Below are 243,793 nucleotides of genomic sequence, written 5' to 3'. Positions count from 1 at the left end.
GCAGAACCCGCTCCCCTCAGGACTCCAAGCGGCGGAACCCGCTCCGTGCAGGGGTTTGAGCGGCAGAACCCGCTCCCCTCAGGGCTGCGAGCGGCGGAACCCGCTCCCCTCAGGACTCCGAGCGGCGGAACCCGCTCCCCTCAGGGCTCCGAGCGGGCCCTCAGGGTTCCAAGCGGCAGAACCCGCTCCCCTCAGGGCTCCAAGCGGCAGAACCCGCTCCCCTCAGGGCTCCGAGCAGCCGAACCCCCTCTCCGTCGGGCTCCGAGCAGCCGAACCCCCTCTCCGTCGGGCTCCGAGCAGCACACGCCGCTCCCCGCCGGCTCCGGGATCGCCTCCCGGTCGGTCCCGGCTCTGCGCGGCCCCGCGACAGCGCCCCCTGGCGGCCGCTCCCGGCCCCTCCGGAGGGTCCCCCGGGAAGGTCCCCCGGGAAGGTCCCCCGGGAAGGTCCCCCGGGAAGGTCCCTCGGGAAGGTCCCCCGGGAAGGTCTCCCGGAAAGGTCCCTCGGGAAGGTCCCCCGGGAAGGTCCCTCGGGAAGGTCCCCCAGTGTCCCAGGAATCCTCACAGCCACCCAGGAACTGCTTCTTAAATTAACACCGAAATACCCACCCAGCCCCGCGCGCAATTCCCCAAACACCCCCCAAATATTTGCTTCCCTCTCTCCAACTCCTTTGTCGTTGCAAATACAAAGTTCATGTTTAACCGTTTGTATTTCACATCTAAAGTAGCACAGAAGTCGCTTTGGTCTCATAAAAATCAGAAATAAACCTCTAATGGAGGCAGCACAGTCAGGAGAGGGACCAGAGAAGCCACCGAGAGCATCCCCTCACACAGTGGACAGAGTTTTGTTAAACTGCACTTTTCAGGGCAAAAGAAGGAAAAGAAGAAAAACACAAGCACAGTACACAGTTATTTTATTGAAATACTTGAAAAGGCCAGCAATGGAAAAATAGGTTTGTCATGAGGAATTAACGTTTGTTTTACTGGATTGTTAAAAAAGCTGTGTCTATGTGTCATTCCAGCCCGGCACAGAATGCACTGAGTGTGATCCATGCAACTAATACCTACAGCAGAACAGGCACTGTGTACTCGTGTGCTCCCGAGACACAGCTCCCAACAGGGGTGACTGACACGGGGGGAATGAAACTGCAGCACTTTCCCAATTGGAAACATTTATAATGTACAAATTTGCTCCTCTGATTCGTAGTGGGTATAAAACACAGAGTGGAAAATGAGGGACGGGTTACACACAGCATTTGTTGGTCTGGCAGGTTTGGAACTTTATGTTTTTCTTTTAAAAGAAAAGCCAGACTACACATGTCACTGGTCATGTGAAATACAAAATCATAGGCCAGGACAGCAAAGGTGACTTTGTCTTGAAAACATAATTAGAGGGGAAAATTTGTTCATCAGTTAAAAATATGAATGAAAAATCACAAATTCTGCCTGGCATAGCTTATACTCCAAAAAGAAGAAGTCACTTCAGATGAATGAAATAAATAAGCAATCCTTGAGGAAGTCTGATCCTTGAGTTGAATCTACTCTACTGAAAATTAGTTTCACCTAGACACTAGAATGTCACCATGGTGGACATCTAAGAACAGTATTTTGAGTAGGTTTTTGGGAACCAATGTCTTACTTACTTTAATATATACAGGTTATTTACAACAAATTCCCTTTTGGCCTCACAACTTAAGCCATTTTACCTGGCTGTTAAGATGCAATTCCTTTTTTTTGTTTCCACACATTATGCAATACTGTAATTAGAGCTATAATTTAAAATAATCTTATGCATGAATTACAAATATTAATAAAGTAACTCTGCATATATAAATATTTCTAGCAGAATTTAAAGCATTCAGAATGTACATAAAGTGGTTTCTTTCTTTCTTTATTTGGTAGGGCCAGATGTGCCTCTTCTCAGATCATCGCTGCTTTAGTAGTGCTTTGTACATGGCAAACCCCAGAACTGCAAAGACAGTAGCACCAAAACTTGCTCGGAGCCAGAACGTGGAGCTCTTGAGATCTGCTTGTGTCACGTGCCTAAAATTCAACACACACACAGACCCAGGTTAATGCCACGACAGGAACACCAGACAACTCCTGCCAAACTACTCTGCTTTTGGAAATTCATCACTACACTTGTCACAGGCAAACAGCTCACAGGTCAGCCTCACTTTGGGCACTTTGCAGGCATCTGACTACTCTGAAAGCTCAGGGTTTGATCTGCACCCCTTTCCTGAAAGCTCAGGGTTTCTCTGCACCCCCTTTCCTGAAAGCTCAGGGTTTGATCTGCACCCCTTTTCTGAAAGCTCATGATTTGATTGCACCCCTTTTCTGAAAGCTCAGGGTTTGATTGTACCCCTTTTCTGAAAGCTCATGATTTGATTGCACCCCTTTTCTGAAAGCTCAGGGTTTGATTGCACCCTTTTTCTGAAAGCTCATGATTTCTCTGCACCCCTTTCCTGAAAGCTCAGGGTTTGATTGTACCCCTTTTCTGAAAGCTCATGATTTGATTGCACCCCTTTTCTGAAAGCTCAGGGTTTGATCTGCACCCTTTCCTGAAAGCTCAGGGTTTGATTGCACCCCTTTCTGAAAGCTCAGGGTTTGATTGTACCCCTTTTCTGAAAGCTCAGGGTTTGATCTGCACCCCTTTTCTGAAAGCTCAGGGTTTGATTGCACCCCTTTCCTGAAAGCTCAGGGTTTGATCTGCACCCCTTTTCTGAAAGCTCATGATTTGATTGCACCCCTTTTCTGAAAGCTCAGGGTTTGATTGCACCCTTTCCTGAAAGCTCAGGGTTTGATTGCACCCCTTTTCTGAAAGCTCAGGGTTTGATTGCACCCCTTTTCTGAAAGCTCAGGGTTTCTCTGCACCCCTTTTCTGAAAGCTCAGGGTTTGATTGCACCCCTTTTCTGAAAGCTCATGATTTGATCTGCACCCCTTTTCTGAAAGCTCAGGATTTGATTGCACCCCTTTCCTGAAAGCTCAGGGTTTGATCTGCACCCCTTTTCTGAAAGCTCAGGGTTTGATTGCACCCCTTTTCTGAAAGCTCAGGGTTTGATCTGCACCCCTTTTCTGAAAGCTCAGGGTTTGATTGCACCCCTTTTCTGAAAGCTCAGGGTTTGATCTGCACCCCTTTTCTGAAAGCTCAGGGTTTCTCTGCACCCCTTTCCTGAAAGCTCAGGGTTTCTCTGCACCCCTTTCCTGAAAGCTCAGGGTTTGCTCTGCTCACACTGAGGAGAAATGCAGGAGCAGGTCATTACTCATGGATGTGGGGAGGGCAGGGTGTCTCCTTTGAGAGGACCAACAAGCATTCAGGAAAGGAAAGTCAAAATAGCTACAAATAATTAATAACCCACAGTGAGAATTATTCTGTCCAGCAAAACTTTTTTTTCTTTTTCTAAATGTTGAGTTTAAATGTTTCTGCTTTTCCATGAAAAACTTCCCAGTCCTGTTGAATATCTACTTATTCTTCTTCCCACAAAGTTTACTGACAAGTAGCAAGTAATATTTTTCCAAAAGCTAGAATCAAAAGGAGCATTTGTAAATCCCTTTCTCCCCAGTAGTCACAAGAACAGCAGCAGCAACAGTCATCCAACACCAGGCTGAAAGCTGAGAGTGTGAGTGAAACAAGCAGTGACCATGGCACCAACAGAAAAGGACAGTATGAAGTGACTGTATGACAGAAAAAGCCACATCTTGCATGACAGTAGAGACAGGCAATGACCCAGCTCTCCCAGATGTTGAAGAATTCTGTGAACATGCTCAGTTAAACACAGCTGGCCACCCTCAGAGCAGTCTCAAGTATGACAGCTTACCAGAGAGCAGGGCTACTGTTTAAAACAAGTGACCATAAATGCCATTGTTCAAAGCACAGGGAGTCCCTAAACAACAGTCAAGTTGATTTTTTTTGTTTGCTTTTAAGATAGAACAGAGCTTCACTAGCCTAAGAGTTGTAGCCTGTGTTAAGCACCAGGGTTACCCAGTGGAGCTGCAGGAGGGTTGGGACAGGAGCACAGAGACCCTGAGCACACACCGTGCAGAGGTTCACGGGCTGAGAACTGCAGAGCTGGGGCTCACAAGCTGTTTAATAGAGCAGGAATTGTTACTTGCTACCAAAATACACAAAACCAGTCTTGGATGTTATTCAGGAGGCACTTGCAGGGGCAGAATCAGCCACAGTTATCAGTGTTGTCATACACATGCCGAAGAACAGGCTCTTTGGTGCACACAGAGGAACAGCTGCTCTCTAAAAGGTCCTAGTCTTACTGAAGTATGTCTTGCTGGGTTATGAACAGACCAAATGCAGAATTCCTGCAAGCATTAGCTCTTCTACAGCTAGCTGGGACAAACCAGGCATCAAGTGGTTTGCTGAGGGAAGAGAGGGAGAGGCAATGGCAGGGGCAGCTCGGTTTGGCTGTTGTTACCTGTCTTCAAGCACGCGTGGCCCAAGGGAGGACTCCATGAAGATGGAATCTTCTAGAGAGCTGACGGCGTGCACCTGCTGCAGGACACTGCTCTGCTGCTCTGCCCACAGCACGGCCCCCAGCTCGGCCAGGCAGGCTCCTGACCTTGGCACACACAGGCACAGGGCACTTCACTGCAGGGCTCGGCAAAGCCCCGGGCTCAGACATGCCCGAACCACAGAGCCCACCGAGTTCAGGACTGGAGCCATCTGGCCCCTGATCCTTGTGCAGGTGTTAGTGCTGGGGGAAGCCCAGAAACAAGTGGAGCTCAATAAAATGCACGATTTCCTGTAGCTAAGTGCCATTGCTTTAGGGACAATGAAAATGGCTTAACAACCTGAATCTCTCCCCACTCCATCTCCACAGCCTCAGCCTCCTGGTGTCCACTGCACCATTCCTGAACCACATGCAGGAACACCTGGAATGACTCCAACACGCCAGCCCTAAATCTGACGAGATCCCATTACTGGCATAAAATACTGTACCCGTATTTTATCACTACATGTGGTGCTCTGGGTTTCTTTTTTAGTAAAAGGCTGTAAAATCCTTGTCTTCAGGTCTGTAAATTACAAGGCTTGATCTGTGTATGTGAAATAAATCACTTGTATGTAACGTGATTTCAATGGATTCTGTGACAAGCTCTGTTGGATGAGTATTTGTATAACTAACAAATCTCCAGTTTATTTGGTTAATTCAAATGCCCAACTATTTGTATAATTTGAAAAAACATCCCTTTAAATGTGCAAATCAATGTTAAAATTGCAAATGAATGCTTTTGCATTGCCTCATAAAGCACCACCTCTCACATGTAGATTCTCTGATTCCAATCCATAATTTGCCTTGTCCTGAACTTTGCACATGTCTGTATTTAATGGCATGTAAGAAACTTGCTGAGCCTGCTCCATCCTTCTCAAAGCAATTAATACATTCTCAGTCATGACAAAATCCTCTTGTAATGTCTAAAGGGAGAGTAAATTGGCTTTGATCCCTCTCCTAAGCCTGACAGTAACAGACTCTCTCATTTCAATAAGGAACTAACTGGAGACAGGGACTTGTTTTGCAGCCTCAGGGAAACCTCCTGACTTCAGGAAGGAATGACTGGGGGCACCTCGAATGTGTCAGCCCAAAAATCCAAATTTCAAAACTGCCTACTGAAATTCAGAACACTATGGATGTCTAACTGCTTTAAAGCTCTAAAAAATTCCAGTTTCTCTTCTTTCAGTGTTCCTTACACTGTCATAAAATCCATTTTTACAACTTTGATCCCTAATACTGTTTAGCTGCCATTAAAGGAACAAAACAAATCTGAGATAATAAAAAAGGATCAGTATTTGTTTCCAGCACAGGTTCTTTGACCTGTGGTTACAATGCAGAAAGACTTTTTTCAGTACTGCTGAAAAGTTCTACCTGTTCAAAAAATAATGTTCAAACTTTATTTCAGTCTAGTTGTGGTCATGAAGTTATTTCTCACCAGTGGCAGAAATTGTTACTGCTTTGCTAGTAAGAGAGTAACCCTGAATTAGAAAAAATACTGTCTCTAAGGTTAAAACACAAACATAAATGTGCATGTACAGACACACAGAGCAGTAGTCAGGACTCCTTAAGTGAAGTTGTATTTAAAACTATTGCTTATTAGTAATAATAATGAACTTCCCACAAAGACTGCTGTGTGTAATTAATTACACAGTAAGTTCTACAAATATAAGAAAGTCTAAAATCTTTTGCCTGTGGCATAAAATTCAGATTGTAAATGCACATTTTGGGGGAAAAAAGACATTTTTATTCAAGTTCCCCTTAATAACGAGTCAAGTACCTTGTCACTTGTTGAACAAGATCTTTGAAATCTGCAGTCTTTTTTTCAAGAGACTTTAACAACTCACAATTAGTTTGCCACGTGCACTAATTAAGAGGTTAACTAACTGAGGATGGCTGCCATGGGGACACACAGAAATGGCTGAGTTGGGGCCAACACTGACACCTCCCCCTGTGCCAGCAGCGGGAGAGTCCCAGGCTTGGGAAGGTTTAACTCAACCACAGAAGTTCCAGACCATTCCTGTAGTAACTTCCCCAGCACTTCAGAAGCACAGAGTGAGGCCAACAGGCTGCTCACACACACCAGGACTAAAAGCCAGTTCATGCAGCAGCAGCAGCAGCTCTGACAGACAAAGGGTCACAATAAAACATAAGCAACTGAATTCCAAAAGCACCACGGAACATCACAGGCAGCTGCAGCTTCCCTCCAGGTATTCCTGGGATGCAAAACAGCTCCAGCAGTCAGAATTTCCCCCCAGCATTAATCACCCAAATTATGAAAAGCTCCAAGTGCATCTTATTATCTACAAATCCTCAGAAAGGATGTAAAATCCAATTCAATAAAGTCTGTTTAGAAAGCAAGCAGGGGAGGCAGCTCTGCAAATTCCTACACAGGCTGGGGGATCACACAGTTTGGAGCAGGAGGAAAACAGGTAAGAAAATATTGTTATACTGCCCTAATTTGGGGGCCCTCAGTGTAGGGATAGATTTCTGCTATTAGATTTAATGGCAATACCCTACAGATCTGGAAAATAATCTGCATACACTGCACACAGTGAAAAATAAACCCTGGGTTATGCTCTCAGAACTTCTCCATTACTACAGGAAAATGAAACTATTAACTTTCATTTCACAGAAGGTTTTCATAGAAAGCAAAACCTTACTAGTTCCTGAAACAACCAGGTTTTATATGCAAGTAGAATTTCACTTTAATTCCACAAAGTTTCAAAAGCTTCAAAAGAAACACATGCTCTGAGAAGTCTCCTCATTGAACAAAGCAATTCTCAGGCATTGCAATTATTTTATTTTGGAATTAACTGAGCTGACAGAAAAATGCCACTACTGTGCAAGCAAAAGGCAACATGAATGACTGGAAACCAAGGGGGGAAAAAGCCAAAAATCCAAGCTAGTCACTAAAGAAAGGGTTAGAATGACAAAAGCAGCAACCTTGCTTTGAAAAAGAGCTAAAACAATACAGTAAAAAGAAATTAAGTGCCAGCCAGACAAAAACAAAGAACAAATTAATAATATAAAAGTACTACAGGATAGTGACAAGTCTCAGCCATGCACATGGAGTGCTCTGAATGCAGTGCCTTCCTCCTCAGGGAACCAGAGTGCGGCCCTGGGCAGCTCAAACCAACAATCCTGCACAACAAACATGGCCAAGCTGAACCTGCCTCCCTGACAGCCCATGAACAGCCCAGCACCCCTGGGACAGCCCAGCACCTCTGGGACTGCCCAGCACCCCCGGGACAGCCCAGCACCCCTGGGACAGCCCAGCACCCCCGGGTCTGTCCAACACCCCCGGGACAGCCCAGCACCCCTGGGACAGCCCAGCACCCCCGGGACTGCCCAGCACCCCCGGGACAGCCCAGCACCTCTGGGACAGCCCAGCACCCCCAGGACAGCCCAGCACCCCCAGGACAGCCCAGCACCCCCGGGACAGCCCAGCACCCCCGGGACAGCCCAGCACCCCCAGGACAGCCCAGCACCCCCGGGACAGCCCAGCACCCCCGGGACAGCCCAGCACCCCCGGGACAGCCCAGCACCCCTGGGACAGCCCAGCACCTCTGGGACTGCCCAGCACCCCCGGGACTGCCCAGCACCCCTGGGACAGCCCAGCACCTCTGGGACTGCCCAGCACCCCCGGGACAGCCCAGCACCCCCGGGACAGCCCAGCACCCCCAGGACAGCCCAGCACCCCCAGGTCTGTCCAACACCCCTGGGACAGCCCAGCACCCCTGGGACAGCCCAGCACCCCCGGGACAGCCCAGCACCCCTGGGACAGCCCAGCACCCCCGGGACAGCCCAGCACCCTCAGGTCTGTCCAACACCCCCGGGACAGCCCAGCACCCCCGGGACAGCCCAACACCCCCAGGACAGCCCAGCACCCCCGGGACAGCCCAGCACCCCCGGGACAGCCCAGCACCCCCAGGTCTGTCCAACACCCCCGGGACAGCCCAGCACCCCCGGGACAGCCCAGCACCCCCGGGACAGCCCAGCACCCCCAGGACAGCCCAGCGCCCCCGGGACAGCCCAGCACCCCCAGGTCTGTCCAACACCCCCGGGACAGCCCAGCACCCCCAGGACAGCCCAGCACCCCTGGGACAGCCCAGCACCCCCGGGACAGCCCAGCACCCCCGGGACTGCCCCTGTGTGTCCACAGAATGACACTGAGGGTCCAACACCCCCGGGACAGCCCCTGGGTGTCCACAGAATGACACTGAGGGTGGGCATGAACAGGTGTCTCAGATGCACAGACAAAATGTTCTTGCTTTAACTACTAAGGTGGGGAGATCCAAATGTGCCATTATACTTTGCCTTGGTAACAGTGTTCAGGGTTACTTAGCAACAAATAATACAGGAAGGGGCCAGTGAGAAAGATTTAGGTTTACCTGAGAAGCTTCCACTGCCTAAAGCTTCAGAAGAGGAAGGGATCAGGAGAATAAAGTTTTCTTGAGAAAGCCCCTTTCCCCACCAGTTGTCTAACTTTGGCCCAGCTATCTGACCTGATGTAAGCACTAGCGAAGGCAAAGTAAGAAGTCAGAGAAACTAACTACATCAGAAGTCCTTCTTGATCCAAATGCTTTCTCTAATCAAATCCCACATCATTAGATTAAAACCCTATCATTTTTAAACAAGAAATCCATCTCTACCCTCCTAAGTCTACAGTTGGGAGCCATTCCCTCTTGCTTACAGGGATCTCAGCAGTTATGCAGCAGTTCCTGTGCTGAGTGGTGAATAACCTGCAGCCAAGTGTTTGGTAAGAACTGGGGAGATGAAGTGAGTGTGCTGGAAACCTGCACCAACCCCCCAGGGACTGAATGACTGGAGACAAGGGACTCCAGCAAATAATTCTTTCCTAGGGAAGTCCCTGTCAGGAATTCTCTCTGCCTTGACTTTTTAGGCAGCAGTAGATTCCCATGATTATTTCACACTCCCTAGTGATAAGGTGTGGAATGACAGCATCCCAAACCTTCCCACTGGAAGGTTTTAGTACCTTGAATCCCTGACTGTATTCCAGAAGAACAAAGTTCAGTGTCAGCTGCAGGACTCCAAAACCCCACGGGCCCACAAAGAGAAGAACAAGCCACAACAGCCAATGGAGCAGCCCATAACCATTCCAAAAAATGCAGATGTGTTACAGAGGTGATTTCAGCCTCAGCAATGAAGAGCTGGCATTTCCTGGTAGTGACTGCCCAGTGAAGCTTCAGAGTGACAATCTGCCAGGAGATTGCTGTTCCAAGGGATTTCTGCCTGTGGGATGACTGCTGGGGAAGAGATGCAGCACCAACAGCCTCACTCATTCAGTCCTCTCCTAAGGTAGTAAGTGTTTCACCCTCCTCTGAATTCTCACTCTGTGGTTAACACTTTTATCTTGGATTAAAGTGCTGTTTCATGAGGATGCCCAGTTCTGTGGGTGGGTGTATCAGCTGGGCCTCCTACGTGTGTGGAACTTGCATTTTAAGGACACAGACACTCTTACTGGAGCAGCTACATCTGAAACCATAATAAGCAGTAACACACACAGACCAGCAGCGTGTTGGGATATTCTCACCACAGCCTTCAACATACACATTTACTATCCAAGCCTCCAAGAAGGTCATGGGTGATGGAACCACTCCCTGCAGCAATTGTTGGGTTTGAACTCCCATTGCTGGGGTGTGATGGCAAGTGCTGAGGTGTCAGTAAATCAAGTGTCCAGAGCTGCCTGCAGTACACACAGGGCAAGCCACAGCACTGTTTTCAATGCTGAAAATCACTTATCTCTCTTTACCAATTGTTCTTCCCAAGTCTCTGGAAATGCACAGGTTTAAGCATTTACCACTTCTTACATGTTGCATTCCATTCAGAGAGGAATTGATGTTAAAAGGTCTGGATTGTTTTTTTTTTTAAACACAAAATACTGGTTCCTTGTGTAAACTAAGCATAACACACACACACAGAAATTCTATGAATTCCCAAATACCAAACTAGAAATTCTAAACATAGTAAGTTACATGATGCTGCTGTTAAGTCAGGCTGTGCCTTTCTGAAAGTATCTGTGGAACTGGTACATAAAAGGTACCAATCAATACCAAACCTCTAATCAATACTAAACAAACCTGTAATGTCTCAAGTGAGACACATTACACAGATTTGTAGACACTACTTAATGGGCATTAGCAGTTCCCTAAAGGCACAGTCCTAACTCCTCCACAGTATTTTTGCAATCACTAAGAACCTGAGTCAATTACCAAATTGGTAATGCTTTTTTTTCTTAAATAACTGGACTAAGGTCAAAAGTACTTTCAGGTTAAACAAAGTTTGACAATTCTGTGACCATTATTAAAGCACCTGCCTATTTGGTGGATATGGAGTGAAAAACCAACCAAAAAACCCCTTTATTTTTTAAAAAGCACACCTGGTACCTAGTAAATAAAGTTAAGGACCTGTTAAGAACTGCAGTGAAGAGTTTGTTCTTTACAGATTGCAGCAAGTCTGAGTTGAGGAAGTTCTGACAGATGCAAAATGTACACCTGTTGCAGGCGCACAAACAGCGTAACCGGGCATGGCTGCGGAGACACACAGAAGGACAGCAGGTGAAATCTTGCTCATCACATCAGCTGCACAGCAGGACTGTGCCACAACCAGGAGAGTCAGCAATAAAAGGGACATTGGAATGAGGAAGGAGAGGAGGGAAAAATAAAATGCACCGGGGGAAGAAAGGGTACAACTACAGCTGTGCAGAGCTCAGGGTTGGAGGTTCCACGGCTGGGATTTGGCACCAGCAGCGGGCACAGATCTCGTGGCAAGGCAGAGCCACGAGGGGGAACGTTTGCTCAGTTTGTGCCAGTTTGCAAGGAAAGCACTTTAAGGCTTCTCAGTATGTCTGCACAGCAATAGGTAACACCCCTTTTTCAAAGGAAAGGAAGCCACATTTTCTACCACTTTGCACACTTTACAAGGTGACAGTTGCCTCTAATTTTCCCACCCTAACAAACACAACATGCTTGGAAACTAAGGGAGAAGCAGCAATATTGAAATGACAGACATTTGGGCAGTGCTACACTTCAGTGGTTTCCCAGTATTCCAGTGCTACAAAATAAATACAAGAGAAAAAAACCCCAAACTAAAGCTTTACAAGTCTAACTCAATAAATTCAGTTTCAAATAAATAAAACCACCACATTATTTTAGGTAAAAGTGACATTAGTTCTATTTAATTCAAAGCAAATGTCAGCTGTCATACTAGACTCCATCTGCTGTAATATTTATGTAGTTCATCACCATAATAAAAGCTCCACCCACCAAAAAAAGAGATGCAAAGTGAGCTTAGCAACGGTGAGATGTGAGGAGAGTCTGCATTTAAGTGTCTTGTTTCTGAAGTCCAAAGGTGTTTATACAGAAATTCTATTAAAATGTAATATTTATTAGATTAATGAACTGAAGCACATAGCAGTAAACACCCTGACAATAAAAAATACTTCCTGCAGGGCACTGGGGGAACTGCTGTGCACTCAGGTGTTGCAACTTGTAATCAACTGTCATGTTGATCTGTTAACAAGGATTACAGTACAACTCATCCATGAACAGCTCAAAAATAACAAGATGTCACAGACTCACAGACTATTCTGAGCTGGAAGGACCCACAAGGATCATCGAGTCCAACTCTCAAGTCAGGGCCCACACAGGGGATTGAACCCATGACCTTGGCATTATTACAACCAAGAATATACTGAGTTTTGTGTGCACAGTAAGGACCAAACAGAACTCTACATATTCATTGGAAGCTGCCACATGAGCTGGATGTGTATTCCTTAAAAACCACCTTGCCAGCAATAGCTGGGAGTGGTCTGTGTGCCTGAGTTTGCACCACCTGGAGCTCTGCTCAGGTCCCCCCGTTGCTAAGCCCGGGTGAGGCAGTTCCCTGCTGTGCTCACAATGGCATGCAGTGGCTCTGGGCGTGGCCATGCACAGGGACGGCGGAGCAGCTCCAGGACTTACGGATACATTGCCATGGTCGTCAGCTTGACAAAGATGTCCTTGCTCGGCACATCAGCTGTGTTACACGTAAAGGCTTGAGGTGGAGGCATTTTGTGTTTCTTGCAGAACTCAGCAGGAGAAATACTGTATTCCTGTCTAACTTCGTGCAAGTCGGACTTGGCAGCTACCACCAAGCACGGTATTCTGCTGTCCATGAAGTGCTGCTGCAAAGGCAGAGAGAAAGCAGTGACAGACACAGTGTGTGCCACCTGCAGCCTGGGGCAGGCTGTGTGGAACTGGCTGCAGCAGCACCAGGATACAGTCCCTGCACTGAAGTCAGGCATTTCGAGAAGCACAGTAGTTTACACAGACAGGTAGATCTGGCTTTGTTTGAACAACTGAACTGCAGTGTTAATGCACTCACAAACCAAAAGTCTTTGGAGCACTAGAACCAGTGTATAGGACCAGTAATTGACAGTGAATATTTAGTCACTGAGAACATAGATAAATGTAAAGGCCAACTCTACAAACCTTAAAAATCCTGGCACAGTACTCGAAGGATTTGGGGTTACTGACATCATACACCAGGCAGACAGCATCACAAATGGTCTCAGCATCAGTTAAAAAGTCTGAGTCACTGACATCGTGTAGCTGGAAAAAAAGATGGTTCCAGAGGGAGAAAAGCTTGTTGGTTTGCAGTTAAAGGAATTTTATAAATTTTCTTCTAATTTTCATGGCTCATTTTTATGTATCCTCAGAACTAATGGACTGACAACAGGAAGAACTAATGCAAAAGAACAGAGGAATTTCCCACCAGCCAGCATATGTGAGCTGTTACACCACATCTGCAGGCAATCCCAGCCTCAGCACAGAAGTGGTATTTACTTCAACACAGAGTCTTAGACACCCAGAGAAAAGGGCTTTCATCCTATAGAGGAAAACCACAGACCACAGGACTAGATCTCGGAAACAAAGAAAGACATCACATTATCATAAAGGAAAACTAGAGAAGAACAAACTTTAGAGAACTTATTTCTCCCACTGGACATTAACATTAGCCATCCTAATCACACTCTGTGACAGTCTTCTTTCCTGAACAAGCAGGCTGATTTCTGATCCTTTATCACACCTTGTAATTTGGTGCCCTGCAGCACAAACATAACAGACCAGGTTCTGTACAACTGAGGTCAAGGCTTCAAAAATAACAGGCCCTGAACAGGTTCAGTTAAAGGATCAGCAACATAAAACCCCCACGAGTTACTGGAGCCAGAAAAGATTAGGGTGATATCCACACTAATGAAGAAAAGACAATTAAAATTGGTTTGTTTGCAGAAAGCTCTGAATAATTCACTGAATTTTAGTATTAACCAGAACAAGGCAACCTTACCAGCAAGTATTTTTCCTGTCCATACACATAGACTGTATTAATGGCATAGTAAGATTTGTGTTCTGCACGGATGTGCCTCTGTCTCTGAAAAGGCAGAAGTTTGTGTTAGACCACAGCAGCTTTTTCTTTTAAGTTAGATTTGAACAACTGTTTTACTGCATTTATTAATGAAGGAAAATTGCAGGATCTTTGGTTTATTTTGCATAGCTATATCCACGATGTACAAGCAAGGAACAAAACCAAAAAACCCCAAACAGCCCCCTCCCTATAACTCTGTATCCCCTCAAAGAACTCTCCAAACTCAGTAACAACCAATAAAGCTTTAACATCAATCACTTTTGCTGTGCAGTCTTAACTCCAGAGCATATATAGGTGAATATAAGCAATATAAGGTTTTTCTACCATTAGATTTCTTCCCAGAAGAGCCTGAAGAACTCCACCTTTCCCACAGCCCTTCATTCCAACAACGTTGCAGCGGAAGACGTTTCGCTGGGTCTGTTTTTTCTGCAGGTCTATCTTTTTATCTCTTGTCACTTAGGAAAAAACACAAATGTTTTTCACAAGGTGAACGTGCAAGTGTGTGTATGTGAAAACAGAACATTAAAATGCACACAAAACAAATCTCTCAGAAATATCAAATCAAGGGTTTCACTTGAGCAGGAAGGGAAGGAGAGTAAGAGAAAACCATATGGACCATTAAACAATTTAGTCTTTAGCATGTTTCTAAAACTAAGTATCTAAGCTGTATCAAATTTTTGTTACCTGTAATTGCTGATGCTTGAGATTCTTGTTCTGCAAGTATGGAGTACCCCAAATAACCCAGGTACTCCAGGCAACGCTGCACGTCCAGGTACGTGGTCAGGCTGGCAGGGGGACAGAAACAACCTTCAGCTGCCATTACTGAAACAAAGCTTTGCTCCCAGCTCCAGAGTGACATGGTCAAACAGCCCTGCTGCTATGCAGAACTGAAGGCAAATGGTGCCAACTCTACTGGTCACCCAAACACTGCAAGGACAGTATTGGCTGAGGCCCAGCAACCTACACTGTATTTTTAACCCCCAAATTATGTTTTCCTCATTTTCCGTATTTTGGAGAAAAACGTCACTACTGAACAGCATTATTCAAATCATCCCTAAGGAGTAAACAACAGAAGTAACATTTCAACAAATGTCAGGGAGATTCCCACATTTTGAAGAGACCCTTCCTCTTTGTTAACACAATACTGGCCAAATCCTGAACAAGCTGTAACAATTGTTTGAAGATCAGGCCACTGAATGGCTACAAAAACTTGACTGCCTGGGTCAGTTTTCAACTATTAAAATGTCACTCTTTCTAGTAACTTTTTAAGAGGAATCTACAAACCAAAACAATCATATCTAAAGCTCTCAAGAACAAAATGCCACGTGTCACACTCACGTCCACTGAGAGAGAAACCCTTGGTATGTGATCCATCCCCTCTCATTTGTACAAACTGTGTTGTTCACGTCAGGCCCCCAGGGCATGTAAGGGAAGACTTTGAACAAATCTTTCAGTTCATCAGGAGACAAAGCACAATCTCTGTCCTGAAACAAACATAATTCACTTAATTCATGTCTATTCCAAACTGGTATTTTCCTGCCTACACTTGCAAGAGTCAAGAAACTGAGCTGCTTCCTTTTTAACCATTGTTCTTTCCTTGTTAAATAAAACTGTACCAGCCAGTTAGAAACAATTTGGCAGCACAGCTACAACTGCCAGTTGCCACTCCCTGTAGAAAGGCACAAGCAGCAGGGCGGGCTCTGCAGAGCTCCAGCTCGAGCCAGTTTCTGAATAAAATGACACAGTGACAAACCCACGTTGTTGATAGCAGAGCTGCTGGCAAACTAAAGCTCTTAAGGGCACACACAGACATTCAAATTAAAAGCTTACCAAGTCATGTTTATCAAAAATACTTTGAAGAAACAAGTATGCATGATGATTCAGTTCTGTTGTGCAGTCGGGGGGAATTTTTAGGCTGTAACCAAAAACAAAAACACATACAAGAAGTGTTAATTGTGTTTATGAAATACAGAATATTAAACCTCAAAATTTGTACTTTTTGAATTACAACATTTGGTATCTGACCTTTGCATTTGACTTTAATAATTAGTCTTGAAGGAGACCAAAGCACATACTTTTTATTAGGAATTTTAAAATGAGTGAGTTTATATTATGTGATATACAGGTATGTAGTAATCACATTTTTGCTTGGTTTCCTTTTTTTGTTGTATTTTGGGTTTTTTTAACAGAGAATGATGTAGTTACATTTTGGAACAGAAGCCACAGAATTGGTTGATCTCAACTTCTTAATTTGGGGATTTTCAAGGAATCTCAAGTGCTACAACAATATTGACAAGTCTCTTGGGATCTGTTGCCACATACAGTAAGTAACTGCTCAGAATTATGTTCCAGTTTTGTATTAAAACTCTCCTCTGCCACTTTTCTTACAAAGAGACAGAGAGCAGCACATGATGTGGCTCAGGAGAAGGAAGTTCTTCCTTTGTCATGTCCAGTCACGTGGAGATTGTGGCTGGTGGGCCATAAAGCAAGGGAGATACTCAACACAGTATGTCAAATAAACACAGCACAAACAGCCTGTCCTCCTGCCAAGGCAGGAGCAGCAGAGATAAGTGCAAGGAAGTCAAAGAGAGCTGAGGTAGGTGATACCCACGGAGGAAACAGGTACTCTGGGGTCAGCTCCAAGTCATCGTCGTACCCAAAGCGGCGCAGCACAGTCCAGGTTGTTTCGTGCCTCCCTCGCTGGATGAAAAGGGTGTGCAGAAAAAGAAAACCTACAAATCAAATGATGAAATCTTAAGGCCCTGAAGTGCTTTACTTGCCACAAGGAATTTCAATAGAAACAGTATCAGAGTAGAAAACAAAAAAAGCTTGAAATGCACATGGAGATTTTAAATCTCCTGAGTAACGTTACAGAGTTACCGACACAAACAGGGCTCAGAACTCAGGGTGTTGGTACAAGTGTTCTCCAAGGAACTGTTTCCTTACAACAACCCACTTGGTTTTCTGTTCTTGTTTGCTTTTTCCAGTGCCAGCATTTTAGAAGGACTCAGCTGTATGAAAAAGAGCCCAGTATTTTCAACAGTTTGGAACAGAAAGCTTCAGCAAGAAGCCTGGACAGGGTGTCACCAACACTGCCCTTGGCTTTGCTGTGCCAAAGTGGGTTGGATTTTTGTTCAGCACATCCCAGGGCTTAAACAACACTGAGATTTCACTGTTTGGGAAGCTCAGCTCCTGCAGTCTGAAAGAGTCCAGACAGAGGTCATACACCAAAGACCAGCTTTGTTATGTAAGAATGATTATCAAGGGCATAAAAACACATCTTTTAAGAGTTAACTAAGACTTACCTTTTAATGTCAACCCATTATCTGCAACTCCATCACTCAGGTTTTTCCTGACTACATTCTTTACATCTTCCAAAGCTTGAGGTGCCAGTGGTGTATTAAAACAAATTCTCTAAGAAAAAACCAAAAGGAGCATGTTAGAACCACGGGCTGCTGAGCTGGGCCAACAGCATGTCCTGTCTGAAATACACCCTTAAACTCTCTGATGAGCCACTGAAGAACAATCCCATTTCTCAGTGGAAATAAATGTGTACAAATAGTATTTTATTTTTAAATACAAGCACTGGGGCTTGTTTATTTAATAATATTTAAATTTTGCTCTTGAACTAAAATTTAAGTAATGATTAGAAATAAAAATAAAACCATTTCTGCTTTTCCAAATCCACTCTCCTATGCTGGACTTGAGACTTAATATTTAGGCCTGATTCACTTACAGTTCACCTCCCTGCTATTTCCTCAAACACAATCACTTGTTTTTCTGCAGTTATATAGTTCAAATATAAAGGATGGTGAAAAAATAAGCCAAAGAGGTACCTGGAAGAAGTTGAGCTCTGCATCATTGAGGGTGCCATCGTTATCCTGATCAGAAATTCTAAAAATGCGAGTGAGGGCTTTAATACAGGCAGGTTTCATCTGAGGAATAAAACAAAGTTCAGGATCTTTCTAGGCCTGAGTACAGAAAGTAACACTGAATGACATAGGCAGCTCAATCACATGAAAACACACCCCAGCCTTTATTTACAGCTTCAGAATGGAGACATTCATACAGCATCTTCACAAAAATAAAAACCTGACCCAGCAAATTCATATCCATAAATTTAAAGCAATTACTCCACATTAAATGTCTTTCTATTTATTTATAGTCTCAAACTCTTCAAAAGGTGAAGGTGACACTACTCATTTATTTAAAAAAATTAAAAATGAGTTCTCTAAATTCAGTCTTATTGCTACAGAAAGCTTCAAGAAACAACTAAATGATTTTTTCCCCCAAAACCACTTTTTGATGGGAAAAAAAAAGGCCTTGAAATCCCAGTGCTCTGCAAAACTAAAGTCTAGAACTACAGAGAAGTGTTTCTAAACAAGCATCTCTATTCACCACCTCAGCTATGGCTCAGAAGGCTTCAAACATCAAACACAAAGTGGTCACAGGGCTCATTCATCTACCAGGCAAAGCACTGAGCATATGGACTATCTCTAGGACAAAAGAACTCTGGGATACCTTCCAAGTGAAGGAAAACAGACACTGGCAATTCTCTCCCAACAACTACTGTGATGATGGACTCTTCTCTTCACAGAGGTCACACAGATTGCACAGAGATTGGGTTTGGGAAACCAAAAAGATTTCAGCACAACAATTTTATCACAACATTACTAACGCATTAAGGTGATTCTGATGGAAGAAATCAAAAGAGGGTTATTCTCTGGTTCTCTACTTCACAAAGTAGTTATGGTTGAAGTAACTTTCCTGCTGCCCACCACAATGTGGGGGACACAAACAGAATCTCTAAAGGTATTTGCCCAGGAAATTGTTTTTTCAGAAAAACACACTCCATTGTACTCTCAGTTAACCACCTCTGGTACTTCAAAACCAGCCACATCCCTTGTTTCTTATCCCTTTCACCAAAGTTTCACAAGATGCTCATAATTTTTTTCCCCTTAAGTCAGGCCAAGTCTGGAGTATTTTCCCCAAAATAAATGGAGTTACTGTGAAATGCACATCCAAAGCAGGGCTGAACTGAAGGCATGACTTGGGTCACATTACACTTGGCTTGAAGCCATGAGCAAAGCTGCTCCTTTTACTCTGCAGGTCACAACCAAAAACTGTCCTCACTGCTCTGAACCAAGGGGAAAGTCAGGTCAGACCAACAGCAAACAATCACCAGGGTTTGGGATGTAGTGCCTGACATCTGGGGTGGGTGGTGGTCACAGAACACACCAAGCCATGCACAATGTGAGTAACTCCCCCCATTATCTGCCCTGAGAATCTGTATAAATACCTCTTTCTCCTCTGGGCAGTACAGAGGACCTGTGGGATGCAGAACAGCTTTCTGTGCATAATAAAATAGCTCAGATATATTCTTCAAGTTTTTGGCTGAACACTGAAAGAGAAATCCTCATACTGATTAGTTAAGTTTCTTGACTATGTGGTGATTTCTTCTGAAATTTAAGCATCCATTTTTTAAAGACTGAGCCCCCTCTTGTGGGTACAGGGCTGGTTTGGAAAAGAGACATCCAGCCCCTGTACCTGCTCAGGAATTAATCAGTGAGGTTCACTACAGTTTGCTGTCATACCAAGAACAGAAATCAAAAAGCTGTGTCTACTTTGGAAAAGAAAAAGAGAAGCATATCCAAACATATTAAATTAATTTTAACCCTATCCAGACATCTGTCTGGCTTGGCATTAAAGGCAAAGATGTGAGGAGGCTCTAAATATTAGAAGAATTTGACAATAACATTTGATTATACAATTGTGTAAACTTCCCTAAAGAAAAATATCATATAAACTATTATAATTACTTCTATCTAAAATAATTTATTTTGCAAAAAAAAGTCCCTTTTACTATTACATGCTTGGCAAGAATGTATTTTTTGTGACCTGTTCCAACTTGAGAAAGTCTTGCATACCTCTACACACGTTTCTATCTCTGTATATTGGTTCATAATGGGAAGGATGGTTTCCATACTGCTGTACTCCACTAGATCAGACTTGTTTCCAACTAATATAAGAGGCAACCTGAAACAAAAAGTATCAAGAGCTTTACAAACAGATGGATAAAAATATCTATCTTCATTAGCACTCTATCTCCCACCAGAAGCCATTGCATTATTTTCATCATGTAATTAAACACCACTAGAGGCAACAGGGAAAACTGAATTACAGCAGTTTTAAGGAAAGTGGTTTGGATACACTGAGAATTGTACTTGTTGTTGATACAAACCCCACACAGTTAAATACAATAGTAACTAATCACGTTGTTATTATAAAACCAGCATCAGAAAACTGTGTAGCCAAAACTAATTACTGTAACAAATTTAAACACACCTGGTAAAAGCTGCCCAAGAAATTCAAAATAAATAACATTGCTGCCATAGGTAACAGACCTACATACTTTCAATCTCCTGCTGCTTGGACTTCTTATATAAACTTTACGTTTAGAATTTGATTTTCTTAACCAATTAACATCCTCAACACTGTTCACTGCCACCCACCACGTGCAGCCCAATTCACACTCCCAGCTTTACTTAAGCACCTGCTGTCCTTGTCTGTCCTTTCATTGATGAGAGGAATCCAACGGCTTGTTACCTAAAGTGGGATTAAAAACAAACATGAAAAACACATTTTCAAACAATGTGACTGAACTGTGCACAAGCTCCACTCCAGCTGCTGCTGCTTCTTTCCCAAGAAGGCACAGGTTTACCCACAAGGGAGGAAACAAATAAACGTTGGAGTTGATTAATGAGCAACTTTCTCAGATGAGTGAAATGACTGAAAACTCAGACGTTGAAATGGACCAGAAGGGATAAAACGTCTGTGCATTCTCGTCACAACTTGATCTCAAACTCCATCTCAGGCATTTCAAATGTCAGATTTCAGCCTGCCATCAATTGCCAGTGCCCAAGTTCCATCTCAAGCAATAATGTGATGGAATGTGTTACTGTACCTTATCAATAGATTTCTTGTTGTTAACAGCATACACTATACAAATCACATTGGCCTGAAATGAGAAGAAAGGAAAGGGATGGAATTCCACTGCACAGGCTCTGAGACACACACAGAGTAAGGACAGTGCCACCATTAGCCAAACACACTGTCCCTGATTGTTTAAGCTATTTGTAGCCTCAACAACAGCTTAAAACAAATAATTCACAGACTTCCAGAAAGGATCCTGTCCTAATCACGACTCACAGACTGTTCTGAGCTGGAAGGACCCACAAGGATCAGCGAGTCCAACTCTCAAGTCAAAGGCCCACACAGGGGATTGAACCCCTTGGCATTGTTACAACCAAGTCCAACCAACTGAGCTGATCTCAGGGTCTATTCATATGCTGAGAAGTGTCAAAAAGCCTGACCTGCAGTGTGACATTCTCAGCCTGTGTCTGCAGAGACCCATCCCACCAGGAAACCTAAACTGAAGTCACAATGTGCCAGAAATGGGACACAGCACCAAGACAGACTGTGCAGAACATCTGCAAAGGTGCTCAGAACTGAAAACAGGAAACAGAAGGAGTGATAAAATTACCAAGAAATCCTCTGCTATTCATAAATGCAATAGTACAGCATGAGAGGAAGAAGCAAAATGGATCTTTGCAGGGTAGGATTATTTCTTTACAACACTGGCCTGCTGATTAAAGGATATTTAGGTTCAGTTCCTTTCCTTGGAAGGACAAAGCTTAAGCTCAATTCACCAACACAGTGCCAGTACCTACTTAACTAGAGGAAGCTTTACCATGGCAGAAGGCACAAACCAAAACAAAAAATGGCAAGAGAGGTTTCCCCTTCAATTCAAACCAAAGCCCACCTAATGCAGAGAAGGGCAAAGGAGAGATTTCTGCAAAGCTCTTCTCTAGTGAACAGCAAACCACACTCACCTGTGATATTTCATGGTAGAGCTGCTCATCACTCTGCTCTGCTTCTGCATTCAACAGAATAAGTCACTCATTAATACTCAGTTATTAACACTCACTTTTGCAAACAAAATAAAAACAACTTCTGCAGCTGAACTGGGCATTTCATAACCTCATAAGGCAGCCTTGGCAAAGCCTTGTTATTAAACTTCTTATAGAATACTCCAAAAGTGTTTCTGCTGAAACAATAATGAAACTGGTCCAGGAACATGCAAAACAAAAACACTCTGCTGCACACAACTTGCTTTGCTGCTGTTTCCACAAAGGTGTCTCTGGAACAAGTCTGAGCTTACATCCCTCTCCATTTACCAACAGCCCCTTCCTTCTACAATGTCAACTTCTACATCAGATTACAGCATATGTTGATTTTATAACAGTGGTGATGGTTTCTTTAGTGATACCAAGTTTCTATTAACCTATGAAAAATTTCATCCAATACAAAGAAAAACTCCACATAAATTTAAGCTCAAGTCCAACCAAAAACAATGTGCATTATTTCCTTTTCCAAGTGGATAAGCACACCAAGGACATTTCCTTTCCTCAGCATGGTGGGAGGGAGAAGTCAGGAAGGTCCCTGTTAACATGGTCTGACTTCCACTGGAAATGGCAGACAGGTTTTTCCAGCTGTGCAGCAGCTGCCTGGATTTGTGGTACCATAAATAGTGAGCCTATTATCCATTCACTAAGGAGATTAAAATACAGGAAAAATACACAATGGGAGACTGACACAAAAACAAGGAGCTGTCCAAACTTGGTTTCTCCTTTACTCTGGGCTCCTCCTCCCTGTAGCTCTGGGCCCACCCCTGTCTGTTCCTGGGAGTCAGACCAACAATCCCCCCAGGCCAAGCTGGTGTTGGGTGTCCCCACCTGAATAATCCACTATGTGGGTTGGGACTCGTTCCGGGGTCACATCAGCTGGAATGGTGATTTCCTCAGCTCGGGGGGGGACCTGGGGTTGGAAAGAAGCAGCAAGAAAGAGCCTATAAAGATAATCCAGATGGTGAAAAAAGTCACATACTACAATACACCTGCCAATTAGTCAGCTCTAAACAAACCAGCCTCAGTTACTCAAGCTGTTTAGTTATTCAAGTACTTTTGGGGTTTATCTGGTTTCTTTTAATGTACTAAAGCCAACTCCCTTAGCAGGCTTTGCAAGAAAGCAGTGCTGGTAATACAGTGACTGCTTCTACAAAACCCAAATCCACCCTATCCAACACCTAAACAAACATGACAGACAAATCACAACTCTCCATTTCTACACAATCATAACCTGACAACTTCCTTGCTTCTCACAGTGCTGAACATTTGGTTCAGAAAACCTGCAAAGCAAAACATGGTACTAATAAAGATCATGTTCCAAAAATGCTGTAAATCAGCTCTGATTGCCATTTTTTTCCAGAGAACACTAATCCATATTCAGGAATAATCAACTTAAACCTAATTTTAACAAAATTCTCCTGCACAGCTCTTTATTGCCTTTCACCTGTTGACACTGAACTTTCAGGATACCTTTTTTTAGGAAATAAAGGGGAAGAGCCAACCACCAGAGGAATGGCTCTTTGTAAAGCTTCAGGCTCTGCCCACACCTCCCTCAAGAATGATGACTGATAACAGCCTGTATATATATATCTAAACTGTCCTGTGTACTGAGCCCTGTTGCCCAGTGAGGTGCCTGTCCCACCCCTCAGAGGGCTCAGACCTGCATGACTGGCCTGCAGGAACTGGGCAGGTCTTCCAGCAGTTTTTCCAGGATAAAGTTATTTCTAGAAAAGTGACTTCTGTAATTGCAGGCAGAGTTTGTGTTCTGTGTCAGTGATGCTTTATCTCTCCATGTGAATTTAGATAAATATTCCAGGTGATGCTGCAGGAAGGAGCTGAGGGGTGGACAGAGGACAATAATTCACTGAAAACACCAAGAAATGACCTGCCAAAGGAACACCCCCAGGCAGCTCAAGAGCCTCCTTTCCACCTGCAGGGCTGGGAACTAAACTCAGCAATGTTCAGCAGATCCAGTCCTGTCAGCAGTGTGATCCTCTGCACTGATGGGATCACACACAGCACTGAGCAGAAGCAAGAGCAGCACATCAGGTCTATTTTAAGACCTGTGATCAGAAGAAATAAACATTCATGTTTATATGTAAAAGGCTTAACTATTTGCAGCAGCTGCTGTTCTTTTTGTGGTATGAAGAAAACCATGTGCTGCTTTTTTAAAGGAATAGTATGTTGAATTAGCTCTACTTTTGTTTTGGAAGGAAGCTGGAGGAGTTTTGGGCATTTTTCCTTCAGGAGAATCCTTCTCCAGAGGCAGAAGTAAAGGCAGTGTCTTGCTGAGGGTAAGTTACACAGTGGGACTTCCTAATTCCTCCTTCTCCATCACTTTGCAGTCAATTAGCTCTTTAAATGCAACACCCCCACAACCTGAGGGTCTGGGCTCTCTCAGGCCCTTCCCAGTTTTATGAGTCTCTCATGTTTAAATGCACTGCCAGTTATGACCAGTTTCCACTGGTTAAAAACCCTGACATTGATTACATACAAAACAATTAGTTTATTAACCATGTGAAAAACAAGAAAGGAACTTAATAAAATTTAAATTTCTAATCTTCTATATTTAAACTACATCTTCTACATTAAAACCTCTATCACTCTTCCTGAAATCTTGATTCCAGTTTTAAACTCTGTTTTTTCTAAGCCTTATTTAAAGCACAGCCTATTAACTTACTCTTCAGAAAAAATCATACAACAGGACAGAAATAAAAGTTAGAAAACAAGTAAGAATGCTCTACCTCTTCTGGAAACTCTTCACTGACAAGAGACATAATTAGTGATGTCTTCCCCACTCTGGCTGCAAAAGCATCAAAAACAGAGATTAGATCATTTGCTTTGTTACACTCAATTGTTGTATCTCACCTCAAAATGGGAAGATTTTAAAAACATTTTCCAACTGATCACATTAAAAGCTTTTCATCTGTGGGTGACAGCAAAGCTCTCATCATTCTGTTACTGTAAAACCTCAGGACCCAACTGACATTCCTGCATTTCACCCAAAAGGAATCGAATTCTGCTCTTACCCAAAAGAATGAGCAGGTTTGAACCTTATCACAGAAGATGGAACCAAACAAATAACCAGAACAAACTAGAAATGCTTCAGTGCAACTTCAGAAATAGCAACAAAGAAGGCACATAGAAAATAGTTTAGAAATCAACTATTTAGAGTTACCTATTCTTGATATGAGGATTGTGCTTCAAGCCAAGGATGAGAGCAGGACAAGAAGACACAGCTGCACCATCAGGGGACAAAGTCTCCAATGTCTGGACTACTTTGGAAGTGCAAGAGCACAATAATCTCCTTGATCCAATGAGCTGTCCCCCCAAAAATGTGAAAAACCCCAACCCACCAACCCTTCTGAAGTCACAGCTTTTTTCATCCAAGGTGATCATCTCTGTTTCAATACCCAGCTCCATCCAACCCAATCAATGATGTTCCTCACCTACAGAATTCACACTTGGGATGCCACAGTTGAGCTGCTTGGGTTGGAGAAGCTTTAATGGGACATGTAACAGGAAGAACTGGTAACTTCTCTCAGGGTTCCCCTCTCTGTAAAACCCTCCAGCTGTGACCTCCTTATTCCTCTGGAAGCCTCCAAAGACTGTTACTGCTCTATTTCATTTTGAGACATTTCTCAAAAAACACTGTGTTTAGCTGCAAATGCTGTGTGGGGTTGGTATTTCTGACAGCTCTCAGTTCAAGGACACACCTGTTCAACCCTGGATGCAGCAGCATCTCTGTGTTCCCAGCCCAGGCACTGCCCAGCATCACTCACAGCCTTTGCCACTCTTCCTACCAAGAGGAACAGAAATGCCACCCAGGCCCCCAAGGACAGAGTTGTTTGGCTGCTCCCACTGCAGTTACTCTTCTCTGAGTATCAAAGACAGACCAAATTGTACAACTGGTTGGTTTTGTGCAAGAAATGGCACTGCTGAACTGATGATCTCACCAGAGCCCACTCCACTTATCAAAGCCTATTTTTGGTACAGTAACAAAGGGCCTTCTGACCTCCAGAAATAAAACCTTCTCTTCATCCTGGTAAGTTAAAGAGCAGCTGTTACAAAATTATGAAATTCTGGAGAGGAAGATTTTGGTATGACCTCAGAGCAGCAAGGTGCAGGTCTCCTCCCAGCAATGTGGTTGTGTTTGAACCCAAGAAACCCCACGAGCTACAATCCCAATTACACTGCCCGTGTCCTGCTGCACCAACTGCACCTTAAAATTCATCCTGAAGGAATCAGAAGAGCTTTGGGAGCTCTCCCACTTCCACAGGAAAGAGAGTGAGGACTTTCCTGATGAGCAAGTAAAGTTATTAGACAGTTGGTGAAAAAGTGATGCACATTTTGCACCTGGTCAAGGCAGTTCTAACTTAAACCAGTGGCAAAACACCCTGGCCTTGCAGACACAGGATCTGGATACACAGACACAGAAACTCACCCCATATGACTGAAATGGAAGGTGATGTGTTGCTGCTCAGCACATGCTCAGTATTTCTAAGCTCCTGATACACTTCCTGGTGTCCCAGAGTTTTATGGAAATCCACAGGTTCAAGTGCAGAGATTTGGTTTGTTTTGTTTGAATCTGGGTCAACCCTCTGCTGTTTGCAGTCTCAGAAACAACAGCCCCAACAGCACCAGCTGACTGGGATGAAGGAAACAGCACTTTGTCATATTAGTCTTTTTCTTCTAGATTACTCTGCATAAAATAACACACAGAACATACTCTGAAAATCTATTAAAAATAGATGTTTGCAGCCTGGACATGAAGACTAAAACAACCTTAAACCTGAACTGCAGAGCACAGGGGGTGAAACAGGCTGAGCTTTGGACAGCTCTCCACACGTTTCAGATCCTGAGCCTGAGGGTTTGCTGTTCCCATCTAACAAGTTTGAGACAGTCTGGACTAACCTGTGGTTTCAGACTAACAAATACACACGAGACAAGCACACCAAGCAGCACTGACACTAGAACTGTTTTACTGATCTGTGAAACAAACTCCTCCCTTCTGTTTGCTACAAGTCCAACAACAATCCAACACTGACATGCTCACAGTCTTTGATGTGTGCCATGTACCACACACCACCATTTAAATTCATATCTGACATTCCCATTTGGACAGGCTGTTGCCAAAAGAAAGCCCCTGTTACAGCTCTGCTGAAGCCCCTGCACTGAGCTGGTTTGGCAGGCAGGGAAATGAGGTGAATTAGGCACAAATCCTAAAGAGAATTAAACTGTGTATCCAAATGCACAAATGCCTTCCTAAACAGGAGGGGCTTGGTCTCTTCTCCCAGGCACTCAGCAACAGGACAAGGGGGCACGATGGGCTCAAGCTCTGCCAGGGGAAATTGAAGTTGGAGAGCAGAAAAAAATTCTTTGCAGAGAGAGTGCTCAGGGATTGGAATGGGCTGCCCAGAGAGGGGGTGGATTCCCCATCCCTGGAGGTTTTTCAGCTGAGCTTGGCCGTGGCACTGAGTGCCATGATCTGGTAAAGGGACTGGAGTTGGACCAAGAGTTGGACTGGATGATCTCAGGGATCTTTTCCAATCCAATCCATTCTATGGATGTGGCACTGAGTGAGAATCCACCACATCTTGATCCAACCCTTCTGTGATGAGTGAGAATCCACCACATCTTGATCCAACCCTTCTGTGATGAGTGAGAATCCACCACATCTTGATCCAACCCCACTGTGATCACCAGCCCAGGGCACTCCGTGCCCTGGGCTGGTGATCACAGTAGGGTTGGATCAAGGGTTGGACTTGCTGATCTCAGAGGCCTTTTCCAACCCAATCCATTCAAGGATTCTACAAAAACTAACCAAGCACAATTTTAATGAGTGAGCACCTCCTGCACAGTGGCAGCTCCCTGAAGATTCCACCCTGGAGAAGTCCCAGAGAACCTTCCCAGGCAGCACTGACAGAGCCAACCTGCACTATGAAACAGCTGCATAAACTATAAATATAAATGGGGCACTCAGACCTCGGGAAACCTTTGTGAGCAGCACCACAGTCTTAGTACAATTAGCCAGTTTTGCTAATGACACTTGGTAATTACTCTGTATTCTTCCCCCCGGGGGAACTCGCGCTCACTTTGCAAAGCCCCGGCCCCTCTGGCACCGCACACAAGAGTGGCCGCTCAGCCAAGGTCACACCGCCGGGGAAAGGCAGCCAAAGGGAGGGGGCCGCGGGCACGAACACACAGCGCCCACCCCGTGCCCACCCCCGGGGCACTGCGGGACAGGAGTGCCCGGCGCTGCCAAGGGGAGAGGAGAGGCCGGGGGCAGTGAGGGGGGAAGGAGAGGGGGAATGGGGAGGGAAGGAAGGAAGGGAAAAAGGGGGGGAGAATGGGGAAAAGGGTGGGGGAAAGAAAGCAGAGAAAGGGGGGAAGAAAGGGAAAAAGAGGAGGAAAGAAAGGGAAAAAGGGGAGGAAAGAAAGGGAAAAAGGGGAGGAAAGAAAGGCAAAAAGGGGAGGAAGGAAAGGAAAAAAGGGGAGGAAGGAAAGGGAAAAAGGGGAGGAAGGAAAGGGAAAAAGGGGAGGAAGGAAAGGGAAAAAGGGGAGGAAGGAAAGGGAAAAAGGGGAGGAAGGAAAGGGAAAAAGGGGAGGAAGGAAAGGGAAAAAGGGGAGGAAGGAAAGGGAAAAAGAGGAGGAAGGAAAGGGAAAAAGGGGAGGAAAGAAAGGGAAAAAGGGGAGGAAAGAAAGGGAAAAAGGGGAGGAAGGAAAGGAAAAAAGGGGAGGAAGGAAAGGGAAAAAGGGGAGGAAGGAAAGGGAAAAAGGGGAGGAAGGAAAGGGAAAAAGGGGAGGAAGGAAAGGGAAAAAGGGGAGGAAGGAAAGGGAAAAAGGGGAGGAAGGAAAGGGAAAAAGAGGAGGAAGGAAAGGGAAAAAGGGGAGGAAAGAAAGGGAAAAAGGGGAGGAAAGAAAGGGAAAAAGGGGAGGAAGGAAAGGAAAAAAGGGGAGGAAGGAAAGGGAAAAAGGGGAGGAAGGAAAGGGAAAAAGGGGAGGAAGGAAAGGGAAAAAGGGGAGGAAGGAAAGGGAAAAAGGGGAGGAAGGAAAGGGAAAAAGGGGAGGAAGGAAAGGGAAAAAGGGGAGGAAGGAAAGGGAAAAAGGGGAGGAAGGAAAGGGAAAAAGGGGAGGAAGGAAAGGGAAAAAGGGGAGGAAGGAAAGGGAAAAAGGGGAGGAAGGAAAGGAAAAAAGGGGAGGAAGGAAAGGGAAAAAGGGGAGGAAGGAAAGGGAAAAAGGGGAGGAAGGAAAGGGAAAAAGGGGAGGAAGGAAAGGGAAAAAGGGGAGGAAGGAAAGGGAAAAAGGGGAGGAAGGAAAGGGAAAAAGGGGAGGAAGGAAAGGGAAAAAGGGGAGGAAGGAAAGGGAAAAAGGGGAGGAAGGAAAGGGAAAAAGGGGAGGAAGGAAAGGGAAAAAGGGGAGGAAGGAAAGGGAAAAAGGGGAGGAAGGAAAGGGAAAAAGGGGAGGAAGGAAAGGAAAAAAGGGGAGGAAGGAAAGGGAAAAAGGGGAGGAAGGAAAGGAAAAAAGGGGAGGAAGGAAAGGGAAAAAGGGGAGGAAGGAAAGGGAAAAAGGGGAGGAAGGAAAGGGAAAAAGGGGAGGAAAGAAAGGGAAAAAGGGGAGGAAGGAAAGGAAAAAAGGGGAGGAAGGAAAGGGAAAAAGGGGAGGAAGGAAAGGAAAAAAGGGGAGGAAGGAAAGGGAAAAAGGGGAGGAAAGAAAGAGGAAAAGAGGGAGAAGAAAAGGGGGGAAAGGAGGGGAAGAAAGGGAAAAACGGGGGGAAATAAAGGGGAAAAAAGGGGGGAAAGAAAAGGGAAAAAAGGGAGAGGGGAGAAAGGGAGGAAAGAGGGGAGAAGAGAGGGAAAAAAGGGAGGGGAAGAAAGGAAAAAAGGGGGGTGGGAGGAAAAAAGGGGGGAAAGAAAAAAGAAGGGGGAAGAAGGGAGGGAGGGAGAGGGTGGAAAAAACTTTGAACAAGCCAAATTCTTGCCAAACGCCGGTCAGGAATCTGCCCCCAGTGTCATGTCCAGGGCTGTCCAGGCAGCACAGCTCGGGAGCCGCGGGCACACCCCGAGCGGTCGGACCCGGAGCGCCCACCACGGCCGGGCCGCAGGGCCGGCGCTGCCCCGAGGGCCGGGCCGGGCCGGGCCGGACCGGGCCGAGCCCCCTCTGACAGCCACCCCACCCGAACCTCCCTCCCCGCCCGGCACTCACGTTCTCCCACCAGCAGAATCCGCACGTCCTTCTTCATGTCCGCGCTCGGCGCCGCGGCCGGAGCCGCTCGCTGGGCCTGGCCCTGCCCCGGCTCCCTCACAGCGCCCGCCGCGCTACGGCGGCTCGAGAGGGACCCGCGCCGGGCCGGCTGCGGCGGCGGCTGCGCGGGACGGGCGGGGCGGGGCGGGGAGCGCGTTCGAGGGGCTGGGACCGCCCGGCACCGTCTGTGGCCGTTCGGGGGCTGGTTATCCTTCATGGAATCACAGAATCATAGCATGGATTGGGTTGGAAAAGACCTCCGAGATGAGCAAGGCCAACCCTTGATCCAACCCTTGATCCAACCCTACTGTGATCACCAGCCCAGGGCACGGAGTGCCCTGGGCTGGTGATCACAGTGGGGTTGGATCAAGACGTGGTGGATTCTCACTCATCACAGTGGGGTTGGGTCCAGACGTGGTGTTGATCTGCCCAAAGTGCTCTCGGAGTGCTCAGTGACAGCACAGAGTGACCCCAGAGATGACCAGCAGTTCTGTCAGTGGCTTTAAAAGCCATGGAGCTTCTGTTCCACTAAATGAGATACTTGAAGCCCATGTGCTTTGTTCACATTAAACTACTCATTTTGTTCATTCTGGAAAGCCACCATCTCCTTAAAAATGCTTTTGCTGGTTTTAGTTTGCCTGCATGAAGCAGTGGTCCCAGAAATCCAGCCCTCAGTTGGATTTCCAGGACTACACAGAGGAAACTGAGAACCTCTTATTTTGTCCCAGGCTCCCTGGCAAGAAAAGATGTTCCTTTCCATGACACAATCCTGTTTGCTGGTCCTTTAGAAGGGCAATAAAGTGACCACATGATTTATTAGCTGAAGACATCTGAACATCTGCTTCGACAGCTATTCCCATGGCCACACTGATGCCACCAGCAGGATTGAAAAAACCCTCTGGCCTGGGCAAGACCAAAATATGGTGCCAGTGAGATGATTTTCTGGGACACCTCCCTGAAGTGTCAGTCCTCAAATACAAACCCTATTTACAAAGCCATAGTTCAGTGCCTACTCTAAGGAGAAAGATTTTCATGCCTGAGATCAATAACATTCCTTACTTAATCAGGTCTTTCTAAAGGAAGCTCACTTGAGAGAAAGTAATGGCAGTATTTATTCTGTATTATTTTAGACCAATGTCAGAAAAATTAGGCCCATGAGCAAGGCTTCTCCCCAACCTTAGAGCTTCCCTGGTGAATTCCTTCCTAGGAATATCTTGGGACTACTTTGAGCTGCTTAAGAAATCCACCCGTGCCACAGGGGTGGTTCCTGCCCTCTGCAGCCACTGGAATTGCTTTCATGAGTTGTGGCTAGACCAGAGCACAGCATGAAGAGAACCAGAGCACCCATAAGCCACTTGCTGATTCCCAGGAATCCCGGGGTAGATAAGCATTCCTTGGTAAATTCCTGTGCTAAACACTGAAGCTTTCACAGAAACTCTGCAGTCATTGGCAAAACTGTCCCTGTTCTGGGCTTTATCTCCTGTTTGGGTGACTTAAAGTTAAAGCTCCATTTCTTTCCAGACTGTACAGCCAGAAAGCTGGATGGAGAGGATGGGAGGTGCTGAGCTCAAAGGTGTGCAGGAGCATTTCCCTGTCAGTGATGGAGTAGAAGGACACGGTCTGCTTTTGTAGCTCCAGGAGCACTCCAACCCTCAGTGGTTTCTCCCTGTGTAACACTGTTTCTTGATCCTTGTGCCACGCTGACAGCTGCCTTCTGGAACCCAGCCATTCCACACACCAGGAATGTTCTGTTCTTCCTAATTTGTCCCTTTTCCCAATCATTTCATGAGCCACTCCAACAGCCCAGCCATCACTGTCCTTGGTAATCACTTCCCAGTAGTGGCACCCCGTAGAGAAGCTCTGGGAACACATCACTTGGCTGATGCAGAACCTTCTGGGAGATGGTTCATACCAGGTGGGGTGGCTGGAAACCGCCACTCTCTTGTTCTGGGCCGTGAGTGCCAAACGCTCGTGTACTCTCCTGGGGTCAAAACTCACATCATCTGCCCCTGGAAGGGACAAAGGAAAACATTCTCACCTGCAGGCAACAAGAACAGGTCCCATCATGTGCATCCCTGCTCCAGATCAGAACTGAAACCCTGGGATCACACAGTAAACCTGGAAGTTCCATCCTGAGATGAGCAAGAACCCCCAGCCAAGCACTAACAGCTGCACCCTGGGCACACTGAAACATCAACAGGCACAGCTGCATGAATAGCCATGACAGACTCATGCACCCCAGGGGGAAGGTGAAGGTACCTTGCACCCTTCAGGATGGATCCTCTTCCTAACCACAGCCTTTCCAAAAAAATTTACCTTTTGGCAGTAATAGATGGGATACTCACCTTAATAAAACTCAGTCATCTGTTCACTGGGACACATTCTTGCATATTTTCTCAGCAAAACCATTTGATTTCTGGTTGAAGCTACAGCTGTACTGCTGTGTGATAACTGTAAAAATATTTCTGCCAAAATGGTGCAGAACTCAGGTAATAACTGGAGTCCCTGCAGCTTCAGAGTCAAGATCAGTGAGGTGCAGAAGTGCCTGTACAGCACTCAGACTGCAGCCAGCAGCAGCTCACACACCTCCAGCAAACAGCTTTCTTATCTTTCTTTATCCTGCATGAGCAGCCAGGCACAGCATTGCATTGTGATTCATTCATGGCAACTCTGTTGGGTTTCTGTGCCTCAGGTGAACAGCCAGATCTGCTGCCAGGGACAGTTTTCTTCAGCAGATCCACAGTCTCACATGTGGTTAATGAGTCCTGCTGTCTTGGATACTTACACTGAGAAAACTGGCTTGGAGTCACTGGCTCTGGAATTTCAGCTGCAGACTCTGGAGATGATGAGCAGACACTGGGCTCCTGACACGAGTCTGGAGGTTGCACTAAATAAAAAAAAGTGTTAAGGCATTTCTTCAAAAGGAAATATTTATGCTTCTAAAGGAAAACACCCCTTAAAAACCCAGCTACTGGTTAAAGTACAAAACAAAGAGCTGCTTTTTTAGCTTGTGCATTATCAGAGGATGTGTAGGCAAAGATTTTTACTCAAAATTAACAAAACACTGTATGCTGCTGCCCTAAGTGTGGCCAGAATGGAAGATGGTAAAGCAGTTGGATCTTTCTATGCAGATACACCATTTTCTGTCATACAAGTCTTTATGGTGTTCTTAATGTTTTCTCTGAGTATCACATGTTTCTTGTGTTACTTGCACATGCATTTCATAAGCACAAAGTGATTTTTTACTCTGTTTGCCACATCCAGTCCCTCTAAGAAAGACATTCCAAAATAAGGGAAACTCACCTGGTGGGAATTGCCGAGGGTATTTCTCCAAAAGTAACATTTCCAACTTTCTCTTAAGATCTTCTACAGCATTTTTGACAACATTAAGCTTCTCATCAAGTGTAATTTTATTCATTACTGAAAGTGAGCCTTTGTAAGGTAAGTTACTCTAATAATGACAAAAGGATCAAGAGAAATATGTAAGTAACAGCAGTTATTTCATCTAGCAGCCCAGATTATATTATAAAGCCTGAGTGGAAAACCAGCAGTGATCTGTCCCTCCAAAAATCTTTGTATCAAGAGTTTCCTTTACAGGATAGTTACGTGAGAGAACCACCTGAAATCTCACAGAGAAAAGGAAAGAGCCCTGTTGGGGGCTGCACTGATGTCCTTTGCAGGTGGGTCTCTCAGGAAGGCCACGTGACTCAGAGCACCCGTTTCTCCTCCCTGCCTGCAAGGGGCCTCTGGATCCCACACAAACACAGAGCTCCTGCAGGTGAATCCCAGGGTGGGCACCTGTGCCTGGGAGTCCAGCTGTGTGTCCTGGAACCACCACCCCCAGGGAGCCCCCCTCCAAATCCCTTCTGGGTAACTTGCATCACTGGCACTGTTGTTTTCAACATCAAAGTGGGGTCTGCAGAACCTGAAGGGCTTTAACTGCCTCTTTTGAGGGCCCTTGATGTGTTTTCCCCAAGAAAACTGTTACAAAACACTTAATAACTCTGTGAGTTCTTTAACTTGCACACTTAGGTGTGTATATGTGAGTTCTGGGAAATAGAAAGGTCACAGAGGATCTTTAGATGTGACTGAGGACTGGATTTAACCAATTAGTTCCCACTTCACTCCAGCTCACCGATGTCCTTGGAACAAACCCTGTTCAGAATTGCATCCCCAGCCTGTGCCTGTTTCAGTAGGTTTTTTCCTGTGGATTTCTCATTCCCAACTTCCCCTGTATCAGCAATCAATATCCATGGATTGGCATCATTGTCCCCAGTGAGAGTAGTGCAGTGGGAACCTCAAAGTGCTCTGCACATACTCAGATCAAGCTGCAGAATTTCTGCTCATATTCTGCCACTTCATTTCATCACTTACAGTTTGGACTTTGATGTCTGTGAGCTGGTGAATAGTCTCTTCAATCTTCTGTTGAGCAGCTTTTTGCTCTTGTTCAATGAACATCAGTGTGTTTCTTTCTTGTCTTTCAACATATTCCTTCATGCAACAGAAATTTTGAGTAATTTGGCTTTTGATCTGAGATGTATATTCCTGAAAGGCAGAAAACATGGAGGTCATTGTGTGGTTAGGAAAGATGTGTGGAATATGAGAATCTACTGCACCACTTAATGTGCTTTTGACTGGCTCCTGCAGAGCAGAAAACTTTGTTTCACAGAGTAAAATATATTTGACACTATTCCTGCATTGCCTGCAATGAGATTTTGGGCATGTTAATAGTCCTGACTATTTTATGGCCAGCAGACTCTCCCTGACAACTCAGAAAGATCAAAATTCCTTCTTAATGATTTGTAATTTGTATCTAAGAGTACCAGAAACATTTAGAATACTCCTGGGATAATCAGAAAAAGGCAACTATGCACAGCTCCAGAGGCTTTTGTGCCAGCCAAGACAGGAGTTAGTGCAGCTGAAGCCACAGTTCATTCTCATCAATAGAAACAGAATTGTGACAGAAAAGAAGGAAACAAAAAGGCAGATTTCTGCTCTGGGCTGGAAGGCTGCCCTGGAGTCAGTCACATCTCCAGCCCAGAGCAGTGGAAACAGAAGGTAACTGCAGGCAGTGGATGCACAGCATGTACCTTGGTTTTATTGAGATCTTTCCTCAGCAGGTGGATGGTCTCTGGTGTTATTTCCAGTTGCTTGGAGCTTTCCCATATCTCTTCCTCCTTTAAAGTGACACATTGGAACATTTATCTCCACAACCCTCAAAGAAAGCATGACTAGGTCAAGCAGCAGGATAATAAACATCCCTACATCACTGACATTAGTCAAGCACTGGACTGGTTAAGGAGGGGACTGGAAGACACATTTCTGAGTAGGAATACTCACAATGAAGTCAACATGCAACATTTACCAATTGCATGTTCATTTCAATTGTGAGCTTCAGCTCCCTGCTTGACTGAAGAAGACTTTTTTTAGATACATATGTGCCAAAATATTCTTCCTCACGGCCCCTAAGTTTGGGAGTTAAACTTTAATCAGAGATCCAGATAAGGAGCCAGGCCCATTCCGTGCCACGGAGCTGGGTGGAGCTGTGGCACCGTGTACCAGTGCTGTGTGTCCTTCCAGGAGGCTCCAGTGCGATGCTGACGCAATAACCAACATCCAGCACAGCAACTACTGTCGTACATAGTTGGATATATACAGATATTAGTTCTCCTAACTCAGCCGTGCAGCGTTCAGTGTGTCAGACACACCGATAAACCCCAAACACTGTTTCAGCTGAACCCATCAGCTCCACGAACGCGATCGTTGTGCTGCTGTGCCCGGGATGGAGTCGGATGGGACCCCGGGCGATTGCTGGATGGAGCCCCGGGCTGTACGGGGGATTCCATGGGATGGAGCCCCGGGCTGTACAAGAGATTCCATGGGATGGAGCCCCGGGCTGTACGGGGGATTCCATGGGATGGAGCCCCGGGCTGTACGGGTGATTCCATGGGATGGAGCCCCGGGCTGTACGGGAGATTCCATGGGATGGAGCCCCGGGCTGTACGGGGGATTCCATGGGATGGAGCTCCGGGCTGTACGGGGGATTCCATGGGATGGAGCCCCGGGCTGTACAAGAGATTCCATGGGATGGAGCCCCGGGCTGTACAAGAGATTCCATGGGATGGAGCTCCGGGCTGTACGGGGGATTCCATGGGATGGAGCCCCGGGCTGTACGGGCGATTCCATGGGATGGAGCCCCGCGCTCTCTCCGGCCGTACCTTCTCCGCAGGTCGCCGCCCCGCCGCGCCGCGGTCTCCGCAGGGTGCGGGTTCGTGCGGCGGTCCCGGGCGCTCGTCGCGCAGCTCGGGGGGCAGCAGGCTCAGCAGCGCGGACAGCTCGCGGTGCGGCCGCAGGTCGCGGAGCTCGAAGCGCTCCCTGCAGAGCGGGCAGGTGGGGCCGGGCCGGGCCGAGCCGTACCGGGAGATGCAGCCCCGGCAGAAGCTGTGGCCGCAGCCCCCGATCCGCACCGGCTCGGAGAAGAACTGCAGGCACATGGAGCACCGCAGCTCCACGGCGGCCAGCAGCCGCTCCAGCTCGATGGCCGCGGACATGGCCCCGGTTTCGGTTTCCTCCCCGGGGAGTCTCCTCTGGGGGCCGGGCTGGGCTGGGCTCTCCCCTGGGCTCTGCCCTGCCCTCTCCTCCTCTCCTGCCGTGTCTGCTCCTTCACAGCTCCCGATACTCAGCCCGGTGCCGGTCAGCGCGTCCTCTGCTGCGACTTGTTCCTGGGATTTGGGTTTTCTGTGGAAATGGACTATGACACAGAGCGCTCCTGAGCCTGGCCTTGACTTTTACTCGCCCTGTTATCTGCACGGTTTCAATTTCACCGTGAATCTCCCGATTTTGTAACAGTGTGAGTTGCTGACATGGGCAGTCTGCTGACCCAGACGGGACAGCAAGTGGCAGGGCACAGACTGGGGCACGGCCCGGCAAAGCCCAGCCTGGCACAGCCCAGCCCGGGGCACAGCCCAGCCCGGGGCACAGCCCAGCCCGGGGCACAGCCCTGCCCGTGTGAAGCAGAGGCCACGGGATGCACTGAACCCTTCTGAGGTCATCCCGAGGTATTCAGACCATCTCAAAATAACAGCATAGGTCAAACCAAACAAAGACTGCCACTGTTCCTCCTACAGGTCAGGAGGTGCTTTCTATCCATTTCTATTGACTGGGCTGTTTAACAGATCTGAACCAGCAGGTGAACTAGACTCAATCAGGCTGTGTGTGGAGATAGAGTGGGAACAGAGGGAAGTTCGTGGGAGCACATCAGCAGGCAAAGCTGCTGCAGGTTGCTCAGAGCTGGCTGAGACAGGTAGAACGATGATCCCACTCAATTCTTTTGCACTGTTGTGGGGGGAAAAAAAGAGAAGAATAAATCTCACAAATTCCTGCAAATATTGGCACTTCCTCCTTTCTGCAGAAGAGGAGAACTATTCCGAGTATCTCAGACTGACTGGCAATAGTCAGCAAAAGGTGGAAGCTTCACCAGAAACTTGGTCTGCAAGACTTCCTCTTGCTTTGCAACCTAAGGCTGTCTGGAAAGAATTAAATATCTGAATGACTTGCTGTTTGATAGAACCAGATCTCAGGCTTGGTCTTGTGGCATGGAAATACTCAGAGCACTGTACCTGCCAGTGCAAGTCTCCATCAGTTCCTGCACAGTGGACACATGTGGTACCTGATGAGGAGGCACTCCCACTCCACACTGAGCACTGCTCCTTATTCAACACTTTTAAAACTCATTTCTGCCTTTCAATGCTCAGGCTAATCAGGCTCATTAAGCTTCCTCTGTTTCTAGGTGACACAGATCAGCACCTGTTCGTTCTGTGCTCATGATGTGTTTGCTGGGGCCATGTGGGGTTGTGCTTTGGAAAAAGTTCATCTTCAGGAGTTGGATTTGCCACTCATAAAAAGGTCAAACAGTAGAAAATGCTGAAAGCAAGGAGCTGGGGGTATCTGTGTGATTCCATCAGAGTGGTTCCATTACAGTATCCTCCACAGCTCAAAGGTGACTTGTATTTTATTGTGCCAGGGATGTAAAGACATTCATCCCACTCTGTTGAGACCACCCTGTGTGGACAGGAGCTGCAGCCAGGTGAGATGTAGCTGCCTGACTCTGCTCCTCCCTGGGGACATCAGCACTGGGAGATGATTCCATCCAAGGCATCAATCCACTCCTTCTGCTTCTTGTCATTATCACAAATAAACACAAACTCTCTCCCTGGTGTGACCAGAGTGATCACTGGTTTCCTCTTCTTCACACGGACTCCCATGGGAAAGCCAGGTCGTACTTCATATCCCTCATCCCTCCTGCCAATAAAAATCTGGCCCCGTGCAAATTCATCCTGGAAAGAAGGAAGCAGGAGACAGCCATGAACCAGTGGACAGCACAGCTCCAGCAGACACTGCTCTATCCTTTGACATGGAGCAGGATCAGGGGATGTGTGGAGGGGACACTGATTTGGTGCCACCAGCAGGAAACACAACAAAGGTTGTTTTGCACTCAGGGGCACTCTCAAAAGGAGGCAGAGACCACCCTTACAGAGCTGGTTGGTGGGTGTTCAGAAGGAGCAAGGGAGGATATTCCCATGGCCAGAGCAGTGCTGGAAAGCAGGATATTGAGGCTGTTAGTGGAATATTGCTTGTCTTGCCCAAAGTTACAGGTACAGTGGCACTGGGCCTGGGAAAGGCTGAGCATCAATGCCACAGGCAGTAGCAGCTACTTGTAAAAGACTTGTCTCTTCTTCCTCACAGCCACTGTGCAGGCCAGAGACATCCACTGACAAGGGATGGGCCTGCTCCAGCCTGCACAGCCACTGGAAGAGCTGGATGAGAACAGACCCACCTCATGGAGGGGCTGTGGAACAGCAAAGAACACTCCTCTTACCAGTGGGTCTTTAAAGTACATCAGGTTCCTTTCTTGAGAATCCAGGCTGAACCAGCGTTCCTTAAAGGCCTCCTTGTGCTGCAGGGAGATGGTACAAGTTCTTTGAAGACAAATCCCAAGGAGGAGTTTGGCCTATTCAGATCCCTGGACTGCTTAAAGGACTTGGGGTTCAGTTTCCTTTCCCCCCACAACTGGTTCAGGTGAGTCACTGCTGTGTGCAGCCCTCAGCTCTCTTCTCCCTGGGCTCAAACTACAGATTTGCATTCAATGACAATCTCTTGGGCAGGGAAGTTTGGTTCTACCACTGATCAAATTAATAGGATTAAGAAAGTTGCAGGAAATGCATTGAAAGCACTGCAGAGAACAACCCCTGGAGTTTGTGTGAGGACAGTGAGCAATCAGCTTCAACACTTTGGTCAGGGGCTGTCCCTGGAATTTCAGGGTGCACAATACTGGGGTTTTCCTAAAAGGGCCTATTCCATTCACTACCCTTATCTGACCATTCCTGAGCTATTCATTGCTCTGTGCTGAACTGAAGAGGCCTCTCCTGGGGCTCACTTTAGTCTGAGCACAATTTAGGCCTCAGCAGAAAAACACTCTGTCTTTCATGCTCTGTGCAAGTACCTGCAGAAAAGGTGCTGGGCCATGAGCTGGGCCAAAGCCCAGCATGTTCAGTCTCAGCTTTGCACCACTGACCTTCATCAAGGGACTTTGGTTCATGGTTCACTCAGAGGAGAGCAAGGCCAGGAGTGGCTGTGCTCAAACAAGTCCTCAGACTTTTATCTCCTCCTTCAGCAGTGCCCCAAACCTCACTCTCCTCTTCCAAGGAGTACTGGGCCAAACACTTTTCCCACAATAAACCAAACCAAACCATTGGCTTCAGTGTGAAATTTTCTCAAGGGCACTTGGCTGCTCCAAGCAGAGGTGACTTATGTGCTACTGACTGTAAATGAAAGAGAGAAGTAGAGGGGTCAGCATGTGATGTTCTGTTCTAGCAGGAGCTGCCCTTGGCAGATACAGCAATCCAGGGAGTGTTGTGTAACAGCACTTTGCATGTCCACTGCCAGCTAATCAATCTTGTTTTCTCTTCAAGGATTCTTCTTCCCCATCTTACTTTCCACACAAAACATGATCCCAAAGAACATGACAGGCTTCAATATACTGTCTTTGATGGACCCAGGAAGCAGACCCTGAGCAAGCCCTTTACTAGTCAACATCATAGAATTACCAGACATTCTCCTCTGTACTGCCAAGTATGCACTTACTTTTGGTCCTGTTTTCTCCATATATCCTTCTTTGACAAAATTTCTTGTGATCCTGGGTATGAGCTAGAACACAAAAATAAAAAGATGTGTGTCTGCCCCAGCCAAAGCCAGGACAGTATGGCTCATTCAAGACTGTTTTTCTGCTCTATTTCTCTCAAAGTAAATCACTAACAATTGTGGCTTTTGGAGTCTGGGTTTTTTTTGCCTGCTCAACAAAGGGAAGTATGAAGTAAGAAGGAACAACATTTTAAAAAGATTGCACTTTATAAGGATCCCACAGAGACTTCTAGGCCTTAAATGTGGAGTTAGTTTTTGCATGTTATCCATGGTGGCCTTTTCTTCTACCTCTTCTGTCCATTCCCAAGACCCAAGTGCTACTCTTTGAGAACCTGACTGTGGCAGAAGTGAGAAAATGCTTCCCCACCCTGTGTTTGCCCAGAGGGCTTCAGGCCCTGCTCAGTTCTCACCTCGTGCTCAGGGACATTTGGGAAGGCTGTTCTCAGGTAATGGTAACGTGCTGCCCGAATGGCATTGAACCAGTCAACAATCTCCTGGGGAAAACAGCAAAAACAAAGACAAGAAAAACAAGCAGAGTAAGAGCACTTTCTCTCCAAAATGCCCTTCTCCTTCCTTTGACCTCTTTGCAAAGAGGTACTTTTCCCCTCGAGGGCAGAGAGGGTCAGTGACTCGTCCCAGACACCTGAAAACCCCTGACCCTTCAAAATAATTTAAATATGCCCCCGGAGGAGGGCCTAGACTTTCTCAGCAGGGACAGTCACCCAGGTCTGTGCAAACAGGCTTTTCCACTTGACTCAGTTAGGGGCTGTTTAAGAACAGACACCAGAGGAAAGACACCAGAACTCTTGACAAAGGAAGAAACAGAAATTAACAAAACCTGTAGACATACTTCCTAAAATTACCATTGTTAGCTTGGAAATAATGTAGAACAATATTTTCTATGATGACAAGAAGGCTCCCAAGAATACAACCACAAAATTGTATAAAACCATGAGGCAGTTACCTCACAGAGATTTACATTTGTGCCCCACTGAAGCCTTAAGTCTGTTCAGGGGGTGAAGGGGAATATATGCCCCAAGAGAAGAGGAGTGAAATACTACAGCTATTATTGTCAAATTCTGCCATTTTCTGTCTTCTACAAGTCTTAGTGACTTCAAATAAAACCAGATCCTGAAGAAATAGGGCATCTCTTCCAAAACACAGATCAAACATCTAAGCATCTTGCTTATTCCAAAACCTTCGTGATATTCACCTTTCCACTTTCGTGATAGACAAAAAGGTTCCTTGTCTGCCCATCTGTGTTGTAGGTGATCTGCAGCCCATGTGCATGTCCTGTTTTCACTTCCTGGAACATTGCATTCAGACTCTGCACGCTGATCACAGCTTTGGGCCCTCTGGACTGTGAATGAAAAGCATCACTGTATTAAAGTGCTCACAGGGAGGGCAGGGCAGGACAGGACAGCTGTGGGAGAACTGGATCTTCCCTACTGAGAGAAAGCAGACATCCTAAAACACCTGAACATTGGATATACCTGAAACATAAAGCCTTAATTGCACGCAACAAAAAACCGCTTACGAAGAGCGATTCCCCTTCCTTGGCAAATGCTGGCTCACTGTTTGAGGGATGTGTCTGCATTGCAAGGGATGGGTCTGTCTCCAGCCTTGTAGTTGGAGAACAATTGGCTCCAGCCTCCTGCAGAAGGGACACATGTTGAGGATGATGCTGCAGGAGCTGCTGAGAGAATATTTTGGTATTAGGAGGGGCAACAGCTCTAACAGATCTCGTCTTCGTCTTGCTATTCAACTGCCAGTATCCATTTCCTGTGCTCACTAAGCCAGAGGAGGCTGCAGGGTTGAGATAAGGGATAAGGAAAGGGCCTTAATCCAAAAGATAACACATATATTAATGGGGAAACATTTGGACTCCAAGAAGCGCTGGCTGTCTTGGCTGCAGAACTAGACAAAGTTATTTATGCTGGTTTTTGCCTGAGGGTGGATGTTGACCTGCTACCTATGGCCAGCTCTGGCTGAGGAACTCACTTCTTTCTCGTAGTACTTCATCACCCCTTCCCTTGCTGACAGGAGGAAGTGCCTCTTGTGGAACTGTCTGCGTCCCGGCCCAAGCTTCCAGAGGAATCCTTCACGGCTCCCTGCAGGGAGAGCAGTGTCAGAGGAGGGAGGCACAAGAGCAGAACTCTTTAGCTGAAGGTGATCATAGAATCATTGAATGGATTGGGTTGGAAAAGACCTCCGAGATCAGCAAGTTCAACCCTTGATCCAACCCCACTGTGATCACCAGCCCAGGGCACAGAGTGCCCTGGGCTGGTGATCACAGTAGGGTTGGATCAAGACGTGGTGGATTCTCACTCATCACAGTAGGGTTGGATCAAGACATGGTGAATTCTCACTCATCACAGAAGGGTTGGATCAAGACGTGGTGGATTCTCACTCATCACAGTGGGGTTGGATCAAGACGTGGTGGATTCTCACTCATCACAGTGGGGTTGGATCAAGACGTGGTGGATTCTCACTCATCACAGAAGGGTTGGATCAAGACGTGGTGGATTCTCACTCATCACAGTAGGGTTGGATCAAGACATGGTGGATTCTCACTCATCACAGTGGGGTTGGATCAAGACATGGTGGATTCTCACTCAGTGCCACATCCACAGAATCACAGAATGGATTGGGTTGGAAAAGACCTCCCAGATCATCAAGTCCAATCCTTGGTCCAACTCCAGCCCCTTTACCAGATCATGGCACTCAGTGCCACGGCCAAGTTCAGGTTAAAAACCTCCAGGGATGGGGAATCCACCCCCTCTCTGGGCAGCCCATTTCAATGCTGAGCACTCTCTGCAAAGAATTTTTTTCTGATCTCCAACTTAAATGTGATGTGGCACAGTTTCAAGCCTCTTCTCCATCTGAGAATTTTCACTTCATATGAAAATATGAGCAGAGAAGTTGAGAACTGTAAGACCTGAATACACCTTGCACTTGTCTAACTGCCTCTTCTTAGGAGCCTCTTCTTGACTGCACATCCAGCAGTTCAAATGTGACAAGCCAACCTTGAAGATGCTCAAAGTTGTGACCAGAACACTCTGCTGTTGGCCTGAAGGCTGACACCTTCTCCCTGGCAATCCTCTTACCTGCAGTACAAGGATCTTGGCAGACTCGGGCGGCGACAAATTCCTCACGCTCATATTTAGCTCTAATCCACTGCTCTCTTAAAACCCTGCAAGAGGAAAACATGGATAGAGCTGACCTGCCTCTATTTTCACCAGGCAGGCAGAGACCTGCAGAGGGAAGCAGCAGCTAACAGCTGGGAAGGTCTGCAGTGGTGAATCCACCACCAACTTACAAGCAGTCATTGGAGTGGGGGATGTAATAGTAGGGAGGGACTTTGGCCTCATATTTAGCTTTGGCACGGAGGTTCCCGTGACTCTTCATGAACTGAAATACAAAAGAAGTTACAGTTAGGTGTGCAACTACAAATCAATACCATGTGAGGAACTTGCATCAGAGGGCACTGTGCCTTCTGCTGAGTAACTCAGTGTGTCTCCAGATACATGGACAAAATTCACTTGAGCACTAGAGTCTGCAAATTTTAAGTGGGTGAGTCTTTCTCAGTATTTACAGTTCTGAACCAAATGGGAAGGAATGCAAGTGACTGTGGTTGCTGAAAATTAGGAGAAAATTATTTCTAATCTTCCTGCTCCACCTCCTCCCAGACATTAGTTGTGATTATCTTACTAACAAAATGCAACTGAACCATGAGAGGCTGAACCAGGATCTAAGAAGGGTATGCTGCTTTCTAAATAGAACACACTACCTGGAAATATCTCTGGCTTTCTAAACCATGGTGAGAAGTTACTGGGTATATAAAAATGTACACCACAGACTGTTAGAAAGACTGTCACCTGTCAGTGCAATTTGATTGAGCAGGTCATAAAAACTCCCAAAAGTTATCCATGGAGTTACCTTGGCTCTGTGTGGCATTGTTCCTTTGTCCACAGTGGATGGCATTGAGGAATTACAAGGTACAGGAGGTTATGATGAAATGGGGAGAAGGGAATTACTGCTTTACCTCTATAAGATCATTCTCCCAGAAGTCAAGCCGAAGGGATTTGACTCTGGTGACTCCAGGGAGATTGCGATGGATTCCAGAGCAATACAGACAAACGAATATTCCAAGTTTGTAGGAAGCCCACACTGGATCTAGACACAAACACAATGAATGAACTCACATATGGGAAAAGGCCCTGGCAAGGTTGAAAAAGCACATCTGAAGCACAGCCTGGGCTTCACATATAACAAATACATCAATTCCCACTCCACTGTTGATGGGCATCACTTCACTGTGTTCAGGGGGACAACACCTGCTTTCCACAGTGAACAATGTGCATTTGTAGATTCTTTTACTGACTTGTTTGCTTAAGAATTGATGTGACTGTGCAGGCAGGTGAGCTCAGCTCATTATTAGTTCTGCAGGAAAAGCTGCTGTTGCTGAAGGATGTTGTGGGCAGTGAGTGCTACTGAGAGCACAACCCAGTATAGACAGCTACAGCGAGGACTGGTGTCCACTGCCCATGGAGGCTCCTGCTTTTGCTGCAGCTGCATCCCCCACCTGCCTGCAGCTGCATCCCCCACCTGCCTGCAGCTGCATCCCCCACCTCTTACCTGCAGCTGCATCCCCCACCTGCCTGCAGCTGCATCCCCCACCTGCCTGCAGCTGCATCCCCCTCCTCTTACTGCTGCTGCATCCCCCTCCTCTTACTGCAGCTGCATCCCCTCCCTGCCTGCAGCTGCATCCCCCTCCTGCCTCCCCCGGCGTGGTCCCAGCAGGTGCATCCCAACAGGTCCCGAGTGCTCTGGCAAGCCCATTTCCTTGGGCTGCACACCCTCCACTTCTCCCTTATCACACTAAGCAGAAGTTCCTTGCCTGCTCCCACTGACCCACCCGGGTGTGGGGGCGGCGGGGGCCCTCCAGCAGCCCCTCAGTGCCTTTCCCTGCCCCAACCCCAGTGCAGTGACACCCCCGAGCTGCAAACCCAGCCCGGGCACCGCAGACGAGGCGGGGAAGGGGCCGGTGCCGACGCCGCTCCCCGGGGCCGTGTGCCGGGGCCACGGCACGCCCAGCCCGTACCTGGCTCCCCGCAGTCGGCACAACGGTCGTTCCCGGTGCCCGCCGCCCTCTGCAGCTCCAGCAGCCGCGTCTTGTTGCGGTCGTGCTCCATCGCTGCCCGGCGCGGGCGGAGCCCTGAGGGGAAAGAGGAACCGGAGCGGCCCCGCACGGCACGGCCCGGCCCGAGGAACCGGCACAGGCACCGGCACCGGGGGCGCTCCCTGCCGGCCGGACCGGCCCGGGACCAACGGCACCCGTGCTGACCCTGTACCCATCCCCATCCCTGTCCTGTCCCCATTCCCGTCCCTGTCCCCATCCCCATCCCCATTCCCGTCCCCATCCCCATCCTGTCCCCATCCCCATCCCCATCCCTGTCCTGTCCCCATTCCCGTCCCTGTCCTGTCCCCATTCCCATTCCCGTCCCCATTCCCATCCCATCCCTGTCCTGTCCCCATTCCCGTCCCCATCCCCATCCCTGTCCCCATCCCCATCCCCATCCCTGTCCTGTCCCCATTCCCGTCCCTGTCCCCATCCCCATCCCCATTCCCGTCCCCATCCCCATCCTGTCCCCATCCCCATCCCTGTCCTGTCCCCATTCCCGTCCCTGTCCTGTCCCCATTCCCGTCCCTGTCCTGTCCCCATTCCCGTCCCTGTCCTGTCCCCATTCCCGTCCCTGTCCTGTCCCCATTCCCATTCCCATCCCCATTCCCATCCCATCCCTGTCCTGTCCCCATTCCCGTCCCCATCCCCATCCCTGTCCCCATCCCCATCCCATCCCTGTCCTGTCTCCCACGACCCAGAAGTCCCTTTGCTGATCATTCACTCCTAAGGGTCCCGTGTCCAGGAGGGCTCGTCCTCACACCCCCCGTTTGTCTCAGCCCAGCCCAGGTTGGCCTCTACACACACCAGTCAGTCCATGTTGGCAGCTGGCAGTGCCACTGTCCTCACAGGAGCTGTGACAGCAAAGCAGTGCCAGGAAAACCCAGCCCGGGGACACTGGAGCACTCCAGGATCTGCCAGTCCTACTGAGAGTGTTCCTCTTCCACATTAAAGCCAATGCTAAAAAGGCTGTGATTTGGATAAACTGAATATTGAGACAAGAAAAAAAGAGAAAGGAACAAAATTTGAAGTAAAGATTTTCAACAACTCAGACAGATTAAGAGAAATTCAAGTATTTTTCATTCCACTCCTTTAATTTGCATTGCTAATCTGCATTGCTAGAGTGCACTACAATAATGCTTTTTAGTGAATTTATGTACATCTTGCAAGGACACTGTAATTCTGCAGGTAACTAAATGCTACACTAGATACACATTATCAGTTCAAAATTCTGACAGATTATACCCTAAATACTACATGTGTTGTCAGGTGGAAGTACTGACACATTTTTTCCACATTTAGGTACTAAGTGGCGTTGTAGCTTTTATTTCTTTGTAACTATCCTGAACCTGTGAAACAAACAGCAACAATCTGAAAAGCTGAGTTAGTTGTTCAACCACCTACACAGAATCTCTTTCCAGCACTTACCCTTTGGGAACTGTTGAACACTGGAATGTAAACAGGGATTTCATTTTCCCCAGATAACTTTGTTGCAAGCCATGCACAAAAGATCTGAGGTTGGCTTGAGTTTTGTGGTGTCCTTACAACTCCTGTAGAATAAAAGAAAGAATCAGCATGATTTGCAAAGTGGTTCTTTATATTATCTTTTACAAAGACTGAGATACTCTGCTTTTTTCTCTATTACTCATGGGGTTGTAGAATAATAATAATAATGTAGATTATATAGAACAGAATAATGAGAAGATCACCCTCATTCACATTCTGGAAAGCAATATTGGAATGACAGTAAAGGGAAAGGGAAGGTTCAAACTTGACTGAGATTTCAACAAGAACAGCCCCAGTGGGGTTGTTGGATTTCTGTTTTTCAGTTGCTGACACCTCCTGATAACCTGCTTGGAGGGGGAGTCATTGTGAAACTCCAGGGCTGTTTTACTTCTGGTTTCACTGAATTTCTGCCCAAGACACACAAGGCAGCTCGAGGGGCAGCAGATAAAGGACAAAGCAGGGCCCAAACTACTGCAGGAAAATATTGTGAATTAAAGGCAGTGAATTCCACAGCTCTGGGATGGAGCTTGGGAAGCACTTCCTTCCAAGCAGAGTTAATCAAAACCAGCCCCAGGCCCCTTTTCCTCAAGCCCATCCCTGCTGGAACTGCTCTGGCATACAAAAGGTGCACAAAACCCCAAAGCTGATCATTTATCTGAACTCAAACAAATCAACACACAGAGATTATCTTCATTATCTTGAGCTGATTTATGTGGTATCTGATCAAGAAGTGAAATACCTGAATTCCACCTTACCTTCTGGACACCACAGGAGGTTCTGCAAACAACTTCTTGAGGGAGTTGGACAAACTGAGCTGACCTCAGCAGGGGGTAGATTGTCTCCCACTGCTTTCTAATTTGGATCTTTCAAATTACCCATGAATTTTCTAAAATAATTCTCCTTTACAGGGCCTGTTTCCAGTCTCTGTATGTGCCCAGTGTAATCTCTAGTAGACTGCAAGTGCCTTTATAAAGCAGTGAAAAGATATACTTTTATTATTAAAAAAATGAAAAATGTGTATTTATTTATTTATACAAAAATGTACAGGAGTGCAGACCATCAATACAACAAATCAACCCATTAAGATTGTAACAGCAACTTAAAATTTTGGATAATTCTGGACCATGGAAAGAGTAAATTCTGAAGATTATCTAAAAAGTGGAAGATTAAAATAATTTACCATTTTTATAAATATTTCTTATTCCTGAACATCTTAAAGGCATGAAAAATATAAGATGAGAACAGAATGTACTAGGAAAAGACCTTCCTTATTATTAAGGAATAATAATAATTCCTTAATAATTATTATTAAGCCACTGAGGTGAGTGGAGTAGCACTGCAGGGTGGGATCTGACTCGGTGTGAGGAACAGGAACAGCCCAGCTGCAACATAAAGCCAGAAAAGCACATGGTTGCCAGTTTAAAAACCCTTAAAAATCATCTCTATGGACTGAAAACATTTTCACAATCTTACTTTTCATACAAGAGAAACACCCAAAATTGTAGCAAAGTCTCACAAATTTATTGTCGTATAAAACCAGATTCAATCCAAATATTCAGGCTGAAGTCTTGCCAAATACAAAAAGAAGCATAAAAATAGAACACAATATACAAGACTACAAGTAGTTAAATATTCCTGAACCCAAAGTAGCACTGGGATAATTGTTATTTACAAAATCTTGCCTAAATCTCTGAGACCATCTTGAGCTACAGTAATAATTTCTCTGCCTTTTCAGGAGATTAATTTGCAGACCTGACAGCTGTAAATCATGACAGAAATGTATAGAAATGTTTGTACATTGAGGCACAGTGCTTTGTAGAGACTGGTTGTTGTGAAGAGCTGGTTTCAGTAATTTTTTAGTCCTTCAGAAGACTTGTTTCACCTGCCCCCTCCCATCTTAAACTATTTATCATTTAACTGCACATTCAGAAACAAACTTACTTGAACAAAATGGTCTCCAGAAAAGAAGCAACTTTGCTGTGGAAGTTGTGACAGTTTGTTGTTACAAAAGGACTCCTTGCTGTGTGAGACCCAAAGTCCAGAGAAAGAACAAGAAGGAGCCCCCATGGAACAGTCTGTGCATTTAATATTATAAATGCACTTATTGGACCAGCACCAAACAAACCCACATTTCAGCTGTGGAGAGCAATATCATGACAATAGATATGTACATTATTTTAAATACTTATACAAATTTAATATACAAATGGCTCTGAATATACAAAATGTGGTTAAAAGAATAAAAATAAAACTATGGTGAGAATACCACCATTAGGCACAAAGGATTTCTGGTGTTAGCAACTCTAAGGGAAGTCCAAAGACAGACCATTTATCATTTGTCTGGGTATTTCCAGATGAATCCCTTCAAGATAATGCAAGAACCTATGAAAAAAAAAGTGATTGTAAGAGAATAAAGTTATTTCCAAGTGAGGCAACACTTTTATTATTTTGAGAGACAATGCCCACCTTTCTTGTCTAGATTTATCTGACAAAATATGTTACTAAAATCCTTTGCTCCCCTGTGTATTGAAGTGCAGCAAGATTCAGGAGAACCCAAACTCACCTTCTCTTGGTCTTCCTCTGCTCTTTGAGCCTCTCAGCCCTGCAGATGCTGCGGAGGGTGGGCAGGTACTCCAGGGTGCTGGCCTGCTTGTTGCCCAGGTGTGGGGGGCTGCTGGCAAACACAGTCCTGAGCACTGCCAGCCTCTTCCGAGCCTTTTTGGGAGTGCTGGAACACAGAACGAAGCTCTACTGCTCCTTCTGCAAGATTTGGTTTCTTTAGGAGCAAAGCCACTGGTTTAAAACTGTTAAACACAGTGATGTCCCAAACTGCATCCCAAAGGAGGGGATGCTGCAGCTGCTGACACAGCACAACAAACTGCTCTCTGCTCTTGGCCTGGAGGCTGCTCTGGGTGTGAGGTTTGGGACAGTCAGACAGTGCAACCAAAAGCACCTGTGGCCTTAAAAAATATAAAGCATCACACAACTGGTGTTTTCCAGAATGTCCAGTGGACCATCTGGTCCAGTGTGTAACTTGTGATTTGTTGGCCACACCTGGTCACACTCCCACATTGCTCCTCCTCCTTACACAAAGAAGGGTCTAACTCATTTTCCTCTTCAGACCTCAACAGATTTTAGGTGCCCTTTATGCCAATTTGCCCCATGACTTGTTCATGTTAAAACCAATTTTTGCTGGCAGCAACATATTCACAGACTCACAGACTGTTCTGAGCTGGAAGGGACCCACAAGGACCATCAAGTCCAACTCTCAAGTCAATGGCCCACACAGGGGATTGAACCCATGACCTTGGCATTGTTACAACCAAGTTTTAACCAACTGAGCTGATCACACAATCTATTAAAGGTTATTCTTTGTTAGCATAAGTTACTACGAAGAATTTGCTCTGAGTTTTGTCAGGTCTTCATCAAAAGAAACACCTCCCAACACTTCCCACACAGGTTCAACATGAGCAGGCACTGGATGGCAGACTTGCATGTCTGATCCTTGGAGAATCCAGTTTAGTCTGTCTGTCTGTCTTGAAAAAGCCATTCCTTCAGGGGGCTGTTGTTCTTCTGGGGGCAGGGGTGGTGCTTGTCCATGTTTAAAGTAAACAGACTAAGGCCACTATTCCTGAACAGCATTACAGTCAGGTACTCAAACATGGAAAGTCACTTTTGCAGATTGCCAAGCAGTTAATTTAAGGTTATAGACCCACAGTGATCAACACATTCCAGTGTTTTGGGACATACTGACAAGAGTCAGTGGTATAAATGTGTACACATTGCATCTGAAACAGCCCTACCCCCTGTGAAATGCGTTTTTGGACAAATAACTGCATTATATTCCAGAAATATTTAGCCAAGTCTTACCCTGAATCAGTTGAGTGACTGAAGGACACACCATTCCTTGTGGCTGAGACATGCAAAGTCAGTCCCTCCAGCTGGTCACTCTCAGGTGTTTCACTGGTACCCAGGAAAGCTTCAAAGCTTTGTGAAACACTGACAGAACACTTGTGGAAACTGAGGGCTTCAATAGCTGCCTTTACCTCACTGCAGCTCTGGGAACTCCACCAATCAGTATTTTCTATACTGAATTCATCACAAAGACCATTTCTGATTCTGGCATTTGCCCAATGAAATTCTTCCTCTGTGGAAAACTCCAGGGGCTCCCTGGTGTTCCTGCTGACACAGCAATCCAGGAAGGACATGCTGTCCACAAACTCTGCCAGAGAATCCAGACACTGAACCACAAGAGCAGACCTTCTGCCATTTGCTGAGGTTTTAGTTTTAACTTCTTTTTCTTCTTTATCCACCAACACTTTGGATTCCTTTTTATTCATTTCAGCACATGGTGTAGGACTATCTGATGGCAGAGTTATGAACTCAGCTGAATAGTTCAGTTCAGTATCAAATAAGTCACTGTCATCCAACATATTATGCCTTTTCTGAGTCTTTGTCTTTTTAGACCTTTTTCCAGAGCTGCTCTTCCCTGAGTTGGGAGATCTGTTTTTGGAAGAAACAGTGGTAGTCCTTTCAGGTACAGACCTGGAGGCTTCACACTGGTTTGAAAGAACTTGCACAGGTAAGGGAAGGAGAAGTTCAAGATTATTATATATAAAATCCACTTGCTTCATCTGGAATTCTGTGAGAAGCTGCACCAGTTTATTCCATTCCTCCATGGTTGTGATTTTGTGCTGTAAAATAATAATTGTGAAAAATTATGAATACAATATAATACCTTTTCTAAAAAGCAAAATGTTATTACAGAAAATCTCACAGGATCTCACACTCCTGGCTTTGTGTTTATGAGGTGAAGGACTGTTTTGCTTCCAGGACACTGCCTCAGTTTAAATTGTGCTTAATAACCACAGAATCCCCCAATTTCCACAACAAACCTTTTCAGAGATTTGCTTCTAAGAGGTTCCTAGTGCTGGTTACACTCAATTATCCAGCCCCATCCAAAGCAGTAATCAGCCAACTACAAAAATACCTTAAGAAATGTAAACAAATCTTCTGAAGGCAACAGGATGTTCTTAAGGCCAAGCAACGTCTCCACACAGCCAGTGTCACATTTTGGAAGCTCCTGAAGATCTGCATCATCACCTGGAGAAAAATCCACCTGGGAATTAGCATTTTCAGGACTAATTACATCATCTCACTGGAGTCTCCCTGCTGGTCACTCCCACCCCCAAACCTGTTGAGGATTGTCTTCCTGAATCCTTTGGGATTAAGTTCTTACCCCCAAGATACCCCAAACCCCCTCCCCAAATGTTTAGGAGCCTTGTAAGAAGTGACCATTTATTAATGTGTCCAAGAATGGTTTGATTAAATCAAACCCAACTTTAGATGGAGATTTTTTTTAAAGATCAAATTAAATCAACCTACCCTGATGTGCCAAAGGTTTCTCCTTCAGGCATCCCCCTCCACTCCTGACCCAGAACTGCAGGCAGAGGACACTTTTCCTGAGGTCACAGTTGTTTGTGGTGAGCAGAGCAGCCAAGTCTCTGCCCTCTGTCCGCAGGTTCTCAGCCAGGCACAGGGTCTGCAGGTAACTCGTGGCACTCCCCTGAGCAACAGGCACACACAGAGCACTGAAACACCCCTGCAGTCACTCCCCACACTGCAGCTAATTATTCTAATTATTCTCGTTATGTCCACAATAAATTTTGCTTGTTAATACAGAGGATTAGTTTATTAAATTCATCAATCACATTAAAACCTCTGTAGAAAAGCAGAGTATCAAATCTGTGCAGTCCATGTCAGAGAATTAAGTTCAATTTAGAAATTCAGCTCATTAAAACCAAACATGCAAACATATTCTGCTCATGGTCCTGAGACCACACACACCCCTTGCCTCTCAGCACCAGGGAGCAGCTTTTACTGAACTGTATTCACTCCAAAGGGGTTTCTTCATTCATTCTTTTAACTCTGCAAGTTTTCACATCAAGCAAAATCCCCTTCTGAAAACTCAGTTCCTTCTGATTCTCATTTGTTCAGGGTTCCCACATACCCCCCCAAATGGAACAATTTGCTGTACACACCACCAGGGTTCACATTCAAGGATTAACCCACAGTATTTCTAAAATAACTCCTACACTTTTGACTGAATGAACCACTACTGGCACTGTCAACCTTCAGATCAAAGCTATTGGATCTATCAGCTATGAAATTATATAACTACATCCTAAAAAATCAACTAAGTGATGTTCTTGTAATTCTCAGAACTACTGAATTGTTTAGAAAATAAGTTTTCCATGCCAGTAAAACAGCTTCTACTTGTAAAGATGAATGTATCCTACACATCCTTGCATAAACCCCAAAAGAGTCCTCTGATGAAACAGATACCTCAGGAATATATAAACCTACACTAACATTTAAATTTCAGCTGAGATCAGCTGGCAGGTAATTGCTTAGGAGGCATCTGCATTTTCAAACACACTTACCAAGGAAGGGGTTCTGAAGTGGATCTCTTCAAAACAGCCATCAAACATTAGGCTGAAGGTTGGATCTAAATAAAGAGATAGCAGTGACATGATGTTCCCAACTAGTTATTTCTTTATCCATTAGAGCAGACAGCATCTTTATTCACTAAAATACTCCCTTTATAGCCCCCACTCATTTAGGAGCTGCATTCAGCCACCACCCTCCAAACCATCTTATTAGAAGAGGCTCTTCTGTGTGTAAAGCCCAATTACTGTCACAAACACCACTCACCATTGGTGGTAAGAATTACAGGTCTCTTTGCAGTTGCCATGAATGTCTTTATTGCACTTAGAAATCCTGCATCTTCATCAAATATTATATCCACCTGCAGGGAGTAAATGAAGTGCAAGACAGCATTAGCTTTGAACAGCCACAGGCTGTGGGTGCAGCCACAGAGCATTTCATGTGGATTTTACCTCTTCAAAAAGAATGAGAGATGTTGCACTTTTCCTGTTGTGTTCTCCTCCCTCTTCTTTGTTTATTGCCTTAATCTGAACATCTTTCTTTTCTTCAAGTGAATTCTGAGTATTTCCTGCAGATGGATGAATAACTGAGCAGGAAGGACAGAAACCATTTCAAATCCATTCCAGGTAGTGGCTTCAAATCCCCCCAGTACAAACTGCCCAAGAAAATTTTCTCTTCTCTCCACATTCACCATCTCCAAAGTTAACTGATTATTAAATAAGGATATTTACCTCTTTTTTTTTCTTCAGCTGTTCCTTCTCCATCATTACCTTTACATTTGGAAGAAATTTTGAAGTAGTTTGCAAGTGTTTTGGGGGTCAAGGTTCGTTTTAATCCTGTTCCTTTGGGTGACAGTGGTGGTCTCCTTGGTGAAACAATTTTCTTTGGAGAATACATTTTTTCTGCAAGATATGTTTTATATTAAACTGCAGCTGGAAATATAATGTCAAACTGACATTCCTCAGATAAATTTAAGACAAACCTCATCTTTTTATCTAGTACAGGTCAGGTTTACTGTGATTTCTGCTTATTTTCCTTTCCTCTGGTTATAGGGGATGCTTTCTGTTCCTCTATCTACTCAAGTGCCACAGCCCTCACTCCACCACTACAGAAATATGATAACCAAGACTCAGTATTTTGATAAAGTCATTACAGAATCATAGAATGGATTGGGTTGGAAAAGACCTGCGAGATCAAGTCCAATCCTTGATCCAACCCCACTGTGATCACCAGCCCAGGGCACGGAGTGCCCTGGGCTGGTGATCACAGTAGGGTTGGATCAAGATGTGGTGGATTCTCACTCATCACAGAAGGGTTGGATCAAGACATGGTGGATTCTCACTCATCACAGAAGGGTTGGATCAAGAGATGGTGGATTCTCACTCATCACAGAAGGGTTGGATCAAGATGTGGTGGATTCTCACTCATCACAGTAGGGTTGGATCAAGACATGGTGGATTCTCACTCATCACAGTAGGGTTGGATCAAGAGATGGTGGATTCTCACTCATCACAGAAGGGTTGGATCAAGATGTGGTGGATTCTCACTCATCACAGTAGGGTTGGATCAAGACATGGTGGATTCTCACTCATCACAGAAGGGTTGGATCAAGATGTGGTGGATTCTCACTCATCACAGTAGGGTTGGATCAAGACATGGTGGATTCTCACTCAGTGCCACATCCACAGAATCACAGAATGGATTGGGTTGGAAAAGACCTCTGAGATCATCAAGTCCAACCCTTGGTCCAACTCCAGTCCCTTTACCAGATCATGGCACTCAGTGCCACGGCCAAGCTCAGCTGAAAAACCTCCAGGGATGGGGAATCCACCCCCTCTCTGGGCAGCCCATTCCAATCCCTGAGCACTCTCTCTGCAAAGAAGTTTTTTCTGCTCTCCAACTTCAATTTCCCCTGGCAGAGCTTGAGCCCATCGTGCCCCCTTGTCCTATTGCTGAGTGCCTGGGAGAACTTGTGTGCAACTGTGTTAACCAACAGGGCATTTCTCACCATTATGGCCAGACAAGCTGAAACTTGCTGTCTTTTTTAAAAACAACTGATACCTAAAATTTGTTTGGGGAATTCAGTTCCACCCCCACAAAAACCCCCACCCAAACAAAAAAAAAGCCCAGATAAACCCAGAGAACTTACTTGGTGACCTGGCAGTGCTGCAGCTGTTGAAAAAGCAAGGCTTGTGTGCATTCAGCCCCTTCTTGTCCACCTGGTGGGACTGAGTGGCCTCTCTGAGCTGGGCCAGGATCTGTCGCCCGCTGCGCTGGCACGAGGCGTTCACCTCAAACACCTGCAGGGGCCATTTAATGCACAACTTGTAGAACACCCTGGGCCACAAATGGCTTTTGCTCACTGTTATTACCAAGGGAAATGCCCTGAGGGAAGGGCTGCCCCCACCTTGAAGCCCAGCTCCTGGGCACAGGCATACACTGCAGCAGTTTTCCCCACTCCTGGAGGGCCAGTGATCAGGACTGTGTTGCAAAGGTTGGGCTCTTGCCTCAGATCACATTTACTGTCTTTAAAGTCAAGGCTGCTTAGAGAATCTGTAGAAGTAATTAAAAGAAAGGATTAATGCTATTTTTGCTACTTTTAACAAAAGATAAGCCATATTTTTTAAAATTCAATCATACCTTCATGCTCTGTGTCCTCCTTTTCCCCCTTCTGATTTCTTTTTTCTTCCAAATCAGCTCTTTTTCTCCATTCTTTTAGCCAACTATAAAAGGAAGGAACAAAACAAAAATAAAAATTATGCTGAATAAAGGGAATAAAATTCAGATCTAACAGAACTCAAACTAAGGAACATCAGTCACTTTTTATCCCTGAGTCTTATGAAGTCCTTCCAGATTTAAAAAAAGAAATTGTTCAGGATTTGTTTCATTCTTTTGTAAAAAAGGATTCCTTCTTCATTCTCCATAGAACAGAATAGATTCACTAAAATGGTAAGAACATTGGTTAATTGTTTCATTCAATCCCTCAGCCCAGGGGAGTATTTCAGGTGTGTTTTAGGCTTTAGGAGTTACTGTACCAGAAACTACAACCCAAAGTTCCTTCACTCCAACTGATAATTTGTTGAGGAAACTTTTTGGCTGCAAAGCAAAGGCCACAAACAGCCCCTGGGTGGGTAACTGACTTTGCCTCTTTGAGCACAATCAAATAACAAGATGTTTGGAGTTATTTCAAGACTGGATCCATGTCCCCCTCCTGACCTGTGCAGCTTTTCAATTTCCTTCTTGTTCCCTACGAGTTCACTGGAATCTTGAGGCTGGTATTTCTCTGTCCACAGCATGTCTTCCTTTTCAGCACCTACAGGAAAAAGATGACCCATTTTTAAATAGTTCCTTATGCAGGAGAGTTGGAAAGCCTGGAATATCAGCCTAGCCATGATTTTTGCATCAGTGACATCCCTCACACACACACTCCAAGCCAAGAGAATCCACCTGAGACAGGAAATGCAGTTACCTGAGAGGGCACTTGGCTCTGATGGACATTCAGTGTCTTCCCTCACACCACCTGCTTTCTGGGCCTTGTTTTTCCCCAGCTGTGTGGCTTGTCCTGTCTCTGCTTGTTTTTCTCCAGATACAGCAATCAGGTTCCTGGCAACTCTTGTTTTCATTTCAGTCTCTGCACCCTCAATTTGTTTTCTCCTTTTGGATTTACGATCTTCTGTTTCTTTCCTTTTCCTCTTTGTTTCCTTCCAGCTGTCAGGATGTTTCTGACTGACCTCAGGGTTTCCAGAGCCACCTCTGCCTTCTAAGGAAGAAAAAGTGACATCCTCTTAAAATTTCAGCCTATGTCCAGTAGAACTGTACAGTTGTTTAAACCATATTTGAAGAATTTGGTCAAAATGGTCTAAAATGTGATGCCCAATTTATTTCCAACAGTGTTTTCCTTCTGTGAGATATTTCAGGAAATTCCCAGTTGGTTTTTTGTGCCAGGAGTGAGGGTGGTTTTTCCCCTGCAGAGATCACAAACCTTGTGGACTGTTTTCCAAACCCAGGCGTTCCATTTGCTTTCTCAGAAACTTGTGGAAGTATTTCTTGACAGGAAACTGGGAATTGGAAGACAAGATCTCATCCAGTAGAACCTTCTTGAATGTATCAGGAAAAGCTGCTCGGTGGCCTGAAAGCTGCAACACAAACACACAAAAAGTGCCCAAACCATTACACAGAATGGCAGCTTTTAATTTAAATTGGTCACTGAGGTGTTAATTCAGAGATTAAGAGGAACTGTTGAGAACTGTCAAATGTTAAGATGCAAAATGAATAACTCACATACAGGGAAATTAAAAAAATAATTAAAATATTCCAGGAGTGGAACAGGTTCAAATGACAGGATTTTTAGAAACAAAATTCCAAACAAGTATCAAAGCAATTTAAAATGTAAAGTACTAACCAGAGATGCAGAACAATTTCCAGTTTGTTTTGAGTTCACAGAGGAAAATTGCCCAAGGGAGAGGGTGATTTTGGTGACGTTGGTGACCTCAGTGCTCAGGTCCCTCAGGTTTTTCAGCAGAGGACACGATGGTGGCTGCAAGTTCCACACTGGAGAACCTGCAAAGAACCCCCCCAAACCCAGAGCAAGAGTAAACTTCTATTCCAGGGAAAAGAACCAGCCTGTTCTCTCTTTTGTGAGGTGAGGAAATGGTTTCTGCCCAAACAGTCCAACCTGATCTTTATTCTCCAATTTGGAAATTTACAGACCAACTTTTCTGATTAAATACTAAGAATTTTGCATCCTCAGCCATGGAGGTTTAGACAATTTTAGCACCCATTTAATTTCTGTATTTTGTACTCAAAAACTTCTCACTGGAAGCTTCTAAGTTTTGTTTTCTTACTGAGACACAGAAGGAGAGGAAACTCCCAGCCATTCCAGTCAAATATTTTACTTTTCTGCACAAATTTAGTAGAAATTAACCCAGGATCTTACAGTGATCCTTCTGCTGCACATGGACAACAGTCCTGAAACAGGAGCTTGCCAGAGAATAAGCTTCCATTGCTGCTGCTTTCTTTGCAATCTGCCTTTTCAGGGACTCTGGCAACCCACTCTTGAGGAATTCACGTTTTGCCCTGAACTGCTCATCATCTTGGGAGTTTTCAGAGGCATCTTGGCTTTAATCAAAAGAGAAAAGAAAAAGAAAAATAGAATTATTAGAACGAGCAGCTCTGCAAGGCTGAATTTAATCACAATCCACATGAGTTAGTCTGGGGGAACTGCTACAAGTAATTTTAGTGTAGTAAGTTAAGATCTGATTTTAAATTTTGTGCTACAGATTTTATTAAAAAATTTCTCTTTGGCTTTGAATTTTTACATGCAGTTTGTGATTTCTTGTTAATCAGTCACCAAGCAAATTTTCAGCCACTAAAAGGGCTCCACAATGGGTGGGGAACTCTCCAAAAACCTCCTACAACTTTGCAAGCAGATGAACATATTGATCAGTGAACATATTGAGATTAATAAAATGATCAGTGAACACCAGATTATTAATCCATGAACATTTATATCCCATTTCAATAAGTGCATTTAAATTTTTAAAATGAGAGAATTTTAAAGGAACCTTGAAATAAGTTTTGATTCTTAAGCAACTGCAACCCTGAGAACTGACCTGCTCTCATCAAAGATCACAACTGGTTCCCCTGCAGAGCTCTGGGCACTCCTGCCAAGGCAGGAAGGTTGATATCCCAATTTTCCTTGAAAAAGCAGAAAACATGATTAGATTGGCACTGACAGAGGATTCTCACTTTGCTTCTCTCTCACCACCTGGGTGTTCCCCTCAACAAGAACAGGAATCTCCTTTTCTTAAGGGAAAGGTGAGTATTTTAACAAAACCCATTGTAGTTTTATTTCTTTCATCACTATAGATGTTATTTCCTGTAACCTTAGCAAAAACCCCATAAATTAGAACCCTGTGGTACACACTGACAGGTTTGCAAAATGAATGAAGAAAAAATCAAAGCAACACAGGTAAATAACCTCTGCAGCATTAACTCAAACAAAAAGGGAAGGTGCATATTGGAATAATCAACAAGAAAAATTAATGTACTGCAGTTACAATCCTTAATAATAAAAAATGGTTTTTGTAATATGAAATAAACACATTCAGGAGAACTCAATTACCACTGGAGTTCTTGACAACCTTCAGGTTTTTAGATTTCTTGCCCAAAACATCATTTAAGCTCCGAAGTGTCTTTGGCTTCCCACTCTGCTCTGTTGCAGTGGCAGCAGCCCCAGAGTGCTCTGCAGAAATGGCACAGCTCACACTGCAGTCCACAATTATTACTGATTCCTGGGGAGAAAACAAAGAAAGTAAGAGAGGAAACACAACCTCTCCTCCTTCATTAACAGTCCTTTGCACAGATATCTACTCATCTCTTCATAACAAAGGTTTTCAAGCTCAGAACCACTTTTGCTGCTTAAATAATCCCTCAGTCCATCAGAATCCCTCCTGCCCTCACAGCCTCACTCACATCACTCTCTGCTGGGTGGTTCTTCTCAGCCCGGGCTCTCTGGCGAGAGGAGCGTCTCACGGGGCCCGGGGGCTCCTCCTGGGCCCTTGACCTGCTGTGCTGCAGAGCCTTGGCCTTGGCCACCAGCTGCTTGGCCTTGGATCTGCTCTTGGAGGTGCAGTTTATCTGTGAACACAGAGCAGGAGAACCAGGACAGCAATTGCAGCTGATCTTCAATGGAATTTGTCATGCTCGTGACAGTTTGTGATTTTATGGAATGTCACTGGTGTCAAAGAGGAAATAATTGAAAGGAGGAGCAAACCAAGACAATCCCAAGTTTTCAAAAGGGAGTGAGAGCCCTGCAGGAGGATCCCCCATTTGTCCCCAGAAGAAATGGGACACAGGCAGTGACATTCCTGAGCATCAGCTGCCCTGCTGTGCCCTGACACTGCCACAGGCTGGGCAAGGCCCCTGGGACCATTTAGTCCAAGCCTGCCTGATCCCCACCTTGGCAAGTGACCCACATCCAGCCCTCCCTGGGGCTCTCCCTGAGACCCTGCAGCACAGGGATTTTATTGGCTTTTTATTAATTGCAATTTTATTGGACTTTTCTGTTATGAAAAGAGGATTTTTACTCATAAAACATGTTTGGAAATCAGGAAGGTGTCCTGAATTCTGCCCCAGGCCAGAGCTATAGTCCCTTCCCCAGGGCAGTGAGAACTGTTTCACTGGATTGCACCAGATTATTACACAACTCTGAACAGAATACAATTATACACATTCAGGAAATGACAAAACACTGAAATACAAACTGTTACATAAATTACCTTTGCATTTTTGGAGCAAAACTCTTCAGTTTTCATTGCTTCAGCTTTGCTTGATTTTGTAGCTGCATTGATACGTGTGAACCTCATTCTAATTAGGGAAAAAGGTGTTATGATGACTTGATTACTGTTTAAAAAAGGCAAATGGTAACTCTCAATCAAAAAGCCTTTAAAGACACAGTGCTTTAAACAGAAGCAACCCCTCAGCTGGTTGATTTTTTTTTGTTGTGTGGTTGGTTGGGGTTTTTTAATGTCTTTAGAGCAAACAGATTTATAATCAGTTTTGGTTTTTCTCTGTTATTCTCCAACATGGTCAACCCTTCAACTCTGGGATGCACCCCAATCAATTTATGTCTTACTTTCAAAATAATTACATAAAAATAAAGGGGGAAAAGGTAGAATATGCTGTAAAATGTTTACCTTATTGGGCTGCTTCCATCAAAGGGCACAGTAATCACCTCAGCTCTGTACATGTTACTTTTCTTGGAGCATTCCCTGCTTGCCTTTGGGGTGGAAGACTGGAATGGACAGAGACTTACTTCATCTGCAGAAAAGGCACTTCTAATCCTGGCCTTTTTGGGTGTCCCATATGCTGATGTTTGGATTTTCTGCTGCCTTAAACTCCTCCTCAACTCAGTTACTGTTGAACTTGACAAAATGATTACATCTGGGGTGTTTTCCACAGCAGGAACATCAGCACCTGAATCCTCTTCTCCCTTAAAAGTGCTGCTGCTCGAGACATGAGTTTCCTTGGTTTCTGGAGCCTTCCTTCTTCTGTTTCCTTTTTTCTGAACCTTTCTAGATCTTTGGGGTTTAGTTCTATTGTTTTCAGGACTAGAATGTGTATATTTGTCCCCATGATCTCCTGGTATTCCACTTTCTAACCCCTCATTTGAAGGAATGGCATCTTCAGGTGCTTCTTTATCCTTTGCAGGGGTTTGCTTTTGTTTTCCAGGGGCCTTTTTAACTCCACTTTTTGTTACATCTGCTGTTGGTTGTCTAAAGGCCTTCATAAACTGATGCTTTTCTTCCAGGGTACATTTTGGCTTCAAAGGGTCTATGCCTGCAGTCTCCAGAACAGCCAACTCCAGTTCTTCCTCCTCAATAACTACATTAGATTTTCTTTTCTGAGTCACCTGCTCATTCTGCTCACTCTCCAGGAGGGGGGGGCTGCTTTCTTTCTCCCCTCCACATCCTTTCTGCTTCAAAAAAATGGAAGCTATTTTCCTGGAGCCTTTTTGCTCTTTGTGTAGTGGAGGTAATTTGGGGGGAATGGAATGAACTTGGGCAAGAACAGTCACAGTTCTGAGTGGCAGCTGTTGAGATCCCTCACTCTTTTCTGCATCACTAACACTGTCACTTTTGTCCATTTCATTTGCTGCAACACAAGTGTCCACTGTTGGCTTTGTGTCTTCTTCAACATAATTTTCCCCCTGACTCTTCAAGAAGTCCTCAAATGACACTGTTATTATACAATTATTTGCCTCTGATGTCCCTTCACCTGTGGGAACCTCTAAACTGGACTCAGCACCAGCACACTCTGCCACTCCTGTGCTTCTCTTCTCTTCAGCTTCCTTTTTACAACTTTCATTCATCTGGTTTTCAGATGAAAAGCTACCAGACAAATCCATATTTCCTTTGTGCTTCCTTTTCCTTGATTTCCTCATCCTATTTTTTGACCCACTTGTTTCAGCACCAACGTTTTTTGCATTTTTCCTGGAGAGGGCAGAGTTTGGGAAGTTCTCTCTTTGCACATCATCTTCTGCCAACCCTCTTGCACATTTTTGGTCAACTCCAGCACAAGCAGCAATAAAGTCACTACTGTCCTGCTGCAGTCCTGCTGTTGTTCTGCTGTCATCACTAATAATTTCTATTTCGTGGTCATTCTCAGATTCCTTGAGTTTATCACTTGAATGAACCTTTTTCCCTTTTCTCTTCCGCTTTGAAGATGGTTTGAAAGCCAATTTACAGCCTTTGTCATCAGCATCCAGCAGTGCTTTGTTTTCTCCCTCTCCAGCTGCCACCGTGGCTGTCTCACTTATGGATGTCTTTTTAACATAATCCTGTTTGTTGTTGGGTTTTGCTGCTGACAAACCTTTCTCCCCTGGTTTTGCCAACGGTGAAAAGTACCGTGTGATTGTTTCCACAGAGGCATCTTCCTCTCGCCGTTTCTTGCACGGCTGTCAAAAGCACAACGTGAGCATCAAACAACTCAGCCTGACTTTCTATGGCAATACAGAGCAGCACAGAGTTACAGCAGCACTTCTCAGGAAGGCAGAAACTCGAGTTAATGTGCTCAGAGTGTGCACACACCAACTTTATCTCCATGTTTCCAAAAGCCATCTAAGCCTAAAATAGGGATTCTGCCAGTCCAAATGAGTAAAATTCCCATCCTGACACCTTAAGACGCCAGAAGGGGCCACAGGAACGTTCAGAAGGGATTCCACAGCACTGAAGCCACGGCTGGTCCCACCCCGAACACCCGGCGATCCCAGGGACGCTGCGCCTTTCCGGAATGACCACAGGAGACCTCTTATCTCGCACCACGATTCAAACCCCAGCGCTGTCCCCAAGCGGAACGCGCCGTATTTTGATCTCTGATCAAAGCGCGTTTACTTGTGCGGCTCCAGGCGCCGCTCGGGCTCACAAAGCCTTTTGTACCTCCCGGTTTACTCCCAACCGAACTCTCGCAATCCCACCCTCTGAAGGGGAAAACGCCCCTTCCCGGCGCGCCTGGAAGGCGCTTCCTGGCAGCGCGGCCCGCGGGCCCCTCACACACCGCCCCCCGTTTTACCGCGGCCGGCGGGGCCCCCGCGCGCCCCCCGCGCGCCCCCGGCCCGCGCCCCCCGCGCCCCACCTGAGCGGTGCCGTGGCTGTCGGCGAGGAGCGGCGGGGCGGCCGCGGCGGCCACGGCGACCCTGCCCACCATGTCCCCGCTCAGCAGGGCCGGGGGGCGCGCGCGGCCGCCATGCTGGGCCTGTGAGGGGCGCGGGGGGCGCGCGCGGGGGGCGCGCCGGGAAAAGCGCGCGCGCGGGAACGCGCCCGGACCGACCGACCGCGCGGGAACGGCCAGGGAAAGGGGGCGGGGCCGGCGGCAAACCACGCCCCCTGCCAACCCCCGCCCCCACGTGACCCCCGCCCGCGCGCGGGGCACAACGGCCGCCCGCCGGCGTCACGTGACGCGCGCGAGGGCCAATCGGTGAGCGCTCCCGCCGCACCGACACCCAAACCACGCCCCTTATTCGCTGGCGCCACGCCCCTTACTCGGTGAAACCACGCCCCTTACCCGCCCAAACCACGCCCCTTACCCGCCGACACGGCGCCCCAAGGCGGACGAAGCCACGCCCACTCTCCGCCCAGACCACGCCCACTCGCTGCCCTGCCAGTCGGGTTTCCCGCCGCCGCCGTGACGTCACGCGTGTCATGCCCGCCGCGTGACGTCACGTTCCGCTGACGTCACCCCCGCTGACGTCACCCCAGTCCGTGCCCGGGGCCGCCCTTTCCGGGGCCGAGCCCCGGCCGTGCCGCGGTGCCCATGGAGGCCGCCGGCGAGGCCGAGGCGCGGCTGCTCCTCCTGCAGGAGGCCCGGGAGAGCATCGAGGCTGCGCGGAGCTACCGGCGGGAGCTGCAGCAGCGCCTGCGGGGGCTGCGCCAGGCGCGGGACCAGGTGCGGCTGCGGGGCGGGGCGGGCTGGGCTGGGCTGGACTCTGCGGGGCTCTGCGGGGCTGAGCGGGGCTGGGCTGTGCGGGGCTGAGCTGGGCTGGGCTGGGCTGGACTCTGCGGGGCTCTGCTCGGCTGTGCGGGGCTGGGCTATGCGGGGCTGGGCTGGGCTGGGCTGGGCTGGGCTGGGTTGGGCTGGACTCTGCGGGGCTCTGCTCGGCTGTGCGGGGCTGGGCTGTGCGGGGCTGAGCGGGGCTGGGCTGGGCTGGGCTGGGCTGGACTCTGCGGGGCTCTGCTCGGCTCTGCGGGGCTGCCCCGGGACGAGCGGCCGGAGCCCTGCCCGGGGCTGGGCCGGCCCAGGCCGGGTGTTTCTCCCCCGGTGGGAGCCAGGCTGGCGCTCCGGGCCGGAAGAGCCCCGAGGGGCGATGGGGCTGTGGATGCTGCAGAGGGGACGTGTCAGGAGCAGGGGGTGTGACCTGGGGTCTGTCACTGCGCCTCGTTTTCTGGGATCACAGCGAGGGTTCCCAGGCAGGAACAAAGTTGTCTAAAGGCTCCACGTTTCCTGAAGCAGCCGAGACTCTGAGCCTGGTTTAAGGAGGGGTGTCCCACCATCCTCATGCCCTCCCAGCAGGCCCCGCCCGGGCACGCTGCCCCCGGGGGATGCTCTGCTGTCCCCCCGGGGGATGCTCTGCTGTCCCCCCGCTGTCCCCCCGGGGGATGCTCTGCTGTCCCCCCGCTGTCCCCCCGGGGGATGCTCTGCTGTCCCCCCGCTGTCCCCCCGGGGGATGCTCTGCTGTCCCCCCGCTGTCCCCCCGGGGGATGCTCTGCTGTCCCCCCGCTGTCCCCCCGGGGGATGCTCTGCTGTCCCCCCGCTGTCCCCCCGCTGTCCCCCCGGGGGATGCTCTGCTGTCCCCCCGCTGTCCCCCCGGGGGATGCTCTGCTGTCCCCCCGCTGTCCCCCCGGGGGATGCTCTGCTGTCCCCCCGCTGTCCCCCTGCTGTCCCCCCGCTGTCCCCCTGCTGTCCCCCCGCTGTCCCCCCAGCCGCGGGGTGGGCACAGGGGCTGCCCGCGGGCCGGGCTGGGTTTGTCCCAGCTGTGCTCCACAGCCCGGGCAGGTGAGATGGGCAGGGAGGGCAGGCAGGGCTGGCTCCTCTGCAGGCAGTGCCTCACTGCCTTCGGTTCAGCTCTCAAACCAAACCCAAGCAAAACGCAGCTCGGGGAAGGTTCCAGTGGTGTCCTGGTGGCGTTTCTGGAGCAGCCTCTGTCGGTGCAGGAGCTGCTGTGAGTGTCCTGCTCCCGGTGCCTGGGGTGATCTCTGCACATCGTTTGTCATCCCCGGGCTGCTGAACAGGTTGAACTGTGCGTGGCTGTCTGGAATCCAAACCTTGCCACCTCCAGGGGTTGCCTGGTGGCCCAGAGGGAGCTGAGGGAGCTCTTTGTGCAGTGTGGGGTTTCCTCACCTTTCCTTTTCCTCTCAGGGCGAATTTCTGTGCTGTGTTGCTGTTGCATGTTTGTGTTTTCTCTCCTTCCACCTTCAGAACCAGGTGCTGTTTTGTCCCCAGGGAGTCACAGCCCCGGGAGTTGTTCCCCGTGTCCCCCAGGGCTGGGTGTGTCAGGCCGGGCTTTGGGTAGTGGGGGTTTGTTCTTTGGGGCTGGAGGGCCCACGTGAAGGGATCACATCCACTGCATCCTTTTCCTTTGGACCAACAGGACATGGTTTTCCACAGACTTCACACAGCTCTGTGTCCAGGGACTTGCATTTCCTCTTTTGCAGGGCGAGGAGTGTCTAGTTCTGGGGCTGAGCTGCTCGATCTGTATCTGGGCTTAGGGAAGTGCCTGCTCTGCCTTCCCTCACCCCGCCCCTCCACAAAGAGAAAACTTCCTTTTTCCCCCAAGCACTGAAATAACCAGAGAACGGAAACCAAACCGGGGCAGCTGCAGCACTTCATGAATATTACTTGAAGAGGAAATTTGTTTGGCCTAACCAGAGAACTTCCTGTGTTGGTTGTGCCTCTGAAGATCCAGAAATGACGTGCAAGGCCACGAGTGTGTGGCAGCATTTCCTTGTGTGTGTGACACAGAGAAGTTGTTCTCAGGGGAGCTTTGCCCCTCACTTCTGCATCTTCTGCTCAGGGATGCTCAGGAGTGTTTTCTTCCCTAAGAGTCGGATTCAGCAACTTTGTAACCATTTTAATGAGCACTTGTAGGACCATCTGTGGTCTGGTTCTTCCGGAGTCAGAACAGCCTTGCAGCTCTTTGAACAAGATTGGAAAGAAAGCAGTTTATGAGGATTTTGAAGTGATAGGGCCTGGAAAAGTGCTCATGAATAGCCTTCTAAAAGCCTAACACCTTTTCCTTTCCCAGGAGGATTACCTGTGTCTAATGGCACAGTGTGGGATTACAGCAGTGGGGTTTTTGAGGGGCAACAGGGAGAACATTTTCGGAGCATTTGGATTTTTCTGACAGGAGAAATTCCTTGACTAAGGTGTCTATACCCCAGTCTGTATTTTGCTTAGTTAATATGCTCTTCCCCTCCACCAAACTGGTTTCTTTGCCCCCTCCCTGCTGTACATGTATTAAAAATGGCTGTACTAATTTGTTACCTACCAGTTGTCACGTTTCTCAAGCTGCCTGCACTCACAGCTCTCCTCCAGCAGATGATGAGGTGGTTCAGAATAACACCAGAATAATATGAGCCACGTGTGGCCTTTGCCTTTCTGCTGAGCTGTTCTCTCCTGCTGCCTGAACTCAGATCAAGGACAGTGCCATGGTGACCAGGGATGTGCTGGAGCAGCACTTCACTGACCTGAAGGGGACCCTGAGGAAGCTGCTGGATGAGAGGCTGCTGTCCCTGCTGCAGGAGGTGGATGTCATAGAGCAGGAGAGCATCAAGCCCTTGGATGAGTGCCAGAAGCTGATCGAGCACGGGGTGAGCACGGCCGATGAGCTGCTCCGGGAAGGTAAGGCTGGGGCAGCACCTGGGGCTGGGCTCAGCTCTGCCTTCCTCTGCCAGAATCTGGAATATTCCCACAACAATCTCTAGATTTGGCTTGTTTTCTCTCAATCCAAATGTTAAGAAAAGGTCCAGGCTGGGTAGATGTAGTGAACTGACCCATGTTATCTGCTGCACATCTGTATTTTAAGGTCTCACTCCAGTCCTGGGCTGTGGACAAGGCAGTGCAGCCTCTCCAGGGGCAGGAAGGGCTTGGGAAGTGTCCCACTGCAGAGATGGTCTCTGCCTCTGCAGGACAGACAGGATTATGTCAGGCTGCTCTGAAATAAACTACATCTTAGAGCAAATTTCTCTGTTGGTGAAGTTAATTCTGTCTTACTGAAATAAACAGGTTGTGCTGCTGGGTGTGATTGTGTTCACTGTGCAAGGGGAACGTGAGGAATGAAATGGCCACTGTAGGGGAAAACTCCTGCACCACAAAGCCTGCAGATGAGGCAGGCACAGGAGGACACTGGAATATTCCTGCAAGGGCCAGCCTGTGCCCTGCTGATGTGAAATACCTCTGCAGACAGGAATGGCCCTCCAGACTGTTTTCCCCACACTGCAGAACTCCCAGGGAGTGTGTCTGAGCCATGAGTGTGCTGGCAGTTTCCTTGCATTGTTCTCATGGCTCAGCTTTAGCTTTTCTTTCGCCCTGAGCTCAGCCCTGGAGCTGCAGCACACGGGGCTGTCCCTGGGGTGGCAGAGCCCCCTCAGCCTCCCCTCTGTGCCCTGCCCTGGGGGCTCTGTGCCTCCTGCTCCTGCAGCACTGACACCCTGCAGGGGGGAATTGGTGGGGGTTTGTCTGTCACGGCTCTGGGACAGCTGGTGGTCACCTGGGCTTTATTTTAACTCTCAGGTTACTGAATTTGGGGCAAAGATTGCTGGTGTTTTACAGGAGTTTCTCTGGGGTCTCATGAGAAGCTGACTGTGCCCGTCATCCCCTGGTGCTGTGCACAGCAGCACCCCTGAGGCTGCACAGCAAGCACAGGCTGCAGCTGAGTCAGAAGGGAGTTATTAAATCTGCTGCTGCCAGTTATGATGTGTGCCTTCCCCTGGAACCCTCCATTAGGAAAGGACTGAGCTTGCTGATGGTGTAAATTGCCCAAACTCCTCCGAGGGGAGACTGGAGCTGCTGTCTCTGGGAACTGAGGTGTGGGATGCTGCTCTGTATGGGAAGCTCAGGAAAATATTTCTGTTCATCCCCACACTTTAATGCAGGGACTATTCCCTTCACTATGACAGTAGTTACCCCCTCGATTCTGGCAAACAAGAATGGTTGAAACTATTTCTTCCTTTTAAGTGCCTCTTTATTTTCTGATATTTTATTTCTGTAAAGCAGGTGGACAAATTGATAATAAACCTGATTTTTGGCATTTTACCCACTTTTTGCTACTGTCTGTGCCTGAGGCAAATTATCACATCTGTTGTGGGTGTGTCAAAGGGGAGCTGTGAGAGCTTCAAACGTTGCTAGTTGGGCTTCATGTTGTTAACTATAATTGTATTTTCCAGCTAAGACTGGCAAAAGTGCTGAGGATGCTTCATGTTTAATTGGTTGCTCATGTCAGAACTGGTTGTTCTTTGAAGCAGAGAATGCTTTGTGTGGACATGGTCTCATTAGGAATGTTTTTACTGTTGGGTTGCAGGAGAGAGTGCAGTGGATGGAGATGTGGGACAACAGAATGAGAAACTTTGCAACTTTACCAAAAAAGCTTTCCATATTCAGCTGGATAGGTAAGACCCCGACCCTCTGGGGTGGTGGAGGCAGCAGCATTTGTGCCCTCCTTGTGTGGGGGATCCTTTCTCCTCTGAAACAAAAGCTTTCTGCTCCATTGCCTTAAAAGATCCATTTGAAGTGTTCTGTCCTGTTTGTCTCACAGACTGTCAGTGGGACTGGCACTCACAGAATGGAGTGGTTTTCACCCTCCATCTGTTCTGCAGAAATAGAGGCTGCTTATTTGCGAATGCTGAAGCCACTCCTTGTAGAACAGCCTGTGTTTCAGAGTATTTACTGAGAAACAGTCTGGTTAGGGCTGAAACACGGTGCTTGCTGAGTCTTTGAAGTTTGGAGTGCACGTGCCAATTTCTGCAGCTGTTCTGCCTTTGCAGATCTGCCCAGATTCAGTGCATGGATGAAACAGGAATTTGAGGAGCTGCCCCTTTCCTTACAGCAAACTTTCCTTTCTCAGCTTGCCAGAAGTGCCTTCCTTGGTTGATGTGCCTTGTCTGTCTGCCCAGCTGGATGACTCCCTCCTCACTATCCTGAGAAATCAAATATTCAGCCATGGAACTGTGGCCTCTCGCCCTCCTGTGCAGCTGGAGGAGTTTGTGGAAAAGCCTGGAGGTATTTTAGTCCGATGGTGTAAGGTAGGTAAAATATCCTGGGTGACAATCCTTTAGTGTGAGGGTTTTTGAAACTGAACTGTCCTTTCTTTCTGAATCCTCCACTGCCTTCCAAGGACTAGTCCAGTGTGCAGTTAGAAACCTGAGAAGAGATTTTTATGGCAGCATTTAAAGGCAGGGCCCTGTAGGGACGGGGTGGGGGGTGCTGGGTTTGTGTCTGCCTGGCAGTGACACTGTCTTAGACTCTGCCCTCAGACTCCTCCTGCTCCCACCTGCAGGAAGAAAGGGCCAACATGCTCCTCTGCCCCAAAGTGTCCTTCCTTGTGAGTGGGAAGGTTGGGAGGGGCAGATGAAACCCTGCTCTGCTTCCCTTGCTGGGCAAGCAGGAAACAACCCCTTCATGTAGCCTTCCCACTAAGCAAATAAATACCAGATGTGATCTGTGTGCTGCTGTTGTACAAACAAGAGCAAGAGCTGCTGGGAGGGTGTTTGTGACAGAGGTGATTCCCACGTTCCTGTTTGTGCTGTGGAAATGAGGGACTGGTTTGTTGGCAGTAACAGCCCAACTCAGTGGGACTGACCTGCACTGCTGAAGTGATGCCTTTGCTCCCTTGAAGATGTTTTAGCACACCCAGCGTGAGGCTGAACCTGTTCTGTTGTGCTTTTACACCTACATGTGTTTGTGCTCTTAGGGAGATGCAGTGGGGGGAAAGAGAAATAATAATATTGTGGTTAGTTAGTCCAGTAACCAACCCTTCTTTTCAACACACAGACTGTTTTGAGTGAAGCACTGCTGTGGTCTGGTGTGGTTTAGTTGTTGGACAGCTCTTGGCAGCATTGAACAAATTCTCCTTTGCAGCATTAAACAAACCTTTGTTTAGTTGTTTGTTGGTCTATGAACAGCCAGTGCTTGCCTGGCCACCCTTTGTGTGCAAAAGTTGTGGACTCAGCTTATAAACCCAGAGCAACGGGCACTGTTGTCACGTGGGCTCTGATTCTGTGCCACAGAGGAGTGCCCTGAATCTGGCCCTGCTTGGGGGTAGTGGAGCTTTTCTTTTTTGAGGGAGAGGTGTGTGTGTAAATGTTTTTGAGTTAGGGATATCAAAGGACTGGAAATCATTTCCTGGGACAGTTTGTGAGGGACCAGTGAGTTTCCCTTGTTGTTGACACTTGACTCTGCATTTCTTTTGCAAAGTTGTTTTCAGCTTTTGGCTGAAGGATCTTGTTACAGGTACATAATCTAGCAAGATATAGATATAACTTAATTATATCTGTATAATCTGGTAAAGTAGATAATAATTTATCTTCCTTGGTTGAAAAGCCTTCTTTTAAATGTCTCTCCTCCTGTAGATACTTTTAAACTGTAATTGAATAATTCAGATACTTCTTTTGGTGTTAGTTGGTTGAGACACTGATGTTATTTTCTGAAACAAATACCTCGTGGGGTGCCCATCCAGTGCTAACCTGTGCCCCTGCTCTGAAAAGTTGCTCATACAGTGCTCACGTGTGCCCTGCTCTGAAAAGTTGCTCATACAGTGCTCACTTTTACCCCTGCTCTGAAAAGTTGCTCATACAGTGCTCACTTTTACCCCTGCTCTGAAATACCTTGTGAGTTGCTCATACAATGCTCACAAGTGCTCCTGCTCTGAAATACCCCATGGGTTGCCCATCCAGTGCTCACCTGTGCCCTGCTCTGAAATAAATACCCTGTGGGTTGCCCATCCAGTGCTCACCTGTGCCCTGCTCAGCAACGTGGCCCATCCAGTGCTCACCTGTGCCCTGCTCTGCAATGTGGCCCATCCAGTGCTCACCTGTGCCCTGCTCTGCAACGTGGCCCATCCAGTGCTCACCTGTGCCCTGCTCTGCAATGTGGCCCATCCAGTGCTCACCTGTGCCCTGCTCTGCAGTGTGGCCCATCCAGTGCTCACCTGTGCCCCGGAGGCAGCCGAGGGGTCCCTGGTGAGGGCAGTGCCTGTTCCTGCAGGTGGACGACGACTTCTCGGCGCAGGATTACCGGCTGCAGTTCCGCAAGGGCACTGCCAGCCCCTTTGAGGACGCCTACGTGGGCTCGGAGACGGAGTTCATGGTGCTGCACCTCGACCCCCACGTGGATTACCAGTTCCGGGTGTGCGCCCGCGGGGACGGGCGGCAGGAGTGGAGCCCCTGGAGCGTCCCCCAGCTCGGCCACACCACGCTGGTGCCACACGGTACTGGGGCTGCTCCCACCTCCAGCCCTTGGCAGGGCAACCTCCTGAGGGTCCCCAGCTGAGAGGAGCTGCTCGTGGTGTGGGCAGGGGTGTCCTTGGCTGAAATGTGGGATGGATTGTCCCTCCGTCCTGCAGTTCATTCTGTCCTTCCCAGTGTGAGGGGCATCCAGGTGCAGGTGTGGCCAGGGGTGGGTGGGTATACCCAGTGTGAGGGACATCCAGGTGCAGGTGTGGCCAGGGGTGGGTGGGTGTATCCCATGCCCAGGGCCTTCTGAAGCAGCTGTGGCCGGGGTTACATCATCCCAGATGGAGCCAGTTGAGATGGAGCCGGGCACACCATGTGGCACCAATCCACTGGGCCGTGTGTGTCGGGCAGCAGTGCCAGCCCAGGGCTGGGGAGGAGAAAATCCATGGTGGGGACAAGCCACGGAGGGTGGCACAGGACTAGCCATCTCCCACCTTCTCCTCAGGGATGCTTGGACCCAAAAACATGAGCAGAGGGATGAGAAACCACTGGTCAGACGAGGAAACCTGCAGGTCATTCAGTGCTTAGCCTTCAAAAGCATCACTGAGCCAGAAGGAAAGCATTAGTTTTCCTTCTCCCCCACCCCAACCTAAGCATTTTTGGTGACCTACAGCCCATAACAAGCTCTCACCTTGGAGAGGGGAAAACCTGAATATTCTCTTCACTTGCAAATGTTTAACAGCAGTGGGTAATGAAGGATTTGCTTTGCCTACAATAGGACTTGGCAGGAATTGCAGCAAAGAATGAACTTCTGGTGAACTCTGAGCTGGGAAATGCTTGTTGTGACTGCAGTTGATTTTAAAACCAAATCTCTCCATCAGAAAAAGGCAAACCCAAGTTGTGATTGACGTGAGTTTGCCCAGACAGGAGCGAGTTGGGATTCACACTTCTGCTTGTTTGTTTGCTTTCCTTGAAGAGTGGACGGCTGGTCTGGAGGGTTACAGCCTGAGCAGCCGGAGGAACATCGCGCTCCGGAACGACTCCCAGGCCTCTGGGGTGCTCTACTCCAAAGCTCCCACCTACTCCTGTGGGCAGACATTGACCTTCAGGCAAGTGATGTGTGGGGAGCTGGTGGTGCCCTGAGCTGTCACAGCTGAGTTGTTTGAGTTTTACATCCAAGGTGCAGTGTCTGTGTGAAGGCTGAGCTGCTCTTTAGTTCTGCTTCCTGGTTTTGTAGGAAAACGCCTGATGTTTTTGTAGGACCTGCACTTGTATAAAACAGAGGAGGGAACTCCTGAGGGATGGTAAAATACAGCCTGTGCTGAGCACATGCCTGGAATGTTGAACTTGCTGGAGTTTTGTAGCAGCTGTTCCTGGCTGAAGTCAGTGGAGCTTTGCCATTGGCTCTTTTTATGTTGGCCCAGGGGGTGTTTTCTTTCCCAGACTGTCCCCAGGCTTTGGACATGGGAACACTGGGATGTGCTGTTGGGGTGACAGTCTGGCACCATCTTTAGCATATGAGCTAATTAGTGCTGGCCAGACCCTGCTTGAAACGGGCATTAGAAAATGCAGAGTGGGGAAGGGATCTTGTGAAATTCAAGTTTTCCACTTGATGCAGAATGTGACGTGTGGCAGTCTGGATTTTGTGGTGTGTTTTGATTTAAAGCTTCAGGGTGTGACAACCTTTTGCTTGGCAGGATTGAGACCGTGGGGCAGCCGGACCGGCGGGACAGCCTGGGGGTGTGTGTGGAGCAGCACAACGGCTGCGACTCCCTGCAGCGGGACAGAGCCGTGTGCATCAGCACTAATGGTGAGTCTGGAGCCTGGGCTGCTGCCCCAAACCCACAGCCCTGGTCCTTCAGATCCCTGGGGAGCACACAGGCAGTTTTTGTGTACAGCAGCAGCTGCAGCAGGGTCACTTACCTGTTTGCCTGCAGGAAGGAAGGAGGGGTGGGTTGGCAGGGTTGGTGCAGCAGGTGAGGGGTGTTGTTAATTTGCTCACTGTTTCAGGGGCAGTGTTTGTGAATGGGAAGGAGATGACAAACCAGCTGCCAGCTGTGACCTCGGGCTCCACCGTGACGTTCGACATGGAAGTCGTGCAGTTGGGGTCCTGCAGCAACGAGGGAGGAAACTTCAAGCTTCGAGTAACCATCAGCTCCAACAACAGAGAGGTGGTCTTTGACTGGGTACTTGATCAGTGCTGTGGCTCTTTGTACTTTGGATGTTCATTTTCATACCCAGGCTGGAAAGTTTTGGTGTTTTAGCAGTGAGTAAAGGGATTTTGTTCTTGCTGTAAAGTGTAATGTTAAAACATGGGCTTCCAGCTGTTTGACAACGATCTGGTAAGAAAAACCTGTTTTTATAGTACTTGAACTCCACTATATTGTACTTCCTACTGGACTCATTGAAGCAATAATTGTGAAACATTGGATTTGTTACTCTGGACAAAGCTAGAAACAGGCATTTGCTTAGGCAAATTAATTTAAGAAGTCCATCAGACCTTTCCCCTTTCCCCGTGTCAGTATTTCATTGTACTCTCGTCTCAGGGTACGCACGTTGTGTAGAGTTAACTTTGCTTTGAGCTGCTGCTCTGTGAGATGAGCACTGGGGGTGGTAGTGGACCAAAGCTGTATTTATACCACTCAGCACAGTGTTTAGAGCAGTGAGGTCCTGCTGTGCTTCCCTGTGCACCAGGCTGCCTTAGGAGGGAAGGGACAGTGGGCTGTGCCTGCAGCCGTCCCCCCGCACGGTACCGCTCGTCCCTCCGGAGCAGGGACTCTGAGCCAGCCTGTCTGGCCAAGCGTGGAGCCAGGTGTTACTGTCTCACTCAAGTGCCTTATTCTGGTATTTCTTGAACTCTTTTCTGTGTTGTCACTTGGGATGTGTTTTCTGGAGTAGCCCCGTGCTGATGCTCACGTTGCCTCAGCCAGACCCATACCCGGAGCAGGGTGTGATCCTGACCTGCCCTGAAAGTCTTCCCTGCTTACAATTCGGGTGTAGCCTCTGCCAGAGCAAGTCTCAGTGATTTGGTACCTGGGCTTGGCAGCTGTGGATCCTCAGAGCCTTCCTGGCACTCAGCACAGCCTTCTCTCCCCTGTCCAGCCCCAGAGACAATGGAAGTGCTGTTCTGAGGGGCAGCATTCCTGCCAATCCCAGACTGCAGGAGTGCAGGTGAGCGCTCCAGGCTGGGACTGCTCCTGGAGACCCACCTGGAGATGAGGGAGATGGGCTTCAGGCAGACCCTGCCTGCAGTGGGATTGGACAGATGGTGGTACTTCAGTTGTCTCCTCCCTGGAGTAGGATGGGATACATTAGTGTGAATTAAATGAGTTCAGAAGTTATATAAAGTTACACCTATATCCTTGAAGGAGCAACTAAGATTGAGAATGAGCTTCTCAAAGCCTATTCCTGGTCAGAAGATTGCAGGGCTACTGGATTCAAAAGTTATATTAAGAAGCCCCTCAGTGAGTGTTACTTTACCTCAAGTTCAATTAAAATTAACTATATTTTATCATGTTAGAATAGCAATATTTTTCTAAAGCTTAGACAATCATACTGCCCTTTTCCCTTCAGTGGCACTATGTTACATTAGCCCTAAGCTATACTGTAATAAACTTAAAGCATAAAATAATTTTACATTGAATTAACTTCCCCCATTCTCACTCTCAGTACAGAAGGATCAGCCATCCTGCCTGCATTTCTCCCCAAGCATCTGTAGCAGGGGTACAAGAATTTCAGACAAGGAGGATGCCTGTTGGTATTTGCACCATTTACAAGAAAAGACAAAAGTGTGTAGACTCAGATGGGTGCAAAGAACCTGCACGTGGCAGAGTTAGGTTGGAATTTGCTGTAAGACATGAAGTGAGGCAGAGTGGCCTCCTGCAGGTTGGATTATCCAGTGTTAGCAACAAAAAGCTTGCAGTGCTCTGTTTTTCAAGCTCAACTATTTCAGTGTTAGGGAGTAAGAGGATAGTGGCTTATCCTGTGCTTTCAGTGTTCTTTAATTCTCCTGTGAAGAGTATTTTCAGTACTTTTATAGTAAGGTTTAGTAGATGAAACAGGGTCAGCCCTGCTCAGAGAGGGCTGGGCTGGCACTCCAGGGAGCAGCAGATTTAATCTTGCTGCAGGGAGTAGTGCTGGCAGTTTTACTTACACACTTCAGGTATCAGGTACTACTAGTTGGAACTTAGTACTTCTACCTATCCACATTTTTGAGGTACCACTGGGTCAGGTACCTTTGCATCTGCTTTTGGAGGGGCTGGTCAGGCTGTAGATTCTGCAGGATATTTACTTACATATTAGAAAATAAAGCTTAAACATGGAATTCAGGTACTTCCAGAGGTGGCAATGCCGTGTCAGTTTGTTCAGAACACACCTAAAAGCAGCTGAAATGACTGTGAAGGGCCACAGGAGGCCTCAGCTGTTGCTCTGAAGTTTTTCTGCCTTCAGGCTGGAGCTGGATGTTAAACAAGGGCAGTTTCCCAGTGGTGGGTTCTTTTGTTGTTGTGGTGTTTTTGTTTTTTATTTCAACTCAGCACAAGCCTCCACGTCCAGATTGCAAATGAGGTACTTTGAGCCCCTCTTGGAGCCGCACCTTGTGAGCAGGGGAGGAGTGAAGAGCCTCAGGGCAAGAGACCCAGCACTAAAGGAACTGAGGACAAAAGGAGTGGGAGAGGCTTGAACTGAAGGGTGTAAATCCTGTTCTTCCGCAGCAGAGTTCAGCTGGATGGAAAACCTGACACCTGCTGTACGATTTCCACCTCTAGCTCTTGGAGCCCTGCAAACGACAGAGTGTTAATGGCTTATGAAACCCAACCCCCGAAGTTGTTTTCCTAAGCTAGTACATTCATTTACCTCAACTAAGACTTATGTGTCAAGTGAAATTTGAATTTTTTTAAATAAAGTTTATCCCTTAACTGTGCCTGGTCTGGTAAATTATCTCTTGGGGCATAAAACTGAGCATCACAGCATTCTAAAAATGTAATAGCTCTTAAATACAGCTGCAGTGCTCTAGGAAACAGTGTCCTTTGTGGGGTTCATCTTCTGTCCCTCAGAAATCCCATTTTTTATTGGGTTCATCTTCTGTCCCTCAGAAGTCCCAATTTCTTTCCAGGTTTCTCACCTGTGCACTTCCTTTTATTTCCAGCTGAAGTATCAATATTCCATCAAGGCTGATTTGTCTCTTCTCTGCTTTACTGTTCCCATCTCTTCCTGGTGCAATCACTGGTGCAGCTCTTGCCCATCAGCAGTTTCTGGCCCGTGTTACTGAGTGGGCAGCAGAGGTATTGAATCACCTTCAGATAAAGTCTCTGTTGGGCTAACACAGAGATTTATTTAGTACACTTTACCTGCAGCCTGTTCCAGTTCTTTGGTCTCTTTTAAAGGAAAAGCAACTTGTGAAACCAGTAAGGAAAGTTGCTGGCCTGGCAGCTTTCTCATCAATACACCATCCCCTCCACTTCCTTTGGGACAGGGGCGTGGGTGTATCTCCTCAGGAGCTGCAGCTTCACTCCAATCAAGCAGCCCAAGAATCACAGGAAGGAGCAATGCAAGGACTTACCTAGTCCAAAGCCTGTGATTTCTCAGATGTGAAACGAAAGTGTCAGGTTTGTAACAGGTCTGGTCCCACAGGACACCTTCACTCGACAAGCACCGCTCGATGATGGCACCAACTGGCTGTGAATTCAGAAATACTTACCTGGAGCAACATGATCAAAACTGCCCTCCCAGAACGGCTCCTGTACTGCCAAAGGTAAAATCAAACTGCTGGCTTGGGGTGTAGTTTTGTTGATTAGGTGACTGATCAGAACAGTTCACATTATTGGCAACTGCTTCATTCCAGGCAGGGAATTTTTATCCCAGTCCCCCAAAATTCAAGGATTACATTCCAGTTACACTCCAGGCAATGTACACTGAAAGTTAACAACCTCAATTCATCTAATACTTTTGAATATAGTATTTAATGCACTGAATTAATTACCCAAATCACGTTAAGTTGCAGTTCGGGGTTCACAGACCACAAAACATCAGCAAGACCTGCCATGAACAGCAAAGGCCAGAGGAGAACCTCGACAGCGCCAGAGACAAGAACGAACTGGCCAACAGCAGCCTCATCCTGCATTTCAGTATCTGAATTACTTCTGACATGGAAAAAGGCTCCTCCCAGTGTGTGCCACTCCACAGCCACTACTTGGCCAAGCAATGCAATTCCTGCCTTGTTTTGTCCTGCAGTTCCTGGAGTATCCATCCTCTGCAGTCCACAGAACTGGGATTTCACACCAACACCAATTTAAACTTCCTATCAACTAAACATTTTATAAAATGTTTGAAACATTTACCACTTGCATGTAAAAATACACAAGTTTTAGTTCTATAACTGACATCACAGGTGATGTGCTTCAGTTGCAGTTCTCTAAGTTACAGTTCTAAACAGTAAAGCACAACCTAAAGGTCGATCTCAGGAGAATGAAATAATCTGGCTAAAACCCTGGAAGTGTATGGAGGTCCCTTAAATACAGCTGTAGGAAGGTGGCAAAGGAAGACCCAAGCCAAGTTTCAGCAGTCATGCAGAAGAGTTGGCAGAGGTGCTGCTGGAGGCCTCTGCACACAGAATGACTGGACACCCACCATGGCAGATTTCGTATGACTGAACTTTATGTACAAAAGCTGAGTTCAAACAAAACATTTAATGAAAAACAATGGTTCACTTAAAACATCTGAACCTGGTTTGGTTTTCGTTGTTATTTGGGGTTTGGTTTTGTTTTTACATCTTCTGTACCGTTCCAATTCTTTTTAACCAGCTTACATGGCATCTTCAAAGGTACATTGAGAAAAGGCATCTTTATAAATAGAAAACAAGGGGATTTTTTCAGCTTTTATTATAAATTGACATGACATACAAAGTTTACTGAACAGAAGTAATTTCATTACTATTTTTGGGGGGATCACCAACTTTTTGTGCAAACAATGCTAGCCTTCTTTTAAGCATTAAGAGCATAACTGCTTAAGAAATGACATAAGCAATAATTCTAGAACTACATCTCCCCTAAAATAATCTATTTTTTTACATATGTGCACAGCTTTAGCAAATTAAAGCCAGAGAGAAATGCATGATGTACTATCCAGAGGCATAATTAGAGTTTGCTAAAACTCAGAGAGCTGGCAAATTCAAGAAGTTTGTAATGAAAGCTGCAGTTTCCCTCTTTCCTATTTTGTACACAAAATCAGTGACTAAGAACTTAATACTGGATGACAAATCACATCCACACCATTAGTTAAATAGTCTCACAGTTAAACACATCTTAAGGACCATCAAAATCAGTATTTACATTTTATAAATTTCTGAAGACACCATTAGAAAGCTTATATACCCCTTCAACAAATAGGGAACTGCATCTCATGGTGATGGAATGAAATAAAAAACAAAAAATACCTGTATTTACAGCAGCATTGTTCCTTTATAAATAAAGAATATGAAAAATGAAATATTTTAAGGATAATAAAAAATTGAGGTGATGTCACTCAACCACAGTGCTTGCTGGAATAAACCCTTCGGTGCTGATACTGTACCAGTAGTGAAACCACTTTCCATTGGAAAAAATCTGTAAACGTATGCATAAAATGTGTTAACAGCAGTGCAAAACTGCTCAAATATAGTCTAGTCAGCATCTTAGTATCTGTATTGAATACAATACATCACAGAATACTTACATAAGAAGTGCAACACATTTTCTGGTCCAATTTTACAGTGCATTTTTCCCTCAAGAGTGGCATCTCGAAAGCCAAAGCTAAACCCACGGCCCGGCCTCGCGGTCCGTCCTCAGGCAGGAACTTCCCGGGAATTGGCGACGGAATTGCCTGCAGAGGGACGGGAGCCTCCGGCCTTAGCATGGCACACCATGATGTGCAACCCCAGGCAAGAGGGGTTCCATCCAATCCTTGCTGCAGCTGTGTAAATGTGTAACAACAATATAAAGGAGCTAATGTTCAAGTTTAAAATGGTACACTGGGCGATCGATACATCAGAATTATCCACGAAACCCAAACTGCTGGTGACCTCAGAAAAGCCAAGGTGGTAACTTCACTGTGTCTGGAACATGAGAAGCCAAGATCTTTCCACACAGGCACGAGACAAAGGAAGTGCTAAGTTTGCCGACTTTGAGAATTTTAGTGTAAAAAAACCTAATTTGTAATTTATGATCAATTGATAAATGATTTCAAATACAAGGATCAAGGTTAAACTGTAAATAGTGAGACGTTATTTTCACAAAAAGCTAACTGGAGAATTTCTAAATAAGAAAAGCAGAAACTGTATCCCAATCCCCTTTCCCTAATGTTTCACAACTTCATGGTAGGAAAAACAGCCAGATACAGATGCAAAAATCTTAATATAAAAACGGTTTTACATATACTTAAATTATGTAAATTCCATAAAGTTCTTAAGACACTAATTACTAAAATTACAAAAAGATTTCCATATTGCTCTTCATGCTCAAACTCTTAGAATATTGTCATTACATCACCAAAACCAATATACATGTAGTACTTGCATAAGTAACTGAATAAAAACCCTGTTTAAACAATATCCTTGTTGAAATCATTTATTTCCATCCAGCAGTGCCTGTTTGGAACCTCTGCATTTCTGTGTGTAATTCTTTATGGAGCTCATGCACCCTAGAATGTCACTTCAATGCTTGTCCATTGGATGACAGTTCTTTGACTTCAGAGCTTCTGCTTCTTGCTCTGTTTGGTGGCACCTGAGACACTTTCCCCCTCTGAAACTCTGGCGGTGTTTTCACTGTATCCGTTCGTTGTCCCGCTTTGCTCCTCGGAGGGTTCCTCATCTGCTGGGGGGGCCGATTCTCCCTTCTCCAACTTCTGCTGCATCTCTCGGAGCCTGGCCACAGCTTTGTCTATGGACATGATGCTGATGAGGTTAAAGTCATGCATGCTGACCAGGTGGAGCATAAAGTTTCGACACAAGTTCTTCTTAATGATTTTCTGTCCATAATTTTCCACAAACAGCATACAGGCATGATTCATTTGATTGTCAGCAATAAACCTGTAGGGTTAAACAGCTGTCACTATGCAAGCAGAACATTTTCAAAGACAAAAGCATGCTCTACACAAAATCTCCAAGGTTCTTTTCTTTTCAAAGCCCAAGGGCTACCAGGCACAAGAACTTTTTAAAAAAGCTTAAACTCTCAAAAGCTTGTTACCAAATGATCCTCTAATGATCCTTTCCTAAACATCTGAGCCAACTGAATTTTGAGTATTTGGTGAATTGCAATGCAAAACGATCAACCAAATCTGTAATTTATTTGTATCAAAACTTAGCACAGTAACATACCCGTGCTTCATAACGTGAAGATTCCACAATTTCATCACTTCCTTCTCTCCTTCGTTAACATCCGAAAATTCTTCAATTTGCTGGAGACAGAAAGGATAGGAAAGGATAGGAAAAGAAACAAACACACCCATCAGAGCTGCATGTCTGCTGCCAAGAAGTGAGAGCATACCCAAAATTCAACTTATGCACAGAAATATATATAGAGAAAATTCAGGCTCTGCAGTCAAAAAAGTTAGAAAAATGTAATCCCATGGCGAGACTTGTGATGGTAAATTATATCCTTATTGTATAAACCCCACACTGTGTACTCCTGATTCCTGCATCTGCTCTTGAAGGAGGAAACCAGCCACGAACAATGAGAACTTGTTTGAACTCATGGGTACTGAACTAGCTTTGCAAATGAAGGCACACTTGAAAAATCAGCCTTTGATTCCATAAATTTCCATCAACAGATGCTCAGCAAATTATTCTGCTCTCAAAGTGCATCATTTTCACGGGATATGCCGGATTGCTCCCCACACCAACTGCAGATCATCCTTCAAAACCCACAGTCCCCTTAAAAGAATCTTGTAGGAACAGGAATAGTTACAGTGATGGTTTTCTCCCGCAGCCACTCGGGGTCCTTCTCGTCCTCGCTGTCCACCTCCATCTCCTGGGGGCGCAGGGGCAGGCAGGTGTCGCTGTGGAAGTACAGCCGGTTGTGGCCGCTGCTGTACGTCCTCTGCTGCTCCACCTCCCCGTCCTCCGACTCCAGGAATTCCGACATGCTGGCTTTCGTGCGCTTTGGCCTGGCGGGGCACAGCACAGGTGCAAACACTGAGCCATTGAGTCATACGAATTATTTCAGCTCCACCTTGCAAAAACGTTGGGAGTGACAGAATCTCCATTAAAAACCCCAATTAAAAATCCAACACCTCCCAATGTCAACTTTTGGGGAAGTAAAAGCTTAGGATAAGGCAGTTAAAAAGAGCTACATCATTATGAATAGGTAATTGAAAAGAGGTAGAAAAATCACAGGTGAAGTTGTCACATCTTTCAGTTACATTCTGTTGAGACATATTGGTGACATTTCACACTGTATTTGCACCTGCAGATTTACAGCTCTCCAGGTTTCACAAATCTGGTCTGTGGGCCATAACCCACAGAGCCCTTGTGTTCCATCCCTACCTGCAAACCAGGATGTGTGTGATGGGGGTTCTCTTGACTGGCCCATTGCGACTGAAGGCAAACCCAGGCTGGCGATGGATATCCTGCGGATTTCCCGCGTAGGAGCCATCGTAGCACTCATTGATAGACACGTCTATCCGAGCACCTTTGGGATGATACTGGAACAGAATTGCAAAGACACTGAGCAGACAGCAATGACAGCGCATCAGGAGGTTCAAAAAAGTAACCTTTTAAATTCTGACTACCTTAAAAATCACCTATCAGTAACACAATATAGCTCTAAGTTTCCTTTTAGAACACCCATATAACTTTTAACCTTCAGAAACAAATTATACTAAAGTCTATTTTACTGTTTTATACAAAAGCACTTGGAACTAATTATGAAATTAAGGAAAGTATCAGGAAAAGATTCCTAGAAATTAGAACATTTCTAAATGTCCTAAAGCTTCAATGGACTTCCAACCAAATGTAGATTACATTGGTTTTGAGGTTACATTAAAGAGCATATTGATGCCAAAACAGTGGCTACAGCCAGAATTCATCCTCCAGTTACCACATAACACACCAACATTCACATAACACTCAGAAGAGGCTTCCAACCTGTAGACACAGTGCTACAATTTAACAGGTCAGCAACAGAGTCCCTGCATAGGCAGTATCTGCCACAGACTCTAAGAGATTACTTACAACATAATTAAAGATAAATCTGCTGTGGCAGAGTTTCAGGTGTTTGAGTAAACTATAGAGCTTCCGACAGTTCAGTGTGCACCAGGGGCAGTGCAAGTCGTCGCGGGCCTCGGTCTGCTGCCTCGTGTTGTTGTTGTACAGGAACTGGTGCACACAAAGGAACAGTATTAGTTTCACTCATTCCCTTCCCAACCCCCCCAGATCAAGTGGGAAATCATTTCGGGAGACCTCTACAGTGATAGGAAGATCTTGGGAACACTCCAGCAGCTCAGCGTACTCAAATACTGGTATTTCAAGAATTTTCCCCCCACAGGAAGACCACCTGTCCCCTCCAGATGTCTAACAAAAGATGTCCTTTGTCTTTCAGAACATCAGCTGTGCCCCCAGGAAGGCTGGTTTTCTAAAATACTTCCTGTAAAAACTAGTATGTGTAACGGCTTTTAGTCTGTGAATCTGAGACCCCTTAAGGCATCCACTAAAAGGGCAAATGGAAATTCCCACCCAGCTGGGAAGTGAACACTTGAATTCCACACAATGGCTGAAATCTGGCTTTTCCCCCTCATGCCTGTTTTCAATACCTGGTAAAATATTCGCAACTTCTGTCGAGGTTCATTTAAAACATCTCTCTCTTTTCTTGTTTGAAGGTCTGTGGGCAAGGATTCTTTCACAGCTGAAAAAAACATGTGTAGATGTAGATTTCTTTGACAGACACTGTTTTACCCAGGTATGGAGGTTCTGGGAAGGGCACTGCTGCTGCAGGAAAGGGGCTGCTTGAGTGTTCTTTGACATAAGCAGCTCATGGCAGCAACAAGGAAGTCTCAGTGCTCAACCTCCTTCACAGACCTACAGGTGAACCCACTACCTCCAACACCAGATGGATCTCCAGCTTTGGAGAAGCCATCAGAGAACTTAAAAACAGTGAGGCAAAAAGCAACATTCTTAGTCTATTTAAGCAAAGAGATAATCCCTTAGGTATAACTAAAATCTGGGAAATCAAACCATCAATGCTTTCAGATTGCTGCATTCACATACATGGCCTAAATTCAATTTCAGAAGTTCCCAAGTCACCCAACAGACAGGAGGAATGCAAGAAACACACAAGATATTTAAGTGAACCTTTAACCCTCCAACACTTACTGTTTGTGTGTGTAATGACACTGCTCAATTGCTTTCGTGTCTCTCCCATATACTTTAATCTCCATGAAATTATTTGACTTCATGCAATTCACAAGCAACCCAGGCATCTCAGTAAGTTTATAAACCTATCCTCAACAGAAACCAAATAACAAACCTACTTGCTTTTGAATGGTGACAAAGATGGGAAAACAACGCTCAGCTCTACTGGCACAAGGAGATCTTTTAGAAGACACATTTATTTCATATTTAACATTTTGGAGAACAAGGGAAATTTTGTTCTCTTTCTGTATGAAAAAGAGGAGTCCTGACACTTCAGCCTGCACCACATCAGAGAAATTACAATTGCATGGCTCAGTTACTTTGAGCACTTTGTAATTACAGCAAAACTCAAGCTGCCACATTTAGAGTCTTGGATGGCTTTATTCCACTGGTCTGCCTTGGGAGCCAGGCCAAGGCAAAATGACAACACCAAATTCATCCAGCACTGGGAAAGATGCACTGGATCTTTAACTATCAGAACCTCTGGTCCAAGTTTCCTTCTGTTTTCACTCTCCTGGTACTCAGACCCTGCAAACAGCAGAACCATCAGGACATCCTGCAGTGCTGCACAATGTACCACAATAGATTTGTGTATTAAGGGTCAGCTGTACTATTTTGGAAGGTTGCTCTGGCTGTAACTTTACCCATTTACTGGAATATTTGGCTTCTCTGACGCAAGAAGAAAATGGGTTCCAGGGCACATCAGCAATTGCCATGTTCCTGCTGCCTCTACATTTACTATGCAGTGAACTACTACCCACCTCCTAGACCCACTCAACACACTGTCCTTTCTTTTGCAAGTCTGAGCATAAAACCTGCCTAACAAATTAAAATATAGATCTCCAAGAAACTCTCAGTTGGTTCAGACTTGGTTGTAACAATGCCAAGGTCATGGGTTCAATCCCCTGTGTGGGCCATTGACTTGAGAGTTGGACTCGCTGATCCTTGTGGGTCTGTTCCAACTCAGAATAGTCTGTGAGTCTGTGATTCTAAAATAAAAGGAATTGTGGTACAAGGAAGTAAAGAGAAAGCAGAACAACTTCTCCAGTGAAAGATCAGGTACTTCCCTGCTTCTCTTGGAAATACTTCATGTTTGTGTGCACTGGCAGCCATTCATCCCAATTTAAGAAACCCAGGTGTCCGTGATCCCTCACTCAGGTAAAACACTCAATTCAGAAAACAGGAGTCAGTCTTATTTAAGTGTTCCTGCACTCCTTCCAAGGAGAAGGATGTCTGCAGGTTGGCTGAGATATTAGGGATCATTCTAGACAGTGACTTCTGCACAGCTAAGGGCGAAATTCTTCTTGCTCTCACGTTCTTATCACACTAAAGCTCTAAAGGCAGCACAAAGAACTGCCACTCTCAGGAAGCCTCACCATCAAGTTTCTCAACATGTCCTGCAACACAACTGCACAGAAAGCAGTGCTTTTTCATAACAGTGATTCCCTTGCTATCACTACTCCAGCTCCAGCACCTCCCAGTCACACATCCAACACAAACTCAGACTGAAATGCCATTAGCACAAGCTCTCCAAAGCACTATGAGCTCCTCACAAGCAGGGCCTCCCTGCATGACCCAGAGACACTCCTGGGGACAGAACCACTGCACTCCAGAGTCACTTCTGTAACAGGGACCTGGAGATTCCTGAATCTCACAGTCTGGTCCAGGTCCAGGCTTGGAAATGCTGATCACTCTGAAGTGAATTGGGTGCCACTGCACAGTCCTGTCCAGAGGTGTTGAAACAACAGGAGCAGCAGCCTGTTGTCTTCTGTACAGCTTAAGTATTCCAGACGTCCCTGGGCCTTACCTGCCAACACAACATTCCAATCCAAAGCCACACACAACTGGGAGCAACACAAAATAAAGACAGTACCCAGGGCAGCTTTCCCTCTAGTTTATGGACTGAACATGAGGCCATGTGGTCTGGAACGTCCCTTTGGCCAGTTTGGGTGGCAGGGCCTCCTCCCAGCTGCTTGAGTCCCCCAGCCTGCCTGCAGGTGGGGTGGTGTGAGAAGCTGAGAAGTCCTTGAGTCAGCCTAAACACTGCTTAGCAACAACTAAAACACCAGTGTTATCAACATTACTCTCATCCTAAATCCAAAACACAGCACTGTACCAGCTACTAAGAAGAAAATTAACTCTATGCCAGCTGAAATCAGACCACCTATAAATCCAAAAACTCAGAGAAAAGTAACTGGAGTAGAGAAAACCAGACAATCCTAGAAATCCTACTGATGAATTTCCCCCTAAAGTATTTCATGGCAGTATTTATGAGCATTGTGTATAATCACTTCAACATTGCCATGATTTCAAAGACCCCACTATGTTTAGCTTGTAAATTTACCTTAAAAACTCACATAGTATGGGATACAACAGACCTGCCCATTTTTGCTTTTTCCTGTTGAGAGTTACCTGAAGCAGTTGCACCAGTGAGCCAGGAAACCCCTGGGCACACGAGGGCTGAGCAGATGATTATTCAGCAGCAAAACCAAAGTTTGCTCACCTATAGTCTGAGTAGGTTTAACAGAATTGGGCTTGTTTTCTTGAGGAAGGCTTTCAGAATTTCGTGTTGCAAGAGGCTTAGCTATAGGAGCTGTAGACTTGTCATTTGTGTCTCCTGTCCAACGAAGAGTAAACTGAAGTGTAGGTCCCTGAGAAAATGTTTCAAATGGAGGCAACCTCTGGTGGGGGAAACAAGAAATAAAATAGCAGAATTACTGTCTTTCCATGTACAAAGACAATCATGAGAAAATATTCACAGAATGGAGGCAGATGTGATTTCTTTTTAATCCAGGCAAAGGCTGAACAGGATAATTGAGCTTATAACTGTATTTTTGCTACAAAGTTTGGATCATCTCTGCTTTTTCATAATTATATAATCATGTTGAGACACAAATACTTTGCAACCATCTGGAATCTTTACCTTCTTCTTGTCAGTTACTTGGAACAGATACTGTCCCAGGCCATGGGAGCATCTGACTGTGCAAGCATGTGCAGTCACCTGCAGTCACTGTATCTCTGTGGAGTCAACTTGGTCAGTAATTTCTCCCTGCTCAGCCCTTTTTCCTACACTGACACACCCTCCTCTTTTCATCACTACATTTTATCAGCCTTCTCTCAAGGTATGTATGTGATCACACCTATGAAAGCTCTGGGTTCCTCTTTCTTTCCCTAAAATACTCTGCTTCTACAGCTTGTTCCTTTTTGATTTGTCCAACTTGTTACAATAAGAAACATTTAAACTACCTGATTTTATAAAACACAAGTTCAGAAATCATTGAAAGACAATTATTTCCTGTTCAATTCAATCCCTTTTCAGAGGACCAGCAACTGAGTGCCCTTCCAGCTGAGCTCCACCTCAACCCAGACCATTTTAGGTGAAGAAAGGTCTCTGAGCCACTCAAACAATCCATACCTTCCCATCAAGGATCGTTTCCCATGTTGCTCTTTTCTTGCTAATGGGACACTCTTCCATTTCCTGCATGGCCACTTCATACTCCCCATCCAGAAGTTGCAATCGTCTGTCAGGACAAAATATGTGTTATTTGTAAAACACCTCATTTTTACTGTTTGCTATTAAATGTACTATTCCACAGTAACCAAGTTTCCATGAACCTAAAAACCCATAATTTTTATGCATCATTTGGTTCTGCTGCACATCAGACATTCTCATTTATACAGCAGCAAGGTTAGAATGTCCTTGTGTACCATCACTACAAACCACCTAATGGTTCATATGTTTAGCATATTAAAGTTCTCCAGTGGAATTAAGTAATAGAAAAGAACAAAATGTTGTTAAAACTTCTAAGAAGATACAGATTATAGAAACAATTTTTTGAAAAAAACAAACTCTTCTCCAAATGCATCTAAAACCGTATTTGGATAAATAACCATTTGGCCAGAATGACTTGGAGTTGTTTTAAGCAGTTTCTTGTAGCTCTAATTTTATTGATAAAGAACTCATCTGCATTTGCCATGGATAGAATTCCTATTTTCACATACTGTATTCTGATCATTCAGTGAACAGGTGTCAGTATAAAATGTGCATTATGGAGCCTGTAAAGACTTTTAAAAAACACAACAGGCCTGAGCTCTTATTGTAAATAGAACTAAAACACAGCCAAAGACATGCTACACCCTAAATACAGAACACACTAAGTTTATTACTAAACAGATTTCTACTGATGAACAGAAGCAATACTCATGTTGCATCACATCACCTGTTTTTATCGAATACAGTCATTTGTGCTACAAATGTCTTTTCCCCATCCTCACGGTTTGAGGAGTTTCTTTTCCTTCGAGCTGGCAGCTCCTCATTGACATCTGCACATCAGAAATATGGAATTCCATCATTATATGAGCACAGATTCAAAAGACCAAACAGTCTCTATGCAATTGCAAAATGTAGCTGGCTGCTCATTGTGTCAGCTGTGCCATACATTGGAAAGGACAAGGCAATGGAAAGAGCACTTAGCTTAACAGTAACCATATTTTAGGCATGTTCTCATGTATTTATAGTTTCATCGTATTATTCTGCCAGCATAAAGAATTTGGGATTTGATCTTCCTCCTCTTGTGGCTATAAAATAGTGAGAAATAAAGTGTTTCATTCTACGGCTGTAACATTTGTGTTGTAACACGTCTTAGTAAGATGAATAAAACAGCTTTGAAAAATTTGTTATTTAGGTATTTTCTCTATAGGCTTTTTTTTTGCTGAGAGACACTGCCAGCCCCTCCAGCTGAGTCAGCAGTGACCAGTGTGGGGGAGGATTAATGAGACCCTCAGTGACCACAGGGCTCTCTCGTGACATTCACCCTCTGACAGTGCTGCCTCACCTTCCCCCTCACACTAGTAAAACTGCTGTTCAATTTACACAGAGAACACAGCACAGTTCCCAGCTCCCAACTCCCAGCTGAACTTCAGCCCCAGCCCAAGAGAGACTGCAAACCAAGGAAAGCCCAGCTGGTCACTGAGCTGCTGCTGGCCCTTGTCAGTGTGGCCTGCACTGCACACCAACTCTGCATGTGCCTGCCAGACAAACCCTGCCCAAGCTGACTGACAGGCTGAAGTTACCTATGTTTTCATTGGTCTCCCCATTGATCAGTCCATTAAACTCCCTCCTTCCTGGGCGAGTGACTCTGAACAACAACGAGTAAGACTTCACCATGTGGCTGTTGCTGGGTTCGAACTCGTTGCTGGAAACTGCAAGTGATGGGAAGTTGCCTGGTTTGATTTGGCTGAGGTCTGGGTTTAAAGGCACCTGCTTTTTACCTGTGGGAACCTGTCTGATGGGACAGCTGACATCCTGCAGCAAAACAAGAGACAGGGGTCACGTTTGGGGCTACAAAGCAAAGACATCGAGTGTTAAAATTCGTATCATTTGTGAATTGTACTTGGCCTGCCACATTTTTGGAAATAAGCCTTGTAACAGATATAAATCAAAACAATCTGGCACAACCCCAGGTTTTAAATGCAAAACCAGATATTTGTAAGTGTAAATAAAACTGGCATTCTACAAGCCCTTCTGGCAGCAGCCACCTTTCTCTGAGTGATTAAATTAACACTAACACGAGGCACTTAGAAAGATTGTAGAACAGCCATTAATACTAATTTAATTCTGTTTACCTAAAAAATTAAATGTTTTGGTTATATATATGTATTTCAAGGGCTTCCTGTCTTCTCCCTGCAATATTACAAAGTGCACTTTGTGCTATCTGTGAGATAAAGAACCACTTACCTGGGATTTATTATATGCAGTACCTCTCAAACAGATTATTGAACATTGGGAAAACAAGGCAAGATGGCCTAAATATGGAACTGGCAGCAAAACATTTGGAAAAACCATCAGCACCTCCTGATTTCACCATATTTATCCATGCTGTAGCAATTAACAAAATTGGCTAGAAACAATATTAACTCTTAAAAACATGTCAAAACAGCTTAAGAGTTTTAGGGAAAATACACAAAGTTCTGTCTGCAAATCTTTCCTTTCTGGTTAAAAATTACAGCATTCATTACTGAGCCTCCCAGATTCCCAGAGCTGTGAAGATGATTTGCCAACTGGTGTGAAACAAACACTGATAAAACTGCAAGTAAATTCAAAGATGCTTTAACAATAAAATGTAAAACTCTTTGTGATTCATAGTAGTGAAAATCTGCACTAACCAAAATGACCAAAGTAGAAAACCCAGGCAGAGCAAAGGCAAGGTCAGAGGCACAACTTGGCAGGTGACCAGGGAATCCAAAACAACTACAACTTGCTCCTTTTTGTTTCTGAATTCTAAAAGACAGACTATTTTATGACTTTGTGACTGTCTGCTTGATTTGAGCCTCTGGAGGTCACAACAGAATGAACAGTTTAATGATGTGAGACACAAGAAATGGCTGAAATTCCCACTGAGTGGATCTGACTCTGGTGAACAAAGCTGAATGTCTTTTTAAACTCCCAGTTATTTCTCACAAAGCAGTGCAAATTCCAGTAGATAACTTGAATAGATCAGTGAATGAATTTAAAGACTAATTTCTACAGGCAATGTTAATTGGATAGTCCAGAAGCAGGGAAACATCTTGCTCTAATACACATTATTAATAGTTTGTCAAATAACTTTTACCTTTCGTTTCTTGTGGCAAACTTTCACCAGCAGAACTTCCAGGGTTACAGAATTTTGTTCATTCTCTGAGTTTTGGGATGGCTTATCTGAACAGAAAAATATTTGAAATTCTGAGAAGGTGAAGGTCTGTTCAAAGCTACAAACCCCCCTGTGATTACTTTTTAACCACAGGTACCTCCAGAGTCCTCCAGCAATTCTGAGTTTCAATTCTCCCCACACTTACTGCAAATTCCCACCTATCCCCATCCTGGCAGATTAGAAAGCACAGTTTGAAATTTGAAAGAGCAAGTTCACAACCTTGTTACAACACAGAAAATGGTTATGGGTAGATTTAAAGATGGAATATACAAGTCAAATCATCAAAAATTACACAAGTCAAATCATTTTCTCAATTTTTTTTCTTTACAGGTTACAAACCTGGAATTTGGTTTGCACTGAAACTTCAGGTCCAGAAAACAAAACAAAATGAAAAAAACCCAACTTTAAATATTATGCAAGGTTAAATATATGCAAAATAGCTGCTAAAGGACTCGAAAGAACCTGAAAAAATGTCTTAGAAAATCAGACTTGACTTCAGAGAAACCTCCCAGAGCCTGGAACCCTCAAGGCAGCTGCTGCCAGCAGTGTGATCAGCAATGCTGAATGAAAAGTGAAAAATAACATTTTATTTTAATGGACAAACAGCTCAGTATTTTTCAGGGAAGATAAAAAAGGCAGGGCATTTATCCAAGCCCAGAGCACGTCTCTTGTGCTTTCCTCAGGGAACAGAACTCGTGGTGAAGTCCAATGTCCCCATTTTGAGGCAAACCCTTATGTGCTTAACAGACATCATGGCAAGACTGCAAGTCACTAAAACATGATTTCTGTGCCTTTGCCTCGTGTCCAGACTCAACCTGATACAATTTATGCTTACACTTGTATTTTAAATTAGAAACCACTGAATCTCCAAATTATTTGAAGGCTGTGGATTTGTTTAAAGCTACTTCAAACACCAAAGACACACTCCCAAAAAATCATTTGCTTCAGGAATTCTTCAAGATCCATTTCAGTTTGAATGGATGATGACTTGAAGTATTTCTCAAAATCCCTGTTCTGACTAAAACCCCAAATCTGCTTTACACCACAATTACATTACAACATTTTTAAAGCACTATTGAATTATAACTAGTAGGACAGGCTGAGCTTAAATTTGTTTAAATCTGCATCCAAACAGCAGAGATTAAAAACACTCCAATATTCCCCTCACTGATGTCTACTCCTTTCCAAGGTGTTACACAAATCAACAGTGTAATAATGAAGGAACTGGCAAACATACCATTTTTATGGAAGAACCCAGTAAATGTAAGTTGCAAATGAGCAGACAAGCTAAACAGAAAAAAAAAGAAAGGAAATGTTAGAAGAAATGTTTTCTTCTCCCAGCAGCCCCTTCACTCCATGCACTGATGGTCAGGCCAGGCCAGGCCCACACAGGGGTCAGCCAGTCCCTCCTGCAGCTGGGAAACTGCCTGGACACAGCACTGGGGCAGCTGTACCACTGCTCTCTTTCCAGCCTCATTCTCCCTGTGTGCTCTGACTCGGGGTGTTAAAGGCAAAGTTTGAACACCACAGCAGAAGGGCATTGCCTGCAGACAGGAGGTCTTCCCTTCCCAGGCAGCAAACACATTTCAGAGATATTTGTCAGCAACAGAGATCAGTTTTGGTGGAAATTTTCTACAACTTCCCCCTGAACCATCATTTGGGTGTAGATTTTTAAAAAAAAACAACTAACCAAACAAGTATTTTAGACTGAGTAGTGAGAATCTTTACAGGGCTGTGGCTTTAGAAATAACCATTATGAGTCACATCAAGTCCTTATCATCCATAAACATGTGACCAAAATAATAATGATTGCATCTGATCTCACAGCCTGGACTATTCCAGGCACCACAGACCCATTTTATTTCCAATTGTTCAATTCAGGACAGTTTAAAACAAATTTTCCTAACCCTGTATTAAAGTGGGTACCAAAAGCACTCAGTATTTCTGGAACACACAGCAGTGAACAATTATTGTCTGTCATACTGTGCCCCCAGACACAACTCTGAGCCCCTCCACTCCTGCCCAGGCAGACACACCCCGACACTCCTCCCAGGAGCTCTGGGGTACCCGGGAGTGCCCAGCAGCGTGGGCAGCCAAGGGGCTGTGTCTGTGCCAGCTTCCAGCACTCACCCAGCTCATTCTTCCACACCAACTCTACACTAAAGCACATTTTTGACAGCTGTGAAAGCACAAAACCAACACACACAAATCAATAATCTATGTTGTTTCAACAAAGCAACTACACATAACACATGGAACAAAATAAAATCAAGCAAAATAATACAGAGAGGATTTATAAAACCTCTCAGAACACAAAATTCACACGTTTGTTTCAGACCACACTGTATCCACCACGGCTGCCTCTGAAACAGCCTAATGGTCTGCAAACCCTCTGGAAAAAGAACAGGTTAAAACCAGGAAGTTTACACACACAAACTCCAGACAGTGTCACTTCATGGTGTTTTGTCCAAATCTGCCTCTTTCTTCACTTTTAATTGCAACACACAGAGATGAGTTACTGACATCACCTGAAAACAAAGTTAAGGTAAATCCTATGGGAGGTTTCTGTACACATTTTAAGAGACACCACAACAAACACTGGGAGTTTATCCTGATTCTTTTCTCCAAGTTAAGTGACCACATACACACATTTTAAGAGTCTGGAAGCAACACTTCAAACAAAGAGTAAATACTTTGCATCTAATAATGACTCTACCAGTCAGAAATACCTCTGATTTAGCACACACACGTGTTCATGTGTACACACACACAGATGTGAAGCAGGCCAGGCCAGTACCTGTGAGATTCTTGTTCTCCCTTCATTTTCTCTACTTTTGATAACATTTCATCTACTTTGAATGTTTTCCTGCGAAGAAAAAGCAGAAAGAAGAGTTTTACAAAGCCATGATCCCCCTAACACATAAGAAAATTTATTCAGCCTGAACTTTGACTGGTTTTCCATCTACAACTGTCTATACACACAATTTTAGCCTTCTCTGCAGAAAACACCCTTTATATACCTTATAACATGCCCATGTTTTAGGGACAGAACTGCTTCTCAAGCAGCACCAAAAGAATGCAGAGAATTATAACCAGACCTTTCAGCAATAATCCTACTGCCCACAGAAAGTTTCATTTAACAGCAACACATGGAAACCTTGCAATGAACATGCCCAGCCACACTTCAGCTTTGTCAAAGCAAATCCTTCTGCTTTAGTGACACTTGTACCTACATGTCAGCTCTTCAGCCATTAATATTTGAATCTTGATCATAAATACAAAAAACACTTAAAAGCTTATATGATAAAAGAGTTAAAACCTAATTAAATTTGTATGAAATGGAAAAGAGCAATGAATTCTGAGGCTCCTTTCAGAGCAGTCACAGGAAATGGGGGACAATGACGACAATGTCAGAGAATAATCCCTTCAAATCATTCCTCCCCAGAATTCTGACACCAGTCTGGTCAGGCTCGGATGTTCAGCCTGTTCTGCCACACACACAATTTAATGTCCATTGCTAAACGAAGCTCACTCAGGAACAGAAGTTATTCAACACTTCACAGAAACCTTTCCACTTTTCATGAAAGGGAAGTTAAAGCTTGGCCACAGATGCCCCCAAAGCTGCCCCAGACTGGAGAGAGGGGCCAAGAGGGTGAGGACACCCTTCCTTTACACTTTTACCTTAGAAAGAAGGGAGTAAGAACACAGGCTGTTGCCAAATCCTGGAGCTCTTGTGGGGGGAACAACCACGCCGTGCTGTGGGGAAGTGGGCAGGACTGTCCACTGAAATGTCCCGGCTGGAGGGCTCTGATGGCCACACTGGCCACAGTCAGCGTGGAACACCCGTGAATGAGTGAGTTACAAACCACTCAGTGACTCAGTGACACTGCACAGCAGACCCTGCACAGGCACAGGGCTGCAGCAGGGAATCATCAGCAGGGTAGGAAACAGTCACTGAGCCCAAGATTCACACACATGACAGACCCCAGAACCGACTCACCTACACGCCAGTGTGGGATTATTAAAATGAACAAGAGCAAGAGCTGTTAAGAACAGAGCAATTTGTCAAAAATTTCAGATTCTAAGGTAAAAAAGCCTCTGTGCACTTTGCTCCAGCTCATCAGTATCAGCCACTGTTCTGCAGAACAAAAGTTCTGATCTTCATGGGGCTTTCCTCAGACTGAGGAACTGCTTCCAACAGCTTTGGAGCAAACCTACCCCTTGACTGGAACATGAGCCAGACACCAGCTCAGAGACAAACATGATTCAGGGATGGGGGACAGTCAGCAACCTTTCATAAAACACACTCATATCTGACACAACTTGCATTTAAGATGTGAACATTATTGATCCAAAAAGAGCAATGGCACAACCTTTGCTAAATCCAGACTCAGGCTGGTCAGAACAAGAGTCTTCCCAAAACAATCTTTCTGAGAAACTAAAAATAGCTACCAAGAAACCCATTAAGTTAAAATTGTTGCCTTTGAAGTTAACTTGTAAGAGTAGCAATTCCTCTCAACTGCATTACTACTTTTGTTACCACATTCCCATGCAAAACAGACAAAATTAAGTGTTTGTAATAACCGTCCCTAATGCCCAGGATTATCAGGACAATGTTTTCTTCTGCTGTAAGTACACACATCCTGGGCACTCCTTTCTTCACCCACTCCTATTCCAGTCAAGAAAAGCAATAATTAACAAATTATTAGAATTCACATCATAGCATGCCATTACTCTGCCAATAAATAAAAGAATTACACCTTTATTCAAATACTGCATGGGAAGCAATTCATTCAGTACCTTCTTTCTGACACCATCATTTGGTCTAACAATACAGTAAAACCTAAAGACAGACTCAGGCAAAAAGCCCATTCCAGTTCCCATCAAGTATCCCCTGACCAAAGAGCATCATCTCTCTGATAATGAGCAGAAACTTCCATACCATTTATCCCAGCTGACACATGCCCATGAACTATCCCCATTCTTCTGCACTCCAGTTTTTATATATACATAGTTTTATAGATACATTCTAGTCTCTATAAACACTTCTCAGTATTAAACATACAGACCAACATGAATAATTTCTCAGTAAAAATGCAGTTTTACTTCCCTACCACCCCCAAGTGCTAAATTTGTCTGGCATTTTTCTCAGACAACGAAGAGCTGGAGGTAAAAGATGTGGAGCTGTAAATACTCTATAAAGTCTGGAGATCAGTTCTTTGTGTTTTACTTATGCTACTGCTCACTGAAATGGCAATCAAAAATGGCAAAATTCAGGAGTTCTAGGAGAATGAATCAATAAATAACCATGTACAGGCCACAGAAGCAGGTGACAATGGTGCAGGTCCCAGAGACTTCTTTGCAAGAGACCTCTGCTAACACTTTCACAGTTCTGAAGGCAGGAACATAAGCCTGAGCATGATCTTCTGCTTTAGCTCAGATACTTCTCCTCTTTTACAGCCCCCTTTTCACCAAAACAACGAGATCACACACCTTAACTGCTTGTGCTGAGTGAAGAACAGTGACTGAGGCCCTGTGTCTGTGAGTGTTCCCCAGTACAGATCAGCAAACAGATCCTGCTGATCCCCTCAGGAGGGTCAGCTGAGACTTTGGTGCCACTACAGCAAAATTATCCAAACTACCTTTAAACTACAACTGCTGTGGTTGTAACTGGGTTGAAAGAGAAGGACCAGGTACTGCCTGAGCATGGAAAGGTCACAGGGGAACCCACAGGAGAACAACACACTTCCCAGTTACATTCTCTTTATCCCCTGAACTCTGCTAGTTCCCTTCTGTTGCATTATTATGTTTATTTTATAAAGAAAACACTGAAATGTTTTACTCAGACCTAATTCCCAGAATGATTTCAGTAAACCAGCACTGAAATCACTACTGAGAGAAACAGCCATCAATGTGTCTGTTATTTGAGCACTGCCCAACTCAAACCAGAGTCTAAACCAAAGTGTTAAAGGAACTGGAAAAATCAGGACGTTTCAAAGGGAAACTGAGCATTCCTTGCAGCTGAATCTGAACTAGAATTTGGAACAGTGGGTAACACTATGTAGGCAAAGTCCTATTGCTTGTTTCCTGGCAATACAGATCTACAGAACAGGTACAGGAAAAACACACACACTGCAATCAACTATAAGTGAATGTAAGTTATAAGCAAGAACCTCCTGTTGTACAATTCCAGTTATAAAAAACAAACAAAACCAAACAACAAAATCCAGAGCACCCTGAAAAATAACTCCTTAAAATTTGGCTCTTACTTTAAAACAAGCAAAAAATTCATTTTGGCAACTTTAGTAAGAAAAAAGTAAGCAGCAACTTCAAGCTAAAAAAAAAAAACCAACCAAAAATCTGATCATTACCTGCTCTCAGTAGCCAAAGTTTTATGTTTTGAGAAAGCTTTGTTGTAACATTAAAGTCAGGGCAAGAACATTAAGCAACACCCAAGAGATCCAAGAATGCCATGAATAACTCCTTTAATTTAAATGAAAATACACAAATTCTACTGATCAAGAGATCATTCAGATATCACCTCTCTTAGATACAAACACCAAGTTTAAATTAGAATTGTCTGCATATTCACATTTTGCTGCATATTTGTTGTATTTCAGTCCCACAGCAACTGTTTCCAAGCAATGAGAACTTCAGTGCTAAAATATCTCAAAGTAAGTGTTCAGGTTACAAAAAATTCCCAAGTGTAAGAAATGATTTTCAGTGGAAGGGAAATAAGTGCAAGGGCCTTGTGACTGTGCTGATAACTAAGGTGCACTGCACTTGGCCCTCTGCAGTTTCTGGGTTTGCCAGTCCATGGACACCTCATGTGACAGGAGTGACTGTGCTGCAGCATCAAAACAGCCCCATCTCTCAGGTGTGTCCCCTCAGAGCAACCTCCTTAAAGTATTTGCTGGAGTTTTTGTAAAATGTTATAAACAGACCTCCCCAATTTTTCAGCTTTTAAAATAACCACAGAAAAAACTGCTGGATTCCTTCAATACTAATTAACAAAGCCAGGAGTTTTGTATTTGGCATTTGTTCTTCTAAAACAGGTGGCCAGGCTACAGTTTAAAATAAAATGTTTCATATGATTATGATTAAGCACCACTGACTACAGGAGCTCAGATGGAACAGTTTTGTTTGTTTTTTAAGGAAGTTCTCCCCCAGAACAGACATAAAACATGGGAGAATGAGGATTCTGCAGATAGTTCTCCACACCCAGTACTCAGCAGAAGCCACAGGAATAAAGCTACACACACACTTAACACGGCAGAACATCTCCTGTGTCTCAGAAATCAACTCTACACTGCTCTGCACTTCTTAAGGTCTTCAAAAGGAGAAGTTTTACACACCATGTGGAAAGAGGAGGCCACTCCCCACTAGTTTTTGGGCCTCTGCTACTTGGTGAACATTCTAGGATTCATTTTCAAAGCAGTTTTACCTTTTGATATTTGTTCGGGAGTTTCTGTGGGACATGTAAGTGAGAGTTCTGTGCAAAAATATTGGCTGCAGGGAAAGAAAAATAAAGAGGTTATGATTTCATTACAATTTCCTCCAAGCCCAAAGCAAAGCAGTGACAGAAGCAATCACTTACTGCTATTAGATTCCGGGTACGCAGAAATCTGTATATCTGTGTCGGCTCTAGGAAAAAGGAACACGTGTTATCCCAGTAACTGACACTCCCAGAAAGATACCCCTGCAGTGACAGAAAGTATCCAGCCCAGCAGCTGATCCTTTGGAAACAATCGCCACAGAAGTCATCCCACTGTCCAAATAACTACAAGTTAACAGGTCAAAGGGTACTTCACCTACTCCACAACACAAAGCGAGTCCTCCTTTAATCTGCCATAAATCAGGGTCACAACTCAACCCTGACTGCTCTTGCTTTCCACAGAAGGTGTTTCTTACAGGCCTTCGATCATGAGAGGGCAGACAAAATACCACAGCACGTCACAACTATTGTCAAATAGGTAAGTGTTCCTCATGAGGGTAATGAACACGTCTGATCCACACCAGAACAGCACAATCAGTTCTGGTCTCTGTTTTATCCTTCTGGCAAGTGCCAAGGTCACTTGCAGCAGGTACTGACACAAGGACAGGGACCGACAGCTGCCCACGAGCCATTAGGGATCGTTCTCAGCTGGGAAATTAATGTTGATTCAGGTAAAGCAACAACTGTTTCAAAGCGCAAACAGGGGGAGGATAATCCAGCTGTGCCCAACATGGACATGGAAGCACAGCATCATCTCAGGGAGGAGCAGGAACCAAAACTCAAAGGATAAAGACTTGCCCACAGGCAACAGGACCTCCAGTTTAGTTTTAACCAAGTCAGTTAAATCAGGACAATAAAGGTTTTGTCTGAATCAGGTTGCATCTAAAAAGAATTCCAACCTAAACTGAAATACACCCTATTTATGCTGAAATAAAAGCCAGCCTCGTTAAGTAATGTCAGCAAGAAACTAAGAAATGACTCAGTAAAACACATCAAGTAGAGAGAAAAAGAGGATGTCTTGATGCCCATGCTGAGACTGCTCACACTGCCTCTATTTCCGACGTAAAGAAAACAAACTATTTCTTTGCTAAGAAATATAAAATTTTATTTTCATATGACTGCAAAACATTTATTCCTAATAGCTTGAAACTGCTGTATGGAATTCTGCAGTTAAAAGTGGGAAAGGACAGCTTTTTATAGCCTTTACCCCCTTTTAAAGATATGCTTCAGCCTTATTGCTGCAGTTCTGAATGTGAGACCCCACAGCCTCTGTTATCAGGGAGAAGTCCTATTGTTAGAGAAGGAAATCTTAACATGATCACAGTAAGTCCTTTTGGAGGCCTCATGAAAAGCAGTAAAATCCTGCTTAGTGCAAATTATCATAATAAATCTGTGTTTTTCAAATCAAGATAAAACACAGAAAAGAAAGAAAGGAAGAAACGTGTACTTTGCTACACAGTGAAAATGCAGGGTAGTGACAACTTTTAAAGAAACATCCCAGGTTTTTCAGTCTCAAAAAGCCCATAACTATAATTTACAAAGGTATGCAAACATTAAATTACATTCACAAGGATGCAGTTTAATTTAAAGGCAATGCACTGCTGCTTCAACTTTAGCTTCTCCAAGTAGAAAAATTCTGAAACACACTTTTCAACCTGCAGAGAGACATATGTTTCACAAGTACACATTACCCAGCAGAAGCTTAAAATAAATCTTTATCTTTTTCTAGCATATGACCTTGAAAAGGGACAAAATCAGCCAGGACGAATGAGATTCAATCCTCAACGTGTTAGGATTTCTTTAATCCAATGTTTACTTATTGCAGTTTTCCCATGATATTCTCATTTTATGGTGCCTCCACACCGTGGCTTCCTCCTGGTCCCACCTGTCCAGCTCGGAGCTTCCCCTCTCTGCACACCCTTGAGAACGGGCAGGGGAATTTTTTCCACCTCGGGCACTGACACTGAGCAAACCACTCGTTTGCCACTTGACCCATTTGAAGCACAGAATTTACTGAACACAGAGCGCTGTGAACAAGACCGAGGCTCAAAAGACCCCTTATTATTCGAGACACCACCAAAAACTCCCAACACTTTCTGAAACGCTGTCAGAGTCTACAAGCGAGTGAGTGTGAGCAGTGACAGCACCGATCCCAAACCAGGGCCAAGTTCCTAAGTAGGACATTAAAAATTCCCTTCAAATCTTGGCAATTGCACAGAAATCTCTCAGTACCGGGCAGGTTTACTGCTCCACCGTGCTTTTGAACCAGATTTCCAACCAGATTTCCACCAACAACTTTCTGGTGCGTTCAGGGGGGTTTTCCTGCTCTCCGAACTGCCACAGGGGGATGCCTGGGTCGCAAAGGTCAATTTCCAGTACGAAACCTCAACTACGGGACAATTCTTGCCAGACAAAGAAAAACCAAGTACAGTCAAGTCTTAACCGCATCCTGCCCCTGGAAGGGGCTCGAACGGGGGAGGCCGAAGAGGAACGAGCAGGCTCGCCCCTCACCGCCCGGAGCCGGCGGAGGGAAGGGAACCCGAGGCCCCGAGCGCCTGATGGGAAGTGCCGTGAGAACCAAGTTCATCGCTGGGCGCGGGCACACACGCACCCCCCCACCCCCGCCCTCCGCCCCGCGGGCCCTCCCGCACCCCGGCCCCGCTCCCCGCGCTTCCGCCCGGGCCCCGCCGGCCCCCGCCTCCCCTGGCCCCGCTCCCCCGGTGCCCGCTCCCTCCCCCGGCCGTGTTTACCCCCGGAAGCCCCCGTTCCCCGCAGCCTTCCCCTCCTCCTCCTCCCGCCCTTTCCGCGCCCGCCCGGGCCGGTCCCGCCGGCTCGGCCCCCCCCCGCCACCTCCCCCGCCGGCCCCGGGGCTCACTCTCGAAGGCCTGAAGAAAGAGGTCGTGGTCGGCCTGGATCTGCTCCATCTTCGGCTTCTTCACGGGGGGCAGCGCCGCCGCCGCCGCCGCAGCCGCCGAGGAGGCCGAGGAGCCGCCCGAGTATCCGCTGCCTCCGCCGCCGCCACCGCCGCCCGCGGCACCGCCGGATTTGCCGCCGGGAGCCGCCGCCGCGGCGGAGCCCCCGAACCCGCCGCCGCCTCCGCCACCTCCTCCTCCGGCGGCGCCGCCAGCGGAGCCCGAGCTGGGCCCCGCACCTCCTCCACCGTGCTTCTGGGGAGCCATGGGGGCGGCCCCGGGCGGGCCCCGGCGGGTCGCGGAGCGCGGGGCGGGCAGGGCCGGCCGGGGCGGGTGCGTGAGGCGGGGGGGGGGCGCCGCGCCGCGCTCCAACTCCGCCAAGTCTCCTCCGCCCCGCGCCCTCAGCGCCGAGCCCGCACCGCCGCCGCCGCCGCGCCCGCCCCCCGCGCGCGCCCATTGGCCGCCGCGATGGCGCCGCGCGGCCCCATTGGCCGCCGCCGGCCACGCCCACGCGAGTGACGCGCGGATGGTTCTGGAAGCGTTTGGTTGGTCCGCGCGCTCGGCGCGCGCCCCCCCCCGCCCCCGCGGCCCCCCCGCCCCGGCCACCCCCCCCCCGCCTTTGAACTGAATCCGCGGGAAAGCGCCGCTCGCGCGCCGCGCGCGGGGCACCATGGGAGGGGGGGGGGCGCGGGGACGGGGGGGACACCCGGCGGTGGCGGGGGCGGAACCCGCCCTGACACCCCTCACACAGCCCCTCATACAGCCCCTCATACCGCCCTGACACCCCTCACACAGCCCCTCATACCGCCCTGACACCCCTCACACAACCCCTCATACCGCCCTGACACCCCTCACACAGCCCCTCATACCGCCCTGACACCCCTCATACCGCCCCTCATACCGCCCTGACACCCCTCACACAGCCCCTCATACCGCCCTGACACCCCTCACACAGCCCCTCATACCGCCCTGACACCCCTCATACCGCCCCTCATACCGCCCTGACACCCCTCACACAGCCCCTCATACCGCCCCTCATACCGCCCTGACACCCCTCACACAGCCCCTCATACCGCCCCTCATACCGCCCTGACACCCCTCACACAGCCCCTCATACCGCCCTGACACCCCTCACACAGCCCCTCACACCGCCCTGACACCCCTCACACAGCCCCTCATACCGCCCTGACACCCCTCATACCGCCCCTCATACCGCCCTGACACCCCTCACACAGCCCCTCATACCGCCCCTCATACCGCCCTGACACCCCTCATACCGCCCCTCATACCGCCCTGACACCCCTCACACAGCCCCTCATACCGCCCCTCATACCGCCCTGACACCCCTCATACAGCCCCTCATACCGCCCCTCATACCGCCCTCACACCCCTCACACAGCCCCTCACACCGCCCTGACACCCCTCACACAGCCCCTCATACCGCCCCTCATACCGCCCTGACACCCCTCACACAGCCCCTCATACCGCCCTGACACCCCTCACACAGCCCCTCACACCGCCCTGACACCCCTCATACCGCCCCTCATACCGCCCTCACACCCCTCACACAGCCCCTCATACCGCCCTCACACCCCTCATGCAACCCCCCATACTGCCCTCACACCCCTCACACAGCCCCTCATACCTCCCTCACACCCCTCATACAGCCCCTCATACCGCCCTGACACCCCCCATACTGCCCTCACACCCCTCACACCGCCCTCACACCTCCCTGACACCCCTCACAGCACCCTCATATCAGCTTCATAGAATAGATTGGTAGAAAGAGCACAGGGCACAAAAGTGTAAGTAACTTTTATTTATTTTGCACCGTTAGAAGCAAGAAAACGAATGTTCCTTTTCAGAAGGGTGGAAATCATTATGGTTTCTTCAGAAGAAATGAACTGTGGGGCTGGTTTGTCCTTGACCTGCCTGGTGATATAGACCCCTACAGATTTTATAGATCCATTTATTAAAAAACAAATAAATAAAACATTTTTTTGTATACATATACATTGGATAACAGAAAGGTGGTCATATTTAGCAAACGACAGTGTACCTGCAAAGCCAGTGAAAATGTGTTTTCTAGTAAAGTGGTCTAAAATAGAAGCAGTGAAATACAGTGGACTATAATGAAATTGACACAAAATAAGAAAACTAAAAACTAAAAAGTGTAAGATTATGGTGGTGTATCCTTTTGCTATGAAGATAAAAAACACCCTAACATCAAGCAAAAAAAAAAAAAAGGCAGTTTAATAAGTTAAAGATGATAAATGGAAGAAACAATCAATTCCAAACCAGGAGCATTGTTGGAATAAACCCCTGAAATGAAAGCACAAGTAGAGGTGCTTTTATAATATGTCAGATTTTATGTCTTGAGGAGGCCAATCCATTCTTGTTTTCACATCCTGTTAGTGGGATTTGCATTTGATATCCAGAAGATCAGATTTGTTCCCTGCAGATTGAAAGCACATGCTACTTGTAAATCTCTTTTTCCTATGGCTTTGTGCAGCCTGTGCGTGCCCAGCATTCCTGTCATCCTTAGCACCCAAACTGCAGCAATTTTTGCCTCTTCAGATATTTATATATATATATGTGTGTGTGTGTGTGTAAAAGTACATGCATGTTTTATTGCCTTATGGATTTTTTTCTTCATTTCATAGTTACATGATTGCATTGGTTGCCTTGAGTGCCCCCATAGCCACACTTACCAGCTTCCAGTCCTACAAATTACTGTCCAGTATAGGAATCTTTACAAAGTAAATCCTATTTTAAAGGGGAAATAAATACCTGTATTCTTGGAGCTCAGTCTAGATGAAGGTTCTGTCAGTATAATTATACTGTTTCCTCATGTCTTTAAACATGGGTCTGTCTATACAGATTGTTAGTGAGTAACTAAATATTACTACAGAGCAGCTCTGAGAACTCAATTCCACAAGAGTAGTGCTTACCAGCTGTATATAAACTTTTGGTTAGTCTTTTTGAATTACTGGGTACAGCTTTGGGCCATGATGAAATCCAGTGTCAGTGTTTATTAGGGAGCATTACTGCATCCCCCTGGTGAGGCACTGGAGTGGGGTGTTCGGGGTGTAGCTGAGAATAACAAACCCTCAGCGGGTGTTCTGGGTTCTGGCATGTCTTCATTTAGGCCTCGAGTTAATGAGCACATTCAGTGGGACTCAAGGGCATCCACACTCCGTTTCTGTGGTTTCATCCAGACTTTGCTTCCAGCTGTTTTCCTGCTTCCAGGTTCTCCATCTCACAATCTATCCAGCCCCCAAGCCCAGATTTTCCATGAGAGAAGTGGGAAAGCACAAACGCTCTAGAACTGAGGAAACAAAGATAATTCCTGTGTCCCACAGCTGTGTCACTGTGTTCCAGAGCCAGACCCATTTCAGTGGCACCCCTTACACCACTGAACTTTACTGCCTGCTGAGGCAACTTCACCTGCAATAGTTATTATTCAGTTTTCCAGTTCCTATCCTTTATTTTCAGTCTGATTCGATTTGTAACAGTAACTGGCCATGGAAATTATTAGATAAGCTACTCTTCCATACTTACGTGGAAAACTGCAGTCAGCTCCCACTTAGAGTTTTCCCAGCCTCTTGTAAAGAGAGGCTACATAACAGTGCAACTGGAGAGAGGGAGCAGCTCCAGACTTCTGGATATGAAAATTCCCAGATTTTTGGGTAACAGCAGAGGAGTGGGCAGGCAGGGTGTATTTGGGATGGCAGGACCCTGTTGCTGTTGGGGTGGAAGCTCTCAGTTTCAGTTTGGTTTTCTGCATGTTAATGCACAGTGCTGTCCTGTTTTTCTAAGCAGGGAACTGAGGAAGAGAAAATAAACTTTCCTGCAAGGGAAGCCTGGGGAAGGGAAGAGCTGAGATCCTCCACAGCAGTCCAAGTGTTCCCAAGGATTTCCATGAATGCCGTGCGTGGGGAGATTGACAGAGCAGCCACTTGTGGTTCTCATTCATGTGTTTGGCAGGACTGCTTTTGTGCAGAGCTGCCCAAATGTACTCCAGGAGTGCAGCACTCCAGGAGCGTGGCCCTCAGGGAATCTCAGTGCCCACAAGGCACAGCTTTCAGCCAGCAGGGTGTCCTGAGCTATGGCAGAGTGCAGAGGGAATGCACAGGACATTCTGCACCAGGCATCACCTGTCTGCTGCATTCCCATGGGCAACACTCAGTGACTGAATTATTAGTATTGCTTAGTGGAAGTGTATGCTCAGGACTTGTTTCTTGGAGCTCTCTGAGTGATGTGTTAACGTATTTTTCATTCCTCTTTTACAGTGAAATTTCTTTCCTGATTTTCAATTAAAGATCCACTTTTGTTTGGTGGCTTTTTAGCAGTAGTGTTTGTCTTTAGAGTTTAGGTAGTGGACTAAAAACACCAGAACTGTTTCAAAAGCATTGTGAAAAGCCTGGGCCCATTAGATTAATTTGCTCTAGAAAGGCAGGACATCCCTTGAGATGATTAAACTGTAAGGCCAGAAATGGACTAAATACACAGAGAAAACCTCATGTCAAATCTTGACATTTAACCACTTAATACATTGAAATGGAACAGGAATCATGGCAGTTCCTGCTGTCATTGCAGAGATGCAGCATGTGTAGCACTTCCTGCAAAACGACCAAAAAACTATCAAAAAACTATCAAAAATTCAAAAAATAATTGTAAGTGAACTTTCAGGATTTGTGTTCTCTCCACTGAACCCCGGAAACTGTGAAAGATACAGCAACTGAAAACTTGTGATGCAAACTCAGTGATTAAACTCAGAAATGCAGAGATCAAAGAGGAACTGCTGGGCAGATGTGAGAGTTCAGTCAGTTACAGATGTAAATAGATGTTTCTCAACAAAAGGTCTGTTGACAGTGCAAGAATGAAATCTTCAATCACTCAAAATGAAAAATACAGGAGGATCAAAGAGCATGTCAATAGATAGTAAAATAAAACCTCAAGTGAATTAGTTAACTAATTAATTTCAGCTTTAAGTAAGGGATAAGTTTTAACAGGCACCAATTCTTTCTTTTGTGGCTCAACCAAGTACAGATTAATAAAGTGAGAATTGGAAATTTTATCATGAACAGTTACTTAAAGGGTAAGATCAGGGCAGAAACTGTTTTCCCACTGTTTCCCAGTTAGCACAAGTATACAGAATTCCCACGTGGGAGAGCTTATCTAAGTGTTTCATATGAAAGTGAACATGTTATCTGGGGTTTCATTTGCCAGAGGTTACTCCACAAGGCTCTTACAAGGGTTTATCTTGTTTTTGGAATGCTGCTTGGGAGGATGTGACTCTGCACTGTCACCCAAAGGATCCTCACTCCAGGGGCAGTTTCACTGGTTGTTGCCATGACTGTGGTCACTTTTGCCACACTAAACACATCTCCACAGACGGAGGTGAGAGACAGCAGGAGGCAGATTGGGACCAATCCTAATCCCAGTTTTTGGAAGGAGAAATAAATCTACATGGGGCATAGTTTGTACCGTTTGTCATGGCAGTGTAATTGATGCTGGTACCAATATCTTTGTGTTTAAGAAAATTAAAGGCTTTGCTCTGAGGAAGTTCTACCTTTTCCTGCCTTGTTAGTTATGAGAGAGTTGGGTCACCACAGACCACGCCCCAGTTTCACCCACCCTTCAAACCCAGACAGGTTAGTGGGGTAAATTAGGATTACTATGACTGCTCTCCAGACCTCTGGCAACAAGCCCAAGTACGAGTGTACAGACAAGAAATAATATTAAATTAATTAAGCAATACATTGCATGGTGCTGACAATTTGGGAGTACAGAGGCGAGAATGACTGATACAGTTTTGAATTGTTGAAATGTGACTGGCATTTCAGTGGGTTGTTAATTGGCAACCAGGATAGGATGACTGACTCGTTGTAACTGCCCTGCTGCATTTAGGCAGACTGTCAGACACTCCCCGACCAGCCAAATGACAAAATCAAATTAAAAGGCTCACAGTCACTACTGTACAAGCCCCTGGAGACCCTGAATAAACAGATGGATCTTGTATTGAGTACCAGATGTGAATGGGCATGGAAACAACTCCAGAGGCATCGTTCCCCTGCACTGCAAATTCCCCTGTGTGGATGTTCAGATCTTGGGGCAACACACAAGAAACAGAATGCCTCAAAATGAGTGGGAGGGAAAACCTGATTCATAAAAATTCAAGTTCAGAGCCAATGCAGAAGTAAAGGTCTTGCCTTTGTAAAGAGATGACATGTAAGAGCCAATTATCAGATAACAGTTCTGACAAGGCATTAAACAAAAATGTTTATGTTTGTTGTGGGTTTTTTCACTACTAATAGTTGAAAAGGAGGTGAGTGAATGAAATTCCAGCAGGGATTCAGATCTGGTGCTGCAGGGTGAGTGCCTGCAAGCTGTAAGAGGACAGCAATGCATTGACAAAGACAAGCATTTGTCTGTCAGAAGGGAAAGAATAACCTCAGTCTCCGACACGGACCGGGGTTAGTGCCAGTAGAGTCCAACGTCAGGCTGCATGTTCTTAACTCTAAGTTTTGAATTGCAGAGATGAAACCACTATTTATGCAGACTGACTGCTGGGTTTGGCAGAGGTGAACCAAATCATCATGTAAATTGTTTTAATTACAAAGCTAGGGAAGTTAATGTACTCCAAAGTTCAGGTTAGTGTATTTTTTAGAGTAGATTCCAAACTGCTTTGTTAACAGATGTGTTCATGTATTTTTAAATCAAAGTCCCACACGCTCAGTAAATGCTTTGAGGGCTTTATTAAATATATCTCCTGAAGGAATGAACCTCTGGCTCAGCAGAAGTCAGTTGAAGCTTCCCAATTATTTTCATGAGGCTGGAGCATCACTCTCATTGTTTAAAAGGCATCTTCATAAAGTGCACGTTAACTGTAAATACTGTTCATCTGGGGGCCTCTCCTAAAAGGCTGCACTTGTTTATGCACTCGGGTTGTAAAATGGCAGAAATAAATAAGATATATCTAAATCAATTTGTAATTTAAATATTTGCCATGTGCACGTTAACCATCTTGCATTTTAATAGAGACAAGACTTAAAGCAAAACACTGTGGTTGTTCACAAGGCATCCACTGCTTGCAGACATAACCTATAAATATTAAGCTGTGACAGCTTGCCAGGACCTTCTCCTGCAAGGACCTACTGATGGAGCTTTTCTAAAGAGCCTTCACAAAAGCAGCAAACTGCACGACCCTACAGGTGCAGCTGCACCAGTTGTTTCTCCAGTTTTCCCAATAAGATTTGTTGAAAGTCTCTGTATCACAACATCTTTATTGGTAATGGATCCCTCCCTTAATTTGCACTGATGCATTTGGAATGTCAGCTTCCAAAACAAGGCACATGGGAGGCATTTAAAGTAGATTTGAAGAAAGGGCAATGAACAAAGAGCATGTCAGGTCCCATTTTGATTTGCATGACAAATCCAGCAGGCAGTGTTCTGGTGGGTGGGGCTGGGCTCGCCTGCCACTCACGGCGTTTGTCACTTTGCTATGAGCACTTCTGACAGTCCGTTATGTTAATTGTTCTAAGGATTGGTTTCCTGGGGGGAGAAAAGGAAAGGCATTTTTATTTTTGCTCTCATTCCATCTACAGGAAAGGAGGGATGGCTGAGGGAACACAAAATGTTTTCAGTCGGGTTTCAGTCTATTTTTTGGTAAATAATCAACAAAATTCAGTATTTTAAATCTTGTTGTTACTCACTCTGTGTATTTTTGAGTGGGAAGTACTAGGCCCCTAAAGTAGAAACTTGGGGAGTCCATTGTTTTGGTGCAGACCATTCTTTGATCCTTTGAGTCCCACAGTGATGGGTCCTGCAGAGTGGTTTGTGCTGTGCCTTATGTGCTGCTGTGGGATGACATTGTGGGGCTGTGACAAGTGCTAGCCAGAAATTTAATGCCCTTGGAGGGCTTGTTGGACACCCATTGTTACTGGTATGTGGGTAACTCTCACATGTGTCAGACCTGTGGGGAGAGCTGTGCAGGGACTGAATTCCCTTGGAGGCACAGCTCGAGGTGGAGCTTGCTGTGGCCCCTGAGGGGACAGGCACTTCTCTACCATCCCTGTTAAAACAGTCATGGATCCTTTGGTGGTGGGGTTTGGGCTTAAAAGTTCCTGAGTGAGTGCAGGTTGATCACAGAATGGGATTGTCAGGCAGACAGACAGAATGAGCAAACTTAATGTTTCAGAAGACATTTTTTATGTTGGTTACTTTCAGTTACTGCTGGTTTTCAGCCCAAGGAGACCAAGGTTGAAGAGTGAGGAAAGCAAGAAGATAGAAATAGAATTTTCCAGAGGTTTACAGGTAATGACTGACGTTTACCTTTGAAGTTCTGAACTCCTCCACTATATGTGGTGTTCTCATTTATATGTTGTGATCTAAGTGCACCATGACAGATTAGCTCTAAATACAGAATGCTTTTATAGTACCAAATCATGCAATCAGATGCAGAAATACTCAAATGAAGTTAAACAATCCAGTGTAGGAATCCCAATCCCATTCTGGCTCAGTGACTCAGTGTGCTAATGCTGCTTTTCATGCTCAGGGTTGTCCTCCTTAAAGGCTGTTTCATTAAAGTCTTTAGATTTGTACCAGAATCAGTTTGAGCTGTGTCAAACCAGTATCATTAGTAAGTTACTGTTGATTATGAATAACACTCTTTCACCAACACTTTGTTGCTGAATTGTTGTGCTGCTTTACTGAAAGCTGAACTTCATGGGAGGTGAACTCAGTAAAACTCAGGTCCTACTGGCTCACCAGTGGGGGTGGCTGTGCTGGGATGGCTGTGCTGACCTTGCTCTGACCTGGAGCCTGTGGCAGTTCAGTGCAGGACCAGGGGGTCTCCATCAGGATCTGCCCTTGTCCTTGTGGGGTGAGGGGTCCCTTGGCACGAGACAGCTGCAATCCACAGCTGCCTCAGCCACCAGGCCCTGAATGCAGCACCAGCCTGTAGTTCTTGGTCTTGTGACTGGATGGTGCCTCTCTATTTCTTGGTAGCTTTCCTGTTCGGTCACTTCTTGGAAAATCATGTCACTATTTCCTGTCAGAGAGAAAAGTGCTGAACCTCTGCCACTAAGAGTTCATTTGGGTTTTTTTAATGGGGGCCCAATATTGAGAAAAATCACCACAATCACAGCATGTGAAAAAAACTACCAGTGCTCTTGATAGCTCTTGTAAAGTGCTTTGTCTTACATGTGTTTTTAACAAAGTCACTTGCTCAGGTTCTCGCTCTGTACTTGGTAACAACTGTTAAACCTTTTGACTGTAATAAAAGGGGAAAATCACCCCCAGGTTTTCTTGGCTATTATATATGAAAAATGCTGTGCCAGAAGCCCTCTCACCCTTAGTCTGCCTTGTATATGTTTTTTCAGAGACAAGCTCCTGCCTTTCCCTCCAGGAGGGAGTGATGGCTGAGACAGGGCAGGGCAGGTTTGGGGGTGGGGTTGGTTCCATCTCTGACCAGCTCAGTGACAGCAGTGACAATTCAATGCATGAGCATTTGGATAATATGCATTTAAAGCAACTCTCTCAATAAATTGTCTCCTGTGTCTTTCTTTTTTTTTTTCTTCATTTCCTGGGGCGTCCCTCATTTAAGAAACTGAAATTTGCTGTTGCCTGGGTTTATTGTTAATTTTCTCAGATGTGTAGACTCATAGAATGGTTTGGGTTGGAAGGACCTTAAAGATCATCTCATTCCAACCCCCTGCCATGGGCAGGGACACTTCCACCAGCCCAGGTTGCTCCAAGCCCCGGCCAACCTGGCCTTGGACACTTCCAGAAATGGGACAGCCACAACTTTGGGCAACATGTGCCGGGGCCTCCCTACCCTCACAGGCAAGAATTTTTTCCAAAAAATTTGGGAGGTGGAGAGAAGAAAGGTGCCATGTGAGAGGGAAAGAGCCATTTGTCTTGGAGGATTCCCATCAATCTCTCCTCCATAGAAGAGATGCTCCAGACCCCCCATCATCTCTGTGGCCTCTGCTGGACCCTCTCCAGTTGCTCCTTGTCTGTCTGTACTGAGGAGCCCAGAACTGGACACAGCACTCCAGATGTGACCTCACCAGGGCTGAGTAGAGGGGTAGGATCAACTGCCTCGACCTGCTGGCCGCTCTTCCAACACCAGACTCCAGTCTGAGCAGTCACTGGTGCATCTGTGCTTCCAGTCTGCATGGCCCAGGCTCGGCTTTGCCATTTCTCCTCTGGTGAGGAGAGACTGGAAGCTGAGCCTGTTTAGTCTGGAGAAAAGAAGACTGAGAGGGGATCTCATTAATACATATAAAATATTTCCAAGGTGGGTGTCAGAGGATGGTGCCAGGCAAAATCTTCAGTGCTGCCCAGCAATAGGACAAGGAGCAATGACCATAAACCAAAACATGTTTGACCTCAGCATGAAGACAAACTTCTTTCCATGGAGGTGGAAGAGCCCTGGAACAGCTTCCTAGGGAGGGTGTGGAGTCTCCCTGTGTGGAGACATCCCAAACCCAGCTGGACACGTTCCTGCATCACCTGCTCCAGGTGACCGTGCCCTGGCAGGGGTGTTGGACTGGGTGACCTCCAGCGGTGCCTTCCAACCCGAAGGAATCTGTGAGTCCGTGGTTCTGTCATTCTGTGTCTCTGTGAGCCCGTGGATCTGACCCTGCGGTTCTGCGGTGGCCCCTCCGAGCGGGCAGGGGGCGGCAGAGCGGCCGAGCGGCCGCGGAAGCGGCGCGGGCGGAAGCGGCGGCGGGTCTGGCTGTGCCGGGCCGGGCTGTGCCTGTACCTGTACCTGTACCTGTGCCTGTGCCGGGCCGGGCCGTGCAGGACCCCCCGCAGCCCCGCGGCCATGGCGGAGCGCGTCGAGCAGCGGCTGGAGGACCGCATCCCGGAGCTGGAGCAGCTGGAGCGGGTCGGGCTGTTCTCCCGCACGGAGATCCGGTGGGTACCGCGGCCGGGACGCGCACGTGGCGCGGCGGACGCGCTCCCTTCGCTGATGTCCCGATCCCCGCAGGGCCGTCCTGAGGAAAGCCTCGGCTCTGGAGTACAAAATCCAGCGGAGAGCGCTGCGAAAGGAGGATTTCATTAATTACATCCAGGTAGGCTTTACCGAGCAGCAGAGCGGGCCGGTTCTCGGTGCAGATCCAGCTCAGAACTGAGTAGTTTTCTCGTGACACACGTAGGAAACGGGCAAGAAAACTGCTGTTTGAGCCTCGCACCTCACCTCACCTCACCTCACTTCACCTGGTCGCTGCTGTTCACCTGTGAGCGGCTCGTTGGCACCAGAGCAGGCAGCGCAGCCAGCAGTTGGTGCCCGAGTTTGGGATGAGATTCAGGCTTCTCTCGTGCTGGGACCTTTTCCCGTAGTTTCTTGTCTCTCCAGGATGCAGAGCCCCCAGTTCCCTGATGTGCTGTACAAACTGTGGTTAAGTGGAATTAATAAGCTGGATATTAGGAAAAAGGTGCTAAAAGGGTGGTGGGCACTGACCAGGCTCCGCAGGGCAGTGGGCACGGCCCCAAGGCCGCCAGAGCTCCAGGGCTGTTTGGACAACGCTCTCAGGGACAGGATGGGATTTTTGGGGTGTCTGTGCAGCGCCAGGAGTTGGACTTTGATAATCCTTGTGGGTCTCTTCCAACTCAGGATATTCTGTGATGCTATTTTTTTTGTGGCTAAACAAACTTCTGATTAGAAGTTTGGTGTGTGCATCACGATTCTAGGACTGTGGGTTGTCAGCAGCTCAGTTCTGAAATGTCACATGCAGGAGAAATCCTCAAGGTTAATTTAATTCAGTTTTAGAAATGCAGCAACCCAGACAAAAAATTACTGCTTAGGTTTTCCTGTCTGTAGTGTTTGCTGTCCACCTGATCAGCTGTAACAAACTTGGTCTGTATTTCTTTGCCTTACTGTTTTATGCTTCATCATTTACTTTGAAATGTTTTTTTTTCTTCCCATTCTAGTATGAAATTCGTCTGCTGGAACTGATCAAGAAAAGAAGGGCAGTAAGTTTGTCAGTTATTATTAGGAGTGCAGAATCCTTTATGCCACATTTGCCATTGCAATAACATGAATGTTTTTTCCCTCCCAGCGCATTGGATATTCCTTTAAGAAGGATGAAATTGAACATTCTATTCTGCATCGAGTCCACAGCCTGTTCAACAGAGCTACAGGAAAATGGAAAGTAAGTCTGTTTATTTGTACTGAGATTCCTTTTTTCTGCATGGCCTACGAAGGGTGTGTTGTTTGCTTGTCAATGTACAAGTGATTTTGTACCTTGTGAGGCTGATTCTCTTCCTCTGTTCATTTCCAACAGGATGATGTCCAGCTCTGGCTTTCACATGTTGCATTTTGCAAGCAATGGGTGAGTTTTCAAATGCTGATCTTAGCTGAGTTGAGATGCTGCATTGCTGTTTATTCAGGTATCTGAAACTTAAATCAAAGACATGCTGTAATACTGAAATAATTTTGATGATACTGTTGGAGCTCCCTGGGATTTACATTGATGTAAGTGTAGAATTTGACCCTGAAGGAATTAGGAATTTGGATGCTTGCAGGGGCAAAGGTGAGGCTGACAGCATTAAATCTGGAGTACCAGTTGGTTTCTGAGAGCCATAACTTGGTTGTACCTTCTCTGGAGTGAATGTCTCATCTGTCTGTGAACTGTGATTTTGTTCCAAATAGTTCTTTTAGTGGCTATGCTGCAAAGTCTAATTCTGGCAATTCTGTACTTTGTGAACTTACCTGTGCAAGGCTTTGTGTTATTATCAGCATTAGTAATGCAGGTGGCCAAAGCAAATGCAGCCTTTGCCTCAGAAATGGCCATGAGCCCAGGGGTTTGGAGTGTCTGTAGCTGTGGGTCAGAAGGGTTTGAGTTGGCTGTTGTTACCTGGTCTGGTGACATTTGAAAGCTGGTCAGTATTGAACTAACAGGAGAAACTTTCTACTGAACATAAAGTGGCAGAGAAGCATCTTGTCCAGTACAACTGCACTACAACTTGCATCCTTTCCTAAGGAAACTTTACTCCTGGGGGTTCCAGTCAGTACCAGAGTGGGTAAAACAAAATTACTTCTTTTACAGAATGCAAAGCATCAACTCAGTAAGGTGTTTTCTACCATGTTGGCCATTCATTCCAATAAACCAGGTAAATAAAACAATGGTGAGTGCTGCATAAATGCCTCAGTATAGATTGTATGGTGTTGGTTAAAGTTCTTGTAGATCTCAGTTCAAACTATTGGGGTGAAAGTTCCTACTCTCTTTTCTTTGCCTTGCTGCTGCTTCAGAGAGGAGGGCCCTGACAGGGGCTGTGCTGAGCAATCACAAGGTCACATGAAGTAGGTCTGCATGACCATTTCCCAGGTAGTCTGGGGACGAGGTGAATGTGTCAGAGGTGGGAGATGTTAAATGTTCAAGACTGCTTTTTGGCTTTGGAAGGCATCATCAGATCTGTAGCTAAACCAGATTAAACTTCTGGATCTGCTTAGCTGCTTAGATCTGTCCTTCAGCTTGGTTTTACATGGGAGATAATCAGTTTTATTCCAATGCTGAGCTCATTTTGAGAGAGTAAATTGGTTTATTTATTTATTTCACCTGCTGCAGAGCTGTGGATTATGGCAGCAAAGTGGGAAATGGAGACACGACTCTCATCAGAAAGCGCCAGGCACTTGTTCCTTCGTGCTTTGCGCTTCCATCCAGAGTGCCCAAAACTTTATCAAGAGGTGAGTTCCTGGTTGGCTTCTATGACCAGTTGTTTGATCAATCAGAGCACATCAGTTCAGCATATTTCTCAGGTCTGTCTGAGACAACTGTGAAAAAAACAGCAGGTTGGACTCAGAGGTCTTTTCCAACCTATTCCAAAAAATGTCAAAATATTAAAAAAAAACAACCCAAAATTCCCTTCTAAAGTACTATGAGCTTTTCTAGGACACAGACACTGCATTTGTCTGGCATTCCCAGCCTTTGTTGGGGAACTTGGTTTGTTTTGAGGGCAAGTTGAAGTTTAGAGAATGACTAAAAAATGATCATTGCTACAGGTTGGATATTTCTGGACAAATAGGGAGGGCAGATAGTTCTGTGCCTTCAAACCCCAAGGCTCTTGGACATACGAGGAATGTGGGAAAGCCCTGATTTGTGGCTCCTCAGACCTTGTTCTACCCTGTTTGTGCCCTTGGACTTTTGTGGCTTACCCCACAATCATTTCATTGTGCTGTCACTCTGCAGTATTTCAGGATGGAGCTGCTGAACGCTGAAAAACAGCGGAAGGAAAAGAAAGCATTTGAAAAAGCAAAGATGGACTTGGTAGGTCACCTAAACTTAAGAGATACTGTCTGCCTGTGTGTCACACATTTGAGTGCCCAGTTTCAAGGGATCTGCATTAATGGTTTATTTGACAATGGCTTAGAGAAGGTTTTTGTTCATGTCCTTTGCCTGTGTGGAGCTTTTCAAGTGTCTGCTGCAGCTCAGCTCAAATCCTTCATACTTCAACTTTTTCTTGCATTTGTAAATTCTTTTACTGCATTCCCCAGTCTGAAAATTAATAGTAATTTCTGGAAAGGAATAGCTAAACTTACTACCTCTTGTTTCTTTAGAGTTGACTTCTGCAAATTACATAAAAATAGATAAAGAAAAACATTAATATCTTCTGATTTTCTTTTCCCTGTTTGCAAAAGTGATAGCTGCGAAAGGAAAAGAGTTTTTTCAAAGATATGCTTGATGTTGCAGGGGGAATTCAATTACTCTGAAGAGATCCTCAATGGGGAAATGGCTGGCATTGTCTACAGAAATGCCTCCCAGAAAATTAAAGGTGATTAATATTTCTTGTACTTATTCAATGAAAAGATTGTCACTTGTAAAGGGAGGACAGTTCAGAATGACACACCTTTTTTGCTTTGTTTACCCAACATTAACTGACATATAATCACCTGGCACTGGTGGCAAAGAAGTAAGAATTGAGACTAATAATAAACCAGGTTAGATTATTTTAAATTAAGTTGGCTTAGTAAAAATAAGCCATTTATTGAGAGAATTGGGTAAAATAACTGCAAAATAGTAGCAGATATCTTTTGAGAAACCATGATGGATGGGGATAATTTGAAAGACAATGGGCAAAAACCAATAAGGCTGAAAAGTAGTGGGGAGAAAGAACATCAGAGGAAATTCCAGAAAGAGTTGGCTTAATTTAAACACTGGAAAAAACAGGCATACAACCATTTGTAAGCACCTGAAAATAAGGAGATGAGAAATGGCAGCTGGGGATTCATAGTCTAATTATGTCATGTCCTGTCTCTGGGCACTCTCAAACATGAGTGGTGGAGATACAGGAGAGGTACAATCCATGGACATCTCCTGTGTCAGTTCAGGAGAGGTCTGTGGGGCCTCAGTAAAGGAGCAGAGGAGGGGCTGATTAAATTTACAAGTGGAACCAAGCTACAGAAATGCAAAATGTGCAGCTGATGGAATATGTTGAGTAATTCTTTAACAAATACTCCACTTAATAGCTGTTTTTTCTCCTCTTGAATTGTAGGTGTTGAGTTCCAGCTGGCTGTGCTCTCTATTGCAAAGCTCTTTGATTTTACCCAAGATTTGCAGAAAGAAATCCTTGAAAAGTGAGCTGTGGTTTGTGTTGTGTTTTTATTTTACTCTAGCCTGGTTTTTAAGAAACATGTTCTCATAACTTCTCTAATTTATAGTGGGTTGACAGGACTTTTAAGAACTAAATGCTGTTCCTCTAGGGAAATAGTGTTAAGGGTGATGTGAGGTCCTTAAAAACAAAAGATGAGGCAAGTGTGTTCTTTAGAAAAAGATACTTGTATCTTACTTCAGAAAGGGCTTTAAAATCTGCTAAGGAAGATTTAAATAAAATGTAGTTGTCAGTGAATATTTACTGCACTTGGTTTCTGTGAATTCACTGCAGGAGCTGTGGATTTTCCTAGGGTATTTTTGTGGGTTTTTTGGATCTTTTGTTTCTCCAGTTGTTGCTTTTCACAGCTTCTTGTCTAGTTCATGTTCTAGCTGGAGAATATCCACAATAAATAATTTAAAAAAAACCCCTAATATTTTGTCTTTCTCTTGTGGAAAGGTACAATATTTTTTCTCTGGCCTTTGGTCACTTACCAATTACATACATTTCTATACCAGTATAACAACCCTTCCAAGCATCCTGCCGATGAAGGCTGGTGGTTGTGGGCTGGTCCAAACATGGTGTGTTTAGTTTGCAGAGCAATCATGCTGATGATCCCCTGACCTGGGACTACCTGGCCCGCCGGGAGCTGGGGCTGGGGGCCCTGCAGCCCTCGGAGCACAGCACGAAGCAGCAGAAGGTGTCGGAGCTGGCCCGGAGGGAGGAGCGGTGCGGGGCTGTCTTTGACGAGGCTGTGAGGGCAGTCCCCACAGGTGAGATGTCCTGCCTACATTTTAACAGTGTTTCCTGCTGCCTGAGCATTCTGTGAAAGGCTTGAAGGGGATGGCAGGCTCTGCCATGCCTAAGAGAAGGCAAGCAGTTCATAGAATCATAGAATGGATTGGGTCAGAAAAGACCTCCGAGATCATCAAGTCCAACCCTTGATCCAACCCTACTGTGATCACCAGCCCAGGGCACAGAGTGCCCTGGGCTGGTGATCACAGTGGGGTTAGATCAAGACGTGGTGGATTCTCCCTCAGTGCCACATCCATTGAATCACAGAATGGATTGGGTTGGAAAAGACCTCCAAGATCACCAAGTCCAACCCTTGGTCCAACTCCAGTCCCTTTACCAGATCATGGCACTCAGTGCCACGGCCAAGCTCAGTTGAAAAACCTCCAGGGATGGGGAATCCACCCCCTCTCTGGGCAGCCCATTCCAATCCCTGAGCACTCTCTCTGCAAAGAATTTTTTTCTGCTCTCCAACTTCAATTTCCCCTGGCAGAGCTTGAGCCCATCGTGCCCCCTTGTCCTATTGCTGAGTGCCTGGGAGAAGAGACCAACCCCCACCTGGCCAGAACTTCCCTTCAGGCAGTTCCAGACAGTGCTGAGGTCACCTCTGAGCCTCCTCTTCTCCAGGCTAAACACCACCAGCTCCCTCAGCCTCTTCCCACAGCACTTGTGCTCCAGTCCCTTCTCCAGCCTTGTTGCTTTTCTCTGGACCCTTTTTGCTCTTCTTCTGGCTTTCATGCTGCCTTTTGGGGATCTATTTTATGTGTTATTTGGGTAATTTTTCAAAGCATTTATGCTTTCAAAGGAGCAGCCTAACTGAAAGTATGAGTATATTGCTGGTTAGCTGTGAGTGAGCAATGGTGTTGAGTTGCCAGTGAAATGGATATCCAACTCCAACATTGGCATTGTCCTTACTCAGAAAGGAATTTATCAAGGAGTGGTCTCTGGAGGGGTCACAAACTTAACTGCTGAGCAGCCTTTGACCAGCCACCCTACAGGGAGCAGGGATTTCTTCAGCTGCATCGGGTTGCTCAGGGCTGTCCAACCTGACTGTGAATGTTGCATCTCCCAGCTCTGGGCTCCCCGTGCCAGTGTTTAACCACTCTCGTTGTATGAAGTGTCTTCCTCACGTTGTTGGCATTAACACTTTGCTTGGATTCTTTGTATTTCTTAAAGACAAATATTTGTGTTTAATCTTGTGATTTTGTAAGGTGTAATATTGTGGCTTTGCTTCTACAGAGGACATGTGGAAATGCTACATCACCTTTTGCTTAGAGAGATATAACAGGAAAACCAACAGTGAAGAATTAAAGCAAAAGGTAAAAGCTTGTTATGAAATCCTACTAACAAATTGTCCCTATTTTTCTTGACTTCTGTAATCCATCACTCAAGAAGCAAATGTATTTTAACATTTTAGCAGAAATACTTATCTGTGGCCATCACTAAAAATTATTTGCCATCCAGGGGGTTCACTTTTACTGTCAGGCTCACACATGGTCCTCCTGAACATGAATAAGCTGGGCATAAACCAGCCTTGTCAGTAAAGCACAGTGACCTCTTTGGATGAAAGCTAAGACTGTAAACTTGTTAGCCATAGAATCACAGAGTGGTTTGGGTTGGAGGGGACCTTAAATGATAACTGACAATCCTCAAACCTGTGCTTTTTTGAAGAAAAGGATGAATTAAAATGAGTCTTGCAAATAAACGACATATTCAGTGATGTGTTGATAGACAATCCACTGGGCTTCTTGAAATGCTGTGGTCTGGTATTTACAGGAGTAATGCTTGGTTTCTGTTTTCTTCTCTGTTGGTTGTAGAGGCTGGAGAGGACACTGAGTGTGTTCAGCAAAGCCCACGAGTCCAATGTGCTGCCAGAAGCTCTCTATAAGCAGTGGGTAAGAGCTGACACATGACTCAGGTCGTGTGCCTTTGCCAGGTTGAGTAGACACAGATGGGCAATATTGGTTCAAGGCCTTGCTTCTTAACAAGGTGTTGCAAGTCTTGTGGTGATGAGCTGTATCTGCTGGGTTTCAGCTTCAGCTGCTGCTGCAGTGCAGCCTCTCTGAGAAGGCCGTGGAGGTGGCAGAAGCTGCAACCAGGCGCTTCAGCCTGTCCGTGGAGACGTGGCAGATGAGGCTGCAGGTGCTGATCCAGCTGCAGAGGGAAGATGTGACCCTGTGCTTTGAAGAAGCCATTAAACATGTGAAACCCAAGGTCTGTGCTGGGTTATGGGCTTGCATGTCTTGGGCTGGAAACCTTTGATGCTTGGTGGCTTGGGGTTTTCTCCCTTTACAAGGCATTGAAAGTTGCTAACCATTTTTAAGGTCAGAAATAAGAACTTGACATTTCACATGCACATTGCATTCCCAAGTGTTAAGGGATTGTAAATTCACTTCAAATTCACAGGTTTAAAGTCTGAATGCTCAAGGTGACATTTTGCATACTATAGCAATGAGATGGTATTCCTTGTGTCTTAGCTGAAAAAATGTCTTTGCTTTTCTTCACTGTCCTGACACATGGTTTGTGTGTGTGGTATTTCAAGCCTTGAATTAGCTGTGTGCTCTCCTGCTGCTCATTTCAAACCCTGGGCACAAGGAGTGAGGAGAGGAAACAAGGAGCTGACCATTTCTTTCCTTCTTATTCGTGAAAGTTACCTTTGTCCTGCAGTGCTCAGGGATGCAGAAGAGCTTCTCTCATCCCTGGCAACACAGCTGTGTGCAGTCCAGAGCTGTCTTTCCAAGAGCACTGTGCCTAAAGGACATTTTTTCCAGCAGCTGATACAGAACCTGGGGGATGTCTTGCTGTCTGTTCCTGTACATCAGTCCCTGTATTTCAGCTGTTTGATGCATTTGCTCACCTTGCAGGGCACTTTGCCACTGTGGACCCTCTGGGTGGAATGGAGTGAAGGCACAAAGAGCAAGGAAGACACAGAAGCTCTCTACCAGGTACTTGACTAATCAAAATCTACTGTGTAAATAAATGGGAACAGTGTGTGTGCATGAAACACATAACAAATGCTTTATCCTGCAGGTCTGTCATGGTTGTGTTGATAGCAAAGAATTTCAAGCAAAACAGTGTATGTTACCAAAACTCAGTTGGACATGGGCTTATAGGCACAAATGTCATTCCCATTCTTCTGAGACATACAGATATTTGTGCACAACCAATGATGGACTCTTCCTTTGTGGCCTAGAATTTTTGTTCTATTTCACATCCCTATCTGAATATGATTTTCCAATCTGTGTGAAAACATCAGTCTTGTTACAGACAACTCAAGATGAGAACTGGGACTTCAATTTCCTCAGTAGCTTAGGGCAAAACTTTTCCTCTTTGCCTGGCATGTTGGGTAATTGGGTTTTTTACAACATAAAACACGTATTGTGGGTGGAAGCTTGAACTCAGCTGTTTGTAGAGCATTGTGAAACCCTCTGCACGAGGGGTGTTAAGGAAATCTCAGTTGCCAGCTGTATGGAATGCTGGAGGAGAAATGTATTTTAGACTTAGGAGATCTGCCTTATGTCAGACGTCTAATTAGAGCAAAAGCACTATTTGATTTTGTCTTCCTTGTTGCCTTATAATTGTAGGTTATATGGTTGTTCTATGTTGTGGGTTTTTTTTCCTTTTCAACTTGCAGAGATCCTTACATGCCACAACTCCTGCTGAATCTGTGACTATGAAAGAAATGTATCTTGGCTGGACTTACAGAAATTGTGGTTATAAAAAAGCTAAAAGAGTCTTTACCAGGTAACAAATAAAACCTTCAAACCTGATTGTTCTTGGGTGTATGTTGAGAACCATGAAGTCTAAAGTTACTTATTTTATTTCAGCCTGTGTGAAAATCGTCCATTTTCGCTTGACTTCTTCAGAAAGATGATCCAAATAGAAAAGGAGCAAGTAAGTTGTTGAATATCCAATTAGTGCCTTGTATTTGTAAAAAACACTTCTAACTTTGGATTTATACAGGAAACAGAGTAGTGTTGTCAGTCTGTCTGCACAAGCTGATTCACAGGATGTGATACAAACCCAGTTCCATGGTAACTAATCCTGGGCAGTGTGTGTGTGTGCATGTAATTGCCAGGACTCTTTTCTTTGTAAGAATCTAATCAAGCTGCAGATTCACTTCTGTACAAAATAAATGGCCATTTAATACCTTCCTTTGTTAGGAATCCTGCAAAATGCTTCATCTGAGAGAATACTATGAACGTGCCTTGAGGGAGTTTGGTTCAACAGATACTGGTGAGGGGAGTCTATTATTTATTTATTTCTTCATTCATTCATTCAGTGCTGCCTTTTATTTCCATCCATTTCCAAAGGCAGCTGTTTGTTCTGCCCTTGTGCTTGCTGTCATGCAGGATGGAGCTTATTTCTCCCCACTATTTCTTGTGTGCCATGAAGTGCAGGACACTGCAGTGACCCCCCACTGTCACCCAGGGTCGCTGGCACTGGGGTGGCTTCAGCACAACTGGGAGCAAATCATTTTACTTATTTATTGTTGCATTATTTCTTAAGACCTCACTGTTCCAGCTGGGAATAGAATCCAAGGTTTTCCTCCTCCAGGTGCAGGATCTTGTAGTTTCACAAAATAAACCTATTGCTTTAACATCAGACACTTAGAAAAAAATAATTTATACCTAGGTTTGTTTGTTAAGTAATATCCAGTCAAAATCTAACCAGAACTTCAATTTTTCTTTCAAAGATCTCTGGCTGGATTATATCAAGGAGGAGCTAAATCATCCCCAAGGCAAACCAGAAAACTGTGGGAGCATTCACTGGCGAGCTGTGAAGATGTTGCAGGGAGACCAGGTGGAAGATTTTATTTCCAAATACACTTTATTGCAAACTGGACATTTATGAAAAACTATATATAGTTACAACATGACAGTGTGCATTTTTTTAACTTGTTTGTACAGGTAAATATGTTCCTGGAGCTTATTAAAGTTGACCTTCTTTACATTCTGTGTGACAAAAAAAGAATCGTCTGTTTTACTGCAGTCATTTCTAGTGCTGGTCCTGCCAGGGGCAGGTTCAAGTGCACAGACAGAGACAGCAAAAGCACCTGAGGGTGTTCTCACTGAGGCTTCTGAGAGCAAACTTCACCCTGCCTAAACATTCAGAAAATTATAATGCTTCAGCTTTTACACTCTGGAAATATTACAGCACCTAAATGCAAAAAACCCCAAACCAAACCCCACAGAAATTACTACACCTGTGGGTGATCTTTGTATCTTACTGAGTTGAATAATGAGGTCATAATTAGGTAATCAGAAATCAGTAAAAATACAGTATATATTGTTTCCTAGCCTTGAAGTCAGGTGTGCTCCACAACAAAAACAGAAACGGCCTCTGCAGTCACCTTGCATTGCTCTTTGCATCCTGAGAGTGACGGAAAGAGGGATCTGAGATCTTTTAGCAATGGCCCTGGGGTGAGGGCAGAAAGTTCTCATCTGCACTTCAACTTTCTGTCCACAGTGCCTGAAGTGGGTGCTTTTTGAAGCAGTGCTGTTGGCTGTTCACAGAGCCACATTTTCCCATGTCAAAGCCAATAAATCAGCATAAATGCCATCCTTGGACCAGCAGAGAAACATGAGGAAAGCACAGGTACATACTGCAGTAGTTCCTTCAGGGAGTTTCCCAGTGACTGAAGGGTGGCATCATGACAACACAGGGATATACATCTGAGATTTTTCACTCAAGTAGAAACTGCAGCTCCTCTCAAGCAACGAATTCCACTAAGTTTTGACTAGCTGGAAACAATGTTTGGAGCAGCAGCCTGTTGAGATTGTTCCTTCTGTGTCCAGCAATAGGACAAGGGGGCTTAAGCTCTGTCAGGGGAAATTTAAGTTGGATATCAGGACAAGGCTTAAGCGGTGGGGCAGCTCTGAGGGCAATGGCAGGGATGGGGCAGCTCTGAGGGCAATGGCAGGGATGGGGCAGCTCTGAGGGCAATGGCAGGGATGGGGCAGCTCTGAGGGCAATGGCAGGGATGGAACAGCCCTGAGGGCAATGGTAGGGATGGGGCAGCTCTGAGGGCAATGGCAGGGATGGAACAGCTCTGAGGGCAATGGCAGGGATGGGGCAGCTCTGAGGGCAATGGCAGGGATGGGGCAGCTCTGAGGGCAATGGCAGGGATGGAACAGCTCCGAGGGCAATGGCAGGGATGGAACAGCTCTGAGGGCAATGGCAGGGATGGAACAGCTCTGAGGGCAATGGCAGGGATGGAACAGCTCCGAGGGCAATGGCAGGGATGGAACAGCCCTGAGGGCAATGGCAGGGATGGAACAGCTCTGAGGGCAATGGCAGGGATGGAACGGCTCCGAGGGCAATGGCAGGGATGGGGCGGCTCTGAGGGCAATGGCAGGGATGGGGCGGCTCTGAGGGCAATGGCAGGGATGGGGCGGCTCTGAGGGCAATGGCAGGGATGGAACAGCCCTGAGGGCAATGGCAGGGATGGAACAGCCCTGAGGGCAATGGCAGGGATGGAACAGCCCTGAGGGCAATGGCAGGGATGGGGCGGCTCTGAGGGCAATGGCAGGGATGGAACAGCTCCGAGGGCAATGGCAGGGATGGGGCGGCTCTGAGGGCAATGGCAGGGATGGGGCAGCCCTGAGGGCAATGGCAGGGATGGAACGGCTCTGAGGGCAATGGCAGGGATGGGGCAGCTCTGAGGGCAATGGCAGGGATGGCGCGGCTGGAGCGGACACAGCCCCACCCCAGTTCCAGCCTCGTGCCCCGACCCTCACGCGCCCGCCCGGACACGGCCGCGGGGCCCGCCCGGCTCTCGGTGCCCTCAGGACGGCCGGAGGTGCCCCCAGAGCGGCCCTGCCGGTGCGAACGTGGCGCGGCCGCCCGGAGGGCTCGCCCAGGGCCGCTTTAAAGGGCCCGTGTGCGGTGCAGCGCCAGGGCAGCTCCCCGTTCCCTTCCTGCGGCACCACCGAGGGTTCCCTCCCGCAGCAGGGCCCGCGCCGGCCCCTCCACGTGTGCGCTCCCGATCCACCATCCCTGGGGCTGTGCTTGTGCCTCTCCAGTTCCCTCAGTGAGGCCCCTTCTCCGGCACCTGCTGGGGTCAGCTCTGGGGGCCGTCCCGCAAAGGTGGCGGCAGGGGAGAAGGGTCCGGGGCAGGGGAGAAGGGTCCGGGGCAGGGGAGAAGGGTCCGGGGCAGGGGAGAAGGGTCCGGGGCAGGGGAGAAGGGTCCGGGGCAGGGGAGAAGGGTCCGGGGCAGGGGAGAAGGGTCCGGGGCAGGGGAGAGGGGTCCGGGGCAGGGGAGAGGGGGCCGGGGCAGGGGAGAGGGGGCCGGGGCAGGGGAGAAGGGGCCGGGGCAGGGGAGAAGGGGCCGGGGCAGGGGAGAAGGGGCCGGGGCAGGGGAGAGGGGGCCGGGGCAGGGGAGAGGGGGCCGGGGCAGGGGAGAGGGGCCCGGGGCAGGGGAGAGGGGGCCGGGGCAGGGGAGAGGGGGCCGGGGCAGGGGAGAGGGGGCCGGGGCAGGGGAGAAGGGTCTGGGCCAGGGGAGAAGGGTCTGGGCCAGGGGGAGAGGGACCGGCAGGAGAGGGGCCACTCTGTGGGGCTGGAGCCTGACGGATGAGCCATCCCCTGTCAGGGGTGCTTTGTCAGGTGAAAGCCTGAAACCTTTGATTGACCAAGGGAACAAGCGGGTGGGCTCCAGGGCTCAGAATCACCCAAAAGCAGGAGCTGTTGTGTGAGCCAGGTTGGGGCAGTCAGTGAACTGCTGAATCTTTTAAAACTGTCTTCTAGGGGATGGCTGCTGCCATTGATGGCACAAACTTTGTGGAGAAACAGCTTAGTAATAACAGAGAAACTGTGATCTGGGAGCCAAAAAAAGGTAGGATGAAACAAAGCAGATGGTGAGTAACAAAATGGGCTCTGCTTGAGAAATGTCCTTAAAACCTTTAGGTGGTGGGTGGGAAGTGCCACTTCAGTTCTGCACTAAATTACTTCCATGTAGATCTTTGTGTATGCCTAGGTGCAAGAGTATTAATTAATATGACTATTTTTAAACCAGAACCAAGTTTCTCCAATATTCCTTTTTTAAAAAAATAATACCTACAGGTAAATGTTGTGAAATGAGACTGCTGGGTCTTTTGCCCTAGTTTAAAGAGTTATTTTCCAACAAGAGTGCTGTGATGCAAGGCTGTGTCCCCTGTTCCCAAGCATCTGCAATGTGTGATATTACACAGGCAGGAAACTCTATATATTATAATTAGATTGGTACTCACAAAGGGCTTAGTGTACCTGTCTGAATTATTGTGTACTGAGCATTTAATAGTTCCTGTTTAGTTTCTGAGTGTGTCTGTTGGTGCTTTCTCTTTGTTTTAGAATGTTTGCTGGATGATATTCCAAATGTTCCTGATAGCAAGTCTGAAGAACGTGAAGCCTCTGACACCTCTGACAATGAAGGTGATGTCAGTGGTTCCTCTGATGTTTGGTACAACATGAATTCTTACCTGAGTGAGGGGGATGATGAAGTTTCCAGTACACCTGAGTCTCCAAAGTTTCAAGATGCTTCCGAGTATGAGGTGGAGGACTGGGATAAAGAATTGAGGGAGTCTGCATGTGGTCCTTACGGTGAGTGCACGTTTGCTTGTGCTTCCTTTGAGTTTTGGATTGTAAGTGGTTTGAGGTAATGCTCTGCAGGAAAATGTGTTTAAATTAAACTCCATGTTTTATTTTGGGAAGGAATTGCTTGTTATGTTGACCTCGTGTACATATGACACACAATTTTGTTGTTAAATGCAGCATTTATAGGTGGTGGTGTGAAGTTCACATGAAGCTCTTGCTTGAGCAGTTGAATTCTTAAGGAGTGGCATGGGAAGGAGGAGAATTCTGTGTGTACTGAGTGCATCTGGGGAAGCAAGTTCTTAGTGACATATCTTTGTTTTTCTGGAGCAGGTGATAAATAAAGGTGCATGGAGTGCAGGAATGTAGCTTTTTCCTGTATAAAAGTTCTTTCTTCCAGGAAAACTCAAGGTTGTACTCCAGGTACAATGTCCCTCTAGAGCATGGAGTTCTTTGGAAGGGAGCAGTGCAAGTACTCAGTCTCTGAGTGGGGTTTGTGGACAAAGGTGGCAATGCATAGAAGGAGTTTTTGCAGCCTTCCTATAAAACCATTAATTTTAAAATGGAAACACAATATTGGTTTTTCATGCTGGGTAATCTGAGAAAAAGACTTTCCTTTGTTGATGTTTTTCCCTCTCTTCCATTCTGGTCTTTCCTTTTAATCCCTTGTCTGCTCAAATTTATGGAACATTTTGAATTTTTTACTGGAACTCTCCCAAGTTCTTTTTTTAACTTTATTTAACTCACTCATCCCACCTGTAACTTATGCTCTTTAAATCCTCACAGCCTAAGGCAGCTGTGATTATGGGATTCAGGTGCTTGGGAAGGATACTGAGTACAAGTGTCTGAGCTGTTAACTGCTGCCAATAAAAAAATGTTCTTGGTTGATAATTTTATGGCTTTTTAAAATGTCTTTTTAAGTGCTTGCTGTGATGGCTTGTTTGGCAGTGCTGCTGGAAGGCTGACACGTGGGATGCTGTGTTGGTCCCTCTGCTCCCCATTCTCTGGGCTTTTCCTCTGCTCAGTCCTTTCAGTGTCTGCTGGCCAGAAATCTTTTGCTTCTGTTAAAACACTTGGCCCTATTTTTTACTAGATGGGTTAAATACAGGCCTGTTGGGCTCCATTCTAGCCTAGTGAAAATGTCTTTCAGAGCCAGCTTTTACAGGACCCCACCCTCCCATTCTGCCCAGTGACCCAGTTCTTAAAGGCTGTGGAGGGCTCCTCAGTGGGATGGTGTTATAGAGACAGCAGGAAGGGAGAGCACAAATAAAAGGAACAGTTTCATAAACCTTTTATTCCCAGGGAAAATGGGAAAGAACTTCATGCATTGTACAAGCTGGTGTTGGATGTTTTGAATCCAAGTGTGTCACTGAGCTTTTTGGAAGGCTCTTTTATCTCTGTGGCATGAACCTTCCTTAAAATGAAGATATTGCCAAACTCAGCTTCTTTTTGCTTCTTTACTCAGGTCTAATTTGTGCCTGTTGGCAGATCAGGTTGCAGTATTGACCTGGAAGATGCTGTAGATCTGTACAATAACCTGCTACACTATACCACTGCTTTCCTGAGTATCTCCCATGGTTTAAACCTTTTCTTTTATCTTCTGTAGATGATGAAGATCTCTCCTGGGGAAGCTTTCAGGAAAGTAATCCTTTGGCCTCATACGTGTGGCAAGAGGATTGGTTTTACAACCCAAGCTGTCACCACACCCCTCGCTTTGTTTCTCCACCACCAGTCAGTGGCAGGGTTGAGAATGGCCAGTTTGATGATGCTGATGAGTGAGGCTGACCCTGGTCAAACCCAGTTTGGGTCCTGAGCTGGACTGTGTTCTGTGCTGACTGAGCCATGTCAAGTCCTTTGGTTTGCCTGCAGAGTTCTGCCCAAGGCCAGGAATGGGACACCATCTCCAAAGCTGTGCTCAGGCTGCTGCTGAGCTGCTCATGAGCTGCCCACACTTGTCTCAGGAGACGTGTGTTTCTGGAGGTTTTGTTCATATTACATAGATCTATGTTGTTACTAATTAATTGTTTGAGGAGAAGTATTCAAGTTCTGGACTTCAGATTGTTTGTTTGCAGGGCTTTGTGAGTTTTGCCATGCTGATCCCTGTGTGTCTGTGTAACTTGTAGTTTTCTTCTCACATCATGCTGTCAGATGGGTTGGGATAGCTTTAAAAACTCTCCCTCCTTCAAGCTTTTCTGTTGTATTTCCAAGTAGTTCTAATTCTTGTTTGTGTTCCTGATACTGCTTTGTAACAAAATTAGCTGTGGCAATTACAGCACGAGTTGTTTTGTGTTTCTGTATCTCAGTATAAAGGAATTACAAATACATGGCACGTACTTTGCCAATGCACGTGATGGTACATGGTAGGGCCTGCTCCATCCATGGGAATGAGGGGTGCCTACAGCTGCCTGCCCACAGGGATTTCTCCACCTCAGAACCTTCTTGTATATGGGCACATTACCTGCAGTCCCACCGTTGTCTTTGTTACATTCTCATGTGACATCAGATGTGTAATGACAAAGAAAATCTCTGCTTATACAAACATTGCAGGATATAATCTGTGTCCTGCAGACAGAAGTGGATTAAAGTTCCTGATACTGTTTTGCTGTTTGTGTTGTGGCAAATGAGGAGATGGGAACCCAAAATACTCCTCAGAATCCTTAAGAGAACAGCTGGAAGTAGAACCATATCTTTCTTGCTTTGCTCTGCAATTAAAGGAAATGTTCTCAAGTGAAGCATCTAAGTGGGTTGAATGGCTGGTCACCTGAGTAGCAATAACCTTCAACTAATGATCATGTTCCATGAATCACTTTTCTCTCAAAAACTTTTTCATGGCTTTGTTTTGACACTGACTGAACTGGAGCACAGTATGATGTTTGGGGTTTCTTCTTTTTTTTTTTTTTTTCAGTCATCCAGTGTGTGAGACCAAACAATTCACATAATAGTTTGGAAGGAGGAAGTGGATGACACAGTGATATTTCCTTAATTTTTTTCTCTAGAGAGTACAGGAGGACAAGAGCTTTTTTGGGGATACCTTTCAATTCGTTGTTATGTCTTAGTACCCAGCAATTCTAAAGCAAAGCAAAGAGGGGGAGCCTGGGGTTGAGGTTGCAAGAAAGAGGGGCCTGTTCTTTCATTCCTATATGGTGGAGTGATCCAGGGGTTAGTATTTCCATCAAAACTTAGTTATGCCAATAACTGACCCATCAGCTACAGTGAAACGGTTGCCTTGCATTTATAAATGCAGTATTATCAATACTGGGTGCAGATACATGAATAAATTGTACGAATTCCTGTGAAAAATCCCAGGTTGTTTCGTGAGCCTGTTTATCCCTGTCCAGGCCCAGCTGTTGTCAGCGCCCGACGCTTCCCTGCAGAGGGCAGCAGCAAATTGTGTGCCCTGCTCGGCGTGTGCTCATCAGACCTGGGAGCTCCCCGGGCTGCTTTCTAACGCTGGTGCAATTCAGATCCCTGTTCTGCATAGCCCTGTTCTTCCCCAGGGAGGCTGTTCAGGGCCCGGATTAGTTTATCTCTCTTTTTCCTTTTTTTTTTTTTAATTTCACTCTAAAGTTACCCTTACTGCACTGAAAAATTTCTCCCATGGCTGAGAGAAGAACATCTCTTCACTTCAGGCTTAATATATATGTATTTTTAACTATGCTTGTGGGAGATATTCCACTGTATTCAATAAAAATGAAACTAATAGACTTCTGTGGAAGCAAGCCCATCTGTTGTGGAATTGTTTTAAAAAGATAACCAAAAAGTCTTTATAACACAGATTAGGATGATTTTTCTTACAGTTCCAATATTCCATCAGTACTGAATCCCTCAAGCCATTTTTCCATGCAGTCTATAAATCAAGGTGTTTTTTCACCCTATACCTTCAGTTGCAATCAGTCTTGTCTGTCTCAAAGGCCTTATTATCTGAGGAGCAATTGTATGGAATGGCTGCCTTGCTAAGCAGTTTGCATTTTCCATGATTGTAAACTTTAAAGATTTGTTTTCAGTTTCCATTTAAGGTTAAAAGTGACACCACCCCCACCAGCTTTGGAAGAAGGGGCAGGAGGACTTTGCAGCAGGGCTGCCTCCTGCTCTCCAGGGATGTGTTGGCAAACACAACTTTGTTCTGCTTGGCCCTGCTTGTTAGGGCAGGGGCTTAATGTAAAGCTTGATCTGAATACACTCAGACTTCAGGGGGATTACAAACCAGATGCAGGCTGCTCCGAAACCATCTGCCTGGGAGGATTTAAAACCAAGCTCATGGATTCCAGTGTTTCTGCAATGCAGAGTGTTTCAAATTCCATTGTGAGTCTCGCACTGAGCCTGGTTTGTGTTGACACAAGTGTGTCATTCTAGGCAGGAATAGGGTGCAATTAAAACCAACATAAGGTAACACACGAGCCAGCAGTTCACACTGAGAGCCAACCCTTCAGCCTGCTCAAATTATTGGAGAGGATAAAGTCCCATCACAGCACCAAGGTCATAAATCCTGTGTGCATACAAGAAACTTTTCAGAAGTGTTGGATTTCTGAGTTAAATGTACATGATTTTCCCTTTCTATACCCACGGTACAAGGTGCTATTCAAAGGACAGAGACCTCAGTGCAGGTCAGACTTTGCTGGGTTTATGTTGGGGGTCAGGAGACCAGGGCACACTCTGAAGCTGCCCTTGCTTTTCATCCCATTTCCACACTTTGCAGGTAAAGGGAGCACCAGGGAAACACAATTCACTCAGCAAGAAATTTTGTCTAAATAGTGAGGTTTTAAAAAGCAAAACAGTTTTGCATTTTCTTTGAACAGGCCAGCAAAGAAACGAAAACTTGTTTTGGGTGCATCTGTTGTTTCCTTTGAGACCTACAGGCAATGATTTGCAAGAGGAAATAATTGAAGGAAATGTGTTCATATTTCCTGTTGATAAGGTACAGCACTTAATTCATACATCAGATTGAGATAGTGTTTCTTGGTCTTATATAACCACAGAATTCAGCCCACTTTGGTGTCTTTTAAAGACTCTACTGCTTTACTTGTTGTTTTGTCCCATCTCTTTACTGGTGTGCTTTCACTCTCCAACTGAAAAAATGCCTCTACTGTTGAGGGGGGACTGTGAATAATTTCACAGACTAAAGGAAAAGTGCTGATGGCAGCAGCTCATCCTGACCATCTGTTGCTTGCAAGGACAGCAGTGTAAATCCCTGTGTAACAAAGGTCATTTTGTGGAGCTGGGTGAGTCTGTAGGCACAGGGAAGGAACGTGTGATACTTGCCCTCTGTGGCTCTGTATTGCAAACAGAGGCATCGGAAGCTTGAGTATTAGAGGACAAATTTGTGGTGGAGTTGTTAGTCCTGGGAGTACCAGCTGCTCATAGCATGGCCTCCCAGCCTGGCAGGAGAAACTGGAACCTCCTAAAAGAATCTGCAAAGCACACAACCCCAATAATTTGCTTTAGTGATGGAAATATCTTCCTTTAAGCACTTGGAATAGATCTGGAGGTACAAACTTTTGCAGCTGGTTGCCCAGGCAGAACCTCTGTCCCTGTATCTCCCCCTGTGTCATCTCTGAGCTGTGAACATGTCTCTCATGTTCAGTGTTAATTATTGCTTGGATTTTAGTCATTAATATAATGGTCTTTCTTTACGTTTGTTGTAGCTCTACTGACCGTCACAGAGCAAAAACCATGAATGTGTCTCAGTGTCTACATTTATTTCTTAGCAGGTTGTATTGGGTGTTTTTTTCCTACATTGGTGATAGTTTCAGGGCATGTAGCAGAAATCAGCCTGGGAAAGCTAACTCCTTATGATTCAGCAAGTCTTGATTCTCTGGCCTCAATTATTTTAATCAAACCTTTTTTGATTTGCCCACAGCTTCTGTATTTAGACCTGAAATGTGTTTTCATTGTCTGATGCAGGTTGGGAATTGTGTAAGTCCATCTCCCATGTTACATGCTCGAGTGTTTCTGGGGAATTAGAAGGGTGTGACAGTGAGATTGAAGGGGACCAGTGTCCCACCCACGACCTCCTTCTAAGTATCTGGAGATCCAGATAGCCTGGAAACCTCTTCCAGCTGAGCAGGTCTTCACAGTGGTGGTGGCAATAGGGTGGTAGAATTGGAGTAGCAAGGCCAGAGGAGCAACTGATAGTTCCACCCAAAACATGGGCAACAAATCCAAGTAATTTGGTACAGGAATCCCAGCTGCAGGTTCTGTTTCAGCTGTGGTGAACTCCTTATATCACAGACTGAAGAGGGACAAGTAATCTGAAAGGGATGCACAAAGGTGGAGCCTGCAAACAGCCACATGCTGACCCAGCCATCATCATTTCCTTGTCTCCTGTCACTACTGGATTTGCTGGAATACCAGACCCACCTTGTTCTCAGTGTTATGTTTATCTGTACCTGGAGTTCCATAGTCTTCAAACAGGCCATTATTTTCCTGGTCTGAAACACCTTTTACCTTTTGGTTTGTGTAGTTCTTATCTGCATTATTCATGCTTCATTTGTTTGATTGGGCCTCCAGCTTTGCAGTTTGTATTTGCCACAAGTCTGGTCTTTTCAGTGGGATTGGTCAGACCTTAAAAAGCCAGGCTGAGACTGCCTGTCTGCCAGATAAGAACTGCATTCAGTTCTATTATCTGCACTTGTGATGGAAGGTGGATTGGATTTAATTTGGTTGTTTGGAGAGAAGTGGGCAAACTGTTCCTCAGACAGATCTGGGATTTGGTTTGAGGACAGGCTTCCTTACGTGGCCTGTGAAGTGCCTCCTAGCCCTGTAGGAGTACTTTGTGTGTCTGGTTCCTGCCTGCAATTTGGGACACCGACTTTAATGATGGTGCTTCTAATTATGTACAGAGGTAAACTCTCAGACAAAGGAGTGGGGAGTTTCATCACCTGTCCCATTAAGTGCAGCAGGATTTCTGTTGTGCAGAGGAGTGGCTGCCTGAGACTGGCACCAGACACACTGGCTGCACAGGGCACCCTTGTGTGCTGCTCTGATTCAGGGCTGTTCTGCCTCTTAAATGAGCCATGTCTTTGTCACTTACAGGTTACTTTACTATCATTTGCCCTTGATGTCCTTCCCCCTGACAAGGAGGTAGATGTGGACACTTGTCCAGCATGCAACAGGTCCCTGTGAGAGGACTGGGGATGTTGGGAACACCCTGCCTTTGTGATCCTGAGCTGCCTCTAAGCAAAGGGTGAAGTTGAGTGTCCTGTAATGGACTTCACTGTTCTGTAATTGAGACTCGGGTACTTGGCAAACAACCTCTTTTGCTACGTATCCTTTGAGTTTGGCTTAGCCATTCCTGTTCAGCTTACCTTGGTATTGGACATTGCTAAGGCTTTAGTGCTGACTTTCACAACTCAGTCAGGGCTTGGCAATAGGATTTTTCTGGTTTCAGAACTTAACCACTGTGGTTTGTGTTTCAGCTTGAATTTTCCATTTTGGAAGGATTCTTTTTGATTTTTTTGTCGGTTTTATGCCTAGTGTCTGATTCTGCCTGGGGTTGAATTCAGCTTTTGTTTCCACCTGTAGCACCCTGCAATTGGTGGTAACTAAAGGCAAGAAATAAGTTCTCTATTATGGCAGCATCCACCTTGTGTAAAACTCAAGGGCTGTATGAAGAGTGAGTGTGGGAGGAGACTGAAATGAGGGAAATGTGGGAGAACACAGAGGGTGCAGTAACTGTGCTCATCTGTACAATGGGAGTGTGCTTCAAGTTTCACTTGATTGCTTCCTCTTTAATTGAAGCCTCACCTGACTGAGCTGAGAGCTTTCCCTTCTCTGGTTCAGGGTGCCATGAATCCTTTTTTCCTCTATTTGCTGTTTTACCTTAGAGGTGACACTGCTGGGAGAGGAGTTTTTATTTTCAGCCCTTCTTCCCATGGTTAATCCATGGAGGTTCTGTGTGACTGTTCAATGCCATTTTCATGATGCAGCCAACAGCTGTTTTCTCCATGTCTTATCAAATATCCTCCATGTTCTAATAATAACAAAGAAGTTTCTTTATTCTTGGCTATTCTGAATTTCCACCCAAGGGATCTCATTGCGTGTCTTCATGGGGACTGCAGTCCAGGAAAAGGTACTTGTGCCTGGGAGGAGAGATTCTGCTTTAAACCAGCAAGTGTGATGGAGGATTTTAAATCCATTTTATCTGGATTCTTTTGTTACATCCAGGATGACATTTAGGGCTAATATTTTTAACAGCTCAGTAGTTCAAACTGTTGTCTTGTTGCTTTGGTAAAATGATGAGCACACCAATGTGTTTTGCCACCAGATGCTGTAGGGATGATTTAATTAGACTAATTTCTGTTTTCATTAACACTTCTATTAACTGTGTTTTAATGCTGCTGTTCACAGATTCTTATTCTGTGATTTTTTTCTACCTCTCTTCTCTCATCCTTTTTGTTGGCTGTTTGCCAGCACAAAATTGGTGCTGTGGTGATTGTCTGGTTTTACAGGAGGCCTCTTTTCCAATAGTATTACCTAACAAAGTGTGGTATTTGCACCACTGGCAGGGATGTCCTCTCATCTCCGTGTCCCACCCAAGGCAGGGTGGCATGAGCTGGTACTCTACAGAAAACCAGGACAAAATCCTATGAATCCATGGCAGTGTTGGCTCTTTGGAGAGGTCAGAGCTGTACTAGTGTGACACACCCCAAATTCCTTCTGACTTCATGTTTTCACTGCTGAGTTTTACATCATGGCACTCTTTACATCTGACAGAGGTGTGGTTTTCAGTAGTGAATCTGTCATGTTTAACAATTGCCATAATTACCCTGAGAGAGTTCTGGATTTCTGAAATAGTTGCTTTTTTCCAGCTTTTTGCAGTCTGCAGTGTACAACAGAGGAATGGAGTTTGTTCTTAGGCCTGGAAACTTATTCTACCACTGAAGTGCTTCATCAAATTCACTAGTAATAAATAGCAGGGTTTTTTTGCTTAGCAGTCTTGCCTTCAGCAGTGAATTTCAGAAAGCCTTTTGCAGGTGGGTTTCATTCTGATCCAACATTCTACCACAGCACAGCTCAAGCTTTATTCATTAACTTTCCATCTATACAGCTGCATACTTTTAAAATAACTTGGATATTGAACAGGATTTGGAAGATAAAGTATTTCAGCTACTCTGAGTTAGTCACCACAGATCATTGCTTGTCCTGTCTCCCAACAAAAAATGAGCATTTGCAAACACTTCACTTGGTTTATGAGAAAATGAAGTTGTCAAGGACAGTAACAGCAGAAGTGGAACCCACTTAACAGTATTTTTTTGTCAAGGCTGGTAGGAAAATTACATTTGGAAGAGAACTGGGTTGTAAAGCACCTCAGAGGCCACTGCTAGTAAACATGAATAGCTCCATGTGTTGAAAAGCAGAGGTCTGGTGGAACAAAATGGCTTGAATGCCAGTCTGTGATTTGACAAATATCTATTAAAATTTATATTGAAAAACAATTACAACATTGCTATGGTTACCAAAGCTTCCTTGGCTCCAGGACTGCAGTGCATTTCATCTCAAAGCAGAATCCCTTTCCCCCCCAACTTCTTCCAATGTAATCAAATAGAACTTTCAGAAGTGCTTTTAATTTGCATGTATTAGTTGATGGATGAAGAATCAAAAAGCCAGAAATAGAGCTGTTTCCAAAACGTGCTTCTACTTCACAGCACCTTTGAATTAAATCTCATGAAGTCACACTCTGTAGAGCAGAAGTGACTGTCCCTGGGCTGGGAGGACAGTGGGACTCACAGGAACACACTGGGAGTGGGGGAAGCTCTGACAGACCCCGCTGTGGGTCTCGTGTGTGTGTTAAGAAAAACATTTATGTTTATATGAACAGCTTATGGCCAGTTCTGGAAACTGGTCTTACACTTTCTGCTGTAAAGTTCACCTTGAGTAGCAAATGAAAAGGTTAAAGAGGAATGAATTTTATGGTCAAGATCTGCCATTGTTGCTCCACTGGGACCCGTTTCCTTTGAAGCTGCAGGTGCTGCCACCAGGTCATGGTTGCCAATTTGTGGCTCTGTTGGGAAATACAGCCTGGTGTTTGTAACGTGAGGGGATGGACACAAGCCCCGTGGTGAGATCCTGCCAGACAATTCCTGTGCACTTCCCTCACAGAACTCAGTAAGTGATAATATTAGCAAGGTTGCTAAAATAATGCAGAGTGAAGGAGAGGAAATAAAGCCAAAGGATTTTGCTCTGTGGTGCTGCATCTGCCCCACAGCAGCAGCACACCTGCCCAGCAAAGGTCCAAGACCCAGTGCCTCTGAACTGCTCCCTGCTGTCAGGGGTTGTTCCCTTTCTGTGGAGCACAGCAGAGCCTGTTCAATGTTCCCTGTTGTGCCCTCTATGGTTATTATGCAAAGTTGACTCTCTTGTTGTGGCCATATGTTTCTGCATATTATCAAACAGTTTGTTATCCAATGTGGAGCTTCTGCTTATGGTCTAAAGCTACTCTTAATGTGTACAATTATGTCTGTGTAAGTAACTAATGGAGGGAAACTGTGCTCAGTGAGGTCTGTTTGCTTTAGAGCTGCAAAGTTTTGTCCCTCAGGCAAACAGCCTGTCAGGGAGGCACATCCAGTTGTTTGCTGTGAGTGTGCACATCTGGCCAAGCCGTGGCATTCCTGGGGACACAATTCCTCCCTCCCTTCCTTGCTGCCATGTCTGCTGTGGGCAGGGCTGGCCCAGCTGGAGCTGCAGCGCTGCCTTCCATCCTGCTGCATCCACAGAGCAGGGCGTGGGTATCTCAGCTCTCCTGGCCTGGTTCATCCTTGCCTTGTGCAGGCTCCAGGAGTGCCTGGAATGAGGGTGAAAACTAAGGGATGAAGTAATACTGACCATAAAGTCTCCCAGCCTTTATATGATGCTACTATCCCAGGCACTCAGCAATAGGACAAGGGGGGCTCAAGCTCTGCCAGGGGAAATTGAAGTTGGAGATCAGGAAGAAATTCTTTGCAGAGAGAGTGCTCAGGGATTGGAATGGGCTGCCCAGAGAGGGGGTGGATTCCCCATCCCTGGAGGTTTTTCAACTGAGCTTGGCCATGGCACTGAGTGCCATGATCTGGTAAAGGGACTGGAGTTGGACCAAGGGTTGGACTGGATGATCTCAGAGGGCTTTTCCAACCCAATCCATTCTGTGATTCTACTTGTTTATTTTAGATGAAATATCTGCAGTACCAACCTTCCTGAGGTTTGAGTTTAATGGAAGATACTTCTTTTAAGCCTTTGCTATCCTTAGGTCCATCTGCTCTGTATGAGTCTGTATTCACTTTGTGTGCTCTTGAGTTGGAGTAAGAAAAGTCCATATAATTTTGAACACAGAGAAGAAAGGGATTACATTTTGAAATTACCACAGTAGCCATATCCTCTTTTTCATGTTCAATAAACATACTTATTTAACTCCTACAAATAAACATACATATTTAAATCCTGTTCTGAGAGCAGCTGAAAGCCCTCTCAGATCTGCAATGTGCAGTCTGGATTGTTGTGAAAACAAAATGCTTCCCATATGCACCTTTCCAAGTACAGACTTGGCTGCATCCAGGGCATGTTTCTGAGAGAGCTTGTTCACTGATACCAGTGAGTCTGAAAGTTCAGTTTTCTGGCACTTTTGAATCTGCTCCCTGGACACATTCTGAGCATTGAAAGCATCATGTGGTTTGTATAAATACCCCCCCAAACTGCCTGGGGTGCCCCGTGCTGTGCAGCCTGGCTGCTCCTGCCATCAGCCAGACTGTTTCAATCCAGTTGGTAATGGGCTCCCCCAGTTTCTCTTCGAGCACAGTCTGGCACCAGTTTCCCCAAGTCCATAGCAATGAAAAGCTTTATTTTAGCTTTGGTTGTAGGGAAATTTAGTGACAGTAGGAAAGAAATAAGCTGGTTGGAGGAGTGCCGGAATAGGAGGAAAGAGCTGTCCTTAGAGCAGATCCATAACCTGCATTTTGTTCTGTCAAACAGAAGTGCCAAGTATAGAGAACCACAGATCAGTCTTCTCTGTAATCTTGTCCAGATTTTGACAGATTGACAGTTTTAATTAAGAGTGTTTTGTTTAATTCCTTTTGCCTTTACACCTGAGAGTGTTCACAGGCCTGTGCAGGTTTAGACTGCAATTCTGCAGGGTTTTTTTCTGAAATATAATTGTTGGTCATTAAAAAAATTGAAGTGAATGTTATGAAGGCTTTTAATTTTCATTTCTGTTCAGAAAGTTCCCAGGTCACCTCTTAGGCTTACATAAGTTATTTTAAACAGTTTCTTACATTTCAAAATCTCCTCTTGTAAAAGAAGAGTGCACCATAAAAACATAAGAATTGCCACTTTGCTGTTATTGTCAGCTGGTGATCTCTTCAGTTCTAAGTAAAGGGAGTAATTGTGGTTGTTCTCTGTGTTAGGTTTGTAACAGCAGCTGTTGTAACAATTGGTGAAGGTTGGAGTCCTGTGATCTGTCTGGAACAGATGGGGATTTATATCGAGAAGGGTATCAATTATATTTCTCTGTATCCTTCAGGGAGTTACAATTATTATTCCTCCATACAGCAGGTGGAGACAAAGACCTCATGAACTTTATCAGGTATCCTCAGACTGACTTTATTGGGCTCTCCTGAGTTTTGCTGTTCTTAAATCCCTTTATAAAAATAACAACTATCAAACAATTTCATGCCAGGGGTTGTTAGTTTATGTTCACATTAAGTGCTGCAATTATTTTGCTGGCTACTGTCGATAAATTGGTTCTCTCACATATTAGGGCTGATTTGGAGATTGATCTGTGAAACCTCTCTCTGCAAGTTTGGATCTGTCTTGGGCCCAAATATTCAGAGGTCAAAGCACACCCAGGACTGCCTTCAAGTTTGAACATATCTTGAAATTCCCAGAGGTGTAGGAAGGAGTTGGATCTCAGTGCAGACTGGCAGGTTGAGGTGTGGTCTGCCTGTTTATAAAGCAGATTTATATGTGTGTGTGTTTATGTAAGTCCAGTGCATAATAACAGGTGGGTGTTTGTGTGCTCAGAGCATGGTTGGCTGCACACAGAATGTGGCTCTGGCATCCTGCCCCTGCCTAAACTGAGCTGAGAACTGACAGTGGGATTTGAGCAGTGAGAGCAAGAGGGTTGTAATCCATAAAGTGGGAGAGATGGTTTAGTAACTTTTCAGAAGGAAAACGGACCTTGCAAATTTCTCAAATCTGTTGGTTGACTGTTTCAAGTCAGAAACAATCTGTGGGTATATTTTTATTTTAATCTTCTTCTTAATATTGTTTACAGTGGGCTGTGGATGGTGCTTGATAGGGGAAGTCTCTGCCATGAGCACCACGCTGTGTGCACCAAGGGTGACTGGAATAGTCACACCAGACCTGGATTTCCAAGTGTGTGACAGTGCAGGGTGGGTCTCCCCCATCACAGAATCATAGAATGGACTGGGTTGGAAAAGCCCTCCAAGATCATCAAGTCCAACCCTTGATCCAACCCCACTGTGATCACCAGCCCAGGGCACGGAGTGCCCTGGGCTGGTGATCACAGTAGGGTTGGATCAAGACATGGTGGATTCTCACTCATCACAGTAGGGTTGGATCAAGACATGGTGGATTCTCACTCATCACAGTAGGGTTGGATCAAGACATGGTGGATTCTCACTCATCACAGTAGGGTTGGATCAAGACATGGTGGATTTTCACTCAGTGCCACATCCACAGAATCACAGAATGGATTGGGTTGGAAAAGACCTCCCAGATCATCCAGTCCAACCTTTGGTCCAACTCCAGTCCCTTTACCAGATCATGGCACTCAGTGCCACGGCCAAGCTCAGTTGAAAAACCTCCAGGGATGGGGAATCCACCCCCTCTCTGGGCAGCCCATTCCAATGCCTGAGCACTCTCTCTGCAAAGAAGTTTTTTCTGCTCTCCAACTTCAATTTCCCCTGGCAGAGCTTGAGCCCCCTTGTCCTGTTGCTGAGTGCCTTGCACTGGATGGACAGCAGGTTGCCTCTGGAGGGAAGGCTTTGTCTCATCTGTCCCTCGTGCTCAGCTAAGATTACAGTGTGACTAAGCCCTGTGATTTCAGCAGATTCTCTTGCTCACTGATCCCAGACTGGTGTGGTGAAAGTTTCTGTGCTCCTTAAAAACACAGAGAGTTTACCCAGTGAGGTGTGTTTGTGACAGCACAGATTGAAGAATGCCAAGTGGAATTTTACCCAAAGAGGAGCCCACATGTCAGGGTGAGCTCAGATACCTGAGCTCAGGAGCCATTTGAGCAAACCTTTAAAAAGGGATTTCTTGCTGCCTCAAAAAGTTTGGGAAGGGTTGCTATGGAGACATCTGTTCCCATCCATGGATGGTTGATTGATGAGGGGACGTGTGAGGGGAGGACATTTGCCTTCTGAAAAGGGAGATTAAGTTTAAAGCAGGAAAATGAGTTGTTCTCTGTTCAGTTCCTCCTTATGCCATGTAGCTTTGTGCAAATGGGACATATCTTCTAATTTCACTGGAATCCTGACAAAATTCCATTTTGTGCACAAGAGTTGTGTGTATCCTGGTTTTTCACTCCTGGGCAGTGTATGGTATAGAAAGTAAAAATGGATGTTATTATTAAATACCTGTTCAAATGAAGAGGCAATTAGCAGAGTAGCTTTTCAAAGTTAAGACAAAACAGCCTTGGGGTAACTGATAGAGATGTGCAGAGTCAGTGCCTGCCACAGTCTGTTCTGGGGAGGTGGGTGCTTTGCAGGGCATCTATTTGAATAAATCAGAATACCCCCATGTACACATCAGTGGGGAGCTGAGAATGACACCCAGGTGGGTGTGTGGATCTTGCCTGCAGTGATGCACAGGGCCTGGCTGTCAGTGTCACACGGGCAGAGGCAGAAAGCCTGGACATCTTAACAGCACCTTAACTCAAGGACAGCAGCAACATCCAGCTCTCCAAATGCAATGGGGTGTTTCCCCATTTTGACCTACTGGGCTAAGCACAAGCATTGGTGATGATAGTGAGTGCACAGTGTTGGTGCAAGAACAACTTTACTGGTCTCCCTTAGTGGTTCATCAGGGTTTCTTCTACACTCCTTTGCTCTAAGAGTGTAACTTAATTTAAAATGTCAAGATCTGTGTAATAAACTGAGATTATTAACAGACATAAACTATTATATATAAGACCAAGAGTCAGCTCAGTTGGTTAAAACTTGTTTGCAATAATGCCAAGGTCATGGGTTCAATCCCCTGTGTGGGCCATTGACTTGAGAGTTGGACTTGATGATCCTTGTGGGTCCTTCCAACCCAGAGTAGTCTGTGAGTCTGTGATATTCCTGAGGCTTGCAACACTATTCACTGTAAATCCAACACACTGCATCTTCAGCCAGGGCTGGGCTGGGAGTTCTGGGTTAGCCAAGCTTTTGATGTGTCCATCTGAACCTTGCTAGATTCAGCAAATAACATTTGGAGGATCCCAGAGCCAGTGAGGAGGTCAAACTGGTGGCTCATTCTCTGGCTGTACCCACCTGCATCTTCCCTTTGAGCCCCAGGTGCTGATCAGAGATGTGCTCTGTGAGGAGCTTGGGCACAAGGTCAGTGCTCCCTGGGGCTGTGGCAGCACAGAGGGTGTCACCTGGAGCAGGGAGGGCTTTTGGACTGACCCCACAGCTTCCTCCCCTGCCCTCAGCACTGTTTGCTGAGGCTTCCCTTCTGTCTTAACAGAAATGACAACTAAAAGGTCAAAACCCAGTAGATGTTATCAAATAACATTGGCAGAATTTAAATCACATTCTTTTCTCTTTGTTGTTCAATATTTCATACAAAATTGTAGAAATGGATCAGTATAAATACTATGCAAGGTATTGGTTTTCTGTGTACAAATTTCCCTTATGTCCCTCTAGAAATGCACACACGTCATTTATACATGGAATTATTCATATTCTGTATCAATAGCAGGGATAATTGATGAGGAAGAAAAACCCCAGCAAGTTAGTGTATTTGGTTATCTCCTCTCTGGTTTAAAAATGCCCTTGGAAGTGGAAGAATAATGAATGGTGTGCTGTTAGTTTGATTTTTAAGGGTGGCACGTGGATAGTATCTGGTGGGCTTGAAAAATGAAGCTGCCGTGGGTGCAGATTTCCAGTGGCTGGGGCAGGGAGGTACAAAGGGTTGTGAACACAGAGGTGAGACACTGGGATGGACATTTCCATTCCAGAGCACAGTTAAATGTTTGTGTTGGCTTTGCTGCATCCTTGCTCTTAAAGGATGGAGGCTGCTCTGGGAAAGGAGGGATGAAGGGTCAGAAGGGGCTGGAGGGAGACTTCTATGAGAGTGACTGAATGTGGGGCTGGGAAGGAAGGGGCAAATGTGTTAACTTAGAAAGAAGTAAATTTCATTTATGCACATTATTCTGTGCACAGAGGGCCATATCCTGGGAGATACTAAGGATTAAATGGTTTTGATAAAATGTTCTTTTGTAGATTCCACTTCAGGTTGCCTTGGGTTTTCTTCTCCAGATATGCCTGAGATTTGGCTCTGTCTGTGATAACTAGTTTTGCTCAAATTATTTATCAAACTGCTTTGTAATGTCTGAGTCAAACACACGTAACATTTGCCTAAGAAATGTGTTCTGGGAACAAAAGCCCTGACTTGAGGTCTCTGCTATTAAATCTTCGCTGAGGGGCAGGGAGAGGCTGTGAGTTTTTTGGCGAAGTTAATAAAATGTGTGGATTAGTGAAGTGCTGATTAGTGAGGTTCTATTGTCGACAGAAACATTCCTGCCTTAGCTGAGACCCAGATGGAAAGCTGCCCGCCTGGATGGTGGTTTATGTTGCTGGTTTGCTGCAGTGTTGCTGAGGCTGCAGCAAAGTGAACCTTACCAATGTCTTGTAGTGTAATTGACTCTGTTGCTCCATGTAAATATTTGAGTGCTGCTCATTCAGTCTCATCAGGGACCTGCTTAAAACAAGTTTTGCCAAAGAGCTGAAAGGCCAGTAGGAATGTGTGTGCATTAATAAACTTCCCTTTGTCCTGGACTCGATCCAGAGCTTATAGAGGGCAGAAAGGATGAGATCCTCCCAGCTCATGTATTTACAGGAGAGCTCAGGGTGCCTGGTCGAGGCTTCGTTGTGCTGTCAGTGTGCCTGGGGTTTGGTTGAGATATGAAACAGTGCAGGACGTGGACACAAAGCAAGGAGAGTCAGGTACTGGAAGGGCTGGGGGAGAGAAAAGGAGTAGAGCTCATGAGAAAAATTGTGGGCTCTGTTAGCCTCATATGTTACATAAAAATCATGGCTTTTTTAAGGTGTAGAACTTCTGTTTTCTGTTCCCAAGCATCAATTTAAATGCTCAGAAGTAGTTTTGGTCAAAACAAAACTCTCAAGGAAATTAAGTTATATTTTGTCACAATCATTGTCTTTTTTTGGAGGGGTGAGAAAATGTGCTTTGTGCCACAAGTTTTTCTCTGCTTTTTAAAAAGAAAATCCTTATTTCTGAGATCTGGAATACTTCTCTCAGAAACAGAGTGTGCTTCCTTTAGGAAATGTCAAATTGCTTCCAAGGCGTTTCCCCTTTTATTCCCTGGGTCTGGGCTCCCCTCAACGCCTGTTTTTGTGCTGTCTCCCATTTCTGAAGGCTCTGGTGCTGCTGCTTAAGCAAGAAGAGCTGTGGCAGGGTAAGAATGCAGCCATTCAGCAGCAGATGGTCAGTGTCCACAGCCCAGGCTGCAACTCCCATCAGATCCACTGGCAGTGTTTCCAAATGAAAATATCTCTTCTGCCAAATGGGATTTTTTTTGTTTGTTTTTTGGCATTTTGAATTTTCACCAGAAATGCCTTCCTATTTGGTGAGCTCAGCTCCTGAGCAGCTCCCTCAGTTCCTGCAGGACTGTGCAGTGATTGCACAGCAGGGGAAGCAGCACAGACCAAGCAGTGCTGGGCACTGAGCATGGATTCCATTATAGTTCTGCCTTGCTCTTGGTAGTTCAGATGGTCCCTGTTAATGTTTGCCCCACTGTAAAGTGCACTGTAATGATGACACCTGTCTCCTATGGATGTTATCCATTTTATTATTTTTTGTAAAGTACCCTGAGATCCTTGGATCAAATAACTGATTGTTCCTGTTAATGGGGTTGTCCAACTCAGCCTTCAGGTCACTGTCAAAGCTGCAGACAGAGGTGAGCAGCTCATTGAAGATGTTTGTCTGTAGCTTTGGAACTGCTTATGAATTAAGTTTCTGTTCTCTAAAGTTGTGTGCTCTGTATCTGCAATGAAAGTAAGCACTGGGACACAGTATTTACATGGGAATGGGCATTCTAAGCATATTAAAAAAATAAATCCAGGAATGGAAAAAGATGGCAGGAGGAAGCTCCTGTGAATGAGTGGGGGTGGTTTGGTGCACGAGCAAACAAGTTTCTCATCTCATCCCAAGGTGTCCCTGGTGCCAGGTACACAACGTGCTCTTGAGTTGCATAACAATACACCCCAAGTCGTTCAGGATTTATTTTTGAAGCTGTTCTCCTTCCCTCACAGCACCTCTGGTGTGAGATAACCTGCTGCCAGAACTCTGAGGACAGATTTATTGAAGACTCACAGACTGAGGCCTCAAACACAAAGCTGGGGTAGTGCCTGTGAGTCTTGGGCTGTCTGGTCAGCCTTGTAGTGTCTCCAGGAGAATTATCCCTCTGGCTTTGGTTTTTCTTCACTTGTTTTTCTGGAGATTTTTTTAAAAATAAACTTTCTAAAGTAGTGGTAGATTCATAAATCCAATACCAAAACAAATAAGAAAAAAAAGGGCATTGCCCAGGATTAAAACTTCAGTAGCATAAAATATTAGTGTGTGCTATTTCATTGTGCTGAAAAATCTGTTCCTTTTCAAGTTATAATCTATCTGCAATCCATCCTCAGTGGTCACTTTTTAACTGCAGAAATCTACCCATTTTCTGTCCAGCCTGTCCTTTTCTCCTCCCTTCTGGAAATGGAATAGCACAGAGACAGTGGTCAGGTGGCATCTGCACTGCCACACCTGTCTGAGGAGCTCAGGGCAGCTCTTTGGTGTTGGGAGTTGCTTTCTATGTGCTAATAAAATAGGGCATTCAAGACTCTCAACAATTTGTAGTGTGATTTGATTCTGAATTACTTTGCAAGGCTGCCTGTACCACCCCAGCAATCTGCCAGGATATTAAAGTAAATTTAAATTTAATGTATTTTTAAGCTCCTTTGTTCAGCTAAAAGATGCAAAGGGGCTGTTTGGAATTTTCAGCTCTTACGAAGTTGCAATTTTTCCTTTTCTCATGAAATTGCATTTTCTGAATCTGCATGAAAAATGGCAGAGGAGCCACACAGAGATCAGCTTGTGCTGGCAAACTATTTTTTCCTCTTAAATGACATTCTCTAGTCTACTTCTGCAAGGATGTGAATCTTTTTTCAATCACACTGCTCTGACAGCAGCTTCATCAGAGTTAAGTCTTAATCTGTGTTTTCAGCTGAGGAAAACTTGCTCCTTGCTTTGATTGAGGAAGTGTTGCCATTTTCTCTTTGGCCTGGGAAGAAGAATGGACCCCCCGATGTGTCTGCCCTGTGCTTCAGGCTCATGTCACGCCCTGCAGCTGAGATTCACCCTTTCATAAGCAACAAACATTCATTTCAAATCACTTGTCAGCTTTAAAGAATTCCTATTCCAAGTTATCAGGCTAAACTCCATCTTCTTCCTTCCACCTATTTTTAAATAATATTGCAGTTATAATTCTATATTGTTGACCCTCACATCCTGTTGTAAACTGCTGTGAAATTCCCCTTCACAGGAGGCTGCAATTCAACTTTTCAGGTACTGCACAGTTGTATGAAATGCTTTGGCTTGGTGCAGCTGTGCAAACTCTGATTTTTGCCTCTGCATCCTAACAGAGTTTCTTTATTTATTGCTAATTCTGGGCACATTACATAAATACACAGTTGCTTTTGGTGAGATGTGGACTGTGGGTCTCAGATTGACACACGTTTTTCTTCTGGCCTCTCAAGGTCCTGTAGTTTTGTAAACAATTCAATTTCTGTCTGAACTTCTTTGCAAAATGAAAATAAATGAAACCAGTTTCTCACCGGGTTTTGTTTATGATGTTTGTTGAAATCCTCAGGAGGTTGTACATAGCTGGTCAGAAATCCTCTATCAGGTGGTCCAGTCTTGTCCATTAAAATCAGCTTTTTATTTTATTTTTACAATTTTTTCCCGATGGGGGTCACGGGGAAGGGGAGGCTGATGAGAGAGAGAGAGAGATAGTGTGGCAGGCAGGGAGGAGATTTACTTCTCTTCCATGACACTCACATTTTCCTCTGTTCTTCCAAGACTGTGGTCAAAGTTCCTCTCCTTTGGATTAATCAAGATTTGGTAGCAAGAGCAGAGCTCACCCATCGTGGAAGGTGCCAAGTGCTTTCAAACTCATTGATCTCAGTGGAACATGAGGGAGCTCAGCCATCAGCACGAGCCTCTCAGTTCCTGAACATTTTCAGGCTTTCCAACAGGCTGTTAATCTTGGCTCTGGCAGAGCATCCAAGGACGTCAGCAGTGTGGGATATGTCCCATAAAGTGCAACTTCTAGGAATCCTTTTTTTATGTGTGGAGCACATCAGGGCTCATGTTCTGTTTGCATTTAGTCTCACAGCATCTCAGAATGTGTTATTTAGAGCACATTTCAGAAAAAGACTTTGTTAGCATCCAGTGTCTGGGCTGAGGTGATTGCCATAAACCAAAATACAGCTGGACCCTCAGATGTGTCGGAGTTCAGTGCTCTTTGTAGGGAATATTTGTTTTCAAATAAACAAAATGAAATCTTGGAGCACATTCTCCCTCTTTACAGTCTTTGCCATCATTTCATCTGGTTTCATGTAAAAACTTGCAATCCTTGTCAGACTACCTGAATTTAAAAGAGTCTCAGTACTTCTGTGTGAGGAGGTGGCAGACCCCGGGCGTCCTTTGCTTGGTCTTGTCTGGCAGCTCTGGGCAGCAGTCGAGTTTGTGGCCCTGTAACAAGGGGCTGTGACATGGCCTGTGCAGGGGGAGGTTGTTTGTCAAAGCAGCAGGCTGCAATTTCAAATTTCTAAGGGCTTCAACAATCTGATAACCATGAGAATTGTGCTTTTCAGGGCCGGGCACGTTCGCAGTCCACGTGAAGCACGTTTGGCTGTTGTTGTGATGTGCTGCTTTGTGAGAGTTGCTCTGCAATTACTTATCTCCAGGCTTGTGCCAAGGATTAACCCATGGGTTAAAGCCAAGGGGCCCTGGTGTGTTGCCCATGAAAGTCAGCAGAAAGACTTGCATCAGCTCCAGCAGCTCCTGGATCAGAGCTGTGCTTCGGGATCTGAATGCAGCTTTTAGGCTGTCTTGGTTTCTCAGTGTGACCTGGAGCCAGATCACTTTGTCTCACTTCACTTGACTTCAAGCAAAGCTGTTACTCTCCCTGTGCCTCCCCAAGAAAAGGAGGCTTATAAAATCATTAGTGTTTCGAAAGCTCTCATCCTGCAGAGGGAGGGGCTGCAGGAGCAGGGCAGTAAATCCTGCTCCATTGGAACTGTCCAAATATTATTGCTTGTATTGAAGGAAAGCTCCCAACTGAAGGCTGGGGTTCAGAAGCCAGTGCAGCCCAGGAGTCATCACATCACTGATGTGCTGCTGGAACCCTGCAATGTCAGTCAGCTTAGTGGGCTTTCACACACGTGGTGAACTTCAGCCTTCTGCTTTAACTGTGTCTGTTTGTCTGTTTTGTGGGTATTCTAATCCTGCATTTCTTTCAAGGCAGATCTGGAGTGTAGAGCTCTGGAAAGCATTTTTTAAGGCTTAAAAATAGCTGTCTCAGCTCAGTCCCTGTAAAAGCCCCCATTTATCAGTCATTCTGTCACAGTGAAAACTCTATTTATCCTTCCTGCAGATACATGAAGCTATATGGATATCTCTAACTGGAGCAATTAAAGCTTTCATTGACTGGACTCAGAAACAGTTAAAGAAGTGCAGATTCATTCTTTTCAACAGCTTCTGTTAGTCTTTGGTTCATGCCCTTCCCTGGTTCAATGTTTTTCAAGGTAATGCTTTTCTATAGGAAGTTCTTATTCACATTTTTATTTCAGCTTCTCAGCTGTAAATTCAAAGCAGAAATTAATGGAAAAATACACAGGATGATGTGAATTCTTACTCCAAAATATTTGTATCTTTTCCTCTGAAGTCTGTGCACAGCTGTATATCCTCCATGGAATGAAAGGAAAGTGGAAAGCTTCCGGCTTTTTTGGCAAATTTTGGAGTAAGTTGCTTCTAGTCACAGCTTGTCATTTCAGGCTTGGAGCAGCTGCATTTCTGGCAGCTTCCACTGGCTAAGCCTCTTATATGTTTTAAAAGTTTTGTTACTTTCAAAATCAATGTCAATTGATCCAGTCTTGTTCTGCTCTCAGTGATTTGGACCTCCCTGTAAGACAATATTCTGGAAGCATTGCCTGTGTAGAGGAGCTTCACATTAGCCTGCTTGTTATGTAGGGAAAGGGGGAAAGAACCTCCTTCCCTCTGAAACCCTCCAGATTCAGTTCTACAATTCTGACTTGTGCCCAAATGCGTTTTGAGTCTCATCCGTTCCCTGCTGGAAATCAGGACTCCAGAGATCTCATGATATGATGATCTTTGGAGCAGGAGAAGGTCCTGCTAGGCCGGGTTATTTACTGGGAGCATTGCTCCACAAAAGGACATCATTGCACACCAGACAAGCTCTGGAGACAAATCTCTGCACCAGCATCAAAACCCCCTCTGGGGCCTTGGTAGCCACTAAACCAGCTGGGGGCACCCATGGGCATCCCAACTGAAATGCTCTGGCACCACTTTGAGCTCTTTGCAGCACCAAATCACCCTAGAAATCCACTGCAGAGGGTCAGAATTCTCCAAAATGCCCACCCCAAGTCCTTTAAAACCCCAGCAAACCAACACTGCCAGTGAGATCTCAGATGAGATCAATACTCATCCAGCTGGATCCGTAAGGGCCGATCTCTCCCTGTCACAGGACAGGCTGCGTTGAACCACGTGTGTGACCTGTGGCATGTGCATGGAAACGTTCAGGCATGTGAGTGAGTTATCAGTGTGCACTGGGACCACTTAAATGTGAAATTTCCAATGACAAATTGAAGGATACTTCTGTAAAGTTGCAGCGCAGTAATGGGAGTTAGGATTTATAAGCCTTGCCAAATTCAATAAACTTGTGTTATAGCCTTTTAAAATTGTTATATCGAACACAGCTTATAAAGAGCCATCTTCCTTCTATTGTTTCATAATTTATTCAGTGTTTTCTTAACTGGCCCATCAGCAGAACAGTAAAAATGCCACTGAGTAAACTTTGTTTAATGGTGACCAATTTTTGTCTATGTTACAATAATGTCTGTGGGAAGAAACAATTACCTTGTGATTTGCTGTCAAAGCGGTAAGTGCATTTTCTTTCCAGTTCATTTAGAAGAGACATCCCTTTCCAGCTTTCCCTTGTTCTCTTTGTGGGCTTGTTTCCTCTTCTGCACATTTGGGTTCTTTGCTGTGCACACCAGGAAGTCCTGGGTTGGTCCTGAATCCAGGATTCCTGAACAGAGTCTCTGCTGTGCTCTGGGCAGGGCTGGTCCTCAGTGATGCCTTAGCACAGCACAGACTCCTTGCTCAGAACCCCCCAAAGCAGACCAAGTCCCCCAGAATGACCTGTTATTGCTGGGTTTCTACTGGATGTGCTGTTTGTTTTGTTGCATTTCCATCTTCAGAGGCTCAAAGATATGATCTGTTTTCTTTTCACACCAGTCCAGAGTGTTAGGGATGGAAGTGTTTGTGAGTTTTTGGCCACTGCATGTTGCATTTATTATCATTATTACAATAATGTAAGAAGGCAGTTAGAAGTGTTTGTTGTGCCCTGAAACTTGTGAAATGTGTCACAATTTTTCCTTGTAGTGAGTGCTGATCAGTCCCTGGTGTGTTTGTTGGGATAAGAGTGTTCAGAGGAACCCTCAGAATCACCAGTGAAGTCTGAAGATCTTCCCAAAGAGGAGAGGAGCTCATTTCACTGCCCAACAGCACACATAGAGACTGTTTGCAGGAAAGATGCTGAGGGTTCAAACACATAGACTAAGAAGGGGTTCTGAGTTTTTAGAGGGAGTGGTGCCAGGGTTTGGGCAGCACCCATGTGTGCCCCAAGCTGTGGGTATCTGTAAGCAACATAAAGCCCCTTGGTTTGTATCCCCCAGTCCAGGATGTGCCTCCTGCACTGCTGGCAGCACTTCCACCCTCAGAAGTGCCTCCCAATCCCAATGCCCCGTTGTGCACTGAGAGGATGAAAAGCTAAACTGACCCCAAGGTGTTTCCAGAGTGAAGATCAGGTTGATAACCAGCCATGGGTGGAACAGCCTCAGATCTTCAGGCTCTACAGGAAGAGTCGAGGCATAACCAGTGTGGCCTGTATATCACAGTACTGTTCTTGGATGCCAGGATTCTGTTGCAAGAACCAGATTTGGAACTCCTGAGGTGTCCCATGCTCCTCTCCAGCTCTCTGGCCGTTCCCCACAGCAGGGGTTGGACAGCCACGTTACGGGGGCACATCATGCTGGGAACAAACTGCTTCCTCAGAGCCCACCTGCTGCTTTCGGTCATTTGAAAGCACACGGAGTTGGATCTCAAAAGTTGTGTTCTGGTAGATGATGAGGATTTAAATAAAAGGTTTCAAATTACCAGGCCTCAAATAGCTACCTAGAGAGGCAGTGTCTGGCATGTGGACTATTACTGAATTACTCTGGGTTGCTTAATCAGCAAGGAAGCCCCTCAGCTGAATGGCTGGTGGGAGTGAAACCTGACCCTAAATGGACAGCAGTGTAAGAAAGCTTTGTGAGCAACTCCCAGAGGAGTGTGACGAGTAAGTACATCTTTAGGGAAAGGAAACCAAAGTTGCCTTGTAGTACAGAAAAGCACATTCCCTGCAGTGTGTTTCCTCTTGGGTTTGGTTTTTGATGGGTTTCTTTTCCTCACACAGTTTTTGAATGTGTCCAGACCAGACCTTTCAGTGCTATAAATCCATGTAGCTCCTTTGGTTTCGTAGGGTTGTGTTGATTTACTCCAGCTGAGGATCTGCTCTGTGAGTCTATTTTCATACTGCTGGAGTTAGCAAGTTCAAGCCCACATTCTGAGCACTTCGTGCATGCACAAGAAATAAATCATAGCAATGATGTGTGCAAAGTACGTGTGAACATTTTTCCACAGGCCCTTCTTGAAATCCCTGCCTCTGCTGTCCCCATTTAATGCTGCCCCTGCCCCTTCTCTCAGTTGTGCAGGTTTTACCCTGGGGTAAGTCCACTGACTTCAGCAGGTTTGCTCCTGGTTAACACCTGTCTGTGAACATCTTGTTAAATCAGGACTGTAATGTTAATCCTGGTGTCTCCATGTAAAGTGTTGTATCCCCAAGGCTCCCAGTTTTGGAATTTGTATCCTCCTCCATTTAATGTACTAATGAGTGATGAGCAGTATCACTCTCATCCAACACTTACTGAAGAGGACCATTTCCCAGTGACTTCAGTGGATATATTGGCTCAAGCTCAGATTTCTCCAGGAGTGGTTTAGCATGGCCTGTCAGCAACTCCACCTGTCTCTGCATAGTGTCTTGTCCACTGACTGTGCCACAGTGGGCTTGGAGGGGAGAGGGGTTTGTTTCAACATTACTGCTTCTTTTCTCATGGTGTTCTGAGCCATCCAGTTTTACCTGCCAGCTGATGCGTGGGAGAACAAGGTGCCCTCCATCCCTGCTGGCCTGAAGCTAAAAGTGACCATCTCAGCAGCATCAGAGACCTTGGATTCTCAACACAGCTCTGCCCCTCAGGGTCACTGCAAACTGGCTCTTAATTCCCTCCACCCTTTCCTATTCCTCTTTAATTCCCATCATAGTAGATTGTAGCTCTGATCTGCTTTGCCAAAACAGTGGCAGAGGTGTGATGTGAGCAAATTTCCCTTCATTCCCACTAAGCCTGTGGGTGGTTTCTCTGTGGCAATCAAAGCTACAGGTGCTTTCCTACTGTAGAGTTTCTGTGTTTCAGGAGGTGGTGGGGTAAGGACCACCTGTGGTCCCTTGAATTTCGTGCACTCTTGCCCTCTCCTCAGTGCTCCATCCTTGAAGCTACTGAGCAAGAACGTGCTCAGCCTGGCCACAGCCCCTTTGTGCACTCAGAGCATGCAGGATCACAAACCCAGCCTTTTACCACCTAACAACTGTTCCCCAAGAGTAAAGGTCCGGATCATCTTGGAAGATAAACTTTAAGATGGTCTCAGTCATGAAGGCACAACAGGGAAGAGAGCAATGAATGACCATTAAGTGGATGTGTTGAAGAAAGGCAAAGAGCCTTGGGAGGGAGCACAGCGGGGATTGGCCCTTCAAGGGAATGAGTGAGCAAAGGGGGGCTCTTCCTCCACCTGTCCTTGCACGGCTTGGGAAAGGGACCTTCAGGAAGTCTGGAGCTTCTTTCCTGGGCTGTATTTTACTCCTGTTTTCTCTGCAGCAAAGCTTGGCAGGAGTTACCTCACCTCATTTGCCAGCCCTGGCTCTGGGAGGTGCTGGTTCCTGGGAAGCTTCCTTTGACTTGGAGTAGAAGAGGAATCTGTTCAGATAAAATGCACAAGGACCGTTACAGCCTGGCAGGTGGGAAGGCCCAGAGAAGAAAAACTGCAGCTGCCAAATAAACAGTTTTCTTCCTTGAAAGGCTCCACAGTGGAGGATTTGGTTCAGTTGTGATACCTGAGGTATTTCAGACTGACATGGCTTAATTTAAACCTTCCTGCTGGGTGCCCATTTGCATGTGTGCAGGTTAGCAGAGCCCACAGCTGCATGTTTGCACACACAGCTCCTCTGGGCAGCTGTTTGGGCCTCCACGCTGCCAGCTCCGTGGATTTATTTCATTCCTCTGCTGGCTGCTGAGCAGTGTGTGCCAAATGCAGAACTTGGATCTGCTTTATGAAAATAATGTAAACAAATGTAACGGCCCCATAAAAAGGACATTCTTCCCTTGTGGCTGGAGGAGGATTCGTGCCCTGTGTTTGTGCTCTGCTCTGTGTCGTGTCTTTGGGTTTAGTTTCTTGTCTGCCTTGCAATTGATGGACCTGATAATGGGAATAAACAGGTTAACATTTTTATTCCATATGGAGTAAAAAGGGTAAAACCTTGGTAAGTCAAAAGAGATACGAGGTGTTGTTTGTATGAAAAGCAGAAGTGTACTGATGGTTTGCAGTCAGCCCTCTCTGTTGCATCAGTGAGGATGAGCTGAAATCGCTGTGGTTCCTGAGTCCTGCATTTTGCCTCTGATTCCTTTAAAGCAGCAACATACAAACTAGTGAAGAATTAAATGTGAAATACTTTAGCTATATTAGATCATTATTTTGAAGACTTGTGTGTGCAAGGACTGATAGTTTCATCTTTATACAAGCAAATATCAGTCACTTCATTCCTAAACAGTGAAGATCTGTTGCATTTCCTTCAGTCCTAGTTGCTGTGTGTCATCCTAACTGGGGAAGTTCTGCACTTGCCCTTTCTTCTTACTAAAGCCCTTTTGATTAGGCTTAAGAAGAACCCTAACACCACTGTGTAAACAGTTTTTTCTTCCTCTCTTGGGTAAATGCTCTCCCTGCTCTCATTGCCACCTCAGGTTTTGGAATTCCCTAGTCCTGGCACTGCAGCTCAGGTTAGAGAGCTCAGTTTAATTCTCCTTTGCAGTTCTGTGTGTTTGTTCCTCCAGCTGTCTCACATCTATGTAGAAAGACAAGAGTCTTTGCTGCTTCTAACCAAAGCTGTTTAGAAGTGTGTGGGATATTTGTACAGACCTCCTAGTGCTGTGTGAGCAGCCCTGCCCTCCCGTGGGTGGAAGGAGAACTCAGCTGGTGCCTCATCCCGGCACTGCCGGTGCTGGGAATGTTGTTTTCGGTCCGGAGTCTGGTTTATGGGGCAAGGGAATCTGAATCCTGGTTTTCTCAGGTGTTGAACACTTCTTTGCTCTGGCATGAACCATCAGGACAACCTCGTGGTTTGCTGGAGCTGTTTCTTTTCTTCAATCCTGCTCCTATGGTCATTTTCTTTATTTTTTTGTCCTTCCCCATCTCCCCTGAGGCAGGGACATGGTGCCTGCTCCCACCCAGACAGTCTTTCCCTCTGTGAAACCTTTCTCAGAGCTGGTGCCGCATCCCTGGGGTTCTGGACAGCCTTTGGGAGAGGTGGTGCTGCAGCCCGTGCCTGTGTCACTGGTCAGGTGTGCTGACCTGGCAGTGGTACAGAGCAGTGCACCAAGGCACACTCATGTGTGCAGATTCATAGGAGTTCTTTGCAGCCCTGCTCAGCCTCTCAACCAAGTCCTGTTACCCTGTCTCCATCTCCTGCTTCCTGTCATCAGGAGTACTGCCTCTTGTTATTTCTTTACTTCTCTCCCACTCCTTACAACTTTTTTGGGAGATGTGAAGGAAACTTTGAATAAATCTTTTACTTCCCCGTGAGGAAAATGATTAAAAATAGTGCAAGATGCTGTGCTAGCCCAGGTGAGCAGAACCATCCAACCACCCTGGTGCTGTTCTGGTGTCCAAAGGGTGAGGACACGAGGGGAGGATTCACTGAGGAGGGATGTGTGTTTTCTCCACTATCCTGCCAGGCTTCCTCCAAGAGAGCCAAGAGTGCTGCCATGAGCAGCAGCCTGACCTGCCGGCAGCAGTGCCCGGTAATGCCTGCAATGTGTTTGACACGAGGCTGTGCTAACCTCGGCATTTTTCCGCAGCTACATCATTCCCACGAAAACAACTCTCTCCCCTCTCAGATGGAGACTGCAGGGCTTGGTTTGCAGGCTCTGATGTGACCAAACTCGCCCAGCAGAAGACAAAAGAGCTGCAGCTTTGCAGCTTTAAATGTGCCCCTTTCCTTGCAAGCCACATAAATCAGGAGTTGTGGACTCTTCCTGCTCAGAGGTGCTCGAGTTGCAGCGTGATACGTTTTTTGTGGCAGGAAGAACGTCCTGTGTCAGTGTGTCATCAGACTTGATAACTCACAGATCAGACTCAACAAAAATATTTATTGCCTGGATCTACTTGTCATGAAACTGCCTTAAAATATGGGTGGAAGAAACATCCAGAAAGGCAAAAAAATAAAAGGAAAATGCATTATTGGATTAACGGAATAAAAAGTCTTTTGGAATTGGTATTTTATAGCCTTTATTTATGTAGGTAGATTCAATTTCTTTTAAATGAGTTTATACATAAATCAATGAACTGTACACCTTAACCCAGAAGGATGCTCTTAGGAATTCCTCCTCAATAGCACTGGAACTGAATGACTTGGAGGAGAAGATTGTCAATGTTTGCAGTGTCCCTTTTCATTATGCTGGTGGGTTTTTGTGGGACTGTATCAAAGTACAGATTTTAACAGGGAATATCTTTCTGAATTTGATAATGTTTTGTAATAAAAAAAGGATATGAATAAGATATGTTATAATAATTAGGATAAATATTGAGAGAGCCATAAATCCTAATGATATTTTAGAGGCTTTTTTCTGTTTTGAGTTAGATATCCATGTTGTTATTCATAATTAATTTTAGAAAAATCCTATTATAGAAGTAACTGGAGAGCCACAGGTGCAGTGAGGAGTAATGTGAAGTATTTTGGCAGAGTGGTGGGCAGGAGCTTTTCTCCAGGCTCAGCTGGAGGGCACTTTTATTCAGCCAGTGCAGCAATGTGCTGATGGAGGGTGATATCTATCAGTGCTCAACCAAGGAAGCAGAAAAGTCTGCTGGGATCCAACTGCCCCCTCTATTTTTCCTACTGAAACAAACAAATCTGTAAAGTACTTCCTTTTTAAATTTATGCCTAGAAAAATAATTAGCTACATTTTAAAGCATGTAATTTCTAGGCAAAGCATTGAAAACTTGAGAATTCAGTGAGGCAAAACCTTTTTTTAGTGTTCATCAAGTACTGTTCAGAAGTTTGGGATTTTCTGCTTTCTGATCTAGAAGCCAAGTGTCACCTGTGCCTTCAGCTAAGGAAAGTCTCCAAGATCCCTCTTGGTGAAGTGCCTCTCAGGGCTGCAGCAGAGCTTGGCTTCCCCTTTTCATGCAGGCTCGACAAGTGACGGGCTTGATCTGTCCTTTCTCACTTTGGGTTTTGTTCCCAAGCTCGAGTGGCTGATCAGGAGTGAGACCAAAGGCACCCAGGGCCTCCCTGACGTGGTGTGGAGGAGCAGAGTATCCTCCCCCTGCATTTCTCCTGGCCTGGCTGTGAATCTGCAGGGACACTGCACTGCACGAGGGGGCTCCCTGCAGGCTCAGCCTTTCGGCCCCGGCAATCCCGGTTCTTCTTCCTGCAAGTGCATTCCCAGGGAAGCTCTCCAGAGCAACACAGGGAACTGGAAAAACAGGCTCTCAACAGCCAGGACTTGTATTCTCGAAGCTTTTGTGTGGAGAGTTTGCACATCTCTGTCCTTTCTGGTTGAACTGTAGGTGTCCAGGTGCTTTGTCTGTGTGTCTGTCATTCCACTAAAGCCCATCCCATGATGTTTTCCAGAAAGCTTTGCAGAATGCTCTCTGCATGTCTGCATTACCTGCTTTGCTTGTTTGCTGGGTTTTGTCCTTCCCCCCGGTCTTCCATCCCTGTTCAGCCTTTCACAAAGTATTACTCACCAGGAACTTGAGCATCTCCATCCTGAGGAAAGAAAGAAAAATATAAAAGAAGCTTCTAGTGAGCCACAACTTACTCACCCTATCCTGTTTTTCTGCCTTCTAAGAAAAATGTATATGGTCTACTCATGACTCCCCAGTGGCCCATGAGCTGTGGCAATCAGAGCCTCAGCCAGGGCTGGCTGTCAGGGGTGGGGTTTAGTACAATTGATGCACAGACGTGTCTCAGCTGAACTCTGCCTGCCCCTTTTGGAGAGTGAGCATCCATTTGGATACATAACCCAGGAGTGGGAGAGACTCCCCAGTTCCACTGGCATCCTCTTTAATGAGCTATCAGGATATCCCATTAAAGCAACAGGCACACTTTGAGCTGTCCCATCCTGCCCAAGGCACTGCTGCAGGAGCAGGAGGAGCACATCGATCAGGCACAGCCTGTGCTGCTGTTGCAGCTCCCCGGGCTGTGCCTTGGGGCCATGTGGGGATAAATTAGTCAGGGACACAAGGGCTGGAGAAGGGACTGGAGCACAAGTGCTGTGGGAAGAGGCTGAGGGAGCTGGGGGTGTTCAGCCTGGAGAAGAGGAGGCTCAGAGGTGACCTCAGCACTGTCTGGAACTGCCTGAAGGGAAGTTCTGGCCAGGTGGGGGTTGGTCTCTTCTCCCAGGCACTCAGCAATAGGACAAGGGGGCACGATGGGCTCAAGCTCTGCCAGGGCAAATTGAAGTTGGAGATCAGGAAGAAATTCTTTGCAGAGAGAGTGCTCAGGGATTGGAATGGGCTGCCCAGAGAGGGGGTGGATTCCCCATCCCTGGAGGTTTTTCAGCTGAGCTTGGCCGTGGCACTGAGTGCCATGATCTGGTAAAGGGACTGGAGTTGGACCAAGGGTTGGACTTGATGATCTCAGAGGTCTTTTCCAACCCAATCCATCCTTTGATTCTGTGATTCTGTGGATGTGGCACTGAGTGAGAATCCACCACGTCTTGATCCAACCCCACTGTGATGAGTGAGAATCCACCATGTCTTGATCCAACCCCACTGTGATCACCAGCCCAGGGCACAGTCGTGATCACAGTGGGGTTGGATCAAGGGTTGGACTTGATGATCTTGGAGGGCTTTTCCAACCCAATCCATTCTGTGATTCTGTCAAAGAGACTTCTTGCTTGTATAATTAGGGCCATTTAAAATTTAAATACCTAAAAATCCCCTGTCCCCTCATCTTCAGAGAGAGATTTCTGTGACGCTTTTGGAAGCAGTTCATACTTCTGACTCTTCCACACAGAATATGCTTCTGGCAGTACAGAATTTCCAGCAAATATCAAGCTCCTGAGTCAAACACCCAGAGGCCATTGTGAGGTTGAAAAGCACACAAACAAACTATTGTTAAAATTTGCTGATGCTGCTGGCATTGCCAAGGGGGCATCTTGTTGTTCTTTGCTCGTGTAATTTAAGGTAATGAGAAAACTCAGAGTGAAACTAATTAGGAGGCAGATCCTGTGAAAGGACCGAGCCTTCCCCACTGCTGTTCAGGCTGTGCACAAAGGGGCCTGGATGGGCCAAGGCATCCCAAGTGTTGATAGCAGTAGTGAGGGAATATAAGGATGATATTAGGGGAGCAGAGAGGGGGAGAGAAAAAAGATAACTTTGAAAAACCCAAGGCCCACAGTTATAGTTAAGATTTAAATATTAAAGTCCCAACTGTAGATGCATAAATTACTTTTTCTCAGTAAATTATCACTGAACTCAGCTTGCTCATGTGACAATGAACTGGAAAGTGCATCATTCTGTGCAACCAAGTAATCTTTTCCTCCTCCAAATATATTACACTGCTTGGATGAGACTCCAGTTTTGTGAACAGTGTGTGTATCAATATAAAATGAATCACATTCGCACATTCTCAGGCCTTTATTTAACACCTCCTTTGCTCAGCCTTTGAAATATAAGAATATATTTTTGCTTGTTCTTAGTGGAAAGTCTGGTATGCAAAGAGTCCTTTGTACAGTATCAATAGAATAGTTCCCCAAGTATATCAGAAAATCAAGTGTGTGAAGCATCAGATTTCCATTTTTGAAGACCATTAAACTCTTTTCTGTAATCAAAACAAAAGGGTGAAAAAGCTCTGGTAGAACCAAGTGATGCTTGTTGTCTTCATTGCCAGGGCACCTGAGCACAGCCAGGCCAAGAACTGCCAGGCTGTGTTTGCAGCACTGGGAGGTGGTTTTATCTGTTTCTCCTCAGGGGAAGTTGGGCATGGCCACGGTGAGGAACTTTCTGTGTCACGACAGGTCTGTGGGACACTCAGGAGGTGGGCAGTGTTTAATCCTTTACCTGAGCCTTAAAAGGGCCACTCAGACATCCACCCAGGGCTGGGCTTTGCCCACTGGAGCCGCATCCACCTCCTTAGGCAGAACTTGCCTCTGCATTTTCCAGGTGCTTGGCTGTGGTTCCTTTAAGGCCAGGGCCGCTCACGTCCTGCTCAGGTGTTCTGTGTGCTCTAAATACACTGAGGCTGAAGTTGCCTGCTGGCCCACATACCTTCCTGACTCCTTTGCTGTGTTTTTGTTGTGTTTGTCCAGTCTGGTTGCAGTCCCCTGTTCCTATCCAAACATGCACTGGGCAGAGCAACCTGATTAGTCCAAGCTTCAGTCTGGTTTCCTTTTTTTGTCCTTTCAAACCATGGTACTGGAGACTGGTAGCCATGGTAACCCCCTATCTGTGTGGAGAAATAAATACCAAAAATTGCTTTTTTTTACTATTTATATATAAAAATGCAGAAGCAAATAAAACCTGCAGTATATGACTCACTTCATATTTTCAAGTCTCTGCTACTTCTGTTCAGTGTGGAAACAAATCATCTGAGGAAATCAAAACAAACTTAATGAACAAATTAACAAACAAATTGAAATGGCAGCTTTTCGAGGGGTTTCACTGGCAATGTGCACAGGAGGAGTTTGGCTGCATTCAGCTCCTCCTGGTTTGTGTACCCCAAAGAGGTGAGTGGGAAAAAGAGCCAGATCTGGCCAAAGGTTTAGACTGAACTTTGCTGTTTTTCATGTCTCTGTTAATCAGACTTTGTCCCACAAAAAAAGCCTGAGTTTTCCATAACTTTGGATCAGCTCTTTGATTTAGAATAAGCTGAGAAATGCACCTGCCCTCAGTAAAGTGAACCTTTCCAGATGGAATCGCTGCAGGTGTAAAACCTTTAATTACTGCACCTTGATATCTTGAGACTGGTGCATAATTCAGTGATTCCTCATAAGGCAAATCAATGTTTTGGTTTCAATTCCCATGTAAAATAACCTGAAAATGACTTCAAATGTAGTGTTCTTTACGTTCATTAGGTGACACATGGCTGCAAATGTGTCTCTGGTTTTTGCTGCCTGGGTGCCACTGACTTCATTTAAAGACAACCTGACTTCAGTTCCACACACTCTGAAGGCCACAGGGATCAGATCCGAGGAAAGTGACTCTGTCTCAAGGAATGTCTCATCCAAGGCCTTCATTTACTTCTCCAGCTGTTGCCAAACCCATCTGCCTTTTGTGAATGGTGATCTTTCTAGCATGTCTTTTTAGTCAAATTCATTCATCCTTTCTCCACCTGCCAAGCTGGGATAACAAGGTTTTGTTGGGAGAGGCAATACCTTTTATTAGACCAACTGATAAAGTTGCTGGAAAAAGGCACCCAAGTTTTTGGCCACATTTGTCTGTGCCTCGGTGTTTACTGAGTGTGTTCTTTCAGTTCATCCATGTCATATTCCATCAGGAAAATGCAAAGCAGAGTTTTTCACTGGTGCAATTAGAATGGCTGGAGGTGGCAATGCTGAATTTTGAATTCAAATAATATGCTGTTTCTCTTTACATGTGTGATTTTGTTTGTCCTCTGGAATCAGGTGAGTGTAACTCCAGGATTTCAGTGGAAATGGTTCTGTGTGGGCATTCTTTGCATGTGTGCCAACATATGATTAAAATGCTCTTGTTTACAGCATTCCCACTTACAACCTTCTCTGCCAGAGCTGTCACAGAGTGCAAATACAAAAAGAACCGTGTGGACTCAGTAGGAAGAAAATTATTTGAAAATGTTTCTATTCACAGAAATATTTATTTTGTAGTATCTCTATTTCAGTCTCACTTCTTCTATTTTCTGTCCGTGATAACATGTGCATTTATTTTCCAGTAGAGCTCCTCCTCCTCGTGCTGTTCCATTGCTCACTGTCTCTCCTTCCACACCTCTGATTCACTAATAAACTATTTTTGATTCTGCTTCTCTGCCTGGACTTCAGCTCTTGCTGAGCTGTTGCAGCTTTGCCCTGTCCCTGCAGCGTAGAAGTTTCTTTGGCAGTCCTGGAGAAATCTTTCCTCTTCCTGAGCAGCATCTCAAGTCCATTCTCCCAGGGCAGGAGTGCCAAGGTGGAAATCCTTGTTTAAATCTCCCACATTTCTTACGAGCACCTTGTCCCTGGTATGTGCTATTTCATGCCCTTATGTGGAATCTGCTTGTCACTGATGCTGACGGATGCAGGATAGAGTGCACTTTCCTTTGGCTGTGCCAAGTGGATGTGCAGCAGCGTGCTCAGCCAGAGCAGCCAACAGCAGACTGTGCAGAGCCAGGGCTGTCTGAGAGAGCTTTTCTTTCTTAAATTGCCAGTGTGAAGGGTGCATGTGCAGCTGCCTTCATGTGCCTTCATGGGAGAGATGTGGTGGTGGCCAGCAACTTGGAGTGAGGGGGGTGTGCTGAGCCCGCTCCTCCCGTCCACTTGGGATTTTCACATCCAGAGTGATTGTTTAAATTATGTCCATTGGAAACTGAAGTAGGACTTTTTACTTTCCCAGTTCAGCGCCTCTGTCCTCAGGCCTGACATCAGACTTGAGCTAATCCTTGCTACTGAATAACGGGTGACTTTACATAGCAAATGTGGTACAAGATCTGAGGTCACTGCCTGGGAATGAAGAGCCAGAAAGGAAGGTTGGTCACGTCTCAGTACTTGCCATAACAAGCCAAGTAGCAAGAGCCAAATTTGAGCCCCTGTTACACATCATGAACCTCAGCATTCAGTTTGCTGCGAGAGTTCCTGGTGTTGAAGTTCACAGTATAATATTTCCAGGGAGTAGACAGACATGGGAACTGGGCTGCTAGGTGCTGCCTTTCCATTTCTAGATTTAAACAGTCAGTAGGTGCTCATTTACCTCAGCAGTCTTCTTGTACTGGATGCAAACACAGGCACGTCCAGCAGATCCCCACACTTGGGCTGTTCCTTCCCCTTAAATTATTATTTTCCTGTTTGCCAGCAACACTGCTGTTTACAGCCTGAAGGTTGCAGACAGATGGGCTCATCCAGTGTGAATTTCCAGGCTGTGTTCAACCTTGATCTTGTTTGGAAGTGCCATGGGAAAGCTAATCCCTCTTCCTGTGAGCTGGTTTTCATGTATGCAGTTGCAAATACTGGTGCCAAGAATGTGAAGGATCCAAACCTGCAGTAACTAACTGGGTCACTCTGGAATTGCTGTCATGGGTTGGGGCTTTGGCCTTTTTTTATTTCAGTGAGGCTGCAGAAAGAGGGCTGAGCAAGAGGCAGCAACCCGAAAGTTCATCTGTATGTTCTCTCTCCAGCTCTTCCTCATTCTCAGTAGTGTCTAGAAAATAGTAGATCTCAAAAGTGGGATTTGTCAAGAAGCTTTCAGTTATGAACCAGTCCATTTTAATGAGCAGGGGATTGAACTGGGAGGCAGCAAGAAAGGCCAGATTCTAAATCCTTAATTATCATTGGTAGTGGCTACATGAGAACCAGTCAGGTGCTTTGGGCTTGCAGTTTGTAGTTAGAGTTCTGGGTTTCAACTACTGGTGCTTCAGTAGCTTCTGTAAAATTGCTAAGGTTTGTGTTAGAGATATCTGGGGCATCTGCCTTTGTGGTTCTTTGGTTGTGAGCTCTGACTGTTTAGATACACTATCAGTGTCTGCCTGTCTGCAGAGCAGTGTCTGCTTCCTTACTTAGACTTTGTGGGTGTACAAAACACTTGTGTGCTCCATGGACTGGCAGGTCCAGTGAGATGATGGCTGGAGGAACTGTGGCTGTGACAGCTGAGGGCTGCAAACCCACTGCAGGGTGTCACTGTCACGGTGCTGGGGGCAACACTGAGGCACATCCAGGCCCTGCTTTGCAGCCATCGTCTCATTGGAAACACTCCTCTGCCAAGGGTATAGGCTAAAAGCTCTGAAGGATGTGTGCCAGGAGTTTCAGATGAACAACTGAACCTTGCTGGCATGGAGTTGAGATTGGGGATTGAGGGAGGTTGAGTTTGGTGCAGCAGTGAAGGTCTGTGGTGCTCACCCACCGTGTTCTGAAACAACCACGGGTTTATTCCAACATGTAGGGCAAAGAGATTCCAGGAGCTGAGTCCTGAGGATCTCAGGTGGCCCTGTCATGGTAAGGTCTGTCTGAGGTCACAGGCACTGTGGCCATCACTGCAGGATGCTCTGCACCTGCATCCTCAGAGTCTGTGTCCACAGTCCTGATCTCCATCCTCAGAGTTCGTGTCCACCGTCCTGACCTCCGTCCTCAGAGTTCGTGTCCACCGTCCTGACCTCCATCCTCAGAGTTCATGTCCACAGTCCTGACCTCCATCCTCAGAGTTCATGTCCACAGTCCTGACCTCCATCCTCAGAGTTCATGTCCACAGTCCTGACCTCCATCCTCAGAGTTCATGTCCACCGTCCTGACCTCCATCCTCAGAGTTCATGTCCACCGTCCTGATCTCCATCCTCAGAGTTCGTGTCCACTGTCCTGACCTCCATCCTCAGAGTTCATGTCCACAGTCCTGACCTCCATCCTCAGAGTTCATGTCCACCGTCCTGACCTCCATCCTCAGAGTTCATGTCCACAGTCCTGACCTCCATCCTCAGAGTTCATGTCCACAGTCCTGACCTCCATCCTCAGAGTTCATGTCCACCGTCCTGACCTCCATCCTCAGAGTTCGTGTCCACAGTCCTGACCTCCATCCTCAGAGTTCGTGTCCACAGTCATGACCTGCTGCTGTCCAGGCAGAGCAGGTGGTCTTGTGGCTCTCTGAGAGGAGCAACCTTGAAACTGCAATGAATGAAAAGATTGTGTGTCAGGGGCTTGGTCACTGCTCTTGATTATTCCTTTGTAGAAAAAACAGATTTCTGAAATGGATTTCAGCTTGGTCCATTCCAACCCAAATCAATCACGTTTAATTATCTGCCCAGGGCACAGGGTATCCATCATACTCTGATAAATTCAATGAACATGTAAATTGCATCATCTTTTGTCATCAGAACCGGCTGTTCTTGGCTGGGAGGGCAGACTGGAGATATGCTGATTAGCAGATGCACTGATCAGTCATGAAAATTCATTTCCAAAATGAATCTGGATTTGGAACGAACACAGATTTTTTCCACCTCAGGCAAAGGGAGCCTGAATTCTTGATTACACATAATTATTTATACTCATATTTAGGCCATTTTATATACCCCCAAGGTGGTGTAAACTGGTATGAGTTTAAATATGAGGTTAGATCTGAACTGTTTAAGCGTTTCACTTGTTGGCTGCTTGGAGGAGGAGGAGGCAGAGTGGGAGTTGTCTTTCTTTTTATTTGCCTTTATGGACAAGCTGATTTCGATGTCCTCTGGTACTTTATTTTCTCTTTGGAGGTTTGACTTCATCTTTACCAGAAGCAACCCAACTGATGCTCTCAAGCTTTTGTAGAAAGTGCAGTTTTCAGTAGCTGTGATAAGGAACACCTTTTGGGGGTGCCTGCTCTCCCCATTCTGAAGTTAGTGGGAACCTGCCTGTTATTTCCTGGAAGATGAGTGGTGTCCTGTGCCTGAAATCCCGGCACATGAGACTGCCTCGTGTCTTGGGTTGTGCTGCTGGGAACATCCCCCTTCCCTCTGTCCTTCACTATGTTGTGGGAAGGCCCCTCTCCCTCCTCCACTTGTACTGGTACTTGGGAGGTAATGGGAGTCCTTTCTCTGTGGGCTTTCAAGAGTCCTTGCAACACCAGTCACTTGGCATTCAGAGGAAATGTTTGCAATGTTTAGGAATGCCAGACTGCAGCATGTGCCAGTGTAGCTCAGCCGAAATTGTTGCCTGGTGTTTCCACACCAGAGCTCAGTGTCTGCCACTGGAATACCTTGGGACTCCCACGGGCTCAGTGTTCCATCGAGTCTCAGTTTTTCCGTGTAAACCCAGACAGGCCTTGGTTTCAGGGGGTGAAACCAGGTTGACAGTGTGACTCTTGCTCCATTTGTGAAATTCACCTAGAATGGCATTTTAAACCACATCCCAGATGAAAATCCCCAAGCTCTTGTTTTTCTACCTACTCCGAATTTGCAAGATTTTACATACCATGCGAGAGGCCTGTTTTCTATTGTGTGTTTAGGAACCCCTTTTTCCAGAAAATCCTGTTGGAGATTTGTTAAATCCGTCTCCAGCTGTCAGTGGTGGGGGCTGCCCTTTCCCTGCAGTCTCAGGGCAGTTATTACAGAGGCCAGGAAGTGTTTAAGGACCTTCTAGAGCCTGGGAACACACTGAGGTCCCAGATTTGAGAGCAGCCCACTGCAGGGTGGCCCAGCTGCTGCCTCTGCCTTGTGCTCTTTGCCTGGGTCACCCCACCTTCTAGTCAGTCCCTGCCTGGTTGGTGCCTGATTCCCAAAGCTCTCCAGCTCCAATCCTGCAGCTTTGGGGGAGCAGAGAAACCTGTTTGGGCATGGTGGAGGCACAAGGATCTGGCTGTGTGGTACATACTGGTGATAAGGACCCATTCTCCTGTATTCTTGTATTCTTCTTTCTTTTTTTAACAGATTAGTGTTCATTTGATCTTCCCTTGGGTGTGTGTTGTCCTCTTTTAATTGCAGTTTTTTGAGTACTCACTCCCCTTTGCTTAGCTCCTAAGTTTTACTAATAAGTTCCTGATGTGTGCCAAGATAATGAAGATGATTAATGAAATCGTTACACTCCCAGGTTCTTGTTCTAACTTGCTGCCTTTAAGTGGTTTCAGACTTGGATTCCTCTGCACTGTTACCTGCAACAGTTTTAACCACAGAAGCAGAAAAATGGGAACGTGCTTTGCTGTCTCCAGAAATTGTCATGCAAGAAACCCCCAGGGAAGCTGAACAGAGTGAGCAAGCTGGTGGTTCAGTCATGAGTTTTCCTGAATCCCACAGGGAGGTGACACAGGTACGAGCAGCTCACCCTCATGCTTGGCAAAAGGCAAGTTCCTTCCATGCCAGCCTGCAATTATCCCACATGCCATAGAACAGGACTGGCAAAGATGGTGAAAAATGTGTTCATCTCGTAATCTTGGTTATGCTGCTTGTTTTCCTCAGTGCTTTTGCTCTTCCTCCCAGACTAAAACACAGCAGTTAAGTTCATTAAAAACACCTTAAGTCATAAACATTCACCATTTTTCATTTCCTTTGCAAACAGCACTGATCTGATAAGTGTGTTTCCTTTCCCAGAGCCGTGAATATTTCTTCTAGGAGAAAGTTTGCTCTGATAAAAGCAGGCTTAGTAAAGTCTGACTGTGTGATTCTCTTCCCTCTCACAAGTATTTTGCTTCTCAATTATGTTTTCTTTTCCACAGACCTGCTCTGTACAGGGAATTTCAGATGTGGAAAGGAAAGAGCTCTTCACAATGCCTTGTGGAGGCATTTGATACAAACCAACTGTGTGCCTTGCAAAGCAATGAAAGGTGCTGGTACATGGGTTAGGTAACACATACCAGGGGGCACAGCCAGTTGGCCTCAGCCTGCTTAGTTACAAAGGTATGGCAGTGTAAAGCAGATTTACCTTTCTCTGGAAATTTGCATGGATTGCAGTGGGGTTTTAAAATATTGTTAGAGATGACACTATTTTCTTCTTGGGATCCTTATTCAGGATCTGAAACAGAGTGTGATAGTGGAATTGGGAACCATCAAGAGTGTCACTGCTGTGTTTCCTTTTTGAGCTGCTATTTGCATTTTTCTCATGTGGATCCTTCCTTGAGGAGAGCAGAAGACACAAGAGCAGGGTGGGGCACACAGAGGCTGATCCAGCCCAGGGATGGGCCGTGTCCAAGTGCTGAGAGCCCTGGGAGCTGCTGGTGTGGCTGGAGCATGGACTGTCCTGTGTCCCTCTGCCCACCCAGCCTTGAGCTTTACCTGCAGGGAGGCAGGAGCTGAATCTTTTCCTTGCTGTCTTTGCCCCTTGGTTGTTGCTTTGAGAAGGGTCCAAGTGCTCTGCAAGTACAAATCTTAGTGCTCGTGTCTCAGTGCAAAGCTTGATGTATTCCAGCCCCATACAGACTTTTATTCTGTGCTGTTCAGCGACCCCACTTGTCATCTGCTTTGTAACAGACCTGGAGAGGAGTCCAGGCACTCACACTGTGGGAGATTTATGTTTCCTTCAGCCTGTAGCTCCCAAATGTAGAGACTCATTTGCCAGCAAGGACGTGTTGTGCTGCTGCCTGATCCAGAGCTGTTCTGGGGCCAACACACACCTTAGAAACACCTGGTGTGCAAGTGATAAAAAAATAAATTATTACGTTCTTAAAACAAGAGCAGAACTAACCTTGTCTGCAACAAAAAGCATGCCCTGTAGAGCTAAAGTGCTACTTTTAACTCTGGAATGTTTGGAGTTTCTGATTGAAAATGAAATAATCTCATCATGGTTTATGGGCACATCTTACACACGTGCATCATCTCTCTACAAACAAATCAGTTGTGTGATAAGGAGAGAATTTAACAACTACAGCCAAGACATCTTTCAAGAAGTATCTCTGAAGAGAAATGCAAACTCATGACAGTGATCCGAAGTGTGAAAAACCTCTGTTCAGCTGCCTGCTATTCCACAGGTTCCTTCTGTGACTTTTGGCAAGTTAATTAATCTCTTGATGCCTCTCTTTAATATCTGTAAAACTGCTGTGAAACTGCAGCCATGGTGGGGCTCAGTGCGTTGGAGTGTCCTGCAGGCAGAGCAGGGATTGGGTGCTGTGGTGGTCGGGGTCGGGCAGTGCTGCCAACCTCAGGCACATCAGGAGCTCCCCAGGTGTGAGCTCAGCGCTGCTGTTCTGTCTTGCAGGAGCAGGAGTTGGGCTCTCCCCATCTGCCTGCAGTCAGCTGAGTCTCTGGGATGTGTTATTTCTCGAGCACTGAGTCTGCATATTAAGTCTGCATTTAACAGGGTGTCCCCTTGCCTAATTGCAAAACTCTGCTTAAAAAACAGTCAAGACAGCAGGCTCCTAAATCATCCTGCTGATTTTCTTGCAACATCCTGTTCTTCTCTGCTTCATCTGGAAACTCACTGATGCTCTAAGAATTAATGCCAGTGATTTGTGAAGGTTTAGTTATATAAAGATTATCCATGTCTGTAAGACTAGCCTGCAATTCATTAGCTGGGTCAAGTATGTTTAATGATGCTTTATATCACTGATGACATCACATCCTAGCCTAATTATGTGTCCTTTTTTATTTTTGAATGTTCTTTTCCCTAGCTGACATTGCTCTTTGTCCAAAATGTGTTGTTGCTAACTCAGAGTGTTATTGGCCATGTTCCCCTGAAGGCCTCTCATGTAGGTGGGGAGGACAGAAGAGAAATGCCTGAGGAAGGTGCAGGTGTCTGTGCAGGGCCCTTCCACACAGCTCAGTTTGTGTTAAAGTACCATGGGCAGAAGGAGGTTCAGCTGAAAGCCCCTGTCAATCCAGGCTCTCCCAGGTGTTCAGGTCCTTGTCCCATGGAAGGTTTCACCACAGGCTGTTGGGCTCCTTCTGTGCCAACTCTGAGGCTGAACTTCTTCACTAACAGCAGGAATTTCAACACATGAAGAAAAGTTCAATATCTATGGATTTTGCTTTAAAAATGAAAAACCTGTTATGCTTCTTGTAGAAATGTAAAATTTGTTGCTTCTGTGGCCAGAGTATGTTGAGACTGGGGAAAGGGCCCCTGACTTTGTGCTGACAGAGAGGTGTAAATGAAATCTGAACCTGAAATCTGAACCTGAAAGATTTCTGATAAAATCCATTGGCTCGTCCTGTGCTTGAGGGCTGGATGGGATGAGGTTATTGACTTCCCAAGTGCAGCCCTGCCTGCATGAGAAGAAACGTGTCTCTAGTTCTGGGTTTCAATGGGCAAGAGGATTGGTTTGAAAGCAGAGCAGGAGCCTCAGTAAATCTTGTTTAGTAAATTCTGCTTAGAGCATGGGCTGTGTCTCTGCAAATGCCTCTGCCTAAACCCTCTGACTAATTTGCCTCTTCAGCCATATAGTCTTTTTACCTCTGAATCTAATAACATATTTGCATTGTTTGTTGGTAGCAGCTTTAAGAGGCCAAGACCCATTTTCAGAGGAGATTCTTCTGGCCAGATTTGCCGGGACATTCTCCCTGTGCCTGCTCTTTGCTGTTGGTTGGATGTGACCCAGTGAGATGCCTTATGGACATGAATCACTTGGCATTGACATTTTCAAAGTAAAATTTAGAGTGTTTGCACCTTAGGCACATAATGATGGGCTTTCACTGAGATGTGTTTCTAAGAACTGGGGCCACCTCTGGAACTGGGGCTGGGGGTGAGTTGCCCTCAGAGCTGTGCCAGCCTGTGATGGGGTGTGATACACCTGTTTGACTGCACTCAAAACACTCGGGTTGGCAACCCTGGTTGGTTGGCCAGGGGCAAATGGTGAGTGTATTTGTGTTGGGTTTGAGCATGGGTAGTCTCCGGTGAGTTGTCATCACACTAGACAGTGAATGTGCCATGAAATGCAGGAGTATCTCCTGTCCTGGGCAAAGGACAGGAATGCTCAGGCCTGCAGAGGAGGAGGGGGGTGTTTGAAGTTAATGGAAAGGCTCTGACAATTATGGGACAATCATGGAGTGATACATAACAGTGATACCTGCTTGTACCCATATTTGCTCTTTTCTAGGTAGTGTTGTCATCCTTCCATAGTAATGTTCTGAATCTCTAACAAAATGCTAAAAGGACTGAATTTGTAGCTTTTTCCGGTTACATCAAGAAATTGCTGATTCTGGTAAATAATAAGTAATCTTGCATTTGTGAGTTTGGTTACCAGCCAGGTAGAAATGGGCTTCTGCTTGTCTTACAGGCAGTCCTGCACTTGGCATGCTCCTGGAAGGGTGAGGATCCCTGGTGCTCTGGTGTGAGTTTGGGAACAGCCTCCCCTTCCTGGCTGTGGCAGGGGCTCTCAGACAGGGTGCTCTGCTGGCCCCTTTCTCTGCATCCCCAACTGCATGGAAGTGCCAGAGCTGACCCCAAACATCTTGCAGCCAGGTTTCCCCCTGCTCTTGCAATGTCTAGGTTGTTCTGTTTGAGTGCTGGATATATTCTAACACTGTTTTAGGGGTGCCTAGGCTGTGCTTTCTGTGCCCCGTGGCTGCCAGCTCCAGCTCAGACTCAGATTCAACACTCTCAGAGATTTGTGACCCTGTGTCCAAGGCCAGGAAACTGCAGTTGAGCCAAAACCATTGGCACCTCTGCTGAGAGTTAATAAATACATTCATTCCTGTAGTACATTTTTATTGGCATGAGCAAGGCTTAATACACACCACCTTCTTTTCCTCTGTGCCTGAACAAGGAAAGTTGTGCAGACTGGACTTGCCAGTGATTAAGAGACCTAAGCAAGTTGGACTGATAGAATCATGGATTTTATGACCACTCTGTGTCATTATATGGTCTTATCTGAGCTCCTGTGTAGCACAGGCTGCAGAGCTTCATCCTTTATTCTTCTTAAGCCAATACATTTTGTTAGAGTGAGATTTTTCTCTAGAGACTGCTGGTCATCACTCTCTGGCTCTGAGTTCTTGTGGCCACGCTGCAGAATCATAAGCAGCTGGCCTGTATCAGAGCTTCTGCACAGCTTCAGCTCCTGCTTCCAGATGTGACTGTTCTGACACTCCTGCAAAGGACATGCAGAAGCAAAGAAATTAAAAATACCTACGAATTGTCCTGAAGCCAGTCCCTTGGGATGCATTCCTTGCACATGGAGTTTCTCCTTCCAAGAGCACACCTCCAGCCCCACATCTCAGCCGTTTCTCCCTCCACATTTCTCAGCTGGTTACAGCTGCTGCTCTCTCTCCAGTGTGTCTGAGCTGGGGTGCTGAGGCTTCTTCTGATGGGCTGATGTTTTGGTGCATTTGGGTTTTCCCCCCCAGTTTCACACGGTGACCAGCACCTGGCAGAGGCACCAGGGCAGCCCCAGCTCCCCAAACCTGCCCAGGGCAGCACTCAGGGGGAGTTAATGGGGTACATCAGCACAAACTGATGGGGGCTCATGCTGGGACAGTTTGGGTCCTGCAGATAAATTGCTTGGGCATTCATTCATGCATGAGCTGACTGGGGGCTCATGGATGAAACACATCCCTCAAGCATCAGTGCTTTGTGTGCTCAGACATGAAACATTTGAATGCTCAGGCATGACCTGAGAGGACATTCGAGCACAGACTGACTGGGCACTCGTGTAGGAACCAACTGGGTGCTCATGCATGTACCAGCTGGGCAGCCATGCATGAACTAGTCTTGTGCTCATGCATCATTAATTGTGCACTTATGAATCGATTAATTGGCTGCTCATGCACAGACTGATTAGGCACTTGTGTGTGTAGTTATTGGGCACTCATGCATTAATTGGGTGCTCATGCATGGCCTGGCTGGGTGTGTGTGGGTGAGCTGCTGGGGTGCTCTGGCACTGGGGCATGAACTAATTGAGTGCTCTTGTGTAAATACCATAAGCCCTGCAATTTGTGCCTGATACTCCCATTCCTGTGCCTTCCAAAACCTTTAGCACGTTGGGTGGCTTGGAATCGAGTCTGAATTGTGCAATGTAGGCCTAGAGCTGAGCAGGGCAGTAATTAGAAACAGATGGCACAAAAGAAGAGCTCCTTCTCTTGCAGAGATTAATGACCATCAGTTACAAATTCTGTGCCATCCTAGAATGTCCTCCCAGCTCATGTAGCTGCTGTTCCTGTCCTTGCTCTTTGTAAACACCAAATTCCCTTTGCTCCAGATCACTCTGCTCTTCTCCCCAAGCCTCTTTGTTTCCTTCATAGCTTGTAGTTTTAGAGCTCATGTTCAATTTCTTCATGGAGTGCAGCTTTAGTAAACTAAGCTGTACCTGCTTCTTTCATCTGGTGTCCTTGGGTCTTTCTCAGGTAGTGGGTAGGCTGGCTGAAAATTGCTTCTTTTAATCGTGAACTGAGATTCAGCCAGTGAGGCCTCATCCCCTGAAGAAATAGTGATTCTATTATAAAGGAAATCAGCACCCCTGAGGCAAGTCAAGCCAGCAGGTTTTTTTAGCATGAAGCATCTGTCAACAGCAAAAAATTGGTGGCAGAATGAGATATCTCCTTAAGACCTTCTGACCTACCTTACGTGTGCTGCCATGGCTCAGAAGAAATTGAAATACTGCTTACAGTGCAAACTGTCATGGTAAATGTGCACCAAATACGTCCTGTAAGTACACATATGCAAAACACATGCCTATGGCCCTGGCTGCCATCAGCAGATGTCACATACACACCCACTCCTCCATCCTTTGGTGCTGCTCTAGGGTGGGATGCTCTTCTGGGAGAGCCAGCAAGCTGCAGAGTTGTTGTTCCCTTCATTTCTCCAAGTAGGGTCAGTTCATGTCATACAGAGCTCCCCTGGGAATGGGCAGTTGTGCTTCAGTTGTTTTCAGGCTCTTTGTGATTGTTTCTCTTTAAAGAATAAGAGTTGTAGTGTGACCAAAAATCAAGTTATACTGAAAAAAACAATGAACTCTCTCCTCAGATGTGATGGCACCACTTTGTTGTGTAAAGAGGAGCTGATCTGTGGATCAGCGGCTGTGAGGGGCAGCTGGTTTGGGCATTTCCTCATCCAGGTCAGGTGTGTGCACGTGCAGGTTGGGTACCAGGTGTGTGCAGGTTGGGTACCAGAGGTGTGCATGTACAGGTTGGGTACCAGGTGTGTCCATGTTCAGGTTGGGTACCAGGTGTGTGCACGTACAGGTTGGGTACCAGGTGTGTGCAGGTTGAGTACCAGGTGTGTGCACGTACAGGTTGGGTACCAGGTGTGTACAGGTTGGGTACCAGGTGTGTCCATGTACAGGTTGGGTACCAGGTGTGTCCGTGTGCAGGTTGGGTACCAGGTGTGTGCACATACAGGTTGGGTACCAGGTGTGTCCATGTTCAGGTTGGGTACCAGGTGTGTGCAGGTTGAGTACCAGGTGTGTGCATGTACAGGTTGGGTACCAGGGGTGTGCAGGTTGGGTACCAGGTGTGTGCAGGTTGGGTACCAGGGGTGTGCACGTACAGGTTGGGTACCAGGTGTGTGCAGGTTGGGTACCAGGGGTGTCCATGTACAGGTTGGGTACCAGGTGTGTGCAGGTTGGGTACCAGAGGTGTGCAGGTTGGGTACCAGGTGTGTGCAGGTTGGGTACCAGGGGTGTGCAGGTTGGGTACCAGGGGTGTGCAGGTTGAGTACCAGGTGTGTGCATGTACAGGTTGGGTACCAGGTGTGTGCAGGTTGGGTACCAGGTGTGTCCATGTACAGGTTGGTTCCCTGCACCAGCCCAAAACTGTATTACTGGGGCTGGACACAGGTTTTTATTTCTGATTTTCAGGAACTGCAATTCAGAATTTGGAACCATACACAGATATGATTCCTGCTGAAGTCAGTAGGTAGGTTTTTGTGTAGAAAATATTGAAGAAATCAGCTCTGTGGGTGGCACGTGTCCAAATTCTTGTTTTATTGGCCCTAAACAAGCAGCACTACCCTGTTGGTCGCTATTGCCTATTTCCAAGAGGCTGATACTGTGGTTTTGAGGTTTCAGGCATGAGCCTGATTGGAAATAAGATACAAATAAGACACAACAGCTGTCTCCAGCCTCTGTCCTGAGCTTGTGGGGTGCAATTTCAGCAGTCCAGACCTGTAGAGCTTTTAGAGCAGCATAAAGAAGGAAGTTACAGACCAGCTCCACTCGGGACTTTCCACTGCAGAAACAAGGGTTGGGTGTTTCAAACAGGCTCATTGCTGCATTTGGCAAGGAAATGAGAGAATGGCAACTGCAGTGTAACTCTGAGCAGCAACTGGGACAGCCCTGGTGCTACCCCTGGAGCCCCCTTTGGCTTCCTGGGGCTTCTGGGGGGCTTGATACACTACTGGCTGTGAGGGGCAAACTGCAAGGACAACCTTTCTGCCTTGGGTAGCACAGAGTGAGGCCTCCACCACCTTATGTCAGAGAGCTTCCTCTCTCTCCTTGCTCATTCTTGCCAGGTGATTTGGGAAAACCAACGTCTGTGTGTGCCTGGCCGCTTTTAGCAGCAGCAAATTCTTTGCCAGATTCAAGGGACATTTAATCACAACCTCTAATCTGTGGGGTTCTCCTTGAGGAAGTAAAAAGTCTGGACTGTGCCCACAATGAGAAAAGGTGTGTTAGGGCAAAGCTTGATTTTTTTTTAGAAGGAATTTCTGGAGTCCTTTCCCAGCTTTTTCTGGGATTCTTTGTGAAATTTCATTGTGAAATGTTGTGTCTCCCTTAGTTTATGCAGGTATAAAACAAACATGCAAACACCTATTGATCTGATGAACAGACTCCCAGAGGAGCAGAACTCTGGCTTCTGTTTCTGGCCCTGCCATTGATCACTGCAGCATCTGAAGGCCTTGGACCTCAGTGAATATATTGATAAATGCGAGATAAAAATATTATCTCCCTAGCAGGAATTAATAACTCATTGTAAAGCACTCTTGGGCTCATCAGTATGACAGGTTATCCTGGGAAGTGGTGTGATTCCTGCTGGTCCTCTGATGCATTTCCCAAATCCAGCCTGATGCTGCACTGGGGAGGAGGCTGTTGGTGGAGATGCAGCGTGTAGGTGGGCAGATGGCTTTGCTTTGTCTCCTGTGTTAGAAGCTGGTACCTGCTCCTCCTGCAGCTGCGTTAGGCAGACCCTGCAGTCCTTTATGGCATTGTTTGGTGGGGATAAATCCAGCCTGGGTAGGTCTGAGCTCAGCTGGGGCCCAGAGCTGCCACCCCAGTACAAAGTGATGCCCCCCATTGCTCTGCAGGGCTGGAGCCTCGGTGTCTACCAGCTGACCAGAAAGGTAGTTACCAAGAAAATCCACTGTTATTTCCACCTGGTAAACAGAAAACATGGAGCAGCCCTTCCCACAGTTTGTTGCTCCCTGTTCAGATTATTCATTTCCACACCATTAAAATGCGAATGTGATTCCTGCCCTTTAAAACTAATTAACGTAAAAACTTTTTCTCCAAGCCTGTGTAGTCTAAATGAAATCTGGGACTGAGTAAGCCAGGGATGGAAATTAAAGCATTATGGGGTGCTCCACTCGGGGCTGCATTCCTGAGGTGTCTTATCTGATCCTGTACAATTGCCACGGGCCTTCCTGGCAGATTCTGCTGGGAGGGAGCAGCTCCCTGAGCAGAGCTGGTGGCTTTGCCAGGGTAAGGCTGGCACAGGTGAGGAGGGTCAGACCCGCTGCCTCCTTCCTGGCAGGAATGAACTGCACCAGCTGAAGAGCAGCCTTAATTGCTGAATCAGTTGGGCCATCTTTAATCAAACCCTCCTCTCCCCAGCTCTGACATGTGGTTTTTATCTTTTTCCTTGTCAACAGTATTTAGTTATTTTCAGGGCTTTCCTGGCATGAGCCAACACGGTTTTTAAGGTAATTGATTTTGGTAATTCTTTCCTTACCCGAGTTACAGCCCCATCATATTTGCAAAGCAGAATGACCCCAGTTTTGCCCCAGGTTTTCACAGTGAATTACCAACACAGGCACCTGCCCATGGTCTCTGCTCCTGGTCCTGCTGTCAGGGACTGTCACCAATCCCTGCTGACTTAGAGCAGTGTGAGCTCTGACAGCCCTGTCCTGGGGACCTGCTGGCTGTTCCCAAGGTGATGCCTCATGGCCAGAGGGAAATCAAAGGGTTCTTCCCTGCTGGGCAGTGGGACAGGGATCATCCTCACTTGGAGCAAAGTGTGGAGTTACTGGCTAGCCCAGAGTAAGTTATTACTCAGCACAAATGAGCTTGTAATAATGTGTCCATCTGTGTTTATAGAGAGGAATTTAACATGAAGCTAAAGCAGTTAAAACAACTGGAGTTGTCCCTGGGTGCTCAGGGGGTGATGGTGGTGCTGTGTGGGAACAGTCCTGGGATGCTTGGACAGGAGTGAGAGGAGGCAACACAAACCAGGGGTGAAAGGAGACACTCTATGCAGCTGATCCCTCAGCTGATGCAGGGCTGTTTTGTGCCTTGTGCTTTCTTGTGCTTTACTGAGTTTGATTTTAAACATCTCAGTTGATGGGACTTCTATGGTTTCCCTTGGGAACTTGTTCCTCAGCCTACCCTAAATTTCCCTTCATCCTTATCTTAGATCTTCTCTTTTTAAAGCACTTTAATGAAGTGAAATGCTCCTTTCCCTTTTCTCTCTGTTTCTTATGATATTAAAATATATTCTTCCACACCTGGGCTAGCAGGAAGGAATTTAAATTCCTTCTGTAGCCAGGCTGGATCACAGAAGAAATGCTTAACTCGATGGGAAAGGGTTGTAATAAACCCCCTGCAACTGCAGCCAGTTGTAGGCTCAAGGCTTGTCTTTGTGGGTCTCATCTTTCAGTGCTTCAGTGGATCCTGTGCCATCACAGAACAGCAGGAGAATTTGTATTCTCTGGCATTTTCAACTGTCCCAAGAGCATTCAGAGCAGAGGAGCTTTCTGTGTGTCACTAGAGCAGAGGCAGGTGGGGTTTAACAACCACCCAGCACAGGGAACCTCCAAAAATGAGGCTCAGAAAACAACGTGCTGGTGGGTATTGACCTCCTCTAACCCACAGCTGCCTCACTGCTGGATGGAAAGTTTATTTTGCTGCAACTGCACAGAAAAAGGGATGTTTTCTGATCATCTAAGCTACCCTAAACTGAAAAAGAAATCACTGCATCTGATTGAAAACAAAGTATTTTTTTTCTCCTGTGAATTATTAATAAATAGAGACACTTTATTTACAAGCTTTTCTTTTTATCTTATAATTTTCTCTAATAAAAGTAAAGTAAATAACGGGCTGGATATTTTGAACTGAAATATTGGAATGATTTGACTTTTCTGGGTTTTGTTTCCCTACACTTCCTCCTGCCCTCTGAGCAAGCATTTGTTGAAAAGTTATTCCCAATATTTCAGAATGGCCCGACCAGATTGCAAAGAAGAAACCACATTATTTTTTTGTCCATCTCTGATTTTAATAAAAACTAAAATTGAGGTTCTTTTTCTGCATAGAGATAAAAGACCCAAGGGAATGTTGCTTTGAACGTTGCATTTATGTATTTTTCTTTCAAAATGTCTTGGAGTGGAAGGGAAACAATGCAGGGAGTAACAGAGAACAAAGGGTTGCTGCAGAAACGAGCACGATGACAGTGCAGTGAGGCCGTTTATGGAGAGAATTGTTCCAACAGCTGGAGATTGTATTACACTGTTTATCATGTTTAAATCCGTGTCAAAATGACATATCTTGTGGAAGTTTTTGTGTGAGATTGTGAACTAGGTATAATGTGAAAAAGTTAACCATATGTTATGGTGTTCTCCTGGGGCCGAGGAATGTGGCTGGGACTGAAGGGAAGGAAGGGGGAGTTCTCCAAAGGAAGGGTCCCCCCTGGCACAGGGGATGGTGTGGGCTGCATGCAAAGCTCTTGTGTGGTTTGCAGCCCCACGAGTCACACACTTAATTGTACTTTTCCCCCCGCTTTTTATCTCTTTTTAAAATATCAGCGTGTTTGAGGTGCTTTTTTGCTGAAATTGTCCAGTGGGTGATGGTGGGAGGGGAATCAGTTCCTTCCCTGGGCCGTTTTGTCCCTCCTGTGTCAGTCCAGCAGGAGCACACCTGGGGCTGCTGCCTGGCACTCACATGTCTCCTTTCTGTTTTCCCTAACTCAGAAAGACTTATTCTTGTCATCACATTTTGCCTGGGAACACTTTTAAAATGTGCAAGTCAGCAGCAGGCTGGGGCAGCCCCAGCTCCCCTGGCCTACTGGACAGATTGAATTTCACCCACTAAATGTGTTTCAAACTGCGGGAATTCGAGCAGCTCCCAATTTCTATGGTCATTTGTGCTAATGAAGTTTGACAGGCTGAATGTTAATGGAAAGTAAACAGGAGAGAGGGTGCTAACAAGGTCATAATGAAGCTCACATTTAAATTGAATTGAGACGAATATAGGAACACTCATGAGAAGCAGTTTGTCCTTCTCTGGGCTGTGGTGCAGCATGTGGTAGCAATGGGCAGTTTGTGAGTGGCAGATTAAAAGGAAGCTATAGCTGTTCTGCAGGGACAAATTACAGCTGGGCTAAGGAAGAAAACTGGCGCTGGAAAGGAGGGAAGCAGGGCAGGATGCTCCTCTTCAGGAGCCCCCCAGTCAGGGCAGCTCACTCTTGCCCTGTGGCTGCTGGGACTCCCAGCTAACCACACTGGGTCTCCAGAGTGATTCCCTTGACTCCAAAGGCACAAGCCTGCAGGGATTCGCTGATCTGGGGTCAAATTTTACCAGATGTGAACACTCCAAGTCCTCCTAAATCCGATTTTTAATGCAGGACTGCTTTGCTTCTTGCAGGAGGGAGCTCAGCCCAGATCAGGCTGGTTAGCAAATCCCTTGAAAAGCCCTTTTGCTGCTGCCATGGTGAATCTTTTAATTTGTAGTACTTTAAGTAACATCTGAACACAGACACGAGTTCCCGGCGCTGCCCCGTGCGTGTCCATAGGACGAGTCTGTCATAGCCGAGGAATTGGGCTCACCACCCAAGGCTGTTGGCTCGTCCTTTCCAGGCGTGCTTTCCTAACTCCAGATGGATAAGGAAACAGTGGTGTGCAAGGAACCATCCCCCTCCTTCTCCTCCTCCCAGCTTTGGCATAGTTGTGTTTATTGCCTGCGACTGAGGGAGTTTCAATATCCTTGCAAAGTTCTGTCTGAGGAGACGCAGCAAGCAGAGTGTTATTGGTGCAAAACCCTCTGTAACCATCAGATGCTTTTCTGTGACTCTAAACCATTTCAGGCTCTTTTGTAATAAATGTAAATGGCAAACCAGAGGTCAGGGATGGTCTCAAGGGCAAAGGCTGGTGTCTAATCTTTATTTCCTCTTTATGAGCTGCTGTAACAACTTCGAAAGTATGAAAGAAATGAGCAGAAATGTGAGACAAGGCAATCTTGTCAGGGACCTGGTACAGAGCTGCCCAGAGCTGTGCCTTGGGCTCCTTTGGAACAGCCATGGGGCCGGAACCTCGGATGCTGCAAAGGCTGGGGATTGACTGTGGCAGGGATTTAGCATTTGGGTTGGATCAGAACTTCCCTGCCCCTACCAGAAGATGCTCCAGCAGAAGTTTTCAGCCATTTTAATCTTGATTTTAATATAAAGGTTCTCTTGACTTATTTTTCAAATGACTGTGGAGATGGCAAATATCTGGAGCTCAGTGCTCCTGGATGTGTTCAGGAAATGGGGCCAGTTTAAAAGATAAAGGTTTTGGTCCTGCAGTGATCTGTAAAGCTGATCTGAAGTCACCTTAGGAATCTGGGGGCAGTCTGGGATTGGACACTTGGTTGACATTTACATTAACAAAACCAGAGTTTTCACCAGTTAAAGATAACTTGATGCTATTTGCAAGAGGGGAGATAATTCAATTCATTAGTCTATTTGCTCAAGGTTTTTTTTAATAATGTGCATATTTCAGTAATGCCCTGTACACACACCTGACTTTCTGTGTCCACAGCCAAAAGTGAAAGGAAGAATTACCCTAAATTCCTTTAGTGTCAGAAGGGATGTTCCTTTTGCCACTCCACCCTACACAAGTTGTTTCACTTTGGGCTGTTGCATTTGGGGCAGCAGAACCAAGGCTTGCAAAGCTGCCCAAGGGGAAGGAAATGCTGCCAGTAACTGGATTAGAGGCTGGGATCCAATCTGGGGGCCCCAGGTTTGATCCCCTTCAGTTCCAGAGGTGTCCTGATCTCCTTCCTTGACAGGAAGCCCTTTCAGGTTCCCCACTGCTCCACTTTGTGTAGTGAAGAGAAAGGACTCTGCATCCCCTGCCATGGCCAGGAATGAATGCTGTCCTCAGTCCCCTCTGCCAGCCAGAACTGGGCAGCAGATTCATCCTGCGGCCAGATATTGTTTCCCAGCAAACAAATCATTTCCCAGCAAGTTTTCTGTGTCCCAGAAGGAGATTTCCTCCCTTTCTCACTGGGGCACTGCATGCCTGTTGCAGTTGATGCTGAGTTTCCCAAACCATCCCATGCTGTTCAACCACATTAAATATTGTACTGAAGCTAATTAAGATGACAGTCTGGAAATGTTTTTATTAACTTTGCTTGCTGAATTTCCTTCCCCCCTAGTCCCTGGCTCTTGTAAGTGACTTTCAAAAAACCGATTCAGAGCATTTCTCCTTTACCACGTTCATGTTGGTGTTGGCCTGGAGGTTGACCCTGGACTTAGTGCTTGTATTTGTATAAAGGAAAAGTGGACACCTAAATGCTTAGTCTAGTTAATCTACAGGGATGTGCCTGACAGGGCCTTATATTAGTTACTTAAGGATTAGAAAAATTAACATGTGACACATTTAATTATCCTTTAGCTGAGTATCAGGCAGGGCCTGTGCTCCTTGACCCCAGCCAGTCCCCATCAAACACCAGGGCAGAAGAGCCCCCGGGTGTGGGGCAGCTCACGCTGCAAACCAAGGCCAGGTTTTGACATGATGGTTTCTGACTTGGACTTCTCATTTCCAGGCTTCTTCATGTTTTACATGTAAAAGTTCAGGTGAGGGAAAACGCACTTCTGTCAGGCTTTGGGCTGCAGGGCTAAGAATTGAGTGCTCAGAAAGAAGTCTGAGCTGCTTCGTGAATGCATCTCAGGGACCTTTAGCTCCCTTCAGGCTGGTTCCTATGCCAGGAAGAAAAATCACTGGAGGCCCTAAATCTGATGAAATTCTTCCGTTGCTTCTGTGTGAGGAAGTGGTTGAAGTTGCAGAATCTGGTCAGCCTGTAAAAGCTGTTTCAGTCGCTGATGAAGGGCCAATCCTCATGAAATCACTGAGAACATTTTCCATTGGGATGATCAATGGTCAAGCCTTTGGAAAAAATATCCTATCCTTGAAAAAGTGCCCTCTGAGCATCAGAGTGAATAGAGTTGAGGGCAGAGTGTTGTGTGTGCTGCAAGTCCCCTGTGAGAGCAGAAAGGAGACAGACACACTGAGGGACTGGTGAGGGACGGGAACGGGATCTAAATATGGCATAGAAGGTCCATTTGTTTTCCTGTCACCCCAGACATATTAAGCACTGGCACCTACAGCTGACACATAAACAAACTGTGCTCTCTTTTAGAAAATATATGAACAGGGTTGCTCATTGTCAGTCTTGCAGGCAAAAAAATAACAAGCACAGATGTATACTGGGGAGGGCTGGAAATGCTCTGAGTTCTCCCAGCTGAAATCCAGGCGCTGAGAGGAGCTGGAGCAGGGACTGTCCCTGGATGTCATCAGTGGTGGCAGCACATGGGGTGTGCTCCTCTTGTTTAAGGACTTGAGCGAGTTAGGAGGACCTGGCATGCTCCTTCCTTCATTCAAAGGCTTTTCTGCACCTAAATGTTACCAATTCCTTCTCCTCCCTCTTGGGCTTGATCCCTCCTGGGCTGTGGCAGCTCAGAGGATGTTGGTGGCCTGAGCTGCCTGCTCCATTTTGCTGCCTGTTTCACTGGTGTAACCTTGGAATTTGAGCAGGGAGCTGGGCTGGGAGCATCACTGCTTGGAGACTGCGTGGCTATTGCAGGAAATTATTTGGTATAAATTTAGGTTTTGTTAATACTGTGTGTGAAATAATTATTTTTGAAGTGCCAAGAGGACACTAAGCATGAATTACTTCATTAGGCAGCAGTTTTAAGAGAACCCAAAGCACCACTCAAAGATGTCTAGTAAAGAATGACCCAGTTAGCAAACCCTGCTGTCTGCCTTGTGCCCATCCCCGGGAAATGTGAGGGGTTTTCAAGTTAAACTGTTAATGTGAGCTGCTCACTCTGTGTCGTGCTAATACTTAGACAGACCCTATTTTGTTAATGTTTTTTCCTGAAATAGGGGCAGCTGTGCAAGAAGAGCCATAAACACCTTTGCTAAAGCACATTTTTCTAATTTGTTGTCTGTTAAATCCAAAATGGCAGAGATTTGTTTTATTTGAGATTTGTTTTATTTGAAATTTGTTTTGTTTGAGATTTGTTTTATTTGAAATTTGTTTTGTTTGATCCATTGGTTTGCAGTGAAAGATTCTTGTCTTGGTCATGCTTGGATAAGTCCAAAACCCCCAGAAAAGGAAAGTTTCTCTGGTATAGAGAGATGAATGTGCACAAGAACTCTATGGTAGTTCCCATCAGGGAACTTCCACCCATAGTTTGAGATCCAAAATAAAACTCCCTCCACACAGGTATATTTTTGGTGTATGCCAATGTCCAGAAGTTCCCAACAAGTTCAGTATCCCCATGTGCCAGATGCTGCATAAACAACAGGGAAAGATTCAGCCCAAGCAAGTTTACAATCTAAATAGAAAACAAACTGGGAGAAGTTAAAGTTTCGCATTTAAGAGTGGTTTTTTTAGTGAAGTTTTTGAAACCCCACATCTAATTATAATTATAGTAATGATTAATTTTTTTGTTGTTTATCCTACAAAAACTGTAGGATCACTTTGCAGGATCTTATCATGGGTGCTGCATTAATTAGTGTTCTTTGGAAAGTCCCAGCACTTAAGAGTTAAGCTGTTGCACAAGGCTCAACTTTCATATAAAAAACCCAGCAAGTTTCATGTCTTTGTGATTTTCAAAGAAGCTTTAAAACACAATTGAGATGTTGAAAAAGCTCCCAGTTGCTGGTCTTTAAAAAGTCTGATTCGTGGCTTTTTACATGTCTAGAGTTAGAAATACTGGTAAAAAGCTCCTGAGATAAATGCAGCCTGACACGGGGCTCACAGGCCCGTGTTGTGTGATGGGGCTGTCACTGTCGTGCCTCAGAGTCTGTTTTGCACAGGCAGGCAGGAATGGGAGTCCCCAATTCCAGCCTGCACAGAAGGGAAGCAAACAGAGCAGCGTCTCATTCCGGGTGCTCTGGTTCCTCAGGGCCTCACTGCCCTGCACGTGGATGAGGTGGGACTTCTTGGAGGAGCATGGCTTGAGGTCTGGAGTGTGGGAATTACCGAGCCTGAGGTCTGGGGAGCTCCTGAGCATGTTGAGGTGCTCCCAGAGGGTCAGGCCGTGCTGCTCCTGCTGCTCCTGGGGGCTCATCCAGCGCTCAGCAGCTCCGTCCCCGCGGGATGTTCTGACCCCTGGGCTGGACAGGAAGCTGGCAGAGGGTTTGCTGCGAGGTGTTGAGGGGAAAATAGATTAGTCTGAGGCAGAGTGAGTCTCAGAGCTGTCATGGGGCTTTAAAAAATCAAGCTTGAGGTAAACAAAGCAACGGGCCTGTTTCCACACAGTCTGTGGGAGCGCTGCCACCAGCCCTTCCGAGTGGCTCAGGAATTCCACCTATTTCCCAGCCCAGCTCCTCTCTGCCTCCCAGTGCTGCCCACGTGGGCATGGGGAGCATGAACTCCTGCCAAGGAGACACCAAGGGGGTCACAAAGGGCTTGGGGAACACCAGCCTGGTCCTACCAAAGAGGACAAAGGACTTGGGGAACACCAGCCTGGGCTCTGCCCCAGGGGGACTCAGGCACAGCTTCCAGGTTCTTGCTTTGGTGTTTGATCAGGATTCCTTGGCTTGTGCACTGTTAGTACCTCACATTTCATAGTTCTGTATTTCAGATCATTTAATACTTCTCCTGAGATAACTGGATGGGGTTTGTCTTTGTTTCGGTTGCTGCTGCTGCTGCTCAGACGGTGCCCCGGGCAGGTCTCTGCTGTGGGCTGGGAATGGGAACAGCCAGAGCTGCACAGGGATGAGGAATTTTAGCAAATATATGACAAAGGAAAATGCCAGAGCTACAGGGAGCACAGGTGTGATCACGTCACTGCCTAGTTAGGGGACTCCCAACGTGGTCAGCTCCAGCAGAAATCCTTGTAACTCTCCTTTTGGAATGACCTAATTGGCACCCCTGACCTGGAGCATCCATGTGTGGCACCTCTGGGATGCTGCCCCACCTGCCCCCCTCGCAGTTATCCAAGGAAATGAGGATTTCCTGCCCCCCACTTTGATTTTGCAATTCTTTTACTGGCTGGGTTTGACCCAAGGCAGAGGAAATCGAAGCTGTCCTGCCACTCATCTGCCCTTTCAGCTCCCCAGACTGGGCATGCACAGTATGTGCCCGATGTTTGTGCTTGTTTCTTGCTAAGGGGGCGGGTTCTACCCTGTGTGTCACACCCTGGGGTCTAAAAACCAACCCCCAACCCTAAGCCCTCCCTGCAGGCTCTTTGGTTTTGGCCCCTGTGCCAGGAGGGCACTCCAGCCCTGGCTCACGTGCTCAGGTGGAGGGGAGGCAGTTTCTGCCACAAGAAGTGCAAACCCAGCATCCTCCTCAGTCCCTGCTCTGATTTCCACCCTGAGGGACTGCCAGGCATGAAAATACCAGGAAACTTTAGTGGCAGTAAAAAAGTGTGTGTATTATTTGAAAACCAAAAAAGGCAAGAAGAAAGTGTTATGGGCCATTAAAAGGCGCATGAGGAATTCTCTTTTCATGTTGGCCTTGGGAGTTTCAGCTGCTCCAATGCAAACACTCCATTACTGATTGCCTTGCATGACTTTTTATAGGAGATGAAGCAATTCCTTCTGGAAGACTTATTCCTGGAGCCTCTTAAAAGATTGTCATGTGGGTGACAGCAGCAATTCAGTAACCATTTTTGCCTCAAAATGGTCGTATTAAACCAAATGAAACAATAAAACATTCTCATGGGATTTAAGCACCTAATTATTATATGCAAGTTGTCCATCATTAGCTAAGGTTCTGTTTAAAGATAAATTTTATGTCTTTAAGACCAGCACTGTAAGTTAGATTGGTTTGAGAACTTGATAAAGTTTTTAAAAGGGAGGGGATACGTTTCTTGTCCAAACTTTCTCCTTCATTCCCTCTTTCTCCTTCATTCCGTCCCCTCTTGTTTCCTTAGTTTGAAAGCATAGCACAAAACTGGCTTTCTCTTTGGGGAAGATTTTAACTGATAAAAGGTCTTTTATCTAAAATGAAAAAAAATCACTGAAATTAATTTTTCATCAGAACTGGATGGGTTACTTTTACTGTAGTTTATTTTTTCATTTAAAGTGTTGCTAAAGTCTACACATAATTTGCCTTTATAGGAAAATACCATGGACATTTTACATAATATAGAAATTTCAAAGGAGCAAAGAAAAACTGAAAAATTCATCCAATTCATACACAGCCCAACTCTGGCAATTTTTGATGAAGTAGACTTAGGTTTTTGCCCATCTTGATTGTAATACAGCCTGAGGCAGGAAAGGAAAAATCAAAACATAAAATATGTATCAGAGCTCTCTTTGGTTTGTTAGTGTAGCTCCAAAAAGGGCTCTAAAATACTTCTGAATTCTTCTTTAAATTAGTTCATATAGAGCCATGGTCACTATGAAAATAAGTGGGTTGAGCTCATGCCCAAATTCTTCCTTGGCCTTGAAACTTTGCCCCCCTCGTGTGTCCCCTGCCTGTGGAACCAGAGGGGTGCTCAGGACACGGTGCTGTGATGAATCAGAAGATGATTCAAAGACCTGTTTTGTTAGCACACACTGTGTTTAAAAGAGGGGAGGAGCAGAAACTCAATTTAGAGTCTGTTTTCCACCCAGCCACTACGGATTGATGGGAATTACACATCCTCCCACTGGATTTTTCCCTTCAGTACCGACTTGAGACCCATGGGAGGGTTTGATGTTCAGTGTCCCACTCGGCAGTGGGGTTTGTACAGGACATCTCTCACTGGTTTCAGCAGAGCCCAGATGAGAACTGAACAATTCCTTTGACTTCCTTCATGCTGGGATGGTGGAGCTGGTTGCAGGTGGGCCACCCACCCGTGCTGGGAGCCTCCTCAGGGGGCAGAGCTGCCATCCTCATTCTGAATGCCTCTCTTTTGTAGAGCCCACATCAATTTTCCCTTGAATTTCCTGTGTGATCACTTTTTGTCTGATGTGAAGGCAACTGTCTAGACATCTCTTCATAAAAAAAAAGAGTCTCTCTGTCCTGCAGTCTGAGAGAGGCCAGAGCACAAGTACAGATGGGTAAATACAGGGCATAAGAGATTGATTTGAAACCAATATCTGGGAAGGTAAGTACTTGCACTCGACTCTGAAAGAGCTGCAGCTCTGCTGTGTGTCCTACGTAGCTTTTAGATCTCACTCCTACTTACCTGCCCACTATTGACAGGACCAGAGTATTCCATTTCCCCAAGAGCCTTAATGGTTTGTTATTTTATAAACAGGCAGTGTTTTCTGGGAGGGCTGTAATTTTTTGTTGGTTTTATTTAACTTTGTTCTCATATGAAAATACCATCTTAGCATCCTGCTATTCATTGCAATTGGCTTGAGGGAGAAAGTGGAGAGGGGCTGAGCTGGCTGTGTCTCATTTACAGTGTGCCTGTCATAGTGCAGTGCTCAGTGTTTACCCCAAAAACTTCACTCCTTTTCTTCTATCTTCACATCTCTTCTGCTCCTGGAGGGCATTAATACTCACTTTCATACCCAGGTGTGCAAGAACTTGTTTTGTCCCTGGAACTTGTTAGTGTACAGCTGAATTTCTCCATGTTTCTCTCGTGCAGCCCTTCAGTCCCAAGAGTTTATCCTTCTGCTTCTCTGCTCTGAAATATCTCCAGCTCTGCAAGGGCAAGAACCTCACAGGCAGCTTTTCCCTCTTGTGGCAGAGTGAATCAAAAGCCCCCCAGTTAATGCTCAGACAGACCATTAAGGGAACGGTAAAAGTGCAACATGTGGCAGCAAACAGAGACTTGTCCCCTTTGGCTTCCACACCTCTCATGTGGCTTCACCAGCCTCGATTTTGGGACCTACCAATTCTATAAGCTTTCCATAGCACAGGGAGCTGCATCTGTGGCTGTTCAAGCAGCATCACCCACACCTACCTGTGGAACTCCTGCAGGAGATGCTGTTTGCCCACCTTGGTCCCAGTCCCTTGGGGATCATCTGCCGTGGTGGGGCTGGTTGGCCCAGCAGAACTGGGGCTGCCTCACTGCTTCTGGTAAAGCTACTCTGTGTCCACAGCAGAAATCAGTGGCCTTGCTGAAATTGCCTAGAAACAAAAGAATGAGTTGAGTTGCTGTGTGCTGACACACAACAGAAGGGCCCCCACTCAGAATCACGGACTGTTCTGAGCTGGAAGGGACCCACAAGGATCGGCGAGTCCAACTCTCAAGTCAATGGCCCACACAGGGGATTGAACCCATGACCTTGGCATTGTTACAGCCAAGTTTGAACCAGCTGAGGAATCTCAGGGCCACTTGGAGCTGCGCCGTGCCCTGGTGGTGCCACCCCACTCACATCGGGCAGGGGCGTGCACTGAGCTGAGCAGTGTTCGAGTCATGGGGTGACCAACTCCCCCTTCCAAAATGAAGACTTTCTGTTCCAAAAAGCACTGTGCTGAGATGTTTTGAGGGAGTCTTTGCTCCAAAAAGGTGGAGGTGTGAAGAGAGCTGATGGTGTTGCAGTGGGACCAGCTCACCAAGCTCATGCGGAAGTTCTGCAATGAATTGGGGAATTAACCCAGTTCTCCCAAATGTTCTGCCCCTGGTGCCCTCCCAACCCACCTTTCCTCTTCATTTGATTTTCGATTCCCCAGTTTCCTGCAGTTCTCTTCAAGGAGTTCCAGTTGGAGACTCTGCCCCCCAAGAAGGGGATGAACCACTGTGTGAGCATTTCAGCGTGGAAATATTTTATTCTTCATTATTTCACTGAGAACTCCCTGTTTGCTTCAAATGGCTGTTTTTTCTAAAAATCCTTGAGCTTTGAGCAAACATGTTATTGAGGATTTGGGGTAGCTGAGAGAAAGCCTGTTGACCTGTCTGCCTATGATAATTGTTTAGAATTGAATAAATGCATATGAAAATATCTGCTGTTGACTTATTAACCCTTTTGAGGAGCAGTTTCTTGAGTTTTTCCTTTTGGCTTCCATAGGTCTTGGATTGGTACCACAATAGTCTGCTCTCCAGCTGAAGTGGTTTTTAAAAACAGGCAACATTAGCAAAAGGGTCTTTCACATCAAATCATAGTCAGAAGAGTGAAATCAGTGTTTGTCTTTTGCTTTGTCTGGTTCCTCAAGGCAGCAGCTTTGAGAAAAATGAGTTAGATGGAGTCAGGGTTTAGATTAACATAAAACATTTGCTGGAATTGCAGGTATTTTAAAGATAGTACAGGAAAAATAATGTGTATTAAAAAAGTTGCAATGAATAATTGTTTCCATTAAAGGGACTTTGGTGCTTCTAGTAGGTAATTCTAAGCTCCTTTCCCATTAATGGTAATTTGCCAGAAAAGAAAGGTACATTACATAAATATTTCAAAGTAACCTGGGCAGCAATTTGAAGATATTAAGCTTTCAACATGACAGCCCCAAGCACCTTGATTCATCTTAACATCCTGTAAGATCTTAAATGCAAACAAGCACTTTACTTGAACTGACTGACTTCAGGACCAAGAGGAGCCTCATTCTACAGAGCTGAGTGAATGTTAGTGACCAATCAACATTTCCTCAGCATGTTAATTATCTCAACTCCGAGAAGAATAACGAGGATGGACTTGTGTAGTAAACCAGAGTCATTTTTTCTAAACAAATCCTGGATCTGCAGTCTGCACACAGCAAACCTGCCTCTCATCTGCTCTCATCTCCCCACAGCACTGTTTGGGTTGGATCCTCCTTCCCCAGGAGCTGGTGCAGCAGCAGGACTGTGCTGGGACAGGGGAGGGCAATGCCACAGATGTACAAGCAGCAGCTGAAAGAGGAGTCACAAATCTCTGGGGCAGAACTGCTTCTCTATGGCCTGAGCCAAGGCCTGGGGCCAGGGAATGAAAGTCTTTCTGGTGACTCCCTTGACCTTTGGGCTGGATATGCTGAAGGACTTGGCACCCATAACCAGGGGCAGGTGCTGAAGAGAGGACAAGTAGTGACTGCAAGGAACCAAACTCCTTTAAAGCAAGGCTTGCAGTGTTCATGGTGCCACTTCTAGAGAAAATACAGGATGCAAGATTCTCTGAGCCATGGTTTGGTTGGTTAAAAAAACCTTTGAAACGATGGGATTTGGTTGTTAATACATTTTGGTTCTGGGACTGTTCTAAAGTAATCTGGGGCAGATGAGTGAAGGTGGAGGAGCTGTGGTCAGGCATTGGAGAAGGGCAGGCAGCCCTAGAGAAACAAATCTGGCAATAAGGCTCATTCTGGGCTCTGGTTTGCCTGAGATGTCTCGCTCAGAGATGGTTCACTGCTCTTTTCTTCTCCCTGCCATCCCTCGGCACTCCCTCTTGCTGCTGCTGCTCAGAAATAAAGAGCAAATTCAAGATGCAGCTCTGTGTTAAACAGATGCCAAGCAGTGAGTCCCTCCCACTCCTGGCACCTTTCTTCTTTCCTTCCTGCCTTTGCTCCTGCCTGTGCCCCAGGTACATGTTCAAAGTCAGCAGCCCTGCCTTGGACTTCCCACTTGTATTTTAAAGCTCCCAGTTACAAGAGGCTTCTGTCTGTTTTAGTTCCTGTGAAGTGTTGTTGACTTTCTCTAGTTGTGGAAATTTTTGGTTTAGTTTTGGTTGGAATTTTTTTGTTTGTTTGTTGTTGGTTTTGTTTTAATATGGTAAGAAAGGAAGTGAGTTCTTGTAATTCTCTGTGAAGTGTGAGCCTGAGGAAGGAAAGGCACAAGAGCTCCCAGTCACACCAAGGCTCATTTGCCAGTCTCCTCCAGAGAGGTGGATACAGCCAAGAACACAGGGATTTGATTCCTAGCTGGATATTCTGGACAGCAACTGGCACAGTCAGCTCTTATGGTGTGCATCTTAGACCTTGTAATTAGTTTGGAGCCTCTTTTTGAACCCTTCTTTGACATGAATTTGAGGATTTCTACAACAGGGGTTGCAGTGATTTGTGGTCATTAAAGATTATTCTCATTGCAGTAATCTCTGGGACTGATACATAAAGTCTGTATAAACAAACACCAAGAGACTGTCTCTGTCTTGAACAACTTACAATCTAAACAGAGAAAAAAAGGCAAACAAAGGATTATCATCACAAGGGCTGGGTGGAGCTAAGAACAAACCCCAAATCTCCTGCATTGCTTTTGCAACATGTCTCTTCTTGTTTGCTCGGATCATCTTGGTTTCTTTTTTCCAAGTAGAAGGGATTTCATGCCAGAGGTCTGGCACAATTCCAGGCTGGATAACTCTGGGTGTTTACACTGTCACTGGAGTAGGGTTTCCTGAGCAATCAGAGATTACAGCCACTAAGTCCAGAGGGCACAAACCAGCATTGCCGAGGTCTCCCAGCTCATGCCCAGGAGCCTCTCTGCTCTTGCTTTGTGACCACACTGTTGCAAGGGCAGCAGAGCTGCTTCCAGGCTCAGTTTGACTCACCTCTGGCCAGCACAAGGCAGCAATTACCTCACCACGTAGGTGCTTTTATATTATCCTTCCCACCTCCCAGGCTATGTGGGAGAACTGTGCTTTAGGCTGTTGGTGCCCACCAGTGTGAGACATGCCCTGTATTTCCTGGCTCTCCCTATTTCCCAGGCTGAGCTATAAGAAGGTGCTGCAGTTGGATGTTTTGTGTTGTTCTGCTTTAGCTCAGAAGTGACTGCACCACTGGTGGGCTCAGTGAGCCCTTGGAGAGGCTGGGCATCACCTTGAGTGTGAGTGAGTCAAGGGGATTTGGGGCTTATAAAATACTGAGTGTGGGCTGTTGCATCATCCTGTGACTGTTCCTGAGCACACAAACATTCTCCAGTCCATCATGATGGGAGACAGGGCTGCAGCAAACCCTCCCCTTCCTGAGCCACAGCAGTGCCTAGGGACTGGCACTGGTGCCTCCCATGGCGGGCAGGGCCTGGAGCATCCCTTGCTGAGGCAGCCAGTCCCTCAGCTCCTCTCCTGCACGAGGGAGAGCTTGTCAGGGAGCAGGGGAGGGGGTGTGGAGGGGAGTTTGTGAGTAAAGGCTGTGCAGGACACAGCAGAAAGGTCTGTATTTCTTGCAGCCCTTCCTGCTGTGGTAGAGCTCGACCTCCCCTGGTCATCAGTGTGGCTTGTGAATCTGTTGTAGGACAGGTGCAAGAGTTGGTAACTGCCTAATTTGGTGATGTTGAGCTCGCTGGTTAGTGTCTGTAAAATGCTGGAGGAAGGCTAGGTGGTACTCTTGAGCTGGATTTTGCCAGTGCTCACCCAAGAGGAAAGTGCTGTGGAAATCAGGAGAGGCGCTTGCTCTGCTGGGCCAGGTACTCTCCGGTGTTCAGGGAGGTGGCAGAAGGTGCTCTGCTGGTCCTCAGGCTGCAGCCCAGATTCAACCAGGAAAACACTTCAGCACATGGTTCACTTGAGGCGTGGCTGTGTTAGTCTTGCTGCCATTCGGGGTTCGTGTTTGCTTTGCTGAGCGGGGACAAACTGCATTGCATGAGCTGCCGCCCTGAGCTGGGAGAGCACGTCCTTAGTCCATGATGCCTTCTCTGGGTGGTGCAGTGGATGGGAAGGTGCTCTGTCTCAGGCAGGGCATCTTGTGCCATCAGTATAACCAGCATTTTTATGTTGTCACTCAAGGGACCGGCAGGAGGAGTGAGTGCCAATGTCACAGCCACATCTGTGCCCTCTGTTCCTGGTTTTTGTGAGGGACAAGACCACCTCTAACCCCTCTACAGAGCCCCATGCACAGTATTTCCTTCTGAGACCTTTCTCACCCTGAAATGGGTAGTGTTCACAATCCTCACGTTCCTTTTGAAAGTAACTTTAGTTTGTAAACATCAAAACCAGTTCAGTTTAGTAAATTTTAGTGACCAGTAAGTGTCTGGAAAGCAACTGACTGTTGTAGCTGGGACAGTGGGGCTGCAGAGCATCTTCTGATGATGAGAGTCTGCAACACCCAGCTCACACCTGTGAGTGTTCATAACAGCTCATAAATGTGATAAATCCTCCATTTAGGTATTTTTATTAGTTATCTTTTATTAAAGGTATCTGTTAAAGTGGTGCTAAGGAGAGAATGAGGCTGGCAGGTGTGGGGGGAGATTTTGGCAGCCCATTTCAGGAGCACTGGGGGCCAGTGAAGCACAGCCCCACCAGCCCAGCTCTGCTGGCACTGAGCAGGCCTCCTGGCCTGTGGGACTTGCAGGGCCTGAGCCTCCAGTCCTGTGTGGTTTATCTCCTTAAGCATGTGAAGGGATTGGACTGTGGAGCTGTTCCTGAGATCTCTGTGCCCTTCTCTCAGTCAGTGTAAACACAGCCTTTGTTTTGTAGCAGCTGGATTTTGCAGGATATACAGCCATTTAGGATAAAAATAGGAACTGCTCCAAATCTCCAGATGCCAATGCAGCCTCACAGTCTGCCCCTTAGAGTGCTGTTATAAAGTGGGATGGAAGCTTCTATCTCTTTATAGTGTCCTTAAAAGGTTTACTTCTGGACAAGTTTGTGCTCAAATTTAGAAAGTTTCTGTTCATTTGCCCATACTAGGTATTTCACCAAGAAGGAATTAATGTAGGGAACAATGGGAGATGACTTTGAGAAAAAACAGCAAATAACATTGTTCAGAGGACAAACTTATATGAAGCTGAACTGTGAATTTCTAGGATGGTCACAGAGAAACAGAATATTCTGAAAATGAAACAATATAGCTGATCTACATGTTTTGGTCTTAATTCTTTTAGTTCAGGAAGTTTGGGGCTTTCTTTCCAGATGCTGAAGCTGTGGATATTTTGCATGTGGCACAGTGTGCTGTGAGTTCATCTGCTCCCTGCAGGAGCTGTTCCCAAACACCTCTGTACTGCTGTGGTGTTGTGTGACAGTCTGATGTCCTGTGAAAGGCATCACTGATCCCTGATAATGGGATTGAGGTATCTGACCACTGGAATTCTGCATTCATGTGTTTTCAAGTTGTTCCTCAATAGAGGAAAATTTTGATGTTAGAAAGAGAACACTTGAAAGACTGAACTTCTCAACCCAGCATCGAGAGGGATAAACTGTATTTAAACAATATGTTTAAATAAAGTCTGAATTGACACTGATTCATTCCAGATGAGACTTTGGGATCTTTAAGATGTGTGGGCTTGCTGTGCTGTACTCTAAACTTTTTGTCAGCAAGAGTCACCCTCTGTACTTAACCCAGGTGTCTGCAAGGCTTGGCCACACCATCATGACTGTGATCAAACAGTGGCTCCTTATCAGCCTCAGTGACCTGGTGTTGGCTTGGAGACAGTTCCTCTGCCTGGCGTGGGTGCAGAGATCCTGAGTCAGCTCCCAGGGTGCCTTCCCAGATCTCACAGGACATTTTGCAAGTCATGGAATGGCTCTTTGCCTCAGTTTCTCTCTGTGGGACATGAGCAGAGCAGTTTCTCCCTGAGTGTCAGGGTGAGAGGTGCTGCACAGACAGTGTTACATCCCTTGGTACCCATCAGACTGTCCAGCATAATTTTGGCCCTCATTTCAGCAGATACTTCTGCAAATCTCCATGATCTTCTATCAGTGCATTTTTTAGTTTGTGTTCATGGTCTGACATCACTATTTAGTGATGACTGGGATTTTTTGGTGTTCCTTAAAAGACCTGCCAGGAGGACAAGCATATTCCTTTTCTCCTTGCTTCTCCACTATATTTCCAAATACCCAGCACAGGAAAGCTCTTAAGTATCTGCTTGAGACCTTCATTATTCAGGGTGGGATGTAAACACGGCATAATTTTAAGCAGTTTTCGGAGTGTTTTTGGTAATAAATATGTTCTCCCAGACTGAAAAGGGATGTACCAAAGGAGCCATGTGTGTGTGTGTATATATATGCTCATGTACATCAGATTCTGCTCTGTCTTCATGCTCAGGGTTGCTGAGCAGAACTGCCAAGGAAGAGCTGACCAGCTGCACTCTGAGGCTTTCAGCAAAGGAAACCAAAGCCATCCCCAGCTGTGAGAGTGTTTAATTGCTGTTTGCACAGCCCACTGGTTTCAGGGCCCACAGGGACCCCTGTGATCCTCTTGCCTGAACTCCTGCATGTTCCAGCCTGTGCCATCCCATCCAGATGCTGCAGTGCAGCCTTTAGGATGTGGCTGAACTGGAACATCTGAGAACAACATCCAGTCTTGATTTAAGCTTCTTTTACTGAAAAGGACCTCACAGAGTCAGAAGGAAATTAAATTCTAATATTCCAGACACACACAGGACCCTTGGAATACTTCAGCCTGAAAGACTTGAGGTGAGGATGCAGCACCCCTGTCCACAGCTTGCACACACAACAGTTAGTGTGAAGACCTTCTGTATTATTACATGTCTCAATAATGTTTCATTCAGTTTGTATCACTGAGCTTTTTAATGCCTCTCTCTACTTGGCTGAGGTAGCAGGTTAAGACACCATGAGGGTTGTTCCACCTTGCACCCCTCGATGGTGAGGCCTTCCAGCATCACTCCAGCCAGGAGATGGCCAGTTCAGGCTGTGGGATACAGAGCTCCCTGTGGGGTTTTTTTGTGCATGGCTTGGAGGGTGTTGCATTTCAGTCCTGTTGTCAAACTTGCAGGCACTATCCATGTAAACTTCCTTCCTGGTTCTTTCAGACCTGGTTTCATCGTCCTTCCTCTTGCATTTGGCATCAATCTCAAAAAGTTTATTTGCTGTCTGCAACAGCTGAGGAGCTTTTTTCATAAAATCTTGGCTGTCCTTGCTGCTGAGTAAAGCCCAGGATTGCCTTTGTCTTCCTCCAAGCATTGTTTCTGTAATGGGAACCTCAGGTAATGCTGACATTAATGTGGACTTTGACTACTTTTCTAAGGCTTTGCAAGCAAGACATTTCTTGCTTTCTTTTTTGTTTTCTCATGTTCTGGTATCAGCACAACTGTGTGAAGGCAGAAGAGGGAGAATAACAGAGTCCATGTGCTACCAGAGGTCCCCAGTCAGGTTGTCCAACTGAAGTGACCTTTCCTAGTAGCTGGAAAAACAGATCTATGTCCCATATTTTTGTCTGTATGTGTTTACAAAAGCACTGATTCCCACCTGTAATTGTGAATTCATCTCTGTGCTTTCCTAGAATTCATTTCTTTTCTTCTGTGTTCATGTCTGTTGTAAGAAAGACCTTGGCTTACATTGACAAGCAAAAGAGTCATTGCCTCTCCAGAAATGTGAGACCTTTCAGGGTGACCCAACCTGTGACAGTGCTGTGAATGCCACGACTGATATTGTGTTTCCCAACCAACTCAAGGGCTGCATAAAGAGAGAAGTTTTCAAGAGGTAAATGGTTGAGAGCGATTCACAAACTTAAGAAAAACTGTTTTCACAAAGAGAAGACTCATCTCAATGTTTTCCCTTCTAGAGTTCTGTTAGGGCAAATCCTGAAACTTTGGTACCTCTGAGGTGAGGGTTTTTTGGGAGCTGCCAGCCTGGCATGCCCATCTCCCAGAGGACCCTGAGATCAGCTCAGCTGGTTCAAACTTGGCTGTAACAATGCCAAGGTCATGGGTTCAATCCCCTGTGTGGGCCACTGACTTGAGAGTTGGACTCGCTGATCCTTGTGGGTCCTTCCAGCTCAGAATAGTCTGGGATTTCTGACCAGTTCAGTCGCAAAGGGTTGCAATTTAAGGGCTTGTGAAATCTGGTTTTCTGCTTCCCTTTGCAAGCCAAGCAACCTGCCTCACCTCCAGACCTTCCAGCAGGGCATGGACCTGTGCTGAATAGGGAATGCTGCTCTGATCCTTTGATCTTTCAGCACACTGCAAACCTCCAAGCCTCAACAGGCCCTGCTGAGGCAGGAGAAGTGCTGGTTTGGAAACTGAGGCACGGAGGTTTGCCTGCCTTGTGTCCACACAGCTGAGGAATTCCAGTGCCCTTGGATTTCAGAGTAAATCCTTTGACTCCTAATGATGAAACTTTTTCATTTTGCTGCCTCTGTCACTGGAATTTAGGATGTCCTCTCTACCTCTCTCACCTCTTCCCCTTCCAGTTTAGAGTAATGGATATTGCAAAGCAGATTTGTTAAAGCCTCTAATCCAGGAGCAGCTGTGGAGTGTGGGGTGGGACACTTGTGGTTCTCTCCTTTCTTCTCCTTGCAGCACATTGACTGGGTCCATCATTGGTGTAGTGACAATGGCAGCTTTGATCTGCAGGTCAGTATGTGTTCCTGCACACCTCCTGCTTCAGGAGAACTTTGGCATTATTAGATAGGAATCTATAGATTGCAAGGATGTAATTACAGGAACTGCAGATGCTGAAGACTTTGAAAGGAGGAAACAAAGGGCTTGGAACTTTGCTGCTTTTCTTGGGACAGGAGGGAAAGAGGATAGTGAGCAATGGAAGTGTCTCCACTGGAGTGAAATCTGATCTATATAGCTTAGGATAGGGAGGAGTAGGTAGAAAATACATTTTAAGATATTCCCTCTTTTCCTCACTCTCTTTCCCTCACATCAGCTGACTGCATTCAGCAGAAACAGTCTGGTGTAGATGGGCAAAGAGCCTGAATTTTTGGTTCTGTGCTTTTATTGTGGTAGATTTAAGAAGCCCCACAAAGTTCCACATAGACACTTAGGATAAAACGGCCTGTCCCATTGCATGATCTACTCAAAATTGCACCTTCTTCCTGAGATCATAATTGTACAGACTTCCAAGCAAAAGGGCAAAAAAGTTGGACTCTGTAACTATGTCATGCATTCTTAACAGCAGGACCAAGCAGTTCCCTTTTGTGTGTAACAAAAAGATTGTTTGTCTTTCATAAAGGCATCACAAGGTAGGAGAAAGCTTTTGACTGCAGAGGAGCCCATCGACTGTGGAGTGCAGGAGGAGGTGGGATGGCAGACAGCAGTCCAGCAGCTGCTGGGAAAGGGGCATAAAGGCAGAGAAACAATAGAGGAGAAATGGAAATTTTCTAAAGTATCTTGTAATGGTCTCCTCTCCAAAGCACATAACCCACAAAATAGCTTTAAATAGTTACAGTCCTATTTGCCAAAATTACATTAAAAAAGGATTTTGGAGAAATGGAGACATGTACATTGGCTGATGGCCTTTAAACCGAAAGATGAGAACGTGGAGAGGGTCTGTGCAGCAGATTCATAGACTGGGCATGTCTAGAGAATGGTTTTGAGGCTAAGAAATTAGCAATCCACCTTTATGAGTTGTCAAGCAAGCAGCTGAGTGTGTGCGGACCCTGTAAGGGAGGAAGAGGCTTGAGTTTTTTCCCAGTGTCTGAAATATGGAGCATCTTCAGCAAATTGTTCTTTTGGGGCTCTTTGTCACCAGCTGGGTGTTAAACCCTGTCCCCAGCTGTGCAACCAAGATGCTTCTGTAAGGGTGGCTGTACCTCTTTCTGTGCCTCCTGCCCCTCCTTGTGTGGGGTTTTGGTTGCAAATTCCTCGAGGCAGAGCTTACCTTTGCCCAGGGTGGTTGTTTGCAGCAGGGACTTTGCTCTGCAGTGGAGTTAAGGCTTCTCCACTGTACAGGGAGTTGACAGAGGTGCTGATGATGCCACACTGCCCCTTGGCAGCACAGCCAGCCCCCAGCAAAGGCATCCTGTGCCAGTGATGCTGTGAGTGAGGCAGCACTCGGGTTATCAGCTGACTTACCTCAGTGGCTCTGCAGCCCCCAGCACGTTGCATCTCTGGTCACTGGACATGACTGAAATCAAACTAGTGTTGGTTTGAAGTCTGTCCCCAGCCTTCAGGTCCCCTAAAGAGAGATGTTCATAACTGAACAAACTGTTCAACCCTTGCCATCTCCCACAGCAGGATGTCAAGGACTTTCCCCTCTTCTCTGAACTGAACAGAAATGGTATCGGTGTGTTCTGGTGTTCTGGGGTCAGAGCAGCATAAATCCTTCTGATTGTGCCATTCAGTAGACACAGCTTTGTTTATTTTTTAAGCTGGCACAGAAACTCAGGATAAGCTGAGCTGACCACAAGTCATTAAATGTTAGGACTTGAATTGAATACTGAACAGTATTGTTAATGCATAAAGGGAAACTCTGGAATAAATTAACAGGTCATATAATATCTCACATTTCCCAGAAATGCAACAACAGCCACTCATCTCTCTTCAACTCCTTTCTCAGCTAAAGGTGAGACATTTCTGCTCTAACTCAAGGCATCCAGGAGTCAGCCACTTGTGTCTGAGCTGGTCACAGCTGGAGCTGTGCTCCCTTTGCAGTTGACAAGGAGAAATGGGAACCTCCAAAGGGTGGCTCAGCTTATCCTAAGGTGGACATCTAAGATGGATCAGAAGGTTTGCTCTCAAAAGGTGCCTGTTTCTCTCCACTGAAGGAGTTCCTGTGGCCACCTTCTCCTTCCTGACTTAACTGCTGGTGCTGGTGTCCAGCTCTGTGCTGCTGTGGCAGGAGCAGGATGGTGCTGATCTCCATCCTCTTGCACCACTGGCATATTTGGGAGGAAAATCATGTTAGGTGCTTAGGGGCTTCTGTTTGCCCTTGGCAGCTGGCAGGGCTTGTGCTGCACCCAATGGATCTGATTCATCCATAGTTCATGTTGTTAGTTTTCCTTGTGTAAGGAATTCTGTTCTTTAGGAGAACTCCTGCTGTGCAGTGGTGGGAGTGGACAAGGCCCGTTACTGTGAGGCCACACTGGTGCATCTTGTCTCTCTGCAGCAGATCTGAGAACAAAACAGGGGTCACTGTGGGACTGGCCCCACACCGATGTGCCAGGGCTGTCCCTGGGGCTGAGCTCAGCTCAGGACACAGATCCAGGTGGAAAGTGGACTCAGCAGCCCGTGCAGGCTGGGAGGCACCTCTGTGCAATAGATGCTCTTCAAACCTGGCTATGCCCCTGCACTCCATAGCAAAGGCTTCTTCTGTAGCTGGGCTTGGTCACGGGACATGCCCTCTCATTCTTTGCACGGGCTTAGAGGAGAGTTTTACACCTGTGTTCTGGAGCAACTGTCTCACATTTGTATTTCAACTGTTTTTAGGAAGGCAGCAGGCAAACTGCATTGAGCCTGAAACATTTTTTATTGTCTGGACACTGTCTGCTACAAATTTACATTCATGTGTGTAATTCCAGAAACTTTGATTGGAAGGCTGGAGCTCATTGGAGTAGGAACTTCCAGGATTAGACCCTAAAAATATATGTTGTTCTATGAAATAATACATATTACTGCTTAAAATAGCATAGTTCTAAAGCAGTGGCTGGCATCCAAAGCTTGACATCCATATTTCTGTTGCCAGGATATTTTCCCACTAAAAGTGAATTAAAAACATAAAAATCAATGTCTATTTAGACTGTTCATTATTATTGCTTGGTTAAGTATAAACAATTTGTCAACACATAACAGACACTTGGAGAAGACATTTCCTTGCAGAAATACAAATCTGAAATTCTCCTGGCTGCTTCCTAACCTGGCCCTTGCAGCCTTGGATCCAAATGCAGAGTTCAGAAGTTCTGAAAGTGTCCTCTGAGCTGGGCTTTGGGTAAAGTTTCTCAGCAGTGTGTAATTATTCCCATTATACCTGTTGTCAGTGATTCATTGGCCGCTGAGACACACGCACAAGCTATTTGCCTCTTTATGATTTTCAGGGGGATGATTCACTGGTTATAAGTGTACATTATCATATGACTAAAGAAGAAAAAAAAGACAAATGGAGTGAAGTGCCACTGAGATTTTCCATATTAAAACAAAAAAGAGTTTGGTCAATCAAAGGGTGATGCTTCTCCCACATAAGGACAGCAAACATCTGTGAAGCTTCAGAGCAGCCAGAATCCAGAGAGCTTCCCTTTGGTTTTAGACTCCTGCACTGCAATGCATTGAAATCAGAGGAGTAAAACAAAGTCAACACAGCTGGGAAGAGAAGACAGGGGTGTATCAGCTTTTCTTCTGAATGTCTTGACCACACTCTGGTTGGTCCTTCCTTGTTGCACACTAACCCAAATCATGGTGCCAGAGCAGAGCAATTCCTGAGCTGTGCACTGGGGAGAGCAGGATGGGTGGCTCAGCATCGCCGTGGTGCCAGGGGTGCCCACAGCACATCTGCTCTGCTGGGTTTGGCTGCAGGAGAGGGAAGAAATCCTGGTCATGGACCAGCTGAAGGACATCGGTCCTGGGAGATGGTGGGGCAGCTCTTTGAGACAGAATTGTCTCTGTTGGTGGCTTGTGAAAACCCTGAGCAGCAACAGGACTACATCAGTAGCTTTGAGTGCATTTTCTAACCCACAGGTCAACATGAAAATGGGTGGCAAGGACCACTGAAGGTGCTGACTGAGAGAGAAAGAAGAAAACTCTTCCCCTACAAAAACTGGTCGGCAGAGTGAGATGGTCTGTTGAGCAACAGGGAAAATAGATTTATGTGTCACTGTTAGCTTCTGAGAACAAGCCAAATTGTTCTGGCACACACACAGGATATTTATTCACAGAAATGTGGAATTAATTGCTATCATCCCCATTTTTTTAACGGGAACACGTTTTGGTTTTGTGGTTACAATAGTCCTGAGCCTCAGTCATTGTCAGGAGTGGGGCTGCCCTGCCATGTGAAGGGCCTGGCAGGGAACAGTGGTGGGTCTGGTGGGGCAGGGAGGGAGTGACAAGGAAATGTCCATCCTTGGAATGAGGGGAGTTCCCTTACATCTTAGTGGAGGTCATATTTATGTCCTAATACAAAGGTTGTTTACATTAGCTTGTGACCAAGGAAACGGCCTCCCAGATGTTTTACTTATTTCACTGGCTGTTACATTCAGCTGATTTTACTCTTCTCTGGCTTTTCCTTTAAAAGCAAAGGAGGTGATTTCTCACCTCTCCTCCTCTCCGTCTATGTCTCTCTTCATGGCTGACCTGACACATCTGGAAACTGAATCATAAGTTTCCTTTGTCTTAGATCCAAACTTTGCTGGTTAGGTCTCCCAGGCTCTTGCCAAACACTGTCCTCTAGCCATGCAAGCCTTTTTGTCTTCTCCCCCTGCCATGCTGTGGCCCAAATTGCAGTTTACACCAGGGCACTCTTGTGGCATCACAGCTACCAAAACATCCTCCTCCTGTGCCTCTGCTTGTACTTGACTTTCCCCTTTTCTTGGACCACAGGAAAGCTGCTCTCCTGTGGGCTGCTCTGGGGTGGAACAACACTCATTTAGCATAGAAATCACAAGTACCAGTTCCTTCAGCCTGTGGTGGAAGAGCCAGGGAGGAGAAAAGGGGCATGAGAAGGATGAATGCTAATGGAATTTGGGGAGGAAGGCTGAGCTGAGACAGGAGAGAGTGCTCAGTTACTCAGTTTGAAAGGCACTTCCTCTGGGTTAGCAGGAGACATTTCTGCTCTCACTGGGACTTGTTTTCTCAGTGTTTGTTCACACTTGGTGCAGCATGAGCTGTAGTGATCCCAAGGCAGGCTGTGCCCATGGGAATCACCTGCTGGAGACGCTGAGCCGAGCTCAGGGTGGCACATCCACGTGTGCTGTGCTGTGCTGCCCGGGGTGGGTCTGCTGGTCCATGTTGGTCTGTGGTCTGCAGTCAGCAGCAGCACTGAACTCTTCCCCATTTCATGTTCTCACTGTCCATTTCAGAACACAATTTACCTGTGCCTTGCACTCTCCACAGTTTGGCTGTATCAGGGTTATCTGCTCCCTCCATTTCCCTGGTTAGTGGAGAATTGACTCTGTCCACACAGAGCCTTCAGACACACACACAAGAAAGAGATTTTTATCTACAGAGATCACAGATATATGAACCATGTCAGGGGTGAGCAGGTCATTCTGATGCAATTCCATGGAAACATGCAATTACATTTATAGGCACAGTTGAGGAAGGTAATTTGGAGCACAGCTGGCCAGTGGCAGGGATTTTCTACTCTCTAATCATTGCCATGGACCCAGAGGCTGGAGGAAAGCCCAAGCTGAAAGGGTCACTCGCAGGCCAATAGAATATCTGTTCACTGGGAACACCAGACTCAACAGTTTCAAAAACATGTTTTTCTTCATCTTGTTGAAACACAAGATTACGCTTAGTCATCACTTATATGGTTGGACTCTTATGATCTCACAACTACAAACCTTTTCCTTTCTTCCTCCACCCCCCCTCTTTTCTTTCTTCTTTTTTTTTTCTTTTTCTGTAGAACCATTTATTAAACATATGTTTTATTCCTGCCTGGGGATTTCCACTCAGGTTTCTGCGGTCGATATCCCAACGCCTGGAGTGTTCTCAGAGTGTGGTTGGGGAGATCTCAGTCAATGCAGCAGGGAAGAAGTCATGCCTGTTCCCTTGCATTAAAAGGTGGGTCAGATTTCCAGCTGGTGTAAATTATCCTGGCCCATAGGTCTGTTCAGGTGGTGTTTGTAGCTTCTTTGGGAGATGTGGAGCAGTAAAGCTTTGCTAACAGAGATGCTGAGGGAAGTGTTCAGATTTCAGATCCCTGGGAGGATGTGGTCACGTTGCTAGAGCAAAGTCTTGACCTTGTCTCAGCTGGAAATGATGGTGCTGCAGTGCCTTGTCCACTCAAGTAAGTACTGAATGGAAGTTTCTGAGAAATCCAGATTTGTCTGGCTGTGCTTTGCAAACCTTTTTTACCATCTGAGAGCTTTGACTCTGCCTCCAGTACCACTAAGCTCTCTTGGTGCTTCAGCAGTTCACTGAGTCTGGGTAGAGCCGCCCTACATGTCCAAACTGATGACTTTGTTTCTGGACAATTTCCATTAGTTTATCACATCTTCATCCCTTTCCAGCCAGAAACTGTCAGCTTCTCTCTACTTCCCTGGTGAAATACTGCTCCACAAGTCACTGCTTCAGCCTCTCACCCCACACTCATTATTTCACCCATCTTCATTATACATTGTTATTATTGCAGTTACTGTTGCATCTGGAAGGCTTAAAACACAGACACACAAAGCAGAGTCAAACAATTTGTTCTGCCCCAGTGCTCTTCCTGGTTGCTGGAGATCACTTCAGCAACCTCCAGCTCCACTGACTCACCAATTAAACCAAATCCTTGTCATTTAATAGCACTATATAAATACTTGCTTGGAATAAGCTTTGCTGTCTGTGTTGTCCAACTTTAACTGATACAGCTAAAACATAGCTAAGCCTTGAATGATTTTTCTTGTGACACATCCTATTCTAGGATGTTCAAAGGGCTAATCTCAGCTTTGTATTTTACTCCTTTGAAGTATAAAATATCATTATTTCATCTCCGTAGTATCATTTGTCTTTTGTCTCTGCTCAGTCCTGCTGCACAATTATTTACCAGCATCTGTACTACCATTTTTTGGGGTGTATATTTAGCAAGAACTGACTCTTAAGTATTGCAGTTGGATTTGAGCTGTCAGCCTGTGGCTTGCCTGGTGACTTGTCCCCAGCGCAGTGCTGGGGTAACCTTCACAGAGAAGGTTTTCTTGATTTCTCTTGGGAAAAGTCTGTTTTTAGGATTTCACTGCTCTCAAGCTCCAGAAATATCTAATTAATTTCTGTTCAGCTCCAGGTACTGAGCTCTCTTGGTGAAACTGTAATCTGAAGGGATATATTTTGGGTAAGAGCAAAGGCTGTGGTGGTTGTTCTTTTATGCAGTCCACACCTTTGATAGTCCTCTGGTCACCTTTATAAGTATCCAGGTTTAAAAGTTACCAGAGTGCCAGCCTGTGCATCACAGAAGAGAAAGGACCACCAGGGTGTGTTAAGTGTGCCCAGCAGTTCTCCCCAGAGCTGGGGCTGTGCTCACATCCAGAGGGGCCACTGCACAGGGACTGTGTCCCCTTCCCTCTCAGCACCACCAGCCCTGGTGAGCCCTGTGCCTTGGAGTCAGGAAAACCACTGCACTGACAAAAGTACAAGAATCCTGAGGTGTTTTCAAGGTTTGGTTTCTATTCCAGCATTCCTCCTTAGATGTGGGTTTAGCCTTTTGTTTCAGGTCAGCTCAGAAGCCAACTCAGTTCTCTCAGCTTTTCCTTTGGCTGGTGCAAGCCTTATGTTTGGTTTTGGCTTTTCATGAGACAGATTGCCTTTCTGTTTTCTTTCTCATTTATAATTCATCATAGCAGGGCACTGCTTCACCTCTCTCTGGTGTTGTAGAAGCCTCTTGTTGTTGTCTCTCTGGCCTGTCCTGTGCTTTGTGATGTTCAGGTACAAGATGCTCGTTAGAAAAGTCAAACTGCACCTCTGAAGGTGTGTGTTCAGTCAGCCTTTTTGCACCACAACAGGTGAATCTGTTCCTTCATTTCACTGGGATTAATTATAGGCTGAGAAGGTAAGTTTTATGGCAGTGAAGAGCAAAATCTTTACATTTAAACTCCCCAGTCTCATGGTCTGCAGGGAGAGATCTGTCAGGAGAGACAGAGCCTCATCCAGCTTTCCTGTGTGCATCAATTAAAACTTTTAAACTGGGGTCTGAAACTTGGAGTGTTACTCAGTAAACAGAGTCTGAATGAAGGCCCCAGGCTAGAACAGGCCCTGCTTAACAAGGCTGGTACCCCAGATCCCCCCTGGAAAGGAGCTCACCTCGTTAAACCATGACTGGTCAGAAGGTGCCAGGGGTGCAGCCTGGGCAGTAGGAGTAGGGACATTTACTAAGTTATTGGTAGTATAGTATATAATATATAGAAAATAACTGAATCTTTTCAGCTGTTTCACCAAATCATGCCTGCATGGTGTGGAAATGGCAGATGCTCTTGGTCTCCAGCGTTACCACTCAGTGCCTGACAGGGTGGCACAGACTGTAACTGGTGTGAAACAAGAGGGTTCAGAGCAGAGAAGATAATGAGGTTAATAGGGCTGGGGTAACAGTATTCAAGAGTGTAATTTAGGAACTAAACCAGACAAACTGGTAAAACAAACTTCAGAGACATATGGCAGTGGTTACAGGGCCTGCAGAAACCATCACAAGGTCTGGTTGCTGTGATGGATGTGAGCAGGACCTGGTTCAGCACTGCCTTACTCTTCTGTGCCCCTCGATCCTTTCATCTTTTAATGTCTCTATTCTTCATCTGCAAAGAGAGGATCCAGTATCACCTTTAGGAGGATGTGGATTGTCTTAAATTATGAATGTCTGTAAAGCTCTTTGAAAGCTTGGGATGGCTTTTGTTTCAGGAGTACCAGGTACTGTCATTGCTGTGCTTGTTCAGGAGGAGTACAATGGGTTTTATTTGCAGCTGTGGTCCCAGCTGAACTCTGCAGTGGATGCTGGGGGATAGGTGTTCCATTAAACCTGCACGTGGAGAGCTCAACTGCCTCTATAGGAGCTGCAGGAGGCATGAGGAAGAGGACTGCAGGACAGAGAGGGATAATGCTGGCTGCAGCTTTTGCTTAATTCTTCCCTTTCTCCTTGCCCTCAATCTGGCCAACTAGAAATAAGAATTTATGCCTGTATCTATTAGAGAAGCAGAGCTGGAATGTGAGATTTATTGGCACCAATATGAAGGAGCAATTTCAGAAAGAACTCTAGAAATAGATTCATGTGTTGGGGTTTATCTTACTCTGAACTCTTCCTCTACAAGAACTAATGAGCAGAATGGTGCCAATTAATCATTAACTTTTGGCCTTCTGTGCCACCTTTAACAAAGATTCTTAAACCCTCCTCAGGGCTGGCACTTGATGCCAATACAACTGTGGGGTGGGATTTAATATTCTGTTTACAGCTGGATTAGAGACATGTAGTGATTAACTGCAAAGCCAGTGAGAGCTTCAGGAGTACCCAGGTGTGAGTGGTGGCTCTGCTGCCCTGGCCTGGCTGGGGCTGTCCCTGCAGAGTGCAGTGCTGGGGAAGGGTCTGGGGAGAGCTCGGGCTGACGCTCAGGAGTGAAGGAGGGAATATCCACGGGTTTCACACGGACTCCAAACACCTTTCTTCTTCCTCTGCTGTGCTCACACCAGTTCTGGGAGTCCCCTCAGGGACCAGGTTGTTAAGACAGGATGGTGGAGGCAAAATGATCCAAAATGAGGGGAGGAGCATCAGGAATTAGTGTGGTTTTCAGAGGCTGCTGCACATACAGAGTATAGTACATTCCCACCACACTGGGACTGAACTTTATGTTGTTATGAGAATATGATCTGTAGTGATGAGCAATGATTTAACAGAGTTGTGAGTGGAGGTGATTTCTCACTTTCTTCACTTTTCTTGATCCTCTCTATCTAGCAAAAAGTCTGGTAAACAATGTTTCTTGCTCCCCATAGAACTGAGCTACAGCCAGCAGGGCTCAGTTCTGTGTGTGAGGAGCCTTGGAGGCCAAATACCTTCTTCCCTTAAACCTCCAGGATGCCCAGGGAGTCACAACTTGGAAATCATTAGATGGATCTTCAGATAAGCCATGTTTGTGTGTGAGATAGTCAGCTTGGCACTGGCTTCTAATTGATGCACAGCTGAGGCTTAACAGCTCCAAGAGATCAGTGTGTAATGATGCTCTTCCACTTGGTTCCAAGGAATGTTTGTTCTGCCCCTCCTGTTCCCCTGCCTCTTTTAGCTCTGGTTAAATACAATGGGGAAGGTTCACTCTCGGAGCCTGTTCTGCTTTCTCTCAGTTGTGTGCCCAGGGAGAGGCAACTCGCTCTGGTTTTCAAAGCATTTCTGTAGGACTGAACTGAGTTTAAAGCTTAATGGGGTACGTACAGTGTTACACAGAGCGAAGCTCTCGTGCTGTGCACTGAAGATTTACAATTATTTAATTTAACCCAAATGAAAATGTTGTGAGCCAAGTAATTTTGCAGGCATATTTTCTGAATGGTTATTTGATTCCTTACACTTCATATGGAAGATTTAACTTGAGGTTTGGCCGCTCTATCCATGTGTCCAAATGTATTTTTGGGGGTTGGTTTTTCACAGCAGACCTCCTCAGCTTTTGCAGGTGCAGGCTTTTTGTCCTTGCAACCACCTCTGCCTTCAAAGGGGTATTTGGAGAGTGTAAAGTGGGACTTGCAGCCTGTGAGGTGGCGCAACACAGGGGGCACCCAGAACACGGGGGAGTCTAGAACACTCCTGCACTCACCAAGTGCCTCTGTGAGGGTTAACCAAAGTGACCTCCAGAAAGCAAACCCCGAGGCTGTTCAGTGCAGGTGATGTGAAGAAAGGGCCCTCCTGTCCTTGGTAGCTCAGCATCAGCATTCAGTGTCTGCGTGAAGTGGTCACAAAGTCAGCTCTGACCCCAGCTGTGTGTTATAAAGATGTTTTCTAAGATACTGCAGAGGAAGAAATGCCCAGTGCAGAGTTGTTTCTGTGCATCTGATTTGTGTTTGGTGTTTGTTGGACCTCACATGGAAAGTCTGGGTGATTGTTTTAGTTGCCAGTTCTGCAGAGAGGGAAGATTTCTAGTAGACAAATGGGAGACAGTTGCCCTGTCTTCCCTTCACTTCTGATATTAGTTGGGAGTTTGGAGCAAGTCACTGTGATTCAGCCAGGCACATTCTTGCTTGGCTGTGCCTGTTTTTCTGTCTCACTCACGTGAGTGCTCAGGATCAGCACCGGAGACAGAGGGGTGCAGTGGTTCCAGTGGAGCAGGAACTCAGGAGCATTGTGGCCCCCTCCTTAACCCTTTCCAAATGCCTCACCTTCATGGGGGAGGCTCTTTGACCACTGCAACAATGCTTAAATTGTGTTCAACAGGCTCAGCTGCTAAAGCCCCTCCTGAAAATGTTCTCTTTTCATATTTTACATTCCAGCCTTCTTTTGTGGAAATTAACAGCTACGTGGAGATGGTCTAATTGCACAGAGCTTTTGTTGAGTGAGAGCCAACATTTCCTTAACCTCTTGTTAAGCCCATCATAGACGTATTATTTTTTGAAGTCATATTATTAGCATGATGTGTTTGGCTTCTTGTCCTAAGGAAGTGCTCCAAAGATACTAACACACATTGAATTGAAGGAAAGAATGGAGATGATGATATGAAGCCCAAGAATTTTAAGTCTGTTAAAAGTTTAACTAAAAACCCTTGGTTGCTGAACCATCTGCTTTTAATCTTCCTATTGCTATGCAGTCTTCTGGGGACTAGGGCTTGGCAACAGATTTCTAAATCACTAAATTAATCTTGTCAGGTTCAGGAAGCACCAGAAAACCCTTGGGAAGTGGATTCTGCACTCAGTTACACCTGTGTGAACTCCCCACCCTCAGCTAGCACAGTGACACCACGTTTTCTCCACAGGACTGCACAGTCAAATATTGATTTGCAAACTGAAATCTGGCTGGATTACTTGTCCAAAGCCTCTTAAGGATACACAAACCAGGCTTATTCAAAACAATGTGCCTCATCATCAAGTGATCTCAAATATCCATGTGGATATTTGAATAAAAATGCTCAGCAGCATTGCAAGAGCAAGTCTTCTACACCGTGTTTCCTTGGCTGAGCCATTGCAGGAGACATTCTCCTGCAGCCTGTGCCACCAGCCAGGGCTGTCCATGGGTGTGTGGCCTGAGCAGAACAGCCAGAGCAGAGACCTTAGGTACAGTCTCTCTGTAAAACAAAACCCCCAAAGCTAAACCTGCTCCAAGTTCCTTGCATTTGGATGGCAAGCAGAGCTGGAAACTGGCTTTAGACACCTGTCAGCCCCAGGAAACAACCATGTAGGAACTATAATTTCTTAATGTGCATGTCCAACAGCATGACAAGTGCTCAACAAATAATGCAACAGAGACGGCACTTGCTGCCTCCAGACTCTCCTGGTCTTCCTTGGCAGCAAAAGGTGCCACCTCTGTACTCCTGGTTCTCATTCAAAGGCTGCACCTCATGGATACCACCAAGTAGTGGGGAAGAAGTGGTGGCGAAGCTCCAGGGAGCCCTGGAGCCTGGGCTGGGCTGGGGGCAGCAGTGGGAGCTGCCTCTGCCCAGGGAGCCTCCTGGCAGCTCCTCTACAGCAGAAGGGTTTTGTTGGAAAGCTGCATTTCCTGGAGCCTGTGCTTTGCTTTGCTGCAGAGCATCTTCTCAGAATGTTCTCAGACTCCACAAGTCTCATTAGACATAAAAGACCTGCACATCTCCCTGCTGGAAATCTCCTGCACATCTCCCTGCTGGGAATATCCTGCACATCTCCCTCCTGGGAGTCTCCTGCACATCTCCCTGCTGAGAATCTCCTGCACATCTCCCTGCTGGAAATCTCCTGCACATCTCCCTGCTGAGAATCTCCTGCACATCTCCCTGCTGGGAATCTCCTGCACATCTCCCTGCTGGGAATCTCCTGCACATCTCCCTGCTGAGAATCTCCTGCACATCTCCCTGCTGGGAATCTCCTGCACATCTCCCTGCTGGGAATCTCCTGCACATCTCCCTGCTGGGAATCTCCTGATGCTTGCTGGAAAAGCTGCCCCTGTGTGGCTGGGTCCCTTTGGAGCTTTGCCCTGGAGGAGCTGCAGTGGAGCCTTGGCAGCACAAAGAGGGAAGCAGAACTTCCATGTTGTTTTTCTTGTTTAACTCTCAGGAAAGCCTGAGATTTTTCTAAAAGTCCTGTCAGTCTCAGTTGAGGAATGTGACGTACAGCCTAAAAATAGCGTTTTGATGAGAGCCTCTATGAGGAACTGACTGGAAGAGCAGGAGCTGGCAAATCCACACTGCTCAACATTTCCAAAACTCATTTTCCACATCAAGTCTCCTCTTCCTTTTCCCCGTGGTGTTAAACAGGAATGTAAAAAGAAACTGTTACGGAAACCCACACATGTAATTGTTAGGGGAGGAAGAAAGTTTTGTGGCTGAGAAACAGGAGAGGAGCCAGATGATCCTGTTACTTCTCCTGCCACAGGCTTACGTGACCCTGGCAAGCTGGTGTTTCCCAGAGCACTGACCAATATTGGCTGTGCATTCCTGGGACACTCAGGGTGGGGCAGTTGGGCCCAGAGTTCCACCAGGCTGTTCAAAAGGAGAAGGTATATTTTTCAGCTCTTGCTCCTGGACCTTCTGTCCCTTGGGAGCGATGGAAGTCTCCTCCCCTGAGCAGGGAGTGGTGGTGGCTGGGACTGCAGTTGGGCACTGGCCGTGGGGATGTGATTTTTCATACCAGCTGAGTGTCTGGCCTTGTTGTTCCACATTTCCTCATCTGCAGGATATTCCATCCTGAAGAGTCAACAGTGAGTTCCTGTATTAAAAAACCCTGTGCCCAGAGGAGTGGGGGGATAATCAGCCTCCTGGACTCAACACCCCCCGTTTTACTCCTGTTTCTGTACAGAGTTGGATTTCTCAAGTGCAATTTGCTGTCTGGAGTTTGGGGCTAATTTTTAGGAGTAGATCAGGACAATGAGGGAGCACTGAACCCATCATTCCCTAGAAGGGAAAAGAAGAGGTTGTTTTTATCCTGCACCTTCCCAAATTACGAGGGAAGACTTTGAAGTACAAAAATAGTTGCTGTATTATACACATATTGTAGGATGTTTACCACTGGAGACTAATGCTAAACAATGAATTTCCAAGCCACTCCAAATGTGATCCAGCTTTATTCTAAACAGTCACGAAAAAAATCATGATTATAACAAATGAAACTCTGCTATTTGTTTTCTTTTCACAGTTGGAGATTCTGTACACACAGAGAAGTTGCTTAGGGTCTGAAAGTGTTTATCCTGCCAAAAATAAGTGTTCTAAAAATGACCACTTAGCATTTTCTCCATATTTGTTTACCATGAAGAATCTGCTTACAGAGCTTATATTGTGGGTTTTTTTACATTTCAACTTTGGTGAAGAAAAATGAGTGTGTCTCTTACCAACACCCATTTCCACTCAAAGTCATGAAACTGTTTTGTAACTATTTTTGTGCGGGCTGTGGTTACTCCAGAGAAGTTTATTTAGCAACCAAAGGTGATTCCAATGGCCAGATTTTCAAAGCAGCCTTTTAAATACAGCACAGTGTTTGAAATGGCTTCTGTTTTTATGTGAGAGAGCTTGTACACTTGCAGGTTTTCGTGAATACAGATGGGTTTGTATCCAATATTAGAATTTAGAAATAATAATATTAGACCAGTGAACAAAATTCACTTTACAAGAACAGCGCATGTGTCAGAACAGCCTTTTTCCAGGAAACTGCAGGAGGGAGGTTGCAAATTCTGGATGTTCTCAGCCCCGCCCGTGATTTCTCCTCCCCTACAAATACTGGTTTGTTTGTAGGTTTGCAAATTTACAGAGAATCTTTGCTGTTGTATTTGAATGTTTTCAGAATTAATGAATTGAGCTTCCTGTGAAGTTCCATCACCACTTTACAGAGAGGGAAACTGGGGAAGAGAAGTGACTTACCTGAGGTCACGTAAGATGCCTGGGCAGCTTTGGAAGATGCACAGCTCTTCTTCCTTAGGAGCTGCCAGGTTTTTTTCCCTGTGCCCATCTTGGCCCCCTCTGCCTGTGCCATCCTTGGGAGGGCACAACGGGCTGTTCGCCCTGTTGCTCTGGGCTTCGTGATGGTCTCTTGAAAGCGTCTGAAATTCTTCCACTCCATGTCTCCATATGTTAAAAGTTTTTCTGTCTGTTGTTCCCTTTCAGACCTGTAGAAACCACTCAAAGAATTGCTAATGTGCAGTGGGAGGAAAAAGCCTCTAGAAGCTTTGCAAGTGGAGATCACAGAGCACTTAGAACAGCAGGAGCATGGTCTCCCTTTCGCCAAGGGGCTTGCAAACCTGGCACTCTGCCTGGGCCTCATTTGCTGTTGAGAATCCTTTCCCATCTAACTCAGCTGAGCAGGAAGAGGGGAGGGCAGGAGATCCCTACCCAGGGGCAGAGGAGCACCTCGTGGGTGCTGTGCCCTGGAAGCAAGAGATGTGAGCAGCCTGGCTATTCCTGTCTGCCATATGGGCAGGTCGTGGTCTCTCAGTGTGGGCTGACCTCGCTCTCACCTGCCAGGACCACCAGCTGCTCTCCATTGATGACTCTGCCTGCTGGAGTGCTCCACTTGGTCACTGGGAGCTGGCTTTGCCAGAAAGTGCAATCCTCTTGCCTGATCTTTGGAAAACCCCTCATGTGAGCATCAACAATGTTAGAATAAAAAAGCAGGTAGCAACATTCCCAAACCCCACAGCTGAACTGTCCTGCTGTGGCTTCTCTGCCTCGTGGTGGAATGGAGCCTCCTAGCCCCTTTTCAGGTATAAACACCACAGGTGTCAGTCAGTGATGAGCTGTGGGGAGGGTGGGCGAGAATGTCCTGTGGTTTGTGGTGACAATACCCATAGTTACTACTCCAAACATGTGCCCACATGTGTTTTGGACACAGGTGCTCAGCAGTGTTGCCTTGTTGAGTGTTCCAGCACATTCATCCTCCTCTGAGGACACTCCAATTCCTGCCACAATGACCTTTATGAACACTTTGACTGGATTACTTGGAAAGAGCTTGGCATCCTTCGGGCTGAGTGGGCTGATCTCTCTTCCTGTGACTCTCTAGCACACAGACAAGGGTCTCCCTTTGCAGATGGAATACCTGCCACTCATGCTGGTTAGTGGCAGATACATAGTTCTATTCTTCTAGCTAGTCCATTTCAGTAAGTTTATATTATTAAACCAGCACCATTCCACCCACAGTTGAATAGAGAGGACAAGATGATCAGCTGTAAGGATGAGGAAGAGCTCTCTGTGCTTGCCTGAGTAGCAGTCTAGGAGCTAAACTCTTCACTGTGCCATTGTCAGATGTCCTGTCCCCATGGAAGGATGGAGTGAGGTGAAGTGCTTTTGTCATCATGGCACTGACTGAGTGGAGCACATCTAAATAGGTGTCACTTGCCACTTACCATGAGTGACAGCTGCTGTGTCACAGCTCACACAGATACCTGGTATTGGAGTGTTCAGCAGTTCTTCTGAGCTGATTGTTTTCCAGGCTGTCTGGAGGCCACTGCTCCACGTGTCACACGTGTTGTGCCATGAGGGGTGGCTCCATCAGGGGTCTGTTGTCACTGTAACTCATCTTGTGTTTGAATCCAGTGGGAGAGGTCTCACATGCAGCAGCCATTTCCCCTCCTGAAGCAGGGATGGATGTTCGCTGCAGTTTGGATGCCATTACAGTTCCATGACCTCAGGAGGCGGCTCTGCCTCCACTGCCAGGCTGGGAATAGTTGGCATTGAGCAGAACTGCTATTGTGTCAAGGATTTGGCCTGGCTCCCTACATGATGGGAAATAGGCACAGAGCCCAGGCAGCATAATGCAGTTGGTTTCTTGCTGATTTTTACCTGCCAGATCTGGAGCAGAATAAGCAGTTATGGCTGATGTCACTCTTTTGGGTTCTTACTTGTTTTTGCAGGCATGTGACTTGCTAGAGTAGTGAGATCAAACCTCATCCTACAAACTCAATGCAAATACCTAACTGAACTGTTTGAACATTTCAGGTTCAGGGAGTAAAGTACATCCTGACCTGCTTGCCTTGTAAATGCCTGTGGTCTGATTGAAGAGCTCATAACTTTTTTAAATAACTAGTTGAGATTTTTCTGTGTCCACTGCAAAGCAGCTTTTCCCAGTTTTTTTCATCATTCAGCTAAAATGAAAAACACAAATATACTCAAAACTTGCTTTTAATGCAGTCCTGGCATCATTAAGGACTAGGTTCAGTAATGAAGGCAGGGCAAGCTAGTCCACATCCCATTTGGGAATAAAAGAAGGATTTTCTAGTGCTGGAAATACAAGAAATTGCCCACATATCGATACACTTCTGACCTCACATGCATCCTGTCTGACATCTTGCCATTTCCTAGAATAAGAAATATTCTCTGCTCCAGCCACAAAAGTCCAATTCCACGACAGCTGTTGCTTCCTCAAAACCCAACTTTCTTCCCTTGGACCAACGCTGAGCTCAGCCGTGCCCTCCTCCAGCAGAGCTGAGCTGTGCTGAAACTCCAGCAGGCAAAAAGGCTGGTTATTTTGGCCTGGCTAGCTCTGCTTCAAGGCAAGGCTGCCTGTCCAGGACTGTTTCCCTGCTGGCCCCCTCCCTGCCTTCCAAGGAAAACAGCAGTGCTGGGCTGTGCACTCCTCTGGGCTGCGGTGGCACCGGGCGGCAGGCGGAGCTCAGCGACACCGGATCGGGCCCTTCGCTGCTCAGTCCTGCAGCCCAGACCCTGAAAGCAGATCCTTGAAGGGAAAGCTCTGAGCTCATGCAGATCAGTTTGCAGGACTGAGCCTCGAGAACCACAGTAATTAATAACAACTTGGCAAGGCCGTCCTGGGTTTCAATGGGAGTTTTGCACCAGAGCGGGATGAGAATACAGCATTAAAATAAGGCAGACAGTTCACAGCAGGCTGAGGAGAGAGGCCAAGATCAACAGGATAAAACTCTCCTTTTACAAAAACTGCCCTAAACCTTTTTGTCCACACACAGGGCCTTAATTCAAGGCTTGTTGAAGTCAATGGGGAAAAAAACTCATTAATTTCAATGGGTTTGAATCAGCTTGAACCCCAGTTCTGGCCAGAAGACAAGTATTTATAAGCTGGCCAGGGATGAGTTTAAGTTGGAAACTAGAGGACAGTCTCCAAGTACGGAGCAGAGGGGTTCTGGAGCCACCTTCAGCAGAAGGGGAGGTGGCAAAAATGTCTTAATAACTAAGAGCCTGATTGAGCTAAAAAGCAGACTATGTAGTATGGTGGGGTGTGATAGCAGAGGAGAGGTCTCTGGTCCTTTCCCACACCAGCAGGGCACAGGCCTGTCACGTTCCTTCTTTGCCTGTAACTGCTGTGCACAAACCTCTATTTTAAGCAACTGCTATTTTATACTTCTGGCATAGCTTCATTTCAAGATGATATATCTCCAAATTATTGAGTATTGGGGGATATTTTGTGACGAATGCTCCTGACAGGTTTCACACAAACACCACCCTGTCTGGTATTCCATCTGACGTGTCTTTCCTGTTATCAGACTGATGACATGATTTCCAGTCATGCAACTTTTTTTTTTTTTTTACAGAACACATGCTTAAAATAACTTTTTCTGCCCCCCCTGTGTTTTAGCTGAGCTCTCACTCCCTCCCCAGCACGTGCTCTTACGAATTCCTGAAAGCCACAGCGACACGAACTTCTAATGGCTGAACTTTGATGTTTGGTGTTGCTCAGATTTTGTGCCTCTGCTTTGATGTGGCTTGGCATCCTCCCTGCTTTCCCAGATTGTCATCTTCTTCCTCACAGCCTCTGCTGCTTTGCTGTGTTTCACTTTGTTTGGTGCTGCCGTGGAGCTGGATGAGGTTCTGGCTCTGTGGCACACGAGGTCAGCAAACCCTCAGCCCCCACCCCTGCAAAGGGGGATGCTCCTCTGAAGTAGGCACAGTTTTACTGCCAGTTTATTTGAAAGCATTTAAAGTACAGAAAATCTCTTTTCTAAAGGTTAGGAACCACATTATTAGGTATTTTAAGGGGATGCTGGTGGTGTTATTGTGAGGCTGTTACTGTTCTCTGCTCTGAGTTCCCTGCTCTGTGTCCGGCTGTCACTGGCTGGCTGTGTACAAAGTGAAATATTAGGCCTTTAATTAACATTATTTTAAATAAAATATATGTGATTCTAATAGCATGCAGTCCTCACTGCTGAAATTAATCAGATTTCGGATAAAATTAAACCTGCTTTTTGACTATCATAGTTAGCCCACTTTAATGGGAGAATGAGAAATGGCTCTCTGTAAATATGCTGCAGTGCTGAACATGCTTCGATACAGTTGTGATTTCCCTTAAAATCCCTTTCAAGACAGTCCTGTCAAAGATTTCACTTATTTTATCCATTAAATTTTCAATGCCTCTTTCCTTACAATAAAATAATCCAAATTTAAGACAGTGATGGCTTTTCACAGATAGATAGTGTTTTTGGAGAAAAACCAAACCACAAGTCAAAAAATAACTCATGTCCTTGGTGGATGTAAAGTAGAAAATTATTTCAAACTTAAAACCAAATTATGTTCTTTCTTGCTTATTTTTTCTTAGTGCAGAGTGGAGCGTTGCCAACAGTTAATGAACTATTTTTAAACAAGATTGTTAAAATGAAGGTTTTGACACAGAATTTAGCAAAACCCTGATAGAAATGCTGTTAATTCACATGATTAAGATTTTTGTGCTAATTACATGGCAAAAACTACCCTTATCTCACCTAATTTAATCATCCTTTGTGTCAGAATGAGAGGCAGGTTGTGATCAAATAGAACAGCATGAACCTGGAGGGATCAAAGCCCTCAGAGTTACTCAAGATGTGCCCCAAAGGGAATCAAAGCAGAATCTGGCCCTTCCACTTTTATTTTTTCCAAACCCAAAACACAAACACGAGTGCTCCGAAGCACGTCCATGATACAGATTTGTTTTCCTTAACAACCCGTGAAACGAACTGGCTCAGAGCTTGTGCCAGATCTGGCTGAACCCCTGCCAGGTCTGGCTTGCTGATTTGTATGGCAACATTGGCAACCGAAGCGAAGGTTTGCGTTGCCTGTGCCGTTCCACGTGGGGACAGGACTGGGGAGCAGTTCCGTTCCCTCCCGCTCCGCTCCGTGACCACAGCCCCGCTGAGGGAACACTCCTCTTTTAGGGAGCTCGTATGAGGCGCTTGGGCTGCGATTGCAGAGCCCTTTGCTACGGCCCTTTTGTGTCAAGGCTTCTGGGGTGGGAGTGGAGCTGTTTGGTTTCTGGGTAAGTGCCGTCACTGCTATTTCCTGCGCATTCCAGGGACGGAGAAGTCGCCTTTGCCAATTCGCTCCCGACATATTTACAGGCAGAGCAGCCACCTTTGGACTCGTTTTTGCAAACATCGTGTTCCACGATGACGGCGTTCCCAAGGCTCAGGGTGAGGAGTCTGGCTCAGAATATCTCCAGCCTCAGACGGCCAGGCCAGTGTCTGATCTCGGCTGGGAAATGTTGGGAGGAATTCCATTAACTTTTCAGCATGTGTTCTGGGCAAGCCAAGCTTAGAGCCCGATCTTCCATCTTTGTTAGGTCCAAAGTGGACTAAATTGCTGAATTTTTATTTCCTCTGTTTTCTAAGCAGGAAATAGCCCCAAGTCCTTTTATGGCCTCTGCTTTCTCAACTATGAGAGCCTGGAAACTGTAAGAACATCCACTAGTGTCCACATTGTGCAATTAATAAGGCATTCCCATATTGAAGGAGGGTTGCTGTGGTTGCCAACAAGGGCTGGCGATTCTGCATGACCAAAACAGGATTGTGGAGCTCCAAAGGCAGCTCCAGCACCTCAGGGACATCAATAATGAACAAAAAGGATGCTCAGTCCAGGATCAGCCAAGCTTTTAAGTCCATTCTTAAATCCTCAGACTAAAGCTCATGCTCACATGCTGTACTAAGCCAAGATGGTTGTCTGGGCTTGGGCTTGGTTTAGTTAAATCATGCTATTCAAAAAAGCAAACAAGTGCAAATCAGGCAGTGAGTGATGGTTTGATGGGGCCCCAAAGGTGATTAGAAAATTCCTGTTGCCCTCCAGTGACCCTTAAACAAGGCAGCATTACTGGGGGGTCTGTGCCTGGGAGAACAGGTGAGAAGGCAGAGACGTCTCTGGGAAACGGTGACACTGGTGCCCTGGTCTGACCACCTCAGTGCTTGAATGGAGGTTTTTCACTTTGCTACCAAAAGCTGTTTGTGTTTGAGCCAAGAAACGCCTCTCCAGAGTAAAACTGTTATGGCCAAGATCTGATCTCTTAAATAAAGGCAGTACAAGACGGGTGCTAAACTTCTCTCTTGGGCCTAAATACAGACTTTGCTGAAAAAAGATGTCCAGTTTGTATTAAACCTGGTCAGGAGTAGGCAGAGCAGATGTTACCACGACGTGGTGTTTACGTTGCATTTGGCAACAGGTAGATTTCCTGGCACTGGAGCTTGACAGCCTGGTTTGCAAAATTACTCAGGTGGAACCTGCTTGCTCTTACATGTCCTCTGCCATTGCTGAAAAATGAAAAGTATCACCACAGCAGGAGCTGGCCCCTTCTCTTTGGTTTCTCTGTGTGTGTCATCAGGTGTAAGTTCCTCTTCTCCAGTGGCAAGTTTTGATGACAAACCTTGTTAGTAGCAATAAGAAACAGTAAAATGGTGGAATGCTCTAATAACAGAAAATGTGGCTGAGAAAGAGCCTGGTGGGTGATGCAGGCTGTGTGTTTATCCAGCATGCTGGGCAGGGGGCTGCTCTGCTGCTGAACCCCTCAGAGTCGGCCTGACCAGCGGCAGAACGCACAAGCCAGAGGGTTATTTTGTGCTGTACAGGTGGGGATGTCTGGACCCTTCCAGTTATCCCTGTTTGTTATGAGTTTCACCAAAACACACCTACTACTGAAATCATTAGATGTGACAAGCCAAAATGGGTCTGGTCTGAGGCTGTCATGGAAAAGGAAGGGTTTTAAAGCAGACCTCAGCAAAGCCTGTGGAAGTTGTGGACTCTCTTGTGGCTTGGATGAAGCTTTCTCCCAGGATAGCACTGCAGGTACGTCCTGGCTGTGCGAGGCCTGGGTGCCTTCTGTGGGTTTTGTTGTCAGCTGCGGGATTTGGGAATGCCTTTTATCCTCATTGGAAATGCACCAACCATACTGGGACTGCTTGGAGGCAGAGGAGCTGCTTGCTGGGGCCTCACACCAGGGCAGAGCCTGCCTGGCTGCCCAGGAGGAGGCACGGCCAGCGGTGCCAGCGAGCACAGCCCAGCCTGCCCTGTCACACCGAGCCTTGCCCACAGCCACTCCTTGGAAGCCAGAAAGAAATGGGGTGTGGCCAGCCATGGGAATGGATTGTGGTGTGGGTGGTCAGAACTGGCTTCCTTCTCAAGCCAAGTGCCAGGAGGGAGCATTGCAATCCCCCAGGTCACGGGTAGAGGGATAAATCTGGAAAAAAAGGGACTTTGTTAAAGGGTTGGATGTTTCAGGCCACTGCGAGGACAGTTCTAGTAATCAACATCTGGGGCCCACTGGACCTGTGCTGTCACCTGATGGAGCAGAATATTTGAAATGCAGCAAATAGGTCATTGTTGGTGGGGAAGACAGGAGCAGGTTCATGGCATCTTGTGATTTCAGTAAATGGCAATCTGCCCATCGTTATCCCATAGGCCTGTTGCACAGGCATTCCTCAGGAGCCTGAGGAATCTTGTTGCTACAGCTATGGATGGCTGTCTCAGACGCTGGACTATCATCTTGCTGACTTCTTGAAGATGATAAGTATTGATTGTATTTGAGTGCATGTGCGTTAAAGATCTCAAAAGAGCAAGGCTGGAGATGTGACTCAGGTCATGAGTCAAAGAAATAGTGGGATTTTTAATTAGGTCTGCTTATTTTCTTGAAGGCTGACAATACATCTGAGAACTCGACATTTATTTATGAATGCATTCCAGATTTGCACACTGCGTATCCGAATGGAGGCCAAGCCTGGGGAAGGGTGGGGCAGCATGCTCAGATACTGTATCTGACTTGCCCTCCTGCCCGCAAGTGAAATTCTTTCCATCTGAGTCCTCCTGAGGTGGTGCTGGGAGAAACAGCCCTTGCCAGGAGATTGTCTTGTCCGTATTGCTGCCCCTGAGTCAACCAAAGAGGTTTGCTTTGTTTTCACCTGCTTCTGCCCCCCCTCTGCCATCCCATCCACCTCGGAGGGTGGTGCCTCCCCTCTCCTGTTCTCACCAGGGTGGGGAACTTGTCATCTCGCCTGCCTGCTTTTTCTTTCCGTTCGTGCTGTTGGAACGAGGCCTTGGGATTAAACAGGACTCCTCTGCATCCCAGGTGTCCATCTGTGCCACCTTGGCCCAGAGTGTGTCCTGACACACCTCCTCTATTTCCCAAATGTATCCAGTGATGCTCTCGGGGAGCAGAAGGGTGGGGAGCAGTCCCTGCTCTCAGCCCTCCCTGGGCTCCTGCTCGTGGCTCCGTGTACCTCAGCATGTAGGTACAACTACAGGTGCATCTCAGGGCAAAGCTTCTCACTGAGGTGTTGCTGCTGCACAAGCAGAAAGCGGGAATGACTCTCCTCCCATCCTGTGCTGACTCTGACAGTGGTGGGCAGAGGTAAATGCAGCAGAGGCATCCTCGTGGCTCCTGAAGGGAGAGGCTGGAGCCTGCACTCAGGTGGTGCTTTGGTGTAGTGGGGAAGGAGCAGTGTTTAAAGATGGCAATCCCTTTGATGGCCTTATCTGTTCTTTGAAGGCGAGGAGCCACTCCCTGCCCCACACACACATGATAAGCTCCATCAGATTCTGTGTATCTTTGCAAAACTGAGGGGCTGAGTTGACTCAGCTGGGCTGGGAGCCTGTGACTCTGAGTGTGGGTGTGTGGTGGTGTTCCCACATCCACACCGAGTGCCCAGCATTGGCACAGAGTGGCAGGACTGGCATCTGCGTGAGGGGCTGCCCAGCATACGCAGACTGGCCCTTGCTGATTTAAGTGCCAGAAGAGGTGGCACTCCCACCTCCTGGCTGCTGCCACCCTTCCCTGCCACTGCAAAAACCATGGCCAGGTCCTCAGTGGTCTCCACTCAGACCCAAAGGTGGTCAGTAACTCACAAGGATGTTTCTTCAGGATGGCTTCAGGTATCAGACATGGCTTTCAGGAGCCCATGGCCATGGTAGGGCTTTACCCTCAAACTGTGGGGTCGCAAGAACTGGCCTGGGGTAACTCAGCATTGAGCCATTGCTCGTGGGGTTCCTGTGGGTGGTACATGGGGAAGTGATACAGAGCTGGGTTGCAGCCAGGCAGCCAAAAATATCAGGAGCAGAGCAAAATTATTTACAAAGCAACTGAATATTTTTCCTCCCTCCCCCTCACATTTTTTAACAAGCTTCTTTTACCACTAAGAATTTCATCCTAAAGAAAACTGGCAAGTGTCTGAGAGGCAGAGATACACCTCCACCACATTGTTTAATAACAATGTTCTAGAAGTCCTAATGGCAGTAGATAGGGTTTCTGACCCAAAGAATGTACATTCCACCTTGAGGGGAAAAATAAAGAGATAGAAGAGAAAGAAAAACAAGGGGTTCTGTTTGTAAATGCTGGTTTGAAGCCAAAAGTTTTCATGTCAAGAATCTCTCAGATCCCTACAGTCACTGCAAGAAACACATAGATTTGAGCACAAATAGCTCCAAGTGTTGAAATCCAACCTGTTTTGGGTCAAAGAGCCAGTGGGGAAATGCTGTCTTTGTGAAAAGACGGTTGGAGCTGGTTTAGAGTAGATACAGAAAATGACTTGAAGCTACAAAGTGAAGTTGTCAGAAGCTGTTTCACTTACCGGGCTAAAACACAGCCTGATTCAGCTCTTAGAAAAAGTTCTGGAGGTGCTTCCATCGATTTCCATGAGTGCTGAGTCACCAGAAGCTGCTGAGTCACCAGCCCCAGCCCCAGTCGGACTGTCAGAGCCCGGAGAAGGCAGCTCTGATTCAGCTGGGAATACAACCTTGCTTTGATGTACAATATAGTACCTGTTTGAGTCATTACCTTGCCTGCAGCAGCACTTGCAGAACAGAATTGCTTGACAACTGATGAAGTGAATGTTTCTTAAAAATATTTTGTGAAATGACAACTGCTTATTCTCCCTGAAATATGTGGGAATTTTACAATGTTTCCTCCTTGGCTTCCTCTTTCACCTTCTGTGACAACAACGGAAATGAAAGTAAAAGGAAAAAAGCAGCTTCTTAATTAGAAGTGAATTTATGGCAAGTTGCCTTCTAACAGTGTGTGATCAGGAAATTTCAGAAGCCTGAAATGATCTTTTTGTGACTGTTTCCTCTGTGCTGTCGTGGTTCCAAACAACGGTAGATGCACTCAGTGCTTGTTTTAGATGCTCTGGAAGGGCCGTTTGTGAGTCCATCAACAGGAGTTGCTGCCTCTGGAGAAGCTAAAACAGGTGGCATGAAAATAACCATCAAAGTGGCACGTGCAGAGGGGCAGGTTAGGGACAGGCTCTCTGTCACCTCCAGTGTCTGTCAGAAGCCCAAACCGCAGGGCTGCTCTGGAGGATCGGTCTCTGCGGGTCAGTCCAGAGGAAGTGCCAAGCAAAACAAACAGTGCTTGAGGTTAAAAAGCTCAAAGCGTGTCAGTATCACAAACCCCAATCTCTGCTTCTGCTTCTGCTGTTCCAAAATCATGCCGGAGAGCAGTAAACACCAGGAGGTCAGTGAGATAAGGAGGACCCGGCTGACGCAACGCCGAGTCTGCTGGAGGAGCTCCTACCAGGGGCCGGGCTTTCCTCCCCTTGTGCCTGTGCTGCTCCAGGCAAAGTTACTCAGCAGCCTACTGGCAATTAAAGGACTCTAACAGTAAAAACCACGGAGCAGGAGCAGCCTGTGGCACCCTGATATTGGATGCTGATACAAGATGAATGGATGGCAGCATGTGCTGGGAGTCACCCTGGGAAAAGAGTCCCTGCTTGGAGACCTCGCTGCCCACGGAGAGATGGTGTGAGGTACACAGGCAGGTCACAAGATCAAGCAATTACCTGGGCTGACAAAAATCTCAGTTTGAATTGCAAAGATGTGTCTGATCCTCGCTCACAAGGGCATGAACTGCACATGGCAGGGCTGGCCATCGAGGGGCTGGGGCTGAGCAGCACATTTGGTCTCACTGGAAGAGACATGAGGGGGCAGGAAAACATGTTTGTAGTCTCTGCTCTGGTACTTACAGATAATTGATGGTATTTTTAGGTGATTGGGTACTTGTAGGTGTAAATGACAGGTTTTACATGAAATGCATGTAATCTGGGGCCTTTTCCAAATGATGACATCAGCCCAGGTGTGAACTGTCAATGCCATGGACAGCTGGGAACAGGGAAGAGTTGGTAACAGCAGGTTTGGATTCCAAACTCCTCAATTAGTCCATTTCCACCTGTAGCACTCCTGCAGCCCATCCCTGGCGTGCCCTGGGTTCTGCTACGCTGATCTCGCATGGAAATCACACCTAAACTTCTGATGTGTTTTATCTCCATTCAGCTGATGCCTATCTTGTAATAAAATTTCCCATGGCTTATCAGCACCTGACAATTAGATGCTTAACATCCCACTTAATGCAAAACAGATTACATCCTGGGAATTAACAAAACAATCAAATGCCTTAAGGGATGATGGAAGATTTTATATAGACATATGTTTTTATATATATATGTTTACACACACACACACACACGCACATCCATAGTTGTGAAATCTGGAGATGCTGATCAGCTTTCACTGCTTGATTGGTTTTCATGGCTCATTCCTGTGCCTGTTCTATTTATTTTTTATTTTGGTAGAAATTCTGTTCTGTAATGAAAGTGCTGCGTGTTGACCTTCTCGAGGTGTGACAAGAGGCTGGGGGCTGGTGGGGGTGCCCTGCCCGCGGGTCCCCAGCCCGCGGGTCCCCAGCCGGGACTGAGCACTCCCCGCCGTGCCCAGCCGGCAACTTTGCTCCCTCTTGTGGCATCCCCTTGCCTGAGCCTGGTCTGTTCCCGAGCAGAGGTGGTTTATGCCACCCCCAGTGGCTGTGGAGGTGGTCAGAGAGCGAGGGTGTGGGAGGGTTGTAAATAAATACCATGCACAGCACTGCTACATCTCTTCTGAACATAAGAATATCTCTGTCTGATGGGGCTTTACAAAGGCCAATGGCATTAACTCCATTTCATAGAGGGGGAAACTGAGGAACTGAGTTTTCATCCATGATCATCCAGTTGGCCAGGAATGAAAACCAGGTCCTGGGAGTCCTGGCCCTGCTTATCCTGTCCCAGTGACACATCTCAAGTCAGTGACTTGTCCTGTCCTCTGTCCTCCACCACAGGAGAACTGCTGTCGAGTCACTGTGTCCTTGCTGAGGTTCCCAAGGCTGCTGCAGGACACAGACTGGGCAATGACTCGGGAGGAGCTGAGGAGCCCAGTGCCATCCCTGGCCTCACCTCTGCCAGCCACAAGCACTGCTGGCACCAGGCAGCCTCCCACATGCTCTGTGCTGCTGGAAAAAATTCAAGTCCTGGTGTGCTCAAACTTGGTGCTGCATTTCATTTGCAGTTCTAAAGCAGTAAGTGACTGTTAGAGCCAAACAAATGCCTGGCATTTGGCTGTGCCTGTGTTTTCCTGTGGCCAGGCTGACCTTTATGAACACTAGAGTCACAACTATGACAGGCAGCTCACTTGAGCTCTCCCTTCTGGGAGCTGGGGAGGTTTTGTAATTGCTGGAAAAGCCAAAAAGTCTTTCTTCAGACCTTGATTTTTCCTTAGCAACCAACTTTCTTCCTTGATTTCTCTTCTCTTCACCTTTCCCTTCTATGTAACTCACCCTTTACTGATGCAGATGCAATCAGAAAAAATGCCAAGCAGTTGCAGAGTTCAGCCCAGCAATGGAATCACTTATAAATGTGCTTAACTTCACTGAAACTGTTCTTGTGCTCACTCTTAAACGTGTGCTTTAGTCTTTTGCAAGTCCCTGGCCCTCTCACAGTCACAACTGGGTCACACTGATTACCTGAGTGATGGCAGGATGAGGAAGAGGCTCTTGTTGGGATCTCAGTTACAGCATTTTTCTGAGCATATGGTCAGTGTCTGATGGCAGATGAGTGCAATTTTGTTGTCCAGTGAAGGAACAGAGCATGAAATCCCCTACTGAAGTCCTCTTAGATATGTCTGTAAAATGCTGAGGGTGAGTGAAGTGCCCATGGCACGTCTGCTGCGTGTTGTGCTGTTCTCATCACTCACAGCTCCTCGTCAGTCCTTCCTTGGCTGTTTCTCTGCTTGTTCTGGGCTTTACCAAGTGTCCATCTTGCTCAAATGTTAAAAAATACAAAACAACAGACAACAAAACACCCCAAACCCAAAGGTAGCATCATAAGGTTATGAGACAGGTTTTAAATTTAAGTCTTTAATTGGAATTTGCTGTCTCTGCTTCAGGGTGTGCTTGAGATATTTATATTTTGCCTTGGAACCACGAGCTCTGGGCATCATGTTCTTTTCAGTGGATACAGAATGCTCACCTAATGGCTTGACTGAGGAATGAAAGGGGAATTATGTACTCCATTACTGCTATGTAGTAAAGTCTTACCAAAACTGTGATTAAGGTCTGATTTTCTAAATGAGCAGGAGGCACATAGATACAGTAAGACATGTTTTAAAACCAAACTGACACTCTGCTCACATCAGTTGTGTATTCCCTGTGTCCTGCCTGTCCCATGCTTGTCCTGTGCAGTACCCAGCACTCTGCAGTGAAGTTCTCAGCACTCTGCTGTGAAATTCTCTGCACCTCCTGAAGGCAAAAAATGATAATTAGTTCTAATAGCTGTTCTGTTTCACACCTCTTCTAGCCAGCCAAGGCAGATCACAAGGAGGTGTCACCAAAGCAAATAATCTCCACAGTGCCAAATGGCTTAGCTCAGTTTCAGTTCACAGCACAAGGGTTTGCCTGCACGGTCCATGCCAGAAGGGCTGAGGTTCTGTAGCTTTGTATTATCTGTTCCCAGCTATGGCCTGCCCTGGTTCTGAGCCTTGCTCATGCTCAGGGCTCTGACATACAGGTGAGTTACTGCAGCATAACAGGCTCCTGCATGTCAAGTTCTTCACCACAACTGCCTTGTTCATGCTCCTGCCCCAGTAACAGCAATGCAGATGTTCCCCTTCCTTGTGCAAGGGGAAACTGCTTGCTCTGTATTTGCCAAGAGGGTAGAGAAAGCACAGTTATTACAGAATAGCTGATACCTGTTAACTTGCAATATTATTTCTGTTCCTGACGTTCTTTGTGTGTTGGGGTCATGCTCATCATTTAGGATATGAACTCTGTACCAGGCAGGCCAGCGCTTTCGGGGATCTCCTCATTCCCTTCAAACCATAAGGAGCTGTCTCCATTGGAAGAGTGTAATAAATGTGCCTGGGGCTGCTCAAGCCAGGGCAAGATATCACAGGCAGCAAAGAATCAACGCAGGAATATTAACAATACATTATTTTGCTGGTACAGTTTTCCCATATGATTACAAGTGATGAGTGCTCCGTGGGAGTGAGGGGAAGAAAGATCAGGCCCACAGCGATAGGCTGAGCTCAGTTGCTCACAGTCAGGCACCAAACTTTACTGTTAGTTCATTTGTTTGCTCTTACACTGCTGTGTTCTGTCCTGAAGGCTAACCACACATCATATATATTTAAAAGAACAGTAGCATACAACTGGTGTAGATCTTAGGGTTTCTTTCCTGAAACATTATGATATTCCTGCTGAGAATATGAAGATAAAGGCTTTAATCCTTGGGAACAAAAGGGTGTGAGTAATTCCATTTCATTGCATGACCTGGAATCTCCACCCATATAAATACATCAAAGAGTAGTTATGATTTCACTCTCTAACACCCATGGGTTGAGGTTCTCACCCTGGGAAGCAAACAGCTCATGTGGTTGGGCTGGACAGTGCCCATGAGGGTAACAGGGATGTTTGCAGCATTCTTTGATCTTCCTACTGGACCAAAATTATTCACATCTCCCCAGTGTTGCTGAAAACTTATCCAAGCACTCAAGGCAATTATTGTTAAATGTGTGTGTGTGTTTTGGGCCAAGTCCATGAATCCTGACTCATGATTGACTCAGCCCTTACTTAAGCAAAACTCCACTTGATTTTATTACAGCTGGGGGCAGGACTCTGGGATTTTGGCCCCTGCCAGCAGGAGGTGGCTGCAAGAGCCTGATGCCAGTTCCTGGAGCCCATGCCCTTCCACAGCTCCCAGCACCTGCCAGTGCACTGAAGCCTCTGCACCTCTCTGAATCTTTCAGACAGTGATTCTGCCTACTGGTAAGAAGACCCATCTTGCCTGAAGTCACCACAAGGGTGATGGAGGACCACGCTGGCCCCGTGCTGTGTGGACCGATCATGCTCAGAGCTAATCCACTGCAGGAAATCCTGTGCCCCATGTTAGTCAGGAGCTCAGGCTGTGATACTGGCTGAAAACTGGCTGAAAACTGTTGCTGTACAGATTGGCTGTCACTTGGAGTATTTAACATTGCTATAAACTAATTTCAAACACAGTCAGCTCAGCATTGCATGTTAGAGGCCAGGCCAGTTCAGGTAAGGAGAGGAACTACATGACATGAGCACTGGGAAGAGCAGCCTGAAATCCCCAGGCAGGTGAGGTCTAGCTGGTGCACATACCCTGGGCTGGCCAAGCTGCCCTGGGTGCCCTGTTTCCCAGCACTCCTGGCTCCGGGCGAGGGCACCGCGCTGGTGCTGCCCCAGCTCCTGCACTCACAACTGCAGGAGTCAGCTCAGGTCTCGCAGCCTTATTAGCTCTGGCTCAGCGCCCGCAATTCCTATTCAAGCTGGCTCTGTGCAACGTGCCTGGATGTCTGGGCCGGGCACATCCCGGCATGGGAGTGGTGTCCCAGTGTCAGGAATGTGGGACAGAGACGCTCTGGCTGCCTGCTGAGAGCAGCACGGTCACATTCACACAAACCAAGGGGCTCTGCTGAGGCGAACTGTCCTGCCTGGAGGCAGCCCAAGTGTCTCTGTCCTGGCATGGATAGTCCAGAAGTCACCCAAGGGAGACTGAGAGTGAGAAAATAGTAATAAAGTGTCTTGAAGTGTCCCTGCTGTCCAGCACTTCCAGGAGAGCCTATTAAAAACCAAGCACTTTCTGCTTTAGCAAGTGTGACTGCCAATATGTGGCTAAAGCAACCAAGAAACTTCAATGGAAGTGTTACTTATTTATGTGTCATTGAAGGTAAAGCCACTGTGGTTTTGCATGGCTGCACCTTGACAAATGGCCTGGTTGGTTTTATTCCTAAGTACAGCCAGAAATAACAGAGCTGCTGTGCATATTCCTATCACTGGTGTTATTTAGATTTTTGGCCCCAGAAGAGGAAGCATTTGGAGGATTGGACTCAGTGTATTGGCCTGTCAGCTGTTGCTGCACCCTTTGGTGCCCTTAACTATTTCTTTCATCAAAGTAAACAGGTTTGCTCTCCAGTTTGAGTAACTTGCTGTTGTCTTTTGTAATGCTGCATTAATAGGCTTTGAAGATACATTTTCTGCCAACATAAACACTTTCTTGACTGTAATAGAAATGAGTCCTCACTTGCATTAGTTTGCTGTGAACGTTACAGAGGCTATAAAATAACTGTAAGTAAATGTCCTTGTCTGAATCTCCTTTAGATGCCTCCAAGACTTCCATAATAATGCCTAAATGGGGGTCTCCTCTCAGCAGGCAAGGGGTTTTTCTTTTCTTTCTCCCCTTTTTTGTTCTTTTTTTTCCTCTGTCTTTTTGAAAAGAGAACTGGAAGCAGCAACTGTATTCAAATATAGGAAAGTGTTTGAAGAAATATTATAAATATCTTGTCTTCAGCACATCCACATCAAATACAGTTTGGCTCTGTAGTTGTGAAAAAAATACAGAAATTACTACTAGAGCCACCAAGATCTAAGTCAAGACTAGAGAAAGTGGGTGAGTAAGGAGATTCTTCAACATTTGCTTCTTTGTGTTCACATTCTTATGACTTAAATTCAAATCTGCCTCACACTGAGGAGCCTGGAAACAAGATCTTCAGGTCTTTCCTAGTTGTAATGAGAACACACCCAGAGTACATGAGGGGAATTAAAGGAGGGAGATTTGCAAAACCTCTTAAAACAGCAAGCTTCTTAATTTTCCTTTAGAATCCAAAGGAGCCATCAGCCAAAATATTTAAGGACTGAAGCAGTTAAGCCCGAGCAGAGTGCATGGCTGGCTTGGTTTGCTCAGGCTTATCTGAATTTTGTCCTGTAAAAGTGTGAATTATTGACTCTCCTCTTTTCTCTGCTTTACAGTCCTCAGGTACCTGGAGGGCATCCCAGAAAAACAGGGGGGTGAGCCAGCCTTCTGAAACGCTGGTGTTTTCTGACTCTGACTAGCTCAGCCCAAGTTTGAATATTTAAGGTTCCTCAAAGTTCCCACATAACACCCTCACCCCAGAAGGAAGAGCAGCTGAGCAGCATCACTGCCCTGTAAGGCCAGACCTCGGCGTGCTGGGACCCGGGAGCTGCTGCAAAGACACACCATTATTCCAGCCCAATGATTTCCAGCCTTTATTGCTGTGGGTGGAATTCGTGGTGTGCATGGAGAGAACCGACAAGGCTGACAGTGCAGTGGGAGTGACTAATGCAGAGGCCTTTGCTCGTCCTGTTGCACGGGAATGATTCCCACGTCCTCCAGGCAGCGCGGAGTGAATCCCTTCGGAGGAGCCTCTGCAGCAGAACTGCAGCAAATTAGGAGAAGTTTTGCAAAGCAGAAAAGGCTTCTGGTCAGATGCTTTTTTCTGGTTGGTCATCCAGCTACTTCATGCCTGAAGTTGTGTTTTAACACGCAGCACCTTCTGGAGGGTGCTCTGGGCAGCCACCTCCTTCCCATCAGCTGCAGCATCTCCAGTGGCTCCAGAACCACAGAAGGATCTGTCCAGGCTGTGCTGTGCCTGCCAGTCCTCCCTCCTGCCCATCTACTGCCCTGGGATTGCCACAAAGCTGAGCTTGGCCACATGCTGGACTTGCTGTGCTTTACACAGGGTCCTTACAACCATTTGCTTCTTTGTGCAGGGCAGGGCTTAACGCTCTTCTTTGTAAAACCTTGAATTAAAAGCCGTGCCTTAGAAGGCTCAGAAGGGATTAAGCAGCACAAACCTCTTACACACAGAGCTTACACTGAGTAAGCTTTTCTAAGTTACCAGTATGTGATATATCAAGGGGAGAGCTCTCCTGTGATTCTCCATCTCTGCTGGATGGTTTCAGAGGGTGTAATGGAAGCTGAGTTTATTAACTTCCCCTGGGACCTGGATGCTTGATGCCTTTTTGGCTTTCTGATGTTCCAGCCATAATTTCTACAGACAGTTGCCACCTTCCCAGGCCAAAGCCAGAGCTGGTGTGGACAGGTGTGGCCTCAGCTGCCTCAGCAGATTTGTGCCAAACTACAGTGACTGCAACCCTGGAGGCAGCCCGTGCTGGCAGGTAAAATCTGGGCACCTTGGCTGCTTCCAGCCCTGTCACTGACCTCTGTGGGCCTTCCTCTGCAGCCCTGCTATCCCCTCAGCCCTTTATGTGCATATTTAAAAGGCAAGACCTCTGGATAAGGACTCCTTTATGACTCTTTTCTGCAGAAGTTAATCTAAGGGGTTACAGTCCTGTGGCACTTAAAGAATTGACCCATAATATCGCTTGAACTGCACAATTCAATGTGTGAAAAGCTCTGCAGAGCCAGCCTGGAGAACAGGGAAAGCACCTCCATCTTTTGCTTCCTTGCCCTCCTCCACAGACTCCCATTTGGAAGGTATTTATTAGGTGGGGGAAAGTACAGTAAAATGCTGCATTGCTGTGCCAAGCACCTTCCCTTCCTGCACACACAGGGCTCTCGCTGCATCTTTAAAGAATCACAACAAAGAAAAGGAGCTGACACAATGAATTTTGATCTGGAAAGTGAAATCTGACATAACCAGTAGTTACATTTTTGTTATTCCCTGCTAGTTTGCCTAAAGGCAGCTTTTAAATAATTCCTGCTTTTCACCTCCTGAGAAATAATCTATTTGCTTCTGAATTAATTAGGCAGCATCATAAAAACCCTTCAGAGACTTTGGAAGCTGCTGATCTAACTTTTTAAAATATATAGTAGGCCTGATCCTTAGGCCAGACAGGAATTCTGCTGCTGACTTTGATGGGAATGGGAGCAGACATTTTATGTGTGATGCTATTGAAAAAACAGGGTTCCCAGTAAACAGTAAATGGTGCTTTTTCTCTCTGCTTTACTGGCATCTGTCTCTATAACATCTTGAGCCTTGAGAGATGTTTCATCCCTTCTTGTTTCATCTTCCTTTGGACAGTCAGTGTCAGTATTTCTGTGCTTTGCTGCCCTGGTGAGCAGACACATGCAGGGTGGGTAAGTGTGACTGATCCTCAGGATCAGGGCTGTTGTGCAAGGCCAGGAAAATCAGTGGAGCTCTTACATGCAAAATAGATAATCTCGAGCTTGGCTTTGAGATGTCAGCTACTCTGGAACTCACCATCTTAAATCAAGATCAATCTAGTCAACTAATTCTTTAATTCTTTAATTCTTCTTCATAATTTTCTGTTAATCTAAAAGATGAGAATAATTCTGATCTCAATGGTTGTTTTTTTTTTTTACTGAAAAAAGCCCAAATAGGGTTTCATTGCCCAAATTGAAAATGTAACAGTTTGTTTACAGGGTGATGTAAAAACTTTTATCTGACAGGGCAGAGGAAATGGATAGAGGAATCATCTGAGTTTCCAGGCTCATTGGGCTTTATGGCCAGGATGGTCTCTCTCTGCTCTACGTTCCTTTGTTCTTGCATTCCTGACTTTGCCTGTTGCCAGTGGCAATATCACCAACACAAGTCAGGACAAGGATTAGATCAAAAGATGTATGAGGAACCAAAGATGGCTCTGAGTGAGATCTGGAGCTCAGATTAGGAGGTTTAACACCTGTATGTCTCTCAGGGGGAGGTTTGTGTACTGCTGGCATTCTGCTGAGGACTTTGCTCACAAAGCTCGAGGGGTGTTCATGGTCAGCAGCACATCTGGGAACCTTGTCCCATGGAACTGTCCTGCTCTCCTGGGGGACACAGGCTGGAAAAACATGGATTTGCAGTATGGACCAGAGAAGAAATCCCCATGTCAAACCTCATCATTCTGCAGGGTTTTCTGCTAGCTTTAAAAGTGTCAAAATTATGTTTTTACTAACCTTGTCATTGTTTAAAACTCCAAACCAAACTCTTTCCTAAATGGTTACTCAGGACCTGCTCCTCTCCTCTTTCTGGTACCTGACTTCTGAGTGCAGCTGTGGCTTTCACTGCCCCTTGCCCAGGGGGGCACCCAGGCCTGGTTTTCCCCAGCTGATGGGCTGCTCTGACAGCACTGCTTTGGGAAATGAAACCAGAGAAGGATTTGTCACAGAGGAGCCCAGACTGCCTGTGAGAGCAGGAAGGCAGATCCAGCTTTATATCCATCTGATTATCCTCAGTCTGCCTTGTGAAGTAGGAGATTTTGTGCTTTCTCTGTGAAGGTTTTGGGGTTTTGGAAGGTTCCTGGAGAATCCAGCAATTTGGGAGGTGTGGGCTAAGGAGCCAACTCCTAAACTGAGTCGACTCATCTCCAGCAGGATCTATATGAGAGCAATGAAAAGCCAGAGGGCTGTTCTCTGGCATGTTCTTTTGCAGCTGATGTCATGGACTTTACTTGGGCTTTTTGTTGGTTTTTCTTCTTTCTTTTTTTTTTCCCCAGATTTGCTCACATACATTTTATACCCTGGAGCTTTACAGAGCACAAATACCTGTTTCTGAGATGGAGCACTCAGTTACTTGAGTTCCTGGCATCAGCTTGATCTTCCATGTCAGTCTGCCCTGGGAGTTTTAGAGTGCAGCGTGTTCTCCCTGCTCCATATCAAGCCTGAATTTCTAGTCAGGAAAAAACGTTGTTGTGGGCAAAGTCCAAAGAGTTACAGCTTTATTTACAGTTTAGTTACCACCTACAGCAATGTAGCTCATCACTAGCAGTGCCTTAGGCACTTTTCTACTTTATAACTTGGTGAGGTTGTTTACAGTATTATCATCAGAAGAAAAAAAGGACCTGGGTGGAACTATGGCCTCGGTAAAACCAATGACAAAACTCCCATGGACTTGAGAGAATCAGCATTTCACTTAGTTCTGCATGTGAGGAGCACATATTTGATGGTGACCTTGATGTTGGCTTGTTCAGCTGCTTTTCTCAAAGCATGTTTGGTCCCTGGGCAGCCTCATGGGCCCTGGCAGTACCTGAGGGACCTTTCCTGTGCTGGGAAATTGCAGGTTGGTTTCTAATGTCACATCCACCCTTATCTGTCTTCAGACCCCTTCTCTTTCTCTCTGGACCTTAGAAATTGTTTTGCTTCCTTTTCTATAGTATCTCTAGATCTGAATCCACACAACACAGGGAGGAGAAGGCAGAAAGGATGTTTGTGGACTTCCCATGGCCACCAAGAGGATCAGGAGCTGAGTTCCTGGGTTGGGTCAGCAGACCAGCACTCAGGTTGGGCAGGCACATCAGTGAGAATTCCCTACACTAACAATTCTCTCCCTTTGTAGGAGAAATGGATTCATCCCTCTGTTCCCTCCCCACAGCCTTCTTTGCCCTCCACCCCTTCAGTTGTGACATTCTGGGCAAACTGTGTGTACAAACACCCACTCAGCCTGCTTTGCCAAAGATACACACAAAGGCACTCATAAACACCCTGCAGAAGCACAGGGTACACAGGTTTGGTAATATTATTTCTAGCAATTAATCTCCCTGTTTCTGACTTTGTAAGGATTCCTGTCTGATCTCCAGAAAGGCAATTTCTTTCTATACCCTGAGTGCCAGTGAATGCAAAGGCCAAACTGCACTGCATGGTGCCCTTTGGGAAGAGACTCCTGCTTAAAAACCTTCCACATCCTGCCTGTCACAGGGGCCTATATTTGGAAGGATGGGCAAGCAACACGAGAGGCACATGGAGCAAAAGCTGTGAGCATCAGCACTTTGCTGCAAGTAAACAGTTTCACTTCTCGAGCTGTTGTGTTTGTCACTCTAGTAAACAGGATCTGACTACAGTGAGATAACAAAGCTGGAGGCCTAAACCTGTCCTCCTCCTCTGCAGTTTGAGTTATATACTGCCCACACTCCTGTCAGCCGCTCTGTTTCATCCCTCTGCAATCCACCATTGCAATATTTTAGTCCACAATTGCAGGATTTGATTCCATCATTGCAATGTTTTACTGCCCCTGCAGAGTCCTTTGCTTTGCTGGAAGCAAAAATCCCCCACTTGGCTTCCTGCTTGCACAGGGGGTTACAAAAGAAGGACTTAGTTAAACTCTCTAGGACCAGGCAGCATTCCAAACCACTCCTAAACTCTGCTCTGCAGTTTGGAGAATGGGATGTCGTTGTCCATTTTTGCCCTGCTCACCAAGGGCAGTGCTGGGATCTGGAAACCCATGGCGCAGGTTTGTCCGATGGCATCTGCTTTCCCTGAATAATTGTGGACATTCCCACCTCTCCACTCATCCCTCCGAGCACCTTGGAGTCATAAATTGCAATCCTAGAGCCAATGCAGTCATGCCTGGGGAATGATCTTCCCATTCAAGGTGAATCTTGATGCCTGATGTATGAGAAGACCAGGCACATGCTGAAAATTCCTTGCTAATTTGGGTTGCTAGTTCATCAAAAACATCCTCCCAAACATGCACAGGATGTATTAAGTTATGGTATAGTAACTGATCAGCTTGTCATACTGACATTTCTGCTCCTTGCCAGAAACTCCTGGACTTCATCATCTCTCTCAAGAAATCAGATCTGTTGGTGTCACCCTGCAATAAATTGGTGTAACTGGAAACCTCTCCCCAGGCATACAAACATCTGAGGACAGGCTGATGTATAAATATATACAGAACTGACTAACAACATCCCTCCTCTTGGGCAGCTCCAGTGTGGCCTGAGCCCCCACATCTTTATTTTGCTTTTCAGAGCTTTGGTCCACTGGCACTTTGGTGTAGGCACATACCATGTTGTGAGCTGGGGCTAATCTTTTGGGGCTCTCAAATGGGGAGGTTTAATTGTGTCTAAGTTACTCCACGGTGTTGCCCCATAGTTCCCACTTCCCATTCTACTTAGCAAAGCCTGGAAGTGCCACTGGTGCTGCTGCAGGAGAGGTTGGCAGGGTGACCCCAGTGGTGTCAGGACATGCTGCCACCTTGGTGACTCACAGGCCAGCAGGAACAGCACTTGGAAATGAAACTTCCTCCGTGTGGTAATCCTGGTGGTGATGTAGTGGATGCCCAGAAATCCTGGAATCTCCAAGCTGTTGTCCCTGTCTGTGATCTCTGCCCTCTCCAGTTGGGTGATCTCTGCCTTAGTTTCCCTGTCTGAGGGCTGGCAGTGCCTGTTGTGTGTCAGAGGAGCTCAGGGCAGAGCAGCAGCTCTCGGTCCCCTCTCTGGCTCCTTCTGGTGTCAGTAGAATTGAAGAGCAATGTTACACCACATGAGGCAGGGCTGGGAGCCATTGCAGTAGGGCTGGAAAGGAGCATCCAGGCTGATCTCTGGCTCATATTATCATGGGCCAACAATTTCTTGCAGATGATGAAACCAGTAGTAAGGAATCTCATGGTGTAATAATTTTCCTTATTAGCTTGCAAATGCAATGCAGCATGTGATAGTTTACCAGGTTCTCTTTGGCTTCCTTGTGAGGCTGATTTTTGGGATACTTTCTCAATTTCAACATTACTTATTGGTATTCTTGAGGAAAATCAGTATAAATAGTCTACTGTGTTCTGCAGAGTTCATGCCAGTCCATATTCTGTTTTATCTGGTTTCGTACCCAGCCATTGGCCCACACCATTGTCTATTATTTGCAATCTTGGCTCATTAGGGTGATAATTTGATAAAGCAGGTTGTTGTCTCTACCTTGGGGGCTCTCCTCTGGGTTGATGTATTGATACTGTGGACAGCCCTGTCAATAAGCTCCCCTGTTCTCAGAGTGCCACAGCACGTCCCACAGTGTGATTTACGGCCCCACTGCGTGCAGGCTGCCAGCCCAGCACACTCCTGTGCTTGGCAGGGGTGCCCAGGGAGTGCCTTGGGAAAAACCTGTGGATGGGGCGTGGGGGAAGGACTGGGGGAGCTTTCTGAGGAGCCCCTGCATGACTGAGTCTCTGCCTGACTCCTCTTGGGCACCAACAGCACCTCAGGGAGGAGTTTGTTCAGCTCCTCGGAGGGCCAGCCTGTTTCTTTAGTAACTCAGGTGCTGCAGGGGGTTGAGGAGGTCACAGAGGTTCATGGGGGTGTTCCAGATCAGTTTTCCTCTGGGAGAAGTCAAGGCCACACGCAGAAAATGGTGAGGGGTTATTTCACCCCATCAGAAGGGCAGGGGCTTGGCTGGCACCAACCTGCTGCTTCGAGGCTCAGTTTGTCACTCAGGTGCCTTGACGGGGCACAGGGGGGGAAAATGGCTTTGTCCAGCAGGGTTTGTGTCCCCTGGCAGGACAAGGCAGGTGTCAGGGGCATCCTGAAGGGAGCAGATGGTGATGGTAATTCCAGGTCCTGTGCATGTGGTGGTGATGCAAAGCAGGGCTCGTTTGGGAGCACCTGCAGGGGAGCTCCTGCCCCATCATGTTCTCTTGCCTGTTGGAGAAACCTGCACATAATCCTGCTCAGCACTGAGAGCAAGTCATTTCCACACAGGGCTGGCTTGGAGGTTGATTAGTGGTGTACAGTGTATATTCTACATGGCTGGTAAAAGTATTTTTGAAGACAGAGTGTTGACAGAGACCTCTTTCTGTGGAGAAGAGCAGCCATTGGGCATTGGAGTGGACTGGAGCAGGTATGGAGCCTGGTCACCTGTGGGAGAAGGCAGAAATACCACAGCAGCCTTTCATTGTCCAGAAATTTGGTGCCAAAATGTTGCCTGTTCCTCCCCAATGATAAAAGGACAAGTTAAATAATTAATAATAATCCGAACCTCAATGTGACTGCGACATAATTTGCAGTTAGACATTATGTAAATTTGAGGTAATTTTTTTACTGGTCATGCATAATAAAATAACTAAGGTGATTAATTTTTCACCCTCAGAGTTTAATTAAGATCATTCAGGAGGTTTGGACCGATACACCATGCTATAAATCACAGTCCAAGCCACTGAAATATCTGCCTGGCTTTCAGATTAGATAACAGTATTTTGGGGCTGGAAATCCTGCTGACAGATAGTCACTGAGTTGTCCTGATCAGGAGGCCATTTGGGCCTCTGTGCACTGAAATGATATATACAGGTTATTAATATATGCAATTCAGCGTGTGCTTTTCTGAGTTTCATTTTAGGGATGAACTCATTCCATCATCTGTGTTCCTGCACGACTCGTTGTAGAATAAACGGAGCGTTGTTCTGGGTGAGCCTAATCGGCTTTTAAAGCCAAGGCAACTGAACTCTCCAAAGGGATAAAGTGGATAGTATTTTATTCCAGGATAAATGCGTCCAGGTGTGGTGTTTCGTGGGAACAGCCACGTGCTTTGCATGCACAGCCTGAGCTGGAATCACTCCTCAGGCTTAGACAAGCCTGAGTTTCCCACTCTCAGCAGAAGTTGGGGGATGCACAGGGTTATTGCAACTGCAGAGCCCTCAGAGCTGCTCCAGAATGTCCTGAGCCCGACACCAAGGAGCTGCTTTCCAGCACCTCAGAGTGTGGAGCAAAGTGAGCAGCATGCTGATATCCTGGGAAAAACGACTGGGGTAATTTTTCTTTTCCCCAAATGACTGTGTCCTCTCTGGCAGCTCCTGGGATGCAGAGTTTTCCCTCTGGTTTCTCCGGGTGTCTCCCCATGACTGAGCTTTGCACACCCACAGCTTTGCCCCACGAGTTGGAGCAAGTCTGCAGGATGTGTCAGAGCACAGGATGGACCCTGACTCATGAGGAAAGCATGTATGGAAAACGTTGACATACTCCTACAAATGCTTGGTTTTCTCTGCCCTGTGATTTTTTTTTCCACTTTAAGTAAATCAGGAGTTTAGCAATAAAAGCTATTGCTGAAAGGAAGTGGTGCAGGTGAGCCCTGTAGAATTTCCCACTGTATTTTTGAACAGAAACTCTTTTCAGGAGAGTCACCTGGGCTTGAAAGAAATAAAGTGGAAGGGAGTTTCTCTGATGCCCAGAAGGTAAAGCATAAAATAGCCACCTTGCTAAATCTTCACTGCTAGACTTGTTATTCCAGAGTTGCAAAATAACACGATGCTACTCTGGAGCACCTATTCCTAAATCCTGCTGCTTTATTCCAGAATGAAGAGTATCTTTGTTGTAATTCAGTTGCATTCTGAGGAACAGTTCAGTAATAACTGCTGTACTTTAAATTCACACCCTGTATTCCTTTCAAATAATTGTCAAGGATAAGCAAATTCTAACTTCCCTTTTAGTTTCATTGCTGTAAATCCAGAATAACCCTGTTGGAAATAAGCCGGTAGTTTTCAGTCAGACCTATGAAATATGTAATTTCAAAGGCATGACTCTGGATTTTAGCCCAAAAATCTGGCCCACGGTGTGTGAAAAGAGACAGTCTGACTTAATCACACCAATCCCCTCCCTCGGTGGGAGCATCTTCAGCAGCGTTCCCAGTGGAACAGGCACCAGTTCCAGCTGCGACGTCAGGGAGAACAGGATATCAGTGCAATAATTAACATCTAATTTAGCAGTTAGACCAGGATCTAGGCGGGTTCCTGCAGTAATTGATTCCAGAGGTGAGCAGTGCTGGGGCTGCTCACACTGCTCCATTCCAACAGGCCAAGCACCCACTTCCCTCCAGCTCCTCCGTGGCCAGGGAGAGCAGCTCCATTGATGGTGCTTTTGAGGGTTGTCTGTGAGTGCCTGAGGAGCCCCTCTCTTGTGGCATCAAAGGAAATGCAGGGATATAATCACTCCTTTACAGTCTTGCTTAAATGTAGGCAGCATAAATGGCTTTAGGCACATCTTAGTTTTCCTTGATGCTGAGAATCTCACCATAATCATCCTTAAAAATCTGCCAAAGGCTTGTGGTGTGTGTTGGAGAAAATGGCCACTTGTAGACAGGTCTCTTCTAGGGAAATGTGTTTTGCTGTGCTGTATTCTTGGTGACTAATTCCTGCATCCTGAAGGTTTGGGTGTCATGCACGAAGGAGCACTGGGATCTTCCCTGCTGAGCAGCCGATTTCGGTGTTCCCATCACCAGCCATCGCCTCACGGTGACACAACAACATCTCAGGGGGTTCAGGATTGTATACTGCCACCCTGGGGCTCTGCAGCCTTCAAACTGATTCAGATGGTTGAACCACAGGAGGAAAAAAGTCTGCATCCTTCCCTTTGGAAAAGGTCTAGGGTGAAGCCGTGCAATGTTTCCTGCTCCCAAAGGCAGGGGCGGGCAGGGGCTCGAGCTCCCTTTGCAGCCTCCTCCTGTCCCCAGGTCCCACTCCTGCTTCTCCTCTTGGCTCCAACCCCAACAGCTCTGGCTTTCCCTGGCATTTGGCTCCTCCCCAGGAGGAGTGCATGGCTTCAGCTCTTCTCTTTTGTTGAATCCTAAATGCAGATTCTGGCTTTGATAATTTATTGCTGTTTGAAGCATCCTTTTGATTTCTGCAGCCTCTTGCTCCAGCGCCCCTTCCTCAGGTGAGGATGGAGGTAGCGAGTCCTCGCTGGGGCACAGCCCCCCACTGCCCTTTAACTTCTCTCACTGACTTTCCAGTCCCTTTGTTCAGCCTTTTAAATTTTCCTTTATTATTTTAGCCTGTCTGCAAATATGTTTGTTTTCCTTCCAGAAAAGCCTGCACTTGCTCAATTAGCAAGAGAGCTCTTTGTGGAGAGAGCCATAGCTCACTTTCTGCCATGGCTAAGTGCTTCTGGAGTGTTTGGCTCCTCCACAAGGAGCATTTACTCTTGCCATCCTCATACACCAGGTACTGCTGGACATCCCAATGCCTGGAATGCTGGGTGGTGCCTGGAGAAAAGGAGATTTTGTGGCACAGGAGTCTAAACCTGTTGCCAAGGTTCAGGCCAATCCATGCTGTCCTAAGCTATGATTTTAGCTGCAATTTTTGCTCCCTGCCCTATTGGGTCAATACCATGTTTTCCACACACATGGGCTCTTTCACCATCCAGATTTTTTATTTGCTTTTGTCTTACTTAATGGTGCCGCTTTGTTTGGAGCAGAGGTTACGAGGATACAAGTCGAAGCTCTCACATGCTGGGTGAGAAGGGTGAGTGCTGGCTGGTGTAAAGCTGGAAATACCTCTGGAGGTTTGTGTCTCCCCCACCTCCACCAGATCTGAGCCCTGGCTGAAGACACCCGGCCTCGGTGGGGACCTGGACGCAGCCCAGACAGCACAGGAGGAGTTTGTGGAAACAAGCATTGATCTGGCAGGCACCTCCCTGCCTGTGCCCAGGGCACATCTGGAGCCTGTGGCCATCTCCAGCCCCAGCCACTGCAGCACAGGGTCCCATGGAGGGTCTCCTGCCCTCCTGCTACTGGGGACCTGGGGAAAACCATGCAGAAGAGGCTACAGAAACCTCTGCTATTACATCTGCAGGGAGTGTTTGCCTGGACACTGGATGAAGAATTTCTCCTCTCAGGGGATTTGTGGCACTCTGTGTTGCTATTTCGCCTGGTTTTGCAGCCTGTTCTTAATTGTGGCTTTGCCCTCACAAGCTGAGGGCCAAGGCCTGGTAGAAAACTGTTTACAGTGCTGCCTGCAAAGTCTTCATAGAGTTCAGGGGCTGTTTCAGCAAGACATTTCTGAACAGTTCTAGCTCTGTGTTGACCCCAGTCTGTTCCCTTGTCTACTCTCCATCCCACAGCACAAGAGCTCAGGCTGTGCCACAGACCCACAGCCTTCTCAAGCTATTTACCCACCACCTATGAATTAATGCCATGACTTTGTGAGTGCCTTCTGAACACAGGTAAATATTAGGACAGCTCCTGGAGCCTCGTAGCTCACCATGGGCATGGCAGCTGCTTTGGCCTAAAAGTTGGGCAGAATTTGATTAATTTTTCAGGACAGAAATCATTCTTGCATAGGATCCTTGCGTTGGTTGGGGATCATGTTCACAAGGCCCTTTTCTCACAAGATCCTGTGGTCTCCTCTGAAGATCCTGCCCTGTGTGGGTGCAAAGGCTGCTGGCACAGCAGTGACATTTAGCCTGGCTGGCAGGGGTGGCTGCTGGAGCTGTTTGCTCTGAGTGATTGATCTCATCTCTGACGCTGCCTTGCGAAACACCTTCCATGTGTCAAACTGACTCACTCTGTGACCTGAGGGAGACCTGAGAGGATATTTAAGGAACGATTGCATTCACAGAGAACCACGCTATGTTTTTTTTCCTCTTTTTCTGCTGGAGCCTTTGTTGGCTGATGGGAACAGGGCACAATGCCCTGTGGGACCGAGGGTGTCCCTGCTGATGGCCATGGACACAGGAGCTGTGTAGTTACTGCTTCACCCCACCCCTGCCTCTGTCCCACCAAGGTGAACCTGCCCAGCTCACCTCCCTGTAGTTTGATGGAGAGGGTGAAGGAACAGGCCTGACTTTCCCTGCTTTGCTTCCCCCCCATGTGATCCCAGGGAGGTCAGGGTGAGCCCCTCCACAGCAGCATTGAGACCCCAAGGTTGCAGTTGAATGTGTATCCTTCAGACTCCGGGTGACTTGTCAGTAGGAACTGAGCATCTTAAATGGCTCTGAGCCTGCATCTCCTTTCCCCAACTGCCTTTTGCTGGTTAACTTGCACATAAGCTTTGCCTTTTACCTTATGAACACACCCAGCACAGAGTGAGGTCTTTGCAATCCCACGAGAGTCTGTGAGCTCTTGCTGGGGCCGTGGAACAGAGAGAACCACTCCTGGCTGGCTCATGGCCTGCTGTGATTACAGAGAAGGAGCTCCTGGGAGGGTGGGCTTTATCCCTTCAACACCTTCCTGTCACTGCTGAAGTGATGCTCCCCTGACATGTCAGCACTGACAGCGGATCTGCTGCACACAACCCTTCCACTGGCAACCCATGCTGCAGTGAAAGATGATCTTTAATTACTGTACTTCATAACAAATCATCTGCAAATGGATCTGTGCTTGGAGCCAGGCACTCCTGCATGGGCTGCAGGGCTGCTGTGTGAGGAAGGGCTCCTCGTGCACTTGCATGACTACACCTTGAGCCCTTGGCTCTGGATGGTAAAATTGGTTTCCAGATGCCCAATCTGCAATTTGGAAACTTTGGTGAAGGCTCACCAAGGACACCTCTGAGCAGGGATTAATGAGTATCTGAGGGAACTGGGCATAGCCTTGCCTGGGGCAGGAGCCCTGCTCTTTACAGGGTTTGGTGTTTCTCTTGGTGCCCTCAAAAGCTGAGCCCACACACAGGGCAGAGCCCGGGAGAGGCACCTGTGCCCTGGGGCTGTCAGTGCGAGGCCTCTGAGCCCTGCCTCAGGCTGGGCTGAAGAAGACAGATGACCTGTCACTCAGTGCTTGTTTGTCTGGCCCTGCTGACTGCAATGAAAAGCTTTTGTTTCACCAGGGAAGCCTGAGCAGGACATGCCGTGAACTGCAGGGATCTGGGTGCAGGTGGAGGGTGGGAATGCAGCCCAGCCCTTGCCAGGCTGTGGTCCCTGCAGGAGCCACTGCTGTGCCCTGCACTGGGCATGTTGCCTCCTTCTACCCTTTAACAAACATGGTAATGAAGAAGAGGTGTGGTAACTCTGTAACTTGTGTGTAAAACCAGGACAGCACAAACCCCTTGGGCAGCTCCAGTCCCTTGGTGAGCCACAACCACACGTGGCTTTAGTCGAGCTGGACCAGCACCTGGGTCTGCATGGTGAGACTTGCTGGCAATCACCAGAAGCACCACAAAAGCAGAGAGAACAGCAAATTTCTGAGTAGCAGTTGTGCAGAAAAATTGGAGGGAAGCAATACCTGCTCTGAATTGATCAATAAAGCCTTTTTTTCCATGTTTCCTGGGGAAAAAAAAGAAATATCCAAAATTCTGCTGAAAGAAATGATATTTTAGGGTGAACCAAACATTTATTGTTATTTGGAAATACTCCTTCCCAGTTTGGTTTGGTAGCAGAAAACCTACCAAATAGTAAGCTGAAAATTGGGAATTTTCAAAGGGAAATAGAGACAAGCAACTATGCACGTGTTCAGGGCAGTCTCAGTTCCTGCTTAGCTCTCAGTGGAAAGGGTGAACTGGGACCAGGATGTGTCAGCCCTCTGCCAGGTGGTGGATCTGAGCCTGCAGTGGCACCAACTGCTGTGATCGTACCATAAATTTTGTTTTTCAAAGCTCTGGTTCCTCATATCCTGTAATTATGTGAGAGTTTCAGCATTCTTTGGGGCTGAAGGTAAATTGACAACTTTTGTGATTGTACACAATAGCTTAAAATCAACCAAAAAGTATTAAAAGGAAGAAGGGCAAATAGAGGAAACCCAAAACTGTGTTTCTTTGAAATCTGCAGATTTGTAAGGCAAACTCATGATTTTGTGGCCTGGGACAGGACTGTTAAGTGCTTGGTGTTGGCAATGCTGTGTTTATTTTCCGTGCTTGGATTTCTGCGTGGATTTATACAAGTTATGAAAAACACAGTATTTTATGTTATTTTTTAAAAGGAAGCAGATTGCTTGGTTGGATGAGCTCCAAACCAGACTGTAACATACAATAAAAATACTATAGTGCAGTGTAACAAGCTGCAATAGGCTGAGATGTTACTTTACCAGCACAAAAAGCAGGCACATTACGGAGGAAGAGAATTATAAGGTATATTACTTGTGTTCATGGCCAAAAACAGGAAGAAAAAAATATACCCTGTGTGTGTAAACTGCATATTGAAATTACAGAACAGAATTTAATTAGATCTTTATAAATAAAGTCCACATATGCTGATTTATGATATATTTCTCTCCCAGCCTTTGAAAGGATGGCTGCCTGTGCTTTGCAAACCAGTCATTTGCAGACAGCAGGTCTGTAATTCCCAAACTGGCACAACCAGAAATTTGTGGATTTGAGTCTGGCAAATGCCAGTCCCAGCATTTCTGTTTCAGAGGCACAGGCTGGGATTCCCAGTGGAGGAGGCAAGGGAAGAACACTGCAAAAGGCATCTGTAGCATTCTCTTTTTCTTCAAATGTGTGATTATAAAGATTAAGTCACTTGTTTTGTTCATTAAAAACCCCCACTAATGTAATACATAATTATAACCAAAGAGGGAATGCATGGTCTTTGTAGGCTCCATCTAAATGTCCCCTTCCCTCGAGGGAACTCTTCGTGCTGTATTTGCAAAAAATATGTGATTAGTACCCAAATCATGACTGAGAACTAAAAGCAACTGGAACACAGACCTTTCTGACATGAGGCAGAGCTCAGGACCTGATCAAACCCTAATTAAACACACATATGAAAGGCATATGAAAAGCAAGATTGAGGTGCTTTTTCTCACACTAATGAAGCACCAATTTTCCTTGATTGCTTTGCTGTACCA

The 243,793-nt window shown here is 46.2% G+C and overlaps 8 protein-coding genes and 1 long non-coding RNA gene across 17 annotated transcripts; 4 read left to right on the top strand and 5 right to left on the bottom strand.

Moving 5' to 3' along the window:
* Window positions 1–894: 894 nt before the first annotated feature.
* Window positions 895–30,232, bottom strand: RHOT1 (ras homolog family member T1). Of its 5 annotated transcripts, XM_071573373.1 has the most exons (21): window positions 30,099–30,232; window positions 24,638–24,696; window positions 22,722–22,803; window positions 21,819–21,862; window positions 20,891–20,944; window positions 20,480–20,532; window positions 19,854–19,962; window positions 19,226–19,327; window positions 17,763–17,861; window positions 17,232–17,340; window positions 16,538–16,658; window positions 15,757–15,841; window positions 15,265–15,410; window positions 14,611–14,711; window positions 14,251–14,381; window positions 13,849–13,932; window positions 12,993–13,112; window positions 12,483–12,685; window positions 10,929–11,051; window positions 4,426–4,569; window positions 895–2,040 (listed from the first exon to the last, which is right to left on the bottom strand). In XM_071573373.1, the coding sequence occupies exons 1-21, from the start codon at window positions 30,133–30,135 to the stop codon at window positions 1,923–1,925; spliced, it is 2,124 nt and encodes a 707-aa protein (XP_071429474.1). In that variant the 5' UTR covers window positions 30,136–30,232; the 3' UTR covers window positions 895–1,922. The 5 variants fall into 5 exon arrangements, with proteins under 5 accessions (XP_071429474.1, XP_071429470.1, XP_071429471.1 ...); XM_071573369.1 differs by lacking the exon at window positions 4,426–4,569; XM_071573370.1 differs by lacking the exon at window positions 4,426–4,569 and having other exon boundaries at window positions 12,483–12,682.
* A 1,004-nt stretch (window positions 30,233–31,236) lies between these two features.
* On the bottom strand, window positions 31,237–36,876 carry RNF135 (ring finger protein 135). Its single transcript, XM_071573737.1, has 6 exons — window positions 36,356–36,876; window positions 35,228–35,314; window positions 34,512–34,682; window positions 33,441–33,588; window positions 32,923–33,024; window positions 31,237–32,146 (listed from the first exon to the last, which is right to left on the bottom strand). The coding sequence occupies exons 1-6, from the start codon at window positions 36,686–36,688 to the stop codon at window positions 31,611–31,613; spliced, it is 1,377 nt and encodes a 458-aa protein (XP_071429838.1). The 5' UTR covers window positions 36,689–36,876; the 3' UTR covers window positions 31,237–31,610.
* A 1,088-nt stretch (window positions 36,877–37,964) lies between these two features.
* Window positions 37,965–45,573, bottom strand: ADAP2 (ArfGAP with dual PH domains 2). 3 transcript variants are annotated; one of them, XM_071573738.1, is made up of 11 exons: window positions 45,442–45,573; window positions 44,383–44,513; window positions 43,657–43,748; window positions 43,445–43,530; window positions 42,339–42,448; window positions 41,875–42,030; window positions 41,551–41,697; window positions 40,748–40,831; window positions 40,281–40,343; window positions 39,016–39,093; window positions 37,965–38,473 (listed from the first exon to the last, which is right to left on the bottom strand). In XM_071573738.1, the coding sequence occupies exons 1-11, from the start codon at window positions 45,530–45,532 to the stop codon at window positions 38,264–38,266; spliced, it is 1,248 nt and encodes a 415-aa protein (XP_071429839.1). In that variant the 5' UTR covers window positions 45,533–45,573; the 3' UTR covers window positions 37,965–38,263. The 3 variants fall into 3 exon arrangements, with proteins under 3 accessions (XP_071429839.1, XP_071429840.1, XP_071429841.1); XM_071573739.1 differs by having other exon boundaries at window positions 41,875–41,991; XM_071573740.1 differs by lacking the exon at window positions 41,875–42,030 and having other exon boundaries at window positions 38,104–38,473.
* Window positions 45,574–47,996: 2,423 nt separating this feature from the next.
* Window positions 47,997–63,810, bottom strand: ATAD5 (ATPase family AAA domain containing 5). Its single transcript, XM_071573764.1, has 23 exons — window positions 63,607–63,810; window positions 61,170–62,929; window positions 60,753–60,840; window positions 59,947–60,111; window positions 59,597–59,765; window positions 59,085–59,169; window positions 58,409–58,590; window positions 57,875–58,032; window positions 57,455–57,608; window positions 56,942–57,232; window positions 56,689–56,785; window positions 56,113–56,195; window positions 55,880–56,025; window positions 55,622–55,772; window positions 54,204–54,374; window positions 53,925–54,040; window positions 53,740–53,833; window positions 53,469–53,533; window positions 52,411–52,591; window positions 52,016–52,128; window positions 50,896–51,719; window positions 49,589–49,753; window positions 47,997–49,407 (listed from the first exon to the last, which is right to left on the bottom strand). The coding sequence occupies exons 1-23, from the start codon at window positions 63,676–63,678 to the stop codon at window positions 49,329–49,331; spliced, it is 5,409 nt and encodes a 1,802-aa protein (XP_071429865.1). The 5' UTR covers window positions 63,679–63,810; the 3' UTR covers window positions 47,997–49,328.
* Window positions 63,811–64,251: 441 nt separating this feature from the next.
* On the top strand, window positions 64,252–76,831 carry CRLF3 (cytokine receptor like factor 3). Its single transcript, XM_071573598.1, has 8 exons — window positions 64,252–64,416; window positions 67,161–67,368; window positions 69,047–69,134; window positions 69,590–69,767; window positions 71,728–71,950; window positions 72,892–73,024; window positions 73,613–73,725; window positions 73,926–76,831. Exons 1-8 carry the CDS (start codon window positions 64,285–64,287, stop codon window positions 74,177–74,179), a joined length of 1,329 nt encoding a protein of 442 aa, XP_071429699.1. The 5' UTR covers window positions 64,252–64,284; the 3' UTR covers window positions 74,180–76,831.
* A 1,945-nt stretch (window positions 76,832–78,776) lies between these two features.
* SUZ12 (SUZ12 polycomb repressive complex 2 subunit) lies at window positions 78,777–101,822 on the bottom strand. Of its 2 annotated transcripts, XR_011699415.1 has the most exons (17): window positions 101,354–101,822; window positions 98,581–98,627; window positions 98,428–98,492; window positions 93,781–93,849; window positions 92,221–92,270; window positions 90,906–90,991; window positions 89,368–89,599; window positions 88,515–88,617; window positions 87,710–87,815; window positions 86,798–86,975; window positions 83,697–83,788; window positions 83,119–83,262; window positions 82,432–82,589; window positions 81,854–82,052; window positions 81,265–81,344; window positions 79,626–80,976; window positions 78,777–79,516 (listed from the first exon to the last, which is right to left on the bottom strand). XR_011699415.1 is itself a non-coding variant. In XM_071573694.1 (16 exons), the coding sequence occupies exons 1-16, from the start codon at window positions 101,655–101,657 to the stop codon at window positions 80,637–80,639; spliced, it is 2,253 nt and encodes a 750-aa protein (XP_071429795.1). In that variant the 5' UTR covers window positions 101,658–101,822; the 3' UTR covers window positions 78,777–80,636. The 2 variants fall into 2 exon arrangements, 1 of the variants encoding a protein (XP_071429795.1); XM_071573694.1 differs by having other exon boundaries at window positions 78,777–80,976.
* A 10,291-nt stretch (window positions 101,823–112,113) lies between these two features.
* On the top strand, window positions 112,114–122,738 carry UTP6 (UTP6 small subunit processome component). Of its 2 annotated transcripts, XM_071573838.1 has the most exons (19): window positions 112,114–112,319; window positions 112,393–112,477; window positions 113,337–113,378; window positions 113,465–113,557; window positions 113,690–113,737; window positions 114,455–114,518; window positions 114,974–115,092; window positions 115,595–115,672; window positions 116,096–116,177; window positions 116,898–116,979; window positions 117,585–117,766; window positions 119,025–119,104; window positions 119,603–119,680; window positions 119,820–119,999; window positions 120,650–120,730; window positions 121,420–121,529; window positions 121,613–121,679; window positions 121,949–122,021; window positions 122,482–122,738. In XM_071573838.1, exons 1-19 carry the CDS (start codon window positions 112,228–112,230, stop codon window positions 122,637–122,639), a joined length of 1,794 nt encoding a protein of 597 aa, XP_071429939.1. In that variant the 5' UTR covers window positions 112,114–112,227; the 3' UTR covers window positions 122,640–122,738. The 2 variants fall into 2 exon arrangements, with proteins under 2 accessions (XP_071429939.1, XP_071429940.1); XM_071573839.1 differs by lacking the exon at window positions 119,820–119,999.
* Window positions 122,739–124,813: 2,075 nt separating this feature from the next.
* On the top strand, window positions 124,814–128,460 carry LOC139680589 (coordinator of PRMT5 and differentiation stimulator-like). The gene is made up of 4 exons (XM_071573336.1): window positions 124,814–124,847; window positions 125,532–125,619; window positions 126,114–126,362; window positions 127,960–128,460. Exons 2-4 carry the CDS (start codon window positions 125,535–125,537, stop codon window positions 128,130–128,132), a joined length of 507 nt encoding a protein of 168 aa, XP_071429437.1. The 5' UTR covers window positions 124,814–124,847; window positions 125,532–125,534; the 3' UTR covers window positions 128,133–128,460.
* A 94,949-nt stretch (window positions 128,461–223,409) lies between these two features.
* Window positions 223,410–232,933, top strand: LOC139680890 (uncharacterized). Its single transcript, XR_011699427.1, has 3 exons — window positions 223,410–223,574; window positions 226,427–226,590; window positions 228,595–232,933. It is a non-coding gene; the product is annotated as an uncharacterized lncRNA (long non-coding RNA).
* Window positions 232,934–243,793: the final 10,860 nt, after the last annotated feature.

The sequence above is a fragment of the Pithys albifrons genome, chromosome 19, assembly GCF_047495875.1.
Source record: "Pithys albifrons albifrons isolate INPA30051 chromosome 19, PitAlb_v1, whole genome shotgun sequence".
NCBI lineage: Eukaryota > Metazoa > Chordata > Aves > Passeriformes > Thamnophilidae > Pithys > Pithys albifrons.
This window is presented reverse-complemented; position numbering and strand designations above follow the sequence as displayed.

What these genes read in the sequence shown, in the direction of transcription:
- RHOT1 (XM_071573373.1), bottom strand. Translation starts at nt 30,135, where the DNA reads ATGAAGAAGGACGTGCGGATTCTGCTGGTGGGAGAAC. An exon ending in AGGACAGACAAGGACAGCAG is followed by an intron (nt 19,963 to 20,479) that starts GTGCTTAAGTAA and finishes TTTTTGTTTCAG; the next exon opens with GTTGCCTCTTATATTAGTTG. An exon ending in GGGTTTCTCTCTCAGTGGAC is followed by an intron (nt 14,712 to 15,264) that starts GTGAGTGTGACA and finishes TCCCCCTGCCAG; the next exon opens with CCTGACCACGTACCTGGACG.
- RNF135 (XM_071573737.1), bottom strand. Translation starts at nt 36,688, where the DNA reads ATGTCCGCGGCCATCGAGCTGGAGCGGCTGCTGGCCGCCGTGGAGCTG. An exon ending in GGCGGCGACCTGCGGAGAAG is followed by an intron (nt 35,315 to 36,355) that starts GTACGGCCGGAG and finishes GTCACTTTAAAG; the next exon opens with GAGGAAGAGATATGGGAAAG. An exon ending in TCCAAGCCAGTTTTCTCAGT is followed by an intron (nt 32,147 to 32,922) that starts GTAAGTATCCAA and finishes TGTCCCTTCCAG; the next exon opens with GGGCAGATGATGTGAGTTTT.
- ADAP2 (XM_071573738.1), bottom strand. Translation starts at nt 45,532, where the DNA reads ATGGAGCACGACCGCAACAAGACGCGGCTGCTGGAGCTGCAGAGGGCG. An exon ending in CCAAGATCCTTGTACTGCAG is followed by an intron (nt 42,449 to 43,444) that starts GTAAGAGGATTG and finishes CTCTCCCTGCAG; the next exon opens with GGAGCCGTGAAGGATTCCTC. An exon ending in AGGAAGGGGAATCGCTCTTC is followed by an intron (nt 41,698 to 41,874) that starts GTAAGCGGTTTT and finishes TTTCATTCACAG; the next exon opens with TCCAGAGGGCCCAAAGCTGT.
- ATAD5 (XM_071573764.1), bottom strand. Translation starts at nt 63,678, where the DNA reads ATGGTGGGCAGGGTCGCCGTGGCCGCCGCGGCCGCCCCGCCGCTCCTC. An exon ending in AGCTGAAGAAAAAAAAAGAG is followed by an intron (nt 54,041 to 54,203) that starts GTAAATATCCTT and finishes ATCCATCTGCAG; the next exon opens with GAAATACTCAGAATTCACTT. An exon ending in ACTTCAGAACCCCTTCCTTG is followed by an intron (nt 52,592 to 53,468) that starts GTAAGTGTGTTT and finishes CCTGTTGCTCAG; the next exon opens with GGGAGTGCCACGAGTTACCT.
- CRLF3 (XM_071573598.1), top strand. Translation starts at nt 64,285, where the DNA reads ATGGAGGCCGCCGGCGAGGCCGAGGCGCGGCTGCTCCTCCTGCAGGAG. An exon ending in TGCGCCAGGCGCGGGACCAG is followed by an intron (nt 64,417 to 67,160) that starts GTGCGGCTGCGG and finishes GCCTGAACTCAG; the next exon opens with ATCAAGGACAGTGCCATGGT. An exon ending in GGGCAGACATTGACCTTCAG is followed by an intron (nt 73,025 to 73,612) that starts GCAAGTGATGTG and finishes TTTGCTTGGCAG; the next exon opens with GATTGAGACCGTGGGGCAGC.
- SUZ12 (XM_071573694.1), bottom strand. Translation starts at nt 101,657, where the DNA reads ATGGCTCCCCAGAAGCACGGTGGAGGAGGTGCGGGGCCCAGCTCGGGC. An exon ending in GGAGACCAATGAAAACATAG is followed by an intron (nt 88,618 to 89,367) that starts GTAACTTCAGCC and finishes TCTGATGTGCAG; the next exon opens with ATGTCAATGAGGAGCTGCCA. An exon ending in ACACACATCCTGGTTTGCAG is followed by an intron (nt 82,053 to 82,431) that starts GTAGGGATGGAA and finishes GTGCCCCGCCAG; the next exon opens with GCCAAAGCGCACGAAAGCCA.
- UTP6 (XM_071573838.1), top strand. Translation starts at nt 112,228, where the DNA reads ATGGCGGAGCGCGTCGAGCAGCGGCTGGAGGACCGCATCCCGGAGCTG. An exon ending in AAAAAGCAAAGATGGACTTG is followed by an intron (nt 115,673 to 116,095) that starts GTAGGTCACCTA and finishes TTGATGTTGCAG; the next exon opens with GGGGAATTCAATTACTCTGA. An exon ending in TGCCTCCCAGAAAATTAAAG is followed by an intron (nt 116,178 to 116,897) that starts GTGATTAATATT and finishes CTTGAATTGTAG; the next exon opens with GTGTTGAGTTCCAGCTGGCT.
- LOC139680589 (XM_071573336.1), top strand. Translation starts at nt 125,535, where the DNA reads ATGGCTGCTGCCATTGATGGCACAAACTTTGTGGAGAAACAGCTTAGT. An exon ending in GATCTGGGAGCCAAAAAAAG is followed by an intron (nt 125,620 to 126,113) that starts GTAGGATGAAAC and finishes TCTTTGTTTTAG; the next exon opens with AATGTTTGCTGGATGATATT. An exon ending in GTCTGCATGTGGTCCTTACG is followed by an intron (nt 126,363 to 127,959) that starts GTGAGTGCACGT and finishes TATCTTCTGTAG; the next exon opens with ATGATGAAGATCTCTCCTGG.